The 288358-nt window shown below is 38.9% G+C and overlaps 1 protein-coding gene and 1 pseudogene across 1 annotated transcript; both read left to right on the top strand.

Annotated features, from left to right (window-relative positions):
• The first annotated feature begins 9707 nt into the window (after window positions 1–9707).
• LOC114694622 lies at window positions 9708–28418 on the top strand (annotated as a pseudogene).
• A 14384-nt stretch (window positions 28419–42802) lies between these two features.
• LOC114694621 (mitochondrial import inner membrane translocase subunit Tim23-like) lies at window positions 42803–169579 on the top strand. Its single transcript, XM_037202334.1, has 2 exons — window positions 42803–42910; window positions 168657–169579. The coding sequence occupies exons 1-2, from the start codon at window positions 42803–42805 to the stop codon at window positions 169389–169391; spliced, it is 843 nt and encodes a 280-aa protein (XP_037058229.1). The 3' UTR covers window positions 169392–169579.
• Window positions 169580–288358: the final 118779 nt, after the last annotated feature.

The following is a 288358-nucleotide window of genomic DNA, read 5'->3' on the forward strand; positions in this document are numbered from 1 at the left end:
GGGGTTATATGCATTGGCACCAGGGTTCCAAGGAAATCCAGCAGAGCAGTCTATCATGATCTTAGGAATGAGCCGTGTGAGTGACTACAAAGGTGGAGAATTACCTGTGGCTATAAACTTCTCTGCCAACCACTCAAGACTTTGGAAGAGCTAAAGCATTCCGCAACTGTTTTCCCTATCTCACTGGGAAAATCTACAGTCCAGAGGAGGTGCAGATCTAAACAGGAACAGCAAGGACAGAGCTGAAAGCATCTACCTTTATGTAACATGAACACACAGGTACAGACACCTGGGAATTCTGATGCAAAACCAATTGAAAAGCAGAGGCCATGCTGGTACATGGGTGGGAAGGAGGAGGTACATGAAGAAAGGGGGAGCAGGGGTGGAAAGCAGTAGTCTTGTTTGTTATATGCAATTGAAATCTAACAGAAATGAACTCAAATGATCGGTGTAAACTTTGCCAAGCATTATTTTCCAAACTTTATTCCTTTTCTTTTTCTTTTTCTTTTTTCCTTTTTTTTTTCAAGACAAGGTTTCTCTGTGTAGTTTTGGTGCCTGTTCTGGATCTCTGTAGACCAGGCTGGCCTCAAACTCACAGAGATTCACCTGGCTTTGCCTTCTGAGTGCTGGGATTTATTTCTTTTAAATAAAACAAGTATGAGAAAACATATATCTAAGGACATTCATGAATATTAAATAACATGAAATGATAATATATGGAAAATATCTGTATCTGAAAAGGCTTTAATATATGATTGCTTATATTTAATGTTCACTATTTTCTAGGAAATTTCATTTTTTATATTTATTCACTGAAGACTTACTCTTTTTTTTTAGTGTGTGTGTTTGTGTGTAAATGTATGTGAAGATGTAAACGTGTGTGTATTGGTACCTAAGTAGATCAGGTAGAGTGTTGAATCTCATGAAGTTACAGGCATTCGTGAGCTATCAAGTGATGCTGGGATCTGAACTTGGGTCTTCATGATAGAGCAACAATTACTCTTAAGTACTAAGCCATCTCTCGAGCCCTATTTATTCACTTAATCCGTACAACCTCACAATGTGAGATACATATGATCACATACATATATATTATACATATTAGTATATGCCAGTGAAGAGGTGTAACTTACTCTTTTTTTTTTTTTTTTTTTTTTTTTTTTTTGGAGGCAGGGTTTCTCTGTGTAGCTTTGTGCCTTTCCTGGATCTCTCTCTGTAGACCAGGCTGGCCTCGAACTCACAGAGATCCACCTGCCTCTGCCTCCCAAGTGCTGAGATTAAAGGCGTGCACCACCACCGCCAGGCCTTATTTTTTAATATTAGGTGCTAATAATCAAACTTAGATCTTGTACATCCTCAGCACGCATTCTACTACCACTGAGGTACACCTATGTGCATGTATATGTTTATGATCTACTCTTCATTTTTCTGAGTGCTATGATTACTGACATACATTGTCATACCTAGCCTCTAATTTGGTGTTTTTAGAGAAAGTATGAGGCTATAAGAAAATACTGGTTGGTGTGTTAAAATCTCAGTAATAATTTTATTACTTTAATATTCTTAATATCTCTCAAGATGAAGTGACTCCTTGGGGACATGGAGCATCATTCATTTATATGTGTATTCCTCATCTCATCTCATTTCACAGTACTTGTCTACATGCTAGCTCCTCTCATCATAGTAGAGGCAATGGATTTCAGTAAGAATTGGGTTTCAAAAGTTTTCATGCTAGTTAGCTGAAGAACACAGACTAGAATGCACGTGACCTGATTCATTCTCTAGAGAATGTTGAGAGTTGTTGCTTTGTGGGAAAGCCTGTTTGGTCCTGGAGTTAGGGATGGGAGTCATGAGGGTGCCTAATAATGCCTATAGAAGAGCTCCAAGCTCCTCAGAACTATTGTCTTCATGTCCTAGAAACCCGTTCTCTGGACACATACTTGGCAGAGGGTCCACCCTTGGCAATTCCTCGGTAATTGTTCACCTTGAGACTATCTTTTAAAGATAGTTCTTTGATGTAAATAATAAAGATAATCACTTCCTGCAATTTAGTGCCCCACATGTGCCTGCTGTACGAGCAAGGAGAATTGGGTCTCTGCCTGGTAATGGGTACTGGAATTTCTCAAGTGGAAGATTAAAGATCATGGGAGGTATGTGTGTTGGGATTAGGAGGAATGGCAAGAAGGCTAAGTATTTGGACAAGGCTCATCACTGTCAAAATTATAGAATAGATACAGTTTTATTGAGCTCCTCCCAAACACTTGCACTGCTCTTTAATTTCCCTCCTTAGACTTCTCTTTTACTTCCCCCATAGGAAATTCTCTCACATGATTCCCAGCCCATCTCCACCTGGTTCTTGTGAAGTTGATTCATCTTGGGCTTGCATCCTGGTGAGGCTGTGGGACACTGGAATGTTCTCCCACTTGTTGGAGCCTCTGCTTTGTGTCTCCTTAGCCACGGGGAAGAGTTTTAGTACTGATCTCATGCCACTGTGAGGATTACAGGAACAACCACATGAAAACATCACAGCAGAGGCCCATTGCACTTTGTTGTATTATTAGTACTGCTAGGAGGGCTTATTTTAATTTATTAAAATTTTTAATTATGTTTACATGTGTATTTGTGTTTCTGGGTATGTGCACATGAAAACAGGTGCCCACAGAGGTCAGAAAGTGTTTTCAGATACTGTGGACCTGGAGTCTGTTGTGAGCACCCTGACTGGGTGCTGAGAACCCAAATTGGACCCTCTTCAAAAGCAGTGTAATATATTAACCACTGAGCTACAGGAGGCCTTCATTTAAAATTTTGACCCCTAATGGTATACTGTAAAATACTGTATTCTGTTAAAGAGGTTTCACGTGGAAGCAGGTGAAGAAGTTTTAAGTGAAATAAGGCCCTTTGAATTTATTCTTTGAGTACCTCCCATTCTGCCAAGACATACTGCTAACTTGTATAGGGACAACCACGATGCCCATACTGAAAATAGTCACCAAGTAAGTATGTATTCACAAAATATGAAATTATAGCCTCTGTGAAGAGACTGTATTTCAGTTCAGGGCCACTTCAAATTATAGGTGTCGTTCCAGCTGTTAGTGAATATAGGGTATGGGAAAGCATAGTTGCTATTTTAACTGTGTGCCATAAATTTCCACTCTCATACCAAGCAAGAAGCACTGAATGTGAACAGCACATCCATGGATTCCCAGAGCACCTGTGGCTTTCTCCCTTACAGCAGAAGCTGTTCTGTGGATATGATATGATGTACAAAGCTCCCTCTCATGAGCCAAACAGCTCCTGGACTGATCTATTTTTCCTTTTCCCCGTACCTAGCATAATGCATGACACCATAGCTTTTAATTAATATTTGTTGAACTGGGTCAAAATACTTAACCTGTTATTTTGATTGTTTGGTGGGATAATTTTTGCATTTGTGAAATGAATACAAAACTGGCTGTTCCCACAAGAGGTGTGATTATAGCTTTCATTTATAAATATGAGCATTCCACAGTGTTCAGTGTGTCTGGAGAGGTACTGTTTAAATCTTGGTGTTGATAATGGCAGCGTGTATGGCAGCAAGCCAAATGCAATTGAGAAGGCTGAGACAGGGAAGCAAGCCTGTAATCAGAGGAATCTGACAAGAGTCATTGGAAACCAAAGTTTGATGTCAGATTCTGATCTTGAGAATAATTATACCTCCTTACAAGAGACTAGAAGGCGGTCAGGGGTTGATAAAGTCTTATTTTTGTCTGATTCTCACCTGGCCCAGGTATATTCATTTGAAACGTCTGAGCTCATCAACAGACCATCAACTCCCTCAATCAAAGATGTTACCCCACCATCCAGGATAAAGAGAAACATAGTATTTAGGTGGCAAATGCTGTATATACAGCACTGTTATTGCCTTATGTTTGTGATGTGTTAAAAGTACCCCCTATCCATGAATATCTGTGTCTCTTGATATGATTGGCTTCAACTCATAAGATATAGCCTCAAATTGAGAGCATTGCATAATGGCTAGCATTCTTAGATAGGGAGTAAGACAGGAGAAATTTCAATTCTCATAGTTCCTGGCTTTTGGAAAGTTACCTAACCTCTCTAAATATTACTATGCCTATAGACTGCAGTTAGGATGAAAGAATTAATATAATGGGCTCACCACCGCACCCAACTTAGGTAGTAGCTATGTGCATGATTGATAACGGTAACAGTAAGACTGTAGTAATAGTAGAGACACAGAACAGATGTGCGACCCTTCCTCAATAAAATGAACATTATGTCAATCGGTTGGGGAGGATAGAAAATCAGAACTCAAGAAGCTCGAGTCTTAAATAGGAAAAGTAATTTCTGTATTTTTTAGGGATTTTGACTTAGAAGTGTCTAAATGATCTTTTGAATGAGAAAAGAAAGCTGGTTTTGGAAGCCATAAGGGGTCTAGTCAAAGAGGTCACTACTGGAAAATACCCTGGTGACTTACAGATTAGATAATCAAATAATAAACTATCCCCCTTATTTCTTACAGTCTTTTCAGTTTGGTTTAAGCTCTACCTCATCTCAGATTTAGCACAGAGCATAAATGGATATGGGATCTTCCTTCAGGTTGAGCTTGTTTTCATGAGGGTTCTACCTCATTTAAGCCTCTAGCTCAAAAGCTTCTCCCTTTCCATAGTGTCAGCAGGTTGTGCAGAGGTCATTGAAAAGACCAAACAGATGGTAAGCTGGGCCCCACAAGGAGAGTCTTCCTACATTCATAAACTTGACGCTTTCAATTTTGTCAAGAATGCTTGCAAGGTATTCCAACTGGCACCCAATCATATGCCATGGTGTACTCCCCCCCCCTTTTAGTGTGCTACATGTTTTCCATTAGATATAAAGTCCCTGAAGGCAGTTGACTGCATTATGGCTTTAAAAAATAATCTACAGGATTTGACTCAATTGTTTATGTCAATATTCAGTAAATTTGTTTTCTGTGTATACAAAATTTCCTACTCACTTGGACATTGGCAATACCTTCTTGAAATCTTATCATAGTACTGTACTATGTCCTTACTTCATCAGATATTTTGATGGTGCAGATATTTCCATGTGCTATCAGAACCTGAAATGTTTTTTTTTTTTTTTAAACAAAACTAATAGGTGCCTTAGAGGATAATTAAATGCCAAGGTTCTCAGTAAAGCCACAGTGAATGTAAAATGTGACCCCAAACTTGTGAAGGGATTGTAGGGGCACTTTCTTCCTTAATAGGTTATATAAAAAAAAACTTTTGAATTTTCTTTTAATTGCCTAAACTTGGTTATGAGATTTTGGACCTTTGCCACTCGAGAGGACCACGTTTCTGTTGGGTAAATATGGATCTCTTCCATGTACACAGAGTCTTCTGTCGGAGTGCATTTCTTTCTTAGTGCTGTGAAGAATGAGCAGCTATGACTTAGTGGGGGCCCAGGAGCTACAGACCCACAGGCCACAGTTCCCTTGCCAGTGCAGGTCCTGTGGAGGTGGTGAGAGATGGCGGCTGATTGACAGAGTCTTAAATAATTGTTTGCATGCATCTCAAATCCAAAAAATATTGCAAGTAAAATGAAGACTTTATTGTTAGTTGTTACACAGTTGTTAGAAAAGCACTTGGGGGCAAAAGTGCTTCATTAACTGACTTCTAACCACAGTAGATTCTGCAGCAATTTGCATGCTATGCTGTGTTGTTTTAATTAGTCTTCTTGACCATCTCATGTTTATTAAGATGAGGGGAACAGGGTCCCTAAATTAAGCCAATAGAAAACTGAGGGATTAAAACCAACCTTGTTCAACTCTAGTAGCTTCAGTTTGTCCTGTTGTCTAGGGAAACTTCATTTTCTGGGGTAATGTTAGCACTCTATACAGTCTTAGCCTGTATGTTGAGAATAGTGGCATGGCATTGTAATAGGCTATTGATTCTCCAGGAAAATGCAGCTAGATTTATTACAAGACAAATAGTTTATCTACAGAATGGTTCTAAGCCATACCGGTGTCCTGGAGTCTGTAGCTAAATGCCCATTACTATGTATTGCTGTAATGTTTGTAGATAAGCTGCCAAACCTAACCTCTGCCTCATTTCAACTGCCTTGCATTCCAGCTTTCCAGAAGCAGTCCCTCTTCCAGGTATGCCTCTCTGTTCAGTTGTCATGGTGATACTGGGAACAAATATCTTCATGATATTATGATACCTGATTATTCCTTTTAAAAATTATAGTTTTTAAAATGTATTCTTTGACTATTTCATACATGTATACAACATACTTTGATCATATCTACCTCTAATTCTCTCCTCTCACCCCTCTTTCCCAACATGTGCTTCTTCCAGCTTCATGTCTTATTTGTTATAACCCAATGAGTCCAGTTAATGCCACCTACATGAACCTACCTGTGACCACACCCTCAAAGAAAATTATTTTCTCTATTGTAGAAGCTATCAATTGCCAATAGCTTCCTAGAAAGAGACAGAGCTTCATATGCCCTTATGCCATAGCAGGCTCTCTTGGACCACCAGCCCCCAAATCATGTCATAGAGACTTATTATTAATTATGAATGCTTGGCCTAAGCTTAGGCTTGTTTCTAGCTAGCTTTTTTCTTTAACTTAAATTAACTCATTTCTATTAGTCTATGTGCTGCCTTGAGGTTCATTTACCTAATCTATGTACTGTCCATCCTGCTTTCCTGCTTCCTCCATGTCTGTCTGTCTGGCTCCCAGCTGGCTGGCTGCTGACTAGCTGGCTACCTTTTATCTCTGCCTGCCAGGCTTGCTTGTCCCTCCTTGGCCTACATATTGGCCATTCAGTTTTTTATTAGACCAATCAAGTGCCTTAGGCAGGCAAGGAGAAACAGCAATACATCTTTACATATTTAAACAAATGCAGTGTAAACAAATGCAACATATATTTACATAGTTAAACAAATATCCACAACATTACACTATCCATTATTGACTGGTTTGATCTTGTACAAGTAACTTCAGTGTTTTAGTTAGGGTTTCTATTGTGAAGAGACACCATGGCCATAGCAACTCTTAGAAAAACATTTAATGGGAATGGCTTACAGTTCAGAGGTTTAGTCCATTAACATTGTGGTGGTACATGGGGGCATTTAGGAAGATATGGTGCTGCCTACATCTTGATCAGAAGGCAATAGGAAGTGAGCTGAGTATCATACTGAGTGTAGCTTGAGTAAAGGAAACCCCACAGCCCACCCCCACAGTGACACACTTCCTCCAACAAGGCCACATCTACTCCAACAAAGCCATACCTCCTACACTGCCTCTCCCTATGAGCTTATGGGGGTCAATTATTCTGTGAGATCATGGGTGAACAGCCACGCCATATCCAGAAGACAGCATTTCCTAGCATCTCTCCTCATTTTCTCACTCTTCTCCTGCAATGTCCCCTGGGTCCTTTGTGGTTTGATATGATGTCTTATTTAGGGCTGAACACTCAAAAGTTACTTATTCCTAGCACCATCACTGACCAGGTGTCAGTCTGTATTGACTGCTACCCAAAGAAAACCTCTGACCAAGGTTGGAGCAGCAGTTATCTATAGATAGAGACATAAGTGTTTAGAAAGAAGTTTGACAGCATGTCTCTTTAGCAAAAGTTACAGCAGGGCCTTTGATTTTGTGCCTATGACCTCTTTATCTGTGGGCTTTTGATCAGGTTTATGGCACCAGGCATGGATTCCCTTCTGTGGAACAGGCCTCAAATCCAGTCAGAAAATGGTTGCTTCTATAAGTCACACCTCTATTGTAACACTGGACATCTTGCCTACAGATACTGTCTTTTAAATGATACTTCCCTTTGTGTTTCAACATAATACAACATGTGTATATAAAAAATACAACAATATATATAAAACATATAACAAGTAAGCAAACTAGCAGTATATGAAGTGAAATTCCATGTTTAGTGATAATTGGGCACAAACCCATGCTGTTTCTCTGGTAAGACTGATTTAGAAACTGAGGCTTAAGCAATGGTATACCACATATTCCACAGCCTCCTCTCAAAATTGGAAGCTCTGGATTAACTGCTCAATAAATATTTGCCAAAAGGAGTAAAACTGGGCTGTGTTCTAAGTGCAGTTACACCATCACATTTTCAGACTGTTTGTGTACTGCACCATTTTGCTCTCAGTGCGTGCCCCTAGCATAGGAGTGGCTGAACTACCTGCACCCAGTACTCTCCAGCCTAGGACTCATTCTCAGCTGGACAGGGTAGAATTGTTGCAGAGAGTGCTTCTCAGCTGATGGACATTGAAGGGTACATTCTCTAGCTTCTTCTACTACCCAGGTGGAAAAAAACATGAGGATTAGTCTGTGACTTTCTCCTAGAGTTCCACACCAGAGTTAAGACTCAAATGTTTAGAATGGTGACCTGATTGTTTAGAATGGTGACCTGATTATTGACTATAGATGGCAGAATTATGGCTCCTAAGATGTCTACACTCAAACCTCTAGAATCTGTAAAATTACATGAGAAAATAAACTTTGTGGATATAATTGAGGTTATTGATTCTAAGATATTGAATGTGGCCAAGTTCTCTAGGTGTGCCTGATCTAATTAATTGCAACCAAAATCTAGATGAGAAATTTATCAGAAGTCAGACATATGTGTGTCAAAGGAGGAGCTGCTGCACCCTTGGTATCTCTGAGATGGAAAGACCAATGCTAAAGGACATGAGAGAGTTTCATGAGCTGTGGGTGGCTTTTATCTGGTAGCCAGCTTAAAAATGGACCCTTAGTCTTTCACTCTAAGGTGTTATACTCTGTTAAAAGCCTGAATGGGCTTTTCCTCTGGGAAGAAAATCTCTCAGAGTTTCTAGGTAAATGTCAAGACTTTCCAACACCCTGGTTTTGGTCCTGTGAGACCATCAACAGGACCAGTTCATACACACTGTGTCTGGGGTCCTGACCTACAGAAATTGTGAGATAAAAGGTATTTGTTTTGGGGATTGGAGGAAGGACATGAGGAAAGGGCATGGGCAGCGGGTGTGATCTTGCAAGGTGCATGAAGCCTTGTTGATTCTTCCTCTGGGGGCTGAAACTGCCTCTCTGTTGACAGCATTTCGGAAGGCATTAGCTTTTTTCTGTGGACTCATTCATCAAAAGAAATATGCTTGTAGTATCTTTAAAAGTTTTATACTTCATCAGAGGGAAGTTAACCCCCCTACCCAAGATGGAAATGAATACTTATGAGAGGGTGATTTAAGGTGGGACTGTTTGAGGTGTCCCACCAATTACTGAAGAAATAGATTATCTGAAACACTACTTTTAATCAAGAAGATCTCATCTTGACACAAAGCAACTGCGTTCAACTGGTACTTTCTGAAACGAAACAGAAAAGACAAAAACAGATTTCAAATAAGCAAAGATGTTTTATAAAATAATGGGGACCAGCTGTATTCTTATGTTAACTGTGATGTGAGGCGAGTTACAGATCTGTATGTGGTCCTAAAGACGAAGTTTTTGATGGGACTGAGGGTGAGAGCAATAGGACCTTTCATGCATTCAACTCACAGCAACAGAATTTGTCATCATTGGCCTGAGTAGCTCAACCGAGGAACTCAAGCAGCTTTCGTCTACATCCAGAAGCGCAGTCATTTTTTTTAACTGCTGTTATTTTGAAAACTTCTTCAAAATCATCTAAAAAGCATTGACAGCTATTTTTGTAGATTAAGGAAAGGCAGATGCCTGCAAATAAGTCCCCTCCATCAGCCCAGAAGTCTGTGTTATCTGCACCTGTTTCTGCTGTGTTTCCAACTCCTTCTCCACGTTCAAGTCCTGAGACAGGACTCTCAGCTCAGCTCTGTAAAGGCAGCTTCAGTGGCCCGTCACTCATAAACTCTAGAGGCTCAGTGCATACTGTTTCATTTATACTTCAGATTGGCCTCATGCGGGAAGTGTTACCATCAAAGGAAATGTCTCTACTGTCAAAGACCTTGTGTGCTCCATTGTTCATCAGAAGTTTCCAGAGTGTGGATTCCTTGGCATGTATAATAAAATTCTTCTCTTTCTCTGACATGAACTCAGAAAACATTTTGCAGCTGATTACCTCAGGAGATGAAACCCATGAAGGAGATCTTGTAGAAGTTGTTCTGTCATCCTTGGCCACAGTAGAGGACCTTCAGATCTGCCCTCATATTCTCTAGGTACATTCTTATAAAGCACCTGCTTTTTGTGATTACTTTGGTGAAATGCTCTGGGAATTGGTATGTCAAAGATTGAAATGGGAAGGCTGTGGATTAAATTATCATAAATGATGTGCCTTCAAGATTCTAATAACTATAGTGAAGTAAGAAAGAAACATCTGTCAAATGTATCTCTGCTGGAACCTGACTTCTCAGTTCTGAGACCCCTGTAGCCTGAATGTGTGCTTCTTCTCAGTGAAGTGTCATTTACTCATGAAGAGCCAAATAAGAGAATTACATCCTGGTCATCCAATCTGGATGGAAAAGATAGTGATGTGCAGGGTCAAAGTTCCACACACATTTGCTGTCCATTCTTACAGCAGTGCAATAATATGTCAGGACTGCAACTGACTACAGAAAAGCCTCTTTTGCCAAGAAATGCAGTGGAAAGATTGTAAATTCAACTGCCATAAATGCTGTGCATTAAAAGTACTGAGAGATGGCCTTGGCAAGGTTACTTTCAGTGGAGAGCCTTCCAGTCTGGGAACTGATACAGGTACATATTGGTGAAATTATTAAGGCAACTCCACATAGTTAAAAGGGAGGTTTATTTTGTGGGGTAACTCACAAATGAAGGGATAGGTAACAGGGTCTGGGAAAAGTGTAGCGTAGTCCGGCGGTGTTCTCTGGAGAACTCTGTTCGGTCTGCCTCCAGTGTCCAGGGTCCAGGAACCAAGAGAGCTGGCACATCCAGATCTCGGGTCTTCAGGGTCCTCAGGGTCCTCAGGGTCCTCTCTCGGCCCTGCCTTGTTACTGAAGCCTCAATGGGGGTTGGAACTTCCAGATCAAAGCTGGAATGGCTACCCACTACAGGTACACCCATGGGTATTTCCAGTAACAATATGAACAATCATGGCAGTAGGGGCTTGGATGACTCAGAGGAGCCATCCCCACCAGAAGACAGAATGTTCTTCCTGGACCCTACTGATCTTGATGAGGGGTGAGATAAGGAGACTGTGAAGACAATCAGGGCAAGAAAATTCCTCAACAGAAAAATCCAAATACCTCCCAGGCTCCAAGTCATCCGGCCAGAAGATCCCTTCTGCTCCATCTGTCATCTCCCCCTCCCTTCCCTACCCTCTCATGTGTGTCCATGGCCTTTCAGAAATGACCATGATAAACACCGTAGTTACAGTGTTATAGTAGTAACATATTATATATGTTAACTGTGTATCAGTATAACAAGGCTAATTTATTTTCTTTTTAAGACATTGTCTTCTTACAATATTTTGAAAAATATTAGCTCAGTTATCTTTTAAAAACTTAATGAGGGTATAATATGTATGATTATTTTTTAAAAAAATTGAAAATATTGATCATAAATTTTAAATATTTTTAGTCCATCCATAAGCAATAATATCCCATTGATGAGGGTTGTACTGTCCATCAAGTACACAAAGAGGAGGACCAGCACAATGGTAAAGGAAGGGTGGCTGGTCCAGTGTACCAGCAGGGACAACCCGCTCAGTAACTACACCCATGTGAATGTGCTAGCAACACTTGATAATGATTGTCACTTGATACACGTTTGAAACTGAGAATGAAATATATAGGTATATAGTAGGACATTATATACCTTCAGAAATGTGTAAAAGTTATGTTAGAATCATTGTCAAGATTCAAAAGGATCATCAGAGTAATGACTCAAACATATTTATAGCTAAAGATAGAAAAAAGTAGAATTGCACTTGAATAGTCATCTTTAGTAAGGTAGGAAGCAGTTGCTTTTATGTGTATAAACAGTGTGAATGTACATGTTCTCTTTGGATTGGTGTAGCAAAGGGGAGGGATCATAAAGTTCTAGTAGAATGGAAGAGGAAGACAGCATAGTGGAGTAGTTCAGAATACTGGCTTCAGAGCTAGGTTCTGGTACATGTGTCACTAAGACTGTGAACACGGTACGGTTACTTCTTTTTCTTTATGCCTCAGTTTCTCTGTGTATGAAGGCTGCATAGTAGTACTTTCTCAGACATCCACATGAGCTAATATATATGAGAAGAACTTAGGGCAATGTGTGGCGTATAGTAAGCAGTCAGTAAATATCAGTAACCATTGAAATTTGCTAGATATTTTCTCATAAGCCTTTTAAGAATAATATGAAGTTAGATTGCTGCAGTGTTCCGACCTCCTCGGAGAAGTTTCTGTGTGTGGAGGACGGCAGTTAACTGAGAAATTCACAACTGGTCAAAGTGCGGAGAGTAAGTCGCTGAGGAGTGTTCATCCACAAATGAGACAGCCAGTATCATACCTCCTCTCCTCCCTAAGGCTCAGGGACCATCTCAAAGAGGGGCAGAAAGAGTGCGTGTGCCAGAGTTGGGGAGGACCAGGATGAGCAGAATCTTCTCGACACGATGAAACAGCCGTGATCATGAACTCTCCGCAGCTGTGGCTACCTGCACAAGATTGAACCAATCACCATTCCAGTGGGGAGGGGTTCACAAACCCCTGTTCTAGCTGAGGGCTTCTGTGGGGTGTTGTTTTACCTTCCTTACAGTGGCTGTGCTTTAAACTGCTAGAGGCCTGGCTGCTAAGGCCTTAGCCTGGGGGGAGTTCTGTTCCCCCAGACAATGGCTCTGTTGCTGCCACTGAAGTTAGTTCTAACTAAATCTGTATCATTTTAATAACACTTGAGATGCAAAGGCTAGGGTGAAAACTTGTGAGCTTAGAGAGTTTGAATAGCAACTGTTTAAGTTTCTCTCTTTGCTGGCAACTGGAAGCCACTCTCTTCCACACCACCCCAACTAAAAAAAACAAAAACAAAAACAAAAACCCATTCCAGTCTCCTCCCTGGCCCTTCCTGTTAACCAGTTGGTAAGCCTGCCCCTATGAGTCCAGGTTAACTTTATTTAATTAACTCAAATGCAACACATCTTTATGCAGTTAGTAAATGCAGTGTGAACAAATGCAACACGTCTTTGCTTGGTTAAACAAATATTACACAGCAGGGAAGGGGAACTTGATCAACCATGCACTGATGGCCCCATCCCCAGGAAGTGATGGGCAGCAGCAACTGGACTCTGGGTTATTTTTTAAAGAGAGACTCAAAATTAGGGGGTGAGATCCTGGCAGTTAGGGGGAGAAATGGAGGTAAAAATGATCAAAATGCATTGTATGAATCCATAAAATGTTCACAGAATAAAAATATTTAAAAACAACAAAGTGTTTTTATGCTATTAAATTAAAGCCATCAGGGTTTGAGTTGTTTGCCATGACAGCAACAGGGAACAAGCATGATCAAACACATTTTATCAGTCTTCCTTCTGTGAGTTATTTCTTCACTTGCTACTGATGTTTCCTGGGATCCCTTCTTCAACAAACCCTTTACATCATCTGTACTTGAATCCTACTTAGAACCTATAAATAAACCTTGGGGTTTATTATTCCATTCTCTAGGACTAGTCCTCATGAATCTGTTGCAGTATTTGAGTTGAGGACGCCCTCACTTTTGGGAGTTTGTGGCCAATGGCCAGGCTTTATTGAGTCACATGGGACTGCCCATTATATCCAACTCATGATTATTCCATAGACAAGCCTTGTGCTGATATCCCATGGTAATGGCCGAGGCTTTTGAGAATTGTACCACAGCTTGAAGCATTTCCTACAACTCACCCTTTCTTTCACGTTCTTCACACACTCTCTAGTGTCAGCTGTACTTAGCTATAAATAGTATCTCTTTGTCTACTCCTAATTCCCTTTGTCTTTCATGGGTACTACCCCAATAAATTACTCACATTTTCAATTTGGTCCTCAAATAGGCTTTCCTGAGAAGTAAAATCAAACCCAATAACACATATTAAATCTCATTGAAGAGTGTGGGGTTTATATAGACTAACTTATCACATTCAAAGAAAAATCAGGTATGAAAGAGAAGAAATAAAGTGGCTACATATTGGTTAAGGCACAATATCACCCAATAAAAACTAATACAAAACAAAACTAATGCAAAACCAACTAACCAACCAACCAACAAACATAGCTTCCCAAATCAAATAGAAAACAGACCAGAATCCAATAGGTATTCCAAAGTGGAGCAATTCTGGTGAACAGTCTCACAATGCCACAGAATAACAGAAAGGTGCTGTGGTTAGGGGTGTCCAGGTGAGGATGAAAGAATGAAATCAAATCCCTCTGCCATTCTTGTCTGTCTCTTTGGAGGCCTGAGTTTCTCCATTGGTTATGTGAGGTGGAGACACTAGTTACTAATGGAGCAACTGTGTTTGGAAATGTTCCATGAACAGTATGAACAACGCAGTGTATGGAGAGGACAATACAGCTTAGTTGATTTTGTTGGCTGTTTCCTCTTCCAGTACTTACTTTTCTGAGTGACCATGGGTCAATTCTTTAACTTCTCCAACTCCCAGTTTCCTTGTCTCTAAAACAAAAATAGTGGTCTGTACCTCATCAACATCCAGGAAACAGTGAAGGATTGTATTCCACACTGTTCACACAGAGCTAAAACTTAACTGACCATGAACATTTTCTTAAGAGAGCTAGCCTCAAAGCCTTATTTCCATTAGGGAGAGGAAACAATGAAGTACCACAATCAAAGGCCAAGTCACAGCCCAAAGTGGATACTGCAAAAGCCAAATCACAAGCCAATCAGAATTAATTTAGGTCTAAGAGTTTGGATTTCAAAGGCACTCTGCTGTTTGAGAGCTGTTATATTGTGTACTTCAATACTGGTGATAAAATTTATGTTAAAGCAAAGCAAGAAACTACTCTATTTAAAAACAGAAACTTCAATTTAAGTTGTAACTGAAAAATGATTTAAAGAAATTACTTATAGGTGTGTCCACTTATACATGTATTGAAAATGAGATGCAGAATTTTAACAAGCTGAGAATTAAAATAATGCTGTTAATGGTCTGTGTTGTACAATGTTATAGAAGGAAATGCAAATACAGACCACAGTTATTGTCCCAGGCAAGATTCTTGTGTCCAGTGGATTTACATTCAAACCGTTCTCCGAAAATCAACAAAAATGAAATATTTGTTGAAGGTATTACTATTTATGAAACTCACTTTCACAATACAGATCAAGTTTGGAAATGTCAAACTCTGCATTCAAGTTATTTAATTTCTAAAATCAGTTGCCACTGAAATGTTATTAAGTCAAAGAAAATGGCATGTAAGCACCTGCTGTGTTATCTCCCCTCAAGTTCAGAATCTGTACCACTGACCTCTACATCCACAGCTAGGAGTCCCTTACACTGATGTGTATAGAGTAGGACACGGGACTGCTGGAGCTTCATAGCATATAAGCGAGGTTTAAAGTGCCTTCTTAGGGCTCAAAGATTTGATCATTTTTAGTGTCATTGAGACAAACTCACAGGAATTCATACCAAACATGCAAATAAGCATCTTTAGCCCAAAGTTACCCCCTAGACATTAGTTCCTTGTGGAACAATATAATTTAAAGATGTCCCATAAGCTATAACTCTTCAGAGAAATGAGGCAACCCGTAAGAGCTACTCATACAAATTAGAGGAGGCTAAAGTGCTATTGGAAATTCACTTAAGATGTAATGGCTCAAATTCAGCTAAAGTTCATTCTCTACCCCTTTATAACAGAATAAGTAATGCCCCAAGTTAGCAAGGAAATTCTGCTTTTTCAAATAATTTGGTGCTGGAGGTAAATGTAAGAATGTCATCTTCAGCTTATTATGCTCTAGGTTTCACCATTCTTGCCAGTTGGAATGGAATGAGAATAATATGAAGGCATCTCCCTGAGAGGTTTCTCATGGGCCAGAGACAATTGTTGTCTACTCACATTAGATTTAAGTTAGTTATTTGTCCTTAATGAATTGTAGCAGAGATTAGGTAAGATAAGGATACTGGGGGATGGAGTATAGTTCACAAACAACCCATGCTATTGCCAAAACTGCAGGTTGCTCTTTACAAACTGATCACAAGGCCCCATTGCTGAAGACAACACCTGTATTAAACATGGAGATGTTGAGCTGGTGCCTACTTAGAGCCTTTACCTCTATTCCAGTGTCTTTGGTACAGAAAAGTACTTTGTACTCTATTAAAAGAGTAACATAAGAACCAAGCTAGCCACAAACCCTTTATCTACAGTGGTATATGGCCTGCAAGATACGTTAGGGTAATGGTGGTGCAAAGCTTGCAGGAGTAACCAACCAATGACTGATTTGACTTAAGTCCCACTCCATGAGTTATAACTCATGTCTGATACCGCTTGGGTGGCCAAGAACCTGTGACTAGATAGATCAAGGACCTAGGGGAAAACCAAATAATACTGGTATAAAGAAAAGACAAAAATGATAGAATGACTGCTAATGACATTCTGTTATACTCACAGTGCCTTGTTCAGCCATTATCAGAGAAATTTACTCCTGCAGCAAATGGAAAGAAATATAGAGACCAATAGCCAGATATTATGCAGACAGTGAGAGACCTTGGGACAGCCCTAAATGGATATCTCCATCCAATCCTTCCCCTTTGGGCTTAGGCAAACCTATGGAAGAGGAGGCAGAAAAAGTGTAAAAACCAGAGGTGTTGGAGGACACAAAGAAAACAAATCAACATGAACCAAACTCATCTGAACTCACACAGACTGAGGCAGCATGCACAGGGCCTGCACAGGTCTGCATGAGGTCCTCTGCATTTATATTATGACTTCAAGTTTAGTGTTTTTATGGGACTCCTGAGTGTGCCAATGAGTGGGTCTCTGATTTGATCTTTTCCTTGGTCTCTTTTCCTTCTGTTGGTTTGTTTGTCTTGTCCAATTCCAAAGTGATAGATTTTGTTTGATCCCATTATGTTTTATTTTGTTATATTTTTAAAAATAAATGAATGAATGAAAACCTAGCTACTAGGGTAAAAGTTAACAACTGGGGGCTGGAGATATGGCTCAGAGGTTAAGAGCACTGGCTGCTCTTCCAGAGGTCCTGAGTTCAATTCCCAGCAACCACATGGTGGCTCATAACCATGTGTAATGAGATCTGGTGCCCTCTTCTAGCCTACGGACATACATGCAGTCAGAACACTGTATACATAATAAATAAATCTTAAAAAAAAGTTAACAACTGTTGGGAGAGAGAAAATCAGTTTTCTGTAATAGAATGTCACTGGGTATATCAACCACTTCAGAACAGGCCTCATGTTCAGGAGTGGTTGACCAACATGCAATGGATGCCACAATTTTTTGTGTGCCTTTATTTGGTTACATTATTTGTTTTGTTTTGCTTTTATTTTTGTTTGTTTGTTTTGTTTTCCCCCCATGGTTTTATTTTGTTTTTTTTCGTTTGGGGGTTTTTTGCATTAGTTTTTTGAGAATGAAATTAAAGTTGAATAGGTAGGGAGCGGGAGAGGATCTGGAAGGACTTAAGGGAGGAGAAGAATATGATCAAAATATATTTAAATTTAAAAAGTTCTCAAAGAATGAATTAAAAATTCCTCCCAAAAAGCAACTTAGGGCCGAAAAGGTTTATTTGGCTTGCAATTCCAGGTCACAGACCGTCACTCTGGGAACAATCTTGAATAAGACAAGCAAACCTTTCTCTTCTATGTTGTTTCTTCGTGTTTTTGTTTTTGTTTGTTTTATCTTCTTTTTGGTCAGGATATTTTATCAGAGAAACATAAATAAACTGAGAGGCAGAAATTGCTAAGGAAGTGGAGCTGCTACTGTGATAAGCCAGCTATGTGTCTTTTTGAGGCTTTGGAGTTGTCTTCTTTTTTTTTAATGCATCCTTTTTTTTTTAAATTTTATTTTACAATACCTTCAGTTCTACATAACAGCCACAGATTCCCTTGTTCTCTCCCTTCCTGCCCCCTCCCCTTCCCCCCAGCCCACCTCCTATTCCCACCTTCTTCAGGGCAAAGCCTCTCCCAAGACTGAGATCGACCTGGTAGACTCAGTCCAGGCAGGTCCAGTCCCCTCCTCCCAGACTGAGCCAAGTGTCCCTGCATAAGTCCCAGGTTTCAAACAGCTAACTCATGCAATGAGCCCAGGACCTGGTACCACTGCCTAGATGCCTCCCAAACAGATCAAGCCAATCAACTGTCTCACCTATTCAGAGGGCCTGATCCAGTTGGGGGGCCCCTCAGCCTTTGGTTCATAGTTCATGTATTTCCATTCGTTTGGTTATTTGTCCCTGTGCTTTATCCAACCTTGGTTTCAACAATTCTCGCTCATATAAACCCTCCTCTTTCTCACTAATTAGACTCCCGGCGCTCCACCCGGGGCCTAGCCATGGATGTCTGCATCCAGATTCCTCAGTCCTTGGATGGGGTTTCTGGCACAACTATTAGGGTGTTTGGCCATCCCATCAGCAACATAGCAGGATATAAGATCAACTCAAAAAAAAAAAAAATCAGTAGCCCTCCTATACACAATGGACAAAGAAGCTGAGAAGGAAATCAGAGATACATCACCCTTTACAATAGCCAAAAATGACATAAAATACCTTGGGGGTAACACTAACCAAGCAAGTGAAGGACCTATATGATAAGAACTTTAAGTCCCTGAAAAAAGAAATTGAAGAAGATGTCAGAAAATGGAAAGATCTCCCATGCTCATGGATAGGCAGGACCAACATAGTAAAAATGGCAATTTTACCAAAAGCAATCTACAGATTCAATGCAATCCCCATCAAAATACCAACACAATTCCTCACAGACCTGGAAATAATAATACTCAACTTCATATGGAAAAACAAAAAACCCAGGATAGCTAAAACAATCCTGTACAATAAAACAACCTCTGGAGTTGTCTTCTGGAAGAGCATGCAGGTACACACTGGATAGAAAAAGCCACTGAATTATGGTATTAGATCTTTACCTTATAGTGGGAGCTTGGAAGACTCTAATGCTGGGAGAATTGTGGGCAGTGGAGGCCTGGATCATTAGGTTTCAGAGGAGAAGAAAGACTGTAAGAGGAACTGGGATAGGAATTGTTCTCATGACATTTTGGCCAGGAATATGGCATTGTTCTGCCCTTGTCCTAAGAACTTGGGTGAAATGTACTTACAAGAAAATAGACTTTGTTTAGTAGAGGACATTTCAGCATGGCAGAGTTAGGCTGGTGCTGAAACAGCAAGTCTAACTGATAGAGAAATCAGGACAACTATAAAGAAGGCTGCCTTGTACTAGGGCAATAAGAAAGTGTATTTTCGGGGTCAACAATCACTGATGTAACTGTGCTACATTTCAAGCAAGCAGCAGAACTAGACAATGTCATAAACACTATCTACATTTTACTGGCTTGAAGGGCAATGATGCAAGACTGAGGGGTCATAGAGATCAGCTTAGGCTAGGTACTGTGTAGTGGTGTCATTCAGAGTTCCTGCAAAGTGGCCCTGAAGTGTGATTTTATGGAGCTGTGAAGGCAAAGCCTCAGTTGCAATGAGTACCCAAAACTTTTGGAGATTCCAAGATTGTGTGACAGTCTCCAGGGAAAGCTGCAGTTTTTGAGTGGAGTGGATGTAAGCCTATGAGTGAAGCTGTGTGCTGTAGGTGGCAGAGTTGGAGCACTGGACGATCCAAATCCTTTGGAGTCCAGAAAATTGCTTCATCATCCTTAGCTATAGGGTGTAGAACTACAGGAGTTGGGCTTTTCCATTCTGGATTTTGGTTTTCTGATTTGTTAATTCCTTACTATACTCTGATTCTTCCATTTTCAAATGAGAGTGTTAGCCTTGTGCCATTATATCTTGCAAATATTTCTTCTTTGTTACAGGAGCTCACAGTAAAGAGATTTAAGATCTTTAAACTGTTAGAGTTTTAAAGACTATGAGTACATTTAAAGTTGAATTGTATTTTATATTATGAGATTAAACATGGGTCTTCAGGGAAAAGGATAGGTTAGGGCTTACAGTAATGTGTATGTCAAGTTGACAAGGCATGAAGTTGTGATGGTTAATTTTAATTGACAGCTTGATACAGCCCAGAATCACTTGGAAGAGGAGTCTAAGTGAAGAACAGTTTAGATGAGGTTGGCCTGAGGGAAAGTCTATGGAGGATTGTCTTAACTATTAATTGATGTGGAAAGACTCAGCCCACTGTGGGCCACAGAGGATGGGCCTGGATTGTATATGTATATAGGGAGGGCATGAGCATGATAGGCATGCATGCATGCATTTATTTCTCTCTGCTCTCAGCTGTGGGTGTGATGTGACTGGTTGCTTCAAGTTCCCACATGGTAAATTATAATTTGGAACTGTAAACCAAATAAATTCTCTCTTTCCTAAGTTGTTTTTTTTTAAAATCTGGTATTAATCACAGCCACAGAAATTAATCTAAAGCAGCTGTTTCTATTTATATGGATATATATTTGTGTGCAGGTGTGTGTGTGTGTGTGTGTGTGTGTGTGTGTGTGTAGATCACTGGACAACTATAGTTGCCTTTCACCTTTAAAATTTTTTCTATTCATAAGTTTTATTTTTGAAAATGTCATACATGCATATAATGAAATATTTTCATATCCACCCCATTTCCCTTCTTCAACTCTACCCATATGTCCCCAACATGCCCTCTTCTAATTTCATGTCTCTAATTTTTGATGAATCACTAAGTCCATAGGTGTGGGTATGAGGACATCCCGTGGAGTGTGGGGAATCTATCAATGGCCACATTCTAATAAACGAATGAATGGTTCTCCCTTCCACGGCAACTATTAACTGCCATGGCTCCTTAGTAAGGCATGTGGCCTGGTGATCATCTGCTCTATGTAAGCTGGGATTCTGGCTAGCTTGGCCCTGTGCAGGTAAGGACAGATGTTGTGGGTTCAGGGGTGTGACAGCTATGCCACGTTCTGAAGACAGGATTGTGTAGCACTCCACTCTATGCTTTTCCTCTCACGCTTTCTCTGCATCTTCTTCTTTAGTGTGCCCCAAGCCTTGGCACCGTCATTTTGCTTTTAGACAATGTCTCTCACTATGGATCACCTTGTTAGCTAGGCTGGCTTGTTACTGAGCCCCAGGATCTGCCTTACTCTGCCTCTCCAGTGCTGGAATGACAAGTGCAGGCCACTGTACCTGGCTTTTTTAAAATATGTGTTTGGGGGCTCAAACTCAGGTCCTTATGCTTGCAAGCCTAGGACTTTACATACTTAGCTGTCTCCCCCCCAGGTAATATTTTTAATCTATTTTTCTTATTTCATAACTGGTAGATCTACTAATTGTTCTTCAAGAGCTTGTATCTAGTAGCAACCCAGTGAGATGTCTACCATGTTGGAAAATGAAAGTGTCACAGAAGAAAATCAAACAAAATGGAAGAAGCCGATGGAAAACCAGACTCATTTGGGCCCATGATTCCACATTCCACTCCATTGCTATTTCTTTGGCACTTGGGAGTTAGATAGACTTGCTGCCGAGTCACACACTTCTCTGCATGTCTTCAGCTGGTCAGGGTGTCATAAACTACTGTCTTCTCATCTTCTGTGCTCACTCTGTTAGTATCCTGCCCTCACTCCTGCACATGCACAGCTCGGGGTTTTGCATCTTATGTCATCAGCGGGCGCTGGTGACTATGAACCCACCTGGTGATCATGCAATCTGTGCCTTAAAAAGCTGGATGCGGACCCCCGCCCCCTCTCTCTGTTCGTTCCCTCTCTGCTCCCTACTCTCTTCTCTCCTTCCTTCTCACCTTCCCCACCAGGCCTGGCTCTCTTCTCTTTCCCTTCTCCCCTTTTCTCCTCCTAATAAAGCTCTAAAAGCTAACTGTGGGTTCTGTCGGGACTGTGACCTTTCCACGCGGTAACCAGCACCACCACCAGTGCTGCCACCAGCACCGTTTACCTATCACACTCACCAATGGTTCTTAATTATGAGAGGAGAACCTTAAAGGGAAGCTTTCTGCAATCATGATTGAGATTGGATATCTTTAGGAGTTTTCTTGGAAATAACTTCCAAGCAAATTACTAGAACTACAATTTATATCATAGTCTTTGGGGTCCTGTCATTCATGCTATTTTTTTTAATTTTTACTTTAGCTAAACTATTAAGTTCTTCCAACTTACATAATACATTACCTTTCAAAAATAACCTGGTCACAAGGTTATGAGTGTATCTATTTTGCAAGTATATTTAAAGATAGAGCTGGAAATAAAGATCATTTTATAATTAACTATAAAGGTATCTCATTAATTCCTTTAAGGAACTAAGGACAAAAGAGTTTCTTTTTTCCAAAAGCGAAATATAAACACACATTGATTATAATTATGCTGTTACTGGTGGTTAAAAGGAGAGCTCACTAGAGCCAAAATTAAGCTTTTTGGAAAGGATCACTTCCTATTTCAAATAAAAGGAAGTTTGAACACATTGTCTTTGTTCTTTTTTGTAAGAGTTTTCTACCCTGATTTTTTTAAGGCACAGGCTGTGTTTTCTGCTTTGAACAAGTGGGGGATGACTCTCTAGACTTCTGTGCCTGCATCAGCTGCTCTTTGAAAGTTTCCTCTTGCATTTCACAGCTCTGCACAATTTCCCATCACAGCTCATTTCCATTTTCCTTATCCCAGGCACTTATGCAATATACACTGGTAGATGGTTAGCCTTTTCTTCCTTTCAAATGTTTCCTTCCATTTTCTCATGACAAAAAGATGCTTTCAAACCAGTATCCAAAACACATCACACAATTGAAATAGGATCGAAATAGCCTGTGCTCTCAGCATTTTGTGACAACTTGTAGTTTCCATTCTTGAGCACACGTAGGTCTGCATCATTTGCTCATGAAAACACAGACATCTTCCTACATAGTCTTTGCTGATTGCTTCCTGAAGCAAGCCACTTCCACTCTCTAAATTCTTATTTCCTCATTTCATAGATCAAGATCTTCTCAGGTATGATCAGAATTTCCTTCACTCATTCCAATTCTAGATAAACATCAGTATTTATCTCATGTTCATATTCTGTTTCTGACTATTGAGGTCACCAACTATCTTTACATAGCCAAAGATGTTTTTGGTGTTTCTGATATATTTGACACATGTGCTCTGTTTTGATATTATGTCTTTTCTAGGCTTCTGGGATATTTATTTCAGTTTCCTTCTGTCTTATCTGATTAATTTCCCACCGTGATTGTGACATTAAAATGAGATTCTCAGTTTATACTCCTTGGCTCTCTTCTCTCTTGTTACCATTCTGCTATTTGTTGTTTCCATCCAGTCCCATAACTTATTTGCCCTATAGGTAGAGCTCTCCCTCCCAGCATTTAGGCATGGATATTTACATCCTTTGGATTTTTAGCAAGATACCACCAGTCAGCAAATCACTGGTGCCCTGGCCCTGGTATATAGCAAGGATTCAGAACACCACTGTTCACACTGTTCTTGGGAAAAATAATCATAACATAAGAGTCAGAATTGACTCTGTCTCACACCACACTTTTTCTGTGTGAGTAAGTCTTGTTGGCAAAGCATACCAAATAGATTCTCATTCCAACCACTCACTATTTCCACTACTTTAGCTCCAGACTATGCCTCTACCATTTATTGCCTAGATACAGAAACAGCCCCCTTATTTGTTACCTCTGCCTCCACTATTGCCCATTACAGTCTCACCTCACAAAGCTGTTGGAATGCCTTCTCCAAACCCGAAATGATAACTAACACTTGTTATTTTCTACCAGACCCTTTCCTGAGCTTGCTTGCACTTGCCCATTTACACTCATTGAGATGGCTATTATATCTGCTTCTGTTCCATAGATGAGAAAACTAAGGGATAGAGAAATGAGGAACTTGGTAAGGATACATTGCTAGTAATTACAGGAGTAGGATTTGAATGCAAGCAGTCCGGATCAATTTATTGAGCTCTAAGATTCTGTGTTTCATTATTGCTATGTCACTCATCTGACTGCTTCTTATTGCAATTGGGCTAAATCTAGCTCCTTGCTAGAGTGTGGTCAGGGCCCAGGCTGTCTATTAAATGTACTATTATATTCTATTTCCTTTTTCCTCTCCTCCTATAGACAGTATCCGTGCTGGCCTCCAATGTACTGTTCTGTTCACTACTGTTTTAGGTATTATATTTGCTGCTTTTCTTGGAACACACCTGCCTTGCCAGCTTTCTGCATGTCCGCCTTCATCTCATTATTTGAATCTTACTACAATTTTTCTCATCTTCAGGAGTTCTCTTAACTTTCCTGCCTCCAGGTATTATATCTAGGCTCCTTGGGTACATCTCATTTACTTATTTGTATCATTCTCCATTGGAAGTCAGTTTCTTAAGGGTGTTTAGACTTAGGTTTCTCTAATACCAATGCTTTCCATTGCAGGTCTGAAATAGGGATAACATCAATCACACAGGGTGACTATGAAGGGTAAGTAATACTGCATTCTGGAAGTGCATTGTTTGCAATTGTAACTATGAAGTTCTTAATAGAAATGGAATATAGTTGCTTAAGCTGCAAAATGCAATGGAGCGGATACCATGACTCATGTTATAGCCTCTTCTGTCCCTAAGGCAAAGCAGTTCAGTATAGAAAGGTGGGTAAATAACTGATGCATGTGATTCATGTCATTTATCAAAGATGTATATCAAGTCAGGAAGGTGGCATTAAATTCCTAGAAAGACACAGATTCTATCGCCAGAGCATGAGCATAATCACACCACTGTTTCCTGGGGCATGTATGTGTGTCAGGAAGTGTGCTTTCTAACTGGAGTATATAATTTGTGTGGACATGGCTATTACAACTAATTAGTTTTCAGAGTCCCTGCTGCATAGTCAGCGGGAATATTTTCACAGTTTTACTTTATGAGCTCCTGGGGCCATAAACATCTCCTCAGGCTTCAGAGCTCCAGTGTGGGGCAATGAGCAGCTGGTCTGGAGAAGACTCTGAGTAGTGACTGCACTGACAAATCAATTTAACAAAAATACTATTTCTGATGAGTTTTCTTTTTCTTTTTTCGAGCACCCACAAATTCACTGTAAACTCAAAAGCACTGTGTCACCTAGAGCCAGGAGGTCCCTGCTTTAGACAAAATGCAATACTACTGTGCGTTTCTGTAGTACTCAGTCTTCAAATAAACTTTTGTCATTTCCTCTGGAGTATTCCTCTGGCTTTTATTTTAGATACTTAGATTTAAATTCATTCACCCAAGAGATAGGGATAAGGAGTTGCTAAAAGATTCAGGGATGAAAAGTGTCTGGTCTCCCGAAGGGCTTGATTAATGATGGATAATGTATTTCCAACAGCAAAGAACATTTTCAAACAAGAGTTCTCTCCCCCTTCCAACAGCACCACTGTAGACACATGCTCTATATTAGTTACTTTTCTACTGCTGCGATGAAACACCATGACCAAGGCAACTTACAGAAGGGTTTATTTGAGGTTTACAGTTCCAGAGGGATAAGCATTCATCACCATCATGGCGGCAGACAGGTATAATGCTGGAGCAGCAGCTGAAAGTGCACATCCTGGTTCACAGACAGGAAGCAGAAAGCACTCTGGAGATGACATGAGTCCTTTGAACTTCAAAGCCCATTCCCAGTGACAAATTTCCTCCACTAAGACCAGGTCTCCTAATATTCCCCAAAACAGTTGCACCAACTGGGGACCAAATATTCAAACATATGAGTCCATGTGGGTCATTATCATTCAAACCATCCATGTTAGTCTAAATCGGTATCTCTGTGAACAGGAGCCTGGAGATAGTGACAATGGTCAATGACATATCCTTTGCTGAAGTCTGGCCATTATAACTTTTTGCAGCCCTGGATTTCCAGATGTTCTTATATGAGTGTTTTATTTTTATGTGGTTTTATATAACTCACTGTGTGTCCAGTAGAGCTGAATCATGAAGAAACCAGATCCTAGTCACCAATGCTCTTTGCTCCATTGCTCAGCTTCATGAATTCTTGTTTTTCCTCTGCAGAAAATGAAAACATGATGAATTAAACATTAAAGTAGCCAATTAATGTGTTAGGTCATCTTTGCACACCCCTGAGACCTTTCCCTCTGGTGATTACATGTTCAAACCTGGGCCCCAGATCCCGAGGGCATGGCTGTCTATGGAGACAGGAAATTGAAGCACTATATGGGAAATGTGACAGAAAGAGGCTGTAGCTTCTTTCCGAAAACACCCCCAACCCAAAGCAGATGATCATGGGATTTAAGTTCATAATCCACATACATACAGGTCTGAGCTTCCACATGGGCTCTACCTTCTTGTCCTAAAATGAGGTTGATCACAGTAGACCTGTGTTCCTCAGACAAGTAAGTCAGATGTACAGGAGAAGGTAGTTTATCAGTCCCAGCTTGATTTCTCTACATCCTATAACCAAAATATATGTGTCTTCAGCAACGGGGCCTTACTGTCTAATTCTTGTGGGCAACCAAGAGCAATGACAATAGCCTGTATTGTTTTAGGGTCTTATGGGTTTTTTTTTTGCCAACAACTCATATGAAGGTGTCCAATGCTCATCACTGGGACTTTTGCTAATAACCAACTTATAGCTTCTAGGAGCTGCATTAGCTACTCATTCAAGATACCTCTGTTGAAACTTTTTTTTTTTAAATTCGATTTTTAAAGTAGCGTACAAAGTAGCAGCTTTCCATGAGGCTTTATCATAACCCTTGGTTTTGGTCATACCTCTCCCCACCCCTTTCTTAGTTTTGTTTTTTGAATAGGGTCTAATGTAGCCTGGGTGGCCTCAACTTACTATGTAGTTGAAGACAATTTGAATTCCTGAATTTTTGGCCTCCATCTCTTAGGTGCTGAGACTACAGGTGTGGGTCATCATGCCCAGTTTCCACAATTCTAATAATGGAGTCTATCCTTTGCTACTGTGTCAAAGGCAGACTTTTGGGAACTTCATTCAAGCTTCCCAGATGCTCTTTCACTCTGACTGCTTGGATTCCTTCCCTATCTTTTTCTGAGAGGTGGTGTTTACCTTCACATACTGTGGTGAAGCTTACTGATGATGATGGCTGCTTCCATAACCTGGAAGATTCCCCTTTTTGAACCAAAAGGGTCTAGATCTAAGCCTGGACTTTCTACCATCTATCTCATACTTTATATTTACAGATTTAGAGAAGTGATGGGTAAAGAAACACACCAAGCTACTAGGCAGACAACTTATTCAAATACAAAATGTACAAATACCATCAGATTCTTGAGGCATTTACTACGTGCTGAGCCCTATTCTGGGTGCACAGAGAAAAACTTGAATCCTCCATGGTCACTGCCCTCACAAGTATGCACTTTGGTGAGGAGAAGAGTAAAACATGTAAACTGACAAATAAAAGCAAATGTCTATGTGATGTGGAAGGGGTCTTAAGAGAGAGTGAGAACATTAGCGGGTATATCCCAGACAAAACACCAATGAGTTCATGTTTTGTGTGACCATACAGAAGTCTCTAGATTGCAGAGAAGTTCTTACTGCTCCTAGGTTTTGGGAATATGTCTCAACAGAACAGAAAACAGTCCTAGAGAGGCTCCTACACATTAGAAGTTATCTGATGACCTGTCACTTAGGCTCCAGAATTACAAAAGCAACTTCATTTTCTGGAGATATTTAACAACCTGAACTTGGAGCTTGCCATGTGCTTTTAATTAGGGATTAGAATATTACCAGAAGCAGATTTTCATAGATTAACCCAGACTTAGAAAAATAAAAGAAGATGAAGAAACAAGACTTCTTAAATTTCTCATCATATACCTGAAAATTTGGGATAGAATTCAGGTACAAGTGAAATATGGAAATATAAACCTTGGACTAGCCTTGTTCAGGATTGTTTCCCCACAATTGAAAGAATTTCCCAGCAGAGTGGTTGCAGTGGAGGCACACACAGAACTAGGTCCATCTGTCTTTAGCCACAAATAGAAAGCTTGTCACAATGGAGACAATATTAGTTAATCTTTACCCAGGAAACCATGCAGTGGTGAGTGCTGTTAGCATGTTTTCAAAGTAGGGTGTTTAACTGTGGCAGAAGCACCTTAACAAAGAAAATACACTCCTCTGAAATACGGTTCATGAGGACTGCATTAAATCCTTCCTGATCCTATTGGTCAATTTTATATAACCTTGATTCCAGGCAGGATTGTGAAGAGGTGGAATGAATTATTGTACTGGTCTTTTTAGACACCTCCTCCTTCTTCCAATGATAGAGCAGCGGAGTGACAGCTCTGGATTTGGCAGCATGGTCAATGGGAACAAGGAGGAGGAGGGAGACCAAGATAGAATCGGCACCTACTCCTCAGCTACTTGTTCGGCTGCTACAGCTAGAAGTGGTGCATGGCTGCATGTGTAATAGGACAGCCGCGGGCAGCGCTGTGTTCGCTCTTTTCTGTTGAGACCTCCCATGCCCTGTCTCAGATTTGCAGACTTCTCCTGCTTCTGGGAACCAGTTCTGGACCAGTTCTAAGATGACTTGGAGATGGAGTGCTTTATCAGTTTCTTTCTGGTTGATTGTAAGGTAGAATGGTTAGACTAGACAGCATCTGATAGCTACTTCAGCTCTAATTCAGGGAAGGAGGCAAGCAGTTGCTTCACACGTGAGTAGGAGAGGTGTTGCAGGTATTGGCTGGTGCTAGCTTGTTGCTTTGCATTTAAGAATGTCTCATTAAAAAGGCAATTGGAAAATGATATAAATCAGGAATTTCCTTCTTCCCAGAGACTAGGCTTAGCTGCACACCTTAATCATCTCAGATGTCTTATAATAATTACAGTGTGAAAATCTCATTTCGCTCATGTGAGAAGTCTTGCTAAATGGATAAAGTGACATTTGTTTATGTACTTCCAGTGTTTTGCCCCAGAGAAGATCAGCAAATGCAATATTTACTCCGAATGACAGCGTTCCTGTCACTATAAACCTCCAGAGAAGGTTTGACGGAGTTCTGGCTTCACGTGTGCAGCTTGGGTAGGAAGATGGCTAGGGGCAGTTAGCTTTCTATTTCCTGACGAATCCAGCTGGCCTTGCCTTTCTTCACTTGTTTGCTGAGTGGAACTTTTAAAGGCATCTACATCTTCATTTATTTTGAACAGCTTGCATTGAGTATCACAGTTCTTGACTCTAAAGTTCTTGTTCTTATTAATGTGGCCATTATGCTCATTGATTTCTTCAGCCTCTTTGTTCTAAGGTACTGCTTCAAATTTGGAATCAAATGAGCATTCTTTGGAACATGTACTTGTACCAAATGGCCTTAGCCAGAAGAAGAAGGTGGGAGTGGGTGTATTTTACTGAAATTAGAGTATTCTTTATAAAAGAGAGAATATAGTAGAGAGAAAATAAGTACAGAGTTAGGGAAACGTTTCTTATTCTGCCAATTTCATCTATCCTCAAGCATCCTCTAGATGGTATTTTGACATGTTATTTGTAAATCATTCTAATGTCTTGTCTTCATTCTAGGTGGATATTTATTTTGATTCAACCTGACAGCTAGCAAATATTCTGTTATAAACAGCCAGGTTTAGAAAAGCAGGGATGTTACCAAGGATGAGATGAGGAGCTTTTAGACCACGCCAAGCCAAATTGTGAAGTAGGAAAAAATCATATTCTCCCTCTCTCCTCTCCCTCTCTCTCAGGAGTGATTTTTAAGACAAATTTCCCATCTGAAACACCTAGTGTCTTCATTAATTCTTTCCAGTATCCAGCTCTTTCCTATATATCATTCTACCTGGCCCTGTACAACACAAAGAATCATGCAGTGAGTATGTTTTGCATGAGAAGAATCGTCCTAGGCCATGAGCTTCAGCACTGAATATTTAGTGAGATTCTCCATTCTCCAGAAAAGCATAACATCATATTGATCTAACCACATTCTACATGGAGGAATTAAAGATGTATTTATAGGTTGACAAGAAGAAAGGATAGGGAAAATATGCCCATTATACACAGAATTAATGAACATTGAACATTAATGAGCCACACGCTGCTCTGCAGACTATGGATGTATTGAACTAATTTCACCCTTTCAGCAGCCTTCTTAGGAATCATATTGTTATTTTACCCACATGCTTGTAGGAGTCAAAGTGAGGGTAAGTTGTCAAACATAGTAAGTAACAAAGGCAGTTCTGAACTGGGTAGAGCTGTTAGAGCTACCACTGTTTTATCTAGAACATAAACAGAATCAACTATAATACATTTCTATTTTTTCTAATTTTAATTTTTTTTCATTGGGTATTCAGTATACATGATACAGTGTTATATAAGAACACTTTCAAACAAGCATACATTGTATGTTGACCCTACTCCTCCCAACTGTTGCTCTGAATTTTCTGACTTCTACTTTCATGTATATATATATAGTTATATATCTGTATAAAAATTGAGAAATACCATGAAATTTACTTAAGGCTGGCTTAATTCACTTAATATGAGCATGTCCAATTGTTTTCCTATTTTTCCTGTGAGTGATAAAACATTATTCTTCATTGATACACAGACACACACACACACACACACACACACACACACACACACACACACACACACACCCCACATCACATTTTATTTATCCGTCCTTTCATTTTTTGGCCCCTTAGGTTGGTTATATAACTTAGCTATTGTGAATAGTGCTGCAATAATCAATGCACAGGTACCTCTGTGATATGTTGAACTGTAGTCCTTTGGGTAAATACTTAGGAGTCGTACACCTGGGTCATATGGATGATAGCTTTTATTTCTTAAGAAAACTCCACTACTTTATTTCTTAATCCACACTGATTTCATAGTGGTTGTATTTTGTTTACTTGATACAAGCTAGAGTTATCTGAAGGGAGAGAACCTCAATTGAGAAAATGTCTCCATAAGATCCAGCTGTGAGACATTTTCTTAATTAGTGATTGGTGGAGGAGGGCCCAGCCCACTGTGGGTGGGGCCATCTCTGGGCTGGTGGCCCAGGGTTCTATAAGAAAGCAGGCTGAGAAAGTCATGGGAAGCAAGTCAGTAAGCAGCACTTCTCCAGGGCCTCTACATCAGCTCCTGCATCCAGGTTCTTGCCCTACTTGAATTCCTACCTGACTTCCTTTGAGGATGAACAGCATAAATAAACCCCTTTTTACCCAACTTACTTTTTGGTCATGGTGTTTCATTGCAGCGATGGGAACCTGAACTAAGACATTTATATTCTAACCAGCTAAGTAAGGGTTCCTTTTTGTCCATATCATCACCAGCATTTGTTGTTTTTCATTTTCTTAACAACTGACATTCTGAGTAAAATGAGATAGAACCTCAATGTAGTTTGGCTTTCATTTGTGAAAGATATAGATAGTGACATTGACTGTTTTTTTGTGTTTATTAGCATTTATATTACAGTTTTTGAGAATTGTTCATTACCTCACTTACTAATTGTATTGTTTAACTTCTTTTTTCTTAGTTTTCTGAATTCTATGTATATTGAGATACCAACCATCTATCAGGGGTATAGCAAGCAAAGACAGACTCACCTTCTATAAGCTTTTCTTCACTCGTTCTTCTATTTTCTCTGCGGTGCAGAAGCTTTTTAATTTCACGAGGTCCTGTGGTAGTTTGAATATAGTTGACCCCCATAAGCTCACAGGGAGTGTCACTATTAGGATGTGTGACTTTTTTGGAGTGGGTATCGCCTTGTTGGAAGAAGTGTGTCTGCTGTGGGATGTTCTGTATGTCCTGTGGGAGCCCTTCTTGGGTTCTTTGTGGCGTTACCCAGCAGGTCCGCATAGAGGATGATTAGGACCATGGGCCTGAGTGCAGGTGTCTGAGATGGTCTGCACTTGGCTGTGCTGGGGGATGGTCTGTATGTCAAGTTGTTCTGATTGATCAATAAATAAAACCTGATCGGCTGTGGCTAGGCAGGAAGGATAGGCGGGACTAACAGAGAGGAGAAATAAAAGGACAGGAAGGCAGAAGGACTGACTGCCAGTCGCCGCCATGACCAGCAGCATGTGAAGATGCCGGTAAGCCACCAGCCACGTGGCAAGGTATAGATTTATGGAAATGGACTAATTTAAGCTATAAGCACAGTTAGCAAGAAGCCTGCCACGGCCATACAGTTTGTAAGCAATATAAGTCTCTGTGTTTACTTGGTTGGGTCTGAGCGGCTGTGGGACTGGCGGGTGACAAAGATTTGTCCCTGTGGGCAAGGCGGAAAACTCTAGCAACATGTGTCACTATAGGGATGGGCTCTGAGGTTTCCTACGCTCAAGATGCTGCCCAGTGTCTGAGACCACTTCCTGTTGCCTTCTGATCAAGATGTAGCCAGTACCATGTCTGCCTTATGCAGCCATGCTTCCTGCCATGATATTGGACTGAATCTCTGAAATTGTAAGGCACTCTTTCAATTAAATGTTTTCCTTTATAAGAGTTGCTGTGGTCATGGTGTCTCTTCACAGCAAGAGAAACCCTAAATATGATAGGTCTCCCTTGTCAGTTGTTGGTATTATTTCCAGAACAACCAGGGTACTATTTAGAAGGCCTTTGTTGTCCCCTATCTGGAAATGTTTTTTCTGTTTTTTTTCTCTAACAGTTTCAATTTCAGGTCTTGTATTAAGAATGTTGATCCATCTGGAGTTGTACAGGGCGTAAGAGGGAATTTTCCAGAACCAGTTTTAGAGAGGCTGTCTTTTCTCCAATGTATATTCTCTACACTGTTGAAACAGTCAGATGCATATAGCTGCATAGGTTTATATGGACCTTCTAGTTATAGCCGATGATCTTTGTGTCTGTGTTTGTGTTAGTGCCATCTTGTTTTTGTTATTATGGCTTAATAGTAAAATTTGATATTAAGTGTGATGATACCTCCAGCATTATTCTTTTTCTTGGGGTTGTTTTGACTATTTGAGGCATATTGTTCAGGTCAAATTTAAGATTTTTGTTTGTTTTTGTGGAGATTGGCACTATAACTTTGACGGAACTGAATTGAACTGATAGATCTTTTTGGTAGTATGGTAGTATAACTATTTTCAGAATATTAATTCTTCATATCTGCAAGCATGGGGAATTTTTCCTTTTTTTCTTTAATGTTTTGAATTTTTCATAGAGAATATCTTTTACTTCTTTAGTTAGGTTTCTGTAAAGGAATGTTCTTTTCAGGCTTGCTCCTCAGATTTCTTCCTCAGCATCTTTGTCATTATTTATAGAAAAGCCATGATTTTGTTTTAATTTTCTATCTTGCTACATTTCTAAAAGTGCTGGACAGATCCAAGAGTTTTCTGGTGGCACCTTTAAGCTCTTCTCTGTATAAAATTGTATCATCTACAGAAAAGGATATTTTGAGTTTTTCTTTTCTATTTGTATCCTTTTTATTTGATTATCTTGTCATATTACTTTAGCTAAAACTTCAAGCACCATATTGAGTCAAAGTGGGGGAACAGAAGAACCTTGGTTGAGTTGAGCATTGATATAGCTATATGGCTATACTTGTCATTTGCAGTCTTAATTATATGTAATATGTACTTTCTACTCCTAGTTTCTTTGGGGCTTTTATTATGAAGAGATGGTAGGTTTTGTCAAAAGCCTATTTTCCATCTTTTGAGATGGTCTCATGATTTCTGTCCTTCAGTCAGCTTATGTAATATATTACACTTATTCACTTATATATGTGAAACATTCCTGAATCCCTGGGATGAAAAGTGAATAATCTTCTTGAACTCAGCTTGCAGATATTTTATTTGAGAATTATTGAGAATGTTCATCAAGGATATTGGTCTGTAACTTTATTTTTGTTGGGTTTTGTCTGAAATTTTTGTCTAGGTAATTTGACTTCATAAAAATAGCCGAGTGTTGTTATTATTGGTGTCAGATTTTCTTTAATGGTCTTGTAGAATACAATAGTTAATCTGGTTTGGCCTGGACAGTTCTTTTTTGGGAGATACATTTTCATTACTTAAAATCTCTTTACTTCTTACAGACATGTTTAAATTGTTGATATTAGCTGGGCGGTGGTGGTGCATGCCTTTAATCCCAGCACTTGGGAGGCAGAGCCAGGTGGATCTCTGTGAGTTCAAGACCAGCCTGGTCTGTAGAGCAAGATCCAAGACAGGAACCAAAACTACATGGAGAAACCCTGTCTCTAAACTCCCCCTTCCCCCCCAAAAAATATTGATATTGTCTTGGTTTAATTTGAATAAATAATATGTATATATAAGCTAACTCATTTCTTTTGCAACTATTCATATTTATTTTATGAAGTTGAGTGCACCCATGTTTGGGGAACACATGTTTAAAATTCTAAGGTCTTTTTGATGATATTTTTCCTTAATTAGTATAAAGTGACTTTTAAAAAATTCTGTTCTAATTTTGGTTTGAAGTCTATCTTGTCAGGTATTAGACTGGTGACTCTGGATTATTTCCTACTCATACTTGCTTGGATACTGTGGTGGTAAGAAAAAAAATGGCCACCAAAGGGAGTGGAACTATTAGGAGGAGTGGCCTTGCTAGAGTATGCATGGTCTTATTGGAGGTAGTATGTCACTGGAGGCAGGCTGTGCAGTGAGACAGACCACTTCCTGTTGCCTATGAGTCAAGATGTAGGACTCTCAACAACTTCTACAGCACCATGTCTGCCTGCATGCCTCTATGTCCCACCATGATGATACTGGACTAGATCTCTGAAAATGTAAGCACATAAGAGTTGTTGTGGTCATGGTGTCTCTTCTCAGCAATAGAAACCCTAAGACAAATACTTCTTTCCCATCACTTAATCAAAAAATTGCATCTGCCTTTGATGGTGTATTGCCATTTTGGATATAATAAATAGGTAAGTTTCACTTTTAAATGCAATATATTCTTCTTTCTTTCTTCCTTCCTTCCCTCCCTCCCTCCTTCCTTCCTTTTTTCCTTCCTTCCCTTCCTTCTTCATTCTTTTTTCTGTGTGGTATGTATATGTGTGGTACATGCATGAAAGTGTTTAGGTATATAAACCATACACATATACATGGAGGCCAGACCACAACATCTGATGTCTTCCTTTTTTGCTCCCTGTCTTATTGACTTGAGACAGAATCTCTCATGAACTAGAAGGTCACCATGTGTACTAGGCTGCTAATTGAACTTTTGGGATCTGCCCATCCTTGACCCACCCCCACCCCCTGCCCAACACTGGGGTTACAAAATATGTATCCATGCACAACTATTTACATCTATGCTGGGGAGAGAGGTAAGATCTACTTTTAGCCCTTTACATTTGGTATCTATTGTTCCAGCTATTGCTAGGTGGGCTTATTTCTGAGCCTTTCTTCTGTTTCACTCCATTAGTCTATAAATGATGTTTTGGTTACTGTATGTCTGTCATATTGTTTGAGAGGTCATACCTCCAGCATTGTTTTTCTTTTCTTCTCAGAATTACTTTGGATATTCTAAGTCTTGTGTTTTCACATAAAATTTAAGATTGCCTTTTCTCCCTCTATGAAGAATGTCATTGTAGTTTTGATGAGTTGTGTGACTGTCTGTCCTTTTCAACAATACAGTCATTTAAAAACATTACTTCTACCAATACATGCACATTCAATGTATGATGTTGTCCAAGCAGGCCTCAAATTTGGAGTATTCCTCTGTAGTGTAGAATTACAAGTATGTGCTATCATGATCATTTTGATGTGCAGATGGATTTGGTATGTAAGATTTTTTTCATTTGTGTGTGTGTGTGTGTGTGCATGCATGCATGTGTGTGCATACATGCATCTGCCTTGTGTGTACAGGTACTCACTGAGGCCAGAAGATGGGGGTTGGATCCCCTGGAGCTGTATTTATAGGTAGTTATGAGTTGCCTTATATGGATACTGGGAACCAAACTTGGATTCTCTGGAATAACACTAGGCACTTAAAGTTCCTACTTGTACATATATTTTTGTGTATTCAGTGACCATTATGTCATGGTGTTCAGCTTGTGTTTTAGACTTAAGCAGGCCTGAATTTGCAGTTTTCCCTCATCATTTACAGCCAAGTTGGGCAAGTCCTTCGCCAGTACAAGCATTAGTTTCATTTTCCCAAAGGTGGAAAAAGTTTAATATGCTACAATGATGGGTGTGAGGAGGTTAAAAGGTACATACAAATCATTTCACACAGAGCCTGAAATTTTGCAGCAGCTTAGAAACTGTAATTCTTAATTCTTAGTAGTGTTATCTGAGCTGTGAAAACTGAGGAGCTTAACAAGGCTTTCATGGAAAGCGACCCCTGTTTCACTTGGAAGTAGTTAATGAGATTTCCAGGAACCTGTGGGAGAAGAGGGATTTCAGTGTCAGGGATGGGGACCTGTAGATGGATTTTAAGTCTGATAATGGTGTGGTCAGGCTTGCATTTCACGTGTATTACTCTGTTGGTAGTTGCAGAATGAATCAAAAGTTTAGAAATTTGAAGAGATTAGAGCCCGGGGTTAATTAGCTAGCGTGATGAAAGATGGCAGGAGCTTAGACCAGACCAGAGGGACTGGGGATGGAGAGGAGCTGCTGTGGTTGCTTCTCTACATCTTCTCCTTTTGTGGCTCTTTCTTTGACAGTAGTATTCCATGACAGTTGTGATGTTTTAGTGGGACACAGTGCTTCTTTATCTATAGCGCTTTGTGATGTCCCGACAAATGACGTGGATGACTTAATATCCTCAGTGCCCAATTCCAAGACTTTATTAATATGAGAATTTCAAGGGCCAAACCAGGAACCATAGAGAAAAGATCTTGGGGAAGGGAATCTTTCTCCAGTTTTTATTTTTATTTTTTTTGCTCAAATAAGTTATGGAATAATTCTGTTCACAGTTGACATTGGTACCCACTTTCATTGATAGCCTGTTTTTTATACAATATTGTAAATATGTTGCCTAACTTATAAGTTGAAATTCCTGTATTACAGCAATATTAGTGTTACTACAGAGGATATTCGATATTTTTGTCTGTCCCTGCTTTTGATAATTTTACTGGAATGATACAATATCAAAGGGGAAGCTTAAAGATATTCTATTTAAAAAACATGGATAGAATTCAACAAAAGGCATATTCTTCCATCTCATCACAGTGCAGGAGAGGAGGCAGCATGGGGGAGTCACAAGCCCGGAATGTTTAAATCAAGCCCCTTTGGTGCAGTTTTCTGGAGTGGTGTCTGTAGGACCTCTGACAGATGGAACCAGCAGTTGTCAGATGGTGAGTATCCTGGAGATAAGGAAGAACATAGAGACACTGGGGAGGAAGATAATAACATCTTCCTTGCCATCTCCTCAGGAAGGGCTTCTGGCCATGAAGTAATGTGGTGAAGGCTAAGGGAACCAGAGGACTTTTGTTCTGTTGTCTTTTACATATTCTTCACAGTGTGTAGGTCATTTAAACTTATTGAACAATCATTTAACAGATATGTACTGGATACCAACTGTGTGTTCATCATATTCTAACTAATCATGAACAGGCAGAGAGGTGAAAAACAGACAAGCTTCTGAGAGGAAAAATAAATAAAAATGCAAAAAAATCAGACTGATATACATTACTGTCTATAGACCAAAGGCGTGTTTCATATACCTACATAGTAAATATTAATACATACTCTGTTGACAAGTAATTATAAGACCTGTAATGCTGCTATATAATAAATAATACAGAAAGTAAATATGTAGTGAAAGAAAGATGCTTTCCTATAAGCACTACAAAAGGCCTAAGGTCTGAAGTTGTGAAAACTGCTTTAAAAAATACAATATGCTATGAAAATGCAAACATTTCACCATTTGCAGGATTGTACAGATGGGACTAGGTTCAATTTCAGGGCTTTGTATTTGAGATCTTGGCTTTGGAATGGTACTGCCCACCAGAACCTGGTACCTCGGTCTTTATCTTAATGGTCTTGAAGAGCCCATGATAGTGATTTTGGATGTGTGGGTAAGGATAACCCCTACCTAGAGGTTATCTTGGCATGAAAGCTTTGTCTTGGGAACTATCTTCTAAGAAGACAGCTTATTAGCACAATTAATAAGCAGTAAGGTTATCTTCTCAAAGTTCTCATGAATGTGGTGTCTCCATACTTGGTTCTGACATGGAAATTTGGAGAAATAGCAACTAGAAATAACCTAAACTTAAAGATGAAACCAAATGATAAGGAAATTTTGTAATAACAGAACAAAAATTCTAGATATTTGAGTTAAGTCAGTTTACATGTACCATAGTTTCTAATTCTTGTAGAAAAAAGGGTCTATTGAGCTTCAAGGATATTGACAAACTGCTTGAATTCTTGCAGTTTTAACAATTTTCCTTTTTTGAGATTATAATTTCACCATTTACCCTTTATCTTTTCTTCATCCGAAATCTCCCATATGCTCCTCTATACTCTTACAAATTCATGGCTTCTCTTTTCATTAGTTGTTGTTATACACACACACACACACACACACACACACACACACACACACACTCCTAAATACATAGATACAACTTTCTCAGTCTTTGTAATGTTACTTGTATGTGTGTTTTCAGAGCTGACCATTTGCTATTGGATGACCAATGATGTGTTTTTTTCTACTCCTCTCATCCTGTGCATGTCATAGTTGCCTGTAGTTCTTTGTGTAGGGTCGAGACTTAGTGGTTTTTCTTCTGCACACTTTATCATGTCTTTTGTTGTCCTTGTTCAGCATGGTCAAGTTGGTGAGACTTCATGGGTATAACATCTGACAGTCCTAAGAAACACAATCTCACAACCCCCTGATCCTCTGGCTCTTACAGTCTTTCTATCTCCTCTTTTACAATGATTCCTGAGTCTTATGTGTGGGAGATCTTGTGTCTGTTGGGACTGGGCTCCACAACTCTGCCTTTTGATTGATTGTGGGATTTGTTTGTTTGCTTGTTTTGTTTTTGTAGAAGCAAAAGGCAGCCAACTGAGAAATAATGTAGAGTATGAGGTAATGGCCATTAATGATGCAAACACAGACAGAATGAACTTGATGGCTTAAGTGTAGAAGAAGTAGTCAAGGGAACCATGGTTGAAGGAATGTTTTGAGTAATTCAGCTTCCATATCATCTCAGAATCACTGATGGGAATCTCTAAATTGGGGGAGTGTGATAGTTTTGTCAACTTGGTACAATCTAGAATCCATCTGGGAAGAGAGTCTTGATAGGGGATTTCCTAGTTCATATTAGGCTTTGAGCATGTCTGATGGAGATTGTCTTGATTGCTTTACTTAATGTGGGAATATACAGTCTGAAAGTAGGTGGCACCATTGCCTATTTTGGGCCTGTACTGTGTAAGAGTAAGAACTACCATGACTCAGTTATTCCACTCCTGGGCATCTACGCAGTGAACTCCACAGCACACCACAGAAATATTTGTGCCTCGTGTTTATTGCTGCTCTATTCACTTTGGCATGAAAATGGAACCAACATAGTTGTCCAAAATCTGGTACACATATAAAAATGGCATACTATATGGCTCCAAAGAAAAATGAATCAACAAAGTTCATAGGAAAGTGAGTGTACTCTTTTTTTTATTTTATTTTACAATACTATTCAGTTCTACATAATAGCTACAGATTCCCTTGTTCTCTCCCTTCCTGCCCCCCTCCCCTTCCCCCCAGCCCACCCTCCATTCCCACCTCCTCCAGATCAAGGTCTCCCCCAAGGACTGGGATCAACCTGATAGACTCAGTCCAGGCAGGTCCAGTCCCCTCCTCCTAGATTGAGCCAAGCGTCCCTGCATAAGTCCCAGGTTTCAAACAGCTAACTCATGTAATGAGCCCAGGACCTGGTACCACTGCCTAGATGCCTCCCAAACAGATCAAGCCAATCGACTGTCTCACCTATTCAGAGGGCCTCATTCAGTTGGGGGCCCCTCAGCCTTTGGTTCATAGTTCATGTGTTTCCATTCATTTGGTTATTTGTTCCTGTGCTTTATCCAACCTTGGTTTCAACAATTCTCTGTAGCTAGAGTTTTCCTGCCTTGCCCACAGTCAGGACAAATCTTTGTCACCTGCCAGTCCCACAGCCGCTCAGACCCAACCAAGTAAACACAGAGACTTATATTGCTTACAAACTGTATGGCCGTGGCAGGCTTCTTACTAACTGTTCTTATATCTTAAATTAACCCATTTTTATAAATCTATACCTTGCCACATGGCTGGTGGCTTACCGGCGTCTCTGGTCATGGCGGCGGCTGCAGCGTCTCCGCCTCAGCCTTCCGCTTCCCAGAATTCTCCTCTCTCCTTGTCCCACCTACTTCCTGCCTGGCCACTGGCCAATCAATGTTTTATTTATTGACCAATCAGAGCAATTTGACATACAGACCGTCCCACAGCAATTCTCACTCATATAAACCCTCCTCTTTCTCACTAATTAGACTCCCAGCGCTCCATCCGGGGCCTAGCCGTGGATATCTGCATCCAGATTCCTCAGTCCTTGGATGGGGTTTCTGGCCCAACTTTTAGGGTGTTTGGCCATCCCATCACCAGTGTAGGTCAGTCCCGGCTGTCTCTCGGCCATTGCTAGCAGTCTTTTGTAGGGGTATCTTTCAATCTCCCCCAAGATCCAGCTATACCACTCCTGGGCATATACCCAAGAAATGCTCAATCATACTACAAGAGCGCTTGCTTAGCTATGTTCATATCAGCACTATTTGTAATAGCCAAAACCTGGAAACAACCTAGATGCCCTTCAACTGAAGAATGGATAAATAAATTGTGGCACATATACACAATGGAATACTACTCAGCAGAGAAAAACAATGACATCATGAGGTTTGCAGGCAAATGGATGAATCTAGAAAAAATCATCCTGAGTGAGGTAACCCAGACTCAGAAAGACAAATATGGTATGTACTCACTCATAGGAGGATGCTAGATGTGGAACAAGAAGTGTACTCTTAATATATAATATTAAATGAGATTGACCAATCTCCGAAAAAAAGTGCATGTTCTCCCCTATGCAGATTCTAGTTCATTATACATACAGGTATATATGTAAACAAATGTGCCTGTGGGTACAGTATAACATGTAGAAAGGAGAATAAGCAAGGGAACACTAAGTGAAGGGGAGAGAGAGACTGCAGGCGGAGGCCACAGGAATCATGAAATAGAATGGAAAGCTAATTACTTTTCTAGTTTTATCCCTGTTTTGAACTTTTGTTTATATATGGTTAAATGCATAATATTGGTAGTGAAAGTGTAAATTCTTAGCTATGGCTCTGGGCTTCAGAATATCTGTTCTAACTGTTCAGAAGTTCATTGAGATGTATTTACTTTGTTGTGTTTGGGCAAGTGCTTGTTGGAGTGGCTATGTTAATCTAGCTGTGTGGTGTTTTTTTTTATTTGCAAGTTTTTTACTATAAAATGATTTTTAATATAAATGAGCCTATGACTCAACAGAGTATGTGAACCAAAGGAAATAGAAGTTTCCCATTACAACACTTAGCCTCTGTGTGACTGGTCATGTGGTGGTTTGAATGAGAAATGTCCCCCATAGGCTCTGGGTCCTCAGCTGGTGGTGCTGTTTCAGAGGTTATGAAACCATTAGGAGGTGGAGGCTTGTTGGAGGAAGCACATCAGTTGAGGGAGATCTTTGGGAGTGGATAGCATCACTCTACTTCCAGCTTACTCTCTCTACTTTCTGAGTGTGGTTGACGATGTGATTTCCCCTTCTGGACACCTACATCTGTACCTATTCCACCATTATGGACTCTCAGTCAGGAATCACAAACTAAAATAAACCTTCCCATTAGTTGCTTTCAGTCATGGTTTTGTTGTTTTTTTGTTTGCTGTTTTTCAAAGAAGCAGGAAGTAACTAAGATAGTTATTTAATCTCAATGTGTCTTTGTTTCCAAAATGTATGATGCTAACAGTGTCTTCATTTCTCCAAAAGTGCCACATTGGGAAGCAATTTAGGATACTTGAGAGAAAATACTATTCAAGGATAATATTGTAGAGGGCTTACGATGTGCCTGGTACTTTTTGCATCATCTTTCATTTATTCTTTTTAAGGACTTTATAAAATGAGATTCATCCCTTTCTTGATTTCACATGGGAGGAGATAAAATTTGAGACATGAAGCAATTTGCTTCAAGTCACACACCTTGTAAGTGATACCAGTGGACCCTTTTCTGCAGTGCGATAACATCTCCTTATGGCTTTGTAAAACACCACTCAGACATGAACAGCCTTATCAAGGATGGTCGATGGAGAGAGTCTAAAGTTGGAGAAGTCAGCATCGTCAGATCATTTTTCTTCAAGTAGATTAGAATGGATGCTATGGAAGGGCACACTCAGAGCGGCTTTAGGTGTCAGTAGAGAGGACACAAAATCCAACCATGAAGTCTAACAGCTTTGCCGTCTTCAGACTTGGTGCTCTACAGTCAGACTATCAAGGCAAATTTGTGTCATCCTGATTTACAATTTAAAAGCTGCTTCAGCCTTACTACGCTTGGCTAAGCTGCTTTAAGGCAGCAAATGGCCCTCTCTCTGGTGCCAATGTGTTTGCTGAGTGTGGCAGCTGTGGATGACTTCTGATATAGGACACATTCAGTGTGAGTGCGGCCACGGTTCCCTGCTTTCCTGAGCACTCACCTTTAATCTAGGGATATAAGAGAGCTGTACTGTTTGCTAAAGCAGTAAAAGGTTTGCATTTGCTTTAACAAGGATATTGCAGCCCCACTTTTGCTGCCCCAGCAGCATGTGCTGTTATGGCTAGGGTCCAGATGAGATGTAGAGCAGGAAGAACAGCAGCCCAGGGATTCCAGCCTGATCCCAGAAGCCAGGGATAACTGGAGATGGTCGTGAGTTCTCAGAACCCTGAGTGCTTTCACCTGAGCATCCTGGCGCACCCTGCAGAACAGCACTTCCAGACTCTAAAAGACAGAATCGACGTGGACACGGAGGTATTCTTTTCTGAGACAACTGGGAGCTTTTGTAAGATTCTCAGTGACGTTCATGACCATTGTTAACTTAAAAAAAAAGTAACAGCTAGCAGTTTAGTCTAAAATCCAGACTTAAAAATGAAATTGATTCTAATCCAACTAGAATAGATAACTGTTTTCAAAATCTCTTCACAGCAAAGGCATGAAACACATGGTTTTCAGCCACTCACCCCCACTTACCCATGAAACACACGGTTTTCAGCCACTCACCCCCACTTACCCATGAAACACACGGTTTTCAGACACTCACCCCCACTTACCCACCCACTTACCTCTGAAACACACGGTTTTCAGACACTCACCCCCACTTACCCATGAAACACACGGTTTTCAGCCACTCACCCCTACTTACCCATGAAACACACGGTTTTCAGACACTCACCCCCACTTACCCATGAAACACGGTTTTCAGCCACTCACTCCCTCTTACCTACTGGAGTTCCTGAAGCCTTTTCATGTATTTACTTTAGTTATAATCTCTATGGTGACGGCAGTCGAGTGGCCAGGGAAGAGCACTTAGGAGGCAGCCACTATGTTGCTATGGAATTTTATAATTTCTGAACTAATCAATATGGTTCCTCTGCTCTTTCCTCCTTAGTTTTACACTTTAACCCTTTCATCACTTTTTTTTTGTTGTTGCTTTATTGCTATCCTCTGTCCAGCCTTTTAATATCCTCCTTGCTCTGTGGAGATGGACCCAGAGCTTTGCTTAGTGTTCAACTAGTTAATGAACATAGGAATCTCACCTTTGGCTCTCATGCCATCCATGGCCAGGCACTGCACTGTGGAGTTTACCACCAGGCTCCTGTGGGTCTTGCTCTAGGAGACTCATTACAGCTGTGGTGACTTAGGACATGTGCACTGCTTGCTTTTGTCAACTTGACAAGAACTAGCCACCTGAGGAAACAGGAGGCTGATTGAGGAATTATCCCTATCAGATTGGCCTCTGGGAAGTCTGTGAGATATTTTCTTGATTTGGGAGGGCTCTCAGCCACTGTGGTGATACCTTTCCCTGGCATGTGCTTCTGTTGTTGGGGCATCCCTGCCGGAATTGCAGCTGGCAGGGAAAGTAACCATGAAGAGGTGAGAATGAAAACTTGGTACAGCCTGACTTGGTCAGTCAGACTGGATCAAAACTTCTACACAGTCTGACCCCATGGTTTTGATTTTCTTACATATTTAAACACAGTAAACTTTGGGGGAAAGGTCTCCATGTGACAATTCTCATAACAAAGCTTCAGGAGTAGCTAGAACAAAATTCCTTTGCAAAGTAGCAAAGCGCCATGGCTTTCACAGTAAGAATGAATTCTGTTGCTGGATAAACAAAGCTCAGGGCCTAAAGAAAGGATATGTAATAATCATGAGGATAGATTCTACTGATGGAGGATGCAAAGTACATGGGGCCTTATTCATAAGAATGGAAACCATTCACTGAGAGGCTAAGTTCAGGATAAGGGTCTATGCAATGCCCAGGATTTGGGGTATTCAGGGAAGTTGGTTCCTTAGAATAGCAAAAAGATCACTGGGTTGTCAGACATTTATTTCCTTCCTTTGAAGAAAATAGGCCTGCGTGTGTAACAAGCTGGGTTCCTCCAATGCTTCCTTTAAGCTGAGCCTCTGACCCTTGTTTATATAAGAAAACAGCCTGAGCAAGTCTGTAACCAGTGTCCCTCCATGGCCTCTGCTTCAGCTCCTGCCTCCAAGTTCCTTACATTTCTGCCTTGGCTTTCCTCAGTTAGGAACTATAACCTGTAAGTTAAATATAAGCCCTCTCTTCCCCAAGTTGATTTTGGTGAGAAATATTACAATGGGAAGCAGAATAGAACTGCACATATTAATGTTACTTTGATGGGTAGAGGGTACTATGAAGTTAAATCAATAAACAAAGTGGAAACAGAATTTAATTTTCTCATAATTCCTCAATCCCCAAGAGCTGTGTTTACACAGATTTTAAAAAATTCCAGTGTATATATGAAGTTCTTGCGGGAGATTTCTCACTCACCTTCTTTATGCTCTGAAGGTACAATAGTCCTCTCTCAGCCATAGTTCCAGTTTCCATGGTTTCAGTGACCCAATGTCTGCTGCTGTCTGAAAACATCGAATTAAATATTTCAGAAATAAACAATCCATCCATTTTGAGCTGTATCCTATTCTGAGTAGCTTGATGAAATCACAAGCCATCCTGTTGTTTCCTACTCATGGCATGACTCATCCCTTTGTCCATCATAATCATGCTGTTAATACCACCCGTTGGTATCTGGACTAGGAACTCTACAATTCCAGCCCAGGGCTTGTATTAAAGGAGCCTTACACAATAGTCCGATGTTTTGTTAGGCTGTCTGTGCCATTCAACCCGCATCATCTTATGTTACATCATTTTAAGAAGGTAGAGTAGCTTGGTTCTTAAATCTCACCCAAAGGCTGAATATGCTAAATGCTTTGTTGTCAGACTATGGTGCTATGTGGATGCGGTAGGACCATTTAGGAGATGAAATCCGGTGGAAGTTAGTCAGGCTGTTGAATGGCTACCCTTGAAGCGGACAGTGTGATGCTGGCTCCCCTATACCTCTACTTCCTGACTCTCATGAGATGACTAGATCTCCACCATGATATTCTTCTTTGTCATATGCCCAGAGATGACAGAGCTGAATGATCATGGGCTGAAATCTCTAAAACTGAGGCAAAAACAAACATTGCCTACTTGAAGATATTTTTTCTCACATATTTGTAAGGTTAATGGAAGGTAACTCCAACAGTAAGAACAATACAATAGGAGAGAGAAAGAGTGTGAGAGAAAGTCATGGAGAAAAAAGTCATATCCATGCTACTCTTTTATTATTAGTCATTTTGTTAGTCTCTAAACCGTGTATGATATTTAATAGATATTACCATGGCAAACACAGAAGGTTCTAGGGATCATTACTATCAGTTGTTGAGGGCTTTTGAATGTATCCCTCATGAATAAAGTGGAGCATGTTAACTTCCTCAGGTTCACACAATTCTTAATGTGTCCAGGAAATGGCAATGAACATGGATGGTTTGTTCTAGTTCTTATTCTAACATTATTTTTCCTGTTTGACTTTTTCTGTGCTCTTTTTCTATGCAATTCAAGAATATTTAAATATAAAACATCTGGTAAGTAAGCACAGTCAAAAGTGGATAAAACAGAAGAGGTCTGATATTATCAGAACATTTTAACTTGGAGCAGGACATGAAGGCACATATCTGCTGTTCCAGCTCTTAGGTAGGGAGAATGACTGAGGCAGGAGTTCCTCTTCTACTTCAAGTCTAGCCTGGGCTACATAGTGAGTTCAAGGCTGTCTTATGATCAACAGCAAAATTCTGCCACAAAAATCCACCATCAAATTAATCATTAAAAGTACTTGGGATTTGCGGCTCAGTTTTTAAATATATTTGGGGTTGACTGTTTTATAAAGATGGAGAATTATGCCTAACAACATTAAAAAACTGAGGGACTTCTAGCAACAACTTAGATATCTGGGCCTGTGTATTCCTTGCCTCAAATAGCAACCAGTTGGTAACTCAATACTGTAAAATTGAGGCTAGAAGTCTCTAATCTGCCTCAATGCTAACTTTCTGAATTTCTTCTCCTTTGTATCTAGGTAGTCATAGATTAATTAATAGACAGCCAAACCTTGGAAAGCACTGTTACAAAGTATAATGAACGTTAATTAGATAAAAAAATGTTCATGCTGTGACTGCAGAGTTTGGAAGATTGAGAGGAACTTTAGTGTTTCTCTTTCCTCACATATAAAACTGAAACAATTTTAGTGACATTTTAGATGTATGGCTGTGTCACATGTGCGTGTGTCCTTGTGCATGTAGGCTTCTGTATCTGTGTGAAGGTGGGAGTCAGAGGTGGATATCAGCAATCTTATTCACTGCCACCTTAATTTATTCCTGTATATACAACAAAATAAAGTATAAAAAAATAAAACTATCACATTAGAGTTGAAAAAGATAAACAACAGAAGGAAAGAAGCCCAAGAGAAGGCATAAGAATCGAGAGTCCCCCTCTTGCACACTCGGGAATCTCACTGGATTCCCTAGAGGCCAAAGGCGGAGAGATTGTGTTGGGGCTGTTTCTGGTTTGTTTCCTTTGCTTCTCGTGTGAGGAGATGGAAATTCCACACGAAGCCCTCACTCTGCACTTTCAAAATGGTCAGGAAGATGGAAAGGAGATCATGTGTTTAACCTGCAGATGCTCAGCAGCTGGGGCCTCTCCAAGAGGCTTGGGATGCATTAAGGATGTCTGAATTTCTGCCTAAAACTATTCACCCTTCTGTCTTTTCAGAGTAAAGTTGGGAGCCCTCATCCCTGACCTTAGTGAAGGGACACATTTCTCGGGCTGTGTATTACAAGAATATGGTATACAATTTGCTTGGTGCTCTGATGTTCAGGATCCTAATTGAAGAGCTCTCAGTAAGAATCAAAAATCCAAACTGCATGAATGTCTGAGAACCATGCTTATTAGCTTTTCACTTTTAGGTCTGTAAAAGGACTTAAACAGAGACTCTAAGACGATGATGGGGACATTCTATCTACAAAGCTACTTTTTCCAATGTGTTGGTATGTTATATATTTTTGTCACTATTCAAAATTGTACAAAAGCCAGTCTAATTATTTTACTATGTGCATTATTAAACTTGAAAAAAATGGCAGGGAAGCCAGCCTATTATCTCTGTGATGTTGGAAATGCTCACACATCTTGTAAAATAGTTAAAATATTTCATGGGAATATTTTGAGTGTACTAAGGTTTACAGATATAGCATAATAAACTCTGTCTTTACCTTTGATTATTGAGATGAATTATAAAACATCTTGAGCTCCATGAGTGCTGATGAAGTCCTATTCAGTGCATCCACAAAGTAGGGGTTTGTTCCACCAGAAGCGGACAAAGGACAAACATTTGAAACTATGTTTTCTCAAACATGATTGCTCATTTTAAAATCATACACACCAATCACTGACTTCTTTGTTATTTAACCAGTGGTTTCTGATCTGCTCATGCAAGTTTCAATGTGTGGAGATGGATGGCGCTGTTACTTGTCAGCCTTCCTATGTAGGCTGCCAGTTGTTCCAGTCTTCTTGGCACTGTGCTGGTACTGTCCTAGATCCTTCTTACAATGTGAAACGCCTCCCTTTTCTCAGAAAAGTGAGGAAGATAGGAGAGAAATTATTACATAGTGTCCTCCAAACTAGGGGTTGAGCCAACAGTGTTCTTTACGTTAAATGCGCATGGATGGTCCTGTTATAGATCCTGCATCTATTATATCCATTCTCTGCTTTCCCCTGGTCACCAGTGCCACTAGCCATCAGGTACAGATCATAGCAACTATGATAAAACGTGATTTTAAGTGTATGGCAGGTATGTGTATGTCAACGTCTGTCTTTGACTTTACCTGTGGATTAAATTGGCCTTTGTACTGACATAGTGCCATTTTAAAGTTCAAGACTATAATATGCAAGGTTTTCTAAGTGTGGCATACTTTCTAAAATCAAAGAGAATGATTAAACCTTTTACCTCTGGACCCCACTCACTCCTCAGTCTGAGGACTGTGCTCGAGGGAACGGACTGCCAATCTGAGCAGTGAAGGAGCAAGACGTTCCAGGCAGAGGAAGCATGGCAGCTTCCCACATGAACAAAGGAGAGAAGGGAAGGATGCTGCTTTGTCTTCCCTGATGATGTCGACCTTCAAGTCATTTCAGCAAGAACCAGATGCAAGGCAAGTGAACATGAAAGACCCATTAAATTAAGTTGCTATAAAACTGATCAAAGCAGGGGGACCACCTTTCTTCCTCGCACAATTGCTATAATGCACAGAAGTTAAATTGGATGATGTCTGACAATTCATCAATCTCAAGAGCTATCAGAAGATGTGCGTTTACTCTATTCCACCATCACTACAGAGCTGTGGGAACATGTGATGCTGTTTCTTTTCAATACTTCATCAAAACATCTTCATTAGTCCATGTGGAAGAAATGAATAAACAATTGATGTTGCCACAGAAAACAGTGGGAGAGAAAGCAAGACACCCTCTTCTGATGCACAGAACAGGTATCTTGTCATTGTGAGACTGAGAGTTACATACACTGATTACCTACTGGGAATGGCCAGCTCAACTGGGGAGTGGATGGTGATAAGTACTGGTAATGTGAGGAAAGAGAGCACTGATAACTTTTGGAATGAGGGAGTCTTTACTTGAGGTTTATGCTGGGTTCCCATTCTCTGGTAACACTGGGCTGTGTGAGGTTTTCAGGAGGTTTACACCTTAAGAGAGAGTGTCTGGCCAAAGTAGAGAATGATTTCTGTGCCCTAAAAGTCAGGGGTCAGATTCAAAACATATGCTGGCTGACACGTTTTCAGGTAAGGTAGAAAAATCGATCTGGAAGAGAGCATTTCTTAGAATAGCATAATTCAGCTATCCTCTTACAAACTCCTCAGAGACACATTTGTAAGACTGTCCTTTAGCATTTCACTTGGTTTTATTGCCATAGTGTCTGCACAGAAGTTTCTAGTTATGCTAGTTGTAAGCTCTACAGAGAATCTCATAAAAAGAAAGATTTCTCAGTTACATCTCTGGACTTAAGTTTTCCTGTTTAAATTTCTTGCTAACAGTGTGCCAAATTTCTAAGGTAGTTTTAGTTCATAAGCAAGAATTAAAAAATTAAGGGCTCTCAAAATTTTAAGTACAAATTTTACATGGCCATATTATGAGAAATCATATACAATTTCAGCTAATTTTAGGCCATTTTGAATTTATATGAAAAAAGCTTTCAGAATTACGTGGCAGATACATAGATGGTAGTTTTGTTTGTATTTTGTTTATTTGTGTATGTGTGTCTGTGGTGTGTTTTTTTTTGTGTGTGTGTGTGTGTGTGGACATGCCACAGCACGTCTTTGAAGGTCAGAGGACAGCTCTGTGGAGCAGTTCTCTCTTTCCACCTTTTACGTGGGTTTTCCTTTACCTGCAGAACTGTTGTCCCAGCCCTTGTCTTTAGTTTCTTCACTTAGTTTTTTTCCATGTTCACAGAAGATATGGTGGGGAACTGAATTTGACATTGCAGTATTTTTAGTGTTAAAGTTAAATTTTATATAAAACCAAAGGTTTGTAGTAGTGATAATTTGTTTTACATATATTTAAGGCATGGTTGTTGGCTTTCCTATACCGACATCTATTACAAAGCACATTTGAATAATTATGAGTTTTTAAACATACAAGTAGTCCAAATATTTATGCTTATTCCATGGTGTTACAGTCACAAAAGCATATTATGTATAATTAATTAGTGACGTCATCGTCAGCACCTTTGAGATAGCATGAATAGACTCTAGTCTCCTCAGGACGGAATTTCCCAGCTGAAGTGGTTACATATGTCATTGTTTGAGCTGTGACACCCCAGGAATGAGGCTACTGACTGAGGACCACATATTTACAACAGGTTTTGAAAGTTTCCAAAACATTGATACTAACTTTACTCTTTTCTTTAAGATTACTCTGCTTGTAAAAGTTGATTCCCTGAAACTGTAATTTTCTGAAAAACTTATCTAAAGAAAAACAAAACAGACAGGCCTAGTAAATTAAATTAAAAGATGAAACCAATATAGAACAGCTAAGATACTATGAAAAATAAGTGTAAATAGGGTCCCTTAAAATTGTTAGCATGCAATGGGCAGAATCATTAAAAACAGAATGGAAGTTCCTCAAAAATTTTAAAATAGAAGTATTTTATAATCCAACAATCTCAATACTAGATAAATATCCAAAGGAAATGAAATTTGTATGTTAAAGAGACACCTCCTCTCCATATTTATTGCAGACTATGTACAATATCTAAGAAATATAAACAACATAAGAGTCCATCAACCAATGAATGGATAATATAAGTGTGATAAATATGCATAACATAATACTATTCATCCATAAAAAAGATAAAGTATTGTAATTGGCCAAAACATGAAAGGAGCTAAATACATCGGGCTGAGTGAAATAAGCAAAACATAGTACAGAAATAGATATGATAGGATGAAAGGGTAGATTAATGCACCTACTTTTAAAGAGCAACAACTTGTTTAAAAATGTTTTACATTGCTATGGATTTTAGTTTACTGATAGAAATTTAGCATTGATTTTGTTATTATATATATATATATATATATATATATATATATATATATTTACTCTCATTTAAGGTATTATGTTTATGTAACTCATTTAAATTGTAAACGATAATTAAGAAATAAAGATTAATAATTATTTTTATATGATAGTCAAACTTATAGTCATGTTAAGTTTTCTACATATACAGAGATATAATTCAATTAGGTAGGTAATCTTCAACCACTTCAAAGACCTACAAAATATGGCATTCAAAATGTTTTAAAAACTTAGACTTTCTTGGACAATGAGACATGTCTGTTCCTGGCAGCACTGATTTACTTCCAAGAAAAAGATGGGCATTGAAGACAATCCATATGGAGTTTATCTTCTTCTTGGCAAAAATAGCCATTTGGGCAAGAAACTGTTCTTGCCTGGACTGCTTGACAAAATGTTGTATTGCCTGGACATGGAGGGCCCATAGAAAGGTGACCACTGAACTTTGCAAGACGAGATGGTCCTTCAGGTTCCTGCTTCACAGAAGAAATTGCCAGACATTCTACAGGACACAGAAAGAAGTGACTGAGAGACTCTAGGCCTATAGGCTGAATAAGGATGGGAATGGCCCAAAGTTTCATAGGAACTTTGGATGACTGTTCAGGCAGGAAACTGTCTCTGTCAATCTAGATTTTCCTGTTTACTTAGATAATATTATATCCTTCTGAGGTCTTTGATGTAGTTGAAGACTAGATAGTTATAATTATATATTTTTTGGTTATGATAAAAATAAATTAGACATGAAACTTTAGACTCACAAATATAGGATAGATAGAATATTTTCTTTAATTTTGCCAAATACAAATAGACTAGGTATTATAACTGTAGTTCTTGCTTTGATAACTGTTTTGTTATATGTAATTTTACTTTGCTAAAGTTAAACTCTTCTTATTTGATTAGACAGAAAAGGGAAGGTGCTGTGGGAAGTTCTGTATGCTGTTAATGTATTGCTCTGATTGGTTGATAAATAAAAATCTGATTGGCCAGTAGCCAGGCAGGAAGTATAGATGGGATAAACAGACAAGGAGAATTCTGGGAAGAGGAAGGCTGAGTCAGGAGACACTAGCCTCCTATCCAGGGAGCAGCAGGAAATGGTACAAAGGTAAAGCCATGGAACACATGGCAACATATAGATTAACATAAATGGGCTGAGTTTAAGTGTAAGAGCTAGTCAGTGTAGGCCTGAGCTGATGGCTGAGCAGTTTTAATTAATATAAACCTCTGTGTGTTTACTTGGGTCTGAGTGGCTGCAGACTGGGCGGGACACAGGAAAACTTTCAGCTACAGAAGCAGGTAGGGCAAAAACTACACAGTTAAATTAAGTTGTGGAATCCAAACAGTGAATCTCCTAGCAGCTGAGAGTAGAGTGATGACCACTAGAGTGGTTAATGTGGGAGAGAGGGGAAAGGCTCATCAATGGCTCCTAAATTACAGCTGAACAGGAGTAAAAAGATTCATTATACAGTTGCACAGTACGGTGACTATATAAAGTGAAAACACACTGTGCATTTAAAACAGCTACATGAAAGGTTTTGAATATTCTTTTGTACCAGAGCAAAATGATAAATATGTAAGGAGATAGATATATTAACTGAATTTGAACATTATATAATATAAACACACATGGAAACAACACATGTCCCATAAATATGTACAACTTTAATAAGTATAAATGTAAACACCTAAGGCCAACTGGAGAATATGCCACCTACATAATTTAAATACTTAAATTGATAAGGATTAAAATAGGTTCATTTTTAGCTGACAAAGTATTGTAAAAATACCATTTTTTGTACACATAGTATTTAATGAGTATTACTATAAGATACAACTAGTTGACTTTACCTACTAACTACTTTCAGAATTATTTGATTTTTCAAGAGTAAATGATATAGAGCAATCTATAATTTCAATAAATACCTACTCTTTTACTTCATATTAGAACAGTATCTATATGTATTATTATTTACTATATTGAGGTTTTTGTTTGCTTGATTTTCCAAAAAAAAAAAAAAAAACCCAGGTTATTTCATCTTCAAGCCAGGCTGAGGTATCTCTCCCCATATTTCATCTTCAGATGCAGCTGAAGATTGGGTGCTGCCAGTAACTGGAATCATTCTTATTTTTTCGAGCCTGTTTTTGAGCTGGATTAAGTATTTCATGTTTTCACCTTTGACTCTGATTCTGACCTGTTTAACCTCTTTGATATAGTTGTCATTTGGTTTTCTGGGTCTTTTTTGAGTATATTTCTAAGTAGGCTAGGAGTTGTCCTTCGGACTCCAGTACTTTCTGTGACTACTGCTGAGGGGCTGGGGTCCGACCTGGGTGATTGGGGCAAACTGTCATTAGACTTGCTTTTTTCTTCTTTGCTGAAATCCAAACTAAATAAAGCAAATGCTATCTATCTCATTAGGTATATCAACTTTAAAGCAGTGCTCTTTGTCCCAGGCCTCGGAATTCTTCGGGGGAATAAGGAATCCATTTGGGGCCTGAATTAAAAATCAATAGACTGTCCCTAAATGTCAGAAGCAAACAATGAAACTCCATTACAAGCTTTAAGTCATAATTTCCAACTTGTGTAAGTCTAGAATATTTACAGTATTGTTCTAGGGTGCAGCCTTCCACACATAGACACACACAGAGGAGTTAGGAAAGTTAATTGCTGGCTTAAAAGTCAACACAGACGTCCCAGATTCATTAATATCACTATATGAAAATGCTATTTGCATGTGCTTAATGCAGGCAGAACAGAATTTTAAAAATGTTGTGATTTACTCATCACAACTAACAGCCCCAATTAAGTAGAAGTTTCTGAATCAAAAACAAAATTAGTGTTGACAACCAAAGTGTTGTCAAACAAAAACAAGATTAATGATTTTTTTTAAGATTTATTTTAACTAGTGTATGTGTGTGTCTGTGTGGGGCATGTGTGCTCAATTGTGCCATAGTGACCAGAGGTGCTAAATCCCCCTGGAGCTATAGTTAAGCACAGTTGTAAGCTGCATAATGTGGTACTGGGAACCAAACTTAGGTCCTCTTTGAGAACAGTTTTATACACTTTTAACCACTAAACCCATTAAACCGTCTGCCAGCTCATGAATTTCTTAGCCATTGATAGATACGTGTCAAGTTCTATTGGCATATTTAACTAAATGTTGATAGTTGCTAATATATTTCATTATGTGAACTCAGTCTCATTCAACTTATGGATAGATTTTGATTTCAATTAAAGGATTCAAACATATTGTTGAAATAAGTGTTTCATTATGCTGTCTGGATTAGTCTCAATCTCCTGGGCTCTCTTAAATATCTTGGACTATACACATGTCCATTGTGTGGTGCACATGCATATTAATTTCTAGCAAATGTTAGAAATTTAGGAAGAATATACTTCTTAAAAAGGATAAAACTTAGCTGGGCAGTGGTGGCACATACCTTTAATCCCAGCACTCAGGAGGCAGAGCCAGGCAGATCTCTGTGAGTTCAAGGCCAGCCTGGACTACAGAGCAATATCCAGAATAGGCACCAGGCACCAAAACTACACAGAGAAACCCTGTCTCAGACAAAAAAGAAGGATAAAACTTAATATAAACTACAATCTATAAAATATTTGTGGAAGCTGCCACTCAGTATAAGATTTTATTTTCTTTAAAAATAATAAAAATTTAAAACAAGAGAATGACTGTGAACAGTAAGCATAATTCCAATAAATACCTGTGTTATTTCTGTTGTTTTAGTCATAGTAAAATGATTTTCAATGTGAATAATTAGTAGATTATTTTGGTGTTGTGTTGGGACAGGCTCTCATTCAGCCCACACTGACTTCAAGTTCACTATGACTTTGAATTCATGGTGGTCCTGCCTCCAAAGTACTCAGGTTAAAGGTGTTTGCCACTGTGCCGGGCTTTAAAAATGCAGTTCTCTGAGTTAGAGAGATTGTTCAGTGGGTAGAGGCACCGTCTCCGAGTTTGATCCCGGAACCCCCATGGTAGAAGGGAGGAACAGCTGCCCGTGCTTTTCCTCTCCACGTGAGCTGTGGCAGGAGGGAACTTCTAATGTGAAAATGAATGTTGAAAGCATCACATCTCTTAAAACCTACTTTGTAGCAGACTGAAGCCGAAGGATCATTTTGAACTCGAGCTCAGGACCAGTCTGGTCAGACAGCAAAACCCTGTTTTGAAATAAATAAGTACAAGTAAATAAATAAATAAACATAAAGAAGCGATTTTCTTCTAGTGGTCCATTTTTCATTTTATGGTACTCAAGTCCCATATTCTTAAATATTGGTGCATAAAAATACAGGATAAAGAAAATTTGCTTCCAATGCAGTAATTTAAAAGGCTTCTGCAATATTTCTAGGTTGTGTTTTAGGATTGTATATTGATATGAAGATGAATTTCTCCATTTTATCTATTATGTTCTTGGGCATTTAGCATGGAAAAGAAGAATGAGAAATACATTTGTTCAGAATGAGTTACATAAGATACACAGGTCAGCAGAAGTGAAGCAGGCAGGCAGGCTGTTTGGAATGGTACCAACTATTGTCTGTGAATTAGTCTGTTGCTTAACAAAGGGTTAAGCCTCACATTGATCTGGAAAGGACAAAGAACTGTGAATACTCTGCAGCCATCTCTTCTCTATGTGTATAAACTGTGTGCTGAGCAGAACTGAGTTCTTCATGAAACACTTTTATGAAGAAGGAAACGCCACTTTCAGCTTCCTGCTACTGACTTGCAATTATATCATATCAAGATGGGGAAAACTGATTTTCTTACCTTTTCATGTGATATACTTTTAGTAGATCTAGTAAATACTAAGTAGATAAAAATGGATTAGTAGTGATTGAATGATGTACAAAGCACCCCAATTAGATACGTATCTAGATATTATTAACCTGTCTATGAAATACAGCTTTATCATTTTGTTCATTCTGCTGTGTGTTCTTCCAAAGTCCCATACGTCTGTCTTAGGTTAGTATTTCTAAACAAGTTTTGATTTTTACATGCTTTTGAAATTTATATTAATAGAACTGTACTGTATTTTTCTTCTATGATTAATTTTAGTTCAGCATTAAATCACTGTGACTTGTATTTTGACATATATAGGTTTAACTCATTTTTTCACTGCTGTTGAGTTTATCAAGTAATTATACAAAGCTTGTAATTCACCCTTTAATTGATGAGCGTGTGGATGGTGCCATAGTTCCAGTCTCCAAAAGGCCTGCACACTGTACTCTATGTTGGGGACAGCAGGAGCTGGTGGAACCTAAGAGATGCAGGGTCTTCGGGTCATGGGGAGAATGCCCTCAAAAAGGATTGTGGGGGTTTTGTATCCTATTCACTCCTGGTTTTGTTTCCTGGCCCTGAGATGGTAGAATGAACTCTGCTCCTTCTTGCCTTGCTGTGCTGTTTTACCACAGGCCCAGACGGGGCCAACCAATGATGGAACCACAAGAGAGCCAAGCACACCCTTTTCCCTTTATAGATCATCTCAGGCAGGTTGTAGTTCTGACAGAAAGCTTGCTAAAAATGAATTTCCTTCTTATGCCAAAAGTAATGCTGCAAATATTCTTTTCCTTTTGGTGTATTTGTCAACAATTTTTCCAGGAGGGTACGAGGGTAGGAGTGGGGTTATAAAGGGTGAGATAGGTGCATCTTTAATGTGATGATATGATATCAAGCTTTCACTTAAAATCTGTTAACACTAAAGCTCACTGTTGATAATACCCGTTGTCTTTGAATTTTCCACAATACTGTTTGAAATGGAAGGCTTAATTTTATTTTCTTGATGGTTGGTAAGCTGCCTTTTTAGTGAATGGAAGTTAAATTCCATTGAAAGCTTTTTTTCTGCATCAGTGAAAATAATACAGTATTGTTCTGCTGTAATCTATTTATCTGCTGTGTTTTATTAGTTAATTTATAACTACGAGAGAGACCCGAGCTGATCATGAAACATTATACTTCCCATATAATCACTGGATTTGTTTGCTAATGCCTTGTTTTTAAGCTCTGGTCATGGCTGTTCTTGTTCTTTGCTGCACTGTCCTTGATTTGTTTTTTGTTTCAGTGCTGAGAGTAACACTCAGGCCCTGTGAACACCAGGCAAACACTCTGTCACTGAGTTGAGCTACATCTCTAGTCTCCATTGTCAAATTTTTGTATCAAGGCTCTACTAGTCTCTTAAATGAATTTGGGTTTTAATATTTGCTGTTATTATAATAACTGCAAAAGATGAAAATAGTGTAAGTTTGTAGAATTTGTTAGGTAGTATCTTGTTTGTATCCCCTTCATGGAGTAAGTCTGGGATTCAGAGTCCCCTTATCTAATTATTACAGAATTATTCAAAATTTATGTTTTTTAACACATCAATTTCTAGTTGATTTTAAGTGTCTCAGAATTTTCTCCATTTCCCTTTAGTTTTAAATAAAGTTGTTAGAGCATCCAATTATATATTTAATCTCAATAGCTGAAATCACATATGCTTCATTTTTACATTTATGTATACTCCCTTAACTAACATTACCCAGAGTTTTGTCAAGATTATTAATTGAATATATTTTTGCTCTACTGATATTCTCTATAGTACTTTAATTTTCTGATTCATTCTCTTTTGCTTTTGTTTTCTTATTCTCACTAGTACTCTCCTTTTAACTAATTCAGTTATTTTTCTAATTACTCAACTGAATATTTAGCTCATTTTCTTCTCAGAATTACTTTTAATTACTTTTTAATAATGTGATCATGTTAATGCTACAATTTTTTTACCCCAAACTTCTTAATTTGACCACATAAGTTTTGAAATGGAATATTCTAAAACTTCCATCATGATATCTGTGATGACTTACATTGACAATCAATTTGACAGGATCTAGAGTTATTGAAAAAACAAATGTCTGAAGGATTTTTGAGTATAGACTAATTGAAGTGAAAGAATTGCCCTAAATGTGGGAGATGTCATTCCATGGCTAAGGTGCTACTCCATGAATGAGAAAATTGCCGAGCACCGACACTCACCTGATTCCTGACTGTGGATGGAATGTGATCAGCTGCCTCACACTCCTGCCACTGTGGTGCATTGTACCCTGAAACCGGAATCCAACATGATCCTTTCCTTTCTCGAGTTTCTTTTTCAGGAATTCCCTACAGCAACAAGTGAGTAACTAATAACATTCTTTTTTGATAGATTTGTGATTCAGATATCAGGCTTGTGATTTTTAATGTTATAACTGTATCATCAAAAGTAGTTTAGATATTAAAATATTTTGAGTTTTGTTTGGATTGCTTGCCCGGCATAAACTTCATTTTCAAGAATTAGTATATCTGTCCTGAAAAGTATGGATTATTCTTCAGTTCTTGGTTTTAAAAGAAAAGGCTTAATTTTTCCAGTTGGAAATAAGTAAAGAAATTTTCTTCCTTTCTCCTCCCCCCACCAAATTAGCTTTATGAAACTTGCTAATTACAAATAAGTTTCTCAATTCTCAAGAGTAAGTGTACATTACTCTAGATTGGTCTTTAATCAGAATCAGGGATATCTTTCTCAAGGAAAGGGATGGATACCATCTTTGATATACAGACATCTGGGAGGCAGCATCCTCTATCCAGGTATAGGTAGGAGGGCAGGAGCCTAATTTGAGGAACTCTTTGCTCCAACTTGCAAAACTACCAACTACTTAAAGGATATGAGGAGTTTGTTCTTTCCTTGGACCAGGTCAATTTCCATATCTTTACATTATCAATTTCTACTTGATCTGGTCACTGTAGTGGTTTGAATAAGAATGGCTCCCATAAGCTCATAAATTTGAATGCTTGGTCATTAAGGAGTGGCACTACCTAGGAGAGATTAGGAGGTGTGGTCTTTGTTGGAGTATGTGTGGTCTTATTGGAGGAAGTATGTCACTGGGGTTGGGGTTTGGGATTTCAAACCCCAAGCCAAGCCCAGTGTCTCTCTCTCTTCTTGGAACTCTAAGCAACTTTTACAGGACCATGTCTGCCTCTGTGCCACCATACAACAGCCATGCTGATAATGGACTGAACCTCTGAAACTATAAACCAGCCCCATTTAAATGCTTTCCTTTATAGGAGTTGCTGTGGTTATGGCATCTCTTCACAGCAATAGCAATAGAACATTGATTAAGACAATCACTGTATTTTAATATTGTAATTTTAATTAACATTATTATTCTTGAAACAATACAGGACTAAACTATATTTACACAGCATTTACATTGTATTAGATAGTATAAATAACATAGAGATGAGTTAAAGTGTATGGATGAGTACAAGGTACATGAAATGCTGTGCCAGTTGGCATGAGGGCTTGAGTATTCACAGACTTCAGCGTTAGTAAAGGTCTCCAGATACTTTAATTTTTTCCATATTTTACATGTTTTTAAATCTTCATTTTTTTGCACTTTTCCCCTTTCACTTTCTTTTGAATCTATTGGCTTTCTTTCTGCTAGTATTGAAGTTATGTCCTCTACAGTGTGCTGGCAGTCACATTAATGATTTCAACATGTGTTTTTAACAAAACTAGATCTAAAATTGAATATTTTTGCATTAATCCAAAAATATGATTTGTGAAATATTTTAATTTACATTACTCTTCTGACTCATAAGGTCTTGTCTGGGTTTTATTTATCTTTCTATATTGTGCTCCTAAACATTTATTGTATAGTGTAGAATTGACCAAGCTGAGATTTTTGTGGCTACTGTTATTCTTTCTGTGCCTCTGTTTTATCAGGAAATGATTTTACTTTCTGTCTGAGGGAGGGAAATTCTGTAAATGTTCCATAGTAAGGTGTTAGTGGCTGCATTAAACTATTTCTTTTTAGTTTGAAAAATAGTTATACTGACATATAATATAAATTGATAATATTTTTATATGTATGAGATAGGTGCTCTAAAGACAGTATTCTATCATGTGATACAAGTACATGAGGCATAATCTAGATATTCAGAATGGAGCAATTGGCAGGTATTCCCAAATATAAAAGAACTCAGATAATACAAACCTGATAAGGCAATATTAGGGAGAAAAAGGGGTTGGTTGATCCTGAGCCGAACCATGAAATTAAATAGATGTAGGGGTGAATGTATCATGGAAAAATGACCAGGGCACAGTGGCTTCAATGAAATACTAAGTTGAGCACACTAGAGTTAGAGCAGTGACCATGTGACACACTGAGCTAGTGCAGCTAAACTTCTAAGAGATCAGAGTATTTAGGAAAGAGCTGAGATTCTTTTTCAGAAAAATGGAAATTGACAAATATAGAAAAAAATGGTTATAAAAACTAAATAATGGCAAATGGATTTTTTTGTGTCTCATTTTTGCCTTTAACTTTGGCAGCTTTCTTAAGAAATAAAATTTATTGTGGCAAAGAAGAATTGATTTGTAATACAACTATTGTTTTCTATTATGTCAGCTAAGTAAATTAAATTGAATGTTTTCTTAGAGTGTGCCTTACTTACTATCTTATTTTCACAAAAAGCTTATTCTCTTTACTTTATCAACTAGTTTTTTTGTGTGTGTGTTGAATGAAACTTGAGAAAAAGTCACTAAATATTAATTAAAAATAGTTATTTCCATATAATTAGATTTAGAGTTAATTTTAGCCTTACCATTTTTCTCAGAATTATTTAAAAATTTAAATTATGAACAAGAGTCAATGTATAAACAATTATTTTAAAGAAAATTAATGTGATGAGATTAGTAATTGAATGTATTAATATACCTTTAAATTAAAAATTAAAGACAGAAGATTTTCCTCTGTAAGTTTTTGTTTTGCCCCACAGTGTCTATATGGAACAAATTTTCTGAGCTTAATGGGGCTTTAGCTGGTCATTGCTTCTCCTTGTATCTAGAGTTGCAAGCACAGCTGTGATTGACAGGGATATTGATTCATGCTCCTGTCCTCTGGGTTTGCCTTCTTCTCATAACTGCTATTGATGTCTACAGCTCTTGTGCCCACTTACAGATGCTTCCCCTGCAATCCTTTCACCTACTTTTCTTAACTCCTCCAGTAGCTCTTCCATCCTTATTTGAGAAAGGTCTAGGAACCTCTAAAATCTGAATCTCAAATATCTTCAATTCTTGTCTGGGCTGAATCCATGGCTAAGGGAAATGTGTCCTGCTGCTGTCTGTGCATTTTTGCATCATCTCTATAATTTAAAAAGATGAATAAGTTAAACTTGATATGTTATAAAAGTGCATGTTTTTAATAACCTATAAATAAAATTATTCCTATAAACTTCTCAGCTGGCTCAACTAGAAAAAGAAATATAGATTTTAATGTCAAGGCCAATTTTGTTTGCTTCCATTTGTCTACTTTCCAAAGTTCAATAATTGGCACGTGTTTTCATCTCTTGATTTTCATTTTTTTTACATCTGTAAAGTGAAGATTATAATGGCTATGTCATAGTATTTTCTTGAGAATTCAGTGTGCTGATATGTGAAATATATATCCTTATTATTAGTTTTGAACTTGTAAATCTAAAGTTGAGTTCCTTTGCAAACTATTAATAAAAACTAAGTGAAAGTAGGTAATTTTTTATTTTTTAGATTTATCTATTTTTATGCATGAGTGTTTTGTCTTCATTTATGTATGTGTACCATGTGTATGCCTGGTTCCTTGAGAAGTCAGAAGAGGGCATCACATTGCCTGGAACTGGAGTTACAGATGATTGTGAATAACCATATTGATTCTGGGAACTGAACCCAGGTCCTCTGCAAGAGCATTACATGCTCTTAAGTACTGAGCCATCTCTCTAGCCCCTAAGTAATTTATTTTATTCTTTAACTGTTTTTAACTTCTACTGCAATGTTGAATTTTTTTTTTTTAGGTTTAGGCTAATAACCTACATTCTAATTGAAAATGAATATGCATGTGGACTTATGGCCAGTTATAATTCTCTTTTGTAGATGGAAGAAGCAAGACAAGGAAGACTATCCCTCTACTTCAGTATTTTTCATGGTAAATTTCCCTCTTCTGTAGCTATCTCCATCAGTAACCATATAAGTACATAGAGAGACAGTTTGCTATAATGGTTAAGAATAAAGAATTCCCTCCCATAAGTGAGCCTAGACCTCATGAATTGCTCCTCTGTCTGTACCTGAGTGTGTACTGACTCTGTCATATTCAGGCCTTTTCAGGTGGCTGTAGCTGCTGTGAGCTCATAAATGCCACGGCCATATCATGTTCCCAAGACAGCATTTCCTGACCCTCCTCCCTACTTTCTGGTTCTTACATTCTTTCAGTCTGATTTCCTACAACGTTCCTTGAGCCCTGGATGGGTGATATGGATGTTTCATTTAACCATCACTTGTTTCCAGTACCTTTGCTAACCATGGATCTTTGCATTAACCAGTGTTTAGTGCAAAGAGTAACTTATTTGATCAAGGCCTAGGATAGTACTAGTATATGGGTGTAAAACATAAGTATTTAGAAGGCAATTGGACAGTAAGTGTCCATTTAGTTAAAAAAAAGTAGTAGGTTCACATCTAGTGCCTATGACTTCCCTAGTCATGGGCCTTTGACCAGGTCCACAGCATGAACTTTTTCCTATGGAATGGGCTTTAGAATCAATTGGAAATTACTTCTTTGCTCCAAAAACAATTACACCACTGTTGCACCAGTAAGTACCCTTTGCCTGGCCTGTTGGTATTGTGAAAAGTCCAAAGGTGAGAAAGACCATTGTTAACTTCTCTTGTTCAGCTGCCGCGTAGCATCTTTTGGCACTATGAAGGTTAGCCAGCGGAAGGGAAGCTTCTGTTGCTCTTGCTCTTTCAGCATGGCTTCTCTGTGTTCCACAACCAAGGTGTGTAATGTCTTCAGCAATCTGCTCTCACTCTCCAGTTTTGGTGGGCAACCAAATACAATCAAGTTCTAATTTTTTTGTTTTGTAGTCTCCTCATGTTTATAGTCATAGATTCATGCTGCTCTCAGCTTTGGTTAGGGAAGCTTATTATTACAGTGGATGGTGGTTAATGCAGACATTCGGAACTATTTAACATGCTGAGAATAAGGCAGTGTGAGTGCTGAGCTCACACTGTGAGGGGACTTATGTATCACCTTTTCCCCCTCTCTGGAGGATAAGGAGGGGTACAGTGTGATGCTGTACGATATACATGACATGCTATCATGCACAGGAGCTCACATCAGCTCTGCTTACTGGCATAAGATATGCATATTATGAATATTGTCGAAGAAGTCTTCCTTTAGGCTTTCATCATTCTTCACAGTTACAAAGCATCCACAGAGCAAGAAACACTGAAGTGAAGGATGGTTTTATTGTTATGATATTCAGTCTGCAAAAGAGAATTGTACGTGACCAGAACTACACATTCCTCTTCAATATGAACATTCCTCTTCCATAATTAAGTGCCCAATGGAAGTGAAAGATAATTGATAACCCCTAAGGGCATGCAGAGGAATTCATCTGCAAAAGTCTATGTGAATCCATGTTCATTGTTTCACTATTCATGATAGTCAAGATATGGAATGAGTCTAGATCTCCATCAACAGCTGAATGAAGAGTGAAATTTTATTCAGCTATAAAGAAGAATGAAATAATGACGCTTGCAGAAAAATGGTTAGAGTTAGAGCTTGTTATGTCAAGTGAAATAAACCGGACTTATGAAGACAAATACCACATTTTTCCATATGTGGAATTTAAACATTTATGCGTGCAGGCAGGCACACACACACACACACACACACACACACACACACACACCACACACACACAGACAGAAGTAGAGGAGGACAATTAGGCAGAAGGATGATGTCTAACAAATGTTCACTTTATACTTGGGCTTCAGAAGGAACCATCTGTTGTTGAGCAGATTACAATGAAAGGCGAGAGATAAGACAACACATGAAAGATACACAGCTGTGACCAAGTCTAGGCCTATGCTCAGTTTTCTGATTTCTTTTCTGCGAAAGTTCAGGGGCCATGCCATTTGTATCTAGGAGATAGTAGAAGACTACCTGAACAAACGTAAACTTTCATTTTAAGAATTTTAGGAATTTTTTTTTAGGTTCCAAGTTCATGTGTATATTGAAATTTGCAGGATCTCTTAAAAAAAAAACCAAACAAACTAGAAATAGATTTCCTTTTTCTCATACAGTCTATTCTGATCATAGTTTCCCTCCTTAACTCCTCGCAGATCCCCACCACTTCCCCATCCACACAAATCCACACTTTCTTTCTCTATAGAAAACAAATAGGTGACAACCTACACCGGGATCAGCCCTGTAGCCAATTGGGCAGCAGTGAGTAGGCACCGGGGCAGGTGTGTCCTAGCACCACCCTGAGGAGATGTAAGTGATCAGCAGTGTTCACATTGCTGCACGGCGGAATACTGTGAACCCATGAGCCCTGCGGTGTGGAGGCTACCTACCTGGAGCTGTTGAGGAATACTCAGAGACTGACACACAACATGTGGGGAGGAGGTGCAAACACCCGGGTAGGGGACAGATGAATGAGGGGGCATTCACAGGACCTTTGAGACTGAGATCAATGGACAGTTGGTGCTTTCCAAGCTGGAGAATGGGGGCTTTTCTTGAGAAAGAGCTTATCAGTTACCTGAAGGGCTTGCAATGGAGAACCTTAAGAAAAGATCACCAAAGGTGTCCGCCCCACATCATTCTGTGACTGCACCTGTTTCTTCGGGGCTTTGTTCCGCGGTTCAAATCTTTGTGATTTTTTGGTTCTACTAGGAACTCTGTCTACCTTATGCCCCTCACTTAGTTCCAGGTAACTAAGACCCCGACCTCCACTTTTCTCCTTTAGGCACGAGGAGGGACTAGACATTTCTCTGGTCTGGAAGACAGAACAGAGATGTTCTGCACGGACATCACCACTGCCTTCTGCTTGGTGCCCTCACCAGTTGGTGGTACCTGTCAGCGCCACAGCTGATGTACCTTCCTTTCCCCGGGTCCTGGGTGGTGTCAGCTACTGGCAAAAAAGAGGCACTACAAGCAAACAAAGAGAACAAATAGCCAATTAAACAAACAAACCAAACAGGACAAAACAAACATGAAAAAAAAAAAAAAAAAAAGAGCGGGGGTGGGAGGGAACCACAACAGAATCAGAAACACATACAGAAATCCCGTAAAAAAACACAAAATTGAAAATCATGATATATAAATAAAAGTCCTGTAAGGTAATAAAAATTGCCCAGAGAAAGCATTATTAGACGAAAAAATCCTCCAAAAACACTACTGAGTTCCTTTTGCGTTGGTCATCTAGTGCTGTGAATGGGGCCTGTCCTTTAAGGTGAGACTTGGATGGAGAAAAAATTTCTTTTTGAGCAGTTGTCAGCTGGAGGTAGCATCTTGGTTAGGGGGTTTGTGTCCACTCCCCCTCTCAGTGCTGGAACTCCATCTGGCTTAGACCTGTGCAGGCCCTGTGTAAGAGGACATCTTTAATGTTTACTGGTAGATAGGAAATTCCGGTTTAGGTTCCCAATCCTGTAACTGAATGTAGAGGCCCATTACCTGTAACACGGATATTTTTTGCTTTCATAATCTTGATAATACTAGTTAGCTTTTGAACTGAATTGTCTATCAGATAATATAAGTGATAGAAGGCTAAAGGTTTCCAGCATTTCCTTTTCTGCAGTAATGGGAAGGATGACGTGTCTGACTCACTGTATTTCTGTTGCTATTGTAGCTGACCAGAGATGTTGGATTGCTTTGTACATGAGCAGTCATTATCAAAGCTACCATCCTGACTTTGAGGAGGAGTACATTTTTCAAGCAAACATTTCAAGCTTATCCCTAGTGTTCTCTGTCTGCCATCTGTCCACTCCTCTCCTATCCCAGGCATTTCTTTGCCCTAGTACCCTAGTGTTTCTAATTGCCCGAGTTCTCCCCAAGGAGCTTTGTCAATGAACTGCTGATCTGAAGGGATTTCCACCTTCAAATAGTCTCCCCCACTCGCAAACAATGAGAAGTTAGTTTATGCTAATTTATTAACAAATGTAATTGTGTATTATTATCTAATATTTACAGCATGCTAAGAGTTTCTAAACAAAATGGTTATTACTAGTATTGAACCTTTAAACCCATGGCTATGTGGGAGAGTTTCCCTGGGCTCTGAGGTGCCACCCTCCTACTAGTTTTGTTTTCAATATAGTGGACAGTCTATGTTGAAGGGTGGAGCCTGCAGCAGCTCAGAGAAGGACTCTGTGCGTCCTTACACGTCCATCCTTCTTTTCTGTTTAGTTTCCAGATTCATAACAAAGACTAATCTCTTCATTATAACAGTAAACCGAGCTCTTCTGTCCACTCTGGTCTCATCCTAACTTCCTGCTTCCTTCCATGTACCAAAGTTAACTTGGCTTCTCCTGGTTTGTCAGCCAACCAGATTGGTCTTGTCTTAGTAACTATTGAAATTATCAATACTGGTGTCTTCCACATATTTAGGGGGCTCCTGTCAAAAGCACCACACTCCAGAGATGTTTACTTTGAGCCAAGATCCTTTTCACTTCCTGTTTTACTTTTCTTTATAATACTTCTGTTTTCTGGAATAATAAAAGTTTTTTTTTTTTCTTTTTTCTGCTCATGTAATGTTTTCTATCATGGAAGACCCTTGAAGGCCAAGACTGTACTTCATTACTATTATACCTTCAGGAGCCAAAAGATATGGCTGTGTACTGACTTTAATTGCTGGCTAAGCAAAAAGGAAAAGCTTTAAATGGAATGTTTCCCTACTGACCACCTGAGTTTCGTTTATGGAAGATTTGATTGTTATCACATCTAAATCCCAGAATGTGGTCTAGCATGAACAGTTCTGCTCTTTGAATATCATCAGTTCTTTAGTGGAGTAACAACAAAAAAGACTAACTGAAAATTATGAAGGGCTCAGAAGCTCTGCTGGGAAGGAGCGTGGGTAGATTAGGCTTCCTGGGATGTCACTGGCAGATTAGCTCACTGGGAAGAAAGCCAAAGGGAAGAGAGCCTGCCCAGAAGCCTGCTGTAGTGAGGCCATGTGACATTCCTGTTGTCCTCAACTCCCTGGAAACCAGCAGAGGACAGAATCGGGACCGAGCTTTGGGCAAGCAAACAGGTGCAGAAGTGGCAGCCCGTGAGCAAGAACAGAGGAAGCAAGCCTTGGCCTCGAGTGTGTTGGAACTGACCATGGCAGTCTCAGGAAAAAGGCTTTGCTTCTGTTTGCCATGAGAACAGCAAGTGATCTATCTCCAGAGACCACACCCCTAGGAGACGACCTTTATTTTATGAGCTCCACAACACACAATTTTCTCTCTGCTGTGATGCTCTATCTGACAAGTGCAGTGGTGCAGCGTGTGTGTTACCATGGAAATGAAAACAAGAGGGAGAGAAATGGTAGCTTTCCTCCACTCTCTCTTGCTTGAATTTGAATTCTCATTTGATCACTGTATCCTATGCCTCCACCTCTGCCATTTTAACATATCTGCTTTGGATTAGGAATTTGGAATCTTGCTTTATCAATTTCTCAAACTTTTTAAATAATTTGTCCTATAGATTTGTGCTCCATGAGTGTCATTGTGTAGTAAACATTGGTAATTTGTTAATATTTCTGTCTCTGGTGACATATGAGTTGATGTATTTATATTTGGAAAGATTCTTTCTTACTAAAACATTATCTACCCATGTCTTTTATCTCTTTATCCCCCATTAGTCATCTCCTCCTGTTTCGTGGCTTCCTTCTTTTCCTTTTCCTCCTTTTCCTCTTCTTTCTTCTCTCTTTTTGAAGCAGGATCCTACTGTGCAGCACAAGATAGCCTTGAACTTGAGAATCCTCCTGCCTCAGACTTCCCAGAGCTAGGATTACCTTCAGGCCCATCTTCATGCTTTTCTTAAATCTAGTGGTTGAGATCACAGGCTCTCCGGAGCAGACCTTCTGCCCTTCACAAGCCCTTGGGTCTCTTCCCTGCCACACCAGTGAGTGAGTTACATGATGACAGTGTTTCCAATCCCATCTTCGAAATGGGGAGCAATAAATCTGACCACATCTAGGAGAAAATACAGTCATACAATAAAATATATGTGGCTCCTATTATTATTATTATTATTATTATTATTATTATTTTGATTTTGTATTTTATTATTTATCTTTTTTTTAAATTTTATTTTACAATACTATTCAGTTCTACATAATAGCCACAGATTCCCTTGTTCTCTCCCTTCCTGCCCCCTCCCCTTCCCACAGCCCACCCCCCATTCCCACCTCCTCCAGATCAAGGTCTCCCCCAAGGACTGGGATCGACCTCATAGACTCAGTCCAGGCAGGTCCAGTCCCCTCCTCCCAGATTGAGCCAAGCGTCCCTGCATAGGTCCCAGGTTTCAAACAGCTAACTCATGCAACGAGCCCAGGACCTGGTACCACTGCCTAGATGCCTCCCAAACAGATCAAGCCAATCGACTATCTCACCTATTCAGAAGGCCTGATCCAGTTGGGGGCCCCTTAGCCTTTGGTTCTTAGTTCATGTGTTTCCATTCGTTTGGTTATTTGTCCCTGGTTTCAACAATTCTCGCTCATATAAACCCTCCTCTTTCTCACTAATTAGACTCCCAGCGCTCCACCCGGGGCCTAGCTGTGGATGTCTGCATCCAGATTCCTCAGTCGTTGGATGGGGTTTCTGGCACAACTATTAGGGTGTTTGGCCATCCCATCACCAGAGTAGGTCAGTCCCGGCTGTCTCTCGGCCATTGCCAGCAGTCTTTTGTGGGGGTATCTTTGTGGATTTCTGTGGGCCTCTTTAGCACTTTGTTTCTTCCTTTTCTCATGTGGTCTTCATTTACCATGGTCTCCAATTCCTTGTTCTCCCTCTCTGTTCTTGATCCAGGTGGGATCTCCCGCTCTCTTTCCCGTGACCCTCACCCTTCATTGCTCCCACTCATGTCCAGGCTGTTCATGTAGATCTCATCCATTTCTCCATGTCTTTCTTGGGTCCTGTTTTCCAGGTAGCCTCACTAGTGATGTGAGTAGCAGTCCAGTCATCCTTGTTCCACATCTAGCATCCTCCTATGAGTGAGTACATACCATATTTGTCTTTCTGAGTCTGGGTTACCTCACTCAGGATTTTTTTCTAGATCCATCCATTTGCCTGCAAACCTCTTGATGTCATTGTTTTTCTCTGCTGAGTAGTATTCCATTGTGTATATGTGCCACAATTTATTTATCCATTCTTCAGTTGAAGGGCATCTAGGTTGTTTCCAGGTTTTGGCTATTACAAACAATGCTGATATGAACATAGCTGAGCAAGTGCTCTTGTGGTATGATTGAGCATTTCTTGGGTATATGCCCAAGAGTGGTATAGCTGGATCTTGGGAGAGACTGATTCCCAATTTTCTAAGAAAGTGCCATATTGATTTCCAAAGTGGTTGTACAAGCTTGCATTCCCACCAGCAGTGGAGGAGAGTTCCCCTAGTTCCACATCCTCTCCAGCATAAAGTGTCTTCAGTGTTTTTGATCTTAGCCATTCTGACAGGCATAAGGTGGTATCTCAGAGTAGTTTTGATTTGCATTTCCCTGATGATTAGGGATGTTGAGCAATTCCTTAAATGTCTTTCAGCCATTTGAGTTTCCTCTGTTGAGAATTCTCTGTTTAGTTCTAAAGCCCATTTCTCGATTGGACTGTTGGTCGTTTTGATGTCTAATTTCTTGAGTTTCTTATATATTCTGGATATCAGTCCTCTGTCACATGTGGGGTTGGTGAAGATCTTTTCCCATTCTGTAGGCTGTCGCTTTGCCTTGTTGACTGTATCCTTTGCTCTACAAAAGCTTCTCAGTTTCAAGAGGTCCCATTGATTGTTTCTCTGTATCTGTGCTACTGGTGTTATATTTAGGAAGTGATCTCCTATGCCAAAGCATTCAAGACTACTTCCTACTTTCTCTTCTAGCAGGTTCAGAGTAGCTGGATTTATGTTGAGGTCCTTGATCCACTTGGACTTAAGTTTTGTGCACGGTGACAGATATGGATCTATTTGCAGCCTTCTACACGTTGATATCCAGTTATGCCAGCACCATTTGTTGAAGATGCTTTCTTTTTTTTCCATTGTACACTTTTGGCTTCTTTGTCAAAAATTATATGTTCATAGGTGTGTGGGTTAATGTCAGGATCTTCAATTTGATTCCATTGGTTGTGGCTCCTATTATTGTTAGTTAGTTAAATATTAAGGCTATTATTACCTTGTAGGTCACAGCTTTTTTATGTTTTTTTTAAAATGTCAAACTTTAGGTATACTGGTTTATTCTTTAACTTGCATTTCTCTCTTATGTTCTTCTTTTTTTTTTTTTGGTTTTTTTTTTTTTTTTTTTTGGTTTTTTGAGACAGGGTTTCTCTGTGTAGCTTTGCGCCTTTCCTGGAACTCACTTGGTAGCCCAGGCTGGCCTCGAACTCACAGAGATCCGCCTGGCTCTGCCTCCCGAGTGCTGGAATTAAAGGCGTGCGCCACCACCGCCCACCTCTCTCATGTTCTTATGCACAGAAAGTCTTTCTCAATTTTTAAGAGGGCAGATTTTCACATGCAATCTCTATTTTTTGAAAGTATAGCATTTTTAATTTGTATTTCCACATCTTAACTTTAATTTGTATTTTCTGTCACAGTTCTTCAATCTGCTGCATGGCTTCAGTTTTCTCCTAGAGTAAGGAAACAAAGGCTGAAGAATTCTGTTAAGCAAATTCCTCTTAAATGTTTTTGGGAAACACTGTGGCACCTGTCAGTGGTACATCCATTATATTGCTGAGTGTCTGAAGGTTTCTATGGCTGTGATGAAACATCATAACCAAAGCAACTTTGACAGGGAAGAATTTATTTGGATTATGCTTCCCTATCACTGTTCATCATTGAAGGAAGTTACAGGCAGGACAGGAACTGCAGGCAGGAGCTGATGTGGAGGCCAAAGAGGGGGCTGCTTACTGACTTGCTCCCATGGCTTACTCAGTCTGTTTACTTATACAAAACCAGGACCACCAGCTCAGGGATAGCACCACCCATAATAGGCTGGATGCTCTACCATCAGTCACAAACTAGGAAAATGCCCTACAGCTGGATCTTATGGAAGCATTTTCTCAATTGAGGTTCCCTCCTTTCAGATAACTCTAGCTTGTGTCAATAGACTAGCCTGGATGCTGAGCAACATCAAATGGATATACCACACTGAGCTTCTTTATTTACCATTTAGTAGATATTTAGATTTTTTCAGGGTATTGGATATTAATAATGTTGCTATGAGAATCCATTCGTAACTCATAAGAAGTTAATATTTCTCTTGAAAATGTACCTAAAAATGGAATTGCTGGGCTATACTGCTGTGGGATGGTCTGTATGTCAAATTGCTCTGATTGGTCAATAAATAAAACACTGATTGGCCAGTGGCTAGGCAGGAAGTATAGGTGGGACTAACAGAGAGGAGAAAAGAAAGAACAGGAAGGCAGAAGGAGACACTGCCAGCTGCCGCCATGACAAGAAGCATGTGAAGACACCGGTAAGCCACGAGTCACATGGCAAGGTATAGATTTATGGAAATGGATTAATTTAAGATGTAAGAACAGTTAGCAAGAAGCCTGCCACGGCCATACAGTTTGTAAGCAATATAAGTCTCTGTGTTTACTTGGTTGGGTCTGAGCGGCTGTGGGACTGGCGAGTGACAAAGATTTGTCCTGACTGTGGGCAAGACAGGAAAACTCTAGCTACACTATACAGCCATTTTGAGCATAACTATTAAAGAAACTGACAAATTGCTTTACAAAATGCATCTACCCCGCTTTAATTTCCATTAAGCCATGCTTGAGTATTCCAGTTTTGTTGTTTTTTCCTAGTCTTTGCTATTTTTGACCTTGTTTAGAGACATCTTAGAGGCTTTGAAGTCATATATCACACTGGCTTTAGTTTTACATGCACCTTTTTAAAACTCTAAATCTCTGAGAAAATTACTAATCCTCACCAGCTCTCTAGGCTCTCCAAACTTTAATCTACTGCTTTCTGTTGTCTTAACAGCAAATGTAGCCATTACTTGTTCAGCCATTCACTGATTCACTAACAGGACAGTGGTCAAGGGAATGATTGCTATGGGCTATGAAATGTTCTAAGAAGATGAGGCAGAATTAAAGTGATCCCTGATCTCAAGGACTTGAGAAAATGTGAACCATAGATAGTAAGAGTTATGGATTAGATACTAATTATAGAATATTATCCATGTTCAATCCCTTTAATCCTACCATCCTTCCAATTGCCATCTTTCTTACATGCTTCACGTTGATTTTGACTGGTAAGAGAATTAGTCTGGAATGAGATAGGAGCTGGTCCCCTGCAAACACTAGTGAAGTCTTCACATTTCACTCTACTGTAGTCCACTATCAGGGCTATTATCTAGTTCAGAATTTGATATGCTGGAAACACCCTAGTTTCTGCCCTTGCATTTTAGAGTAGAAAGATCAGGTGCTCTTTTCATTAGCTGTCCATCTAAGGATACCATACAGGCCATTCCATCAGCAGATTTAATTTCATTGCAGTGCTGTTTTTCTTTAGGGGGAGGCAGCTAAGATGAACAAGTCCTTGGATTCCGAGGTTCTGATGGCAATGACATTTATAAGCAATTTATGACAAGAAGAATAATTCCTCATATTTTCCTCCAGTGGCCTTGTGATTTCTGCCATCATATGTTTCCTCTGCTACAAATGACAACCAGCACTGTTTCCTCTTCCCACCTCCAAGAGTGACTGATTTCTACATCATTAATCTGTGGTTTTAAAACATGAGCACAAAGAAGAAATTCCATTCATTGATGGCTTGTCCTCTGATCCTTAGGTGGGAGCTGCATCAGTCAGTTGAGGAAGATGTGTAATAGTTACTTTTCTAGTCCCAGTGACAGGATATCTGATGTAAACAACTTGTGGGGAAATGTGTTTTGTAGTTTCTGATGAGTCACTCCATCTTGGGGGAGAGTGTGTGGCATAAACTGCCCTTCATGTTATAAAAGGAGAGTGCTCCCATTCTGGTGCATTTCTTCTTTTTCCATTTCTAGTCCATGTGGAGTCTCCAGCCTGGGTGATTTGGGATGGAAATGTCCTTACAGACATACCCATAAGTCTGCCATATTAATATGCTAGGAGATTCTAAACCCAGTCAAGTTGACAATGAAATTAACTGTGACAGATTTTCATACATCTTATTAAATATCCCTATGTCAAAAATTACAAACTGTTCCATGGTTCAGAAGTACTGAGCCCAGTGATTTAACATGGAAAATAATCTAATAGGCTGAAGAATTTATATAGCACATGTTAAGGCATTCTTGACTAAATTGGTTGAATGTATCAGAGTACAATATGTGTACATGTAAAAATTTGGTGAAGCATACTGTAATATAATTTGTTCTTTAATTCTGCAAGTTCACAAAACACTTATGTGTTTGGGGTAATTTGTCAGGCAATATGCTAGTTTTAGTGGATACACAGTTAAGAAAAATATTATCCTCATTGAAGAGGCAGACCTATGAACAAAGAATTAAAAACATCTATTCTTCTCCCTCCTCCCTCTTTCCCTCTCTACCTACTTACAAACCTGTCTATCTATCTAGAAAAGCCTTCATCATCAGAATAAGAATGAAGTTCTATGAGCTTCCAAAAGAGAAAGTTTTGAACTGTGTCTTGAATGCTGCTCAAAGTGTGGTTTACAGTACAACCGCTTAGTTAGTTCTGTATTCTTTAAGAAGAGAACTTAACATAGACTACTTACAAAGGAAAAGTTTGGAGGGCATAGTGCATGCTGCTATTCAGTTCTGTTGGGGATCCCATGATAAATGGGAGGTGACTGACTACATGCTAGGCCAAATGTGCAGTTCCAACATAAATGTAGAACACAGGTAGCTGAGTGGGATCTAACTCAGACATTTTATTAAAGTATTTCTTTCAAGAACTGCAGGGAGGGTCCCATGAGCACTACCTGCCATGGGCATGTTTCCAGTGACGTAAGGAGCTACCACAGGCTTCACTTCCACAGGGTCTTTCTGCCAACAAATAGAGCCACCTTGCTGACTGAGGTTCTGTCACAATAGGATTTCTCAGGGAAACTCAAATCACTCTAGCACCATAGCAACAGGCATTCACAATGCCTGGAAGTCTGTTAGCATTGCAGCATCCCAGATCCTGCTATGGACATACCAAATCAAACTCTCTGTTTTAGTAAGATTTCTTATGACTTATCTGAGATTAAGCTTTAAGAAGTTTTATCTTAAATACCCATAGGAATTCCCAGGTTTTCGGGGATCCGACCCCCTCTTCAGACCTCTGTGGACACTGCACACACATGATGCACAGACATTCAGGTAAAATACTCATACATACAAAATAAAAATTAAAGGAAAATAAATTAAATTGAAATCTACTCAGTATATTAGTGTCACTCTGACAATATAAAGTATTTTTCAGTTTGACACAGATGTATGCATTTTGTAGTTCTTGAACACTCAAGCTGATACTTAATGCCACTAATTTTTAAGGAACAATAGCTATTCTGAGAGGACATTGTAGCATTTTATTTTTATTTATTTTTTTTTGTGTGTGTATGCCAAGGGGAACTGTGCACAAGTCCACAGTGAATATTATTAACTATTTACCCCTGATTGCTTACAGACATTATTCACATTTTATTTTATGTCATTGTTCACATTTTATTTATGAGAACCACCACATTTAATATAATAAGAATATAATAAGACTTTTGGTTATTGCAGTACTCAGTCATATCTAAGTGTCCCCTACCATTTCTTTTTAACCAAGATAGGTAGGATACGCATTGTAATCTAGAGCAGTAATGCCCAGTGTATGATTCATTTGAAATACCCTGAGATTCTGTTATGCAGAAAATAAATTTCTGTCATGTCATTTCATAACCTGTATCAATTTTTACTGTCATGGAAGATGTGTGTCTAAGATGCCATAGCTTTCAGATTTTGTTTAAATCTGAATGTCCTGAAAAGCTCCTTCCTATATTCTCTTTTGAATATCTTTATGAAGATTTGATGCTGCTAAACCCATTTGCTTTATTAAGCCTGCTTCTCTGTGTGTTGGGATTAACTCTCCATGCTTATTCTATTCATCCTTTGGTTATTCTCACTATTGATGTCTGAGTTTTCTAAGATCCGTAAGTCCTTGATTCATAGAAGATGCAGCTCTTAGTCTTGACTACCGTGACAACTAGGTTTGTACTTGGTATTAAAGACATTCTTGGCTCTGGCTTATTCATTATTTGAGCACACAGACAATGTACTGGAGGAGATTCACAATGATAAATATATTGGTATGGAGAACAATAAGCAAGATGCTGGAACTCAGTGCACATCTGCACAATCCCCTTGTTATTTGAGCAGGAAGTCCCCTCCTTAGAGCTGCTTCAACTTAAAGTAAGCTAAGTGCTAATGAGTCACTGGGGCTGTGTTCCTTGGTTCTTGAATTTCACATGCTCTGGCAAGACTACAACAATTATTGATTAGTGCTGAAGAGGTTTCAGTCTCCACTGGCTTGCCCTCCTCCCCCAACACACATACATTACTTCCTTTTATGCTCGTATGTGTCAACTTTTCTTCAGTGACTATAACAGAAAACCATTTTGAAGTTCCTGTTAGCTTGTGGCATTTTATCTGTTAGAAAAATGAAGCTATGAGGAGGGTGTGTGACTTGAGATAAGAGATAAGTTCACAGGAGGATGGAAGCTAGAGATGAAGCTTAAGTCAGCCCTTATAACAAAGAATCTTAAGTTGCATGACCCTCTCTCAGAGGGATTTTGGGGGTACCATCATACTATGGGGCTAGAAGATGGGGGACTCTGAGTTCATATTTATTAGGTCAGTATAGATTTCTGTAAACCTTGAGAAATTTGCTTACCCACCAGGAACATTTCTTTTAATGCAAACAGGGGATGACAATGTTGTCATCATGAGTCATGAGGCTCATAAGGGGCAAAGTGCTGGTCAGTCACAGTTTCAAAGCTTCATAAGGGAGAAAATAAATAGGTACTTGTGCATGGCTTTACTTTCTGAAAACAAAAGAAAAAATGTTTTAAATATTAGTGACAGGATTCAGTCTAAAGTCTCTTTCCTTTATACTTTCTGAATTTCTTGTGGCTTTTCATTTTTTTTTAACTTAAATATCTTTCACTGTGGTTACTCAGTATTTCTGCTGGGAGTATTATGGGATACCAGTCTGCTGTATGCACTTTAACTTGCAAGTGCCATTGTTCTGTGGTGATTAAGATTCTTAGAATTCTAAAGTGAAGGTCAAGCAGTCAGAGAACTGCAGCATAAAGCATTTCCTTCCGCCATTTAAAAATCATTTATTTTGAAAAAACAAACAAACAAAAGCAAAGAAAGAGGTCACCCCCCCACCACCACCAACCCCTGTCCTGTTCCAATCTAAATTCCAACGTAAATTCGGTACGAGTTTTCAAGTTTTTGCTTTTGGCAGTGCAGTTACAAACAGCAAGGCTAGCTTTAAACTTAACATAAAAAATGTTCCCTCTTTTCATCTTTTGCTGAGGCGAGCCCTTCCTGACATCTGTAAGGTCAGCTCTTGTTGGTGAGCTGATGACCGTGGAAGTACCTGCGCTTTGGAAACAGCTCAACATTATGTCGAAGTAAGTCAAGCAGCAAAGGTCGGGAGAGAACATGAGCCCTGGCGCTCGTGTGAGCCCCAGGCAGGTATTCTATGGAATCTGAGAAGCCGGTCTCCTGGGAGAGAAGAACACTGCGTTCCTGCCCAGTCACCCTCTAGTGCTGCTCAAAGCACGGGAGGGGTCAAAGTCAGCTGTGCCCAGGTGAAGGAAGACAGGAGAAGTGGATTAGGTGAACGCAGTCAAATGAACGGAGGTAATGGGGAAAACAAGATCTTTCCCTCTTCCTGATCACGTAGCCATCTGCATGCAGTGTCTGGAGTGAGACAGTGTACTTAACTAAGGATGGCAAAATAAAGACATGGAAAACAAGGGTCCTTACAGCCTTTCCTAACATAGAAGTCACCAACATGGCAAGAGTGTTTCACGTGCATGTAACTTTTATGTGCTAAACAGTCATTTAAAAAAAGAAACTGTAAACTGAAGTGGTCCTGTGGGTTGGAGTACAATGGAGGTTTATTTTATCTTTTCTTCTTCTTTTATACTTAAGGAGCTACTACCTAAAGAAAATCACTGCAGCAACTGTTTTTGTTTTTTTTCCCTTTTACTAACCAGATTCTTTTCTTATACAATATATTCTGAATACAGTTTCCCTGCCCTGTATTCCCAGGTCCTCCCCACCACTTTTCTTATTCAGATCTACTCCTTTTCTGTCTGTCATTTGAAAAGAATGAGCCTCTAAGAGATAGCAACAAAACATAAAGTATAGTAAGATAAAATGAAAACTGTCATATCAAAATCAGACAAGACAAGACAACAGAAAAGTTAAAGAACACCAAGAGAGGGCACAAAAATCAGAGACACACTCATTTTCACACTCAGGAGTCCCATAAAAGTACTAAACTGGAAGCTATAGTATGTATGCAGAGGACCTGGTGCAGGCCCATGCTGGTCACCATTGCTGCTTCAGTTTCTGTGAGACCATGAGTTTTGCTTGGCAACTGTTTTTCTTTTCTTTTCTTTTCTTTTTTTTTTTTTTTTTTTATTAATCTCACCTTTGGATCAACTGTTTTTCTTTCTAGAATACAATTCCTTGGGAAACTGTAGCATGTCATAAATTAAGAAAACTATAAATTATAAAAGAGAATGTACTCACAGAGATATTTTTTGATAATGTGGTGCCAAAGAATAGAAAGTGACTCCCATCAGCTTCAGAGCTCTGTTTGGATCACAGGATTGGCAGATAATCAGTGAAGGGTCAACAATGTAATAGATACAAGTACCTAAAGATTTATTCTTTCCTTCATGTAAGAGAATTGCTATGAGCCAATTATCCCTTGAAAGGTGATATTTACCCCCATCTTCACATACACATATCTAATAAATGACACAAACATACCATAATTCATGTCTGTGGTAGGAATTTGGTCTTCTGGTTTTCAAAATAATCCCTAAACATAGATTCTATGATGTCATTCTGACCAGACACTAAATTCACTATATAGGGCCATTATAACAGCCTGACAGTGATATTCATAAATTGCTCAGAATTCTTGTTTTTGTAAAGCAGGCTGAAGTCAAATTGAGTTCCTTTGGATCTGGATATACCACAGAAAAACTAGATATTAGAACACTATTAGAAAACTTAATATATCAAATTTTATTTGAAATTAATTTTAATGAATTGGGGTAGCAATTACTGGTCAAATGGTTGCCTAACATGTGCAGTGCCCTCAACTAGGTTCCCAACATTGTAGAATAATAATAATAACAATAGCACATTTTAATGAAAAAATATAAAGAACACTTAGCTTGGGTCATTTTGAGGAAAGGCATTTCCTTTTGGAGCATTAATCTGCTCTAAGGTAGAAAAAGAAGACTGATACACTTTCTTACACACTGCTGTGTGACAGGACATTTCCTGGGAAGACACAAATTATACTCATCCCAGATAGGGAGCCACAACAGACCAAAGTACAGATACCATTAAAGTACTGTAAAGTCCAGCTTGGTGAACCAATGAGTTTTATTGGTGTTATTTACAGGAATTGGGGTGAGAGGTTATTTACAGGAGCAGAAATGACTGAAAGACAGTAGCATCACCAAAGCCTACCCCAGAATGAGTGATAGCTCACAAAGCTGGCAATCTGGAGCATACTTTATAGCTTGTAGGCAGCTCAGCAGGTTGGAGAGTGTCCTTTCCAAGTGATCCAGTTAATATAAACCTATTCCAGGCAACTTGGCTGGTTTCTGCTTCTTCCAGGCAACTGGTCTGGAGAGTGAGTCTTTATTATTTCCTCTTGGGAGGGAGGGGTCTAGTGAATTTGATTAGTTTCAGGGACTTCCTGAAGCTATTTTGAGTTGTTTACTTTCTGTCTTAAGGAGCTCCCCTGAAGAATGAAATGTTTCAATGTTGGAAGAAGCTACTAAACAGCAATACTTAAGGAACAAACTTTACATTTGCAAAATGGAAGTCCATAGATGAATGCTTCCTTTGAGGAATAACAGGATTGTAGCATTTAGGCACATTTCATAATCAGTTATGTGTTAGCAAAGTAAGTAGTCTCAGAAATGTCACTTCTTTGGTTGGAACATATGAGTTCAGATTGCAGAGCTAAGCCTTGCCTGGATATTTCTCTCTTCACCACCCCACTCCATACCTGTAGACTTCTCACCTGCAAGCAGGAAAATGCTCCTTAGAGTACCGTATTACTCATAGCATAGTTTGTGGGAGAAACCAGTGAAGCTAACAGTAGAGTGGAATGCCCATACATCAGCAGTCCCCACTATACTACCTGGGCAGAATGACCCTGCTGTGCACTTTGGCTTTTGTAACCAGAAGTTTTTCTGTGTCCCGCCCGGTCTGTGGCTGCTCAGACCCAAGTAAACACACAGAAGCTTATATTAATTAAAACTGCTCAGCCATTAGCTCAGGCTTACTACTAACTAGCTCTTACACTTAAACTCAGCCCATTTCTATTAGTCTATATGTCACCATGTTTTCCATGGCTTTACCTGTGTGCCATTACATGCTGCTCCCTGGAAGGCAGGATGGCATCTCTTCACTCAGCCTTCCTCTTCCCAGAATTCTGCTTGTTTGCTTATCCTGCCTATACTTCTCGCCTGGCTACTGGCCAATCAGTGGTTTATTAAACCAGTGTACAAAAGCATTATCCCACAGCAGGCTTTGAGTGATTTTGCAGTACTTTTTTGTTGATTTCCTAAAATCTGTGAAGCAATTATGGAGGTACAGTCTGGTTTACCAGTCTTTTGCAAATGTTACTGAAATGGTAGTTGGTTAAAGCTCTGAAGGAATGTGCTATTATAACATGTTCTTTTTGCCTGCTCTTTGAGGGCATAGAACTATTTCCTCACACTCAGAAGCTAGTATTCCTACACAAGGTGTCCCTGGAGCTTGGAAATGAGGAGAATGCATGACCTTATAGAAGAGCCCAAGGTGACTAAGGCAGTGTATTGATTCATAGGTAAAGAAAAAACAAATTTTCAACAGGCAGAGCCTACCCACAAATGAAAATAAAAACCCAAGTTATATTTTCATCATCATACACAAACAATAACAAAAAACAAGGTATCAAAAAATAGAGAAAATATGTGTATATGCTGAGGTGAATGAATAATTTTTTATTCTATCCAATCCATGTACTATTCAAAATACTGGAAGAATGCTTACATTATTTTTATGTAACCCCACTGCTGTGGGATGTTCTGTATGTCCTGTGGGAGCCCTTCTTGGGTTCTTTGTGGCGTTACCCAGCAGGTCCGCATAGAGGATGATTAGGACCATGGGCCTGAGTGCAGGTGTCTGAGATGGTCTGCACTTGGCTGTGCTGGGGGATGGTCTGTATGTCAAGTTGTTCTGATTGATCAATAAATAAAACCTGATCGGCTGTGGCTAGGCAGGAAGGATAGGCGGGACTAACAGAGAGGAGAAATAAAAGGACAGGAAGGCAGAAGTACTGACTGCCAGATGTCGCCAGCACAAGAAGCATGTGAAGATGCTGGCAAGCCACGAGCCACGTGGCAAGATATAGATTTCTAGAAATGGGTTACTTTAAGATATAAGAACAGTTAGCAAGAAGCCTGCCACGGCCATATAGTTTGTATGCAATATAAGTCTCTGTGTTTACTTGGTTGGGTCTGAGCGGCTGTGGGACTGGTGGGTGACAAAGATTTGTCCTGACTGTGGGCAAGGCAGGAAAACTCTAGCTACACCCCACTGTAGCATACCCACTCTCATGGCCATTAGATAGTCAAGAATTTTTTATAGGAACTGGAATTTAAATAAATGGGCTTCTGGTTTGAATGAGAAACTGAAGGGAAGGTTAGTGATTGCTGTTATTTCAGCTTTCATTTCCTCTAAAGATGTTGGGTTGGTATGCTATTTGTTAGTTTGGCATTGGACACTGAGGCATATAAAGTCCAGTTCTGTGACCAATCTCCCTAGAATCTGCAACCATTAAAATAGTAACCTTCAAAGCAGGTGCAGCCCAGGGATGAAGTGCTTCTCCATCACATACAGGGCCTTGGTTCAATATCCAGCATATCCATACAAGATAAGTAACCTTTGCAGGAGCTCATTGAACCATTAATTTTTGCTTATAGTGATAAAACTTGCATTTTGAAGAATATCATTAAAAGAATAAGAGCTCAGAAAATGTTAAAGTTCATTTAGATGACAAGGAATGATTGGTGATAGTTACAGAATGCGCTGCAGCCCAGTTTATTAACAAGTACACTTTTGGCTTTGAATTCCTCTAATTGTCTACAGTCCTGGCATCTTCATCCTATAAAAAGAAAAGGTAGATTTTAGGGTCATCTGCCTTTGGCAGTTTTAAATAGAGTAGTAAGTTTGGTTCTATTTATCATGATCAAGTCTAAAGACAGTGATGTTGCACCATGTAATATTTTTGTTATTAATAGATTCCTGAAGAATAGTGTGTGTCTTAGCTAATTGATGTGCTTACTTGGATTTTAATTAATTGTAGGATGAAATAAATAGCAATTCTTGTCATTTGCAGCTTATGGAGAATCAGCTAGCTTAATTCTGCAGCTTAAAATTTGAATGTAGACCATCTTGCCCAAGATAACATTTTCCCTTTCCTTTCAGAGGTATTTGCATCTGCATTTTTCCTTTTATACATGTCCACAGATAGCATATTGTCCAATTTGGGAAATGCTATTTGAAATTAAAAAACATGTCCTTTTAGTAAATTCTTAAAAGGACTTTTTTGTAATATAACAAAGCTAGAGATAAGGAGACAGTGGTCCAGCAGTTCTCATGACACCTTCCATACCCATTTCCTCCTTAGCACTCACAATCACATATCAGTGGCATTGGTGTGAGTCAATAAATCAAAAACCATGCACAGTTTCTAGTCAATTCTCCAAACAGACAACTCAGGCTGTTATTGATTCTTCAGTGAACTCAAAAGCACAGGAACAGAAAACCTTAAAACTGTTTGCTAAGTAAACTCAGGGACCACAGTCAAAGAGTCCCAGTCTGGGTATTCTAAAATCTGTTTATTTGGGAGTCCTGAAGCCAATGCTTATTAGAGAGTTCTGAACTGTTAACTCCTAACTCAGTTTACCTGTGTATATTCTGCCACTGGAGGGATTGTTAGAGCCTGCCAGGTTTGGAAAGCCATCTCAGGAAAGGGTCATTAAAGCCCTCTGGTGACTCAGGAAGTGGACATTAAAGCCCTCTGGTGACTCAGGAAGTGGATATTGAAGCCCTCTGGTGACTCAGCAGCAGGTGGAAGTTGTTACTGTGGTGCTGAGAGGCTTTGCCTTTGCAGCAAAGACCTTTCTCATGTTTGTCTGAATTGTTTAATATATCTCAATGTATTTGGGCTTATTGAGGCCATTTATTCGTGCCTCCCTCTCTACTGGAAACTTCTCTTTCTCTTGTATAAACACAGGTTCAGTTTTTCATGCTATTACATCTTATGCTTTTAGTTTTGGGTACTAAATTAGGGGATCTCTTCTCTATTCACACACTGAAAGACTGTTTTGAGGACTGGCCCCCACATAAGACTTAATTGTACATTTCAAAACACTATTCCCTTTTCACCTTCTTCCAGCAGTCTAAATCAACACCCATTCCTTTGGGTGAAATTACACTTAATACCAACTCATCCAGCTGGCAGAGCATCTCATTCAATTTACTCCAAAGATATAATTCTGCACTGCAGCAGCTGAGGTAAGCACAGTCAATTGCTACCATAAGGTATTGTCATTGCAATTTGAGGCAGTCATTAAGCCAAAGATAATTTACAGTTCTTATCACCGCAAAAGGGTGTGTGAAACTTTTTAAACTCTGCAATAAAAAAGAAGTGACAACACCCATAAATCTGAATATATCATCCTGGAAACTTTGAGGTCGGGGATGGTGTTATCATCTCCTCTCCCAGTCATATTCTATGTGTAATTGTTCTATAAAAATAAATAGAAAAGGAAAATTCTGATACAAACATCATAGACAAAAAAATGAATGTGAGAAAATCTTAGAATACATGAGTTTTCTAAGATTGAGTCTGTCACTCACAAAGCCATTGCTCCTTTTGATGATGTCATGATAAAAACAAGCACCTATATGTTGTGCTACATGTTAGAAAAATTAAATTGGTATAAGTCTCATTCTTTAAGAATAAAAAGTTAGGAATCTGTAGTTTTTGTTTGTTTGTTTTAACTCTTTGGAGGCCTATCACTCAGCTCCCAAATAAATACACAGAGACTTATTCTTACTCATAAATGCCTGGCCTTTGATTAGTTTGTTTCTAGCCAGATTTTCTTAACCTAATTATCCTGTCTATCTTTTGCCTCTGTGTGTTTAACCTTTTCTATTCTATATATGTTTTTTTTCCTTCTTACTCTGTGGTTAGTTGTGTGGCTGGGTGGCTGGTACCTGGCATCCTCCTCTCCTTCTTCTCTTATTTATTCTCTCTGCCTGGCAATGCCACCTATCCCTCTCCTGCCTTGCTTTTGGCCATTCAGTTCCTTACTAGACCAATCAAGTGTTTTAGATAGGCACAGTAACACAGCTTTACAGAGTTGAACAAATGCAACATAAAAAATGCAACACATCTTTGCATCATTAAAACAAATGTTCCACAGCATAAACAAATGTTAATATAAATTAAAATAATATTTGACAACAGTGATCAGACAGAGAGTTCAAAGGATAAAGTGCACATTGGGAAAGCATCAGGACTCCCCACCTTTAGATCCTGAGCACCCAAATAAATCATGGTTCATGGTGATGTAGACTTGTGACCTCAGCACCAGTGGGTGGGGTCAGATGTATCTTGGGGTGAGGCTGCTCACCAACCATTTTACCTCAATCAGCCTGATGCTGAAGGAACAACAAGATTCCAGCAGAGCAATGATGCCAGGACCACGGGGCAACATATAGATTAATAAATAGGGTTAATTTAAGATGAAAGAGCTAGCTGGCAATAAGCTGAAGCCATAGGCCATACAGTTTGTAATTAATATAAGCCTCTATGTGATTATTTTATAAGCAGTTGAGGGATCGCAGGTGGGAGAGCTTTGTCAGTACTATTGGGCAGGGAAGGACCAGAGAAATTTCCTTCTACATTTGGTGCCCCACATTGGGTGCCACTTCTTATGATCAATCCACTTGAGTCTATTAAATGGGTAAAGGGATATGAAGATATAAATTGAGGAAATACACTCACAAATACAGAATGGAGTAGACAGCTGAAGTAATTTTCTGATCTGACTGGGAGCGAATCCACTTCACAGGCAGGAGCAGGGAGAAGGGATATGTGACCCTTCTCTCTTCCCTTATAAGAGGTCACATACAATGGCAGGAAGCACCACCTCCTTCAGGCCCTATAGCCCAAAGTCATGGGTGGAGCAAATACCACTCCAAGACCCTATCTCAAAAAGTAAGGTGAAGAAGACACATACATATATGCACACACACACATGTATACACATACACCACACTACACATACATGCACACACACACACCACACTCACACACTACACACACCACACACATGCCACACTTACCACACACCACAAACACACACACACACACACACCACACTCACCACACACCACATACACCACACACTACACACATGCCACATACAACACACAATACCACACATGCACACCACACACATACCACACACACACACACACACATACACACACACACACATACACACCAGACACATACAACACACAGACTACACAAATATACACACCACACACACACACCACACTCACCACACACCACATACACCACACACTACACACATGCCACATACAACACACAATACCACACATGCACACCACACACACACACACACACACACACACACACACACACACACACGCCAGTACTCTACCACAGAGCTAAATACTCAGTCCCTAGTCAAAACAGTCTTAAAAAAAAAGAATAATGAAGTTGAAAAATTTAGACCTAGTTACTTAAAACATAACTGAAAATTTAATTTCTGGTGTTTTAAAAGGAAGAATTTTAAATTAAGATTCAAAACAGTTGTGGCTGGAGAGATGGCTCAGCAGTTAAGAGCACTGTCTACTCTTCCAGAGGAGCCAGGTTCAATTCCCAGTACCCACTTGACAGATCACAACTGTCTGTATCTCCAGTTCCAGAGGATCTGACATCCTCTTCTGGCCTCTTCAGGCATCAGTCATACATATACTGAAGATATATGTACATGCAGACAAAACACCCCTACACATTAAATAAATAATGAATGTAATATTAATAAATTGAGTTAGAGCAATCATATCTGGATACATTCCTGAAAACTACTCTAATCTTCAACCTGGTCCCCAGCTAGCCTGGGAGAATTTTGAACAAAATCATCAGTACTGTGCCTTTCAGTCAGTTCTATGAAATCTAAAAAAAAAAAAAAAAAAAAAAGCTTAAATACAGTGTGTTGTAAAAGAGTGTTTTATGTTAAAATGTAGGAGTTGTTTTAGATATCCAAACAATACAAAAGTAGTCTAAGTTGTTTAATGGGAGGAAAGAAAGCATCAAGGAAAGAGGAAAAAGTTTCTCATTAATGATTATTATAAAAAACAAAGTGAAAAGCTGGTCAGTGAAACAATCCAAAACATAATAATGTTCAAAGAATCAAATAGAGAGTTTGTTTTTAGGACTAACTTTAGAATAAGAGATGCAAAAGTTTTATACTAAAAACTGAAAACTGTTGCTAAAAATTAAAAAAACATAAAAATGGAAAAATTTCTTGTGCCACTAGACAGAAAGATTTGCTACATTAAGATAACAGCACTCTGCAAATTGTCCCACAATGCAAAGCAATCCCCATCAAAATATCAGGTGACTTTTTCAGAAACTGACAAGCAGATCTTGGAAGTCATGTGGAGAATGTGAGGGATCCAGAGCAATCAAATACCCCTTTGTTCCTGCAGGATTGGATGTCAGTATTCACCATTAAGCTATTCCCCAGTCCCCAGTCAAAACACTCTTCAAAAAAAAAAAAAAAAAAAAGAACAACGAAATTGGAAAATGCAGACCCATTGATTTAAGTCTCCTAATCATAGAGTCCAACAGGATAGCATTGAATTTCTAGGAATGGTTTTCTACATTTATGGCCATTTGATTTCCAAGAAAGGCAATGGAAGGAGAGTTGACTTCAGCAAATGATGTTGGGAAAACTGCATAACCATATGTAAAAGAATGTATTTCAATGCCTGTCTCAAACTATGCACAAAAGGAATCCCAATCTGATCACAGACATAAGTCTGCAGGTAGGACAGTTACAATAAAAATTAAAAAAGACTAGGTGATATCAAGGGTGCAGAGGTACTGAAACTCACAGGTATTGCTAGTGCAGCTGTAATGTAGTATGGCCCCTTTTGAAAAATATGCTACCATATAACCTACTATGCTAATTTCCTATGACTAATGTAAAGAAATACAACAAACTTTACATTAAAGTAATATGCCTTTCTATTCTTGTTGTTTGTTTGTCAGGACTGTGAAGTCAATTTCACTACTGTCAAGGGAGCTGGCACTCTGACTGCTCTTCTTCCCTTTTGGGGCTTGTGGCTTTTTTCTCCATTTCAAAGTACAATGACCCATTACTTTCCTCTCAGGCTGGCTTGTATTCCTCTTTTATCCTGTGTTTTACCTGCATCAGGCCAACTAGGTAAATCAATATACTCTCTCACTCAACTTATTTTAAAACATAGTTACATATACAAATTTCCTTTGTAATATAATGCACATGTTTTGTGCATTAGAACATGGATATACTGGAAAGCTATTGTTAAATTCACCACACTAAGTATCCCAGTTAGCATTACCTGACAACTTTTGGGCATCTCAGGTGACAGATTGCCTAGATTAAATTGGCTTGTGTCTGTGTCTGTGTCTGCAAATATTCATAGTCACACTATTCATAATGGCCCCAAAGTAGAAGCAACCACAGCACCCATCAGTAATAAACATATACTGAAAATGTGATATGGCTGTGGATAGGAATTTGCCCCCAAAGGGATAGACATGAAAAACATGCTAAGTGTAAGACCTTATAACAATTCTGCAAAGAGAGAAAGCAGATAGTTGCCCAGAGAAGAGAAAAGAGTGACTACTAATGGATATGTTGTTTCTTTTGGGGGAATAAAATGCTTTAACATTCACCAGTGATTGTGATTTTACATTGACTATCTTTAGCCACTGAATTGTTCACTTTAAAATTATCTTTCAATAAAGTTATCATTCAGAAGGTAAGAGTGTGTTTGGCTTTGCACACCTGCTCTCTACTCCAAAACCTAAGGTTCTACTCAGTCCATTAGTCAGTGCAGATCACGGCAGCTAACTCCACTATCCTGAGGATCTTGACCACATGGTAGACTTGTCAACTTCTATCTAACTTAGTTAAGTTCTCAGTGCTCAGTAAACCAGGTGTTATCATTTGTATTAAACACATGGGGTATAATAAAATCAGTGTTAAGTCTTTGTAATGGACATGATACACAAATATAGTTTTAGGAACTATTCCATAGTGTGGTAAATATAAATGACAGTTAGGTAAAGAAATCCAATCCATGAATTCAAAGATAGGAAGAGGAGGGCAGGAGTGGTAGAATAGAGTACATCACACTGCAGAAACCAAGAAGAGACAAAGAATGCCTGTGCTTTTGAGGCTTCCTTTTTTTTTTTTTTTTTCTCTCCATCTCTCCCACCCTATAAGACAGTGCTGTTCACATTCAGGGTAGGCCTTATCATTATAATCTTTGTTTTAAATCCCACACAGACACACCTAGAGATGTGTTTAATAATCTTCTAGGTGCTTCTCAACCCAGTGAAGCTGATGGTCAAGATTAAACTAGAGCACAAGTCCACTTCTTGTCCTCTTGACATCCACTTATCTCCTTTGCCTGTAACATTCTGGCGCTGGACTCCCAAAGGCTCATGTTTATCTCCCAGTGCAAATGCATTCAGTCGATCTATAAGAATCTCCATAGTATTAGCAATTTCAACATCATTCAAAAGTCCAAGTTCAAAGTCAAGCCTAAGACTCAAATCAAACTTGTGAGCTCTTCTGAAATATAAACTTCCAAAGTACAATAGGACAAAGTAAATATTCTCATTCCAAAAGGGAGGCATGAATGGATAGAAAGGAGGAGTAGACTTTAGAAGTGGTTCAGGAGGTCAAGGTGCTTGCAGCTCAAGTTTAGTAACTTTAATTCAATCTCTGGAATTCATATAAAGGTAGGAGGAGAGGATCAAGTCCACAAAGTTGTCCTCTGACCTTTGTAGACATGCTATAAAATACACGCACACACACACACACATATACACACAATGATAATGATAATAATCATAATAAATAATACTTTAAAAGAAAGAATGGTAGGACCAAAGCAAAATATAGATCCAGTAGTGCAAATCAGGTTCTTCAGCCCTATATCTGCCATCCAGGGCACATGGTGGCATGATGTGAGTGCCTAAAACATTAGGTAACTCACTTCTATAGCCTTGCTGATTGAAGCTCATGTGGGCGGGGTGGTATCTGCTTCATACCTGCATCTTTCAGTGTTTCTGTGATTTCTAACTCCTTGATGTCTTCTGCCCTCTAAGACCTTATTTTGACCTTGACCTTGGCATACATTGCCTGGTCTCCAGTGCAATGTATGCCAAGGAACAGAGACTATTTCCTATTATCATGATGTAAAGAACTGGATATCTTCTTAGTGACTGATTTTCTTCAGGAATCACACCTTTGTTGGCACCAACTTTATACACTCCTCTTTTCTAGGCAAATTATAAATTTGTAAAACATTTTTGCTCTTCTATTTTTATCACTTATTTTTATATTATAATACAATTCCATCATTTTCTCCTTCTTTTATCTCTCCTATGTAACCCTTCTTCATGATGAACTGGCATCCTCATGAGGTCATTTAAAAATAATGTGACATCAATAAAATTAGTTTTTTTTTTAAATCATGGGTATAGCAAAACTTAAACAGTCAAAATACTAGAAAATATCTCTACTTCAGCAACCCAATATCAGAGAAATTTATATTTTCATTGATCTGCAAACCTCACACTATATCCAATGTCAATCCAGGGACATTATCCACAAATTTGAGTTGTATGAATTTTATCACATGTTTATAGGGGTTGAATTAGATCTACTACAAGGCAATCTCTCCAGATCACATATATTGAATTTATAATCAATTAAATAATTTATAATTTCAACTGTATTTCTATTTTCTGTTACTTTTTTTCCACTGAATTAGAGCCTTGGGCACAGGAGAGAGAGGACATTTGTATCAGCCAGTTCCTCAAGTATTGACTGCAACCATTATGAAATTAATAAGACTTTTCTTTCCTCATTTATCTAGATATGCATAAGGATGAAACAGTATAAAGTAATCACTTCAGATTTATAGAGTAAGGTTAAAAGGGCCAGAATCATGTTCAGGATAGTGAAGTTAAAATGATCTGATGGGAACAGAGGTGATGTTTCAGCAAAGGGAGAAATAAACAACCTGCCAAGAGTGGTCAATGTGAGCTCGGGTTGCTGGTAATGGGAATTAACCCCCATGACCTTTTGTGCATAGCGATAACAAGGAACAGGAAATCTCATATTCTCAATTGTTCAGAGGTATTCATTGTGCACAGTAAAATAACTGAACTAGGTGGATCATTTAATACTAAGACCAACTTTTCAATTGCTTTTTAATATACCAGTGTCAGCAAAATTCTGGGGTCAATGATTGGCAGTGGAAGAAAGAACTGGAGGCACTGTGAGATACATATGGCAAAAAATCAATCACTGAAATAAAATATTGCATTGAACTTGCAAGTATTAGCCTAAGAAAAACTGATCAATTCTTTCTTCTGTGATCTAATTATAGAAATACCTACATTTTAAGAAAAGAAATAGTATTTATAGAAGTATTATTTAATAGAAACACTGAGCTGAAGAAGGGATCAACAGTGGACATAGCATTTTCAAAGATCTATGGATGACATTAAGATTAAGGAAGGCTGGAGTTAGGCTGACTAATGAGCTGAATAGAGATATCTGGGCATAGTAGCTCACACCTTTAACCCCAGCAGTTGGGAAGCAGAGGCAGGCAGATCTCTCTGGGTTTGAAGCCAGCCTGGTCTATATAGGGAGTCTGAGACCAGCCATGGCTATATAGAGAGACCTTGCATCAAATACACACACACACACACACACACACACACACACACACACACACACACTCTATACATGCACATATATGTGTGTGATATACATTACATATTACTTTAGTCAAATATGCATGTGCTCTCTCCCACATGTAGGGTGCCAGAGGTGATGCATATTTAAGGAGGTACCTTTGAACAGAATAGCTACCTACAGCACATGGGTAAAAGATCATCATATGTATGGTGGTAACTGAACACCAATTCTGCAAAATGGCAGACCTCTCACTGCATTTATTTCTTCTTCCTTTTCATTCTCATAAACAATACCAAGTGAATAGAATAGTACAAACCTACACAGAATATCATGAAGTCTGTTAGAATGTCAACTTATAATATTTCTGGAGTCTTGGAAGAAATAGGAATACCATGGAATAATGAAACAGTGGTTAATTCATAAACTAAAGAAATTATTATTATTATTATTATTATTATTATTATATTGCTATCATTAATGTGACCCTAGTAAGTTGTAAATCATGTACATTTTAAAACATTATTGTAGAAATGCAGCAGTAAAACATGGGAGAGAAATCTATGGAAGGCCATGTTAAGTATGTAGGAAACCAGAATAAAGAGTCAGTGAAGAGGTATCTACAAAGAGGAAACAATTAGGGATGAGCATTTGAAGAACTTAGACATGGTTAGGGTAGGAGACATTTCTTCCACATATAAGGAAAAACAAATAGAGGCTGAGTATTATGAAATGAGTAATCTGACTGTGAACTGAGAATCAGGCAGATTGCAGACAAACTAGGGACAGGGGAAGAGTGGTGGAGGTTAAAAGAGACTAGAACAGTTCAGAAACTACTGGCCAGTAGCAATGCAGTCTCGGTTGAGGGTGGCAGGAGTCTTGCTATTACATACTTCACAGAGATTTTCTTGTCCTGCTTAGAAGATATAGGTGCTAACCCAGCCTAGGATGCTGAGGATCCATTGATGTAGTTGACCACAGAAGACAAGGAAGAGTAATCTACATGTTACCTGAAGGAAGTGCGGGGCTGGAAGAACAATGAAACAAAACATGTACAGCATGGGTTAAGTTTGAGGCCCAGTGATGGTTCTGCTGTGCCTGGATAACGAATTTCCAATTATAATACAATGGGAAAACAAGAGCTGGAACTAAAAGGAGGCTGTAATATTCAGAATTCATCCTTGAAACATCTATATTCTACACTCTAGGATTTGTGAATACGTCACATTATATGGCTAAAGGGACTTTGCACGTGCAATTAAACTTATGGCTCTTAAGATAAGAAAATTACCCTGATTTAGCATATTCACTTTTTCCACTCTTACTCAATATAGCCTTAGTCAGAGCAGTAAGACAATAGAAACAAGTAAGATGAATACAAACAAGAAAGGAAGAAATGAAAGTATCTTTATTTGGAGATGATATGATTCTATACATAAGAGGCTCCACCAGAAAACTCTTATACTGAAAAACACTTTCATCTAAGTGGAAATACAAAATTAACAGAAAACCAGTAGCCTTTTTATATACCAATGATACATAAGCTGGTAAAGAAATTAGGGGAACAATCTCATTTGCAATTGCTTGTAAAAACAGAGCAAAACAAAACCAACCAACTAACTAACCAACTAAAGAAACCAAATCTTGCAATAAATTAAACCAAGAAATCAAAATACTTGGTTTCTGTATTGATAGTCTACAATGAAAAAGTTAAAACACTCATAGAAAATTAAAGAAGGCACTAGAAGATATCTCACACTCATTTAAAAAAGTAAAGCTTTGCAATGTGTGGCTATAACACATTCAATCTCTGTCTTCCACCTACGTTCATAAGGGCTAGTACACTTGATCTGCCCCCTCATCATGTCTGCTTGAATGAGGGAACAAAAGGAAAAGTGTCCAGTATAAACCTGTAGCATGAATCTTAGCGGTCTTATTAATAAAATCAAGCCTGAGGCCAGTTATTGGGGTGAATGCTGGAAGATCAGAGAGACAGAACAAGCCACAGCTACCTCACTTCACCAGATCCTCAGCTGATCCTGTTTCCTCAGACTGGAAGCCTCTGAGTCCTCATCCAGAATAAAGCCTAAAAGCTTAACCAGCCAAATGCTTCTAGTTTCTGGTCTTCATGCCTTATATACCTTTCTGCTTTCTACCACCACTCCCTGGGATTAAAGGCTTGCTTTCTGGGATTAAAGGCGTGAGTCACCATGCTTGGATGAATCCTTGAATACATGGATTTCTGCCTCTTGAATGCTAGGATTAAAGGTGTGAGTGCCACCATTTTCTAGCCTTTGTATCTATTGGCTGTTTTTGTCTCTGACCCCAGATAAGTTTATTAGGGTGCACACTATTTTGGGGAACACAATACCACCACATAAACCTTAAACCCTCCCAGCTACAGCCACTTGATTCTTTAATTTTTTAAAAATTTTATTCATTTTTAAATGTAATGTATTATAAATTCTTTGATAATTTAATATATGAATACAATGTGTTTTAATGATATTATCTCTCCTTCCCCCAACCCCAGTCTCTACCCCTCCCAACTTCAAGCCCTCACTTTAAATTATATATAATTTTACACATATATATTAAATTATATATTATAAATTAAATTCTCCCTATATAATTTAACTTTTTTTGAGATTTTATTTTTAATTAAGAATTTTTTTTATTCCTTTTACGTATCAACCACAGATCCCCCACTCATCCCTCCTCCAGCTCCCCCCAGCCTTCCTCCCCTACCTCCACCTTCCACCATCCTGCTCCCATTCCTTCCTCCAAAAGCATAAGGCCTCCCATGGGGAGTCAACAAGCCTGGTACATTCAGTTGAACCCCTCCTCCTGCATCAAGGCTGAGCAAGGTGTCCTACCACAGGTAAAGGGCTCCAGAAAGCCAGATCATGCACCGGGATAGATCCTGACCCCACTACCAGGGGCCCCACGAACAGACCAAGCTATACACACCCGTATGCAGAGGGCCTAGTCCAGCCCCAGGCAGGTTCCACAGCCATCCATCTAGAGTTTGTGAGTTCCTATGAGCTTGGTTCAGTTATCTCTGTAGATTTCTCCATAATGATCTTGAACTCCTTTGCTCATAGAATCCCTCTTCATTCTCTTTGACTGGACTCCTGGAACTCGGCCTGGTGCTTGGCTGTGGATCTCAGCATCTGCTTCCATCAGTTACTGGATGAAGGCTCTATGATGATAGTTAGGGTATTCACCAATCTGATTACCAGTGTAGGCCAGTTCAGTCACCCTCTATTCCTAATAGTCTAAGGTGGAGTCATCCTTGTGGATTCCTGGGAATTTTCCTAGCACCAGGTTTCTCCCTATTCCCACAATGGCTTCCTCTATCATGTATGCTGTATTCACATAATTTCCACTTCTATCGCTCCCCTTCCATGTACCTAATGAGTTCACTTAGTGCTGCTCCTGTGTGTGTGCGCGCACGCGTGCGTGTGCGTGCGTGCGCTGAAGGCTTAAGGCTCCATTTGGGGTTGATAATCTCTTGTGGGCACATCCCTAAAGAAGCAGATCATCTCTCCCAGCAGCTTTCTGATGCATGACAAAGATGATAAAGATGTACATTGGAGAAAATACAGCCTCTTTAACAAACAGTGCTGGGAAGTGGATATTGAAATACAGAAGGATGAAACTAGATCTTTTCTCTCACCCTGCACAAAACTAAACTTCACTGAATCAAAAACCTTAGTGGCAGGAAACTCTGAAATCACTATGGGCAAAGGCAAAAGGCAGGGAGAGCATTTCAAGATACAGGCACCTGTAAAAACTTTCTGAATAGGAATAGTTGGCCAGGAAATAAGACCAACAATTGACAAATGGGACCTCATGAACTTCCAAAACTTCTGTACAGCAAAGGTAACAATTAATTGAGTGAATAGACAGCCTATGGAATAGGAAAAAATCTTTGTTAGCTACATATGTGACAGAAAATTAAATAGCCACATATATAAAGGACTCAAAAACTGAGCAGAAAACTAAACCACCCGGTCAATAAGCAGGCTAAGAAAATGGACACATAAATTTGCAAAATAGGAAATATATGGTGTCAATAAGCATATGAAAAATGTTCAACACCACAACCCATCAGAGAAATGCAAGTCGAAACCTGCATTGACATTCTCTCTTCCTCTGGTTCTGATTATCAGTCAATGAGAAGACAAACAACAAAAATGAGTATGGATGGATGGACTTAAGGGGACCCTTATACATGACTGTTATATATATGGAAGTTTCCTCAAAGGGAGACAGGGGCAGAAGGAAAATGACACAGCTGTTACTCTTGGGTGCTTATACAAGTTAGCATATCACAGATATATGCACATTAGTGCGTCAGTGTCTATTACAGCACTAGTCACAATAGATAAGTTCTCAACCTAGGTGTCTAACAACAGAGAAAGAATAGGAAAATGTGTGTGTGTGCGCGTGTGTGTGCATGTGTGTGTGTGTGTGTGTGTGTGTGTGTGTGTGTGTGTGCGTGAGAGAGAGAGAGAGAGAGAGAGAGGGAAAGTGTTTGTGAGAGAGTATGTGAGGTATGAGTGTAGCTGAAGGGGTAATGCTTTTGTACATTGATTTTAATAAAACACTGATTGGCCAGTAGCCAGGCAGGAAGTATAGGCTGGGTGAGCAGACTAAACAAATGCTAGAAAGAGGAAGAGCAGAGTGAGCAGATACCAGCCCACCGTTCATGGAGAGGCATGTAAAGGCACACAGGTAAAGCCACAGAACACGTGGCAACATATAGATTAACAGAAATGGGTTAGTTTAAATGTAAGAGCTAGTCAGTGGTAGGCCTGAGCTAATGGCCGAGCAGTTTTAATTAATATAAGCTTCTGAGAGATTATTTTATAAGCAGCTGTGGTCCGTGGGGGTGGGCAGGACCAGAGAAAACTTCAGCTACACAGGAGTGTGTGTGTGACCGAATGTGTATTAGTGTGTTTATGCGAGAGTATGTATGTGAGTGTGAATTGTGTGAGAGTGTATGCATGTGCGTGTGTGTGTGTGTGTGTGTGTGTGTGTGTGTGTGTGTGTGTTCACTCTTGCACAGTGAATTTTTCAGCCATGGAAAGAATGAAGTTATGTTATTTTCAGGGAAACTGATACAACTGAGGCAATCAGATTAAAAATCTTAAGCCAATCTCATAACATAAACTATCATGTTCCTCGATTTTATATAGTCACATAAAATCATACATGTATATATTAAAATAAAGTAACAGTGAAATTGTCTAGGGAAACAAAGGGGAGTAAAGGAGAAGGGGAGGCTGGAGAAAAGGTAGGATAAAAGAAAAAGGGAAGAAATGCTTTAACAGGAAAATTGTCCAGAATTATCTAGGTAGACCCAGTGTAATCCCAGAACTTAAAACGTATGAACTTTGTCTTGTTGAAGTGAAAGGGCGAAGGAGAAGTCATTAAAACAGAAACTTGGAGCATCAAACAGTCTGAACCCGCTGTCCGTAAGTGAAGTGTGGTGGGCCTCTGATTGAAGTGTGCCCCAGCTAAGAACTGGAGAGAAAACAGGGCACATTTCTATAGCAACAAGGAATGGAGATGTGCCAACACACTCCATGAGGGAGCTTAGTGATGGGTTTTCCTGTGCAAGGAAGGAATGTGTCCCCCCGCATGTATTTCTTAACCACTGAAATGGAGAGATCCTAAGTTTTTGTTTATTAAGCATTTTATGATTATTATGGAGGCAATAGGTAACCAACCAATATAAAGTATTGTTAATTGAAATGTGTATGGAAAAGACTAATATCCCCATCATTACTTCTAACTCTCAGAAGACAGAAGATTCGGCATTACCGTTACATGGAGCATCTCCAAAGTAAATCTCTGCACTCCACAGAGCTGGGCAGATTTGCCTGGGATTTAAAGCTTCACCCCTCCATATTGTTAGTCTGAGCCCTCTGGCATGGTAGAGATTTTCCTATTTGTATGCCACAAAGCAAAATGTACCAATAAACACACATGTAATGTCAAGGAATAAGCAAAAATGTTTTAAAAAATGGTGGATGAAAACACCATAATGAAACTATTGATTTGTATGCTAACCAAAATAGACTAGGAACTGGAGAGATGACTCAGGTTAAGAGCACTTGCTGTTCCTGCAGAAGACTGGAATTTGGTTTTTAGCACTGATATTGAGCAGTTCACAACTGCCTGTACTTCCCCTTTCTGCCCTCCGCAGGTACTGCATTCATGTGCACATATGTGCCCCCCACCCCAACTAAAAATTTTACATCTATAAAATAAATCAATCTTAAAAATTGAAAGAAAATACTGTAAAAAATAGTCCTAAAGAATGAAAATGATGTTTGGTGTTTGGTATCAAAGTCAAAAATGTGAAAGCCAGACAAATAAAGAGATGGGACAACATGGCCACAGAGGAAAAGAAATTCATTCAGCAGAAAGGAACTTCTTAAAACTGAATGAAAAACACCAATAAAGGAGCATTGATCAGTACTTCGGTTGAATAAACACCAATAAAGGAACATTGATCAGTACTCTGGTTGAATATAAGAGGGTGCATTGAAGACTCAAGACCAAATGATACGGAGCCAAAGCAAAGGAAGCTTCAGGGAAGTCTGACAGCTGAGAAAACAAACAAACAAATGAAAACAGCCACAGAACTGGAGGAAAACTAGGACTATCTAACAAAGTGAAAACAAACAAATGAAATGAAAAATACTACACAAAATCCCCATGCCTCTGGGAAATACATAAGAAAATATAATATACAGTGGAAGATGGAGTTTGGAAGTTCAAATCCAAAAAATAAATAAAAATCCAAAGATAAAAAGAGTTTCAGAAAGCGAAAATAAGGAAACAAGGAATTGACAAAGACATAACACAAAATCTAAGTCTTATGAGAGGTATGTCTCTAAATTAAAAAGGCAAATACAAGAGCATGATTTTCTCTATTTCCATGGCACCTAGACAAGAAAGCATTTCTTAATTATCTTCAATTGATACAGAATAGTTGTGTATATACAGGCTACAATATGCCACTACCATTCATGTGTATATATCAGACAATGATCAAATAAGTCTCCCCCATCCTGTGTGCGTGTGCGTGTGCGTGTGTGTGTGTGTGTGTGTGTGTGTATTACCAGCTCTCCTTCTGCAGATGAGACTGCCTTAAATTAGAAATTTTGCCTCAGATCCCTCAAGTGACAGGATTATGGCATCTGCCATCTTACTTGACCAAGATTTTGTTTGCTTTTCTTATTTCAACCACAGGTTTTGGGGTTAATTAAGTTTCATTAGAAGACTTAATCAGCAATCTCATGTTATGCTTTAGATTGTGCCTTGTTTAAATACCTTGAGTATAATGTCAATTATATGAAATATGAGAGGAGAGAAAAAGGTGTAAGTTTATATGTGGAAATGAACAATGGTTACAGTTTCACCTTCTGCACAAGCAGGAGTTGGGAGCCATGGATTTGCCATGAGAGAACTTCAGTGAGGAGAATAAGGACAGGCGTGCCTTGATGTAAGAGTGAGGCTGAAAGGGCCTGAGAAGACACACAGTGTCAGCCAACGAAACATCAAGAAGAATCCTCAAAGACGTCTGTGCACACATCTACATCCCTCTGTGAATGTTAGCTGTGATTCCTTAGAAGTAGGAGAAATGACCTAAACAACAAACAGAGTTTCAGCAGAAGATAACGTCAGTGGGGCATTTGACAGGCTTGGAAAAGGTCCAAAATGAGTCATAGTTTTAGTCAGATGATGGACATTTCATAAAGTGTCTCGACTGGAATAGATGGAGACACAAAGGCCACCTCTTGTTGAGTATGCCAATGAGAGGAGAGAGAGGACAGAATAAGAAATTACTTTGTCCAAAAAGTGATACAATTAGCAGTTTGAAATACTTGTACTTATAGGCACTAGTTTCAGCAATATTTGTGCAAATGAAGTTTTGTAATTCTGATATACATGTACATATTATTTAATATAAATTATAAAACTGGGAAATCAATGGAATAATCCTTTTATAACTTGCTACTTTTATTTATCAAATTTTGCCTTTGTATTAAATACAAATAAAGAAAGGATCTAAATAATTATTTTATCTTTTTGAAGAATTGGTTTTTAAAATACACATTTTCTAAAAATATCTATTATTTATTTATTTGTTTGTTTGTTTATTTATTACTATTTTCTGCATGCCACAGCATGCATATGAAGGTTAAAGTTAGGCAGCTTTGTGGAGTCCATTCTTGACCTTGACCCTTGTGAAAATTCCCAGGAAAGGTATCATCAGTCATCAAGTGACTTTAGCTTTGAGCCATCTCATCAGACCCTTCAAAATGATGTTTAAACATGGGAAATCTGTGAAGTTCCATGGGATTCACAAAGTTCTCATAAAATATTTTCATTATGTTTTTATTAAAATTAAACAATGACACTAGCCATGGTGGCACCTGGTCTCAATCCCAGCACTTGAGAGGCAAAAACAAGCAGGTCTCTGTGAATTTGAGACCAGTCTAGCTTACATAGTGAGTTCTAAGCCATCCAGAGCTATATAGTGAGACCTTGTCTCAAAAGGAAAAAATAAGACTACAACTAAAATCTCATCCAGAGGAAGATTTCTAAATAATCCTTAAGAGGACTGAGGCTAAGAATACACAGGTACATTCTTCATGTTAAAAAGACACCACACACATTATTCTGAACCTTTGTCAAAGAAGAAAGACGTCTATAAAACTGTAAGCCAAAACCAAAAATAAAACAATTTCAGTACTTGCTTAAGAAAACACATGTTTTTCTGAATATCTAATGGATTCTAGTATATTCTAATAGAGTCTTGGTACCTAATAGAATATATAATGAACTCTTAGAAATACCAGAAAGAAAAAAAAAGACAAAATTCGCAAACAAGTTAGAGTCTTCCCCTGGAAAAACAGCCTCTTATGAGGACGGGTTTCCTTATCTGGTGGGAAAGCTCACAGAAAGCCACTCTGTATTTATCGAGGCACTTGGAGACCCTTGCTTTATTGTATCCATCAGTCCTGTGCTATCTCATCATGGGTTTTTATCAGTAGCAGACAGACCTCTACATGGGAGGATTCTGCTGTCCAGTCACTGAGTTTTAAACATTCACCCCTAACATTCATTCTACTCTGCTTTTCTGAGACTGTGGTCAAAGTGGTGTTGACCATTGCAACAAGTCAACAAGCCTGTGTTTGCCTGATCGTCACATTATTCTAGAAGTCTGTGAGTGAAACTGGAGGTTGGAAAGTAAGAGAATATATAACAAACTCTTAAAGGCCTTAAACAAAAGACTGAAAATTGACAAAAGTTAAATTTAATAACCATCTTATAAAGGAGAATCTGAAAATACTTAACAAATTAAAAAGTGCCACTTCATTAGTCAGGAATATGCACTTTAAGGTCATTAAACAGAATGGTCAGAACTAAGCTGTGGGGGAGGAACATTTACATACCATTAACGGCAATGTAAATTGGTGTAATCACTTTGGAAAAGAATTTGGCATGGTAAACAAAATATAAACATTTGTATGTTGTGTGCCCATAATTTCCTCTCATAGTTATAACACTTTAATAAAAGAATATTATATACCCCAAAAGACATACAGTAAGATATTAATAGCAATGTTATTATAAAGATATCATCAGCAGTAAAATAGGGGATGTATCGTGTTCATACAAGAAATCAAGAGGACCATGTACAAGTAAGTCTATGCAACACTAAATTACACGAACGGGACCTTCAGGGAAACCAGTCAGAAGAGTGCCTATTATATCATTATGTGTTGCTGTATGACATATAGGTCAAGACAGCCCAAGTCAGTCTCTGATATTAGAAGTCAGGGTAATTCTTGCTTTGGGGGGACTTACAACTAGGATGGAACCAGATAGGCTTCTGAGGTGTTAGAAATGTTTTGTTTCTTGAAAAGTTGGCCTCATTTATTATCATCGAACAAACCATCCCAGTCTGAGTGCTTTAAAATAAGAGTAATACGGTTTTTGATGAATCTACAATTTGGACCTATTTTAGCAGCGACAGCTTGCCCTGACACCACTTCACAAGCTTGTCAGCTAATGCTGTCCGTTGACTGAGACCTCATTGGGGGCCCTGGACTAGAACACGTGCAAGTGGGCTCTGTAGAGAGCTGCTTGGCTTTCCTAAAGCATGGCTATATTCTAAGAGTGGGCATACTAAAAGAGTAAGATGGACACACTTGACATTTTTGTGGCCTAGAAGCTTGTTTGTATTTCTCCCACACTCCAGTGCACAAGGCAATTGCAAAAGTCTTATCGAAATTCCAGTGATGGGGTATAGGTCTCTCTGTTCAGTGAAATGGGTGTCTATATCACTTGCAAGAGGAACGCATGAGATGACACATACTAATTCGTCCTTCAGAAATTACAGTTTGTGGTACGGTGTTTTAGAAAATCATGTTAAAGCTACTTCAAGTTTTAAAAAAATATAAACTTAGCAGCCCCTGGCGGTTATTGTAAGGTAAAGGGGTCCGTATGAAAAGTGAGCATCAAACAGAGAACGAGGCAGGCTGGGGTGCCAGCTCTCAATAACTAACTCATGTATAGCTGAGGTGCGGTACCACACACCTACAATCCCAGCACTCAAGAGGCTGAAGCAGGAGGCTTGTCATGGGCTTGAAGCTAGCCTGGGCCATGCAGTGTCAGGCTAGCCAGGGCTACATAATAAGATCCTGTTTCAAGCCAAACTAACCAACCAAAGAACCATACAAATTTTACTTGTTTAGTTAGTTGTTAATAGCAACTCATTGAACATTTAGCGTTTGATAGGTCCCAGAGGATACATAAATGGGTCAGATAAGATTCTGTTCTTAGGAATCTCATAAATACACCAAATAGCTTCATTGTAAATGTACTGCTACCATTCAATTTGGGGGTGTGGAGGGGCTATAGTGTAGGTAACTTAGAGGAAGTTGTCTCAGATTGGGGGTACGTTAGATCATTTCCTATCACATTGTGGCACTGGGTGTCACTTCTCTCTGTAGCCTATGTGGAAAGTCTGTGTTCAATGTCATTGGAATCTGGTGTGTGGATCATCCAGTCACTTGTACCAGCAAGCCCAGTTGTTGCTTTTCACATTACTATTGACTTAAATAATCACGTTTCTTGGCTTCTCAAGAATACTACTTTATAGGGCATTTAGATTTATCCAAATTAAAGTAAACTGGGACAGTGTATTTGGTTACAGAATATAGCAGTGTGTCTTACTAAGGGCAGCTTCTCTGTCAGGGGAAAGCTATATTTAACTCACTCCTTGTTAATTGCTTTGATGTAGCTCTATGAACATTGAAATTTAATCTCATTGGAAAGTTTCCTTTTTATAGATCCCAGGCTTTTCTTAGATAAAAAATTGCATTACCTCATTTTAATAAAAGAACAAATACTCCAACATCATGCAGAGAAATAGTTAACAGGAAATTCATTATTTTAAAATGATGTATTACTTTCAATGTCTGAAATACGAAATGAGTGCCTAAATTTTAGTAAAGTTAATGCATTTATACACTCATCTTCTCTTGTACAAACCTGGGCAAAGATGAGTCACAATGCATGTTTGTGTAAACTCAAAGCACTCACTAATAGATGCCACAGATAAAGTGGGCCATGAAGATTTCCAGAATACACAGACTGTTTATATTTATGTCTTTATATTCATGATATATAGACAATACAGATGTGTTGGCTCCTTTAAGAATTTTTCTTTATTTAGAGAATGCAGATAAAATGTTTGAGGTTCTTCAGAACCCATGCAGTATATCTGTTAAGCAACCATGGCAGGAATTAGATACTGATGTTTTCTTGGGAAGGTGGGTGGTGGCTTCTGCCACTACAGTGAAATTCTATCCTTAGCTGGAAGAAAACTGCAGTGACTCCTTTTCATCCCTCACCCTGCCCCTTCAACTATGAGAACATTTTTTTCCAATGGCCTCATTCCAAATCTTCTTGCCAATTGTATTAATCACTGTCCTCCTTGCTATATGCAAACACCGACAAAAGCAATTTAAAGAGGAAAGGGATTATTCTGCTTTATGGCTTGAAGAAATAGATTCTATCACACTGGAGAAAGTATGGAGGCAGGAGCAGGCGCTAGTTAACATGTTCTATCTGCAGAGGAAGCAAGAGAAAACAGAAAGTGGGGCCAGGCTATGACATCTCAAGGCATGTACCCAGGGACTCACCTCCTCAAGCAAGGCTCCACATCCTAAAGCCTTAACAGTACCACCAGCTCAGGACCAAGTGTTGAAACACATGAGATTGTAGGGGACATTTTATGTCTAAGACACACCAACAATTTCTATTTAGAATGGTAAGTAAAACCTCATCTCAAGAAGGTGAGAGGTGTTGTTTTTTTCAAGTACTTGAAAACAACTTCATTGTTTTATATCCAGAGGAAAGCATTAGATATCATTATATTAATTTTAGTTCCTATTATAGGTATCTAGCACTTCTTTTCTTTTTTTCTTTTTATTTTTTTTCTTTTTCTTTTATTTTACAATACCACTCAGTTCTACATATCAGCCATGGATTCCCTTGTTCTCCCCCCTCCTGCCCCCTCCCCTTCCCCCCAGCCAATCCCCATTCCCACCTCCTCCAGGGCAAAGCCTCCCCCGAGGACTGAGATCAACCTGGTAGACTGAGTCCAGGCAGGTCCAGTCCCCTCCTCCCAGACTGAGCCAAGCGTCCCTGCATAAGCCCCAGGTTTCAAACAGCCAACTCATGCAATGAGCACAGGACCTGGTACCACTGCCTAGATGCCTCCCAAACAGATCAAGCCAATCGACTGTCTCACCTATTCAGAGGGCCTGATCCATTTGGGGGCTCCTCAGCCTTTGGTTCATAGTTCATGTGTTTCCATCCGTTTGGCTATTTGTCCCTGTGCTTTATCCAACCTTGATTTCAACAATTCTCACTCATATAAACCCTCGTCTTTCTTGCTAATTAGACTCCCAGAGTTCTACCCGGGGCCTAGCCATGGACCTCTGCATCCAGATCCCTCAGTCGTTGGATGGGGTTTCTGGCACGACTATTAGGGTGTTTGGCCATCCCATCACCAGAGTAGGTCAGTTCTCTTTTGAGAGAAATATGGTTGAGCAGGGATCCAAATGCTATGGTTAAGTAATTTGCCAATAAACTCACTGCTCCAGTGTTTCCAAAGAGGCCATTTATTTGATATTGTCCTCATTTTTCCACTTCTCCAAGGCTATCATGAGAGCTAAAGGCCATTTATAAAACTCAGATTAAAGGATTGGTGTTTAGAATATCAGAGCTCATCTTGAGTGGGCACCATGGAGAGGGTATGATAGTACACAGATTTCTGTATCTTACCTCATAGTTCCAGGTTCAGTGTGTTGAGGGTGAGGCCCCAAATGCACAACTCTAATAATGCACAACTCAAGGTAATGCCAATGGGACTGCTCAGAGGACCACATGTCAAAACCATTGGTCTGTAGAGTTCCCCATGATTGTTTCAGGACTTTGGTCATGCCACACTTGAGACCAGTAGGGAGGTAAAGCTTGTAATCTGCACAAAGTTTCCTTGATTACAATGCTGTGTCTGTTCCTTATAGCCTAAATCTGGTAGTTTGGTGGAAGATTCAGGCAATTTTTCATCTTATCACCTCTACAGGATACCATTTTTTGAGTATTATAATCCACTGACCAAGCCATCTCTGCTATTACGTTTATCACAATGTTTGTTACAAGTGTCCTCCTTTTATCTTCCAAGTCTACAGACAGACCTCTTAAAGGAAGGGCCTCTTTGATAACTCTCTCTCCTCTCGACAGCTAGTGATATGTCTGACATTCAACAAATACTCAGTTTTAGAATGAGAGAGCAATGTGACATGGTGATTATGTTGATAGCTTCCAGAAAGATATGAAAACAGGAATTATGTCTTTGAAAATTTATAAGCTCAAATTAAAGAAAGAGTATAGTGAAAGGTGTCAGGTGAAATTAAAGAGATAAACCACTATAAGAAAAAATGCAGAAGTTTAATTTTGGGTCATGAAATCATTTAATTAAATACAGAACTGAGACAAATAGTCTTTATTGAAATAGGTACATTTTTAGGAATCGTAGTTCAGTATGAATCAACAGGGTGGCTTAGCTTCTTAAACAGCCACCATCGGGTCCTATTTAGATTGGGTGCGGTCACAGTGTTTGCGTTTTCTTATTTTAAAGAGAGGAGTATAGCTTGGAGCTGGGTCTGTGTCCTGACACCTTAGTGTAACCAAGCCAGCGTCTCTGCAAAGAGTGTGGTTTTTGATCCGGTGCTGCTTTAATTTCACTGAAGGAAGGTTTCATTTATTTCTTCTTAGTTTAGGAGCAGCAAACTTTTAACTAGCTTCACTTTTCTTTTTGTAGCTTAAAGGGAGATACAGCCAGATTCTCACTTACTCTTGGAAATAGACTCCTTCTGTCCATGCTTTGTTAACCAGCCCCTAATACTTTGAAATGGGTCTCTTTTGTACTCACAGTTTTCAAGTTTAGTCTTTTATTAGGCAAGGGGATTATTGAAAGAGTGGTTTAAGTGAAAATCTTTTTTTTTTTTCCTAGCCACCTATCTAGAGGTAATCCATTACTAGAGAAAAGAAAGAAACTGATAAATCTTTTAAGGAGTAGTGATTTTAAACGTACTTACATTTCTCACCACTGAAACACAAAGTTTCCAGGAGCAGAGGTTTGTGTTGGCTCACGGTGTGAGGGGTACAGTCCCTCATGGTGGCAGTTGAGGCAGCTCAGTCTGTGGCATACTGTGTAACACTGACCTGGAATCAGACAGCTTGGCGGGAAGCCAGGCCTTGGCTACAGTCTTTTATGTTCATCCCTAGTGACCTACATCACCAACTAGGTCTTATGACCCAAATGTTCTGCAGCCCTGACATACCACGAGCCCCTGGGGACCCAGTATTCAAACACACAGACTTGTGGGGACGCTGCATGTTCAAATCGTAATATTAATGTTGAAAACGTTCAAGAAGATTTTTATTTTTAGAAGCAATAGAAATGTGAAGCAAAGCCGGGCGGTGGTGGCGCACGCCTTTAATCCCAGCATTCGGGAGGCAGAGGCAGGCGGATCTCTGTGAGTTCGAGGCCAGCCTGGTCTCCAAAGCGAGTTCTAGGAAAGTCACCAAAGCTACACAGAGAAACCCTGTCTCGAAAAACAAAAAAACAAAACAAAACAAAAAAAAAAAAGAAAGAAAGAAAGAAAAAGAAATGTGAAGCAAAAGAACCCTAACAAATATTAGGCAGATATCTTGTCTCTTTTATGATATAAATCTGTTCTTTTTTAAAATATAATGTTTCCCTGCCCTCTCATTCTTTTCTCTCCTAAACATCTACTTAACAGGCCTCCAACTTTCCCTTCTTGTAGTTACTGCTGGTACATCATCTTGGAGCCCTTAATTCTTCCCAATACATAATCTCCTTCAAAAAATGTACTGTCCCATCTGTGCCCATTCCGTGTATTTAACTCTCACCATAAGGGATTAACTCCAATGTACAATACTGAGTGATAGTTATTGTCTCAGAATCTGCCTTGTGTTTAGTATAGTTAAATTCTATATACATTCCTTTCATTCTCTCAAACTTATTTTCCTTTTCTTCAGATAGGATTCATTTCTCTTTTGCTACAACTGAACTCCCCCCTAAATTCTCTGGTCATATTGAACCATAACCATTTTCCCTCATGCACCTCAATTTAACCTTTTATATCAGCTTTCAAATATCTTTTTTTCCCCATTCCTCATGTGCAACTTGTCACCAACTTCATTTTTTCTTTTTTGCATTTTTTTTCAAACAGTTTATATTTCCTTTGGTATTGTTCAAATGCAAGCTTATCTTACAGGGCATCTCAGTCATTGAGTCTCTGTGTCGAAGGCTCTACCCCTCAGACATGGAAGCAGAAGGTGGTGCCCTGTAGCTTGTGCGTCAAGCTTCCTTCTCTCAGTTGATAGCCTGGGATTTAGAGTAGGATTCTCAAATGGTGGAAGCGTGAAGGGTTATGTTGGATTTGAATAGTTGTGCTTTGTTCATGTACATAGAGATGACAGCAGGGAGGGCTAAGCAAAACAGGGACAGCTGGGCGTTTGGTGGAAGGAGGCTGAGCCAGATATGAACAGTTTTTTGAGAGGTGAAAGGAGACCCTTATTGGCCAGCCTCAGGGGCTCGATACACTTGCTTGGGTGTCTTGAAGTGCTTGTAAGTTTGAAGCTTATATTTTTGTACTAAGCCCCTCTGTACTTGGAGCTAACTGAATTGAGATAGTTTCTCCTAAACAAACATTTCCTTATTCAGATGCCACTTTTCTATCATATTAATGTTTCTACCCCTGGATTCAATTCATTCTTACAGTCATGTGAAAGCTCTTAAAAACTTTGAAAGCCTCTAGTGCCCCTCCCACTGCTAACAAGAACCAAATCCCCTCTTTAAGCTTTGACACCTTAAAAGGTACCGATTCTGCTTTAAATATCCTTTCTAATTTTCTCTCTTTTATCAATATACTCCTCTACTTGGTCATCATTCTTTACTTCAGAAATGTTAAGTCCATTCCTCATTTTTTAATATATTTACTTTTCTTAGAATAAATGTGTGTACATGAGGTTATTATGTTTTTATGTAATACTACAATGGTTGATTAAGTAGTACTGAATAAATAAAAGTTGAATGAATACATTAATAAGTAACTTTGATGCTCAGTTTAAGTTTAACTCCCCTTATGAAGACTGTGCTGGCTAGTTTTTTGTCAACTTGCCACAAGCTAGAGTCATCTGAGAGGAGGGAGCCTCAATTGAGAAAATGTATCCATAAGATCAGGTTGTAGGCAAGTCTATGGGGCATTTTCTTGATTTACGGTTGATGTAGGAGAGCTCAGCCCATTGTGGATGGTGCTATTTCTAGGCAGATAGATCTGGATGGTATAAGAAAGCAGGCTGAGAAATTTAGAGCAAGCAAGCTAGCAAGAAGCATTCCTCTATGGCTTCTGCATCAGTCTCTGTCTCCAGGTTTCTGCCTTGAGCTCCTGCTCTGACTTCCTTAGATGATGGACGACATGTGGAAGTGTAAGCAGAATAAACTCTTCCCTCCAAGTTGTCTTTTGGTCATGACATTTATCACAGCAATAGAAACCCTAACTAAGAAAAATCCTTTTTATATTATCTTTAGCATGTGCTCTAACTCTTCCTTTATCATTTATATATTTGGCTATATAATTCAATGATCAATAAATTATATGCATTCTTATATCTTAATTTTTTTCCTTTTTTACTCTTGTTTTAACAAGATGAGATCTTGACTGTCAGGAAACATGACATTGTCTTCTTTTGTGTTTCCTTCACTGTTTGGGAGGAAAAAATACAGAGTTCAAAAGTATTATATTACTTAAAGAATTGGAGATTATGTGTTGTCTAGAACTGCTTCTGTACATATAGCTATATTCATCTCAAAGAAAAGACATACTAGCCAAAAATATCATTGCTTATTGGCAAAACACAATAATGTGATATCCTTGCTATATCCACACTTTCCTTTTTCTTTCTTTGGCAGCAATGATTTAAATAGTACTCAGTCCTTTTGCAAATGCCAGTCTGGTTGGGAAACACACTCATTAGCTTTATTTGCTCATAGTTAACCTTCTGATTTGTTAGAATCACTGAAGAAATACAGGACACAGTTGTTTTTGATTTATCCCTATTTGAAAGTGTTCATGTGAGAACAAAATCCATCTTCTCTGTCAGATTCTTGTTTTGAAATTTGAGAAATATGAACAGAAGTGGGAACTGATTTGTTAATAGTGTGAAAGGGTAGGAACTAATTAGAGAACAGAAATAATAGACAAAACTTTCAGATGAGAGAGCTTCTTCACTTCAATCAGTACTGTTTTTTTAAATAATATAATATAAAATAAAATATAATATAATATGGTAAAATTAAAAACCAAATACATCAGAATAAGACAAAACAAACTAGAGAAGGGAAAAGCCCAGGAAAAGTTGCAAGAAACAAATAGGCAGAGACCCCCCTTTTTTGAATACTTAGGAGTCCGATTAAAAACAAAACCAGAAGCTGTAATATATATGCAGAGGACCTGAAGGATAAAAGAAGAGAATACAAAAATAAAAATAAAAAATGAAAAAAAGAATAAATGAAAAAGAAAAAAGAAAAGCCCTGACATGACATTAGGAGACAAGGAACCTCCAAAGATGCCATTGAGTTTGTTTTCTGTTGGCCGTCTACTGCAGGACAAGAGCCTACACCTTAGAGTAGTTTATTTCCCTGGTGAGATTTCCTTGGAGGAAACTAAATTTTCATTTATAACTAGTTATCAATTGGGAATTGCTTCTGGGTTAAGGATGGGAGCATGTGTCCACTTTTCCTTTCAACTCTAGAATCCAATTTGATATTGACCTGTGCAGGCTCAGATAATCAATACTCTTAAAATGGTAAATTTTGCTGTTAACTAGAGATCATGAAAATAAGGAAATATTTATTTTAATAAGAAAATGGACATAATTCCATAGTTACATCAAGATAGAGCATATTGGATTTCTTTGAAAAAATCTGTAGTTTTGAAACAAATATATCTTAAATCTCAAGAAAATATCTAGTATAATTGTATCTTTTTAGGTGTGTGTCTGTAGGTAAGTGTGTGTATGTGTGTGTGTGTGTGTGTGTGTCTGTGTGTGTGTGTGTGTGTGTGTGTGTGTGTGTGAGAGAGAGAGAGAGAGAGAGAGAGAGAGAGAGAGAGAGAGAGAGAGAGAGAGAGAGAGAGAGAATGTGCTGGTGTGTGTATGTGTGTGTGGGGGGCGCGGTTAGAGTTTTCCATTGGCCCAGAATTCACAAGATAGTCTAGGCTGGTTGGTCAGTGTGCCCCAGAAATATGGCTGTCTTTGCTGTGGAATAATGCTTCTGTACACTAGTTTAATAAAATGCTGATTGGCCAGTAGCCAGGAAGGAAGTATAGGTGGGGTAAGTGGACAAGGAGAATTCTCGGAAGAGGAGGATTGAGTCAGGAGACGCCAGCCCCACCATCCAAGGAGCAGCATGTAATGGCGCACAGGTAAAGCCATGAAACACGTGGTGACATATAGATTAGCAAAAATGGGCTGAGTTTAAATGTAAGAGCTAGTCAGTAGTTATCCTGAGCTAATGACTGAGCAGTTTAATTAAGCCTCCGTGTGTTTACTTGAGTCTGAATGGTTGCAGGACCAGGCAGGACACAGGAATTTTATAAGTGGCCGTGGGACCTTGGTGCTGGGCAAGCATAGGAAAACTTCAGCTACATGTCTTCATTCCCCAGTGCAGGGATTCCAAGTGTGTGCAGTCACAGTAAACCTTTACATGTGGGTTCTGGCTCAGTCTCAGGTCCTTATGCTTTCAGAGCAAACATTTTAACCAACGAAATATCTTACCAGACTCCATATCTAATTTTTTTGTGAAAAATTTTGTTATTAACAGTCAATACAGTATGCAGTATTTATCCTAATTCATATGGAATTAACATATCTTCTGGTAAGACTTGAGGAAATTTCAGCCTAATAACCTTCCCTATTTTGAAATATTTATTAGTTTTAAAGGTGATTAGACATGTGAAAACCACCTTCCTCTGGTCTAAGTGAAAGGATGCCAAGGCATTGCATTGGATGCTGACACACTGATATTGTAACTGTAGCAACTGCATGCTGATGAACCAACTTCTATCAGGAATGTGTTTAAAAAATTCCCACGAGGCTCCAGCAGCTTGGTAAGCCAAAGGGGAACATATTTCAAATTAATTGTTCCCATTTTGTGTGATAAAAAAAAATCAGCCAGGCTCCTCTGTGACAATCTTGCTTTATTGTGTCAGTAATGAAACCACACATTTAATTGACAAGTGACAGCTCCTTGCTGCTGTTTCCTTTGCTATTCATTATATTGTCAGTGGGTGTCGGCAGTGCCAAGGCTGCTGCTGGTGGGAAGGAGGCAGTGTGAATCCGGTCAGTTCTGCTCATAGTTAGGACAGGAGTCCCTTACTTTCCTTGGCCATGTTCTGGTTGTTTTGTTTCTAACATTAATAAATTAAATCATTTTTTTATCTGCTAGAAAATTTGCTGCCTGTGGAAATCATACTATAAATTTTGTGAAATAAAAGATTTGCCTGTACTGCAAATAACTGGTCAAGACAAAAGACTAGGAGAATGGTACTCAGTGAGGCTACACAGAGCAGAGGCAGAGAAACTCACTAGTGTGGTGATATTTTATTTGTGCACCCCAATAAAGCTTATCTGAGAATCAAGAGGAAAAAGCCAGTCATTATATTAAACATAAAAGCCAGGCAGTGGTAGCACACACCTTAAATTCCAACACTAGCTAACCATAAAGGTCTGGAGGTGATAGAGCTGGGTAGAGAGAGGAAGTGAGATGGTAGGGTACAGAAATATAGGAGTGAGTACACAGGAAGTAGCTTTCTCTCTGGAGGCTGAGGAGTTGGTAAGGTGAAGTTGGCTGTGGCTTGTCCTATTCCTCTGTTTTCTCAGTTTTCAACCCAAAATCTGGCTCCAGGTTTTTATTAATAAAACCATTTAGCAATCCATCTTACAGACTAGGGCTCGGCCACTACTTGTTTTTATCCCCCAGGGAGGGTACCTACTGAGCAACAGTATTCTCTACAACTTGCTTCTGATTTTTTATGCAAGAAGTCTAACTCTAAAAGGTGAAATTTCTAGTCATCCGAGCACTTAAAGATAGATTTTCCTGTTGTCCTAGTTTAGGATGCTGAAAAGGGAATATTGTGGACTGGGTGGTTTAAGCAGGACGTATGTATTTTTCATCAGTCTGAGAACAAAGTGCACTGAGCGCTGCAGCTGGAATCTATCAAGACAAGTTCTTTCTCACTGTATCCTCACATGATGGAGACCGTAGACTGAGTGAAATAGACACAGCTACAGGAGGGAGGAAGAGCGAGTCCACGTTCTTGTCTGTTTTTTAAATAAGGGTAATCATTTTACTTGAGGACTTCGCCATCACAGTGTAATGGGCAGATACACTCAACTAGCAGGGCCTGTCAGCTTGTAGGACCCAGCCTTTACCACTGATGCTGGACCCTAGAGTCACCTCAGCTTGATTAGGGTTAGGCACTCTATCTTATACTCTACACTGTCCTTTCTTCTTTTAGCGAAGAGTACATTTCTAAATGCCTGCCTTGGATTTGGTACCTGTTCCTGGCTAGCAAACAAACAAATGCAGAATGTAAGCTTTTTCAAAACACATAGCACTGATCCCTCACCAACCATGTGAAACACCCAATGAATTACGAGTCTCAAAAACATGTGAACCTGTCAGAGAGCTGAGTAAGTACAGTAGACTCAAGTCCAAGGATATAGGAGTCCTTCAGTCCAAGGAGCCAGGAGACACAAACTTCTCGCCTTGGAAGAGCATGGTAAGGAGAGGGGTAAGCAGTTAGCTACAATTCTAACTATGTTGTTAAAGGCTGCATTCCAGCCAGTGTGACAGACACAAAGGAAGCCCTGTGGGAGCTTACCATCACAGCTTCTTTTTATTTCCACCTAGTTTTCAACAACAATAACAACAACAACAAATGTCTATGGATAGGGTGTGAGAGAGGGTCAAAACACTGTCACACCCAGGTCACAGGTGAATAAACCAGTGTTGGTGGTTAAAGGTGGGGTGGGAGGAACAGCACAAGACAAACGAAACAAAACACCAAAACATTCCTCTGTACTGCAGGCAGAAAACGAGGCTGGGGCTATTCTGATTCGCCTGGAGCATGCCTTCCTCTCTGGGAAGGTAGAAAGCACATGACCATCACAGATTTGTTGCCTTTGAGAACAGAAAGCATAGTACTGTGAGAACCTGCTTTCAATGCCCAGGCTCACAGCGTTTCTCTAAGATTGATTTCAACAGCATCACAGCGCCCCTTGCTAGCAGCCTTACAAGGAGCATCACATCATCCTGACCACCCATAAAGGAAGAGTGAAGCCCATGAGAAGCTTCCTTCTTTCACAGCCATGGTGGCTAAGCTATGAAGCTATGGCTGAGAAAGTGAGTTGGGTCACAAACTCCTAAATCTTAGAGAAGTTCTGTGGCAACTTACCTGCCAGCTGACACCAAAGGCAATTTGATGTTCGTGAAGCAGACATGTTAATCATAAGCAACTGGAAAGCCGAACTCAGCTTTGTTTCTGACTAGACTGATAGATTCTTCTATTGACTGAAAGAGTAGCTCCCATGGTGGGCTTGTAAACTTTCCCAGTCTTTCCTAAGAACACTGCTGACTGATGCAACATACACAGGATTGTTCTCCAGGAGGCATTAGAGAGAGAACAGAAGAGAAGAAATAAAGTAGAGACTGTTGCTTCAAAATAGATATCAGACCATAGATTAAAGAGATCCAAGAATCACATTAAAATACACCTGTACAATTCAAATAGGCATATATTCAAACCGCTGAAAATCAACATGGAAATGTGTACAGCAGCTAACAGGGCTGAAAACATTATATACAGAAGTATAAAGCTAAAAGCGAACTGGTCACTGTTCATCAGACATGGTTTGTACTAAAGAAAGCTGAGTGACAACCTTAAAGTTGTGAAAAAAATTCCTTATCAATCAAATGCTATGCTGATGAAAATATCCTTCAGATATTAAGATGGAATTTAAGGCAAGCTAAAGTTGGGAGATACTACTGCTATAAAATCTACATTAGAAAGAATCTTAAAAAACTTCCAGGTGGATAACTTCATATATATAAATATATGAAGAGAAAGAAGATGTTCCAATTATGAAAAATAGTAAATAGGTTGGTCCTAGTTTTATTTTTGACAATAGATAAATGATTAGAGTGTAACAACACATTATTTTGTTAACAGCGTGGGTAAAGTTAGAACATAGAATGATGGTAGGGTAATAGGAGGGAGGGATTGGAATCGTATATTAGAAGGATTTAATACTATACTTGAAGTGCTATGGTATTATTTGAAACTAGATTATAAACTAGAGATATTGCCTATGGAAACCCAAAGCCAAAGGAATAATTGCATATAATATATAAGTCAACAGTGAAGAAAAATTGAGTCATTAAAAACATACAAACAGTAGGTAGAAAAGGAGAGATAATTAAAGACAGAGTAAAAGAAAGGGGGAAACAATCTAAGCAATGGCAGATTCAAATCTAATCATATCAATACTTGTACGATAGAATGCCAAACACTCCTTTTTACAAGGAGAGACTGACAGACTTGGAGAAGGGAGTAGGTGGGATTTACTTTAATAAATTCATTTTAATGACATAAATGTTGTATAAAGATTATAATATACACATTAAGGCAAAAGAAGAGAGACAACGCTGATAACAAATAAGTTGGATTTCAGAAAAAAGTGTAGTTCTACAAATGCAAGAAACAGAAAATGATAAAATGGTCAATTTTCCAAAAAAAGCATTCAATTCTTAAATATGTCTTATAAAAAAAAAAAGCTTTAAAAGACATGGGAAAAAAAACCACGATTGATCAAAGGGAAAAAACAAAACCACAGTCATCATTAAAGATGGAGAGACTCTTTTTTTCAGCAATCGGTGAAGAAAATCGAGGCATATCAGTGGACAAGGATGCCCTCAAGAGGCATAGATACAATATCAGTGGACAGGATGCCCTCAACAGGTATAGACACAGTATCAGTGGACAGGATGCCCTCAAGAGGTATAGACACAGTATCAGTGGACAAGGATGCCCTCAACAGGTGTAGACACAGTATCAATGGACAAGGATGCCCTCAAGAGGCATAGACCCAGTATCAGTAGACAAGGATGCCCTCAACAGGTATAAATAAAGTATCAGTGGACAGGATGCCCTCAAGAGACATTTGGTGCTCAACAGGTCATTTCATCAGCAGCAGTATACTCTTTACTTTTCCCTATGCATAGAACATTCTCCAGGAGAGACCATATCCAAGACTTTTACTAAACCTTGACTAATTAAAAGAATTAAAATTGGTAAGTTATGTTCTATGAACGCGGTGGAATTAAAATAAAAATCACTGAAAATCTAGTTGGGTGATTACCAAATATTTGGAAACTAAATAACATTCTTGTAAAAGGCTGATAGGAGTGGGGAGGGTTTCCAGACAAACAAAGTATTTTGAATTAAATGAGAATGAGTATCTACCTAAACTCAATTGAAACAAAACACAATTTGAGAGACATATAAAGTAGTGCTTCAAAAAGTGATGGCTCACATTAGAAATGAAGAAAAGGCTTAAATCAATACAATGTAAGCGTCTAGATCAAGAAGTAGAGAAAATGCATGCAATCTCCATCCCCAAAAGAAAAAAAAAGCAGGAACTGGAGAAGACACCTGTGATGCTGGTAAGGGCAAGGAAGCCCCTGGACTGAAACGTTGATGTCCTGGGGAAAATAACAACAGGGAAAAGCTGTTAGACCCAAGTTTTCAACATGACAACGGTTGTGAGATATGCAGTCATGTGCAGAACTGTAGCATCTGCCACTTAGATGTTCACAGCTTCTCCACTCTAGTTATGATGATTACAAAGGTCTCCAGACATTGTCAAATGTTCCCTGGAAGGCGATATTGCATTCAGTTTAGTATTACTGATTAAGCCATTGATCAGTTTAAAACAAAGTATGGGGAAGCTATAAATCAACATTGGAAACAACAGAGGTTCAGCACCATTGAGTTTATTCTTATTAAAAACGATAATAAGGAAAAACATGGAATAATTTCATAATAAATTCAGTATCTTACATGAGATGCACAAGTCCTTTAAAAAAAAAAGCCAAAGTCACTAAAATAATTAAATAAATTGTTGGAGTAGTGCTATTTCAATTTTGGAAAACTACTAACTGTAAAATGTTCTCAAACATGTAAAGTAGAAATGCCAAGACTATACATACTGACCAAGAAAACATATTTTATTACATTTGGATAAATTGTGTTATGGTTTTAAAGTTATTATAATACACAATATTGTTATATAATCTCAGCTTTTATTTCTAACCCACAGTAATACAAATGATATTATATCCTGAAGTCTACTCAATTTATACATTACTTCTATTAGCTTCTCTGTTGAGTTTAGGGTTTTCTACTTAAACTATTAAAAATCTGTAAATAGTGATAATTTCAGATCTTTTCTAAAGTGGGAAACACCCCCTAAGCTGTTCATATGAGGCCATAAATACTGCTGTAGAAAATCAATTAAAGAGAAGTCCTAAGAAACATCATCAATAAAATCTATCATGAACAACCTCTACAGTAAGATGTTAGATATATGAAATCAGCTGAAAGGATGCATCACAATTATGAGGATTATCTAGAAATGCAGGATTCATCTGACATTTGGAAATTTCTAAATGAATTTTATTGTATCAATACATAAAGGAGAAAATTATAGGACCAAACTCAATTGATGAAGACTCAGGAAAACCCATTGACAAATTCCAAACCCAGTCATGAACTAAATAAGAAACAAAGGAGAGCATGCTCAGGCTGAAAGAAGTCATGTAAAATGTAAAAATGCCACAGCTCACTTCAAACTAAATGGCAAAGACTGCATTATCAAGGTTGGGAATAAAACAAAGATGTCAGCTTTCAACTCTCCTACTCAACATTATACTTTTTCTCAACACAAATTACAGGAAAAATAGATGAAATATTTTGTGCGTGTGAAAATCTAAAATTATTTTTATTTACAGATTATTAATTACATAGAAAATTAGCATAAAAGATAATAGAACTAATGTATGAATTTGGTAGACTTTAGGGCATAAGATCATCTGTATTATTGTACATCAGTAATAAAATTGAAATTATATTACAGTACTGTATAGCATAACAATATTAAAACCATAACACATTTTCTGAAAATGTAATAGGGTGTGTGGATGATTTGACTACTAAAAAAGGAAATTGAAAACTAAGTAAATGGAAAGATTTATAGTGATTGTAGTTAGAAATACTGAGTTTGGAATACCGCGTGTGGTTACAATGTCAGTTTTTCAAAAGTCGATCAGCTTGGAGAGTTTTGTAGACATCCACAAGGTCAAAGCTGGGGTATTCATTCTCTGTTGTTGAAGTCTCAATGCCAATTTACAATAATCTGAGTGATGTGATATTAGAGAGAATCAACCCAGCTAAACGGAAGGGAACAGAAAGCTAGCATCGGTCCTACACAACCGATTTGCAACACTGATGCCACGGAAAGCCAATGTAGACTCTTTCCATAAATGGTTCTGAAATTGGGCATTCTTATGAAAGAAATCCTACTGTATACTAAAATGTAAATCTGAAAACTATAAAACTTCTATTTAAAATAAAATATTTCATACCTTTTATTAAGCTAGCCATTATTTATTAGAACACAAAAAAGACTAATAAAAGAAGAATTGACAACATGGACTTTGTTACAGTTCATCTTCTGAGGGAAACAACAGTTGTTAAGTAGTCATGAAAGAACAACTATCCACAGCATACAAATGACTCTCATAACTTAGTAAATGAGGGAAGCAATAGGAATATCATCACATACATGGAATAGCTGGCCACTAAATTTATAAATAAAACACTAAGGATTAAAAAAAGATTTACTTACTGAAGATGATAATACAGATGGAAAAATCATGAAAAGATTTCAGCAGCATTTATAAGTAGGAAATGAAGATTATAACCACAACCCACCCACATAAATGGCTATGATTTTAAAAATAGGATTGTCCTATATGAAGGAGATCTCCGCAGAGCAGGGGATTCCTCCTAGGCCCAGGTTTAGGCACAGAACACACCCAAGAGATCCTTTATTAAGTGGGGAAGAAAAGATAAAGTGGCTACTTTATGACTCAGACAGAAAACAGCAGCAAATGACCTTACAGGGATAGTTTTTTGGGGGAGGGGCAGGGGTCGTCCACTGCCAATGGCAGAGCCTAACATCATAATGAGAAATGTATGACAGAGCAAAGCTACTAGCACCTCGTGGCCAGGAAGCAGAGAGAGCTCTTGAACACTGGTGGACACTGGGGGAAACAGCTCATCTTCCTCAGTGTATCTGAACTCTAGTAAAGTGGACTCAAAAACCATAGAAATAAATCACGTTTAAGACTGGATTTTTCTACATTGCCACTGTTTAAAATACATTCAATAAAGAGTGTCTAATGAGGCAGGTGTAGTTTTTAAGGGGAGAAAAAAAGGGAGGTCTGTGTTGGAATGAGCGAGGATGTGGTGGGATATTTTAATTTGGCATGTTAATTAGGGTAACCAAAGGGGTCTTCTGATTGCTGGACTTTAATACTTTGATAGCTGGACCTTGGTAGTCAGCCTCAGGAGGAGGAAGTGGCCAAATAAGGGTATAAACCTTGGGAGCTAGCTTCAGGAGTGTAATCTCATGTTTTTAGCAAGGCAAAGGGAATCGGGGAGAAGGACAAGGCCTGCCAGAGCCACAAGCTCAAGTGGACTAGTGTCCCTTCATCATAAATGCTTACAATGATATGGCATAAATGGAAATGCAACACATTTCCAAGTAAAGACGACTTTACTCAGTCTCTGGAGAGGTTTGATAGTGTATGTGCCACACTGAATCATGGTTCACAAGCACTCTACCACTGACTTAGATTGCCAGCCATTAGCATTTTAAAACAGATATTGAAATGCAAACAGATACATTGCCATGGTGACACTATCAGGTATACAGGTGTATGAGTTCTGGCAAATGCATACATACATCAATACAAAACCAGATGCTAGAACATGTCGATCTCTCCAAATCCTTCTTGTTATCTCTGGTCACCAATTTCAGACCTAATAATGACAGGTCTGTTCTCTATTAATAATTTTATTTTTCCACAAGGGCATCCCAATGGATTCATGATGTGCACCTGCTTGAGATGGTCTTTTCTCTCTTAGTGCACCTGAGACTCACAGATACTGTTCACTGATTTTCATTGAACAAAGGTACCAGGGTTGGCTTATTCACTCAATTGATGGACATCTCAGTTTTTCACAGATGTTTGCCATAAGAATAAAGTTAGCCATTCTGACAGGCATAAGGTGGTGTCTCAGAGTTGTTTTGATTTGCATTTCCCCAGTAATTAGGGATGTTGAGCAATTCCTTAAATGTCTTTCAGCCATTTGAGTTTCCTCTGTTGAGAATTTTCTGTTTAGTTCTATAGCCCATTTCTTAATTGGACTGTTGGGCATTTTGATGTCTAATTTCTTGAGTTCTTTATATATTCTGGATATCAGTCCTCTGTCAGATGTGGGGTTGTTGAAAACAGGACCCCAAGAAAGATACAGGGATTGACCAATGACAGAGAAATGGATGAGATCTACATGAACAACATGGACATGAGTGGGGGTAATGAAGGGCAAGGGTCGAGGGAAAGTGAGCTTAGGGGAGTGGGAGATCCAAGCTGGATCAAGAACAGAGAGGGAGAACAAGGAATAGGAGACCATGGTAAATGAAGACCACATGAGAACAGGAAGAAGAAATGTGCTAGAGAGGCCCACAGAAATCCACAAAGATACCCCCACAATACTCTACTGGCAATGGTTAAGAGACAACCCGAACTGACCTACTCTAGTGATAGGATGGCCAAACACCCTAATTGTCATGCTAGAAACCCCATCCAATGACTGAGGGAACCGGATGCAGAGATCCACAGCCAGGCCCCAGGTGGAGCTCCAGGAGTCCAATTGGTGAGAATTGTTGAGACCAAGGTTGGATAAAGCACAGGGACAAATAGCCAAATGAATGGAAACACGTGAACTATGAACCAATAGCTGAGGAGGCCCCAACTGGATCAGGCCCTCTGGATAAGTGAGATGGTTGATTAGCTTGATCTGTTTGGGAGGCATCCAGGCAGTGGTACCAGGTCCTGTACTCAGTGCGTGAGTTGGCTGTTTGAAACCTGGGGCTTATACAGGGACACTTGGCTCAGCCTGGGAGGAGGGGAATGGACCTGCCTGGACTGAATCTACCAGGTTGAACTCAATCCTCAGGGGAGTCTTTGCCCTGGAGGAGATGGGAATGGGGGGCGGGAGGGGGGAGAACAAGGGAATCTGTGGCTGATATGTAAAATTAAATTTTAAAAAAGAATAAAGTTAGCACACACATTTGTACAATGTCTTTGTGTGGCCATACATTTTCAGTGGTAGAGTGCTTGTCTGGCATGCACAGGCTCTGTGTTCCATCTGTGAAACATAAGCAAATAAATGTACAAGTAAATATATAAATAAATGGTTAAAGGTGGTTTATGAGACCTAGTTTGAATTTCATATACTGTGTATGAACCATTCAAAGCTCAAGCTATTTTCTTTATTTTACATTACTAGTGAAGGCCAGAGACACATTTTAAAACAACACTGCGCTAGTGAAAGGCAAAAGGTATAAAATATTCCAAAGGCTCTGTCTGTCTGTCTGTCTGTCTATCTATCTTTCTATCTCTCTCTCTCTCTCTCTCTCTCTCTCTCTCTCTCTCTCTGTCTGTCTGTCTGTCTGTCTTCTATCATCTGTTTATCTGTGTGCTTTCACATGTATTTGGGCACATGTGTGTACACTTGTGTATGTGTGGGGAGGCCTGAAGTTAACAGCCAACATATTCCCTGATTCCACACCACTTTATTCAGCAGGGTCTCTGCTGCTTCTAGCTTGTCTAGCTAGCCAGTTTGCTCAGGGATCCCCTGTCTCTGGCTCCTAAGTGCTTTCATTACATAGTAGCCACCATGTTGTGTGGGTTTTGGAGATCTGACCTATGGTTCTCACACTTGTATGCAAGGGCCTTCCCCTCTGAACTGTCTCCCCAGCCTCCTAACATACCTTCCCACCTTGAAAATATCATAAAGACTACTAGACAAAGTGGAAAATATAGTTATGTCTACATACCTATCTTTCTGCATATCACCTAAATCCTTATTCAGCAGGGATTAAGTTTCTACCAACATTTCAGAGTATTTTATTTCAGGTATTTCTCTTTTATTTAACTATGGGGTTCTGAGAATCAAATACTGGGCTTTGTACCCACTAAACAAGCATTCTACCAACTGAGTTATACTCTCCAGCCCTCACTTACACTTGTAAAAGATTTATGTATTTATGTGGTGTGTGTGTGTGTGTGTGTGTGTGTGTGTGTGTGTACACGCATGCATGCATGTGGTCATCCAATGTCCCCCGTCACTATCCACTTGTTCTTTTAAGGTAGGGTCTCTCTCTGATCTTGGGGTTTAAATCTTCTCAGCTAGGCTGGAAGCTGGCACTCTCTACAGATCCTGGCATTGTATGTGTACGCTGAGTGCCCGGCTTATGCAGGTACTGAGATCCCAACTTTGGGATCTATGAGATTACCCTCATGACTGGGTAATCTGTAAACCCTGACCTTTTCCTTCAGCCCCCAGATATTGTCACTATGCATAAACACTAACATGTCCTGACAGTAACTTTACTTTGATGTGTAAAACAGTATCCATGTCCCATTATCTTTTCTGCTCTCAGGATATTTGGGAACTGGAAATTTCTTCTTATCAGGTGGTCTTATTACCATAAATAACCAATGAGTTACAAAACAAAATGGCGAGACTGTGTTCTCTCTTTATTTATTTAATTTTCCACCAGTTTGCCAGTTCTCTGCATTTGTTGAGCCCCTACCCAGCTCCTTTCTTTCAGTTTGCACTTGAAAGTAAGAATGCATGGCATTAATATGTTCAGTGCAGTGTGAAACAGAATGCTTAGTTTCTCTGTTCCTTTTGTATTGTCCTTACTTTGAACCAGAGACCACTCTCCTTCTTTTCCTGCCCCTTTTTATTTCTTACAATCTCTTGATTCTATCATTCTTAGTCAGCTTGAATCTGCATAAGCGTGTGAAAGTCTTAGAACTATCGATGGATCTGATTGGTCACTACTTCCTAAGCAAAGGTAATAATTCCATACAAAAGGCTGAATCTTTAAGTGAAAGTGAGCTGGATGGATATCTTAAGACATATAAAAAGGGTTTATTATGAATTTGTAATTTTTTGAGTCAGGGTCTCACTATGTAGCCTTGAGTGGTCAGGAAATAATTATGAACATAGAATTTCTAACTTAGCTTTTATGACTAAACAAACATTAGAAACACTGCCATGTTGAAAAATTCCATTTTTTTCCCTACTGAATTAAAGTAACATTTACCTTTGCCATTGAGGACAGACAGAGACCTACACAATGATTCATTTCATGACCTTCAAAAAGAAAAAGCCAAGTGCGTCACCTTATAATAAAACAAGAGACTGAAGAGACAGGTCTCATTACCATGAAGGTCAGCAACCATAATAAAACAAACATTTTTTTTTTATTAATGCACAATTTCAAAAAAGTTTCAGCAACAAAATAGGCATAAGAATGACATTCCATATTAAATTAGGAAAGAAATGCACCTCTCATTAAGTCTAGAATCTGAGCACAGATAGGAGTGTCTGTCCAAACAGCATCAATGCAGACTCACCTTAGAAGTGGTATTTTAACTAGGATCAAAGAGCAAAGAAGCCAATTAAGGCTCCTCTAAATTGTCAGTTAATGTTTTAGAACCAATGAAAGGTGGAAAATTGGTGCATGTAAAAATACATTTTTTTTTTTACTGTACCACATTTTATTTTAAAATTTAGGCCTTCCAGAAATACCATAGTTTTTCACAGAAGCAACCCTGGGGATCTGCTTCTGCGAAACTATCTTGAGGTTTTGTTGTGAGACCAGCTCTCCAACTACTGTGTTTTAGAACTGTGTGATACAATAAGTTGCTATTGTCACTGCTAAAATCAACTGGCAGTCTGTCTTTCCATATCTGACCTGGGCTCTACTTCCACAAGGAAGTCTACATGACCTAGAAACACAGGCTGATCTGGCAAAGACAGACAATTCCTTGGATGCTGAATCTAATTTTCTTCATGAACATGAAAGGATCTAAAGCTTCTTCCATTTTGAGTATGCAGAAACAGGGTAGAAATTTTTCTAGAAACAGGTATGTTCTCCACAGCTTTCAGCACTGGTATTAGTCATGATGGGTAAGGAGCCAGAGGAAAGCAATTTCGAATAAGGATTAGTTATAAAGGTGTCAGAAGAGCCGTGCAGCAAAGGAAAGTGAGGTGACCTAGATGTTACCATATGCCAAAAAGACTCTGCTGCTTTCTCTGTGCAGGATGGCCAAAGGAGAAAATAGATTTACCTAAATCATGGAGCTTGGTCAGATGGCTAGAGCCAGCATCACCAGAGAGCAGCCCAGAAGAGCTGGGCCTTATATAGAAAGATTGAGCACCAGGAGTTGGAACTACCACAGAGGCCCGTCTTTCCCAAACATGACACCTAAAGCAATCAGAAGGGACACATAATCATTCCGGTCATCTTCCACATCTGTCCATTTCGAGCATCTTAGTGCCAAAGCCTATCAGAAGATAACTTTATAAGGAAGCCTGAGTAGTGGGAAATTCAGGGGTCAGGATGGGTGGAGGCATGCAAGGTGTCCAATTTAAGAGCAAACAAAAGACCAAATTATTATGGTCATGGATGATATTATATGCCTCCATGATAAATTTCTGAGATTATCAAAATTTATTGGCAAAATTGTGAACCACACAACTCCAGTCTTTTTTAAAGGGTTATGATAAATAAGTAAAAAACCTTGTAGTAGGATAAAAAATGAAGTGCTCTTTTTTATTATTACTTTACATTTATTTACTTATTTTACATCCCTACCTCAGTTTCCCCTTCTTCCTCTCCTCCCATCATCTTCTTCACCTCCACTCTGCACCCCCGCATCCATTCCTCCACCATTTCTGCTCAAAAAAGGGCAGGCCTCCCATGGATATCAATAAAACATGGCATATCAATTTGCAGTAAGACTAAGTACTCCCCCCCCCATTAAGACTGGACAAGTCAACCCAGTATGAAGAATAGGGTCTCAAAAGTCAGCAAAAGGGTCAGAGACAGCCCCTGCTCCTACTGTTAGGGGTCTCACAAGAAGACCAATCTACATATATGCAGAGGGCTGGTCAATCCCTTGCATGCTTCCTGGTTGTTCGTTCAGATTCTGTGATTAACTATGAACTCAGGTTAGTTGATTCTGTGGATTTCCTTGTGATGTCCTTGATACCGCTGGGTTCTATGATGATGCTTCCTCCCTCTCTTCAGCAGGATTCCCTGAACTCGGCCAATGTTTGATCTCTGTATCTGTTTCCATCAATTGCTGGACGAAGCCTCTCTGATGGCTATTGGGATAGGTTAAAGAGCATTTGGAGATCAGTGGTCTAGAGGAAACAGCAGGCGAGAGGATAGCAGCACTGTCTTGGCACCAGTGATGCTGAGTTAAAGATGAGGCTGCAGAGTTGCCAGAGGCCTATGCTGCTAAAGATCCATCAGAGCACACGGTATGGCTGACATAGGCAAAGCAGGCTGCACCCCTGAAATCTGCTAGAGAGAGAGCATGATATGACTTCCTGGACTTGTTTGTATACAATGATAAGCATTGGAATCAGTCTTTTGGAAATGAAGGGTAGTTACTGAAACTTAGAGAAATAGAGAGCTCTACTATTCACATATAATATGTACATATGTTAACAATAATGGTTTATAAAAAGTGCTAGTATCTACTGGGCATTTGTGTTCTGAACACGGTGGTGTAAGGAGAGTATCTTGTTTAACTCTCATAGAGTAGGTTTTCTTCTTACTCATAGTTCAAGAGAGTAAAAGTAAATCAAGTCACACAGATGGGAGAGGCAGACTAGAGCTTGAGCTTAGACCACCTGACTTCAGAGGTTTCTGGCTCAATCATCGACCATGCTATGCTTTCCCACTACACAAAGTTTGTAGTGTGCTTATATAACTTTATCATTTTAAAAAATCAGCCACATTTCAGTTCTTTAAAGGGATAAATTTGGAAGATATTTCTAGGTCATGCCCATTACAGAAAGAAAGCTACGTTTTTCAAGACTTGTGCATGCCCCCTAAACCACCAAAGGAAAAGAGAGATGTACATCAACTGACACCCCCAGGGTGGGTACTCGTTCTCTATTCAGTCTGGCCAGATGCCATCCATCTGGCTGTACATCCTGCTTGGCTTCTTTAGTAATCTATCTCATTGAAGCAGTGTGCATCACAGCCTACTACTTGGGAGTCCTCTTCAAAACAGACATAAAAACTCTGCAGATGTGATCACACTGATGAAAAGCAAGGAAGTTTCTCTTTAGGAAGTACTGCCAAGCATCTCATACCATCTGAACAGATAATGCCAGGAAGGAGAACTTTCACATTGCTTGAAGGCTTGAGCATTTCTTCCTGATACTCCAGTGTTTGATGACTGAAAGATTCTAAGATACGCCCTCACGGCTCAAATTTCAGCTGCTGCTTGTCTTAATGTAGCTGTCTTTAGAATTTTGTTTCTGAAGGAAGTCAGCAGGCCGACTTCAGCTGTTGGTAGATATTCCAAAACAGATTTCTTTTTACTTAGGGAAAAACACATCCAGGACTTTACACTACCAAAATGCCTGAGAAATTAAGTGGCTCAGTTCTTCATGAGTATGGTGGGACAGCTAGCTCCTGTGAGTCTTGATCTTCTTAGCTGTCTATTACAATTTGTTAGCTAAGATACAAAAACATGAAGTAGAAAAGAAACAAAGTTACTAGCTGGAATCCACAATACAATTGTCTTTCTTTCACTTTTAAAATGGAATTTTCAAGCTATAAAAGCAAGCTATAAACAGAAAGAAAACGTTTGTTAAATGGCTATCAAATGAAAAACAGGTTCCTGGAATATGTGAAGTATTGTTAAAACTGAAAAATCACCATGATGATTTTTAAGAAAATGAAGGAAGATTTAAAAAGATTTAAACATATTTTTCACTAAAAAAGGTGTGCAGATGATATAAAGATAAACAAACACTAAATATAGCTTTGTAGTCAGAAGTTTCTCTGGTCCTACCCAGCCCTGAGGTCTAGATGAATCTCTCTCACCCATGGTCCTGCAGTCACTTATAAAATAATTACTCAGAGGCTTATATTAATTACCAACTGCATGGTCCATGGCTCAAGCCTCTTCCTAGGCAGCTCTCATGATGTAACTCAACCCATCTCTATCAGTCCATGGGCTGCAGCATGGCCTTGGCACCACTGGTCTGCTGACATCCTGCTGTTCCTTGGGCGGCAGGTTCGCATCTCTCCCGACTCTACCCTTCTTCTCTCTGTATCTCTGCTTGAATTACTGCCTGGCTATAAGCTTTCTTGTCATAGACCAAAACAGCTTTATTCATTGTCCAATGGGAGCCACACACATACACAGCATACAAAAGGAAATCCCACAGCACTTCCCCTCTTCTGTCCAACCAAAAAGAAAGGTTTCAACTCCAACATAGTAAAATTATATATAACAAAACAGTAATCAAGCAAGAATTACAGTTACAGTGTCTAGTCTATTAGTATTTGGCAAAATTAAAGAAAATATATTCTATCATCTATCCTACTTTTGAGAGTCTAAAGTTCTATACCCAATTTCTCTTTTACTATGACTAAGGAAAGCTATAATTATAACTATCTAGTCTTCAAAGATCTCAGAAGGATATAATATTACCTGAGTAAAAAGGAAGTGCATTTCAAGCAACTTTCATAATTCCAGAAATGACAGAAACATCTGGCTGCTTGGACATTCAAAGTTCCTCTACAATGTTGGGACCTATAGACCTAGATTCTCTTGCATAGCTTTCAGTGAAGCAGAAAATTTTAAGGATTGCTCTGTTCATTCTGGCAAAGTTCATCAGTCTCTTCTCCCCATGTCCTGCAGAATGTCTGGCAGTTTCTTCTGCAAAGCAGGAACCTGAAGGACCATCTCACCTTGCAAAGTTTAATGGTCACCCTCCTATGGGTCCTGCATACCTAGTTTTTACAGCATACTGTCAAGCAGTCGAAGCAAGGGCACCTTTTTTTCCCAGTGGTTAAATTTGACACAAAGAAAGCAAACTTTATAATGAGTTTCTTTGATGCCCTTCATCCTCTTTGAAGTAATTGGTGCTGCCAGGAGCAGATGTGTCTCAGTGTCCAGAAAAGTCTAAGTTCTTAAAACATTTAAATGCCATGTTTTATAGGTCTATGAAGTGTTTGAAGATTATTTATCCATCTGACATATGTTTTTGTAAATCTGGACAACCTAACTAACATAACTATAGAAATGACAAGCATGGGTGACAATAGCTCTGTAAGCCTTCTCTACCTAAATAACCTAAGGACTAAGGCTTCACATTAACAAGTTAAACAGTCTGTAAACAGATGTATTGTATAAGGACAATGACCTCAAAATCGTGACAATACACAAAATATTTCTTTTCTTCTCTAAACCCAAGCATGTTGTTAAAAGAAAAAAAGTTAAGAGATTCTGTCTCATATCCGAAGAGAGGAGAGAGGTGGCTCAGTGGTTAAGAGCACTGACTGATGTTCCAGAGGACCTGGGTTCAATTCCCAGGTCTTCGAGAGTCTGATCACGCCAGGATAATAAATAAATAAATAAATAAATAAATAAATAAATAAATAAATAAACAAATAAATAAATGGGAGAAGGCAGTAGGGAGAAGGGACCGTGTGATCCCTCTCTCCTCCTTTATAAGAGGTCATGTAACAGCAGGAAGCACCGCCTCCTTTGGGCCCGATAGCCCAAGGTCATGGGCGGAGAAAATATCACTACGTTGCTTAATATCATTGTTTATGGGAAAATACACGTGGACCATGGGAGATTAGAACACGACAATTAGCACAGCTAATATTAAAAGCATGACTGTCCTAAGTGATTGTAATATCATGGGACAAATGAGAGTTGCCTGTATTTTTCAAGAGAGTGCAAGATTTTATTGTCACGTTGAAAAATACCCTGGAAGTTTCTTTTATAGTTATATATACATTTACCGTATGAGTGGCAAATTCAAAGCAGACTTTTGATGTCTGTGTCATTAAGGTTAGCAATGGATGAGGCAGAGAGACAGCTAATGCTTCACCACCACAGAGTAAAAACATGAACTTAGGGAACAGAGTCAGCGTCTTTGCTAATAATCAGCTGCACTCCTTCTCCGCCTGTTGTGTGACACTAGTGACTGAGAGTGTGCACGAAGCACAGCGTTAGCTGTGAAGTACTCGACTGGATATAGAACATATTGAGTCATTTCCTTGCCATGGCAGCTGTCTATTGTGATTTTATAAGGGTCTAATTGCTCTTAAAAGGCCTCACCGACTATATTTAGTGTGCCGAACACTTTATTGCTGACGTGGAAAGGAGAATTTTAAAAGAATAAAGAACTTTTGTTTATGATTTTAAGAAACCGTGACATGCTGACTCTGTGGCCCAGAATGACTCAGGACTGAACACTCCTTCACACTTCACAACAATGCTGTCATCTGTCTCCACTTAGCACAAGGGGAAACTGAGGCTCAGGGCAGACATATAACTTTCTCAAGGTCACAGTGACTAGGTGGCAGGAAGGAATCTGAAGGCAAGACACACTTTAATACTAATGCCCTTGCCACCAGCCACTCTGCTGCTGACCCAGCTGGCTGCACTTCCGACCTTTCTGACTTTTATTGCATCCACAGCAAGCTATTAGTTTGTTTTTTTCCTTAACGACTTGCCTTACTACTAAAACCTAAAAATAGGAAGAAAGAAAAGTAACATTGCCCTTCCACAAGGACATTTGGACTCTAACGAATAATCCCTTTAAAAAGATGAAAATTAAAAACGATAACCATATTCCAAATCCAGAAGGATGAGAAGCGTGTGTGTTGCCACACAGGCCTGTCAGACTCTGACAGTGAAAATAGAAGCTGATATTTGTTTATAGTTCACAGGAAGAGGACAGGGATGATGACAATAGTGAAAATGATGTAGACCAGGCTGGCAGCAACCAGTGAGAACCTCTGAACAAGAAAGTTGGCAGCTTTTCTGTCTAAACAGATATAAACTTTAAAGAAACTTCAGAAAATTACTACTTATTTGAATCATCACATTAATATACCTAGTATAATAACATATTATAAAAACATGGAAGCATCTTGCAAAATAATTTAAATTCAGTTGGTCTTTATTTTAAAAGAAAAATAATTTAAGTCAATATTAAAATCCTCTTTTCTTCCACCAGCCCATGTTCATCAATGGACCAGTTTTGGTCATGAGCTTGGGCCAGGTGTTTACCTTGTCTTATGTTCCTAGGACAAAGCATGGATCTGTAACCATAGCTGTAGCATGCCTCTTAGCTACATCATAGCTAAGTATCATGCTTAGTGCAGGTCCAGTCACAGAAGCCAGTAGGCTAAGATTTGACGTTTTCAGTCTCTTCTCATCATGAGCCATGGCTTCCAGGTCAGTTGTCTGACTTTATTTAGGTGAACTAATGCCAAAGCATAGAAGATCAGTACTTGTGTTTCTCTAGACAGCCTTGTCACAAAGGTTCACAGACAGCTGTGAGCAAAATTTATAACCTCTTTACTTCTTTCTATTTTCAGTTATTGAGTTCTTGCTGTTTCTGTCACAGGGTGCATCATGAGTTTTACACAAAAAATTTTCATTGTAACAACCATTTCACAAATAAAAAAGTCCTGCCAGGTCTTGATGACCTTGAACATAATCACGGAGTAAAGGACTGATTGCAAATGAAACTCAGGTCTGCCTCCTGCTCCCAAACCCCATGCTCTTGACCCTTTCCCCATGTGTTTCTGGTTTTCCTTCTAGACTCTGGCCACCGTGTATTCCTGTTGACACTTCTGGTCTCCAGGCAAGCTGATTAGTATTACCACCTTAAAGGATTAAAGTGAATTTCCAGCTAAGAATAGGTATATTCAGTGTAACATGGTAGTTATGACTATAGCTCTATAGTCAGACTATGAGGATTCAATGGTAAACTCTAGTTTATGTCCATATAGACTAGTTGTGAGCCCTTGCTAAGTCTGCAAAATTTGTTAAAAATTCAACTTCCCTATTTATAAGAACACTAGTATGACTTGAAGGTACTAGTTATGAGGGTTAATAAAATATATGAAATACTTAGCATTTACTTGACTCATAATAAATTTCAATAATATTAGTATGGTACATATACTCTTTTAAAATAATTTGTACGTAAGACTTTGGAAATTCTGAAAGCCTTGTCAGAAATGTACTTGAATTAAAGTCTTTAGTTATTGTAAGAAGCTTTAGATAATATTTAAACCTTTTCTGCACATTGTTGTAATGTACACATTATATACTACTATATGCTGTAGCATACACATCATTGTTAATTTGTCATCAGAAGCTATATACCTATCCTAACCTTTCTATTCCTTCCATACATGTGGTCAGTTTTTAAGCTAAACAACATGGTGTTCCCAATATAAGTGACTTGTTTTACACAGGCTCACTCCTGCACAACTTCCCATGCCCATCATATCTATCTCTAGGCTGGGGTCCAATGCCATATCTTCCATGATCTCCTTCAGTGTTTTCCCTTACAGGGTTGTTTCTCATCTTTATCACACATCAGAATCATCCAGAGATCTTATTTCAGGAGTGATTGCTATACTCGGCCTCAGAGTTTATGATCCACAGGGATAGAATATGTCCTGAGAAACTGCATTTCCAAGAAGCTGCCAGGTGAAGCTGCTGACGGAACCCAGTCACTCCATTTTGCTGACATTGCCTTGCTTACTCATACCATTTACTATTGTTGACTTTGCATTTCAGTGACTCAAGTTCATGTCAAATATCTTTTCAAGAGTAAAGTACTTGAGAGTAAGATCTGAGGATAATTACATTTTTATACCTCTTCTGATATTAGCAGATTCTGTGCCAGGGGAGCTTTTCCATTACATTTTTTTGACAAGTGAATGTTAGTGGCACTGTAGACTTCTCTAGTGTTGGAGTCTAAAGAAGCTGAAACACTTTGAACTCATAGGTGTGGTCTCACTTTTGGATGGAAAAGAATCCTGATAATATTAATAAAAATTAATATTTATTGATCACTTGTTAATTGCAAGATTCTGATGGGTGAATTTTATACATATTATTATTTCATCTTCAGCATAACCATTGATAGGTTCTATTATTCTTCCTATTTTATTGACAAACCACAACCCTTAGAGATAACAAATAATTCTACAAGTTCAGCTGGGTAGTAAGGACATCTGGGATTTAAACCAGGCTGACTTTGTTCCCAAATCCCTCTAGTCTACTGATGAGGAGGCTTCACAAAGCTCTCGGTTTCCCTCTCCATCAGTAGTGGGTAGCAGTGGTCTCTGTTAGCAGGGATAGAAGGTAGTATAATTATTTTGATATGTTTATAGGTTTGGCTTCCTGTGATTCATGTCCTTTATGGACTAAACTTACAAATATACAGTGCTTAACCTGCAATCTCATCAGAAAAATATTACCTGATTATACATCCAAGGAATGAGTAGCCTTGGTATTTTCAGCTTATTAATCAACACGACGATTATCATATCCATTTCCAATGATTATCACGTCCATTTCCATCAACTTAAAATGATGAAAATTGAAATAGCATCGAAGATGCCAAAAAAAAAAAATGCTGGTGTTGGTGGGGATGTACTGAGCATAAGCACACTGTCTGAGCAAGAGAAAACTGAAAGAGAAACAAACAAACAAAATCCAGAGTTACTACAATTAGGAAAAAAAAATGCTCCAAAATCATTTTAAAACTCTTAATTGCTTTTTATAAAACTACAGTTTCTAGTACTGAATAGAAACACTCAGATTCAAAGTGATGCATTTGTTGTAACATTATCCAAGCCAAAACTGTCTTCATGTGAAGACTGTAGTTAAATAGGCATTTCCAAATGGCTTTAAAACATCAAGTTTTGTGGCTACTTTACTTGAGTTTTAGTCCATGTTAAGAAAAATATGTGTTTCAAAAGAGGAAAAGGATGAGTGGTTTCTGCTATGAGACAATGGAGCAGGGGTCTGGTTCTAAGCCATCCCACATGGAGAGGGACCCAAGAAGGCAGGAGGCGTAGATGGAAACATCTAGAAAAGCTCTGAAACCTGCAATGTGGTCTGAATATTCCCCAGCTAACCCCTGAGCTGCGGCTCATTACTCGGCTGTAATTAGTGAAACACCCTGCTGCTACACCGTTTCGAACTGTGAGTTTCACTCTATTAAAAAGTAGATGAAAATTAGTATAAACCTGGCAGCTATATTTGATTATCCCTTGGAGTTTTTTCAGCCATGATTCTGGAAAATTGTATGAGATTCCCGGGGCCATGCCATTAACTCCAAATAAAAGACATGACTGATAAGGTTGGTTGCTTAATGGTACCCAATAGTTTTATGGACATTATGGGAAAAATTGTTGTGGTATAAATGAGGTAATTAATATTTTCTTTCTAGTTTATGAAATTTTCTTGAAATGGTGATGAAGAATATCTACAGGGGATGAAGTCAAATAAAACATATCTCTATTGAAATATCAATCTGTGAAGGGAAATGCATTTGTTTAGAGTCATAAAAATCAACAATAAGCAATATTAATATAGTCTCTGAGTTTAACTGGAAAATATCAAGATCTCACTAGTTCCCCAGTAGAGAACATTATTGAATGAAAGAGGACTGAGCTTCAGAGAAAAAAAAATTCTCCCGTGGTAACACCCCACTTCTTGTTTTTCATTTTCTTACATAATAGCTTTTAACAGTATCCATTCAAAACATGTATCTCCAATGTGATACAAACATCATCCTTTTAATTGATAGTTGCATGAAGTTAAAAATTTTTTCCCAACTCTCAATAAATGCTAAAAGTATTTTCTCTAAAGACTGTGGGAATTCTTCTGGACTCTTTCCACTGGCAACTTTGAATGACTGACAGCCAATTACAAACTGCAGGTTGATGAGAGGAAGTGTCACAGGACAAGGAAAGGAAATTAAAAAAAGAAGAAACCTGAGTGAGGTTGCCACAGGAGGAGTCAAAGGCAAGCCAGAAGCGCAGCATGTGTACCTCTTTCTAGGTGGCTGGAGCTTTGAGAATTTTTTCTTTTTACCTCAAAAGATATATTTTTCACATTTTATCATTTTCCGCCAGGAACACTGAGGATTGGTTACCTTCTCCTCTGTCTCAGAGTCTTACTCTGTGACCTCCATTTTCCGCCAACATCAAGGCTTGGAGAAAACATCAGTTTGCTGTTTCCACAAAAGCGAAATATGCAGCAAATCCTAAATGCACTGGGCACTTTGCAACCGCAAACCCCTGAACCTTCACTTGTCAGATTAAAGATGGAGTTCAAGCTGGGAGAGATGAAGCATGACAACCATATCTATATATGTACAGACCACAAATATAAATGTTTGACATATATAACCTCTTCGTCCTCCTGTGATTTTAGCACTTCGTCCCTCTTGCCATAAGTTAAAAAAGAAAGCCAATGAAGTCACTTTGGGTGAGGAAACCAAATCTAAATGAACCCATATTCATGGAGAAAAGAAAAGACAAGGAAATATTATGTTTGTAAAGTACCTGCCCATCAAAAAAAAGTAGATGTAAGTAGCCCACTTAACTCATACCTACATAGCTATGGCCTCATTTTTCCCCATCCACAGCATAGGAAAATCTTAAGTCCTTGTCATTGGAACAAATGCCTGCTTGTGGGCCCTGGGTTTCTCAGGTTGTTTTGAGGCTTTCCAAAGGGCTAATATAATGTCCATGATTTTTAAAAACAAATGATTACTTGAACTTGATAGTGAAACCAGTGGAATAGATAGGAAAAGACAGGGAGAACTCAGAGACACATACACAGACAGCCTTTGTCGTTTCCTCAGCATCTTCTGTTTTTTCAGGGTCCTTTGTCTGCTTGCTCTTGGATGCCCTCTGGTTGGTATCTGATGCTGATGATGTAGTTGGTGAGTGAACGGCAGTAGGAGGGATTTTGTTCTTTGCCTTCACAGCAGAAAGACTTAGATCCAAGAGAGAATTGTATCTGGTCCCTAGCTAGTGCAGGAACCCTTAGTTACCTCAGTAGGCTGTAAGGCCATGTGGAATATGCTGTTGTATTCTAACCTGTAGGTGATGGAGGATTCTGGGATGCTGCATAGACTCACTGTATTCTTATTTGTCCTTTGTATCCCAACAGGTTACCACAGAGCACTTTGTCAGGAGTCTCCTTCCAGACACTGAGAACTCTTTTGATTTAATTACTGTCCCCAGCCCTGCTCACATATCTCTCCTAAAACTGGAACAGTGGGCTCCCTTGTCTAAAATTTGCTTCTTTCTTTCTTGCAATAGGCAGAGTCAGACAGGAAGTAGACAGGAAGGATCCAGAGACAAGAGGAGAACTGAACTTCCTCTCTTTTTCCCAAATTCACAAAATGTCCCATGCATTTATGCCTCTTCAATCCTGGTATGGTTCTACCTTCCCCACTCTGGCTAGAAAGGCCAACATCTCAGGTAATCCCAGAACACAGGAGGAAAAGGCCACAATGATTTCATAACTTCAAAACTCCAGAAAAGTTGCCTGCATGCACAAAGTTATACATAAGAAACAACAGCTAATTTGGAAACACTATGTCCTATTAAAAACTGATTGTGGGGGAAATGGAGATTCTCACTCCTAGAAGAACCTTTGTATAGTGCTATCAAGCTTGCTTACTGCCCAAGACAAAGACACCAAACATGTTAAACTACTTCAAGATCCTGGACAAATTAATTTTGAAATCTCCCATCAATGTTATCTTTTAATCAATAGGATTTAAGAAGCACTACATATAAACATATTGCCTGGCATATTGTTTTATAATTGTGACAACTCTTATGTATATATAGTCATTCCTATGAATATAATATGTCAAATGACACAGTGAGATGATAATTTGGGGGATGTATGATTTGAAGGTTTGTTGTTTATCTACTAGCAGTATTATGCTCTGGGCTTCTGACCACCTTAGGCCTTTAGTTTGCTTACCAATATTGGATAAGGAATAGAAGAATGGAAACTAGATCATAGGTTGAAGTAATTAGCGTTGCATTTATTCACTTTTTGTCTGTTTTATTTTTCCTGAGCAAAGAAAAGCAATACATGAAAGGCTGGGTTTTGGCACAGAAACACTTTTAACTTAAAAAATCAAAATGCCTTTCCTGTTAGCAGTAACCACAGGATGGACTTCAAAGAGTAGGTGATTTTATTAAGAAATAGTCTATTTCCTGCTTGCCAGGGCAAAAATGACAATGAACATCTAAGGAAAGTAATGGCATTCAAGTCTTCTCTGGTATTCTGGAACATCACTGGGTTTTGACATTTGCCTCACCATGTGCAGAGTGCTCAAACAGACTAGACTTAGAGTTAACTCATCCCTCATCCCTTACTTGGCCTTGAGCCTTTAGCTTTAATAGAAGAGAGCACTCACTGAGAGTGCTTGGAGAGGAGTGCTTCTTTAGAATGCTCAAGATATTGGGTTCAACCCCTGGCCTCGCAAAACAAAACAGAAGAACTAGGAATTACTACAAGAAGTCCAGCGCCCATTTGAATTAGCCATAGCTTTGGAATCTTCCATCCTGTTTAGACCTTGATTGTTCAAGAGGTCAGAAGGACTAGAAAGGTCTGAGCCTTTGTTCAGTGCCCCATGGGCAAACTCTTCCAAGCACTCTGGGTGACTGTCACAGGACTGCAGCTCTGGACCTGGGGCTTCTTGGCTCCCAGAGGCTTGTCCTGGCGGCAGTATGGAGAACATCCAACACTGCACAATGTTCACCTGTCATATGACCTTGGGAAGTTCACTTTGCTGGACTGTCAACCTTCTTTTTTTTTTTTAACTTAGGGAAAGCTTTTAGGCTGCAGGGAGATTTTCCTTGGAGCCTGCAGGGAAATAATGTTGGCCTACTTAGGGGCAGAGAGACTCGGCAAGGAGGGCACATGATCTCTGGATTACTGGTTTGTGAGCACACTTTTAGAACACACTCAAGGTAATGTTTCCAAGGACTCAGAATGACTTTCACAGCCTATTAGAATCAAGTAGTTTCTGAGATGGCTGAAAGTTTACTCTATAGCCATCTTCCAGGCATGCCGTGGAGTTTTCAACTCTTCTTGGGTTAAATGGGCCGAGAAAAGCAGAGCTTTCTTTATCTTGTGATGGTCGGAGAGGAGATGGCAGCTATAACCCAGCCAGTTCTTATCTATGACTTCAGGCTGTCAGTGAACTTTTTCAGTGAGTGAAACATATCTAAAAACAAGACCTAAAAACTTTTTTCTAAAATGTGAATTAAAATGAGACAAGAAATAAACCCCAACATGCTATAGTTGTTGAAGTGAGTGTTTTAAAAATACACCCATTTACAACAAATTATAACTTGCATCAAGTTTAAAATAATTCCTTAAAAAGATATATGGTGCAATGTATTTTAATTCTCAGTGTTCAAGTTTCCTTTTGCATGCTCAAAACAATTATTCCAAAGGGAGGGTAAATAATTAACAGTCGTAAAAAATAATAATATTGTGTTTGTACACAGTGTGTTTAAGATTGTAAAACAATCCTGTATAGCTTATTTATTTGATTAGCCAACATACATTTAAATATTTTTAAGTTCCCTTAACATACGCAATTAAATGAAAACTCTTATCTCCTTGCCCCAAGGCAATTTTTACCCACAGAAAACAGCAAAGCTTCTTGCTTCCCACAAGATAAAGATTAACTGTGCAATGATTTCAATCTTTTCCATAGCTGTAACTCAATTTGCAAAAAATGATTAGCCATTCCTTGAATTTATGCAGTGTGCTTCCTGAGAAAATTTCTGAGTCCAGGAGGTTACATTTACATGTGCACTCACAGTGTTCCCTGTACAAAGTTTGGGAGATTTTGCTCTTTCCATTTTATGAATGGAAAAGTAGTTCATGATAAGATCAGATAAGATGCCCAAAGTTGATTGGTTGGCTGGTATTGGCCCACTTAACTCAGTGAAATAGGGACATGGTCCTTCCACAGAGACGGGTTGCTCCATCTGCTGGTGGCTTAGGACCACTGTCTGGTGCTTCATTAAGGCACTCCAGGTTTTATCTGGTTGTACGACTATCCTTTCCCTTAACCCATTTCCTTACTGTGGACAGTGTTATCAAAGATCTGCTCACTGTGTAAATTCAGAGCCTCCCTAACATACAGCATCAATTTGGGAAGCCAAAGGGTCAAAGCCACAGTTTCTCTGTGGCTTCACCATACCAGACACTTGTATGTGTCCACAGTACCCTCAGGACCAGAGAGGAGAGATGTCTAAAGTAGAGAGGGACCTTTCAGAACCCCCACCTCACCAAAGTTATCTTTGCATTAAGTCCAGATGAGGTTGATTAGTAAAGTGGTCCTGCTCTGCAGCACAATACTTCCAGGTTAGTTATCTAAGTATTGTATCGACATTTCAAAACTTACTTTTAAGGAAGTGTCACTTTCCCTATCAACTAGAGAGCTGCCAAGAATCCTTTTAAGCATTTCACTACCAAGGTCATGGTGATCCCGAGTGACCTTTTATCATGCAAAGTTTCTTTGTCATACACTGAGGATTTTGCTTTCACCCTGTATCTCTGGCTTATGGAGCATTATGAGCAAATGAATACTTTAGACATACTTTCCTTACCAACAGCCTCAACAGATTTTTACAATTAAAATTTCCAATTTCTTTTATTCATTCAATGCCAGAAAATGCCCACACAGGTGCGTTATACTCAGCAAAAGATTGTACATTAATGGGCTTGGATATTAAAAAGAAATCACCCTAGTAATTTTGACTTTTGGTCCACCTAAATATCGTAATTTTACTCTCTAGTAACTAAATCCTCTTCCATACCACAGGCACTGGATATTTAAATGTCATATTTATGTATGTATGTATGTATGTGTATATATATATAAAATAAAGTCACAAAATAATATCATAATCTAAAAAACACATATAGCCTGGATTATTAGAAGGTGTGAATATAACCTTCCTAGATTCTGAGAACTGATTTTTCCAAGGCCCGCATGCTTCCTAAAACTGCCCATTTGCCTGGAGGACAAGTCTTTGAAGCCTACTCTCATTAGAATTTCATGGATTCTTGAAGGGAGGTCAGTTTGTGCCTGTTTGAGAAGGACCAAGTTGGATCTGCTCTGCACACTCCGGTCCTCTCCTCATCCTACTCTGAAAGCTGGTCCTTGTCATTTTCTGTTATAGTTTTGCATCTCCTTTATTTATTGCCTTCACCTAAAATATCCTACCTTACGGAAAAAAGCAAATGACCTTTTCCTATGCTCTTCTGCTCTTCCCACATTGTGATCTTATTCATGTTTTCTAGTGTTTTTAAGAGCTCACTGTATATCATGTACTTACTAAATTATTTGCACAGATGAATTTATTCAAGTATCACAATCATCTGTAAGATATATATTGCCTCTGTGTCACATCATGACACAGTTAAAAAAAATCTACCCAACATTTTACAGGGAGGAAGGAGGGAGCTATGACTTGAGCTTAGACATTATGACTGTGAGGCCACTCTGAAGTGCTATCCTTTGTGGATAAAAATATGTATTAACTTCCATTATAGTACATCTTCGGTGAGTTTATCATGTCTCATGGCTTCAATTACTATTCTTGCTATGTTGATTTCTCTCAAATTTACTATTTTTCTCTGAAACTCAGATTTGTATGATCACCACTATTTCTAATAAACATCTTAAAACTATTGCATCCCAAATGAAATTCCTGACTCTCATTTCCAAAGCCTGACCTTCCATAATCTTCCTTGTATTAGTTAGTGTGAAATATATCCATTCACTTTCAGAGTCACCTGAGATCTTGTCATTACTAGTAAGTATAATTGCTCCACAGTCTCCATTTCATTCTGGTCTCTCTGTCCTCAACTCCCACTGAGATAGTGGACTCTGCATACAGTGCCCCAAACACAATAGTTCTTCTATCTACAAATAAAACATCACTTTCTACTGTCACCACTTTGATTTGTCTGTTTTTTTCCCTTCTTTTATTCTGTCTTAATGTTTAGATTCCTCTATGTACCCATTCTCCTTCTATGTCTTCTGTGTTACATTTACTTCTTAGAATCTACTTGGTTCTGGGACTTTAGCTCAGTGGTGGACTAGTTGCTTGCCCTTGGGTTTGATGTCCTGCACTGCAATAAAATAAAGCAAAACTCAACTAACCAGGCAACCAAATCAAAGCTAAAAAACAATAAAACAACCCTAACCTCCCCTTAATATAATCCTGAATAAATCCAACTGTCTGAAGCACAACCATGTCAGCTCACTATCAATTCATGAATGAACCAGAAGTGGACCTTTAATGCTGTTATTTAATCAACTGCCTTATACGGAGCTAATCACATTGTCTTTGATGTTTATTTTAAATCTAATTTTTTTCCTCCAAGTTTCCACCATATTCTCTCCAAACCTTCCTCTCAGCTGGTGAATGTTGCTTTACTAAGATTGAAAATATTAGATAAGAACTTTTAGATTCCTCCAGACTTCCTTAGACTCATCATCTATCACTCCTTATAAGATCTTCTATTTTATTGTAGGTTATATGAAATGAATTACCTACTTCAGCCTAATGCAAATCCTTTTAGTTCACAGAATCTGATTCTTAGGCCTAGTTAAGCACAATATTTCAACAACTCTACCTTTTCTCCCTCTTTTTTAAAAAATAATATCTTAAACTTTATTATAAAAATATTGCAAATAAATAACATCACACACTGAAATCAACTACCTAAACACCATACAACTAGGTGGACTTCAATACAGTTAGTACAGCCATTCAGTCTTTTCTCACTCCCATTTAGTCTTGCCTTTTTTTTTCTACATTTATACTATGCCTACAGGTACATTTGTTTACATTCATATATATATAATATATATAATTTCATATATTAGATTATATAAGGAGAGTCCCTCTGGCCCCCGAACCCCTTCCCGGCTGACCTGGGGTTTTGCTTCCCGCCCTTGGCCTGCAGGTGAGCCAGGGAGCTGGGGACTTGACCCCAAGCTGTGGTTCTGCTTGCTGAGCCTTGGTTATCTCATCTGCAGAATGGGAACAGTGGGGTTGGAGGGTCAAGGGTGGCTGTGGAAGAGGGCAGAGCAGAACTCTGTCAGACCCTCTTCTTGGCCACCTGCTCCCCTCCGCTGTATTACACTGGACTCAGCCTCTTCCTTCTCAGTAACACATGTATTCAATAAACACTCGATGACTGGTGCCCACTCCTCGCCAGGCCCAGTTCTGGAAAAAAAACCTCCAATATTAGATTCTGAGTATAAGGGAGAACATATTGTTTTCTTTTTGAGACTATGTGGCCTTGCTGAATAATGTACATTCTAAGCTCATCCACTTTTTTGCAAATTTTGTGATTTTCATTTTCTTTAGAGCTGTATGGTACTCCATTTTATATATACCAAATTTTTATTATCTATTCACCTGTTGATGGGCAACTAGGTTGATATCATAACTAGAATAGCAAAACAAACAAACAAATAAAATCCATCACAGTAGGAAGAGATTTGTATACTAGACTAAAACATTTATATTTACTTCTGATAAAAGAAAAACAGACATCTAAAGTGATCAAAATATAAAGGAAGATCTTAATTTTTGTAGCATTTTAATTTATTATTTTGTGTTCATGTGTGTGTATGTTTGTGGGTGTATTGACATGGCGCTCAAGTGGAGGTAAGAGGATAATTTGAGGGACTATTATCTCTCCTTATACTATATGGGTCTCGGGGATTGAACTCAGGTTCAGCTGCAGGCACTTTACCTGCTCAGCTATCTGGCTGGCCATGCAATGCAGATCTTGTCAGAACCTTGCTGTTATGGAACTGATGCTAAAGCCAGTTGATGATATCAAGATCCCATGACACCATATCCAGGAAATCATTTATAGCCATATTCTGAATTTTTATAACTGAAACAAAAGAAAATCCAGGAGCAACACTGGAAAAACTCAGTCATCTTTGTTTCTATCTTTATGAACTGGACTTGTACTTTTGTCTTTAAGTAAGAGCCTTAGAAAGTCTGTGAGCACGGTGAGGGAAGGAAGCAGGGCCTATTTGTGCCATCCCCCTGTGGTGCCAAATGCTACTGTGCTTCTGCATCTTTTGTTTCAGGTAGACTTTTAGTGGGCATGGCAGCTAAGACACAGAAACACAATAAAAAAGCACAATTAAGAATTAGACTTTTACCTTTAATGAAGGTCAATGATGTTAAAAATTGACCTGCTCTTTTAAGTGGAAAAAAAATGACATTTTGTCCTCCCTATTAAATTAATGTGCTGAGAGGGTCAAAACCTTAGGCTACTAGGCCAAATAAATCTTTTGCCTACTTTTACATTTGGTATAATGTATCACAAATATGGATGCAAGGAAAAAAATTAAAGTTTGCCCTCTGTTATTGGAACAATTTGCTCTGAGAGGCATTGAAAAGAGTCACAGTCTGCCTACGTATCACTTAACTAAGTGTATGCTCTGAGGCTTGCAGGACAAAGAGTGGATAAATGGTTGGAATGATTAAACCAACACATGGCTGTGTTCATTAACTTCAAAAAACCTAATTGGTAAGAAGTTACTTAAAAGGCTGTATTTCAAATACACTAAATTCACAGTTAAATTAAATTCCCAGAAAAAGCAAAGGACTGCCAGAGCACATGTCCATAAGGAGACAGTGCACTGACAGCAGAGAAATCAGGCTTCTCGGGCAAGCCAGTGAAAGTAAGAACATCAGAGGTTATAAGAGCCATCAGGTTGGAAGTCAATCATGAGCTCCTGCTGGGAAGAAATTTCCCCTGGTGCAAGACTGGGAAGGTTGTTATTGGCTTGTGTTTATTGAGTCTTAGTAACATGCTCAGCACTAGGGAACTGAAAACGAGAAGATTTATCCAGCACACCAATATATTAAATATAATACTGGGGCATCAAAAAAATAACAGAAAAAGTAGAACCGTAGCTAAATGATGCTGCTGACTCTTGCCATTTATTGTAGTGGGGCTGTCTTTATTTACTGCCTTCTGGACAATAAGTGGCCTAAAATATTGCCATAGCTTCCTAATTATTGGAATGTTAGAAGGCATTCTGCTACATTACATTTCAGTATGAACCTTCATTTCTTGAAAAAGTGATTTTCAGAAGGATATGGTTTGTTTCCTTCCTTCAAACTCCAGCACCTGGGGGTTGAGTCTCTCCTACTTTTCCCAGAAGATAAAAGTCTACATTAAAAACTTGAAGTTTGGAAGCTACATGAAGTCAAAACTAAATTTTGCTTAGCAACCAAGTTTGGGAAAATTCTAAATTTCTAGAATTCAGTTCACCATGTAAAAGCCTAGGTGACTGTTTTAGTAGTCATTGTTCTGTTGCTTTGAAGAGACTATGACCAAAGAAACTCCTACAAAAGAAAGTATTTAGTTGAAGGCTTGCTTACCATTCCAGAGGATCAGTCCATTATCGTTATGGTGAGGAGTGTGGAGGAATACCTAGGGAAGTCTTAGCTGGAGATGTAGCTGACAGCAGGCAGAGAGGGGGGGAAGAGAGAGAGAGAGAGAGAGAGAGAGAGAGAGAGAGAGAGAGAGAGAGAGAGAGAGAGAGAGGAGAGGGGAGAGACGGGAGAAAGAGAGGGGAGAGAGGGGAGAAAGAGGAGGAGAGGAGAGGAGAGAAGAGGAGAGAGAGAGAGAGAGAGAGAGAGAGAGAGAGAGAGAGAGAGAGAGAGAGAGAGAGAGAGAGACTGGGCCTGATCCGAGCCTCTGAAACCTCAAAACCTACTCCTGATGACAATGACGCACTTCCTCCAACAAGGCGTCACCTACTCCAATAAGGCCACACCTTCTAATCCTTCTCAAACTGTTCACCTTCTGGGGACCAAGCACTCAAATACATGAGCCTAGGGGGGCATTCTAGTTCAAACCACCACAATAATCTCTCTCTCTCTCTCTCTCTCTCTCTCTCTCTCTCTCTCTCTCTCTCTCTGTCTCCCTCTCTCTGTCTGTCTCTGTCTCTGTGTATGTGTAGAATACTGAAATAGTTATAAAAAAACAAGTGACTGGGATACTGTGAGTATCTAGTCAATGTTGGTTCATTAGAGAGACAGAAAATCTGTTCAAAAATCTAAATATGCTCAAATGGGTCTATGAGAACTTTCTAGATGTGACTGGAGAGTAGCTCTCTACTTGAGCATAGCATGAAGGTACATGTAGGGTAACCTGAGGAGCTTCCAAAAGTATTTCCATATAGAAAAAAAACTCCTTGCTTTTGAAATTCTCATGTATAAGATCATCTCCCTGAATTAATATACTATAGATACAACAGGCAATGATTCAAAATTCAAAGTGTTAAGTAGAAGGGAAATTTAACTATGGAAATGAAACAGCTATATAACTTCAACTAGTCTCAGGGAAAGTATGATACACGACCCAAGGACAGTCAACTTGAGAGTTATTTCTTTCCTTGGAGATTTAAAGGGGTGTTTGTGGTGCTATTAATCTATTAAAACCAGCTACTTATGTCACCATGCTGCCACATAGAAAGAAAGACAATCGTTTTCTTCTACACACACACACACACACACACACACACACACACACACACACACACACTTTTAATCTTTTAATGACCATCTGCTTTGAGGCAACTCTTGGGAAGAAACATCACCAGCATTCTTCCTGCACAGCAATGCTTACAGGAAACTAACATTGACCATGCAACCAAGCAAGTATGAAATTACAAACATCCATCCATGTGACTGAGGTACTTGTAGTACAGAAAGAAAGAGCTTCGTTGCATGCCTGTACATGCACAGTAGCAGCAGGTAGAGCCAAAGAAAAATAGTTGGTAAAGATTTTATTCCTATATAAGTTCTGGGAAAAAACACTACGCATAGGTTGGAAGACTAGAGAAAACTCCAGTATACGAGCTATGGCAGATCTTGTGGAGTATTCAGGGGCATGAGAGAAAAGAGGAGACAAGGGTGGAGGCAGAAAATGGAAGTAAGTAGGGAGTAGAGATCGATGGGTGAGGGAGGAAAATGGGGTTGGAACAGGATTAGCCCTGCAACAGCCCTACTTGGCTTCATGCTCCGATGGCACACTTATCAAGGGGACTGGAGGAAATAAAATGATAATTTTTATATTGCTCTGTGTATATATACATTCATGTCTGATTTGTGCTTAACTGTTTTACTGCTTGGAGGGTTTTCCAAGACAAAGGAATATCTTCCTTCTTTGCCAATAGCCTGACTGTCTTGAAGATTGAAATGGAACTCTTCCTGAAGCCAAGGGTTGAGTCTTTGAAAACAAACAGTATTCTGCAAGAGTTGGTTGGAATGGGTTAGATTTTTAACTTCCTTTATTGCTTCCACTGTGTTATAATTGTGGCCTATGATGACACGAAGTTATAAAAGTTCTTCAACTTTCTGAAGATACAAAGAGGATTAATTTTTCCTTAAAATATTTTAAGAAAAATGAAACATGATGCTTGAGATGCAGCTCAGTGGCAGCATATTTGCCTAACATGCACGAAGATTATGATGAAGTAATTGATCATTAGCTGTAGACATGTAAATGTTACATGTTTGCTTTTTGATTGGTTTATTGCCCATCTGTGCACCAAGACTCACACAGTCCTTTCATTAGAAACAGCAGAGATTAGTCAGCATACATGAATTCAACTTGCTTCTCTGAGAATAACAATTTATCTTACTGTTTATGAAGAACTAAGACACAAATGGAATTTGGAGTGCTTCTCCTAAGACATTTGATCTCAGGTAAACTTTACTGTGGTCATCATAAACTCTCACTGGCTTCCTCTCATGGCTTGCTCAGCCTGATTTCTTATAAAACCCTGAACCACGAACCACTGGGACCACCCACAATGGACTGGGCACTGTTCCATCAATCACTAGTTAATAAAGTGTCTTCCAGGCTTGTCTGCATCCCAATTTTATGGAGTCATTTTCTCAACTGAGGCTCCATTTCTCAGATAAATTTAGTTGTGCCAAGTTGACATAAAACTATTTAGCACACCCACTACCCTCTCTTTTCCTCTCCTGCTCTTGCTGATTTCTTACCGAGTCCCTCTTCTACTTCCAAGTCTTTTGTATTGAATATTCTTTTTAAAATAAAGATTTTAGGGTACTCTATTCCAGGAGGTTCTAATCAAATTTTCCTGTATATAGTAGAAACTCATTCATCACTCATCATAAGAATCATTTTATTCTTCCTAAGGAAAAGAGATGAAATAAATTGTGTGTTAACTATGATTTGAAAGCTAATCTCCTATAAGCTTATTATGTCAGTCTTTTTAAACCAAATGGAGCACAAAATCTTTTCAAACTTCCTGCGTAAAATATTCATCTAAAAATAAAGTAATGAAGCTGAAGTCGGATGTGATCATCAGTATCCATTTCAGATCATAAGGACATGCTCAGAGGGATGAGCATATTCTACTCAGTCCTGGAGAAAGCATTTTGGGTCATGCCCTAAGGGAGGAAAGCAAACATCCAGCTCTTCTTTGGCATAAGAGCAATTACTTCCCATGCAGAGCCTGTATTATCCTTGAATATGGGCATTCTGGTTTTTAAAAGGGACTTTGAAAATGTCCAAATGATTTCCTGAAATCTAGACCTCTTGTTGTCTAGAAGCTTCTGTCTTAGCTATATTTTAAGGGTTTTAAAAGCGGAGGCAAGAGGAGAACATCTCTAAGTTGGCAAAACCAAGAAGAAATCTGTATGTTGGTATCTGTGTTGGGCATGCTCTTCTTTGGATGAGCCATAGATGAAAGAATTAAGGCCAGTTATAAACTGAGTAGTTTTAATTTAATTACACATAAAAATTAAATAAGATCAGGTATCCTGTCATCTTGCTGTAATAAGTCATTATTTATGTTAGCATAGATGAGCTTATTAGATAGACACTGTTCAGAGGACATTTTTGATATAAATCAGTAGAGAATTGTGAAAATTTATGACAAGAGCTTGCACTTTCTAAAAGGAAGAATGCCCGAGTCTCCTAAGGTGTTTGGTATGACTTGATTTGATCAGAGCACCCAGTGCTTCTGTTTCCTTAAGTCACCCCTGTAAGTGTATAAAAGGAGCTCTTGCTAGGCAGCTGTGTCGAGGATGTGAAGTCACCTCATGAAGAAACTGCGCATTCTCTTTCCCCTTCATTTTTCTTGTTTTCCTCACCCTAATTGTTGTGTCCAATCTATCACCCATTGATTCTGCCTCTTCATATTTCCTGAGTACACTCATTTTCTGCAGTTCCCTTCATTGTGTTAGGCTATTGATTTCTCATTTGTGCTCTCTCCAATCTGTTCTGTACAATGTACCCAAAGAACTCCTTTAGACTGAGAATCTAATTGCATCACACTTCAACTCAAATCATTCCAGTATCGTTCCATCTAACTCCCTGGCATCAGAGGCAAGACCATCGCAGTCTGATCTATGAGACTTTTCTACTGCCATCCCTTCCTTCCTGTACAACCCCAGTGGAATATATCCAGACCACAAAATTTGCACCTTTCATGTCAACTTGGAGTCTTTGCACAGCTATGCCCTCTACCTAGAATATTCTTTCTTCTAGTTTTCTTTCATTTCTTTGGACCTAGTTTAGATACTAAACCACTGCAGCTCCTGTCCTAACCCTAGAAGTTAGATTAGATGCCTCATGATGCACTACCAAAACTCAGTGCTATTTGTTCCCCCCACCCCACAGGTTCTAGTTGCTTATGTTTGAAAGTTTTTCTTCTAGAGATATAAATATGTAAGAATCAAAGCTTGACTCATATACTAGGTTTTATCCCAAGCATCTTAGGAGCATCATCAGACTTATGTCAGTATTTGTTTAATAAGAGAACGTTCTTCTCATTAGGACTTCTGCAGCTGTCAAGAAGGCAGAAGGAAGAAGATGACTTGTGGAAGACTTTTCAGGTGTAACAGGATTCTGTAAGACATTGGTGCTCTTAAACAGGAGAAGTATCACTGATTTTTTAAAAAAGGAAGAGAGGAAGCCTGCCAGACCAACCAGTCGGTTTTTAAAAGGGAGAAAGGAAAATTATTAGGATATGAAGAAAACTCTTACATTTCATGATTTTGTCTTCAGTTAAAGTTCCATGTAGCTTGCTGTCAGGTTCTTTTAAGTTAGTGATGCTGCCAATTGCCAATATCACACTCCCTTGGCGTGATCCTCAATGAGTACCTCTTCAAATGTCCATTTTGGCTGTATTTACTTGTCTACAAACTTAAGCTACAATTGTCTGACAGAAGGAAAAAAAAGGAATCCATTTTTTTTTAATTCACCTAAGATACAAGCTGTGAAGAGGTTTCCCAATATCATTTCATTCTTGAAGGTGATATAACATGTCTGTTTATTAAGTTGTCCAGATTTTTCCATGATATGAATTCATGAGATATATGCATAGATATAGACAAATGTAACTGGAGTATTCCTGTGTCTGCCCGGCTCCTGCAGCCGCTCAGACCCAAGTAAACACACAGAGACTTACATTACTTATAAACTGTATGGCCATGGCAGGCTTCTTGCTATCTAGTTCTTATATCTTAAATTAACTCATTTTTATAAATCTATACGTTGCCACATGGTTTGTGGCTTACCAGCAATTTACATCTTATTTCTCATGGTGGCTGCTCTCAGTGTCTCCTGACTCAGCCTTCCACTTCCCAGAAATCTCCTCTCTCCTTATCCCACCTACACTATACTTCCTGCCTGGCTACTGGCCAATCAGAGTTTTATTTATCAATCAATCAGAGCAATAGCTTCACAACATACAGAAAGACATTCCCAACAGACAAATGTTACATTTGTAACTGCTACCTATTTGGTAACTTTCTTACTATAAATTCCACATATATTTGCAAGATGCTTACCTGTCAACTTCCCACAATTGTGGGATCTTGTTGGGCATCTTAAGTATTGAGTGCAACATTTCTTTCAATTTTGATGATGTTGCTTGGGCACATAATGTTTACATTCTACAACATAGACAAGTACTTAATATTTGAAAAGGAATTTGATATTTATTGATCCACTTGTGAGGGGAATGCCAGAAATGTGTTTCTAACTTCATTAGGTGAAGCTCTTATACAACTTTAGCAAAGATCAAGTTAATAACAATAATATTTCTCCTTCTATCAAGATATCTCTTTCATTGCTATCCCACTCCATCCCTCCCCCAGCTCAACCATCCTGTTCCCTCATGCTTTCATCCCCAATCCCCTACCCTCTATTGCCCCCCAAATTGTCCCCAGTTTACTCATGGAGATCTCATCTGTTTCCCCTTCCCAAGGCAATTAATGCATCACTCTCAGGGTCCTCTTTGTTTCCTAGCATCTCTGGAGCTGTGAGTTGTTGTCTGATTATCCATACCTTTAAAACTAGTATCCACTTATGAGTGAGTACATACCATGTTTGTCTTTCTGAGTCTGGCTTACCTCACTCAGGATGATATTTTATAGTTCCATTCATTTGACAAATTTCATGATGCCATTGTTTTTATAGCTGAATAGCACTCCATTGTGTATATGTGCCACATTTTTTTTATCCATTCTTCGGCTGGGGGGCATCTAGGTTGTTTCTAGGTTCTGGCTATTACAAATAATGCTGCTATGAACATAGTTGAGCAAGAATACTTGGAGAAATTATGGAGTAAGGGAGAAATCTGGTGCTAGGGAAATTTCTATGAATCCACAAGGATAAACCCAGATTAGACTCCTAGCAATAGCAGAGAGGGTGCCTGATCTGGCCTACACCGGTAATCAGATTCGTGAATATCCTAACTGTCGTCATAGAGCCTTCATCCAGTAACTGATGGAAGCAGATGCAGAGTCCACAGCCAAGCACCAGGCCAAGCTCTGTGAGTCCGGTTGAAGAGAGAGAAGAGGGATTATATGAGCAAAGGGAGGGGTCAAGATCATGATGGCGAAATCTACAAAGACAACTGAACCAAGCTAGTGGGAACTCACAAACTTTAGATAGACAAATATGGAACCTGCATGGGACTGGACTATGCCCTCTGCATATGGGAGACGACTGTGTAGCTTGGTCTGTTTGAGGGGTCCCTGGCAGTGGGATCAGGATCTATCCCTGGTGCATGAGCTGGCTTTCTTTTTATTTTAATTAAATTCTCTTCATAAAATATCTGTTTAACAGCTGACAGTAGGGCAAGCAGCTGCCCAATTCAGGGAAAGCTAAAATGATGAAAGATAATGGGCAGAAGGGCAGGCTCTGGATGCCTGAGCTTTCAGATGACTCCAGCTCAATTTGAACTCCAGCCCTGTGATTTCCAAGTTTGATAATTCTCAACTCATCTTTTCACTTTTTTCAAGTTGCACTCTCTTTGTTGGTATGTGGTCAACTGTCTGTCAGTCTTGAATGGACATGAAGACAGTTAAATAGGGCAGGCTATGTAATTTATAGAGAACTCCAAGTATCTGGCTTGGTTGCATATGCATTAATCTAACTCATGGGATGAATGAATAAATTCTCTGAACCCATTGCATGGAGGTGCTACTCATCTGCAGGCCAAGGTGGCACATTATATTTTAAACTAAAAATTTCAAAGTAAAAATGCTGCAAGAAGCATCTTCATACAAGACTGTGTTAGGATAACAGAGCTTTTTTTTCAGTGACAGTTAACTAGAGGGCAGCCTGAAATGTGAGCATTAGTGCCGAGTACCCAACAGAAAATGTATCTCTCAGTAAGGTTTTAAGACTAAGCATGCAGGTGGCACCTGTAATGCTAGAACTGTGCTCAGAAAACAATTTTTACATGTAATTCAGTATAAAGGCAGAGTAAAAAGCAGTTGATTTTGGTGTGGTGTGAATGAGCCATGATTGGGAATTTAATTGAAGGGAGGAAGGCAGTGTGGGCTGCATTATAAAGTCCATTTAGGGTTCTACTGAGACTGCAAAGATGTGATTGGCACCAATGCTTAAATGGACTGTCAAAATCCTCTGTGAATTGAGACACTCATCTACTTAAGTCAATAGTCATACAATTTTTCTTAAGGGATAAGAAGGGTGTAGATTGTCAACAGCTGATTATGGAGTGATATATATTAATATATGCTTAGATCCACTGGAAGGATGGCCACAATGTTAAAGCTGGTGATGTTCCTGTGTAATACTTGGAACACTAAAATATTTTCTACCTCATGTGCTGACAGCAAGCTGACATATTTTACACAGATGTTTCATGATGTCACTACCCTGTGGGAAATGTATTTAATTCCAGTTTCCTGAGAAGAGTCTAAACCCCCAAATTACCTATACCCATTCATTCAGTATGGCTTTGATGTTATTCTATATCATCGAACTTCTCGTCTCTTGATTTTCCAATAACAGTTTCTTCTACCATCTTCTTCTTTATCAGTTCATTCTCATAAACTCTTAATTGTACAGTATCACCTCCTTAGGGATAAGGGTCTTCCCTATCTCAGGTAAGGGAAGCATTCCTTGTCTGCTCCAACAGTACCTTGACCACCAATGAGAGTATATTTATTTTGTTGCACGTGAGCTTTAGAGATCTCATTGTGTGTGCTACAGGGAAGTGTAGTTCATACCCCACAGGACAGCCATCTTTCTCTTCTCTCCTTGGCTTTGACACATGGGCACTTAATAACACATGGGTAAAGCAAATGATGTGATACATGATCTCTACCTGTGTCCTCTGAAGTACAGTGGCTCACAGTGTCCACACTGCACAAAAACAGATTATCTGTGTTCCTAGCAAGAGGTGAATTGTGGTTCTTCTCTAGAGCTGAGCTGTTACATGACCATTCCATGTGACAGATGCTGGGTTCTAGAATTGCTTAATGCTGTTTGAACAGATCTACATAACTTTGGCCTCCATTAGAGATTTCATCAAACAAACTAAAAGTTGAATGCTTAAGAGCAAGCAAGCTCTCTGTGTACTCAATATAATTGCAGAATTATGTCTTTGTACATATCTCTTTGAACTGGTGACAGTTTCAGGGCAGGGTGAAGGGTGAACCTAATTAGTCTTATCAATAAAAACCATGATCAAATGTCGGAGTAATAACCTGAAAGATCAGAGAAGCAGAGGAACAGCCACCAGTGACTTATTACCTCTCCAGATCCTCCGACCGAAAAGCTGGAGATCCTGTCTCTGTCCTGCCTTATCACTTCCTGTCTCTGCCTCCTGAGTGCTGAGGTTAAAGATGTGAGCCACCACTGCCTAGCTTCTATGGTTAACTAGTGTCTAGCTCTGTCCTCTGATCTCTAGGCAAGCTTTATTTGTCAGAACACAAACAAAATATCACACAATAGTGGGGGGCAACTAGCCAAATTTTATAAGGAAGGCATTTGTGGAGATCACACTCAACTGAATGCAACCCAGTCCTGCCACTGGAAGCCTTGAATGGATACAAGAGATGACTAGTTGAGACTCCAAATCCCACATTAATAGAAGTCCTCATTAGAATCACCTTCATGCATTCCAGGAAGTTTTCCCTGCAGTAAGTTTCCAAACCATTCCCCAAAGCCCCCAAATTCCTACTGTGTCTCTCTGTATTATCTCCCTCTGACTGATCTCCCCCTCCCCTTACCTGATCACCCATCCTGCTCCTCTCCCTACCAGCCTTTGTCTGCTGGTAAAAACTATTCCATTACCTCTTCCCATGAAGATTTCTGCATCCCCTAAACCCCTCCTCCTTACCTATCCTCTCTGGCTCTACAGAGTGTAGCTTAGTTATCATTTACTTAATATCCACTTATGAGTAGATACATACTAGATTTCCCTTTCTTGGTCTGGGTTAAATCACTCAGGATGATTTTTTTCTTCAGTTCCATTCATTTGCCCGCAAATTTCATGATGTCATTTTTTTTTTATAAGTTGAGTAATACTCTGTTGTCTGAAGGTATCACATTTTCTTTACCCATTCTTTGGTTGAGACACATCTATGTTGTTTCCAGTTTCTGGTTATTATGACTAATATTGCAATGAACATGATTGAGCAAATGTACTTGTGGTAAAATGGATTATTCTTTGGGTGTACCTGGATCTTGAGGTAGATCAATTCCCAATTTTCTAAGAAACCACCATATTGACTTCCTCTACAAATTTGCACTTTCACCAGCAATTGAGGAGTGTTCTCCTTGATCTGCATCCTTGCCATCACCAGCTGTCACTTGTGTTATTGATCTTAGCCATTCTGACAGGTGTGAGAAGTGATATCAGAGTAGTTTTGATTTGCATTTCCCTGATGGCTAAGGATGCTAAACATTTAAGTGTTTCTTAGACATTTGAGATTCCTCTATTGAGAATTCCCTATTGAGATCTGTACCCCATTTTTAAGTTGGATTATTCACACATATATATGAATATATATGAATATATATGAATATATATATGAATATATATATATATATATATATATATATATATATTTGAGTTCTTTATATATTTAGGATATTAGTCCTCTATCAGATAGGACTTGATAAAAATATTTTCCCATTCTGTAGGCTGCCATTTTGTCCTATTGATAATATTCATTGTCTTACAGAAGTTTTTTGGTTTCATGAGGTCCCATTTATTAATTTTTGATCTTAGTTCCTGCACTATTGGTATACTTTTGTGGAAGTTTTCTCCTGTGCCAATGCATTCCAGGCTATTCTCCACTTTCTCTTCTGTCAGGTTTGGGGTGTCTAGTTTTATGTTGAAGTCTTTGAAACACTTGGACTTGAGTTTTGTACTGGGTCATAGATATGAACCCTATCTTTCAGCATTATTTTACTTGATGACATCCACTTTGATGAGCACCATTTGTTGAAGATGATGCCTTTTTCCAGTGTATATTTCTGGCTTCTTTATCAAAAATCAGGTGTCCATAGGTGAGTTAATTTATGTCTGGGTCTTCAATTTGATTCCATTAATCAACCTGTCTGTTTTTATGTTAACCCCATGGTTTTTTTTTTTTATTACTATATCTGTGTAGCACAACTTGAAATCAGTAATGGTGGGACATCCAGCAGTTTTTTTTTTATTGTTCAAAATTGTTTTGACTCTCCTGGATTTTTTGGTTTTTCATAAGAAGTTGAACATTGTCCTTTCAAGATCTGTAAAGAACTGTGTTGGAATTTTGATGGGGACCACATTGAATCTATAGATTGGCTTTGGTAGGATGGCCATTTTTCCTATGTTGTTCCTACTGATCTATGAGCATGGGAGATCTTTCCATATTTTGATATATTCTTCAATTTATTTCTTAAAACCTTTTTAAGTTTTTATTATATGTATGTTTCACTTGCTTGGCTAGAGTTACCCCAAGATATTTTATATTATTTGAGACGATTTCAAAAGGTATTGTTTCCCTGATTTCTTTTTCAGTCTGTTTGCCTTTTGTATATAGGCATTGTTTTTAATTAATGTACCCAGCCACTTTCCTGAAAGCATTTATCAATTATAGGAGTTCCCTGGAGGAATTTTTAATGTCATTTATATGTATTATTATGTTGACTACTTCCTTTGATATCCTTTAATTATCTTATTGCTCTAGGTAAAAACTACAAATAATATATTTGATAGAGAGAGTGGACAACCTTGTCTTGTTCCTGATCTTACTGGAATTGCTTTGAGTTTCTCCCCATTTAATTTGATGTTGGCTGTAGGCTTGCTGTATACTGCCTTTATTGTGTTTAGGTATGTCCCTTGTATTCCTAATCTCTCCAGGATTTTTATTATGAAGGGGTGTTGAATTTTGTCAAAGACCTTTCTGCATCTTGTGAGATAATCAAGTGTTTTTTTTCCCTTTTAGTTTGTTTATATGGTGGATTACATTGACTGATTTTCATATGTTGAACCATTCCTGAGTGTCTGTAATAAAGCCTGTTTGATCATGGTGGATGATCTTTTTGTTAGGTTCTTGGGTTCAGTTTGCAAGTACTTTATTGAGTATTTTTTGCATTAATGTTTATGAGGAAAATTAGTCTGAAATTATCTTTCTTTGTTGAGTCTTTATGTGATTTGGGTATCAGGGCAACTGTGTTCCTTCTGTTTCTATTTTGTGGAATAATTTGAGAAGAAATGGTGTTAACTCTTCTTTGAAAGTTTTGTAGAATTCTGCAGTAAAACTGTCTGGCCCTGGGCTTTTTTTTTCCTTTTTGTTGGGAAACGTTTAATGATTGCTTCTATTTTACTAAGGGTTATAGATCTATTTACCTTGTTTATCAGATCTTGATTTAATTTGAGTAAGTGATACCTATCAAGAATATTATCCATTTCTTTTAGTCTTTCCAATTTAATGGAGTACAGGTTTTTAAAGTATGACCTAATGATTCTTGGGCATTGTTCAGTGTCTGTTGTTATGTTCCCATTTTGTTCCTAATTTTGTTAATTTGGATAGTCTCTCTCTGCCCTTTGAGTTAGTTTAGATAAAGATTTGTCTATCTTGTTGATTGTCTCAAAGAACCAACTCTTTGCCTCATTGATTCTTTGTGTTGTTTTCTTTCTTTCTATTTTATTGATTTTTTACTGAGTTTGATTATTTCTTACCTTCTTCTCTTGTGTGTGATTACTTCTTTTTCTTCTAGAGCTTTCAAGTGTTCTACTAAGTTGCTAGTATGAGATCTTTCCAATTTTTTTATGTAGATACTTAGTGCTATGAACTTTCCTCTTAGCACCACTTTCATTGTGTCCCATAAGTTTGGCATTCTGTGTATTCATTTTCATTCAATTCTTGAAAAGCTTTAATTTCTTTCCTAGTTTCTATCTTGACACATTTTTCTTTCAGTAGAGAGTTGTTCAGTATGAGTTTGTAAACTTTCTTTGGTTTCTTTTGTTGTTGATATTCAGATTTAATCTATCTTAGTCTGATAAGATGTAGGGAGATATTTGAATTTTCTTGTATCTGTTGAGACTTTCTTTGTGATTGAGTATGTGGTCAGTTTTGGAGAAAAATTCCATGATATGTAGAGTAGAAGGTATAGTCTTTTGTGTTTGGATGAAATGTTCTGTAGATATCTCTTAGGTCCTTTTGGTTTATAACATGTTAGTTGTACTATTTCTTCCTTTAGTTTTTGTCTGGATGACCTGTCCTTTGTGAGTGTTGGGTATTGAAGTCTGCCACTATCAGTGTGTGAGGGTCAATATGTGATTTAAGCTGTGGTATTGTTTCTTTTACACACCTACATGTCCTTGTATTGGGGCACAGATGTTAAGAATTGAAATGTCTTCTTAGTGGATTTTTTTTCTTTGATGGGTATGTAGTGTCCTTCCTTATCTTTTTTGATTAATTTTGGCTTGAAGTCTATTTTGTTAGATATTAGAATTATAGACAAGCTTGTCTGTTATGTCCATTTGCTTGGTATATCAACCCTTTACCCTAAGGTAATGTCTATCTTTAATGTTGATGTGTGTTTATTGTATGCAGATTAGAAAGGTGGATCCTATTTTCACATCTATTCTGTTTGTTCGTTTTTTGGGGAACGGAGACCTTTGATTTTGAAAGATATAAATGACCAATGATTGTTAATTCTTGTTATTTTTTTTGGTGGTGTTGGTGGTTGTTGTTGTGGTGGTGGTGGGGGTGTGTGTGTGTGCGTGCGTGTGTGTGTGTGTGTGTGTGTGTGTGTGTGTGAGAGAGAGAGAGAGAGAGAGAGAGAGAGAGAGAGAGAGAGAGAGAGAGAGAGAAAGAGAGAGAGAGAGCGCTTCCCTTTCTTTTGGTTTGGCTAGTGTGATATTATCTATTTCTGGTGTTTTCATGAGTGTAATTTACCTCCTTAGGTTGGATTTTTCTTCCTAGCACCTTCTGTAGGGCTGTATTTATAGACAGACATCATTTAAATTTGACTTAGTCACAGAATAGTTTATTTTCTCCATCTATATTTCTCCATGCTTATTGAAAGTCTTGCTGGGAATAGGAGTCTAGGCTGGTATCTGTGGTCACTTAGAGTCTGTGGCACATCTGTACAAGCCCTTCTGGCTTTCAGAATCTCCATTGAGAAGTCAGGTAATTCTAATAGACCTGCCTTCATATGTTATTTGATCTTTTTTCTCTTGCAGCTTTTAATTTCCCCTTTTCTGTTCTATGTCTTTAGTATTTTCATTATTATGTGGTAAAGGAACTTTCTTTTCTGGTCAAATCTATTTGATGTTCTGTAAGCTTCTTGTAACTTTATAGGCATGCCCTTCTTTAGGTCAGAGAATTTTTCTTGTACAATTTTATTGAAAACATTTTCTGGGCCTTTGACTTGGGTTTTTTTCTCCTTCCTCTATACCCATTATTCTTAGAGTTGGTTTCTTCATAGTGTCCCAGATGTTTTGTGTCAGAGGTTCTTCAAATTTAACATTTTCTTTCACTAATTATTCATTTCTTCTACTGTTTCTTCAACACTGAAGACTCTCTTCCATCTCTTTTATTCTATTGGTGAAGCTTGCCTCTGTAGTTCCTGTTCAAATTCCTAAATTTTTCATTTCCAGATTCCCTTACTTTGGGTTTTCTTTATTGATTCTATTTCCAATTTCTAACCTTGATGTGTTTTACTTTATTCATTTCCTTTCTAAGGACCTCTATCATATTCATAAAGGCTGCTTTAAGGTGTTTTTCTTATGTTTCACCTATGTTGGAATATTCAGGGCCTACTGTAGTAGGATAACTGGGCCCTAGTGGAGACTTAGTGTCCTGGTTGTTATTGATTGTATTTACACTGGTGTCTAAGCATCTGGGGTCCAGAAGATTATAGTTCTAGGTGCTGATTTCTGGATTTGTCTTTGTTGGATGGGTGTTTTGTTCCTTGGTTTCTGTTTCCTCTCTGGATTTGAGAGAGTGTGATGCCTATGTGTTGTCTGCTTTCCTGGCCTGTTTAGGTGGTGTGTTCACAGAGAATGCCTGCTGGTGTTAGAGGCTGGGACACTGGGATGAGTTGGATGAAGAAAGGTTGGAGGAGAAGGTCTTTGCGATCTGTTGAGGATGGGATCAGAGAGGAGAATCAACAACACAGCAGGTTTCCTGTTACAGAGCTTGGGATGAGACTGGAGGGATTGGATCTCAGAAGCAGTAGGAAAGTTGTAGGTCTACCTTCAACCTGCTTTTTGCCCTGGGAGAAGTGGCCTTTGGGCTAACCGGGGGTGCCTTCTGGAGTTGGTGGGTAGGATATGGCGATGAATGAATGAATGAATGTGAAGGGGATATTAGGAGTGCATAGTCAGTGGGATCCATAGGAGATGTGGTCAGCAGGGAAAGGAAGGCTGCAACTGCTGTTCGGTTGCAACACTAGGGACAAGACAGGGGTGTTAGGTCTGGGGGAACAGAGGGACAGGAGAAGGTCTGCAGCTAGCTTACTGGGTTTTCTGGACAAAATTTATACTTTTAATGGTTATCATTGATGTATCAAGTATCAGTGAATGTTTTTAATGTGAATATTTAAATTATTAATTTTAATATACAGACCTCATCACTGCCCTAAGATAGCCTTAGTTAATGTAAAGGAAAAGTCACCATTGTGTGTTCTGTAAATGCTGCAATGGTTGTTGGTTTTAGAATACTTAATAGTACAAATGAAGGCTTGTGTGAGCACATCAACCAAGAGACAACTTAAGGAGGTAGTGAGCAATTCTTTCCTTGTTCATTGCAGACCAAACAGAACTTTTAATACTGTTAGAAGTTTGTCAGCGTGCACACACACTCAGATGACATTTGAAAGAATAGAAAATCAATGCTGTTTGCTATTATTTCTCCATAAAAGCATAACATTTGAATTACAGGGTCAGAAAATAAGACAGATGGTGAAAGTTCATTTTAACCACCTATCTTTCTTTTGTTGACACAATGCTGTCTCTACTGCTGTACAAAGATCAGAAGATTGCTCTATTTTTAAAAGGTTCTGGGGAGGAGAAACTAATCCTTTGATACTCTCCCCCACTGAAAACTGGTCATTCTTGTCCACTCTAAGTTAATGCTTTTTACTGAAGATTGGTAGGCTTATTAACTTTCATTTTATCCTCGGGGGGATGGAGACACCCTCTGTCTTCTGGAAAACTTACATTTTTGAGTATGTCATAGTTTTTTGATGCAAAGAAGACAGGTTTCTGAGATGTTTCTGGACTTTGCTGTTTGTTTCCTGATAATTGTGTATTAAGATGGCTTCTTCCACTCATGACTCCTCTGACTATACTGTTTGAACCAATTTTTACTTGTGAGAATTCACTGTCTGCTCTTTATCAGCCGTTCTCATTTTTATGTTTCTAACTTAATTTTTGAGGTCCTTAAATATATGTGTAATGTTTGTACTCAGAAGACTGTATGATAGATATAGCATGCTACCTATAAAGGAAGTGAATATATATGCATACCCAATATATGCATAATATAGACTAACTGTTGGTAGAATAGATATAAATATGACTTTTTGATATATAACATCCCAAAATTATGTATAGAATGATGTTAGATTACAGCTTCATCATATTTACAATTTTACTGATATCATCTATTACAATAATAGTTCCCAGATATGACCATTCATTCATTTATGAAAAACAATAATTTATGGAACATACCAACGGTATGTTGAGGGATGAATTCATTTAGTGGATGAACCTCATGTATAGTATTTCATAGGATCACATTGCAGGAGACACTGATCCCCTAGACATCATTGTATTGGTTTTGATAGTATGTACAAAAGTCACAAAGAATTTAATAATTTAATAAATACAAATTTGAGTCTGGGGATACGTCTCAATAGATAAAGTTACTTGCTGTGTAAGCCCAGCAACCTAAGTTCCTATGCCTAGAAGCCACATAAAGGACAAACACAGTGGCATATTGGGCTGTGATTCCAGTGTGCACCGCCAGGAGATGAAAGGGGGAGACAGGACAATCTCCAGAAGCCCACTAGCTAGCTATCATGGTTGAGACAAGGTGAGAAGACAAAGACCACAACCTGAAGGCTGACCTCTGACATCCACACACTCTGTGGAGTGCAAAAGTGCCTGTGGAGACAAGCATGCGTGCCACTAATGAAGAAATACACATTTGTGATCTTCTAGCTCCGTGACTATAAATGTGGGTAATATAAAATTTCCCTGGGTTCTCTGCTTATAGAGTCAGAAGAGTAGATACAAGTTCCCTTTTTTATCTGGAGATTCTAAGCTCAATTAAGAGTGAAAGAAAAGGAACAACTCAAATACTCATTAACTGATGAATGACTAAGGAGAATAGGTTCATACACATAGAATTTCAACCATAATTCAGCAATATGAAGAAATGAGACACCGATTGGGTCACAATTAGATGAACTTTTAAAACTTTATATTAAGTAGAAGAAGCCAGATACAAGTGTCTATATATTCCATAATTCTGTTTCTCTGAGCTATCTTGAAAAGACAAATGCAGGCAAACAGAGGATTTGTGATTGCTTAGGCGTAGGAGTGAGGAGCTTAGAGGAGAGGAGGTAGTCGCTAAAGAACAACTGATGAAATATTCTACAGATTGTGTTGAGCACTGCGTAATTACAAATGTACCCAAAGCTTGCTGTGTCTTATGCCTGTAATGTATAAAATTGTAAAGCCCTCTCTGTAGATGTAATCAACCATTTTATTAAATAAGAAACACAGAACCAATGTAAAGAAGAAAGCCGAGAGGTCAGAGCTCAGAGCGAAAACCTTACCCTTCCTCCTGCGGTGGTCCTACCTCTCGGAAAGAGACCTACTTCCTGTGTGTTTGTCTTTATATAGTCTTTCTGTTCTGCCTTCTCATTGGTTGTAAACCCAAACACGTGACTACCTCGTCACTGCCTGTAAGTACAGTCTTCCAGGTCTTAAAGGTGTGTGTCTCCAATGCTGGCTGTATCCCTGAACACACAGAGATCTACCTAGCTCTGTCTACCAAGTGCTGGGATTAAAGGCGTGTGCCACGACCACCACACTCTTGCTATGGCTCTAATAGCTCTGACCCCCAGGCAACTTTATTTATTAACATACAATTAAAATCACATTTCAGTACGAAAAAATACCACAAGAAATTGTGGAGCTCAAATAAAATGAAGATGGGATGACTGGAGGTGGATAAGAAATGAGGTGTAGAAGTGTTGAAAGATGGTTGAAAGTGAGATGTAAAGAGTAAAATGAACAGAAAGAGATGATAAATTGTAGGATAATGCACTTCCCTAAGTTCACATTACTATCCCTGTGTTCTGGCTACAGTCTCTCAAAAGTCCTTTGATCAACGCTTCCTTCCCAAGCTTTTCCCACATAGTAGAAATATTCTCCTCAACTTAATGTAAAAAGAAATATTAGAAGCTTCATTCCACAATTAATATGCATTAAAGGGGATTGATATTAAGTGTGGGAGCTGGAGAGACAGTTATCTGTGTAAGAGCACTTACTGCTCTTGCAGACGACCTGAGTTTGCTGCTTAGACCTACATCAGGCAGCTTTCAACCTCTTGAAACTTGAATTCAAGCCCTTGGGAGTAACCGTGGTCACATACATACATACATACACACATACACACACATATGAATAAAAAATAAATGAAGCTGTAATTCAAGCCCCAATTAGATTCAGTACTTCTGGCTTCCAGAGGCACCTACATTCACGTGCACATATCTATGCTCAAACACACACATATACAATGTTAAAAATAAAATAAATCTTTAAAAAGTTATTTTAAAAGAGATTCATGTCTTACTTGGTGTAACCTTGCTTAAATACCAGCCTGTAGATCTCTCTACTTTGTTTCTATTCAATTCATACCACTCAGACTTTCTCTGGATCTCATCTATGCTTGGCTCAATGGTGCTTAATACATATAATTTTCTATCAAAGTGGTCCCTCTGACTACAAATCACCTTGACATGACCACTGAACATGGAGCTGTGGGTGCATGTTTTAACCTTTTATCTTTTTTTTAAATTAAAGATAGTTTTTTTTTTTTACTCACATAATATATCCCACCCCATTCCTCCAAATTCCTCCTTACCTTCCCTCCCATCTGGATCCATCAGCTTTCTATCTTTCATTAGAAAACCAGCATGCTTCTAGGGATAATAATAAAATTAATATAATATCATAAAACAAAAGCTAACATACCAGAATTGGACAAAGCAAGCAGAAAGAAAAGAACCCAAGAGAAGGCACATGAAACAGAGACTCACACATTTGTACACTGAGGAATCTGATAAAAACAGTAAATTGGAAGCCATAATACACACACACACACATACACACACACACACACACACACACACACACAGGACTTGTAGTATAAAAAGAGGGAAGAAAAAAATAAGTAAAATTTAAAAAGCAAGAACAAAAACCAAAAGCCAAGGAAAAGCCCTGACATGACATTGTGAGACAAGGAACCTCCAAAGATGCCATTGATTCATTTGCTGTTGACTGTCTGCTGCTGGGCGTGAAGCCTACACTTCAGAGCAGTTTGTTTCCCCAGTGAAACTCCCTTGGAGGAAACTAAATTTTCATTTACAACTCGTTATCAATTGGAAATTGTTTCTGGGTTAGGGGTAGGGGCATGTGTCCTCTTCTCCTTTCAGCTCTAGAACCCCACCTGATGCAGACCTGTGCCATCCCTGTGCATGTTGCCTCAGTCTCTGTGAATTCATATGTGTATTGACCATTCTGACTTAGAGGGCCTTGTTTTATTGGCGCCCTCCTTCTACTCTGGCTCTTACACTATCTCTACTTCTCTTCCATAGGGTTCTCTGATCCCTGAAGGGTGGATTTGATGGAGCATCCCATTTAGTGGTGGGTGTTCCAAGGTCTCACACTCTGCATAATGTTTGCCTATGGGTCTCTATATTTGTTTCCATCTACTGCAGGAGGGGCTTCTCTAATGATGGCACTGATCTATGAGTATTGTAAAATGTCATTAGGAGTCATTCTATTGCTGCATTGATTATTTATGTAGAACAGCAGCATTTGGTTTTACCCTACATCCCTGGGCAATCTAGTTTCAGGTTCTTGGTCACCGAAGCAATGTTGGGTATGGGTTCCATCTCATGGACTGGGCCTTAAGTCAAATCAGATATTGATTGGTTATTCCCACAATCATTGTGCCACCATTGATTGCACTAGCATGTTTTACAAGCAGAACACATTTATTTCAAAGGATCTGTGGCTGCGTTGATGTTTAAGTTTCTCTTTTGGTAGCCTACTGAGGTCTTTACGCACCAAAGATGCTAGAACATAGGTACCAAGGTTCTATGTAGGTGCCCACTTGACTTCTCCACATTCAGTGAGTTATGTAGGTGTTGTCTTCAGCAATAGGACTTCGTCATCATTTTGTAGAGAGCAAGCTACAGTCTTGGCAAAACCCTAGGTTATTTGGGGATTCCCATGAAACCCCTTTGGCCAACAACTCAAATATATGTAACCCAATTTGGTATTGGAAACTTCATTTGGTGACAAGAAATGGCAAGTTGGGACTCTATCTCTCCATTATTTGACAGTTTCATTTGGATCACCTTCATATATGTATGTATTTTAGGAAGCTTTGAATATTTTAGATTTCCATATACCCATCAAATGACACTTAAGTTTAGCCCTCTCCCTGTATTTTCTTCCTAGTCTCATTCTTCTCTTTCCCCACATGATCCTCCATTCAACCACACCCACACTCTATCCATCCATCCATCCATCTATAACTATTTATTCTATTTCCCTTTCCTGGGGAGATCTATCTGTCCCTTACTCTGTACCTTACCTCTGGATCTACTGATTATAGCTTGAAAATCATTGACTTAACAGCTAATATTCACATATAACAAAATACATACCATATTTGTCTTTCTGGGTCTGAGTTACCTTGTCTGGTCCTGTCAAACAGTCCTGAATAAGGGAGTGAGGGTTGAGAAAAAAACAGAGACAGAAGAATAGACAGAGACAGAAAAACAGTCAGAAGGTTCTCAGTGAATACTATAGCAGCCCTGAGTTTATTTCTGACAGCCTTTTTATATCCAAAGCAAGGGGGCAAAAGACCTCCCCTTCTCAAGGATACCATGGTTCAAGGAACAAACAGCACAAACACCTCCTTAATTCTCAAGACATCTGATAAGCAGGCCTTTGGCCAAACATCCTCTTACTCAGCCTTAAGGAGCAAAAACAAGCTTGAACTCTCTGACCTTGAGTGTAGATGGAATCAAGCCACAAGCTGGAGTCACTGTGAGCTCCCACATTACCTCACTTAGGATTTTTTTTTTTTTTTATAATTCCACCCATTTGCCTGTGAATTTCATAATTTTATTTTTAACAGCTGAGTACTACTTCACTATGCAAATGTACCACATTTTCTTTATCCATTCTTTCATTGAGAGATGTCTAGGTTGTTTCCAATATCTGCCTATTATGAATAGAGCAACAATGAACATGGTTGAGCAAGTGTCTCTGTGGCAGAAAGAAGTGTCCTTTTGACATATGCCCTAGAATGGTATAGGTGGAATTTGAAGTAGATTGAGTGTCATCTTGAAGAAATGCCACACTGATTTCCATAGAGGCTGTATTAATTTGTACTCCCACCAGCAATATATGCATGTTCTTCTTACTCCACACCTTGCCAGCATGAGTTGTCACTTAATTGATCTTGGCCATTCTGACTGTAAAATGAAATCTCAAAGGAGTTTTGCATTTCTCCAATGGGTAAGGATATTGAAGGTTTAAGTATTTCTCAGCCATTTGTGTTTCCTCCTTTGAGTATTCTCTATCTTATTTTTAATAGGGCTATTTGTTTTCTCAACATCTAATTTTTGAGTTCTTTATATGTTTTGGATGTCAGTCTTCTATTAGATGCATAGTTGGTAAAAACAAACAAACAAAAAACCTTTTTCCATTCTGTAGGCTGCCACTTTTTCTGAATAGCAGTGTTCTTTCCAGTGTTTCATGAAGTCCCATTTACTAATTGGTGAAGTTAGTACCTGTGTTAATGGTGTTCTGTTCTGAAAGTCTTTTCCTTTGTTAATGAGTTCAAGGCTATTTTCCACTCTCTTCTATCCAACTCACCGTATCTGGATCAGACTGGTTTTATGTTGAAGTTTTTGATCCAATTGGACTTGAATTTTTTTTTTGTGTGTGTGTGTATGTGTGTGTGTGTGTCCCTTCTTTTGATTTGCTTGTATGGGGTTATTTAATTCCTGTATTTTCTTGGGTGTAGTTAACCTCTTTAGGTTGGAGTTTTCTTCCCAGCACCTTCTGTAGTGCTGGACTTTTAAATAGATGTTGCTTAAATTTAGTTTTATCATGGAATGTCTTATTTTTCCATCTACTGTAATTGAAACTTTGCTGGGTTTAGTAGTCTAGACTGACATTTGAGGTCCATTAGAGTCTGTAGAACATTTGTTTAGACTCTTCTGGCTTTCAGTTTCCATTGAGAGTGAGGTGTTATTCAAATGGTGTACTTTTATCTGTTACTTGGTCTTTTTCCCTTGCAACTTTTAATATTCTTTCCTTGTTCTCTGTGTTTAGTGTTTTGATTATTATGTGACAAGGTAATTTTCTTTTCTGGTCCAATTTATTTGGTATTCTGTATGTTTCTTATACCTTGATAAGCATTTTCTTCTTTAGGTTAGAGAAATTTTCTTCTAATATTTTGTGAAAAATATTTTCTTTGCCTTTGACCTGGGTTTCTTCTCCTTCTTCTATTCCAATTATTCTTAGATTTGTTCTTTTCATAATGCCCCGGATTTCCTGGATATTTTATGACAGGATGTTTTTAGATTTAACATTTTCTTTAACAGTTATCAATTTCTTCTAGCATATCTTCAGTGCCTGAGAATTCTCTCTTCTAGATCTTATATTCTGTTGATGAAGCTTGCCTCTGAGGTTCTTGTTTGAGTGGCTTAACTTTTCATTTTCAGATTTCCCTCAATTTTTTTTTTTAACATAGTTTATTTCCACGTTCAGGTCTAGAACTGTTTTGTTAGGGTCCTGCCATTATTTCTCTGTGCTTTAGTATATTTTCTTAAGGGCTTTTTTGGTTTTCTCCTTAAGTACCTCGGTCATGTTTGTAAAGGCTATGTTAAGGTCTTTTGTTGCTTCAGCTATGTTGCAATACTCAGGGTCTGCTGTGGTACAGTTGCTGGGTTATGGTGGAGACATTTTATTGGGCTCCTTTATTGTTTGGGTTTTTATGCTGGCATCCAGGCACCTGAATTTTGGAAGATTGTAAATCTGGGTGCTGATATCTTGTTTTGTCTTTGTTGGATGAGTGCTTTATTCTTTGGTTTCTGTTGCCTGGAGAGTGTGGTTGTGTGTTGCCTACTAGGAGATTGTCCTGGGATTCTGATACATGTGGCCACTGTGGTTTCAGCTAAAATGTGTTTCTAGATATTGGGAGCTGTCAATTAGGACAGAGATGGGCTAGAAGAAAGGGCCACAGGCATCCATAAGAGGGAAGAAAGGCTGATGTTTGGCCAGGATCTGCTCAGTCCATGTGAATGGGGGTAGAGTGAGAAGAGGCCACATCAGGTAGTCTGCTACAGAGCTGGGATGAGACTAGGGGGTTAGACTTGGAGGAATGGAGGGAGATATGATGATCTGTGATTAGCCTTCCTACTTTGCTGGCTAAGTGGCATGCAGGTTCCCAGGGAATGCTTGGTAGATTGTAAGCTGGAAAAAAGCAATGTGTTGGGGGGCAGGGGATGGATTTCAAGGCAGAGATCTGTGTGTTCTGCTGGAGATGGGTGAAGGGGGAGGAGGTAGGATGCAGAAGGTGATCTGTTACAGAACTGGAGATAAGATTTGGAGGAGAGGCATGAGAGATGAAGATCTGCAGTTAGCCTGCTTCTCTGGCTGGAGTGCAACCTTTTATCTTTTAATGAACTCTTGATATAATTTTTGTGAATGTTAAAATTTGAGAATGACTTCCTTAATATAACAAAAGAAGAATAGATGTCTTTGACACCTGTGTCAGTAACTGGAAACAGTATTGCAGTTTTAGCTTTATCAAACTTCCCCCTTAGTCTATAATCCTCTTGACAAGGAGTGATGATTATGTCTCTTCAGTATTCTGCAATCTAGCATTACACGTTGCTAAGAGGTACTGTCGTGTTTTCATTTTAAAAGCCTTATTTTATTTTAATGGGATTTTACACCATTTAATTTTCAATCCATTCAGAAATCCATGTCTTCTATCATCTTTCATATGCCCTCTTCGCATTTAGAGAGGCCTTGCCTTTTGAAGTGCATTGCTTTATCTGAGTTTCTTTGAACATCGCTTGCTTTTCTTCTCTTGTCCCTTCTGTTCAGTTAATTAAGAAAAACACATTCTGCTGCTGGAAAACCTTCCCTCTCATCAAAATTATCAGTGACACAGGGCTTACTAGTTAGTCTTCTACTTCCTTTTTTTTCTTCCTCTTGTTTCTCCTCATTCTTCTTCAAAAGAAACTTATTCAAAGAGTTTTGCCAGCATATTCTTTTTTTTAAAAAAAGCCAAATGCAAAACCAAAAAGAAAGTAATCGCAGTGTCAGAGTGTTACAAGAATAGACTGTGTTTTCAGTGAACAAAGAACCACACTGATGTTCTCTGGGATTGTTGTTTTCTCAGTTCTAGCAAGTTCAGTGTTTTATTTAATCTCCCCTTTTCCTTCTACTGCATGCTTTGGTTTCTTTGAGCATATGCTCTAAGAAATCTTACCAAGATATTTTGAGGAAACTGGTTAATAATCAATCACAGCTGATGATCTCCCTCCTCCACTTACAGAATGTTTTTGTGATTATAATTATCACATTCCCTTCTTCCCTTTTCTCTCTCTAATCTTAACCCTTATACCCCTCCCCAGTCTACTTCCAATTCATGGCCTCATTTTTTACTAATTATTATTGCATGCATATATGTTACACACACACACACACACACACACACACACACACACACACACACATATTCCTAAATATAACCTGTATAACCTGTTCAGTCCATATAATGTCAGGGCTGACTGTTTGGCACTGGACAAATGAATTTTATGCTCCTCTCTGGATAAAAAGACCATCTCTCCTGTTTCCAGCTTTCCTCAGTGGCTTACAGTTCTTTATGCAGGGCTGAGGCCTTGTGGACTTTTTCTTACCCACTTTTGAATGTCTATTGATGTTGTCCTTGTTCAACTCGTATTTGGGAAGTTATATTGGTGACACTTTGTAGTCACCTGAAAACACAATCTCACAGCAAACTCCTTGATCCTCTGGCTCTTACAATCATTTTGCCCCTCTTCTACAATGTATTTATCCCTTTTCCCTCCCTAAAGAGCCACACTTTTTTCACTTCTATCAGATCTCTTACCATTCCTTTACCATCTTCCACCTTGTGTATTTTCCTACCTCTCCCTAAGGAGTGTCTTTTCTCATTCCCCCTATCAGACCACTCATCTCCTGCTATTCTCCTTTATTGTTAACTTGACTTCTTCTGTATTTATCTCCTCCTTACCTAAAAAGCCCCTCTCCCATTTCTCTATCAGATTCCTTGTATCCTGCTCTTCTGCTTTAACCCCCTTCCATCTTCTTCTTGCAGATGGATTTTAAATACTGAGATGAGCAAGGTGTGCCTTCCTCAAATGGGAGAGATAACATAGAGAAATTTATGACATTATTTTTGCAATTTTTCTCTTAAAACATATCTTTGAATTTGCTTTGACTGTAATAAGGTCCTATGCAGTTAATATGCATATAAAAATACAGGCTGAACCTATGAATTTCCAATAGTTTGTTTTGTTCCATCCTCTTGATTTCTCTCTTTCTGTCTTCCTATGGCATGTCATCCATATGGTACAATTTCTTTTCCCTAATTCCTTAGGTGATCACTGTGAAAATCCTGTCAAATCTCTTCATGCTGCAAGAGAATATTTATAAATAACTTATAAACTGCTGAAAACCAGAATTTATGATGAAGACCCTAACAGAGTCTAACTGATTCTTCACTGCAAGGTGTTGATGGATCAGAAGAATAGATATTACTAAGGGCTCTCTGTCTGGCTTTGCAAAGTGTTCCCACAGAAAGGAAGATAACTAATAGCCTGCTCACAAAAGATGAAGATCACTGCAATAACTGTGGCCCTGTTGAGAATCTACAGTGTTCTTGTCTGTAGAGCCCTTAGACATAAATGGATCTGAAAAAGCATTACAAAGTCTCCCTTCTCAAGAGGATGACTTCTGCTTCAAGTCCCCAGAGCCTGAGGTTTAGTTTGTTGTGTAGATAGATGTGGAGTGGTCTCTTCCAGACTCACACAATTAAAAGTTTCAGACTGTCTCAGAAGAATGAGTATGTTGGAGATGCCTAGGTTTTTATGTTACTAAATGAGAGAAGAGGATAAAATCTGAAATATCACCTACTCTTATACTTTAAGGATAAGAAATATACAGAAGTATGACATTAACAGATAATCACAAAACTCCCTGATGGGTTTCAACTTATAACTAAATGGCTCGGTAAGCACAGATACAGACTGGTTTGGGTTTATTTTTCTCTTTCCTCTCGTTTATACCCAGTCTTGTAATAGCAAAGCATTGCTCCGAAGTCAGAGTAGTAGCAGGAAGGAAAAAGGGCCAGATAATTCACAAGCAGAAACTGAAAATCTCTGAATCATTTTCTTTTGGAAAAAAATTAAATATTGTTGTGATCCAAAAAGAAAATCCTCATGCATTTTTCTGTAAAATATGTTAAACATGTTAAAATACTGTAGAAAAATGAAAATATAAGATAAAGTTACAGAAATACTTCTGAGTTACTTTTAGGGCTGCTGAAGCCTGTTGTGTGGTTCATGTTAAGCTTGCTGGGCACCTTACCCATCATGTCTAGGATGAAGACTATAACATTCTTGTTTGTATTTCTTGTGTCTTCACAAAATTCCCAAAGTTACTTGACTGCACTGTAATTCTTATGGTAGGAGTCTTAAATATTCCCCCAAATTCCTGTTTTGAATATTTGTTTCACAGCTGGAGCACTAATTTAGGACGCTCTGGGACCTTTGGGATTTGGGGCCTGGCTGAGGGAAATAGGTCACTGCAGGCCAGTCTGTGTGGGTGTGTTATATCCAGCCACTTCTGGTCAATCGCCACTTCCTGGTCTGCTGGGATGGGAACTTCTGCTGCCACATATCTCCACTGCTGCCAGCTTCTGCAGGCCTCCCTGTTGTGACAGTCTGAAACCATGAATTAAAATAAACCTTCCGGCCACAGCAACGCGGGTCTTCCCGCTGTTGCTGTGGGGACCACGGACGAGCACACGACCCCGACCCCGGCCTGAGGTGGTGGTGGGAAGCCCACCGCAGTCTGCTGCAATGCCATGGAGGGTGGCGGGGAAGTGGCAACAAAACCACCGGCGGGTTGGCTGGCTTCTTCGGAGCGGGAGGAGCGGGTTACTCTCACACTGACTTGGCTGGCATTCTGCTAACTGGTATGAAACCCCTGTCTCCGTATTTAAATGTGGATCCACACTATCTTGTTCAGGATACCGATGAGTTCATTGTGCCAACTGGAGCTAACAAAACCCGAGGCAGATTTGAGCTAGCTTTCTTTACCATTGGAGGATGTTGTATGACAGGGGCTGCATTTGGAGCAGTGAACGGTCTGCGGTTAGGATTGAAGGAAACCCAGAGCATGGCCTGGTCCAAACGAAGAAACGCACAGATTTTGATTATGGTGACTAGGCAAGGGGCACTTTGGGCTAATACTCTAGGCTCCCTGGCTTTGCTCTATAGTGCATTTGTTGTTATCATTGAGAAGACACGAGATGCAGAAGAAGACCTCAACACAGTAGCAGCTGGAACCATGACGGGAATGTTGTATAAATGTACAGGTGGTCTTCGAGGAATAGCACATGGTGGCCTGGCAGGACTGACCCTCACCAGTCTCTGTGCACTGTATAACAACTGGGAGCACATGAAAGGTTCCCTGCTCCAACAGTCACTCTGAAGATTTTGCCACCTCTGGACTGGGGGACATTTCATAGTCATCCAGATTGATTACTAAGTCAGTCTGGAGTTGCTTTCTCACTTGTACCGACAATTACTTTGAACAATTGGAGACTCTGATTTGCTGTGACAATGATCATGGATGGTTAGCCTGGACTGCACTGCTTGCCCTTAGTGAGTGGAAGCCAACCCCTTGGTGGCTCACTGAGTATGTGTTCTCTTCTCTGGAGACGATCTTCCACCTGTTTTCTCTCTTACCCCCAAACTGGAAAACCACTTACTCTCCAAATTCAGGCCAGACTTTTTTCAACACTTTTATCACCATGTTTATCATTTAAAAATCTAAAACTACTGTTGCCCTGTATTCCAAATAAAGGGTGAAAATAGAACCAAAGTCATAATCCCAGCATAAAAAATAAATAAATAAATAAATAAATAAATAAATAAATAAATAAACAAACCTCCCATCTCATAAACCATTTCTATCAGCTATCATGGTCACTGTATCACAAAGGTAACTAATCCAGTTGCCATTTTTAGAAAAGAGAATGTAGACATAAGGAGATTAAATATCTAGATTATAACCACACAGCTATGAGACAGTCTAATGCCAAGCACTCTTATCCACTTAGTATTCTGTTCTCTTCGTGGCACATACCTGATACATGGATCTTAATAAGCCTCGAGATGTTTCCTGTCATCCATTCATACACATTGAATAGTGGGTATTTGTCAAGAATTTTTAAAATAAATGTCTGTGCTCAAAGAAGTTGATTGCAAATAGAGATAAGAAACAAATGGGTGCCAGGCAGTGGTGGCGCATGCCTTTAATCCCAGCACTCGGGAGGCAGAGCCAGGCAGATCTCTATGAGTTCAAGGCCAGCTTGGTCTTCAGAGTGAGTTCCAAGACAGGCATCAAAGCTACACAGAGAAACACTGTCTCCAAAAAAAAAAAAAAAAAAAAAAAAAAAAAAAAAAAAAAAAAAAAAAAAAGAAAGAAAGAAAAAAGAAAAAGAGAAAAGAAACAAATGGGTGATGCAGATTCAGTCCAATTTTAAAGAAATCTATTAAATATCAAGTTTGGAGATATATCTCATGGTAATATAAGCCAGGATATATATACATAAAACCTTCATTGCCCACATACATATTTACCTCTAAATATCTATTTAAGTAAATTATAAAATAATTTTAAATTAATTTTAATTATTTAAAAATAATTTATAGACTCCGGGAAGACCTGACCAACTTGGCACCAGGTTCTGGCCACCGGGCAGCTCCCCTTCTAGCCCCACCGGGAGGGATCCCCTTTTCCAAGCCCCCCCCCCCCCCCCGCAGCCCCTGCAATCTCCACGCCCTGCCCCCACGCCCATCTGCCCGAGACCCCAGCCACTTCCTGAGACTTAGAGACCGGCCCCCGGCTCCCATCCTGCCCCCGACTTCCCTTCTGGACCAGATAGTTGGACAAGAGAACTCCCTTTTGGACAAGAGACAGAGTCTTCCTGAATCTGCCAGCTCTTTCTGAAACAAGTAAACTGATAAGACCAAAAAGGAACCACAAGGAGATGGGCAGACATCAAGGTAGAAGTACATACAACAAAATGAAGAGCAATACAGCATTACCAGAACCTAGCCCGCCTCCAACATCTAGACCTGAACACCAAAAATTGGAAGAAGCAGAAGAAAGTAGCCTTATGAGTAACTTCATGAAGAAGGTAGAGGCTTGTGTAGAGGAAAAGACAAGAAAATTGGAAGAACGCTGTAAACAACTAGAGGAAAGGGCAAACAAATTAGAAGAAAACAATAAAGCCCTCCAAGAAAACAATAAAGTCCTGGAAGAAAACAATAAAGCACTGAAAGAAAATCATGAAAAAGCAATGAAACAAACAAAGGAAACAGTCCAAGAACTGAAAAGGGAAATTGAAAAAATAAAGAAGACACAAACACAGGGAAGGCTGGAAATAGAAAACCTGAGTAAAAGATCGGGAACTTCAGATGCAAGTATAACCAACAGAATGCAAGAGATGGAAGAGAGGATTTCTGGCATTGAAGATACAGTAGAAGAAATAGTTTCATCAGTAGAAGGAAACACTAAAGCCAACAAAGTCATGAACCAAAATGTCCAAGAAATTTGGGACACCATGAAAAGACCAAACCTACGAATTATAGGGATAGAAGAAGGTGAAGAATACCAACTCAAAGGCACAGAAAATATATTCAACAAAATTATAGAAGAAAACTTTCCCAACTTAAAGAAGGAAATGCCTATGAAGATACAAGAAGCCTATCGAACACCAAACAGACTAGACCCCCCAAAAAAGTCCCCTCGACACATAATAATTAAACAACTAAATGTACAGAATAAAGAAAGAATATTAAGAGCAGCCAAGGAAAAAGGCCAAGTGACCTATAAAGGTAAACCCATCAGAATAACACCCGATTTCTTAATGGAGACTTTGATAGCCAGAAGGACCTGGACAGATGTAATGCAGACACTAAGAGACCATGGATGTCAGCCCAGACTAATATACCCAGCAAAACTTTCAATCATCATAGACGGAAGGAACAAGACATTCGAAGACAAAGCCAGATTTAAACAATACCTATCCACAAACCCAGCCCTACAGAAAGCACTAGAAGGAAAATTCCAACCGAAGGAAGTCAGATACACACTCGAAAACACAGGCAATAGATAAAGCCACAACAGTAAACCCCAAAGAAGGGAAGTACACACACACTACCACCAAAAATAACAGGGATGAAGAACCACTGGTCATTAATATCCCTTAATATCAACGGACCTAACTCACCTATAAAAAGACATAGACTTACAGAATGGATACGAAAGCGGGACCTATCTTTCTGCTGCATACAAGAAACACATCTCAAATTCAAAGACAGACACTACCTAAGAATAAAAGGCTGGGAAAAGACTTTCCAATCAAATGGTCTTAAGAAACAAGCAGGGGTAGCCATCCTGATATCCAACAAAATAGACTTCAAACTAAAATCAATCAAAAGAGATCAAGAAGGACATTACATACTCATCACAGGAAAGATCCACCAAGATGAAGTTTCAATTCTGAACATTTATGCCCCAAATACAAGGGCACCCACATATGTAAAAGAAACATTACTAAAGCTTAAACCACATATAAAACCCCACACATTAATAGTGGGAGATCTCAACACCCCACTTTCACCACTGGACAGATCTCCCAAATCGAAACTTAACAGAGAAATAAAGGACTTAACTGATGTCATGACCCAATTGGACCTAATAGATATCTACAGAACATTCCATCCTAACAAGAAAGAATATACCTTCTTCTCAGCACCCCATGGAACTTTCTCTAAAATCGACCACACACTTGGCCACAAAGCAAATCTCAACAGATACAAAACAATTAGAATAACCTCCTGTGTTCTATCAGACCACCATGGTTTAAAGTTAGATTTCAACAACAACAAAAACTACAGAAAACCTACAATCTCATGGAAACTGAATAATGCTCAACTGAATCACCAATGGGTTAAGGAAGAAATAAAGAAAGAAATTAAAGACTTCCTAGAGATCAATGAAAATGAAGACACCACATACCCAAACTTATGGGACACTATGAAAGCAGTGCTAAGAGGGAAATTCATAGCACTAAATGCCCACATAAAGAAGTTGGAGAAATCCCACACTAGTGACTTAATAGCACACCTGAAAGCTCTAGAACAAGAAGAAGCAAAGTCTCCCAGGAAGAATAGACGCCAGGAAATTATCAAAGTGAGAGGTGAAATTAATAAATTAGAAACTAAGAGAATAATACAAAAAATTAATGAAACAAAGAGTTGGTTCTTTGAGAAAATCAACAAGATAGACAAGCCCTTATCCAAACTAACCAAAAGACAGAGAGAGAGAATCCAAATCAACAAAATCAGAAATGAAAAGGGGGACATAACAACAGACATTGAGGAAATCCAGAGAATTATCAGGTCATATTTCAAAAACCTCTACTCCACAAAACTGGAAAACCTAAAAGAAATGGATATTTTTCTGGATAGGTACCACATACCTAAGTTAAATCAAGACCAGATAAACTATTTAAATAGCCCAATAACCCCTAAGGAAATAGAAACAGTCATTAAAAGTCTCCCAACCAAAAAAAGCCCAGGAACAGATGGTTTCAGCACAGAATTCTACCAGATCTTCAAAGAAGAGTTAATACCAATACTCTCTAAATTGTTCCACATAATAGAAACAGAAGGAACATCACCAAACTCCTTCTATGAGGCTACAATTACCCTGATTCCTAAACCAAACAAGGATACAACAAAGAAAGAGAACTACAGACCGATCTCCCTCATGAACATTGCTGCAAAAATACTCAATAAAATATTGGCAAACAGACTCCAAGAACACATCAGAACAATTATCCACCATGATCAAGTAGACTTCATCCCAGGGATGCAAGGGTGGTTCAACATACGAAAGTCCATCAATGTAATATACCATATAAACAAACTCAAAGAAAAAAACCACATGATCATCTCACTAGATGCAGAAAAGGCATTTGACAAAATCCAACACCCCTTCATGATAAAAGTCTTGGAGCGATCAGGAATACGGGAAACATACCTAAACATAATAAAGGCAATATATAGCAAACCAACAGCCAACATCAAATTAAATGGAGAGAAACTCAAAGCAATTCCACTAAAATCAGGAACGAGGCAAGGCTGTCCACTCTCCCCATACTTATTCAATATAGTACTTGAAGTTCTAGCCAGAGCAATAAGACAACATAAGGAGATTAAGGGGATACAAATTGGAAAGGAAGAAGTCAAGCTTTCCCTATTTGCAGATGACATGATAGTATACTTGAGTGACCCCAAAGATTCCACCCAGGAATTGATAAAGCTTATAAACACCTTCAGCAACATAGCAGGATACAAGATCAACTCAAAAAAATCAGTAGCCCTCCTATATACAATGGACAAAGAAGCTGAGAAGGCAATTATAGATACATCACCCTTTACAATAGCCAAAAATGACATAAAATACCTTGGGGTAACACTAACCAAGCAAGTGAAGGACCTATATGACAAGAACTTTAAGTCCCTGAAAAAAGAAATTGAAGAAGATGTCAGAAAATGGAAAGATCTCCCATGCTCATGGATAGGCAGGGTTAACATAGTAAAAATGGCAATCTTACCAAAAGCAATTTACAGATTCAATGCAATCCCATCAAAATACCAACACAATTCTTCACAGACCTGGAAAGAATAATACTCAACTTCATATGGAAAAACAAAAAACCCAGGATAGCTAAAAGAAACCTGTACAATAAAACAACTTCTGGAAGCATCACAATCCCTGACTTCAAGCTCTACTATAGAGCTACAGTAATAAAAACAGCTTGGTATTGGCATAAAAACCGACATGTGGACCAATGGAATCGAATTGAAGACCCTGACATTAACCCACACACCTATGGACATATAAGTTTTGACAAAGAAGCCAAAAGTGTACAATGGAAAAAAGAAAGCATCTTCAACAAATGGTGCTGGCATAACTGGATATCAACGTGTAGAAGGCTGCAAATAGATCCATATCTGTCACCGTGCACAAAACTTAAGTCCAAGTGGATCAAAGACCTCAACTTAAATCCAGCTACTCTGAACCTGCTAGAAGAGAAAGTAGGAAGTAGTCTTGAACGCATTGGCATAGGAGATCACTTCCTAAATATAACACCAGTAGCGCAGACACTGAGACAAACAATCAATCAATGGGACCTCTTGAAACTGAGAAGCTTTTGTAGAGCAAAGGATACGGTCAACAAGGCAAAGCGACACCCTACAGAATGGGAAAAGATCTTCACCAACCCCACATCTGACAGAGGACTGATATCCAGAATATATAAGGAACTCAAGAAATTAGACATCAAAACGACCAACAGTCCAATTGAGAAATGGGCTTTAGAACTAAACAGAGAATTCTCAACAGAGGAAACCCAAATGGCTGAAAGACATTTAAGGAATTGCTCAACATCCCTAATCATCAGGGAAATGCAAATCAAAACAACTCTGAGTTACCACCTTATGCCTGTCAGAGTGGCTAAGATCAAAAACACTGAAGACACTTTATGCTGGAGAGGTTGTGGAACTAGGGGAACTCTCCTCCACTGCTGGTGGGAATGCAAGCTTGTACAACCACTTTTGAAATCAATATGGCACTTTCTTAGAAAATTGGGAATCAATCTCCCCCAAGATCCAGCTATACCACTTCTGGGCATATACCCAAGAAATGCTCAATCATACCACAAGTGCACTTGCTCAGCTATGTTCATATCAGCATTGTTTGTAATAGCCAAAACCTGGAAACAACCTAGATGCCCTTCAACTGAAGAATGGATAAATAAATTGTGGCACATATACACAATGGAATACTACTCAGCAGAGAAAAACAATGACATCATGAGGTTTGCAGGCAAATGGATGGATCTAGAAAAAATCATCCTGAGTGAGGTAACCCAGACTCAGAAAGACAAATATGGTATGTACTCACTCATAGGAAGATGCTAGATGTGGAACAAGGATGACTGGACTGCTACTCACATCACCAGTGAGGCTACCTGGAAAACGGGACCCCAAAAAAGACATGGAGAAATGGATGAGATCTACATGAACAGCCTGGTCATGAGTGGGAACAATGAAGGGCGAAGGTCGAGGGAAAGAGAGTGGGAGATCCTAGCTGGATCAAGAAAAGAGAGGGAGAACAAGGAATAGGAGACCATGGTAAATGAAGACCACATGAGAAGGGGAGGAAGCAGAGAGCTAGGGAGGCCCACGGAGATCCACAAAGATACCCCCACAAAAGACTGCTGGCAATGGTTGAGAGACGGCAGGAACTGACCTACTCTGGTGATGGGACAGCCAGACACCCTGTTAGTTGTGCCATAAACCCCATCCAAGGTCTGAGGAATCTGGATGCAGACATCCACGGCTGGGCCCCTGGTGGAGCACTGGGAGTCTAATTAGTGAGAAAGAAGAGGGTTTATATGAGCGAGAATTGTTGAAGCCAAGGTTGGATAAAGCACAGGGACAAATAACCAAATGAATGGAAGCACAGGATCTATGAACCAAAGGCTGAGGGGCCCCCAACTGGATCAGGCCCCCTGAATGGGTGAGACAGTCATTTGGCTTGATCTGTTTGGGAGGCAGCTGTGTGTTGGTGCCGGGTCCTGGGCTCATTGCATGAGTTGGCTGTTTGAATCCTGGACCTATGCAGGGACGCTTGGCTTGGTCTGGGAGGGGGGACTGGACCTGGCTGGACTGAGTCTACCAGGTTGATCCTGGTCCTCGGGGGAGACCTTGATCTGTAGAAGGTGGGAATGGGGGTGGGCTGGGGGAGGGGGAGGGGGCGAGAGAGGGAGAACAGGGGAATCTGTGGCTATTATGTTGAACTGAATGGTGTTGTAAAATAAATAAAAAAATAATTTATAAATATTTTAATTATAAGTAATTTAAAAATTATAATTTTAATTATTTAAAAATTAATTAAAATATATTTTTAAAGAGAAAAATCTTACAGGACTGAGAGGGAATTACAAGAGAAAATTCAGATGAGCCTTGGCTCAATAACAGTAATATCCAGCTTGTAAACTATGGGGGCCCATCCCTCACCCCCACATTCCCCCAGAGTACTCTTGAGTAGAAGCTGCAGGAAATATTAGTTAGAAGGATAGAAGGGAGAGAAACAGATAGAATACGCAGGATATGCAGGATAGCCTCGGGAGGACCTGGATCCTAATCCACCAGGCACCCACTGTCTCTGCTCTAGGGTATTTAAAGGAATGCCAAGGGTTAGAGCAGAAGTCATCCCTCTGGCACAGTCAAGTGCCTACCTGCACTCAGGCCTGTGGTACAATCATCCTCTCTATGCAGACCTGTTGGGTAAAGCCACGAGGAACCTGAAAACCGCCTCCAACAGTAAATTAAATCACATTAGTCACCTATATACCTGTGTCCTTATTCTAAAGCCAGTGAATATAATACTTTAATAGAAACTTGCAGTTCTGAATAATGCTGAGAGACTTGAGATGGAAAAACCATCCTAGATTACCTGGGTGGAGCCAAACTAATGAGATGAGCACTGAAAAGCAGAAATGTCTTCCGGGAAGAGAAGGAAGAGAGATATTTGGGGGTTGGTGGGATGGGCAAAGTAGAGAAAAAGAAACATTATTACTGATTTTAGAGATGGATGGAAGCACTGCTGGACAAAGGATGAGAAGCTAGAAATGGAAGAGAATGGAGTCTTTCCTAGAGTAGAGAGGAACACAAAAAGGGTCTTAGTCTAGATTGACTGGTGCTTGACTTTTAAATAAGCTCAGATAGTTCAAGTACACTACAGCAGCAATAGACAACCAATACAGCTATCTCACACATGTCCAGTGGGTCACAAAACTCTTAAAGTGATGAAATAGTCCACTCCCAACGCTGTCTGGAGGGTTGCACTGGACAGCTAAGAAACCGAAAGCTCAGCGGCAGAGTGACTCACCCAAGGATTCATCAAGTGCATCTCAGAGACAAGCTTTAAATCTGGGCTTGCCCAGTGCCCACTGTACTAAAATATCCACATGCAGCATTACTTATTTGTATAATGGGCTGACATGTCACGAAAAGTATTTATTGGATCTTTATATCTCTTAATTGTCATGTGGTAAAGGTGATCCAGTGAAACACCATACAGGTTGTGAAAAGAAAAAAATAAATAAATTTGTAATGTTTCATATGTCTTCGGTTCCTCTGGACTGATAAATGGAAAACTATTTATCCTCCTGATGCCAGCGTAGAGCAACCTGTATCATGCTCAAAGAGTTTCAGTTTTTATAATCCATAAAAACATTTATACTTTAAAATGGAAAATTGTTTCCAAGATTCATCCTGTCAAAATTTATAATAGATTTGATTCTGTAATAAGCCAGTTGGCTAAATGCCTCTGTAATTTTAATTAGACAAATCATCAGAGTAACTTGCTTGGTGTACCACCTTTGTATTGTGAATTGTCTAGTGAATTCATTGTCTGTTTAGAATTCCAAAACCATTAATGCAAAAATAAAGAATGTCTGTTCAATTTAAACTAAATTACAGAGACCATAGCACCCATGTTACATAATAACCAAGTAAAAATGTGAATAATTTATTTGCAATGTACAAATAACCAGACAGAAAATGTGACCTGAATATTGAAAAATACTACTTGCCTGAAGACATAGAGTCTTGGAAGAAAGGATGACTTATATGTTCAATAAAACTTTTGCAGTTCTCAAGGCGTCTAATGAAATTGGATGAGGATGGCAGGTTAATGTGAACTAATTTCATTTGAATCTAGATGTATTCTTTATAAAAATAAGTTTGTACAAAATCATTTTAATTCCTTTATCCAGAGTTAACTAGATAAGTTCCTAGGCTATGTTTGTTTTAGATGTGATTACTGAGACAGTGACAGGCTTTAATCTACACATTGGGATGGATTGTTATAAGTATTCTCATACTGTCCAGATAAGTAGTCTCAATTTTTATTTTATTTAACCACAGGAAACAATCTTCATCACTAACCACATTAATGATTGATGGATTTTTGAATTGTTACTCATCCTCACAATTCTTTTGCTTTTTATCAAACTTATACAATATCACAAGCATCAAAATCTTATTTAAATACATTTACCTAAAGATACAACATCATTTTAAAATACTGTTTCTAATATGTACAAGTCATTCAGGTAGTGTTCATGTAAATAAATACTAAACAACTAAAGGTCAGGTAAGTTACAAGAAATTTATGCTTTTCTTATCTGACTGAAGAAGATATAATTATATGCAAAATAAATATTATATCAGATGATCTCCTGGTAGTCTTGGGTTTACATGTTCTGAGTATTGGTTGATAGCAACTCTTACTTGACCTATTCTTCCTTTCATACTTGGTGTTCTGTTAGCCCTCTTCATAGCCTCTCTCTCTCTTTCTCTCTCTCTCTCTCTCTCTCTCTCTCTCTCTCTCTCTCTCTCTCTCTCTCTCTCTCTCTCTCTCTCTCGCCATTCCAGCTTTGGTCTGGAAGTTCCAACCCCTACTGAGGTTTTGGTAACTATCACGCCCACAAGGCGGGCCCAAGGGAGGGCCTGAAGACCCGAGATGGGGACTTGCCAGGCTCTTTTGCTGCTGGGAGCCCGGAAGCTAGAGGTGGACGGAGGAGAGTTCTCCAGAGAACATTGCCGGACTACTGTTGCGTCTTTCCCAGAACCCTCAACCTACCTATTCCTTCATTTGTAAGTTATGCCATTAAATAAATCTCCTTTTAACTACGTGGAGTGGCCTTAATAATTTCACCAATATATGTGTGAAAATAAACTCTAGCTTATCCTGGGTGCCACTTTTGGCATTTATAATTATTTTTTAATTAGGAATAAATTCAAGCTTCATGTATACTAGGCAAGTATTCCATTACTGAGCAACATTCCTAGCCTGGAACCAATATCTTTAGAGTAGTTAACTAACTCTTAAAATATACTTATTGAAATATATCCAAGAGGATTTATTATTTATGGGTAGAAATTATACATGGAATAATGATGGAATTATGGATGGAGTAATGAAAAAAGTCCAGGGTCCCCTTGGTCCTATGTTTCTATATCTCTTGGACAAATGAAAAAAGCATTCTCCTCTAGAGTTTAATTAATGTTACTCAGAACCTCAGCACATGGGTAAGCTTATCCTGAAAGGTGCTCATCAGTGTATTTATGCAAAGATAGGATTTCTCTAAGTGGTGCAGCAGTTACATGCTCACATGGGGGTCGTTTTGTTAATAAATGGTTATTAGTTTGGTGGAATTTGTCCTCAGAATTCCTTTCATTGTAACATAGTGTGGTGGTTTGAAAGAAAATGCCCCCAAAAGGAAAGGCACTATTAGGAGGTGTGGCCTTGTTGGAGGAAGTGCGTCACTGTTGGGCTGGCTTTGTGGTCTCTTTTGCTCAAGCTTCCCTTAGTGTGACAGTCAGTGGACTTCCTATTCTCTACAAGATGTAGCACTCTCAGCTCCAGCACCACATCTGCCTGCACGCCCCCATGCTCCCCTTCATGATGATAATGGACTGAACCTCTGACTGTAAGTGAGCCATCCCAATTAAATGTTTTCCTTATAAGAGTTGCCATGGTTATGGTGTCTCTTCATAGCAATAGAAACCCTAACTGAGACAGCTAGCTCCTGTCTTAACTATTTCTCCTGCTCCTGTGGTAAAAAAGCAACATAAGGGAAAACGTTTATTTTAGTTCACAGCTCCAAGCTCCATCCACATGGTGAGACAGCAAAAAAAGCAGAAGCTTGAGGCATTTAGTCACATTAAATCAACGGTCAAGAAGCAGAGATTGGTGCTTGTGTTTAGGTCACTTTCAGCTTTTTACACATTCCAGAGTCCCATATGGTACCACCCACAGCAGGCAGACTTTCCAACTCCAGGCATGCCTAGAGACAGTCTCCCAGGTGATTCTATACCTCAGGAAGTTGACAGTTGAGATTAACTATCTCAACTCCACACCTTATCAACTCGATACCCACTTACATCACTTTAAATCATATAATCTTCTATCCTCCCTTGCAAAAATTTCATCTTCATCTCATAATACAAAATTCAATTATTCTGGGTTATGGACACAAAAAATACACATTTTAAGGTGAACTCTATGCATGTAGCTTAGGTTGTAAAATATTGGAAATCCAAGGCATAGTAGGGTTGATTGCATTGTTCTCTCTAATGCAGGTTAAATTTAAAGAGGCCAAGTACACAGCAGGACAGCAGAACAGATTAAGAGCATAGTCTTCAGTCATCTCAAGGTATGTCACTAGTATGGTTGCAAGGCCTGGTAAAATTTCAGTCTCTTTGAAGGAAGATATTTTTCAGAAAATACATTACCACAGATCAGACCAAAGCAAGACCAAATCTAACAGAGCTAACACCAAGTCCTGCATCTTCATAACTTGCATCTGAGTCTCATGATGAAATTGCTTGGGTAGCAAAAGGCTTCTAGCCTTTTTCCTACAGCTTTTCTGTCTGCAGCATATGTAGACTCTCTCTTGGACTAGCTCCACTCAATGCCTGGGAATATCTTTGGTGGATGTCCCATGGTCTTGACATCTTTAACATCCTGAGGTCTCCATTTCAACCTAGGCTTCATACTCAACTTCATGCAGTTGCCTCTCAGGGCCTCCTTTCAGGAACACTGGCCCTGCCGCTCATTGCCTGGCTTTGGCGACTCTTCTAAACCATGGGTTAAGACTCTGTGACTCCCCTGATCTTATATTTTTTATGCCTGAAAAAAACAGTACAAAATGGACAATACTGTCAAGTTCTGTTGCCACCTTGGGATGGAGCCACACACCTTTGGACCATAGAGGTAGCTTTTATATGCCTTGATGGCTGAATACACAAATTACTTTAATAGGAAGTTATTTCATGGCAGGAAATATCTTTTGAAACAGTCTTAGCCCAGGTTTCTCATTTAATATGAATGTGCTTTTATTAGTTGGAGCTTTTGTGGGGGGTGTACCTTGTCTTTCGGGTAATTTTTCTATTGTTCTAGTGGAGAAACTGAATTTTCTCTTTAGCAGTTACAAATGCTTTGCCATCTGCACACTCTTTTTGCAATTTTAAACTTGAGCACACTACTTTTCTTACAAAACTGCACATTTTCTTAAAATCTTTTTGCCCATGTTTTGTTCTTTATTCACCGTGGACCTGGAAAGTGAATTAACCAGTTGCCATTAAACATATTAAATACTTTCCTGTCTTGAAATTTCCTCTGCCAAACAAATTTGTCCATCATCTTCAATTCAACTTCACCAGGGTTCTCAGGACATGGGTAGAATAAGGCCAGACCTTTTGCTATAATGTCACCTAAATGTCCCCCAGTGCAGTTCCCCAGCCAGTCCCTGTTCCCTTCTGGAACCTCACGGGTCAGGTCTGCGCACACTCTCAGCTTCTATGTTCCTAGAAGAACAACCCATTACTCTCTGCTTATAGCGCTCAAGGCTTTTTTTTTTTTTTTTTTTTTTTTTTTTTTTTTTTTTTGAGACAGGGTTTCTCTGTGTAGCTTTGCGCCTTTCCTGGGACTCACTTGATAGCCCAGGCTGGCCTCGAACTCACAGAGATTCGCCTGGCTCTGCCTCCCGAGTGCTGGGATTAAAGGCGTACGCCACCACCGCCCGGCTCGCTCAAGGCTTTTGTTGCCTCAAGATCCAAACTCTTCCACATTCCCCTCAAAACTGTTCTAAAACTCCGAGACACACGTGACCTGCTTTACCAGAGCAATAACTCCACTGTTTTGCGTCAATTTTCTGTCTTAGATACTTTCCTGTTTCTGTGATAAAATATTAAGTACTAAAATACTAAATAGTAAAGCACTTTAAGGGAGACAGCGTTTTTGTTTTGTTGTTTGGTTTTATTTAGGTTTTAGGCTACAGTCTACCATGCTGAGGGACTACTATCATCAGGATCATGTTGCATCCACAGCCAAGAAGCATAAAGCTGTGAATGTTTATACTTCGCCCACGACTTTGACTTCTTTTGATACAGTCCAGGTTTCCAGCCCAGGGCCTGGTGCTACCTGCAGTAGGAAAGGTTTCCCACCATAATTACCTTAATCAACGAGATAATCCCGAACAGGCATGTTCGGGGCCCATCTCCCTGATGACTCTATTCTCATTAGGTGGGCAATTGGGCTTAACCACTAAAAATATTTATCAATATAACTATTAGTATCTTGCCCAGCTTTTGCATTTCCAGCTTATTTAATTTAGACTTATATATCTGTGTACCAATATCTTGTTTGTTTTTGCCTTACAAAAATAATATGTGAAGAAGAAAAAAATCAACATGTTATGATTTGGTATTTCAGTCCTTTATTTGATAAAACTAGAGCTTTGTAACATTTTACTAGAAATTCTGTATCAAGCCTGTACTACCTATAAAAGTAGAATTTAGGATTTTAAACTGTTTTATTAATTTGTTTTGTGATAATGTATCACTTTGCAGCCTGGGCTGGCCTCACAGTACAGATCCTCCTCCCTCAGCCTCCTGAGGACTAGCATGGCATGTGTACACCACCAGGTTGTGCTTCTTAGCCTTCCTTAATGTATTTAAAATTTTGAAATATATTACTATATATTGCAAAGAATCCCAAGAGGTGTAATGTATGTTCTTTGCCCCCAAACTAGAATCAGGATGTAATAGTCAATTTGAATGGTTTATTTAATACCTAGGATATTAGGGAGGTAAACTTTTGGACATGTCTGTGAGGACATTTCCAGAAAGAATTAACTGAAAGAATATGATCCATCTTGAATACGGGCAACACCATCCCATGGCTGGGATCTGAGACTGAATGAACAGAGGAAAAGAAAGAAAAAGAAAATGTGAGTCAAGTAACTTCATTTCTCCTTTCTTGCTAACTCAGGTGCTAACATGTGAGCAAGCAGCTCCACATTCCTGAAGCCACAGCTATACATTATCCCTTCAGTGCATCGTTCCCACTGGGACTACTGCAGCCAGAATCAGCCCTTCCCTGAAGTGGTCTCTGTCAGGCATTTTGTCAAAAGGATAAATGAAATTAATATGATGGTGAACAAAGAAGCCATATAAATATTAACAGCAGAATGGCCAAGCAATTTATGCACAAATCAGTGCATTAAATATTGAGATTATAGTTCAAGAATACACAGACACTGAATTGTGAAGTCAGCCATACTGCTCTGGACATGGTGATAAGTTGGCTAGTAAAGAAGAGAGAGTTTTAAATGGAATGAGCATCTTCAGCAAATGTAACATGAAGTTTAATAAAAACTGAACACCAATGACTTCTAGGCATTCAAATAAAGGAAAATTATAGATAAAAGCATTCATCTTGATCAAAGAAGTAATTATCAATCATTTAATAGCTGCCCGGAGGACAGATTAAACATATGGTCCTGCCCATGTTAATAGAAACAAGCCCTAGGTTTTGTAAAGGGGTTTATAAAATATTTGGTCCTGAGCAGAGTGGTAGCTTCCCCTCTGTTCACATGGTGGTAGACAGCCAAGGACCATGAATCTCTTCACTAGTGTTAAGCTGTTGGAGTTTGCTTCCAATGGCAAGTGTTTTTAAATGTTTCATTGTTTCCCTTCTGGAAGGCAGCTGTCAATGATGATTACAAAATGTTCTTTGAAATATGACTAGCAGCACATTGAAAGAGACTGCTTCAGTGGCCTGAATTCATGGCTGCCTCCTACGTTTGGCATCTTCCTTCCAATAGAGCAGGAAGTCGGGAGCGTGATTGTTTAATCAGGAAACTTGCATTCATTGTTTGTGCGGGCTGCACAGGAGGATGAGTGGGTCTTTATATTACTGTTCTGCTAGCAGAACACTTTCAAATCATTAATGATGTTTGGAGGGTTGTGAAAAGAAATATAAAACACTAGATTGTTTTTATGAACTTCCTTCAAAGTTCTGAAATTTCTACAAATATTGCCTCCATCCCCTACTGAGACAACCAGAATCCAATAGAAATAGAACTGAATAAGAACAAATAAGATGGGAAGCTTAAGCTAGCTAATATTTCAATCAAGATAGAATCTTTAAATACATATTCATTAGAATCCTAGCTACATTCAAGTAATAGTTTGCATTTAGTTTAAAAATTTAAAGGATGTAGAAACAAGTTTCTTTTTCTATTGGCTTCTGGGCTAGAAGTGTATAGTACAGATTTTTTTCCTAATACTTGGAAGATACACGGAAATTATTTAAATTTCCCAGACTTCTTTCCTGGACTTAAGGGTTCCTATAGACTAGATCTATGTCTTTACCACTTCATGAATCATCTGCTGAGTAATCAACTCTTAGAGAAAACATGGCAGGGATGAAATATCAAATGCTGCCTTACAGTGGAAAACTGAAATATTAATTAAATGAACAACTATCATAAAAGTGGTAAGTACCAGTGGTTTGTGGGGAGTGTTGAGATTCTTTCTGAATAGCAGAACCAATGTGTGTGTATTTCCACACAGTAGATAATGTTCCTTATAAACAGTATTAGGCTTATATACAGTATTAGGACTACTTGGTGCTGAAATCTGTTATTTTTATTTTGTCTGAAACTCCAATACTCCTCTAGCTAGAGAGGTGAAGAGATGAAATGAATGTGCTAGAAAAGCTATTACATAGATATTGTACCAACTTGGAAAACTGAAAAACATAGCTATTCTAAAACTGACTGTTTTCCTATAAAAATGTGGAGAGGTGTTGTTAAATGTTTGATTTTTATAAGAGAAGACAGTGGTGAAACCTGATGTAAAATTTCCCAGAGGAAGACCCCTTGTGCACTACAAAGGATAACTAATGAGGGCTTCTAGACTTTAAGATTACTATTAATACTCCTTCTAAACTTGCATTCAGTTATGTGTAGCAAATATTTGATCTCTTGAAAATGAAAACCAATGATACATGTCCCAAATTTATCTTAGCAGCATCTTAACATAAAAATTTCATGCCATTCATGAGCACTTAAACATTTTATTTATTTATTTATTTTTGATTTTTTTTTTCGAGACAGAGTTTCTCTCTGTAGCCTTGTGCCTTTCCTAGAACTCACTCGGTAGCCCAGGCTGGCCTTGAACTCACAGAGATTCACCTGCCTCTGCCTCCCAAGTGTTGAGATTAAAGGCATGCACCACCACCACCCAGCTACATTTTATATTCTTATCCATTCACTCATATATCTAACCAACCATCTACCCATCTGTCTATCCATCCATGTCTGCAAGGCTATGTGGTAAGGTTATTAAAGGACCTAAGCTCTGGAGTCAAACTGCTGCTGATGAAACCTCAATTCAGTCCATTACTAATGAAGTATCCTTGGGAATACACTCAATCCTTCACTGCTTCAGTTTCTTAACTCTCTAAACATATGTAACACCCTCTATTAGATCATAGGTTTGTTTTGATGGCTGACATTAGTTTAGTTCTGAATCTCCATCAATGTTCTAACTTTCTGGGCATCTTCATGCCTGCTGCTAGGGAACATAAAGTGATCTCATTGATTCCCTATCCACCCACCAGTGTGAGATGCTCAAATTAAAGCAAAAATGAGAACAAGAACCCCCTGGACCTGTACTTAGTATAAAGACTGTTTTACATGGTCTAGAAAAAAGCAATTTGATCACAAAGCCCTTGGCCATTAGAATTTCTGTTGACCCCAATACTAGGCTGCTTTAAAAATAAGTCAAACATCTAGATATAGTTTCTTTAGATGGCTGGTTATATAGACATAATTTTAAATAAACTTCTCTCTTCCATTTCACAAAATAAATTCTTTATGTTACAAGAGGACTTAGTGTAGGGTTTCTCTAAATAGCAAGCTTTCAGTGCATTCAAAATATGAATCAATTTATAAAAATTGATTTATACACAACTTTACAGGAACAAATCTATTGCAGAAAAGCTGTTGCAGGACTCCATCCAAAAAGCTTTAACAAATGTAGAACCAATTGCTTGTCTAAAAGCAAAATAACTTTTAAACCTTCCTCCCTAGTAGGCCACCCCTAAATCTTTCAAAACCTACATCTTTATTTAGTCTTTTGTGTTGATGTTCAAACTGAGTAAACATTACAAGAAATTCCATAATAGCAAATATACAGACCAGAAGTAGAAAGTAAGCATTTTTTGAAGAAAAAATGGTTCTATTTATTGTCAGGTAAAGTTAATTGATAATTTTCTAAAGCAAAAATTTTAAAAAAAGTCTACATTGTTTTACCCTGCATGAATCACATAGCTCTTTTTGTTGTTTTGGTTGTTATTTGTTGATCCTAAAAAATTAAATAAATAAAATGCGAGTCTAAAAACATAATAAGTAGGAATTTCTGACAACCTTCCTGACAAGCCATTAAAGCAGCAGTTAGCACACTAGCAAAAACATACAAATAATATCTTTACAGCCAGGTACATAAAAATAAAACCAAAAAAACCAAAAACCTCAAGTCCAAACCAGATGTAACTGCTTTTCCTGAGGTAGATTCTCTATTTCCATCTGCCTGGTTATGCAAGTCCTTTCATATCCTCTTCCCCTCCCTACCCACCCAACTTTAAGGTTCTTCTTAAAACACAAACAAAAACCCAATACAGCAATACAATACCCCCAAACAAGAAAACAAAACAAAATATCACCAAAAAACAAAAAAACCTCCACAAAATTCTCACTAAATAAAAAATAAAAGCACACCAATACCATAGAGTCAACTACTCTTGAACATGAGGCCTGCCCCAGGGGACAGACATACCCAGTGTCACCAATTAGACAAAACTTATTTCCCTCTCCCAGCAAGTATAAATGACAGTTCAGTTGTGAACCTTTTACCTAGTGGCTAGATTCTCATTCATTCACTCATTCATTCATTTCTCTTTTTTCTTTTAATAAAACAAAATAAAATATAGTAAGATAAAACAGAAACTATCACATTGGTGGGGGACAAGACAAACCAACAGAGGGACAAGAACCCAAGAGAAGGCACAAAAATCACACAAAAAAACCACTTATTTGCACACCAGGAATTCCACAAAAAAACCCACTAAACTATAAGCTATGTAAGTGCAGAAGACCTGGTGCAGACTCATGAAGGCCTTGTGCATGCTGTTTCATCTTCTGTAAATTCATATGGGTTTTTATCTCAACACACAAAAAAGAAGTTCACAGCAAGCCCATAGCCAACATCAACTCAAGTGGAGAGAAACTCAAAGCAATTCCACTAAAATCAGGAACAAGGCAAGCTTGTCTACTCTCTCTATACCTATTCAATATAGTACTTGAAGTCTTAGTTAAAGCAAGAAGACATTTGAAGGAGATCAAAGGGATATAAATTGGAAAGGGAGGAGTCAATGCATTTTTATTTACAAATAGTTTACATAAAACACCTGAGTAATTCCACCAGGAAACTCCTATATCTGATAAACATAAAGTAGCTGTATAAAAAATTAACTTAGAAAAATTAGTAGCTTTCCCATATACAAATGGCACAAGGACTGAGAAAGAAATCAGGGAAACACCTTTTACAATAGCTTAAAATAATACACAATATCTTTGTGTAACTCTAATCAAGCAAGTGAAAAGTTGTATGATTAAAAACTTAGAGTCATTGAAGAAAGACATTGAAGAAAATATCAGAAGTTGGAAAAATCTCCTTTGTTCATCACACACACACACACACACACACACACACACACAAACAAACACAAAAAAACAGGAGAGATGAAACAATCCTTTATAATAAATGAACTGCTGGAAATATCATCATCCCTAATTTCATGTTATATTACAAAGCTATAGTAATAAAAAATATGGTACTGGCACAAAACAGACATGTTGATCAATGTAATTGGTCAATGGAATCAAATTGAAGACTAAGACACAAATCCACATACCTATGGAAACCTAGTTTTTGATGAAGAGGCCAGAAGTATACACTGGGAAAAGGATAGCATCTTTAAGAGATGGTGCTGGTCAAACTAGATGGTTGCATGTAGAAGAATGTAAGATCCTTACTTATCACTCTGGACAAAATTCCATTCCAAATGGATCAAAGACATCAACATCAAACCAGATACACAGAACACAATAGAAGAGGAAATGGGAATAGCCTTGAACTCATGGGCACAGGAGAAGACTTTCTGAATTGTTAGCATAGGCTCTAAGATCAACACATGACAAATGGGATCTCATGAAACTGAAAAGCTTCTGCACGGCAGGTACACTGTTATTCAGACAAAGTGGTAGCCTACAGAATGGAAAAAGATTTTCACCAACTACACATCTGATAGAGATTAATATCCAAAATATATAAAGAAACTAGACATCAAGAAAACAAATAATCCAATTAAAATATGGGGTACAGATCTAAACAGAGAATTCTCAAGGGAGGACTCTGAAATGGCTGAGAAGCACTTACAGAAATGTTCAATATCCTTAGCCACCAGGAAACTTCATATTAAAACTACTTTGGGATTCTATATTATACAAGTCAGAATAGCCAAGATCAATAAAACAAGTGACAGTTCATGCTGGCAAGGATGTGGAATAAGAAGAACATTCATCCATTGCTGGGGGGAGTATAAACATACACAACCACTATAAAATTAGTGTGGCATTTCCGTGGGAAGATGGAAGTCAATCTACATAAACATCTAGCTATACCACCCTTGGACTTATTCCCAAGGGCCACTTCATCCTAGGACATAGGCACTTGCTCAACTGTGTTCACTACTGCTCTATTCATAATAGCTAAAAATTGGAAACAATCTAGATGTTCCTCAACAGAAAAAATGGATAAATAAAATATGGTATATTTACACAATGGAGTATTACTCAATCATCTAAAAAATGACCCCATGAAATTCTCATGTATCTTAGTTAGGTTTCTATTGCTGTGAAGAGACACCATGACCCTTGCAACTCTTATAAAGGAAAACATTCAATTGTGATGGCTCACTTTCAGTTCAGAAGTTCAGTCCATTACTTCCATGGCAAGAAGCAAGGCAGCATACAGGCGGACATGGTACTAGACCTAAGAGTTCTTACATCTTGATCCAAAGGTAATAGAAAGTGAACTGAGACTCAAGGCATGATTTGAGCATACATGAGACCTCAAAGCCCACCTCCACAGTGACATAGTTCCTACAAGCCCACACCTACTAAAACAAGTTCACACCTCCAATAGTGCCACTTCATTTGGGGGCCATTTTCATTCAAATTATCACATTCCATCCCCTGGACCTCAAAGGCTTGTGTAGTGGGTAGCCATTCCAGCTTGGATCTGGAAGTTCCAACCCACATTGAGACTCTGGCAACTGTCACGCCTATGAGGCGGGGCCAAGGGAAGCTTCTGGAGACCCAAGACCTGGATGGGGGCGCACTCTCTCTGTTCCTGGACCCTAGACGGTGGAGGATGACTGAGCAGAGCTCCAGAGAACACCACTGGACTGCGATACACCTTCCCTAGACCCCCGCAATCTACCTTTTCCTTCATTTGTAAGTCACCCACTAAATAAATCTTCCTTTTAATTTCGTGGAGTGGCCTTAATAATTTCAACAATATCTTGTAGCCATATCATAAGAAAAAAATGCATTCAGTCCAACTTCAAAAGTCTCCATAGTCTATAATACTCTCAAATTTATTTAAATGTCTAAAGGTCAAAGTCTCTTCTGAGACTTATGCAATCTCTTATCTGTAATCTCTTATAAAATAAAAATAAAAAGGCAGATCAAATGCTTCCAACATATATATTCCAATACAGGATATATATTACCATTCCAAAAAGTAGGGAAGGGAGGAGAGTGAGGAAATACTGGACCAAAGCAAGACTGAAAACCAGCTGGGCAAATTTCAAACTCTGCATCTCCATGTCTGATATCAAAACACTCTTCAGATTTCCAGTTCCATTCAGCTTTGTTAACTTCTTTCTCTTTCTCCCTGTTAGCAGCTTTCCTCAGCAGGTATCCCATGACTCTGGCATCTCCAACATTTTGGGTTCTACAGGGCAGTCTGGGCTTCAACTTCACAGCGTCACACAATGTCCTCCCTAGGCCTCCATTGAGGGACACCCCTGACATATGCCTGATCTCAGTGGCTTTCTCTAGTTGAGGAGGCAAATTTCATAGCCCCCTGTTTTTCTATCCTTGATTCTAAAGCCAGAACCATGTGGCCAAAGCTGCCAAATTCTGCTGCTTTCTGGAGCTGAAACATGGCTCCATTGTTCAATTACATCTTCACTGGCTTTCTGTTTTCTATGATTTCCTTAACTGCATGAACTTGGCTGTTCTGGATTTGCTCTGTAGACCAGGCTGGCCTCAAACTCAGAGGTCCACCACCCTCTGCCTCTGGAGTGCTGAGATGAAAGGGCGCACCTACCACACCTGGCTCTAAGATTGTTTTAAATTCCTTTCCACAAGTTGGAAACTTAGCTGGGTAGGCTCTTGCCCTCTGGTCATCACTCCTTCTATTTCAATTCTTAATCTGTTTATCTCGTTGAACAGAAGACTTAGCTCCATTCCACTTCCTGGTGTTCTTTTTCTCCTCAAACATTTTTCCTTGCTCTGCTTGCTCCTTTTTATTATATGTCTTCATTAGAGTTAACACTAGTAACCACACAACAGAGTCTGTACTAGGCTGTTTTGAGATTTCCTGTGCCAATGAAATTAACCCAAAATTCTTTACATTAGCCTTAGGCACACTTTTCCTAGACACTGACAAAACACAGCCACTTCTTCACTAAAACATCACAAGAATGATTTCTAGACAACAAACTAAAATTCTCTTCTGAAATCTTTTGAGCCATCCCTTCCACAGTTCAAACCACTCATAGCACCTCTGTCTTGTATGCTTCTACTAGGATGTCCCACTAAGCAGTGCTTAAATCATTCCACTGCTTTCCTAACCCAAACTCTGAAAGTCCAAATTCCTCCAAACAAAAGCATAGTCAGGACTTTTATAGCAATGCCAAACTCCTGGTACCAACTTTTTGTCTTAGTGTGGGTTTCTATTGCTGTGAAGAGACACCATGACCATGGCAACTCTTATAAAGGAAAACATTCAAGTGTGGTGGCTCACTTTCAGTTCAGACCTTTTGTCTATTATTATCATGGTGGGAAGCAAAGCAGTATATAGGCAGACATAGTGCTAGAGCTAGGAGTCCTTACATCTTGATTCAAAGGCAACAAAAGTTAACTGAGACTCAGGGATGGCTTGAGCATATATGAGACTTCAAAGCCAGCCTCCACAATGACACACTTCCTAGAACAAGTCCACACCCACTCCACGAGATCACACCTCCAATAGTGCCACACTGGGAGCCACTTTCTCAAACCACCACCACAGGTAAATGAATGGAACTAGAAAAAAATTGAGGTATCTCAGATCCAGAAAGGCAAATATGTATGTAATCTCTTATATGTAGATATTAGCTGTTAAGTCAGCAATAAGCAAGCTACAATCCATAGAACCACAGAGGTAGGTATAAACTAGGGCACTGGGGGGAACAGAGAGTTCATGTTAGGAGAGGGAACTAGAATAGATAGATACGGTTGGAAGGAGTGAGCTCTAATGGGAGTATTAAGTTGGGAGGGGAAGGTAGGAGCGGGTTGTGGGAGGGCATACAGGGAGAGACAAAGTGTCTTCTGAAGTTTTGCCAAATATCCATACATACAAGGCTGCCCAACACTCCAGTGGGAATCAGTTTACTCTCAAATCATCTACAAGCCACAGTTTTGTGGGAGGGCACCACCAAATGATGTGTTATATATAAAACCACACAGCAGTTGATGCGGCAACCTACACAGCTTGCAGGAGACAGCATCTCATGAAAGTCCAGTCCAGCGCATGATGCTACCCACAGTTAGGCAAATCCAGCTGTTATTCCTGCATGTGAGATGCCATAGGACCCTAGAATGTGACAAAACTACTGTTAGGCTTTGCTCCCATGAGCCTTGTATGCAAGGAAGCTCGAAGCTAGGTCTCCTTCATCTGGCATTTATGGCTCATTTGTTGCTCTACCATTCTAAATTGATTTTGTCAACTATGAATCATTCTACACAACCCAGGCTGGCTAACAGTATAATTTAGTTCATAAGGTCTTAGTTGGACTCCAGGTAACATTGTAGGGACTAAATGTTCTATCTTTAACAATAAGGAAAGGGCTTACCCACTCTTCCATTCATTCTGCTCTCATGTGCCTTCTCTGTCTTACACCCACTCAAATTAATGACTAATTTCTTTTCAGCCTTTTTACTTGTATATCTTCTATGGTTGATCAATCCCAGCAATGGTAATTATTTGCTCTATCAAAGTTCTACTTTTATGGACTTACCTATTTGTAGTACAGGGAGGATTAAAACATGTTTCTTAATTCTAAGAATTTTTTTTGCCATATTTAGTTGTAACAAATAAGACTAGGCAGAGAAAATACTCAGGTGTATATTATAGGATTTGACTGTCTTTTCTCATCTTTTATATGTAAAGGGCAAACTATTAATTTTTCAATAAAAATGCTTCTCAAAAATAAATCTTTCCTAAAACCACTAGATGAAACAAAAAATATATAATCTTTACTAAATTAATGCTTTCATGGTTTTAATTGAGAAAATGTGACTTTTTAATCAGATTGTCTTATGAATTAAAGATATCATTAAACTATAGACCACAGAAGACTTGAATAGCTCTACATCCAACTGTTAATCCCACCAAATGAGGGTAAAGACTATCATTCAAATTTTTAGACAAATTAAGCAAGCATTGGTGTTTGTCAGACAGTGCTGTCTCCTTAAAGCAGGGGTTGAGACAACAGCCATGAACACAGGAGACGTGGGATTTATATAGCTTTTAAAAAAACCCACAAGAATAGGGAATTTCCAAGAATTGGGGGGATTTTTGGTTACCTAGGAACTTGGTTGTACATCTCAAAATTATTTGGCAGAACATTTTATCAGGGCAGAGGTCAGAGTGTCATCAGAGTATAGGGTGTGGAACATGTCAAATTCCAGAAAATGGGCCAAGATATGGTCAAACTCCAATTTTGCAGAAAACAGGAATGAACTATTTTGATCTTGTAATATGATGGCTTCTAATCTTAAGATGGTGTCAGGCTGGCCCATCACCAACATCAAGAACCTGAAATAAATAATGACCTCTGAATTTAATGTCATTAGCAATATGATCCCATAGATTCAGTTCATAAATTTTAATCCTCTCTAAAAGATGCTCAAAATGGTTAGGAAAGAGGAGCTTGAGACAAACAGCTGCTGCTGGTTAGCAGAAATACTCTTTGCACCTGAGCCCTGCTGAGCTGATACAATGGCTTCTGTGAGAATGTTATGACTCAGTCTTTTCCTGACATTTACCAGACTCGGATAATTTCACTCATTCTTATATGCACCTTTCATCCTTCCTGATCAGGGATCATCATTTTCCCTGCTTGGACTGACTCAGATATGTGACAGCAGTCAACTCCTTAAAGGTTGTTGGATCCATATTCAGCCTGCTTTGCTTCATCCTGTTCTATAGAACTCTAGAGCAGGTTGAATTTCTTGTATAATTCAGATAAAATTTGAAAAATGTGATCTATTAATATGAGAGTTTAATGTTGTTTATTCCTACAAACAATTCCATATTTCAGTTACTCATCAAATAAAGCGTAATTATCAGCAAGAGAAAATGTAAAGAGGATACAAAGCAAACATGAAAGGTGGGTTAAGTGAGAGGTGCAGGCAGAGGGTTAAAACTGCCGGTTCCCACTGCCAAAAGACTGAGGAAATAAGCTGCTAAAAGAACACAGAATCTTCTCACTATGCAATGACATCCTGGTCAACCATGCTCAGGGAAGAAGAATGAGGGTTAAAGCCAGCTGGGTTCTATTCTCACCCTTCTGTGTCCTGGTTCGATCATCCCCAACTATCCATGCTCTTGCCTTGCATATGTAGAAGGGGACAAAATATACGAGCCCCTTATTTCACCTGATATGTTTGTTAGGCAATGCTAAAATCCAGTCAAAAAGCTGGGTGTGGATGAATGCAGGGTCTCGTAGGTGCATCAATGAGCCACTGTTTCCATGTGAACTGAGATTCTTACTTATTTTGTAGGAGCGGGAAATTTATGCGAAATAAATAATTTACAATGTTTGCTTTGGACATCAGTGATTGATTTATAATGAGGTCATTACATAATAATGCAGAAACAAGTTTCTATAATATTAGTGTTTCTTCAGAGATGAAGCCATGCAAGATGTCTAATCTGGTACCTGGAAAGGTCCCTTTGCTCCTAATTATTAAGATATATATATATATATATATATATATATATATATATATATATATATGCATATATATGTAGAGACTTTTGTATTAGATTATTCTTCCTTGGTTTTATTTTTATTTAGTTATCTTTCTCTACTGGCTTAATTGAGTGATAGAAATATGATAGATGATGCCAAATGAAACTCTTGAGACAGATTTCATATAGAAAATACTTTAAAAAGAAATAAGATACATCTACTCAGTTGATTATAATAATTCAGTGGAGTCTCCCTGGGCCCTCCTTATGAGGTATACTTTAGACTAAAACAGTGCCTCAGTTCCATATTAGAGACAACTAACTCTTACTGGGTGGTGTACGTGTCGTCTTCTGTTTTCTACAAACAAACCCATCTTCCTGGTACTATTATTCCCATCTCATGAATGTGAAAACTGAAGCAAGTGGGAGTTTCATTATTAGTGCAAGGCAGCTTGTCTAGTAGGTAGTAGGATGGATACTGAAGTTCAGTAGTCAGGCTGCAGATCCCGCATGGCTGAAGTACCACCACCGAAACTGCATCAAAAGCCTGAAAGAAAATAATCCTTGGTGCTCATTTAGAAATCGACAAGGAAGCACAACAGGTGTGCCCGGTGGGAGTCACCTAGGACAACAGGTGTGCCTGGTAGGAGTCACCTAGCTTCTGCTGGTGGGTCTAAGCTGCGCCTCTTCTGTCATCTTGACAACATCCACAGCCTTTCCCCCCATCATGCATCATCACTGCCCTGCCCCCTGCTTTACTCGCTGCCTTACTTCAGTTTGAGTTTCTGGTCTTGTCCTTTTTTTTTTTCTTTTTAATTCTCCTGGTTTGAATGACCACTTCCTCTATTAATAATAAAAAGGTAATGATCTTCCAAATATACCCCCTCCCACACACGCATTGAGCTCCAATCCCATGTCCAATGAGGCCTGACTGTCAGCATGGGGTTGTCTCATAGGTCACTAAAGACGATCTTGTCTAAAAATGACTCCACATCTGTTAGATAGGCTGTGTTTCCAAGTGTGCTTCTGTGCCCAAGTTTTCCAGCTTGGACAGTGATGTCATTTCCTCGCTTCCATTCCATGAGCAACAACCCCCAACCCTGCCTCAACCCTTGATCAAGCTGTTCTTTTATCTTCCATGGTCTTTGCTCTACTGTGAGTGTACTGGGCCATGCTATGCTTTTTTGTCATCGTTTTCTTTGCCTGTTACTTTTGGCTCTGTATTTCTAAGACTATAATTCTCAAAAGTTAGAGTTTAATTTAGAAACATCTGCCATCTCTCTATCACTTCCAAGACAAAAACCCAAACTTGAAGTAATTGGAAAGCTTTTTACAAATATAGCAATATAATATATCCGTACGTAGAATGGTGTGTGTATATACAAGGGTGTGTGGGTGTACTTTGTGTGCATACAGTGCATCTGTGGAGGCTAGAGGTTGGTGTTGGATGTCTTCCTCAATCATTGGTTACCTTATTGTTTTGAGTCTCACTTTGAACCAGGAGGCCACTGATTTGACTGGCCAGCAAACCCCACAGATCCACCTCACTGCTATGGTTACAGGTATATGTCGCCATGCCTGGATTTTGATGTAGGTGCTGGAGATCTGTATTCAGGTCCTCATGCTTTCACAGCATGCATGTTACTGATGATCCATCTCCCTAAACCATAATTTTTAATGAAAATAAAATTATTGTGGCTTTATCTATGTCCTGCTGACACACCTGAGTAATCCAAGAACCCCATTTACAGAGCCAAAATGAGCAAGTCACCTTTGAAAGTGCAAATTGCAGCTGAAGAAGACAGCATTTTTCATTTGAAAGCTCTTTCTTTGTACCCTCTTCATCATCCCAGGGCTGATCCAATTCTTACACCCCCACACTGCCGCCATCTACTCCCTCTTCTTGGATTCAGCCTTGCAGGAGTGATGCTAGAAGAGAATATGCCAGGAGGAACAAGTCATCAGGTTCTGATTTTAGATGGATTGCTTAAAACAAATCTAACCAAAATAAAGCAAAAAATATAAACCTTTCATACTGCCAAGCAACGTTGGTTGCCAGTGTCTCCAGTGTGTTTTGGATCAGCTGAATCATGTTCTGTCAAAATTCACATGCAGAAATTCTATTCTCTCAAGTCTCTGAATGTGACTGTTTGGAGCTGGGGTCTCTGATGAGGGGATTAAAGGAGAATGAGATCAATAGGATGAATCCTTATAGGAAGAGAAAACTAGACAGAAGGATAATTATATGAGGACTGAGAGAGAAGGAGGCTGTCTTCCAATCAGAACAAGAGAGGAGAGTCCCAGAAGAAGCTAAGCATGCCAATACATTAATCTCTGACTCTGGCAGTGTAAGGACATAGGTTTCTATGGTGATAACCACTGAGTGCACAGTGCTTCATCACGGCAGTTCTAGCAAATTCATACAATCTATAAACACTGCCTGGTATGATGTTTTGATTTATTGCCATGTACCACACTTTGTTCTATGTGGTTTGTATATATTTAACTTATTTAATCTTTAGAATAGCTGCAAAAGGGTACTATTTATACCTCTGTTGTGTGGGTGAACAGGCTCCAGTATGGACAAGCTAGTTCATGTTATTGAATAGAATAGCTAGAAACTGGAGGGACTATGATTTGTACCTGGGACAGGATTGAATAGTTTGTGATGCCTGCAGAACTCCTTTCTACATTTTAGAGCTGGGATGCTCCTGACATCCTGCATTCTTGGTTTGAACAAGATGTCACTCTCCTTATTCACAAGCAGTGCTGGTCCTCCTATGTTCCTGGACCTACACTGTGGCTCAGATCAACAATCTCCTTTGTGGGCCAATTTCATTGCATGGCAATCCCTGTGTTGGCTGTAAATGATGGTAATCGAGGTGTCTGTCTCACTCTCTGAGCTCATGGGGATTGGAGAAAACTACACTTCACATTATATTCTGAAGTACGGAGCAGTGGTGGGTAGCACACTACAGTGGAAGCAGGGCTTGTCAGTCTGTGCTACAAATGGTAAAACCCGCTCTGCTGGATACTGAAATATCTTTCTTTGTCATTTCAGGCATCTACAATACCTCAAAAACGAAGTACAATGACATACAAACTGACTCTCCTGGATACATTATAACATTCTAACGTTCTCCATCTGGAAGAGAAATGGGACCCCGCTCTTCTTCTAAGGCAGTGCTTCACGCTGTTGAACTGCTGGGCTCATCTATTCCGCGCTACAGTGATAAGGGGAGGTAGCCAAGGAACACACCCAGGCACATTTCTCAACCATCACCCATCTTGTCAATGAAAAATAACTCCACTGTTCCTTTTTGTCAGGAAGCGTTTCACTTTTTGAAGTTCTTGCTGCCTTTGGAGAGGAGAATTCCAGTGAGTATCTTTCAAACTTGAACTAACTGCTGTTTTAGTGTAAGCTCCTGGTTGGAAACCTTGAAATAACGATTAACCACACCCGGGCTATGGATGATTCACCTTTATTGACACTGAAGTGCTTAAAAAGAAAACTATGGGCTGGAGAAATAGCTCAGCTGTTATGAACACTATCTGCTCGTCCAGAGAACCAGAGTTTGATTCTCAGCACGCTTACCCTCATAGCCCTCTTCTGGCTTTTGGGGGTACTACATACACAAGGTGTATAGACATACGCAGGCAAAACACCCATAACCATAAAAATAAAGAATTTAAGAAATTATAAAAAGAAAACTACAACTACACCCAATATTACCAATGGGTTTCCCAAAGTGGCTATACAAATTTATATTCCAAAAATAAATGGGCATTCTAGATGCTCTGTTAATATTGCCACCTGATGTTAGCAGTCTTTGGTGTTATTTAAGTGCGTGCGTGTGTGTGTGTGTGTGTGTGTGTGTGTGTGTGTGTGTGTGTGTGTGTGTGTGTGTGTAGTTCTGTGCATGTGAGTACAGGAACCAAAGGAGGCCACAAGAGGCAGTAGGATCCCCTGGAGCTGGAGCCACAGGTGCTGCTGTGAGCCTCATGAGATTGGTACTAGGAAGAGAACTCAGGTCCTCTGCAAGAGCAGTACACAATCCTAATAGCTGAACGATCTCTCTTCAGCCCCATTCTTCATGCTTTACCTGAGCTACTCTTGTAGATTTGTATCTCTGTGCATCATTTTATTTCTCTGATACTTAATGGGGCTTAGCAGCTTTCTGTATATTTAGACCCAAGTGTTTTGTGTAGAATATCAGTTCATGTCTTTTTGCCCCCTTTTCCACTGAACTGTCTGTTTTCTGCAGTGACTTGGGGAAACACTGCAGTTTTTCCATTTTCGGGGCAAGAATATAAGTATTTTACCTAATTATAGTCTACTTTTACTGCTCTTTGTGATAGTTTCTTCAAGAATGGCCCCTCTAGGCCATATGTTTAGATGCTTACTTCCTGTTTGGTGGATTGTTTAAGAAGGATTAGAAGGGGTGTTCTTGTTGGAGGAGGTATGTCACTGGGGGGCGGGCTTCAAGGTTTCAAACATCCATGCCAGGCCCAGTCTGTCCTTCTGTTTGCAACTTGTAGTTCAGATATGAGCTCTCAGCTAATGCTCCAACGTCAGGCCTGCTTGTCTGTTTGCTGCCTTATTCCCCACCCCGTGTTCATGGATTGCTTTTATGGAACTGTAAGCAAACCCCCAATTAAATGTTTCCTTCTCTGTTACCTTGATCATGCACTTCATCACAACAATAGAAGAGTAGCTAAGACACCCTTCTTAATTTTAATGTAATTTATTAATCAGTGTTTTACCTACAGTAGAGCTATGCATTTATCACATTATGTGACCCCAATATAAGATAGGAAATGTGAAGAAGTATTTTTCTTTAAAATAAGTTTCAAATAAGTTCCTTTTATTCTACCAAAATTTTTATAATCAGAAATGTTTATCGATTTTAAATATTTTTTCTTGTACTTGTTTCTTTTTTCTCATTTTTATTAATTCTTTGAGAATTTCATAGAATATGTTTTAATCATATTCACCCACCTCCCCAGCTCTTCCCAGATCTACCTCTTGCCCACCCAACTGAATGTCCTCTTTAAAAAGAAAACCCATCAAGCACTCAGGAGGCAGAGCCAGGTGGATGGATCAATGTGAGTTCGAGGCCAGCCTGGGCTACAGAGCAAGATCCAGGACAGGCACCAAAACTACACAGAGAAACCCTGTCTCAAAAAAAAAAAAAAAAAAAAAGAAAGAAAGAAAGAAAAGAAAAGGAAAGGAAAGGAAAACCCATCAAATTCCGTTTGTGCTACCCATCCATTCTTGAACATGTCACCTTCTGCTGCAGCATGATTGACCTACCAGAGGCCATCTCTAAGAAGGTGACTCTCCTCCCAGCAGCTGCCAGTCACCAATAACTCCATAGACAGGACTGGGACTTCGTGTCCACCCCCCCTCTCCATGCTGGACCCTTGTCTGGCTTGGGCCTGCACAGGCCTCCCGCGGGTCTCTCAACTGCTGTCAGCTCACGTGTGCAGCCCCCTGCTGCTTTCAGTGGATGCTCTTTCCTTGTCCTCTGCTGCTTCTGGATCTTACAGTCTTTTCAGCTCCTCTTCTGAAATAGTAATGAGTCTTCGGAGGAGAGGGTGTGATATCAACTGAATAACAAAGTCTTAAACTGCAGAAAAATAAAAAGTAGGCTCATGTAAGAACAAAAATAACTTTCTCCTCCTTAGATGTTAGGATTAATAACTAATATAATCAAATTTCTAAAGCACCATTAAAATAATTCTTTCCAACCACCTATATTTTTCTTTGTTTTATATTAATTCTTTTTATTTTTTTGAAATTATAATATAAGTGCATCATTTCCCCCTTTCCTTTCATCTTTCAAAACCCTCCCATATACCTCTCTCTCCTATCTTTCAAATTCATGGCCTCTTTTCTCATATATATATATATATATATATATATATACATATATGTAAATTATATATATTTCTTACATATTTATAATGATATATTTCATATATATTTCACACACATATATGTATATATATGTATATATTCCTAAATATAATTAGTTCAGTCTATATGTGTTATTTGTACACATGATTCAGGGCTGACCATTTGATATCAGACAATCAATGGGCATGCTCTTCCCTGGGCAGACTTCTTCTCCCACTCTCAGCATTCCTTAGTTGCCTGTAGTTCTTAGTGCAGGTCTGAGGCTTCCTGGGCTCTCCCTTGTCCTTAGCCTGTCTTCTGTTGTTCTTGTTCTGAGATACCTGTATTCTTAATTTTCTATCAAATTCCCTTTTAAAATGATTTCTAACTTTCCAAAGTTAAAGTGGAATTGCACAGCTTTTTCTACAAAATTTTCTTCTAAGAAGTCATTTTTCTGGTTGCTTTGAACTTGAAACTGCCTTTGAGGCTCTAAAAATTTCAGCACTGCCATAATTTTTATTACTTCCTTCTGTTCATTAGAAATACTAAGACAGAAATTATTGTTGCATCATGATGCCAATGAGTCTGTAATTAGAATTTTTTAGATAGAAAAAGGCAATTGTTAGTTTCCTATTTGAGTCACAGATTAAGCTTCCTTTATGGTTTCAAGTATTGCTATTTCACTGCAATGTATGTGCAAGGAGTGGTGTTGATAGTACATGTCATGACTTGGGCTCATTGAAATTTTACTGACTAGAGATGAATGAAAGTTTCTGTGAAGAGAATTCTTCAGGGTTTCTACATAGTAAGAGTCTTTCTGCTTGAAAAGATCATTAGCCCACATTGTGAAGTGTTTCAGAACAAAATTTGGATGATAATTCATTTTGCTTATTGACAAATGGGACACAAGAGTCATCCTTTTAGTTATTTCTGTCCTATAATCAACAGAGTCACCTTAATGGTTTTGTCCTAAATTATTTTCATTTTAAAATGTTGGACTGCAAGCAGTTAAAAAGATCTCTTTATGAGTCAGATACATGAAACAATGGAATTGTCCACTGTTCCTGAAAGGCAAGGAATATTTCCCAAGGAGACAGACCTTGAGGTGGGTTAAAAAATGTAGATTACTTACCCAGACAAAACAATACAGTCCAAGACAGAAAGACACGCACATAACCAAGTTTAGTAATTCAGCTTGTTAAGGGTAAGTGTTCAAGTGACATGCTTGAATTATAGTCTAACTAAATCAAAAAAAATTATTAAAAAAAAAAACAGTGGATGGTAGCTTCAGCCAGTGCAGCACTGAAGCTTACTAAAATAGCAGCAGATTAGGTATGACGTGGTGTCATTTCTGCCTTAATGAGCTCTATATTTAAGCCATCACTCTTCTTGTATATGCCATAGTCACATTTTCTTCATCACAACTGACAGTGAGTTGCTTTAACTAGATCTTATTTCTTTTTTTCAACTGTGACATTATTTCTAACTATAGTATCATATTTGATGAATCTCATTTTTTTTACATTTTCACTTTTAATCACTTCATGTAGACATAAAAGTCGGCACAAACCTGTTTTCTTTCTCTAATCTTATTCTTCATAAATATGTTGAACTTATCTCAAGGTATCTTATGCTTTATCCAAATTTCACTTTAATATTATAACAACCTTTTGAAAGATCTTCTTTAGATCTAGCCAGACTCTTACAGGCCCTATACTTGCCTCCACTTCTGTTGTGTGAACTCTAAGAGCAGGGTACCATCTTTGAAGTAGTAATGATCATAGAGCATTAGTTTTCCATACTTATTTACTATGAGGCTACATTTTTTTTAACTCATTTCATAGATGTTGTTTTTTGTTGCTCTGTATTAACTTAGACCTCTTTTGCCTTGTTTAACTGCTTATGTCTTCCTTTTATTATATTAATAATAGAAACAAGCTTTTGGGGAAGATTACTTACTCCTGCTATCAACTTTACAAAATTATGTTTATCACTTGTAATAAGGAACATGATGCCTAGAAAAGTTCAATAGGTCATCTTTTAGTGGAAATAAGTACCAGAAGCACATTTAGAATTTTGTTTGGCAAGTTTCTAAGATTATATCCTTACTACTATGGAAGCCAATGGTAAACTATTTATTTAGATTCTTCATGCATCTAACACTAGGTTGTTGGAAAGGAAAAGAAGTTGAATATAATTTTTATACAAGGTCTCATTATGGAGTCCTGGCCTTGGATTTACAGAGAGACGCTTGCTTCTGCCTCCTAAATGCTAGGATTAAAGGCATGTGCCACCACACATGATTTAACAAAAATAAATTTTTAAAATTATCCTTTCCCTTTGAATCCCTAGCCTACTTAGTAAGCCAGGAATTCTGTATATGGAGAATATATAAGATATTCCTAACTATTAAGACATTAATCATTTTCTATATATGGGAATGATTACATGTGAGATATTAATTTAATGTTTCCTTTTGCATACTGATATTCCAAGAGATATTTGTTTTCACTGTGTGCAAAGATATTTTAATGTTCTGTATACTTTTATGGAAGCATATATCTATGTATGAGGTAGATATGCCTAAAAAAGAATTCACCCAAATTTATCAATTTCTTCATTTTATTTTTTGAGATTATAATATAATTACATATTTTTCCCTTCCCTTTTCTTCCTTCAGTCCAAAAAGAACAGGGAGTTGGCTGTGAGACTGCTTCTTATGAGTGTCAGAAGCCATGCCAAGAAGTCTTACCAGCACTCAACAGATTCCTTTCTGTTGCTGATAATATATTTGGACCAAAAGCTACTTAGCAGAAAAAAGGATTTATTTCTCTTTACATGACAATCCATCATTGAAGGAAGTCAGACAAGAATTCAAGTAGGAACGTGAAGACCGAAACATGGGGAAACACTGTTTGCTGTCACAGTCACTTGTAAGCTAATGCTTAGCTAGCCTTCTTATAGAGCCCCGGACCTCCTGTGCAGGGAATGGTGCCGCCCACTGTCGGCTAGGCCCTCCTCCATCAATAGACAATCAAGACTGTCTTTCACAGACATGCCCAAAGACCACAGTGACAAAGGCAACTAATCAATATGGACTCTCTTTTCAGGTGATTCAAGATTGTGTCAAATTAACATATGTCAATGTCAAATTGTACATGAGTTATTTGTATAATACATAACATTCATAGGATTTAGTTTGATTGAATTTTAATTTATATGGTACACTAATGGTGTTAAATGATCAAGGTGGAGCCATTTCAGAAAAATGAATCTTGGAAGAGACATGAGTTGAATAGGATTTGCATCTTTCTCTGCAACTGGATTTTCATTCTTTACTAATTTTTCATATTTAACCTAATTTATTTTTCCATTAGTTTTTTCATATTTGCTCCATATGACAGACATTATTCCTGTGCTCATCAGATGTCAAAGGTAACACCTCACATAGGATCAAACAGAAAAAGTAGTGTGAGTCTCTGGTGATGAAGTATGGGAATCTAAGTGAAATTATAATTGAAATGTGGTGAAATTTCTTAGCCTGAGTCATTTGTTTTTTTTAAAAAAAATGTAATTCAATAGTTACAGACTATTGATTTCTTCCATTAACATTTTAGGTTTCAATAGGATAGAACCTCATAATAACCCACGGTTCATCAGCTCCTGAGACAATAGGGGTTTTTTTAATAGCAGGAAGTATTTTTCATTTTTTGGGTCAGGATAAATTCTGTAAAGTTCATTCAGAATGTTTCCTTTTGCGTACTAATATTCCAAGAGATATTTGTTTTCACTGTGTGCAAAGATATTTTAATGTTCTGTGTACTTTTATGGAAGCATATATCTATGTATGAGGTAGATATACCTAAAAAAGAATTCACCCAAATTTATCAATTTCTTCATTTTATTTTTTGAGATTATAATATAATTACATATTTTTCCTTTCCCTTTTTTTCCTCCAGTCCAAAAAGAACAGGGAGTTGACTGTGAGACTGCTTCTTATGAGTGTCAGAAGCCATACCGAGAAGTCTCACCAGCATGACGGCCAAAACATGACCAGAACAAGTCCAGCACCAATGGACATACTGCTGTGGACAGGGAAGCTCAGGAAGCCTCATCCCTACACAAAGAGCTAAAGGCAGCTAAGGAATTCTGAGGGTGGAAAAAAAAGTTGTTCTTAGCTGCAAGGGACAAAAACAGATTGCAGTTTAGGCCACAACTGATCTCTCACAAAGCAGGAAGTATAGCAAGTGTAGGTGCAGATTGGGATTTCAGAGACTCAAATGTAAATTTTAAGGGCCCAGGATTTTTCCACATTTCTTCTCTGACAGTCTCTGCTTGCCACAGTCATGATAGGAATGATGCAGTTCCTAATGTCATGAACCTTTACTACAACGTGGTCATGATCTCTCGTGGTCATTATAGTATGACACAGTTCCTAATATCATGAGCTCTTACTACAACATGGAATACATGGCAGGAAGAAATGGTTTCCATCTGTTTATTACCCAGAACCCTTCCCCAAAGCTTCTGTAGGAGACTTCCTGTCATGATTACTAACCAAGATGAGCTACTTGTTTCAAATACATGATCAACTGAAAAGAAAATGGAATAGTTGTGTCCACCTTTAAAGTCCACCAGTGTCCCTGGAAGCAAGGATTGGAATCACCTTTCCAGGGCCCACATTCCAAACAGGTAAGAGGAACACCAAAAAGGAGCTGGGTCTCTGCCCAGCCGAAATGCAGTATATTTAGAAAGTTAAAAATATCATTCAAATTCTGTATTATTATCCATCTTTCTCTCTATGGTATAATATGGTCTCTGACACTTTACTGTTAGAAGATAGCTTCCTCCAACATTTCCTAAAATCTATGTGTATTTGTACTACTTAGGTTATTAGGTTAAATACTTTGAACAACATATATATATCTCGAGTTTCCCTGCCTTGCCCACAGCACAGAGTCTGGACAAATCTTTGTTACCTGCCAGTCCCACAGCCGCTCAGACCCAACCAAGTAAACACAGAGACACATTGCTTACAAACTGTATGGCCATGGCAGGCTTCTTGCTAACTGTTTTTACAGCTTAAATTAATCCATTTCCATAAATCTATACCTTGCCATGTGGCTTGTGGCTTACCGGTATCTTCACATGCTGTTTGTCATGGCGGCAGCTGGCAGTGTCTCCTTCTGCCTTCCTGTTCTTTCTTTTCTCCTCTCTGTTAGTCCCGCCTATCCTTCCTGCCTAGCCACTGGCCAATCAGTGTTTTATTTATTGACCAATCAGAGCAATTCCCATATATATATATATATATATATATATATATATATATATATTGATTCTTTATTAATTCTTTGAGAATTTCACATCATGCACCCTAATCTACTCACCTCCTAGTCTCTCTACATCCATCGCTCACCCCTACATCCTTCCCCCACCAGAAGAACCTCCCCAATTAATTAAAAACAAAGTGAAACCAATAGTCTTGCCCATCTCTCCAACACCTCTTCACTTATCCTAATGGCACTGGGAGATGCAGTGTGTCACACAGTGTACCCCTTTATCCAAACAACCTCTCCTGCAAACGTTAATTACAATTAGTCACTGGTCTGGTTCAAGGCCTCTGGCCTCTGGCACACCATCATCACTGGACCCTTACTAGAATGCCTCTCAGATATCCTGCAGCTATTGTTCTACAGGACCAGTTCCTTCATGTGCTCCCACGGGTCATACATGGGGCAGCTGTTAGGGTGAGCCAACCCAAAGCCCAGAACATGGGTCTGGATGATAGCTAATCTGGTCATTCCCAGCCACTGGGACTGCCCCCATTTAAGTGAGGGGCAGAGCCAGCTCTCCTATGCCCAATGGTTGTGAGGAGTAGGGGGTGGCACAGTTCTCCCATGGGGGTCAGGCCAGCTTTCTTGCTGCAGTGTCCATGGAGAGGTATGGCCAGCTATCCCAGGACCAGTGAAAAGCTGAACCAGCTCAGCACAGGTCTCCAGATTTCAACATACATGGTTCCCATGCCCCCCTGTGGTAACATGGGCTATGGATATTAGTGGTTCCTGAGGCTAAAAGGTGTCAGAGCCCCTACACCTGCAGTCAGAACTAGTTGTGAGCTGCTATGTGGGTGCTGGGAATGAAACTTGGGTCCTTCTGAAGAGCAGCAAGTGCTCTTACCTGCTGAACCATCTCTCCAGCCCCCTCCCTTAATTGTTTTTAAGACAGGGTTTCACTATGTGGTCCAGGTTTATTAGGCAGAGTTCTCTAGAGGAACAGAACTAATAGCATGAGAAAGAGAGAGAGAGAGAGAGAGAGAGAGAGAGAGAGAGAGAGAGAGAGAGAGAGAGAGAGAATTATTAAAGGGGAATTTATTTATTGGTTTGTCTTATATGATAGGGCTGGGTCATTAAACAATGGTCAACTACACACTGGAGAGGCATAGAATGAAGTTTCCAATCCAGAAAATGAAAAGACTCAGCAGTTCAAATCCAACACCGAAAGATAGAAAATTCTGGAGAGTGACTGTGAGTGCGATCACTTTGAAGGCTGAGGAAACTGGAGTCTATGCCTGTGGGCAGCAGCAGTGATAGACATAATCACCCAGTGAAGACAGCGACTCACCTAGCAGCGGCTTTCCCTTCTTCTCTTCTTCATCCATGCAGTCTGCTTCCTTGTATTTAGGGTATGTCTTTTCCCTCTAGTCAAGGTCCCAGATGCCAATCCCCTCTGGACATGCATTCACAACATACAACCACACTTCAACAATCCTTGGCACCTTAGTCCAGTCGGGTTGGCAATTCAGAGAGGCTAGCTTAAACTTACTTATCCCAGGCTAACCTCTAACTTGAGATCCTTCTGACTCTTCCTAAGTGCTAGGAATACAGGTATGAGCCACCCTCAAATCTGCTTTCAGTCCCATTTTCTGATACCTAGGACTTCAACCCCAGGAAACTGATCCATTTTTCTCAAAAGCATTGGCTGGCAAGCTTTTAAGACTTGATGGGAAAGAGCATCATGCTCATGTAGTGATATCTGCAATAGGCTTGATGGTAGCAGCAGGAGTGTTTTCTGCTGACCAGGAACTTCCTGATACTGAATATCTAGTGTCTACTTGGCATTGAACTGTAGGCAATGTCTATACACTTCAGAGTATGCTCTTCAAAATCATGCATCAAAGCCTGTAGGAAAAACATAATGATATATAGCTTTCCCCTACTCAACATTTACTATGTGCTAGAAATGATAAACTGTTAGCATATGTTACCTAATTTAATTTCTTCTCTAATTTAATATGCACACTTTTATTGGTAGGTAGTATAATTTCAGTTTTGCATAGAAAGACAATTAAGGACTAAAACTGTTTCCTAAAGCTATGCTACTAATTGAGGTGGGCTCAGGATTTACAGCAGATTTTTCTGACTCTGAAGTTATTTACAAATTGGCTCCTGGATGATGTCCCTTATCCTCAAGCAGCTCTTAAAATCTCTTGGTTCTTAGGAGGTATCCTTTGCACTATAAGGACTGTGAACTGGTTGCATCTATTATGACATACACAATTACCATGTGCTCTAATGTTTTGATGAAGAAAGACAATATAATTTTTCATTGATAAATCACTCTGTATGTTTTGTGAGTCTCTAGAACAGCCCTAGCCAACACCTCGAAAGGGGACTTCCTATGCCTAGAATAGCTGTTTTTGTTAGGTGGTCTTGGGATTTTGGATGGAGCATCATCAACCCAGATGAGAAAAGTTCATTAAAGCTATATATGTACACACACACACACACACACACACACCACACCACACCACATAATATGTATTTTGTTTATAGATAAATAGGTAGTAGGATTCCCTGTGGCCTTTTTTTTTTTTTTTTTTTTTTTTTTTCGAGACAGGGTTTCTCTGTGTAGCTTTGCGCCTTTCCTGGAGCTCACTTGGTAGCCCAGGCTGGCCTCGAACTCACAGAGATCCGCCTGGCTCTGCCTCCCGAGTGCTGGGATTAAAGGCGTGCGCCACCAACGCCCGGCTCCCTGTGGCCTTTTCAGACATCCTTGTTGCTATTTTACCCACCTCCCTTCTTCTTTATTTGCCCTTTCCACCCACCCTAAAGAGGCTCCCCTATCTCATTTTCCCTACAGAAGGAGGGAGGAAGCAACTCCATTTGTATTTATTATGATTCCAAGTAATAAGAGCAATATTAATAATGTTAATTTAAACTGAACTTTTTGTCTAAAACAATATTTTTATTGTGTATGGGTATTTTTCTGGCATGTATATCTGGGTACCATGTGAATGACTGATGTTCATAGAGGCCAAAAGAGGGTATTGGATCTTCTAGGACTTGAGTTACACTCAATTGTAAGCTGTCATGTGGGTGCTGGGAATCAAACCCAGACCCTCTGGAAGAGCAGCCAGTGGTAACTGCTGAGCCATCTCTCTGGTCCCCTGAACTTCTTTTCCCTTTCACTGAAAATGTTTTTTTCTTACATAATATATCCTTCCCATTACTCCTTCTCTCCCATCCAGAGCCATTCTCTTTCTGACTTTGATGGGATAATAATAAAATAAAATACAGTATAGTAAGATAAATCAAAAGCTAACACATCAGAATTGGACAAAACAAAAGAAGGAAAAGAGGCCAAGACAAGGCACAAGAATCAGAGATCCACTTGTTAGCACACTCAGGAATCCCATAAAAACAGTAAACTGCAAGCCATAGTATATATGCAAAGAACCTGCAGGATAAAGAGAAAGAAAAATATATAAATAAGATAACATGAAAATAAAATATAGTAAGATAAAATTTACAAAAAAGGAAGAGCCCTGACATTACATTATGAGACAAGGAACCTCAAAAGATACCTTTGAGTTCATGTTCTGCTGATCATCTACAAATATAAGGGAGACAGCCTACTCTTAAGATTAGTTTGTCTATCATGTGAGACACCCTTGAAGAAAACTAAATTTTCATTTGCAAGTGGCTATCAACTGGAGATTATTTCTCTGTTAAGAATAGGGGCATTTGTTTGCTTTTCCTTCAGTTCTAGGACCCCAACTGTTGCAGACCTGTGCATGCTGCTGCAGTATCTGTAAGTTCATATGTATGTCAATCATGTTGATTTAGAGAGCCTTGTTTTCTTGCTGTCCTCTATCCCCTCTGGCTCTTATACTCTGGGAGGCATATTATAGAGACATCCTGTTTAGGGCAGACAGAGTGTTCCAATCTCACTTTCTGCATAACATCTGGCTGTGCATCTCTGTATTTGTTCCCATCTCTTCCAGAAGGAAGTTTCTCTGACAATGAGCAAGGCGTTGATCAGTGAGTGTAGCAGAATGTCATTGGGAGTCATTTTATTCCTAGGTTGGGTTTCGTTTGGAACAGTAGTATTTTGTTTTCTCCTAGGTCCCTAGGCTATCTAGTCTCAGGTTCTTGGTTACCTAACCACTATGGAGTATGGGTTTTATCTCATGGAGTGGGCCTGCAGTCAAATTGGATATTGGTTGGGTATTCCCACAAACTTTGTGCCACTGTTACACTAGTATATCTTACAAGCAGGGCATTATATTGTGCATCAAAGGTTTTGTATTTGGGGTTGGTGTTTATATTTCTCCTTTGGTAATATGTGGGGTGAATTGAGGACACTAGAATGTAGGAGCGAAGGCTCTATCTAGGCACTGGTTTGACCTCTCATGTCCACTGAGTTGTGTAGGTGTTATTTTCAGCAATGGAGCCTTACCACTGATTGGTGGAGTGCAAGCTATAGTCTTGGAAACAGCCAAAATTGGAGATTCCCATGGAACCCCTTTGTCCAACAACTCAATTAGATGTAGCCCAATCCTGGCACTAGAAACTTCAATTGGTGACAAGAGATTACCAATTGGGGCTCTGTTTCACCCATTATTAGGTAATTTCACTGAGATCACTTTCATATATGCAATTTTATGAAGCTCTACTGTATTAGGTTTCCATACTATCCCTCAAATGGCACTTAATTTTAGCTACCCCTCCCTGTAGTCCTTCCCTTGTCCCAGTCTCCCTTCTCTCCACTTGATCTTCCCATTCCACACAAACCCCCATCCGTCCATACTATGTATACTATTTCCTTTTTGTAATGAGATTTATCTTTCCCTTCTTGTCCCTTACTCTATACATAACCTATGTGATTCTATAGATTATAGCTTGGCTATCATTGACTTAACAGCTAATATCCACATGTAAGTGAATACATACCATATTTGTCTTTTGGGTCTGGGATACATCACTCAGAATAATTTTTTTTTCTATTTCCCTTCATTTACCTGTGAATTTCATTTTTTTAACAGCTGAGTAGTACTCCATTGTGTAAATGTACCACATTTTCTTTATCCATTTTTCTCTTGAGGGATGTCTAGGTTGTTTCCAATTTCAGACTATGATGATGAGAAATAGCAATGAGCAGTGTTTGATGATTCTTGTTATTTTGTGTGTGTGTGTGTGTGTGTGTGTGTGTGTGTGTGTGTGTGTGTGTGTTGCCACTCTTTGGATTTATGGGATTATTTATTCATTATGTTTTCTTGCATGTAGTTAGTCTATGTACATTGGAGTTTACCTTTTAGTAACTTTTAAGTAGATCATTTCTTACAATTGTTTTTCCATGGAATATTATATTTTCTCCATCTATTGCAGTTGAAAGCTTTGCTAGATATAGTACTCTGTGCTGGATCTGTGGTCTCTTAGGATAGCTATTAAGGTCATTCTGGCTTTTATAGTCTATCATTGAGAAGTCAACTGGTATTCTAATAGATCTGCCAATATATGTTACTTGGTCTATTTTCCTTGAAGCTTTTAATGTTCTTTCTTTGTTTAGTACATTTAATGTTTTGATTATTATGCACCAAGTGAACTTTCTTTTCTAGTCCATTATATTTGGGAATATGTATGCTTCTTATATTTTATCTCCTTTTTTAGGTTAGGGTAATTTTCTTCTATTATTTTGTTGAAAAGATTTTTTATGTGTTTGACCTGGATTTATTCTCCTTCCCCTATTTCAATTATTCTTAGATTTGTTCTTTGTATAGTGTCTCAGAAATCCTGCATGTTTGTGTCACAAGTTTTTTAGAGTCAACGTTTTCTTTGACTAAGGTATCCATTCCTTCTATCATATCTTCAATATCTGAGATTCTCTCTTCCATCTCTGATATTCTATTGGTGAAGCTTGCCTATGAGGTCCTAAATTTTTCATTTTCAGATTCTCTCAGTTTTGGTTTTCTTTATTGAGTCTATTTTCACTTTTGTGTCTTGAACTGTTTTACTCGTTTCTCCCCACTGTTACTTTGTTCTTTTATAGATTCCTTTTAGGGATTCCTTCATTTCCTCTTTGAGGACCTCTATCACAGTCACAAAGGCTACTTTCCGGTCTTTGTCTTGTGCTTCAGCTATGATGCAATACTCAGGGCTGCTGGGCCCTAGTGGAGACATACTGTCTTGTTCTTCATTGTTTGTGTTTTTATGCTGACATTTAGGCATCTGGTTTGAGAAGATTATAATTCTAGGTGCTCATATCTGGTCTTTTCCTAGTTGTGTGGGTATTTTGTTCCTTGTTTCTGATGCCCTCTTTGTTAGGAGAGTGTGATGTCTGTGTGTTTCCTGGTAAAACGTGTTTCTAGGTATGGGGATCTGACATTTAGGAATAGGGATAGGCTGGGTGGGGTGGCTGAGAGTGTTCACAGGGGGTAGGAGAGCAGAGTGTTCCACCAGTATCAGCTTAGTCCCCTGGGAATGGGAAGAAGTATTGAGGAGAGCCCCTAATAGGTAATCTTCCCCCTGAACTCTTCAGTAAGAATTACATTTAAGCTCAGAGGCCTGGACCATCACATAGGTTACAGAGAATAGTTTCATATTCTTATACTTTTTTAATTTTTATGAACTATGACTTTAGCATTAAATTCAATTTCTTTTTTGGCAGGGCTGGTGATTGAACTAGGGCCTCATGCATTGTAAGCAAATATACTCAATAACTAAGCTATATTCCCAGTTCTAAGAAGTTATTTTGCCAAGGCTATATATGGAATCATTTGTTTACAATCCCCATGCTTTCTTTTACAATGGGTATACCTGAAAAGCCTAAGGAATCTCCATACTTGGCCCAATATTTTAAGTACTTTGATTACAACATGAAATTTCATTTAACCTAGTTAAATTATATTTGTCCTGTACTAGGATTTACTCTAAAAAAGTAAGGTATTGATTTATCATAGGCTTTGAATTGCATCAAATATAGATTTACTTATATATAGAACAAAGAACATATATGTGTGTGTTTGTGTCTGTGTATGTGTGTGTTCTCATTTTTTTTTTGGTAGGGGAATGCAGTCTTCCCTTACCTGTTGCAATTTTGGCTGAGTTAGCACTGAATCTAATAAAAGTCTACTTTTAATCTTAGAAATGAAACTTTATGATTGGGGGATCATGCACTCCTGATGTGAGATCCCTGTATATATCTTCAGAGGTTATGGTGTGGAAACCTCAGAAGACAGATTTAGGCACCATGCAAAAGCACCAGCACATATTGAAAACATTCATAAAGCCAGGTTTGCTCCAAGTGGACTATTAACTGCTAGACAACAGTGTTCTCATTTACAATCTGGAAATAAGTGGGTCGTTTAAACTAGGTTAGAGCAAATCAAGATAGGGATGGGGGGTATGTGGAAAGAATGAGACAGAAGGAGCAGTGCTCATCTGCGACCTGTGTGACTGCAAACGTCTTCAGGGGAGTGGGGGGCAGTCCCTGCTTACCAGAGCACCTTTGAGAAAGCTGTGGGTGGGCCTCTCCCCAGAGACGGACTGTCTGGGGTGGGTGTGCAGGGTGCACGCAATTAGTGAAGATGGCAAGATAGCAAACAGTTATGAAGGAAATAAATGAAATAGAATTCACACTTTGAGAAAGAGCTAGCCAGGGAAAATCTGGGGCATGATCCTTGAATACGCAGCAATAAGTGAGAAAGGGATATTTAAAGAACAAAGGAAGTGCCTCACGGGGGAGCTTGCACACTTTGAAGAACTGTAAGAAAACTTGTGTTCTGGGATGGAATCTGTGACTGCATAGACTCAGGATCCCAGGAAAAAAATCCTAAGAATCAGGATCAGATAATCTATGGGTGAAGAAGGAAAGGCATTTATTTTATTAAAACCTTTGACTGTTGATTACAACATTTTTATTACTAGTAAAGCTAAAAAAAATTCATGAGAAGACTTAAAATACTATGCTATGATGTTAAAATAGGAATAACCTAGACATATTGTTGATTATCTATACAAAAGTCAGAACTATTGTTTTAATTCGGGTACTGGAGATTGAAGCCAGGGCCAAGGGCATGCTAAACATGCACTCGGCATAATCTGCTCACACACACACACACACACACACACACACACACACACACACACACACACCTTTTTTTTAAACAAATTTTTAGATGATTATACATTGCTCTAGTTAATTAAAAGACAAACGGAAAATTACTTGGGGTGATAAAGTTTTCTGCTTTTTATATAATCAAGAGAACATTTTTTTTCAGTTGAGAAAATATTCTTGGCAGGATTTTAACAATAAATATACTGAACTGAAAGCCACCGGAAACCAGAAACATGCAGGCTTAATAATGTAAGCAGAGGAGAATCTTTTAGGATTAATATGTTATTATTCAAATCCTGAGCTCTACCAACCAGAATTGTGGTGAATAGGATGTACTCGGAGGACAATATCATAATACTGAGACCAAAAGGGCATGGACTGTCAAGAAACATCATGTTCTTGCATGGAGCAAGCATTTTACAGAACCAAAGAAGTCCATTTTTCATCCTGTTCTGATCTTTTCACCCTTACCAAATGGATCCAAATACAGAACATGTATTAACTCTGGGATTCTAAAATAAGCACTGAGTCATCTTGTTTCTTCAGGTTCAATCAACTCAGCTTCTTAGATTTCTCTTGAGCCAGGAAGCTTTACAGGCATCCATCATTTCTGATTCATTCATTCTTTTGTCTGGGATCTTAAAAGCTCAGCAGGTTCAGAATTGATGACAGTGTTGCAATTGTTTTCAGAAACCAAGTTTTTTTAGAGCATTGCTGGGGTGCACAGCCATGTGCTGAGAGTGTACTGACCACAAGCGACCTTATAAAGCTGAGTACAGTGCCAGGGTAGGAGGGCTGGGAAAGACACATGCATGGCTCTGCCACTAAGGCTCTATAGCCTAAGTCTATGTCTACGTAGACTTGTACCTACGAGCCCCTAACGGGAGGGTGCTATTGCTTGATTCTAGGGCTAAGTAGCCGTGCACCTAACTGCCCCTAAGGGGAGCTCAAATGATAACTGGAGTTCTGAACTGCTTGGCACTCTCTTGCATGCTGTGTTAAGTACAGAGTATTGGTTCTCTTTTCTCAAATTTGCTGAGTTATGAAACACTCCCACTTTCCCCAGTAGTTTTGGTCAATCTCTTTATCAATGGAAAATATCCTGATAAATCCCCTTTTAATTGAAAAAAAAAGAGATGGTATTTTTTTAAAAAATGAATTACTCAATAAAGATTTATAGTGAGAAGTACATTCCCAGCCTACACTGGGTTTCCAGAGCTCTTCTCTGCATGCTGGGAACAGTTCCTGCTATAGGAATATAAACGTGTATCCATACTTCTCCCTTGTAAGAAAAATAAATACATCTTAATTGCAGTACCAGAGCTTCATGGTCATCTTTACACTATCCTCTTGTACAGTTAACATCTTTCTTTAGCGTGGCAGATTTGTTAAAATTAAAGAATTATTATTGCACTATTTTAAAACTTCCTCCCACAGTTTACATGATTGTTGGCTACTTGTGTTTTGCACTTCTAAGGATTTTGTCAAGTATATAATGACATGTTCTTTGTCATTTTTATACAGACTGCTGTAATTTAGCTGTCCTAAGATTCTCCTGTCCTCCATCCCTTTCACCTCTCTTCTCTTTATCCATAATCCCATTGGAACCATTAACATGTGTGTGTGCATGTGGTGTGTGTGTGTGTGTGTGTGTGTGTGTGAGAGAGAGAGAGAGAGAGAGAGACTGTGGTTGTGGCAGTGGGTACACACACACACATCTTCATATAGATGTGTGTACATGCATATGTGTGCATGAGTAGGTCAGAGGTTGTCTTACTCAATTGCTTTTCATGTTGTTTTTGAGATAAGCTTTTTTTTTTTTTTGCTGAACCTGGAGCTCACCAGAAGGGAATCTACCTGTCTCCACCTCTCCAGCATTGTGGTTATAGATGTGAGCTGTTGTGCCTGGCATTTTTTATGTTTTTATTTAAGCATCCAAGTCTTTGTTTCCCTTATTTGTAAAATAAGATTAATTATAATAAGGTATGTAAAGCACTTGGTACAGTAACTGTCAAATATTGATATTCAATAGTCAGACTAATTCCATTTTGCTTTTGTTTTTTTAAAAATAATTTTTATTATATTTATTATCTGATAGTTTCTGGTGCATTCTGATTACTCTTATCAACTACTTCTTATTTCCCTTTCCCCCCCACCAACATCCCCTCTCCCTTCAAGTCCATTGACACATTCATGTCTTTTTGTTTGTTTGTTTGTTTGTTTTTGTTTTTGTTCTGTGATCCACTGAGCTTAACACAAGATGTCTATATGATCATGGTTTTGGATTTATTGGATCCTGGTGGGCTCATCAGTTGCTACACAACTGAAGACATAATAACTGTCCATCCCTGCAGTCTATCTGTAGCCAATAATTCAGTAGAAAGCAGTAGGGCCCCACCAGCTCTTCCATGATCTTCAATGGACTGATAAGAGGCCTGGTCTTGCTTAGTTCAGTGCAGACAAGCATAGCTGCAATAAGTTTGCTACTCCAAGTCTGTGTCAGGCCCAGAAGATGACTTTTCACATCCTATCTCTCTCTTCTAACCTTTACATTCTCTCTGCCTCTTCTTTTCTGATATTCCCAGAACCTCAGAGGAGAATTATAAATGTCCTATCTAGAATTAAGTACTCAATTGTCATTTATTCTCAGTATGTGGGCCAGCTATGAGTCTTTGTACCCACCACCATTTATTGCAAGGGGAACCTCCCTGTTTAAGGCTGAGAGTAGCATTTGTCTACTCTGTTTTTTTTAATTAATGTATAAATACAATATGTAGAAGGCTCTGTGTCAATTTAGCTATGCAACAGTAATCAATTCCTCCTTAGGGCCCAAGACTTCCTTAGCCATGGACTTTTGACTGAACTTCTCATACCAGGCAAGAATCCCTCCAATGGGGCAGTCCAGAAATCCAAGCAGAGAATTGTTGATTAGTTCCACAATACTCTTGCCAACTTTGCACCAGTGAACACACCATGCTTGGAAGGCTACACTGTAGTTCATAGGTATCTTAGGGTGTCTTGTTGTGCCAAAACACGAACAAACACAAATTGGGGAGGAAGGAGTTTACTTCCTCTTACAGTTTGTAGTCCATCATGCAGGGAAATCAGGCCAAGAACACAAGGGGGAACTTACAGTCAGGGACTGAAGAAGAAACAACCAAGGAGTGCTGCTTATTGGTTTGCAAGGTTTGCAGCTACACAAGATCATTAATACATGCTTTTTTTAAAAGCATGTGTCCAAAACGTCTGAAGCCAGGTCCTCATGCTTGCACAGTAACTACTTTACCGACAGACCTGTCTCCACAACTCCCAAGCCACTGTTTATTTGTTCTTATAGTTTTGCTGTTTGGAAAATATAATTTAGAGGGACTCATAGTACAGTCTTCTTAGACTGGTGTTTTTCATAGCAATATGCGTTTAAAACTGCAGTTTTGCTATGGCTTGGTGGTTTGTTTCCTCTTATACTGAAAAACATAATCCATTGTATGCTTCACAGTCTGTTTAGTCATTCATCTATTGAAAATATCTTGATTGCCTCTAATTCTGGCAAATATTAATAAATCTTCTATATGTATTTGCGTATGGAGTTTTATATGGATATGTTTTCAAACAATTTGGGTAAATATTTGAGTAAGTTGTTATTGGACAGAATGTTAAAGCTATGTCTATTTTTATTAGAATTCCCTAAGTAAAGTACCCAAGCCTTCTAAGCCTTCTTTGGTGAGAGAGAGAGAGAGAGAGAGAGAGAGAGAGAGAGAGAGAGAGAGAGAGAGAGAGAGAGAGAGAGAGCTTGTTTTTGTGTTTGTGGGGTGCTCACCGGTAGAGGTTGGAAAATGACCTTCTGGTGTCTGCTCTAACCTTCCTTCCTTGTCTGATACAGGTTATCTTCACTGAGTTTTACCTACTGGACCATCTACTAGCCAACTGTGCCTATATTTTATTCATGTCAGTAATTGATGTTTTTATAAAGATTTACTTATTTTTGCTTAGTGTATGAGAACTTCCCTATATCTATTTAAGTGCATCACATTCATGCCTGGGGCCCTCAGAGCCAGAAAAGTGTACTGGATTCTCTGGAACTGGAGTTACAAAAGGTTGTACGCTATCATGTGGGTGCTGGGAACTGAACTTGGGTCTTCTCCAAAAGGAGTAAGTGCTCTTAACCACTCAGCCATTCCTCCAGGCCCGTGAATATCTTCTGGTTTGTATGTCAGCCATTCTAATATGTGGGAAGGATATTTCATTGTTTTAATTTTTAGTACTCTAACCATCTATGACGATAAGCACTTTTTGTATTCTTATTTGCATATGATACTTTTTTTGATAAGGGGTCTGCTCAGTTCTTTTGCTCACATTTAATTAGATATTTTATTTTGTATTGCTGAGTTCTAAGTATTTTCTGTACATATAAGACCCAAGTCTATTTTCAGATGCATGCTTGCAAATATTTTCTCCCAGCTTGTCTTGTCTTTTCATCCTCTACCAACGTCTTTCATAGAACATGTTTTCATTTCACAGTGTGCTTTGTCATTTCCCATTTTGTCTGTTGTACCTTAGGGATTGTGTGTGTAAAAAGCATGTAGACCTTTTCCTGAACATTCCTTGGGCATTGCTGTTTGCTCTTTGTTTTTCAACAAGGTATTACTATGTAGCCCTGCTGTCCCAGTTCTCACTGCACAGCCCCAGCTGGCCCAGTATTCACTGCACAACCCCAGGTGGCCCAGTACTCACTGCATAGCCCCGGCTGGCCTGGTACTCACTGCACAGCCCCTGCTGGCCTGGTACTCACTGCACAGCTCTGGCTGGCCTGGTTCTCACTGCACAGCCTCGGCTGGCCTGGTACTCACTGCACAGCCTCTGCTGGCCTGATTCTCACTGCACAGCCCCAGCTGGCCTGGGACTCACTGCACAACCCCTGCCAGCCTGATCCTCCCAGGGTCTTTTTTCTTCTGCTTTAGCCTCCTCTGTACTGGAGTTACAGGCACTAACCACTGCACCCAGCTAGTTTTGCATTTTAAATTTAAACCTAAAAGACTAGCCTTCCCCTGTTTGAATTCCTTTCTTCCTATATAAATAGCCAGAGTGTGTTTCTGAGGCCCCATTCTGCTCCATTGATCAATGTATTGATCCTTCACAGCACCATGTCATCATAATTAGTGTAGCATTGTGCATGTCTTAGAATTTGCTAGTGTGGGTGCTCTGACTTTATCCTCTCTTTGGTATCCTGCCAGCCATTCTAGAGCCTTTGTCTTGGTTAAAAAAAAATTAGATTTAGCTAGTTGTTAGAAAGAAAATACTTTTCTCCCATTTTGATCAGGATTGCATTAAATCTATATCCCCTTTGATTACAGTTCATTAGGCCTTTTCAGTTCCTTTTAAGTATATTTCCTCCAGGTAACATGGTGGGGAGGAGGACTGCTTTTTATACGGGTGCGTGGAAATGGCTTTATATAAAATCCATCTAGATCAGTAGTTTTGAGCTTACCATTGATTATGTTATTTGTTTTTGTTTGTCCAATTGCTGTTTCCCTCTTTCCTTACCTTGCTTTGTATTGCTTATGAATGCATTGTGCTTATTTTTGTCTTCCTTTTCATATATTTCAACAATCGAGTCATTGCCTTTGAAGCAGTAATGTGGCCAGACAGTGGAGCACATATGATTTGTAGCCTGCATGTGTTGGGACAAGTATGGCTTCTATACTTTGAAGGGACTATAAGTAGAAAGTGACACAGAGAGATCAAGCAGCCTGAAAAGCTGAAAGAGTGAGGGCTCCATGTAGGAATTAGCTGTACTTCATGTTCAATATGTTGTATGGGTGCTATCTTCAGCAAATGGGGCCCCACTGTCAGTTTGCAAAGGCAGTCGGACAACGGAAATGTCAGTTTTCATTGTCTTGGAACAGCCTGAGTTGTTTGGGGATTTCCATGGGACCCCCTTGGCCAACAACTCAACTGGAAGCCTTGCCTGGCTACAAGAGATGGCCAGTTGGGACTCCATCTTCCCCATTATTAGGTGACCTCATTAGAATCACCTTCATGTATTTTAGGAAGTTTTCACTGTACTAAGTTTCCATACCATCCTTCAAGTGTCCCTCAATTCTATTTGTCTCTCCTTGCATTCCCTACCTTGACCCTCTCTCCCCTCCCCCTCTTCACCTGACTCTCCTGTTCCCTTCCCCCACCCTTATTCCACCCATAAAATCTATTCTATTTCTTCCTCCTAGAAAGATCCTGAGTCCTTTTCAAGTGATTGATTTATCTACTAATTATTGACCACACATTCTATCTTCTTTACACACTTAGAAGTTATTAATTAAATTTCACTTGTGGATATTAGCTTGTTTTGTGTAAGAAATTTTGGGATATTTCAGAATTGTTTTTCCTTTTATGTAGTTAAGTTACTCAAAAAATATCAAATCTCTCTCTCCCTCTTCCCCCCTCTTCATTTTTTGCTTCTGTGTTTGTGTATTCTTCAAAGTTTTAATAAGCTGGAGCAGGGCCAAGTCTAGGGCCAGTGGTTCCATACTTCTGTGATGCGATGCTTCAGTTTTCTGACGAGGGCTCTGGAAATCCTGAAGTCTTGCATTTGGCCCATGAGAACAGCCAGAGTTCGAGCTCTGTATGAGCACAGGTATGCTACTTCTCATCCTTCACAGGATTCTTGCTGTGGTCTTGGGCACGGTGCACTGTTTCCTTATTTGCATGCACCTACCATCACTCAGTTTGAGAGAAAGCTTCCAGAAACCAAGGTTCTGTCTCCCCCGGAGAAATCTGCCAGTGATGTCTCACTGTCTTAATATCCCCTGACTCTCCGTTCTGAGATTCATCCTGGGATCCTACCAGGCTTTTCCTTTGTACTGGAAGTCCTGTCAGGGCAATAAGCTCCAATAACAGTAGTCCTTATCTCACATACCAGGAGGAACCCAAGAGGGATTCTTGGGGAAGTTATGAACTGAAAGCTAAATAGAGCAGGACTTCTTAAATTATCCTCTTTATGACCCCCTTTTTGCTTGAAGAAAATTTACGTGACCCCAGAGACATAGCTACATAAAATTGGTATGAAAGTAATTTTCTAATAGGAAGCCTTATATCTATTTTATAACAGTTACTTGTTATACAGATTTTACTGCTTATTAAAGGTCAAAGCAAATAAGATGGACTTATTTATTTTGCAATAAAGAATTAAATTGGTTAAATATTTAATACTGCAGGCTGTGAAGAGAGTGTCTTCAAATATGTTTTGAGTTTTGTTTTATAATTATTGGTACTTAGAATGCAACTTAGCATAAGTTCATAGTGCAACATGGCAGATGAGGACCATTTCAGAAATGGTTGAATATTTTTTTTCTTAATTCCAAACCAACTAAAATTTAAAGATATTTTCAATGGAACACAAATGAGCAAATCAAACATTTTCTAACATCAGACATTCTAACACAATATAACCCAGAAATGTACTAATTTGACACTTAAATACTGAGGAGTAATGGTAGGGAAATATTAAAGGTCCTTGTTTTCTACAATTAAACCATCGAGTGCCTTTAAGAGAAGACTAAATGGGAGTTAGAGCACTATACGCCCTACCAGTCTTGAATCTGAACTGAGGTGTTTTACGCAGTTTTCGTCGGGCTTGCATGTTATGCGGCCAGGCCCAGTGCAAGACGCACAGGTTGCTTGTTCAGAGTGAAGGCAGTAGTGAAGTCACATGATGCACCATGGCCAAATGCAGGCAGACACATATCACGTGTACTGACTTTGATTTCAGTTTCAGTCATTTCACATTCAGAAACATGATACTGTTACAAAATCCCACCCCATTTAGTTACAAGATCCATGGGGGGTTGTGATCCACAGTTTAAGAAGCAATGAAATCAGCGGGGAGGTGGTGGCACAAGCCTTTAATCCCAGCACTTGGGAGCCAGGTGGATCTCTGTGAGTTCCAGGCCAGCCTGGTCTACACAATAAGTTCCAGCACAGCCAGGACTGTCTCACAGAAAAACCCTGTCTGGAAAAACCAAAAAGAAAATAAAAAGGCAATGAAATAAGGTAGGAGCTAATTAAGAATTGAAATAGCAGAAGCTTTTTACACAATAACAGGAAGAAAAGCACAATGGCTTAAGGGTATTGGAGGAGCAGCTTTTTTTGTCACTTGAGTGAAGGTGTGTGCTAGGAGAGAAGCTGTGGTGGTTTGAATAAAAAATGTCCTCCATAGTCTCAGGCATTTGAACACTTGATCACCAGTTGGTGATGTTGTTTGGGGAGATTTCTGAGGTACAGCTTTTCCGCAGGAAGTACGTCACTAAGGATGGGAGGTACAGCTTTTCCACAGGAAGTACATCACTAAGGATGGGAGGTACAGCTTTTCCACAGGAAGTACGTCACTGGGGATGGGAGGCACAGCTTTTCCACAGGAAGTACATCACTAAGGATGGGAGGTACAGCTTTTCCACAGGAAGTACATCACTAAGGATGGGAGGTACAGCTTTTCCACAGGAAGTACGTCACTGGGGATGGGAGGCACAACTTTGCTGCAGGAAGTACATCACCAGGGATGAGTTTTGGGATGAAGATTCTCATGCAACTTCTATTTTGATCTCCTCATAGTCTTGCAGTTCAAGATGTGGGCACTCAGCTCCTGCTGCCTGCTGCCTCTCCATCACTATGAACTCTAAACCTCTGGACTCTAAGACAAAATGAATTCTTCAGTAGGTTTCCTGGTCACGATGTTTTATCACAGCAACATAAAGTAACTAATATAGAACTATTCCAAGGGAATGAAACCAGGAAGTATTTTTTATCTTAGATAAAGAGTCCTTTCTTTCATTTTCTTTTTCCTTTTGTTTCTTCTCATTTGCTATAAACTATTACAATTTAGTTGATAATGCTTTGTAGATCTTTCTCAAAATGAAATCAAACCAATAAGCACCACATGAATAAAAATATATTTTATGAAACCTTTTAATTTCCTTTTTGAACCTAAAAAATAATCTACATTCTACATTTATACTCTCTGGAAAATTTCCCCTCTAAAATCTATAAAGTTTCATTTCTTTCATGATACAACTTAAATCCTTTAAACCTGGAGACATAATAAAATTTTATAATTCTGCTTCCTCATTTTTAGTATGTATTATGTATTATATGCGTGATCTAATTTTAATTAGAAAAATCTTTTTTTTCCCTAAATTGCAATAGCATCTTGAAGTGCAATATGCTTTTACTCACTGACCCTCACTCAATAAAGCTACCTAGCCTCTCAATAAATGATACTCAAAGCCTCTTTTTAAAAAAGCTTTTGTTGATTCTTTGTGGATTTCACATTATGCATTCTGATCCCACCTATCTCCCCTCGCATCTGCCCTTGCAACCCCACCCCCCAAATCAAAACCAAATTTAAAAGAAAAACCAAGAACCAAAAAAAACCAAATCAACAAAAAAGAACAAATACAAACCACCAAGAAAACAAGAAGAGACTCTTGTCATGGAAGCTGTAATGTGGCCCACTGAGTCACACAGTTTACCCTTTAGTCCATTCATGTTTACTTGCAAGTATTCATTACCTCAAGTCATTGGTTTGGCTCAAGGCCTCTGGTTTCTGCTGTACCACTGATAATGGGCTCTCACTGGGGTTCTTCTTGAATATCCTGTTGTTGCCCTATGTCATGGAAATCCTGCTGTTTTGGATCTGTAAGTTTGTCCCCTTCACCTGCTCCAACAGTTCATAGATTTGGTGGATATTGGGGTGGGCCAACTCATAGCCCTGGTTCTGGGCCTGGGTGGTAGAAGAGTTAGTCAGCCTGGCAGCTTTCCCTCATGGTCATTACCCAGGTGAGCTCTCCCTCACTGCCCAGGCTAGCTCACCCAATGCAATCCACAACAAGGAGCTGGGCCAGTTCTCCTTCTCTTAGGTCCTCAGATCCAGTTCTTCCACACTCACACCACTAGGGCCCACTCTACTGTTTTGTCCAGGAAAGATGCAGGGCCCTGTCTCCTGATTGCCAAGGGGCAGGAGAGGGGCAGTTCTCATGCCCTCACACCCTCAAAGCTGGCTCACTCGCATCTCTGACATCAGGGTCAGCTCTAGTGTGCTGCCCAGACAGGGGGCAGAGCTTGCTCTCTCATGCACTGCAGTCAGTGAGGGTCAGGACTAACTCTCCCACTCTTGTGACCCCGGGGGCCAGTTCTCTCCCCTGTGGCAGGAGGTAATGGGTAAGGGTTTGGGAGGGCATCTTTCTGATACCCATGCCACTTCATGGCAGAAGAGGGGATCAAAGCCTCCTTCTACATAAATATTATCTTAGTGAGTTGTACATCTCACACAAGACTTTGGGTTTGGTTCTTAGCAGGGTCTGTTCAGCTTCATAAGGGTAAGCACTGACTTGGGTTCTAAAGACTTCTCTAACCACTGATACAACTGATTAGTTCATGGTGTTGACCATTGCATGGCCATGTGCTCATTGCTCCATGGAGGCCAAATTGCTCCATGCCCTGAGCTTCGCCCAGAATGACATAAGCATGCCAGAACAAATCTATACACATTACTGTAGGAAGAATGGAAATGTTTGCCCCTGGGCTATTCAATCAGTAGGGTCACCTTCTGTTATGGTTGGAATTTCAAATGTCTCTCACAGCTCACATGCACGAACACTTGGCCCTCAGCTGGTGTGCTGCTTAGGAAGGCCGTGGATACTTTGAAGCAAGAGACACAGCTTTCAGAGATCCCACTGGGAGCAGGCTTCTAAGCATTATAAACTGGTCTACTTTTGCCAAGTCCCCTGTTTTGTGATTTGGAAAGATGTAAGACCCCTGCCACTAAGTCACTGCCATGGACTAGGCCCTTCAACCATGGTGTGTTCCCTCCTATCATGTACTATTTGCTCTGAACTTGGAGCCAAGAAAAGCTTCTCATGTGAGTTGTTTCCATCCAGTGTTTTGTCATAGTGACTAGAAAAATCTAACTCAATACACCTCCACACACATAGAGTAATAGTAACATGCTATAAACAAAAGGGCTGGATTTGGCTCTGCTTGTTGCTATTGGGGAAATGTCATTTCTCTCTCATCAGCGAGGTCTCTGATGAGAAATAGGGAAGAAGCATCACTGAGTTAGCCTGTTGACATACAGACTCATCCCACTACTCAACAATGAAATGTGCACCTGCAGCTTTCTGAGATGACAGAAGGAAGCCAATGCATTGACAGAAACTAAGGAAAGAAACAGGTTAGATGGGAAAGTTGGTTCAGAGTAGGTAAGTTTTAAGACACAAGTCAGTGAGATTACTGCACAGAACTAGTTTTAAAAAGAACTACACATGACTGGAATTAGTAAGCTCTATAATGCTGGTTAGCTTATTTTCTCACACGCAATGCCCTATATTACTGTATACAGTGTTGAAGAAATTAAAAAAATTAAACCAAACACAAATGTTCTTTACTGGTCTCTGATCCACTATCACTAACTGATGTATGAATACTGAGAGACGGTAATTTCAAGGTAACAATTTGCCAAGAGCACAGCACATCATAAAAGCATTCCCTTGTAATGTGGTTTCCTTGATGATGTATGAGTATCACAGAGATGATACAATACAGGGAGCCTACAAATAGAAACCTTCAAATGTGCTGCATTTCCTGCTGCTGAGACATCATTAGATCTATGATGGGAAAGGATGAAATGTCTTGCTATTTTAAAAAAGCATCCAATAGTATCAGAACTTGCTCATTGTTTGGGGGGGGGGTCCTGAATTTTAGAGCTGTATATGACTTTAAAACTTTGAAAAGTTGACTTAAAATGAAAATCAAATCATCACCTTGATTGTCTGGATCAGAAAAACACATAAATTCTTATTAGTTGAACATTCCTTTTTATACCAAACATTATTAATATAGCAGCATTTTTCATTTGAGTATTTTGCATTCTCATAGAGAATCACATTTCTCTAAACAACAGTAAAAATATAACCAAGAAAACTCTATGAAGATTAAAAGAGACTGGATAAATTAAAAGGAGAAAACAGAAAAGTAGGGTCACTTTGTAGAACTGTGCATCCCAGAGTGTGCTACATCCTTGCCAAGAGCTCACAGAAATAAAAAATATGTATATATTTTCTGCCTGAAAGAAAACTATTTGGCTTACCCATGTAATTTGAATCATGATGTCTTCTCATTCACAAAGGCCTTGTATCTCCTTGTCTTTACCTACCCTACTTTTATAAACAGATCTGAGAGTTCAGAACTCAGGAGCTTGTGCCTGTCTCACAAACACCTGAATCGCCTTTACCTGTGTAAATGCCAGAACGTCAAGTGTGAAAGGAAAAAAGAATGATGCAATTTTTTCTCAGATATTTCACTATACTGGATATGATATCTTTGTGTCAATTTCTGCTGCAGATTCCTCAAGCTTTTCCTTCCATAATTCCTTCAAAACTTTGCCCAGATCCTACATTCTCAGTAAAGTGTACCTCAACTGTCTTCTCAAAACTTACCCACTTCTATTTTTTTCATTACTGCCTGCCTAAGCTTCCTACTTTTGTTCTTGCTTGGGTTTCATTTCTCCTCACTAGAGTGTAAACTCCATGAAAGCAAGGGTCGTTGTTTAGTTTGCTGATGAAATGTAAAGAAATATATGCTGAATGGAAGAATAAATAAGGCAATCATTTTCTTTTGTCTTCCTATAGGTGACTCAGTACTTGACAACTGTTAGAACGTTCAATGGTAAAGTCTTCAAAAATGGTCAATGAAAAATATTAACGTGTGTTGACTACATGCTACCAAGAGGAAGAGAAGAATATTTCACAGAGATGGAGATGCTGAAAGTCTACTCCAGCACTTACTAATGGAGCATAACAAATTATGGGGTTTTAGAAATTCAATTTAGCTCTCAACATGTGCTGTTTCACCACCTGCGTACACAAGAGTCACACCCACACTAGCTCCCTCTGCCAGCTCCACCTTTTCCCTCCTCCTCATTAGCCAACACCTAATTACATACTAATTGGCTCAGAGAACACAAGCTTGTTATTGCACTAAAAACACCCAGAGCTCCCCCACAGACAGATTCTCATGAAAACCAAATATAAAAGGAGTTGGCCTTATGCCTGGTTTTCATCAGGACTAAGCAAGATTATTCTAGGTCCTTCCTGGCCACACAGATAGGCTTTGCTTTCATGCCTCTGTGAAGTAATTTTCTTCAGGGACACATTTCAGTAGTTAGTACCATCCAAATGGACCCAACTAGATTTGAGTCTCATATGCACAATTTCAAAAATAAAGGACTCTACAAATGACCTTGATCATTATATGACTGCTTCATTAGTCAGAGAGAGCCACAGTTAATCAGGAACATTTTCCCATTAAACTTACTATTGTTCCCCCTTTGTGATCTCCAGATGTCAAGATGTTCCCACTATTGCTACCTCAGATTAGACAAACTGACTTTATAAATGCATTAGGAGCATGAACATGCTCTCTCTTTGCTGAACTTTTTATTTCTTCCAACGACAGCATAGCAAACAGTTCCTATCATCATAGCACAGCTACATGAACTATGATTAATGACATAGAAGCCATAGGAGTATGTTTTGAGATGCAGGTTTCAAAGCTGTTAGATTTTTCTCAACTAAGTTGGTATTGTAATTACCCGTGATGGGTACAGCCGCACGGAGGAGGCAAAGCAAATAAAGAAAGAACAGAGTGTCCAAACAAGGACCACTCATGGAACAAATTGGCTCCTACACTCCCCTGGTGTGGGAGAGGTGGAGGCAACACCAGAGAGAAGAAGCTTGTCATGCTAGGAAACAGAATGCACTGTCAGAGCAGGAATAATTAGGAGCAAAGTGAATAGAAGCCCCCAAGGTGTATCTTTCTATCCAAATGAGGCACTGACTAAGGTCAATTGCACACACAAAGACAATTTGGAATTTTGGAGTGAATCTATATATAGATTGTTGTTGCTTTGCTTTATGTATACGATTCTGGGGCTAAAATATGGACTCCCTCCTTGGAGACACAGGAATTCTTACAATATGGTCCAATCAAACTTCAGGAGAACACCAACATCTCATATATAATGTTAGCTTTATTCTATCTACGAACAACTGTAGTGATGGGAAACCTACTTGGTAATTCCATCTAATTTAGGAAAGTTTTAATTTTGATATACTCATTTAAATATTATAAATATGGCAGCTCACAATTATATACTTGTAATAGTATTTGATCTTTAAAAGTTAATTTATTTCTTTCATTTAAAGCTCATACTAGAACTCTACATTGTTATTAAGTGGATAAGTAAGTTACAAGTAAACCAAAGATGGTCTACAACATTCAGCACATGGCAGGCCTCAATGATTATCAATTGGAGAAATAAATATTTTTGTTGTTACTTAACAACAGTGCTAATTTTATGTTGGAACCTCTTTGTTGTGTGTATTGAACTTGATTTTTTTTGTAGACAACAGTATCTACCTTTGAGTATGTAAGCTAAGATGGATTTATTACTGGGTGTTAACAGTGCAGAACCATTGGATGGTCTGAACATCAGGCTCTGATTTAGTTTTCAAGGAAAGACTCAAGCCACCACACACAATAGAGTTCTTACAGGAGTTACAACCTCTACTTGGATACAACAGTTCAGAGTCAGGAGGATCCCGCTGCCTGCTCTGGGATAGTGGGTTATCTCCACCTGTCTTTCTACACATCACTGTTGTAAGCAAGAAACCCCAATTTGGGGCTGGAAAGATGGCTTAGAAATTAAGAATACTTGCTCTTACAGAGGTCTTGGACTTGGTGCCCAGCACCTACTGTGTGGCTCATAGCCATTGTAACTCCAATTTCAGAAGAACCAGTGTCTTCTTCTGACTTCTGGGACACCAAACATGCATGTGTTTCACGTACATGTGTGTAGGTAAAACACTCACACATAAACAAATCTAAAAAACAAAATGCTAATCCTAATTTATATTAACAAACTCTTCTAAGGATCTTAGAAATAGACTTTTAAGCTTTCTGTCCCCTTACATTCATGAGAGGAACAGGCAAGTCACATCAGTAGCTCCAGATAAGACCCAAGAGTTTGCTGTGAGGACAGGACATGGGCAGACTGATTCTTCACTGATTCATTCACTAGCTGCAGAAGGACTCTCAGAGTGCTGTGATGCTACAGTTGTTCACCCAGATCCTCATTGTTAAATTCACTCATATCTAGAACTGTAAAAAGCCTAGTTAATACAGAGAAAATGACAGCAACTCGGGGCAAGTGAGTAGAGAAACTGGAGAGATGCTGGTCAAATGATAGTTCAGTGGGACAGGAAGGATAAATGAGAAGTCTACCCTGCATCAGAGAGCCTGTATTCAAAAACACTAGAGTACCCTTGAAAAGTGTCTGGGGAGTGGATTTTAAACTCTTCTCATTGTTAAAATAAAGGTATGTGAGATAATACATATGTCAATTTTAGAATATTCCTTTACACTGTGTGAATATATGTTGCTGTGATTGGTTTAAAAAATAAGCTGACTGGCCAATAGCTGAACAGGATAAGGTTAGGTGGGAGAGCCAAACTGAGAATGCTAGGAGGAAGGAGGGTGGAGTCAGGAGTCACCAGCAGATACAGAGAGAAGCAAGATGAGCATGCTGTACTGAGAAAAGGTATCATGCCATGTGACAAAGCATAGATTTAAAAAAAAATGAGTTAATTGAAAATATAAGAGTTAGCTAGTAACAAGCCTGAGCTATTGACTGATCATTTCTAATTAATACTAAGCCTCAGTGTGTGTTTATTTGGGAGCTGCTGGTGGGACAGAAACTTCTACCAACAGTTAATGACATTAATTTAGTCATTCCACAAATATACCATACAAAAACATAATCTACAAATGAATGTATGAATATTATTTGCCATTTTTTAAATCAAAAGGAAATTATAGTTAACAGAAACAAAATAGTCTTTAAAAACATCCCCTGCCCTTGAATAAAAAATACATATTTTTATAAAGATTCAACAATCTAAGGGCAGAAGGAAATTTCCTCAACTCAACAAAAGCACCCATATTCATGACTTTCCTTGTTGCTATGGCCACATGCCTCATCAGAACCAGCCTATGGGAGAAAGGACTTTGAGGGTGTAGTCCATCTTGGCTGGGAAGGATTGGCAGCAGAGATATGAGGCAGCTGGCTCTATGGTGTCTACAGTCAGGAAGCAGAGAGATGAATTCTGGTGTTGGCTTTCATTCTTCTTTTAATTCATATCAGGACCCCAGCACAAAGCATAGTGCCACCTACTTTCAGGGAGAGTTGTCCCTCTTGCATTAAGCTTTTCTGAATACATCCTCATAAACATAGCCAGATGTGTGTTTCCATAGTGATTCTAAATCTAGTCACCTTGACAATGAAGATCAACCCCTACAAATAAAACCACCAATATCTAGTTTTATAATTGTGAGTAATATTTTCTCCACACAGAGAACAGAGACAAAAACGTTGGTTCCTCTCACTTATGTTCTAAATTCTAAGTGGAGTTTCTAGCCTTGGCAATGAAGTAAGAAGAAGGAAAAGTATCAAGTTTAGCAATGCTGTGGTAGAAACTATGTTTTAAGAATTTCACCAAAAGACTTTGGAACTAATAAGTTCAGAAATATTGCAATAAAGATCAATCCACAAAATTCAATTGCAATTCCAATTGTTAGCAGTTAAAAACCCAAAATTGAAAATTAAGAAAAGAATTACATTTGTAATACATAGTATCTAAAAGAATGAAATACTTCACATAAACTTAATGAAAAAGAGCAAAATTTATGTATTAATAAAACACAGCATCATGGGAAATGTAAGCATCTAAATGGATGAAAATTCACAGATATAGCTATGGTTTGGAGCTAACACAGGACAAATTAACTTTCAGTAAAATCTGAAATTACATTGAGCATGCCTGCCTGCTTTACTGAATCTGAGAATACACCCAACATCATCATATTGAAATGTTTCTTAACAAGTGCCTCATTGTTGCCTGTTGTTTTGATTTGTTTTTATGAGTTGAAGAATGACATTTTTTTGTCAGCCATTATTTTTTTGAAATGCCTAGTCATTTTATTTATCTCTCCACCTGAAAATTCACCATGGTTTACAAAGTATTTCTATCATTAACTTGTTATTTTCTACATTAGAAAATTTCTCTGATGGAAATTTTCTGGTAAACTTACTTTGGAAAGGAATAGGTGCTATTTTGTAGAGTTGAAATAAGGAAGCAGGTTATATTAGTTACTTCTCTGGTTGTTGGGGTAAAATACATGACTAAGGTTACTCAAAGAAAGAGATGTTCATTTTGGTTCCTAGCTTGAGTATAGAGTCCAGTCTACCATGGCCAAAAAGTATGGCAGCAAGATCATGGAGCAGCTGATCACATTGAGTCTGTAGTCAGGAATCAGACAGAAGGCTGACGGTCATTTTATCTGCTTTCTCCTCTTTATTTTGGGATCCCAGCCCATTAGACAGTGCTGACCGCATTCTGGGTTGATCTGCTTACCTAAGTTAACCCCTCTGGAAATGCTCTCTTTCTGGATACACTGTCAGAAACTCATCTAGAAGTTTGTCTCCTGGGTAATTCCAGATCCCATTAGGTCAACCATGAAGATTTCATAGATAAAAATCTTTAAATAGTTACTGCAGTTTCTAGCACATACTATACCATTCATGTTAACTTACCTCATTGTTCTTGACAGTATTAATATCATCAAAATAAGAAGAAATCTGTCCAAAGCATGGTTCTTGTCATGAAGCTGTGCCATGTCAGAGTTGCCTATGACTCACCCTTTAACTTCTTAAAAATATGGAGAGATGGCTCAGTGGTTAAGAACACCGGCTTTTCTTGCAGAGGACCCAGGTTTGGTTTTCAGCACCCTTATGGCAGTTTACAGCTTCTATAACTCCATTTCCAGGGGATCTGATTCCCTCTTGAGGCACTGCACAGTACAGTGCATACACATACATCCAGTTAAACAATCCATACATATAAATAAATAAATAAAATCTTAAAAGAATCTCAGGTGCTCTACGGGAAAGTTAATTACAATAGTCCAAAGGGTCCAGGAATTGCAGGTCCTTTGTGTAGCAAGCTCTGTAAAACTGAAGAGGGACATGGTGGAATAAATCTACAAAGCAAAACACATTAAGAAAATGACATCTCTCTGCTACATGCAGCAAGCCTTGGGAAGCACAGAATCGCTCGGTGTTCAGGTGCCTTTAATAACAGCATCTCTAGCTCTGGGGGTCCCCCTGAACTCCTTTCCACTTTCATATTTAGATGCGCCCCTCATTCTTGTGAAATCCTGCCTTCATCCTTGTGAAATTCTGCCTTCTTACCCATTCTGTATTTAGCTGTGGATAAAGATTGTGATCTTCAGTGTGAGTAGGTCCTCTAAATCTGTAAGTCAAACAAACAAGACAATAAGAAACATTTCAATTGTTCTCTTGCCTTCTTTGGGGTCACCGATTCTCTTTCCACTGTACTATCATTGTTTTCAAATGTGAAGCCATTTCCAAGAGGCTGCACCAGAGCCTGATGACAGGATGGTGATTTTGAGACCAATGCCAATGATTGATTTTTGTAATTCTCAAAATGCTAAGATACTATTCAGTGCTTACCTGAAGGAGGACTCAATAAAAGTTCACAGAATGAGTAAATGAATGACTGAAGCCCTTCCCTTCCTCTCTGTCTCTCATAACTGTCACATCTGTGTATTTGTTCATTTCTTAGGAAATATTCTTCCTCTGGAAATTCATTCTCCAGTGTGTCTTGGGATCTCTGACCTCTCAGAAGGCAGGGGCACATGAAGGCAATGTAAAATTCCTTTCATATACCACTCTGAAAGAGGTACCAGATTGCTTTTGTAACATGCAAAATTGATGGCTCTCTAGGACATAATGACAAATACAGTTCATATACTCCAGGTCACCACTGCTTATTGCCCAGTTTCTATGCCTCATGAATTAGATTAGATTCTTGCCTCCTTCGTGACCCAACCTTCTCAGGCAGAATTGATTATTTCTCCCCGTGGTAGCACTTTGCCTTTATAAACCATGAGCATGGATCATACTTCTATTATTTTTATCTTTGACCCCCTCGACTGAAGGTGCTTAAGGACAGGAATCATATTTTATTTACTTCTGTTTCCTGAATCTACAATTTTTTTTCAATAAGCATTTTTCCATAAATAGATGATCTAATGAATAAACTACTATAGCATAGTAAACTATGTTTTCCATGCATATTTGTAGCTGGGTACTTGACCTAGACTTTTGGCAACATGGCTTTGATCCAGCCTTGCTTCTTTCCTAGAACTGAGATTATATTCTCACCTAGGTGTTAATGAGGATTAGTAGTAAAGCATTTACAAGCTTAATATGATTAGGAAGAAAATCAAGCCTTGAAGAATTTTTGAGATACTCAAGATACATACTACCAGTTGTAAGAATTCTGTCTTTAATTACATCATCAGCCTGCAACAGCGTCCCAGCCTAAAAAGCAGGTAGGCCCTCTGTGTGTCCCTCTCTTTCCTTTCTGCTCCTTCCTTCTGTCTGGGCCTTCTCTCTCTCTCTCTCTCTCTCTCTCTCTCTCTCTCTCTCTCTCTCTCTCTCTCTCTCTCCTTCTCCCCCCCTCTCTCTCTCCCTCCCTCTCTTTCTCTCTCTCTCTCTCTCCTTCTCCCCCTCTCTCTTTCCCTCCTTCTCTCTCTCTCCCCCCCCTCTCCCCCGCCTCTCCCAATAAAGCTCTAAAAAGGTAACTATGGCTTGTGACTCTCCTCCAACACTCTCCTCTGTTGGTCGGTGGCTGCCAGCCATGAGTGCTGTTTAGCCAACATTGGTGCTGAAACCCAGGATAGACCACCAAGGACCTGCTGACTGCTGCTGCTTGTTGCTTGTTCCCCCATCCAGTGAGACTGCGAGACTGCGAGACCGTCAGTGTGCGTGCGTCCTTCGCCTCCCCTGGACCCCCACACAGCCACCACTACTGCTATCACCATGATTCTTCACCACAATGAGTTCGCCATTCTCGTGGCTGTAGTCTGAGCTATATTCTTTGTGAAAGACATCCCGGGGTTGCCCTCGGGCTGTACTGGCAATGGCAGGCACATTTTCGCTCCTGACAGGGGATCAATGCTGTCTCAGGCCAATGGTGGACCAAATGCAACACAGCCACAGCCCTTCCCATCCCTTGACGAAGAGGATGGCGAACTTGAACTGATTCTTAGATCTCTCTTCACTCTCCGGGACGCCCGAGATTGGAGTCTGATCCCAGTTTGTTATTTTAATTTTTTATTTTTCTCTCGGCTACAGCCATGGGACAAAGGGGCGGACACATTTACCACCTACATTGGCAAATAGAGGTGGGCACCGGTAAACCTGGCCACATAACAGCGTCGCAGGAACTTGTGCCAGCAAACGGGCAAATAAGAGTTACTTTATCTCCAAGCTTTCTGCTAAAGTTCTAAACCCTTCTCCTTCCCCACTTCTGCGTCTGTCATGTGCAACCTTTTCTGTCTGACTTCTGCCGGCAGTGGGCGGGCTCAAATGGGCGGGCTTGGGCAGTTTCTACAACTCTAGCCCTAACTCACCTTAACTCCACCCACTCATTCTCATGCACCACAAGCTTTTCTCTTCCCAGTTCCCTGTTCTAACTCACTGTTTAGCCAATGATACAGGACCACCACAGAACTCGAGTCCAGAGACCATCAACATCTTGTCAAACAAAAGGCTCCCAGCCACAGCCAAGAGGGATACATGTCTCCAGAGCAAACGGATGACAGACAGCATTCCACAATGCCTGTCTACCTCGGAAGACTACCCTTCTCCATTGCCCCCAGAGCCAACCGACGTCCAAAAGTCAGCTGGAAGCAGTTTTTGGGAGGAACAAAGCCCCTATTCCCATCTACCTACTTTTTTTTTTTAATAATAAGCAAAAGTCTGGGATGTAAGGATTCTGTCCTTAAGTCATCAGCCTGCGACAGCATCCCAGCCTAAAAAGCGGGTGGGCCCTCTGTGTGTCCCTCGTGTCCCTCTCTTTCCTTTCTGCTCCTTCCTTCCATCTGGACCTCCTTTCTCTCTAAGTAAACAAAGAAGTCAGGCAGTGGTAGCACATGCCCTTAATCTTATCACTTAGCAGGCAGGGTCTCTGTAAATTCAAGGCCACACTAGGGAACAGAGCCAAGCGTTGTGACACACGCCTTTAATCCCAGTACCAACCATAGAGTTCTGGAGGCCTGTAAAGACAGGAAGTGACAGACCTGGCCAGGAAGAGGAAAAACAGCAAGGCATGTAAGCCTGGGTAGATAGGAAGGCACTCTCTTTGTAAGCTGCAGAGTTTGTGAGGTAAGATTGGCTGGTGGCTTTTCCTATTTCCCTGATCTCTCTAAGGCTTTCACCCCTATATTTGGCTCCATGTTTTTTATTTAATAAGACCATTTAGAAATTCATCTACAAGATCCCATAGGAATAAGCAAAGTACTGTAAGCTCAGAAAAAAAGTTCTAGAATAATGGCTGGTGCCTACTTAGACATATGCGAGGCATTTACCCACCAACCCCACAGCTCCCCAGAGTTTTCTTGAGTGCGAGCAGCAGGAAATACTAGATAGAAGAATTCTGGGCTGGGCGGTGGTGGCACACGCCTTTAATCCCAGCACTCGGGAGGCAGAGCCAGGCGGATCTCTGTGAGTTCGAGGCCAGCCTGGGCTACCAAGTGAGTTCCAGGAAAGGCGCAAAGCTACACAGAGAAACCCTGTCTCGAAAAAACCAAAAAAAAAAAAGAAAAGAAAAAAAAAGAATGCTAATTGTGGAGATGAACAGATAGAAATTAAAGGATAGCCTTGAGAGGGCCTGGAACCTATTCTAACAGGCCCTGACTGTCTCTGCCCCAGGGTATTTATAGAGACGCCAAAGAGTGGAGCAAAAGACCTCCTCCCCCAAGGCCAGCCAAGTGCAGAGCATCTCAGACACCTGCAGTCAGGCCCGTGGTCCTAATCATCCTCTCTATGCGGACCTGCTAGGTAACGCCACGAGAGACCTGAAAACGGGCTCCCACAGACATACAAGAAAAGCATAAGGCAAATATCAAGAACCAAGTCAGTGCACAGGTTTGAGCCCGCACTAAATCCTCCAGTACTTTGTGAAGTCCATGCTGATTACCCCGCTGTCCAAGATAGCACCTGCTATAGTTCCAGCCACATCTCTCAGTCCCTGCCATTTGCTGACACTGCAGCAGATTCATCAAATCCAAATATTTTACATACCACACACTTTTTGTTTCAAAAGATATTTAGGGGGTTGTTGAGAGAGGTCTTATGTGCCTATCATCCTATCTATCTGCCATGAATTATTAAAAATAAGAAATTGGACATGGAATTATCTACTTCAATAACCTTATCAAAACCATTGTTTTTGCTAGTAATGATGCTATTGCTTAACTCAGCTCATGTATCACCTCCTTTAATGATCCTTTTCAGCTTTTACGTTCTTTTCATAGCACCTTATACATCTCTCTCATGGGTATTTATTTTAATAATCTCTGCATATGGGTTATGAGCTCTTTAATGGAAAAAATACAAGTTTGATTAATTCATATTTCTTAATGCAAGTGCCCATTTTAATGCATTGGTCCATTTAAGCATTGGCCCATTATAGATAACGAACGCATTGGGAAAATGAACCATTATATTAATTTTTCAAGGCAAGTGATGGAATGTAGTATCAATGAAGAGAAACAGGTTATTTAGGAGGTAATACCTATAATATTTGGGGATTGATTGCATGAGGTGAGGTCTGACAATCAAGAAATTGAAAGAGACGACACTGAGAGGCTATGGTTCATTAGGTACAGTGGACAGGGTTGCTGCTTCTCAGACATCTTTTCCAGATTTTTGAGATGGCCTACTTAAGGCTATACTCTTAGTTACTACAGAGCATTTAATAAGAGTCTAGATCATCAAATGCTTTTTAGAACATGTTGGTAATTTTAGGGATTGTCACCTAACCTAAGCTACCTCCAACAATGTTCTTTTTGGGGTATCAATTTAAAATAAAATGAGTTTTTAATCCTGTCTTCTGGTTGTGAAACGGATAAGCTAATCAGATGCTATATTAACATCTCTCCTATTGACCTATAGGGTGAACCTGGCTTTGTGAGAAACCATTAAGAGGGTCAGTTGAGAGGAAGAAGTCCACACTGTAAAATCTGAATCCAGCCATGCTTTGCCTGGGATCTCCAAAAGAATGGGACATCAAACTGATAAATTACTTCTGCTACAGCTATTCTGTGTAGCCAATTCCTCAAAAACAGCTATAACTGCTTTCTGCTTAAGGCCCATTCCACAGAAAGAAACACATGTCTGGTACTGCAAATTTTGCTAAGGAACCATGTTTGGGGAATTCATAGGCCATGGAATGAACCTACTACTATTATTTTCTAAATAAACATTGTATCACACTGCCTTCTAAATTTGCGTCTCTCTATATAAGTTAGAGCATATCCATCTCTCAGGCATCCTCAAAGATGTTTCTCTGTGTAGTGTCGACTGTGGTTACTGAATAAACTCACAATTGGACGTGTATTTTGGAGATGGCATCTCAAAACTTAGATCAGAAGTAGCCATGCCTCTCAGGATGATGATATATAATGCCCCAGGATCACCTTTGGAATTCAGACCCTACCTACACATCTAGCATATATCAAAAGACTGGAAAACAATGACTCTGTCATCACAGACAATTCAGAGATTACTTTCTTCTGCAGAAAACTCAGAGACAGCAGGAATGAGGAATGTTGTGAGTCAGATGTCAACATGGTGAGAAATTTCTCACATATCACATGCATTTTTATGACAGGTCATCTGATAACCTGAGTTAAACCCTAGCAACCTATATGATGAAAGGAGAGCACAGCCCTAATAAATTGTCCTACGTACACACACAAACACACATGTACACACACACACACACACACACACACACACACACACAGAGAGAGAGAGAGAGAGAGAGAGAGAGAGAGAGAGAGAGAGGTGAGTAAATAAATAAGTGCAAAAGATAGCTCATTTAAAAGTTCAGAAACCTTGTCACGTCTCTTTTAAATATATTTATATTAGTAGGCCTTATTCATGCACTTTAATTTATATTACTTCACTAGTTTAGAATTTTTATTTATCATTAGTTTTTGTCTTTCATTCTTTCTTAATTTTTATTTGACAGAACAGGGTCTTATTATTACTAGTTTGTCCTCTATTAATTTTGATAAAAACTATTTGTATTTATTTTTAGAGTTTACCTTAAACACTTAATGAGATATATGACATGAAAGTGAATTCAATTGACAAGAACATAGTTTATTCAAATGTGACTCCTAATTTTTTTGTTAATTGAAAATAGTTTTTTTTCATACAGTATATTCTGATTATGCTTTCCCCTACCTCTATACCTTCTAGTTACTCTCTACTTCTCATCCCATATGAATGAGATGAATCCCTTTCTGTCTATCTTTAGAAAACAAACAGGCATCTAAGGGATAATAGTAAAATAAAATATAAAATAAACAAAACAAAATCAGAATAGGACAAAACAAAGAAATAGAAGGGAAGGAGCCTTAGAGATGGCACAAGAAACAGATAGAGATGTAGAAATACACTCATTCCCATGTTCAGGAGTCCCAAAAAATACAAAAGTGGAAGCTGTAATAGATACATAAAAACCTTTAGAGTAAAAACAAACAAACAAATAAGCAAACAAGCAAGCAAACAAGCAAACAAACAAGCAAAAGCCTGACGTGATGTTATGAGATGAGGAACCTCCAAAAAGGCTGTTGAGTTTGCTTTCATTGGGCCATCTACTGCTGGCCTGCAGCCTACCCTTAAGAGTAAATTACCATTGGAGGAAACAAATTTTTCATTTGCAAGTGTTTATCAGTTGGAAATTGCTTCTGGGGTAGGGATGGAGACAAATGTCACTTTTATTAGCTTTAGGATCCTAACTCGGGCACACCCATACAGACTTTGTGCATGCTACTTTGTAGCTAGAGTTTTCCTGCCTTGCCCACAGTTAGGACAAATCTCTGTCACCCACCAGTCCCACAGCCACTCAGACCCAACCAAGTAAACACAGAGACTTATATTGCTTACAAACTGTATGGCTGTAGCAGGCTTCTTGCTAACTGTTCTTAAAGCTTAAATTAATCCATTTCCATAAATCTATACCTTGCCACGTGGCTGGTGGCTTACCAGCATCTTCACATGCTGCTGGTCATGGCGGCGGCTGGCGGTGTCTCTCCACCTCAGTCTTCAGCTTCCCAGAATTCTCCTCTCTCCTTGTCCCACCTACTTCCTGCCTGGCCACTGGCCAATCAATGTTTTATTTATTGACCAATCAGAGCAATTTGCCATACAGACCATCCCACAGCACTACTTTGATCTTTTAGCACCATTTGCTGAAAATTATATATATATAGTGTGTGTGTGTGTGTGTGTTTCTGGCTTCTTCATTAAAAAAAATCAGGTTTCCATTGTTCTGTGGATTTATGCCTGGGTCTTCAGTTCGATTCCATTGACTAACATGTCTGCTTTTATGCCAGTACAATGCTACTTTTATTACTACAGCTTTGTGCCACAACTTGAAGATGGGGGTGGTGATACCTACAGCAGTTCTTTTATTATTCAGGATTATTTTAGCTATTCTGGGTTTTGCATGTGTCTATGGGTTTCCATATGAAGCTGAAAATTGTCCTTTCAAGATTTGTAAAGTGTTGTGCTGGAATTTTGAAGAGAAATGCATTGAATCGGTAGATTGATTTTGGTAGGGTGGCCATTTCCCTGTATTGTAAATCTGACTGATCCATGAGCATGGGAGATCTTTCCATCTTCTGTTATCTTCTTCAATTTATTTCTTCAGTGTCTTAAAGTTTATATCACATAAGTCTTTCACTTGCTTAGCTAGAGTTACCTCAAAGTATTTTATATCTTTGAGGCTTCTGTGAAAGGTGTTGTACCCTGATTTATTCTCAGAACTTCTGTCATTTGTATGTAGGAGGGCTACTGATTTTTGTGATTAATTTTGACCAAGCTACTTTTCTGAATGTGTTTATCAGCTATAAAGTTTCCTGGCAGCATTTTTTGGGTCTCTTTTGTATACTATCATATCATCTGTAAATAATGATACTTTGATTTCTTCCCTTCCTATTTGTATCCCCTTGATCTTCTACAGTTGTTCATATTGCTCTAGCTAAGACTTAAGTACTATGTTGAATAGGTATGGAGAGATCAGACAACCTTGTCTTGTTCCTGATTTTAGTGGAATTGCTTTGAGTTTTTCACTATTTAAGTTGATGTTGGCCATAGACTTGCTGTAAACTGCCTGTATTATATTCAGGTAGGTCCCTTGTATCCCTAATATCTTCAGGACTTTTATCAAGAAGGGATGCTGGATTTTGTCAAAGGCCTGAGATGATCGTGTGGCTTTTTTCTTTCAGTTTGTTTATATGATGGATTATGTTTATCAATTTATGTATGTTAAACCATCCCTGCATCTTTGGGATGAAGCCTACTGAATCATGTAGATGATCTTTTTTTATTAGTTAACATTTTTTATTTATTTTAATCCTGCTACAGCTTCCCCTCCCCCCTCTTCCCATTTTCCTCCCCACCTCCCTTCTGCCCCCTTCCTCAATTCATCCCTCCTTCACCTCCATTCAGGCACATCTTCCATGGGTGTCAACAAAGCATGGCATATCAAGTTGAGTCGGGACTAAGCTCCTTTCCTTGTATTAAGACTGGACAAAGCAACCCAGCATTAGAAACAGGTTCCCAAAAGCCAGTCAAGGCATTAGGGACAAACCCCACTACCACTGCCAGGAGTCTCACAAGTAGACCAAGCTACATAACCATCACACACATGTAGAGGGCCTAGGTTGGTCCCATGCAGGCTCCCTAGCCATTGGTCCATAGTCGGTGAGCTCTCATGAGCAGGCCAGTTCTTCTGTGGATTCCCTTGTGATGACCCTGATCCTTCCCCCCACCCCCTACTCATATAATCCCCAGGCTTAGCCCAGTGCTTGACTGTGGGTCTATGCATCTGTTTCCATCAGTTATTGGATGAAGGCTCTCTGATGACAGTTGGGGTAGTTGATCTTTTTGTAGTGGATGAACTTTTTGATGTGTTTTTGGATTCAGTTTGCAAGACTTTTATTAAGAATTTTTGCATCTCTGTTCATAAGGGAAACTGGTCTGTAATTCTCTAATAGTTCTAACTGTGATCACTAGTCCTACCATATTATAAATTACTTTCTGCATTATGATTTCATCTCCCTTATAACTATGCTTTCATATTAAGTAATACTTTTCTTGTATGTAGTCAATACTTGTCCTTGGGAGAATTATTTCCTGTCATAGCTCTCATCACTCTCTTGAGTCTTCACTCCCTCTTTTCCCATTAGACCTCATAGGTTCTCAGCCAACCAAACTCAGCAGCATGGTTGTTGAAAAAGCTCCACTCCGCTCTGAGACAGAGCCTGCCAGCACCCGACTGGACTAAGAGGTGAGTCTTTATCCTCTTACCTGAACACACCAGCCCCTAGGTTTTGGGCCCAGGGGCTCAACTTTGCACCCCTACAACACCACCCACTGAAGTTCCAGTTTCAGGCCAGTTGGCAGGCAGACCTCCTGCACACAGGACAGACTACCACCATCCCCCATCAGACCCTGTAACCCAAGCCACACCTCCCCCATATCCCACCCACCCTCCGAGACTGCAATTGTTCCCTGAGACAGAGTCTGCCAGCACCCAACTGGACTAAGAGGCCAGTTGGCAGGCAGACCTCCTGCAGACAGGTCAGATTACCACCATCTACCACACACTAATATTGCAGCTACTCCCTGAGACAGAGCCCACTAGCGCCAATTGGACTAAGAGCTGCTCCCTAAGACAAAAAGTCCATTAGCATCAACTAAACCCAGAGCTCCCACTAGATCAAGAGTATCAGTCAGACCAAGAGAGGCTCCCTCAGACACAGACACTGCTTGCACCAAGCAGAGAAAGAGATGTGTAGACGCCAGTGCAAAAATACAGTCAACAACATGAAAAACTAATATGGCTCCATCAGAACCTACATCAGAAAGACATGAACATCCCAACACAGAAGAAACAGAAGATATGTACCATAAAAATGACTTCAAGAAGATATTAGAAATCTTAAAAGAGGAAATGAAAAATTCCCTTAAAGAAATCAAGGAAAAGTCAAACCAAAAATGGGAAGAAATCAGTAAATGCCTTGAAAGCCAAGAGAAAGCAATTAAACAAGTGAGGGAAACAGTTCAAGATTTCAAAACTAAAATGGAGTCAATAAAGAAGATACAAACTGAGGTAATGCTGGAAGTAGAAAATCTGAGTAAATGAGCAGGAACTATAGATGCATGTATAACCAACAGAATGCAAGAGATGGAAGAAAGGATCTCTGGCATTGAAGATACAGTAGAAGAAATAGATTCATCAGTCAAAGAAAACACTAAAGCCAACAAAGTCATGACCCAAAATGTCCAGGTAATTTGGGACACCATGAAAAGACCAAACCTAAGAATAATAGGTATAGAAGAAGGAGAAGAATACCAACTCAAGGGCACAGAAAATATATTCAACAAAATCATAGAAGAAAACTTTCCCAACCTAAAGAAGGAAATGCCTATAAAAATACAGAACACCAAATAGACTAGATCCAAAAAAAGTCCCCTTGCCACATAATAATCAAACCACTAAACATACAGAATAAAGAAAAATATTAAGAGCTGCAAAGGAAAAAGGCCAAGTAACATATAAAGGCAGACCCATAAGAATAACACCTGACTTCTCAATGGAGACTCTAAAAGCCAGAAGGTCCTGGACAGACATTATGCAGATACTAAGAGACCATGGATGCCAACCCAGACTATTATACCCAGCAAAACTCTCAATCAACATAGATGGAGTAAACAAAATATTCCATGATAAAACCAGATTTAAACAATATCTCTCCACAAATCCAGCCCTACAGAAAGCACTTGAAGGAAAAATCCAACTTAAGGAAGTTAGATACACCCATGAAAATACAGGCAATAGATAGTCCCATACCAACACATACCAAAGAAGGGAAACATACAACACTATCACCAAAAAATAATAGGAATTAACAATAACTGATCATTAATATCCATCAATATCAATGCTCTCAATTCACCTGTAAAAAGACACAGGCTAACAGAATGGATACAAAAACAAGATCCATCTATTTGTTGCATACAAAAAACACACCTCAACTTCAAAGACAGACACCATCTCAGAATAAAAGGCTGGGAAAAGACTTTCCAATCAAATGGATTTAAGAAACAAGCTGGTGTAGCTATCCTAATATCTAATAAAATAGACTTTAAACTAAAATCATTTGAAAGAGATCGGGAAGGACACTACATATTTATCACAGTGAAAATCCGACAAGATGAAGTCTCAATTCTGAATATTTATGCCCCAAATACAAGAGCACCAACATTTGTAAAGGAAACATTACTAAAGCTTAAATCGCACATCAAACTCCACACACAAGTAGTGGGAGACTTCAACACCCCACTCTCACCAATGGACAGGTCTGCCAAACAGAAACTTAACAGAGAAATAAGGGAACTAACAGACATTATGACTCAAATATACTTAATAGATATCTACAGAATATTCCACCCTAACACAAAAGAATATGTCTTCTTCTCAGCACCCCATAGAACCTTCTCCAAAATTGAACACATGCTTGGTCACAAAGCAAATCTCAACAGATACAAAAAAAATTGAAATAACCACCTGTGTCTTATCAGACCACCATGGCTTAAAGTTAGATTTCAACAACAACAAAAATTACAGAAAGCCTACAATCTCATGGAAACTTAATAATGCCCAATTGAATCACCAATGGGTCAAGGATGAAATAAAGAAAGAAATTAAAGATTTCCTAGAATTCAATGAAAATGAATGTACAACATATCTAAACTTATGGGACACCATGAAAGCAGTGCTAAGAGGAAAATTCATAGCTCTAAATGCCCACATAAAGAAGTTGGAGAAATCTCACACTAGTGACTTAGCTGCACAACTGAAAGCTCTAGAACAAGAAGAAGCAAACTCACCCCGGAGAAACAGACACCAGGAAATAATCAAATTGAGGGCTGAAATCAATAAAATAGAAACAAAGAGAACAATACAAAGAATCAATGAAACAAAGAGTTGGTTCTTTGAAAAAATCAACAAGATAGATAAGCCCTTATCCAAATTAACCAAAAAGCAGAGAGAGAACACCCAACTTAACAAAATCATAAATGAAAAGGGAAACATAACAACAGACAATGAGGAAATCCAGAGAATCATCAGGTCATACTTCAAAAACCTGTACTCCACAAAACTGGAAAAATCTGAAAGAAATGGACAATTTTCTAGATAGGTACCCCATACCAAAATTAAATCAAGACCAGATAAACTATTTAAATAGTCCAATAACCCCTAAGAAAATAGAAATGGTCATTAAAAGTCTCCCAACCAAGAAAAGCCCAGGACCAGATGGTTTCGGTGCAGAATTCTACCAGATTTTCAAAGAAGAGCTAATACCAATACTTTTCAAATTGTTCCACACCATAGAAACAGAAATAACATTACCAAATTCTTGTTATGAGGCTACAGTTACCCTGATACCCAAACCACACAAAGATGCAACAAAGAAAGAGAATTCCAGACCAATCTCCCTCATGAACATTGATGCAAAAATACTCAATAAAATACAGGCTAACCGAATCCAGGAACACATCAAAACAGTTATCCACCATGACCAAGTAGGCTTGATCCCAGGGATGCAAGGATGGTTTAATATATGAAAATCTGTCAATGTAATACACCATATAAACAAACTGAAAGAAAAAAAAAAACACATGGTCATCTCATTGGATGCTGAAAAAGCCTTTGACAAAATCCAACACCCCTTCATGATAAAGGTTCTAGAGAGATCAGGAATACAAGGAACATACCTAAACATAATAAAAGCAATTTACAGCAAGCTGATAGCCAACATCAAATTAAATGGAGAGGAACTCAAAACGATTTCACTAAAATCAGAAATGAGGCAAGGCTGCCCACTCTCCCCATACTTATTCAATATAGTACTTGAAGTTCTAGCTAGAGCAATAAGACAACATAAGTAGATCAAGAGGATACAATTAGGAAAGGAAGAAGTCAAACTTTCATTATTTGCAGACAATATGATAGTATACATAAATGACTCCAAAAATTCTACCAGGGAACTCCTTCAGCTGATAAACTCCTTCAGTAAGGTGGCAGGATACAAGATTAACTAAAAAAAAATCAGTAGCCCTCCTATATACAAATGAAAAAGGGGCTGAGAAAGAAATCAGAGAAACATCACCCTTTACAATAGGCACAAATAATATAAAATACCTTGGGGTAACTCTAACTAAGCAAGTGAAAGACCTGTATGATAAGAACTTTAAGTCTCTGAAGAAAAAAATTGAAGAAGATATGAGAAAATGGAAAGATCTCCCATGTTCATGGATAGGTAGAATCAACATAGTAAAAATGTCAATCTTACCATGAGCAATATACAGATTCAATGCAATCCCCATCAAAATCCCAACACAATTCTTCACAGACTTGGAAAGAACAATACTTAACTTTATATGGGAAAACAAAAAATCTAGGATAGCTAAAAGAATCCTGTATAATAAAGAAACCTCTGGAGGCATCATGACCCTGACCTCAAGCTCTAATATAGAGCTATAACAATTTAAAAAATCTTGCTACTGGCATAAAAACCAACATGTGGGCCAATGGAATCAAATTGAAGACCCTGACATTAATTCACACACCTATGAACATATGATTTTTGACAAAGAAGCCAAAACTGTACCATGGAAAAAAGAAAGCATCTTCAACGAATTGTGCTAGCATAACTGGATGTCAACATGCAGAAGATTGCAAATAGATCCATATCTGTCACCATGCACAAAACTCAAGTCCAAGTGGATCAAAGACCTCAACATAAATCCAGTTATACTGAACTTGATAGAAGAGAAAGTAGGAAGTAGTCTGGAACAAACTGGCACAGGAGATCACTTCCTAAATATAACACCAGTATCACAGGCACTGAGAGTGACAATTAATAAATGGGACCTCCTGAAACAGAAACTTTTGTAGAGCAAAGCACACAGTCAATAAGACCAAACGACAGATCAAAAACACTGAAGACAGCTTATTTTGGAGAGGATGTGGAGCAAGGGGAACACTCCTCCACTGTTAGTGGGAATGCAAACTTGTACAACCACTCTGGAAATCAGTATGGCAGTTTCTGAGAAAATTGGGAATAAGTCTTCCTCAAAACCCAGTTATACCACTCTTGGGCATATACCCAAGGAATGCTCAATCTTACCACAAGGACAATGCTCAACTATGTTCATATCAGCATTATTCGTAATAGCAAGAACCTGGAAACAACCTAGATGCCCCTCAACTGAAGAATGGATAAAGAAAATATGGCACATGTACACAATGGAGTATTACTCAGCAGTAAAAATAAAAGATATCATGAAATTTTCAGATAAATGGATGTAACTAGAAAATATCATCTTGAGTGAGGTAATCCAGACTCAGAAGGACAAACATAGTATGTACTCACTCATAAGTGGATACTAAATGGGAGGGAAGGGATGGCCAGACTACAACCCACAACTCCAGAGAGGCTAGCTAACAGGGAAAGAACCTAGGAGGGACACATGGATGACCCTGTGAAGGAGAAGTGGATGAGATCCACATGAGAAGTGATTGTGGGGTGGTGGTGGCAGAGAGCAAGGAGTGGGGGATGAGAACATAGGGAAATGGGCAGATCAAGCTGGATCAGGGACAGAGTGGGAGAGGAGGGAGGAAGATACCATGATAAATGAGAACATCATGGGAACAGGAAAAGGCAAGATGCTGGGGAGGCTCTCAGGAATCCACAAGGTTGACCCCACCTTGATCTGCTGGTAGTGGTCCAGAGGGTACCTGGACTGGTCTACTCTGGTGACCCGTCTAGCAAATAACTAGCTGTCATCTTAGAGCCTTTGTCTAGTGACTGATGGAGACAGCTACAGAGATTCACACCCAGGCACCAGGCTGAGCTCTGGGAATCCAATTGATGAGAGAGGAGAGATACTGCAGGCAAGGGACGTGGAGATCATGATTGGAGGACGTGCAGAGATGAACGGCCACACTAGTGGAAGACTATAAACTGTGGACTGGTGACTGTGGAGCCCCTATGGGACTGGACTAGGCCCTCTGGGTACGGAAGACGGTTGTTTGGCTTGAACTGTTTGGCGGGGGGGGGGGGGGGCACCCAGGCAGGGATATTGGGATCTGCCTCTGTTCTACGGGCAGGTTTCTGGAACCCAGTGCCTGTGGTGTAACACCTTGAACAGCCTTGGTGCAGTGGGAAGGGGCTTGGACCTACCTAGGCTCTGCTGACTCCCCATGGGAGACCTCGATTTTGGGGATGTGGGGATGCGGGGTGGCTTGGGAAAGAAGGCTGGGAGGTGTGAGGAGGGAGGAGGGGGTATCTGTGGATAGTATGTGGATTGAGTAGAAATCTATTTTTTAAATTTAATAAATATTTTTAAAAAAAGAAAGAGAAATAAAAAGTAACTTCATGCCTTCACTTCCCCATGACCCCTAGAGGGATAGATTTCTTTTTGCCCACATGCTAATACTGATTTATTGAAGTATCCTCGAATAAAATAATCTAGTCTTTTACATAAAAAAAAAAAGAAAAAGGAAAACCTTCACTCCTTCCCATAATGGAATTAGCTGGAACTTCCCAACTTTTCCATGATGATTTAGCTGGAAAGAGAGACTTGTCATCTATTTTCTCCTAGTACTGTAAAAACATTATCATGATGTCTTCTGGCTTCTTTTACTTTTGTTGAAAACTCCTTTCTTGCCTTACTTTCTTTTGAGTGAGTAATTTGCTTCTTAATTATTAGTTTTAAAACTTTCTTTTCTTGGGGCATTTTTAAAGATCTCCTGAGAAGAGGAATCACTTGATTTGGATTTTTATAAAATTTCACATACTTAGTTGCTTTGTCAGCTTTGATTTGTGTGTTTCATCAAAATCTGGAAAACGTGTGGCTATTTACCTATGAATATTATTGTCTTGTTCTTATAAATCAAGCCTGATATAATTCCTGACTTCTTTCTACTGTCAAGGGTGATTTCCTGTTCATCTCTTCTGTCTCCTTTGTCAACAGGCAACTCAGTACCCATCCTAGTTCATATCTTCAGCAGTCCTTTGTGTGGTTACCACTTGACCTTATCACCCTATGGAGATTCACACAATATTTCAAGGATGTTTCAGTTTCTCTTTCCTCTGATCTCCATGGAGAGAAATTTCTTCTGAACCACCAGCTAGTTTCTCTCTGTAGCTATCACCAACAGGCTGTTGAAAACTTTACTGGAACTTTCATATTAGCTAAAGAGTTTCATTTAAAGCTTGGTTTAATTCTGCTAAGTTTTATTCTTTCTTTGTAACTCATCAATCATTTAAAACATATTTTTAAAAGGTCTCTGTTGCGGGTATTCTATTGCTCTAAGTGGCTGTGTGCTTAGTCTCATATTTGTCTCATCTTCTGTATTCATGATTGATTGTTGTTCATGTATTTTCTTATGTTCCTTGTGGCTTGTTTTTCACTTTGGGAAATCTTTGTTTTAAATTATGCTGATATCACTCCTGAGTGATTTTTTTGTGCCAGTTACTCCATGATCTTTTGTTATGTATTTGTCTTGGGAACTCTAGAATTAAATAAAAAATAAAATTGACATTCAAAACTCATGACTCACAGACCTGAGCATCAATTTTTATGAGTTTTTCTTCTAGTCTTAGGTAGAAATAAAATGTATACTCATTTTTCCTCGTCAGTGTTTATAGTGGGCCCTGCTTTATGCAACACTAAACTTTCAGTGGCAAAGAGACCCAAATGTCTAGATGTTATCCACTACTTTTAGAGCTAAAGCAACACCTGACTGCTCATTAATTCATTGTCTTTACTTTCTCTTTTATCTCTATTTTTACCAATTATGGGTATTCATTAACTATATGGCAAACAAAGTTATACATCCAACTCTATTAAGTGTACCATGTTTTATTTATTATTGAATGAATGTATTGGGAGTGTTTTCATTATATCTTGAGGATGATGTTGTGACAAATTCTCAGTTGTTCTTTGGCTCAGTTTTCAAGATATCAGCCAGCTCAGGAGGCCACCTTTTATTTAAAGATGAGCCTAATATCATCTTCCACCTCTGGACTCTACCAACTTGAATTCAGTATTTTATAAAAGATTCTTTCTCCAAACTTTTCATCCATCTTAGTATTTCTTGACTACCATGTCACTAGCAGAATTGTTTAAAATGTAAACTTATAATTTGAAATCCAGATTTGCCCAGCTGAAAGCTTCACAGCCTGGGCCCTTTAAGCATTTCTCAGGCAATTTCCTTTTGTCTTGTTTTACTTTGCTTTTGGAAGCAGTGTTTCATGTAGTTCAGGTAGTACTTGAGCTCATTGTACAGCTGAGAAAGACCTTGAACTCTTGATTCTCCTCTCTCAAGTGCTACTAAGCCCAGCTCCAGACAAATTCTATAAAATCAAGGATTTATAGGAACTGGTATGTATTATGTATGTATGTATGTATGCATATTAACATCATTTAATTTAATGCCTCATTGTGCTGTACTTCTTCCAATATTTCTTTCTTATTTGTCTGGGGGTTTCTGTGATGTGTGTGTTTGTCTCAGATGCATAAATCTGGGCATAAACCACATTAGAACCAAGAGATCTTGAAACCAGCTGTATTTAACCCATGGCTTCAAAAAGCTCCCCTCCCCAACTATGAACTGAAGGGTATTCAAGGTTTAAATTATGCAAGGCAAATATTTGATTATGTATCAAGTTATAATCCCTAAAAATATGTAGTTTAATATATATTATATTCCTTAAATCCATTTCCTCATTGTGAGTTATTTACAGGTAAAAAATCATACCTACAACAATACGCAGTTTCTCTATTAAAGGTATTCACCTTTAAAATATGCTGAATATAAGATTGTTTAATATGCCATCCTTGCCTTCAAGCAGAAATTACCACAATATTTCTAGTATATAATTGTTGTTATAACTAATAACAATGGCCTCCCACTGCATCTGCTCTTCCCAAAGGCAGAGAGCACTAATCAAAAGGTGGATGTATAACAGCCTCAAAGAAAGATAGGAAGCATGTTTTTTTTAATTGAAAATAAGACTTTAAATACCATGTAGTGTCATTTAGCAACCAAAATGTGTGGAGGCAAAATCAATTTGCTGTGCTCACTGTTCTTAACAGACATGTTGGTGCTTTGGTGACTCTGTTTCCCTAATTGGTTTGCTCCAAGTGAGTCTGGAAAGAACACTGGATTTAAGGTTACATGTTCCCATAGTATGTTGAAGACAGAATTGTAATCATCTAGTCATAATAAATAAAAATTCGACTGGGCAGTGGTGGCATATTCCTTTAATCCCAGCACTCAGGAGGCAGAGCCAGATGGATCTCTGTGAGTTCAAGGCCAGCCTGGTCTACAGAGTGAGATCCAGGACAGGCACCAAAACTACACAGAGAAACCCTGTCTCAAAAAAAGAAAAAAGAAAAAGAAAAAGAAAAGAAAAGAAAAAAATGTTAAAAAAAATTGGTGTCGGGGGGATGTGGGGACATGGTTTCTCTGTGTAGTTTTGGTGCCTGCCCAGGATCTCTCTCACTCTGTAGACCAGGCTGGCCTCAAACTCATAGAGATCTGCCTGGCCCTGCCTCCCAAGTGCTGAGATAAAAGGCGTGCACCACTGTCACCTGGCAATAAGTAAAAATTCCATGAAAGACTCTTAGAAATAAAGAATCTGTCTGTGTACTGTGAATGAGGAAAGATATCCTGGCAAATGGCAAGTGTATTTTTTTATTACTATATGGCAGACTCCCTTGGAACTTGGCACACATCAATTTATTTAATTTCTATAACATTCTAGGATTTGGAAGCTACAGTCATATGAGACAAATATGAATTAAATTATGTGATCAAACTATATTCTAGAGAGGGGTTCAAATCCTGGCCCTTTGTTCTATACTCTCTGTAGAGATAAATCTTGTTTAGTTAACACAAAAGACATCATTGAAACAGGAAAATATTTATATAACAGACTAGACTAAAATTAGAAAATATATTTATCAAAAGATCACACCAGAGAGTGATAATTTTTACATAAAAATATAAAGAACTCTCAAAAGTCAGTAAGAAAAGACAGACCTAAGACCTGAAAGGATTATGGGCTCTTAAGTAGAAATTCTATTAAAAAAATGCAAATAGCCAATAAATACATGAAAGTATTGAAGTTCTTTGAGGAATGTAACAAATGTAAATAAAAGTTATAATGGGAAGCATTGGTGCACTAGCTAGAATGGCTAATGTTAACAATACTGAAGCATCAAGTATTGACAAGAATATCAAATACGATTACTGTAGCCTGTTGCATTTCATCAGATATGTTTTCAGATTTCTCCCTTTACTTATGGAAAAAGTAAATAGGACCGATATCTTATATTTGGTCTGGTTGTGATGGGTCAAAGCAGAAAAGGTAAAGAGCAAGTAAATAAATGACTAGCAACAGACGCTTTGCTGGCTATCAGCTTCCCAGACCATTGAGTGCCACAACACATAACCTCATTCATCAGTACTTCCTGTAAGAGCAGATGAATCTAAGTTCAAGTTTCTATAAACTTTTTGCCGCTGAGTCCCAGGATTCAACCTTTCAGTGACTTATTCCTAGAGTAGACACATCTGTTTTTGTTATTGTTAATACCAAAGTTCAAACACACCATATCAACTGGTTAAAGATCTTCAACCTTAGAACATGACAGAAAAATCACCACAAGAGTGGCTTCTCCTTGGAATTAGTAGCATCATGTAGTTTAGTAATATCAACACTTGCAGCACTTCAGGGTCTCTAAGGGTCCTGAGGACAGTTCTCTTCTGGTAGATTCAGGAGGTATCCCATAAAGTCGTTTTAGCAAGGCACTTTTAGGGCCCCTCCATTTAAAAGCAATCCAAAGAAATGTTGTTGTCTAGCTCTGTCTGGAAGTCTGGTTTGGCTTGGCTGCATGTGCAGAGGTCATGTTTCATATGTTTAGATTAATCGTAATGTAAATTAAAATTTAAAAGCATAGAATCTAATCTTGTAGTCCTGGATCTCTCTAGCTTCCTTGGTAACTCACTTAAGCAATAAAGCCTGCTGCAGTCTCAAGGCCTAAGGAAGATCCTTTTTTGACTCAGTTTTGTCTACTGACAGTTTATTTTATACAGGTACTAAAGAGTCACAAGTGGATGAAAACTAGAAGAAACTTAACTGGTGAGATCTAGGGACATGGTTCAATAGAATACTCTCTGTCTGATCCTCTTTTCCTACCTGAAAGCTATCAGTCAGTACCCCCCCCCCAGCCTTAGGTTTCCTAAAAAGTGTCATGAAAGTGAAAAATACAGCTTGTTATAAACTGCAAAAAAGTTATATTATTCTTAGGAATATACCTTTGTATTCTGCTATAGAATATACCTTTGTATTCTGCTATAGAGACACTTACTCAACCTGTTCATTGTTGTTATATTCATAATAGCTAGATTTTTTTAAATAGCCTAGATATCCATTAACTGATGAAGGGATAATGAAACTTGGTACACTTACACAATATAACATTATTCAGGTGTTAAGAAAAATGAAATTGGTTGGATTTAAGGCCCACTCAGTGAGATGTGACCCATACATCACTACTAAAGTGGCCAAGAACCTGAGACTACATAGGCCATGGGTCTTAGGGGAAAATGTACTATTCTTCTGCTAAAGAAACAGCAGAAGCCAGGAGGTGGTGACTCACGCCTTTAATCCCAGCACTCGGGAGGCAGAGGCAGGTGGATCTTTGTGAGTTTGAGGCCAGCCTGGTCTACAGAGTGAGATCCAGGAAAGGCGCAAAACTACACAGAGAAACCCTGTATCAAAAAACCAAAAAAGAAAGAAAGAAACAGCAGAAAATGACTCTTCAGGATATGTTGCTATACCTGTAGATCAGAGCATTACTCAACTCTCATCATTGAGGTTTCTTCTTGCAGTAGATAGGAATCAACACAGAGACCCACAACTGGACAATATGCAAACTGTAAGTGATTTTGGAGAATGCAGCTCTAAATAAGATGTCTTTATCATACCCTAACCTCAAGGATTAGGACTCTATGTGGAAAAGGAGGTAGAAAGATTAAAAAAAAAAAAAAAAACAGGAGGAATGAGTCCAAGAAAAGAGCATTTCAAAGACACAACAGGAGTGATGTACGTATGAACTCACAGAGACTGTACAATATGTGCAAGGCCTGCACAAGTTCAAGCCAAACAAAATCCCAGAATGGAGAAGGAGGAGTGGGCACAAAGTCCCACCCCTAAACCAGAAGCTCTTTGCAATTAATAGCTTGGAAGTGAGGGAAACTTAGTTTTCTTCATTGGCGAGATATTGGCTATATCAACCACATTCCAGGGTAGGCCGCATACTCAGGAATAGTTAACTGCACAAATATGATTCTATGTATGTTTTTGCTTTTGTTTTGTTGGATTTGGGTTATTTCTTAAGAGAGAGAAATAACACAAAGTTGTATGGGTACAGTGGTGGAGAAGATCTAGGAAGAGTTGGGAGAGAGAAAAGAATATGATCAAAATACATTGTATGAAAAATTTTTTAAAGTTTAAGTTTTTAAAAGAACTTAAACACTTTAAAAGTGAAGACAAGGTTCCTTAAATTGAGTTTGGGTAGCTCTATCCCAGAAGTTCTTCATTACATACTTTGTCAAGTACTGTATTCCAATATCCTGTCATGTATAACTGGGCTTTTCAGATAGACTACAAGATTGTACCTGAGGGTCATTCTTAATTTAAGAAACATTGGCCAGAGTAACACATGAGTTGCTTAAGGAATTAAAATGACAGATAAAGTAAATAACCATGTCATTAGAAGGTATGAAAACTTTCCCCCACCAAATGGCAGTTGTAGAGACCCATACTTACTGCTGCAAAGATCACATATTTATCCCTGGTGCTGTGCTGTACAGGGTCAGACTAGCCAGGGGTGGAGACCATGGATCTCAGCAGCTCTAACAATCTCTGAGGCCATGATGGTAGAATAATAGGCATTATAGGGGCCAGAGGTTGGGCCAAGTGAACGTTAAGAATGACATTAACAAAGTTGGCCAGAATTATACAAAACCAAACACATGCAAAGAGTAGAAGAAAGTATGAATGAAGGGAGGGGAGAGGGTGGGGTGGGGGTAAGTGACTCAGATATATTTGCCCTTATACAAGTAAGAAACAAATTATTAGAATATAGGACCAAATACTATATGACATATTGCAGCTTATAAGATTTATTTGCCTTTGATTCATGTTTCATCATTTTATTTCTGTAGCAACCTGGGATAAAGCCTCAGTCTTTTTTCATACCTTGGACTTGTCTGACCTTATTCTGAATGTAATTTCTAACCTTGTCTTCTAACCCAGTACATCCTTTGCTTTTATTGTTCTAGTTTCTCATGACCTCCTCACAGTACAAATTCTTGATAAAATGCCTTAGGAAGAAGGTAGAACTGAAGAAAATCCCTCTGCTCTTAGGCAAGAAGAGCAAGCTATCAAAAGTGTTTCATGGTAATGTCTTTGAATGTCTTAATGGCCAGCATGAAAAGAGGAGCATTGTGGAGGTTTGAGTGAAGATGTCCCCCATAGGCTCATAGGGAATGGCACTATTAGGATGTGTAGCCTTGCTGGAGAATATGTGTAACTGGGGGTGGGCTTTGAGGTTTAGAAGCTCAAGGAAGGTGTATGTCGTTCTCTCTTCCTACTGTTTGCCTATCTGTATAAAGAACTCTTGTGTAGTGGGTAGCCATTCCAGCTTCGATCTGGAAGTTCCAACCCCCATTCAGGCTTCGGTAACTGTCACGCCTACAAGGCGGGGCCAAGGGAGGACCCTGAAGACCCGAGATCCAGATGCACTGGCTCTCTTGGTTCCTGGACCCAGGATCCTGAAGGTAGATGGAGCAGAGTTCTCCAGAGAACACCACTGGACTGTGCTACACCTTTCCCAGGCCCTATAAGCTATCGCTTCACTTGTAAGTTACCCCACAAAATAAACTTCCTTTTTAACTACGTGGAGTGGCCTTAATAATTTCACCAATACTCTTGGCTCCTGCTCCAGCATCATGTCTGCCCATGTGCCACCATGATTCCTACATAGCAACAAGGTACTAAACCTATGAACTGTAAGCCAGCCCCATTTAAATATTTTCCTTTATAATAGATGCTGTGATCATGGTGTCTCTTCACAGCAATAACTCCCTAAAACAGGCATAATTAACAAAATATTCTTCTAAGTTTTTAAATGATATCAAAAAGCTCTTTATTCCAGAGACATTTTCTTCTTGTTTGGTGCTTGCTAGGAACTATTCCAAAGCAGAAAGAACATCAGGGGGACTGAAAGAAAATATTTGTCTACTCTCAAAAACCATTCTGACTCTCACAAACATTGGCATTGGTGTCTAAAACACAATCCAACCTTTCTTAATTACCAAGCAACCATGGCGGTTTGAGTAAATATGTCCCCCAGGCTCATATAATTAAAGGTTTGGTAGCTGTTAGTGGAATTGTTTAGGAAGGACTAAGAGGTATGATCTTGTTGGAGGAGGTATGTCACTGGGGGCAGGCACTGAGGTTTCAAAAGCCCAGGTCATTCCCAGTTAGGTTTCCCTGCCTGCTTATAGACAAAGACTTAAGCTCAAAGCAACTGCTTCAGGCCATATCAGCCTGCTTGCTCTTCCCTGCCTTGGTGCTCATGGACTCTGACCCTCTGGAACTGTAAACCACAAGTAAACACTTTACTTTATATGGTGCCTTGGCCATTGTACCTTACCACAGCCATAGAAAAGTAACTAAGACAAACAAGATAGCTTTATCTGGCATACCTGTATTTTTCCAGTCATTCCTCAAATACAGGAACTCTCATTTGCTATACTATTCTAATACACAACAGCTTTTCTTAAATATTCCTTTGCATAATTTACCTGGGTATTATGCCCCCAAATACAGAGGTCTGGTGCTAACATCATTGTGTCAGTAACTACAACCTTTCCATTGTTCAAGAAAACTAATCACACTATACAAGTAGCCTGGAAGAAGTCGGAAACATGGAGAATCAGAGTTAGAAACAATGAAAAGACTTTGAGCTGATGCTAAGAGGATGATCCTTTAGAATCAGAAAACAGGGTACAAACAAAACAATATGTCCAAAATAGTACAGTTCTCTTATGTAGCCCCCAATGTGATCCAAACAGTTTTTAGGCCCAGCCACAGAACAGTAATATGATTGTCCTAGGTATTTTAATATTACAGTGACAAAACACCATGACTAAAGCAACTAATTAAAAATAAAATGTTAATTTGGGACTCGTGGTTATAGAGTTAGAATCCCATGGTGGGGTGCATGGCATCAAGCAGCCAAAGTCCTGAAATAGTAGTCGAGGGCTCAGTTCTTATCTATGAGTAGTAGGTAGAAAAAGCTAACTGGGAATGGTCTGGATTTTTAAAACCTCAGAGGCCACTTTCAGTGACCAACCTCCTCCAACCAGGTCACACCTCCTAATCCTTCCCAAACAGTTCCACCAAGGGGACTAAGCATTCAAATATATGAGCCAACAGGGTCATTCTAATTTAAACCACCACAATGATGATTTCTGTAGATGATATCTTCAATATGAAACCCCAGGGGAAAACACTTATTTATAGGGGAGAGTCAAATGAACTGACCAACATGATGAGTTTATTAATTATGCTTCTCATTGCTCTGACCAAGTAACCTGGTAAGAAGCAACTTTGGCAGGGAGAGTTTATATGTTGCCTCAAGATTTAGGAAGAGGTTACATCACTCTCTGGTAAGAATGACATAACACCATGTGCAGTTTATAGCAATGACAGTGAATATTTGATGAGCATCTAGGCGGATTTGGAAACAGAGCAAAAGATTGAGATAGAAGCTGGGATATAATCACTACAATCCACCCTTAATAACTTATTTTCTCCAGTTTGGTAACTCCCTCTATAGATTTCAGAGCCTTGTAAAACAGTAGTATCAGCCTAGGACCAAGTCTTAATATAAATAAACGTCAAGCCATGACCTTTACCCTAGATTCTATAGAAGCTGACCATTTCTTAAAGAAAAATGTGTTCATCCCAATTACAAAAGTCCCCATAATCTTTAGCCACTCCAACAGGGTTCAAATGTCTAAAGTCTTTTCTGAGGCTCTCAAGCTGTGAATCAAAATTACATCTGTTATTCATAACTCCAACATACAGTAGCAAGGTAAACATTCCCACTTAAAAAGGAAAGAGGAAGACAGCAAGAAAAAGTCAGACCAAAGCAAATCTCAAACACAACAGAGCAAACCCCAAACCCTGTAGCTCCACATCTGGTCTCTGGGGCTCATGATAGAGTGCACATGAGCTCATCATGTGTACCCTAACAGACTTTTAAAAAGAGCATGTAGTAAATGCTTCTTCTCCTGGTCTGGCTCTACTTGGTAAAATAAAATAAAATAATACAATTATTCTGTTTCCAAGGAAAACTATATTGTAATTCCCTAGATCAATTAGCACAAGAAAGAATACTATTAACTTCTTTAGTCAATACAACTATAACTTAATGGAACACAGTATCCATGTCTGAATTTGTTTAAATCTAAATATTCTAGCAAACTAAAGAAAAATTACTTTCTTAGATTTGAAATGTTTATTTAGTATAAATCTACAGCAAGCATCACTACATTGCTATATTGGAAATATCCTCAGGGATAGTCAGCGGTAAGACAAAAATTTCTGCTAGCACCTTGACTATTCAGCAGATTTCTTAGCAAGGCAGTAAAGTAAGAAAACAGAATGTGGTACTAACTACTGATCCTTGCACACAGCATGGCTGCCTTCTTCAAGGACTAGAAAATCAACTGAGAAGCCATTATTGGTAGTAAGAGAACACAACCAGTCTAAAAATTTCAAAATTTCTGTAACAAATATTATCATGCAAAAAGATTCATACAAAACCCCCAAACAAAAAAAAACAGATAAAATAAAATGGTATAGCCTTTATTAGTTCAGTGATGAAACTACACTGCACAAAGAGAATACACGGACTAATGAAGAAATACTCACAAAAGGTGAGATTCACTGTTTTAAAGTTAAGAAGTAGAATCAAAGCAGCTATAGATTTAATAAGTCACAAAAATTTCCAGAAAAAAAAACTGTAATAAAATTAAAGAGAATTCTAAAAGTTACCTCAAAGTAATTATAAGGTTTGGAAAAATAAGGACTAATTCTGGCCCAATAAGAGAACATATCAAAAGAAGGTTAAATTACTTAATCATTAAGCTTTGATAAACTGACAAATTAGTGGGACAGACAAGAATCCTTACCGATTTCCTGGGTATTTTTGGTATTTTGTTCATAGTAAAGGAAAATGGTTCTGTCAATGGTGAAGAGAAAGACCCTTCACCAAAATGGTGTTGATGTGACTGGTAAATCAAGCAAGGAAAAAAATAGTTTCAAAGTTAAAGCATGTACAAAATCCAAAAAGTTCTCATTTTGTAATTTTGGTCACAGGAAAATTCTATATACAGAATTTGATGAATATAAAAGGAAAGACTGAAGATTTTACCATACTAAAATTAGTAACCAAACAATAAAAAAATCATAAACAAAGTAAAATATAAAGCTGCATATGCCTGGTGAATATTTTTTAATAAGAAAACTGTAGGAAAAGACAGCATAATTGAAATAATAGACAAGTATGAACAGAAAAAGAAACTAGACAAAAATAATATAAATATCCATAAAAGCAAATGAAAAGGTGGTCAGTCTTAATATTATGTGGACAGACACAAATTAATATACAGAAAACATTTATCTCATTAAAGGGACAATAATTTAAAAATAAAATGATTTTAGAATCCCATTTAAAATTGAAGTATAGAATCATTTCATATTCTCTTTTGTAGCTTTCTTTACCTTTTAAGGAGAATTTATGCACAATGTGTTTAGAAAAAGTTTAGAAACAGTTATAGGGAGATCTCACATCAGTTTTGTTTCTGGAGAATAGGGTAAAGGAAAAGACTGGAGTGGGGAATGGGAGGAAAGGTGGCCTTCCTTTTAACTCTGTATGATATTATTTTTGACTAAGAAGATATTTACATTACTTATATATTTATTTTAAAAATAGTTAGCTTGAGTTAGAACTGGCTACAGAAATGGGAAGGATAGCCCACTGTAGAAAACAAAATACATTTATTAATGTTTTCCTTCAGGTCAAATGAGGACATGTCTTCCTGGAAGGCACAATTTGCCTTTGTTCTGTGAAAAGTTGATGAAGGCCATTCCATTCTCACAATCTCCCCATGCTATTAAAGATCTTCAAGTCTCTTTTTTTTCCTATTTTATAAACACAAATTCAGCTTTTCTGTTTAATACCAGAGACCCATGGTTGGTTCCATGGCAAGCACCTCACTAAATCATACCTAACTGAATTTTCTTTATAGCTGTTAAAAGTCTTTTAGGCCATTAGGCTTAAGTGGAATCTCTTGAATATGTAATTGCACAATGTCAACTTCAAGAGCAAAGGGAAGATATTGAACTTGAGCAAGATAGAAGATGCTTTCTAAGCAATTTAAGATAGCCACCAGCACTCATTATTCCTGTTTCCAGTAAGTATATTAAGAACACTTTGAACACATGTGGTGAAACTCCAAAGGAGGCTTCGTCTTCTTGCCTGCCCACTCTTTGCCTGGGTCTGTGTCCCTTACTTTACTACTGCTGAAGAAACTTCCAGATGAGTATCACCAAAAACAGTCAACAACTGAACTAGATCCTGAAAGCTGTGGTTTTCTTTCTTTTTCATCAGCATTCCATTTTAGCCCAAACCCCTACATACCAATTTCCATTCTCTCTGAGAAATGAGATACCGTCCCCATGGATATTTCCCAGTATCCCACTGAAGCTTCATTTTGGAAAAAAATTCTAGAGACATTTTTTCTTTCCTCTTCTTCTGCATAGGATCCTTGCTTCAGTGATCAATCTTTTATTGTAGCTACTTCTCTTTTTCTATTGATATCATCTTAATATTATTGAATATACTTGTATTTTCTTTCTTATATAAAGAGAACTCTCCCTCAACCCTACATATGTCTCAAGCTTCCATATTCCTTCTTTATCGTCATACTTCTAAAATATCGTCCTTCTCTGGTGAAAGTGTTTTTTAAGTTATTAATTTGTATAATTGCCAATATTTTTTCACACTTCTCATTGACCCCATTCAAGTAGAGAACTGCATGCTTGGCAAGTATTCTTAAGAGTGTAATTAAGCAAAGAGATTTAGAAGGTGACTTTAAGTCTTATTTTTAACTCTATCATGGAAAAAAAGAGATGTTTGGAGTGTAGATAAAGTGAGTGAGACAAAAGAAAAAGGAGTCACCAGGCTTTCCAACCCCCACCTCTCCCTGGTGGAAGATTAGGTTGATCAAGGAGAAGAATGAAGAGTTGGTAATGAGGATAAAGCCCCAGAGACAAGGCAGTTTCTTAATGGGGTTTCTGGATCAGAGGATACTTATAGACTGCACTGTGTTCTTTAGGCAGACTTCTAAGGGACGTTCAAGCAGGAAATGTCTTCCTAGCATCTGTAGCCAATGAGACTGTTGATGTTGGTACCTGATGGATGCCATTAGGTTTAGTGAGAGCCTCAAGGTTCATGAGTCACTAAACATAGGAATTTCTAAAAAGCATCCTTTATGTTCCCAATTTTCAGTCCTCCTCAGAACTTTGATTGTTTTCTAAGGATACAAAGAGCATCTAAAGAACTTAGCTTCATTTTATGTTTCCCATGTGGAATGTGGAACCTTCAATAACATAAATCAGAACGAGAATGTAATATAGGACAAGATGTGAAACAACTTTTACTCCTGATAAATCCAGTTGATGTGTCTTGGATATTTTTTAATTTGATCTCTGTTACAGGTGACTCCATTATTAACTCCTTCTCTGAAGCTCTCTGCCTGAACTTTATAACACTGAATTCTCTTACATCATCAACAACTTTTGCTAACTCCTCAGTCTGTTTTTACAGGCTCCTTTGCTTCTTCTGTAACTATTATCACTTGCTAGCTCATTAAACAAATACTTGTTATGTCCATCATGTGTCTGGCACTGGACTTATCAAAAGGAAAAAGGCAGGGCTGGCATTTCTATAGACTTAAAGCCTAGTGTAATGGAGAAACCAAAGTGAGCAAGGAACCCACCCAAACTCTGGCCAGAGCAGATGGCATTCCCAGGCCTCTTGATAGGATTTCCTAAGCAAATACAGATTAAACTAATATGATGAAGTAATAAGATGAGTACCTATGTAAATCTTGCCACATACCTCTCTAGAGTTTTAGATAGCTTGGTTCATCTTTGTCCTGGGGCTCTTTCTCCTTAAATATCCTTCAACACTTAAAATGGAAGCTGTCAAAATGGCTTGGTTTTCCTGCTTTTTAATGCTTTATGGGAGTTGAGATACAATAATGGTACCTTGTAACCAAGCCACACACTTGGTCCTGTTCTTTAGTATTCACTTTATTCTTCTGCTTTAACTTGATCTTGGTAATTTCACAGTGTCATTGGGAAAAAGCTCACCTAGTCACAAGGGCCATATGTCTGATCTTACATTGCAAACCTTCCCATTCTCACCCTAGGCCATCCCACTTTTTGTACCATTGGGCCATTTCTGTACCCAAGAGCTCAATTTGATCATCCATTTTTTTTCTCAAAATGTGAACTATCATATGAGCCTCTAATATGCAGAAGTTTTCGTGCACTGCCTCCCCTATCAGGAACTTGACCTTGCTGCTATTTTTCCCCACTTTCGTTTAGAAAAGCAGCCAACATTCCAGACTTGGTCTGTATTTTATTTCTTTCCCCAGCAGAGTTTATATACTTACAACATATAAGTCATACCCCATGTAAGACCCATAATCACATTGTGTTGTAACATTTACAGTCCTTCTTCTCCAATAGTAGTTCTTTGAAAGCTAGGATTCTCTGTTTTTCATTATTGCCTGGCATATATTATACAAAAATACTTGATGCTTGGTATGTATTATAAATAAATACAACTTACACAATCAAACATTTACTAATTGGATATTTAAACATAATTGTACATTAAATATTGTAGAGTTGTAGTTGGAACTACAATACCAATACTTTTACATATAAGAAAGGTCAAAAACTACTTGAGACGCTATGGTGATTGGGGTGGTAACCTCTGTTATAAGACAGACACAAAGATATTGTCCAGTGCCCTCTGAAACAGATTTATTATGAAGCTAATGGAGCTAGGATTATAGACTCCCTCTCAGTGATAGAGGCTCTTCCAACATCATCTCACAGAGACTTAGCAGTATTACCGCAAGTCTGTGGTTTAGTCCATTTTGAAGATACTCTAATTGCCATTGTCTTTTCTCATTTCAACTTCTCTTCTGTCATTATTTCCTTTTCCATGTGCTTATGCTTAAGTAGCTACAAGAATTTTTAAAAATAGAATCATATACCCTAGATACACTAAATTCAAATTCAATAGAATATATATATATATTTTTTACTCCATGGTTATTTCTATGCTCATGAGTTGTCTCACTAATTAATAATTACTACCATCTGTGGTAGTAAACACATATAATCCCAACACTCAGGAGAATGATGTAAGGAGATTGTAAGCTCAAGGCCAGTCTGGATTATATAATCAGACACTATCTCAAAACAAGCAAACAAACAAAAAACAAAAAAAAATCAAAATAGCACTAAAAATTTTATTATTTTTCTTCATTCCACAACAATTTTAATTTTGTTAGCTTTTATAAACCAAACTAGAGGGAACTCATGAAAGTTGGATCAATGTCTGTGGAGCCTACATGGGACTGGACTAGACCTTTTGCATGGCAAGACAATTGTGTAGCTTGATCTGCTTGGAAGGCCCCCTGGAAGTAGGATCAGAATCAATCTCTGGTGTATGAGCAGGCTTTTTAGAGCCCACTACCTATGATGGGACACCTGATGCAGCCTTGAGGCAGGGGGAAGGGCTTGGACTTGCATCTACTAAATGTGCCTCCCCATGGAAGGCCTTGCCTTCTTATGGGTGGGAGTGGGAAGTGGATTGGGAGGGGTAGGCTGGAGGGGTGGGAGGAGAGAAGAGGGGGATCTTTGATTGGTGTGTAAAGTGAATGAAAAATTTTTCTTAATAAAAAAAAGTTTATATATTTTTTTAAGAATTTGTCTCATTAACAAGTAATCATCTTTATATATCAGGGTACATTTGTCATACACTATTTGTCTGAACATAAGCAAAGAAAATAAGGATCAGAACAAACAGTTCTACTTGTACCTAACATAAATCACAGAGTTGTGTTTTTGATAGGAAGAACCCCAAAAACCAGCTGGGCCTCTGATCTTCAATGAGACTTTTCTTAGCATGGCTTCTCTTTGGTCCTTTAATGATGGTGTTGGTTTGAATAGGAATGGCCTTTGTAAGCTCATATAGCTGAATGCTTGGCCATTAAAGAATGGTGTTACTTGAGAAGGATTAGGAGGTGTGGACTTGTTGAAGGAAGTATATCATTGAGGGTGGGCTTTGAGTTTTCAAGAGTCTCTCTCTTCCTGCTGTCTGCAGATCTGGATGTAGAATGCTCAGCTACTTTTCTAGCATCATGTCTTCTTGCATGCTGCCATGTTCCCTGTCATGATGAAAATGGACTAAACCTATGGAACCATAAGTAAGCCCCAGTTAAATGCTTTTCTTTAAAAGAGTTGTCTTGGCCATGGTGTCTCTTCACAGCAATAGAACACTGACAAAGACAGAAGTTGGTACCAGGAGTAGGGTATTGCTGTGATAGACCTGACCATGCTGCTTGTTGGTAGAATATGGACTTTGGGACTTTGCATTAGGAAAGCTGTTGAGTGTGTTAAGTAGGGCTTAATGATTGTTGTGGTAGGCCATCTCAGGCACCCTCTCTACTATTACTAGTAGTATTGCTAGTATTATTACTTATTATTATTGTTACTATTAGTAGTAGTCTAAGATGGGGTCATCCTGTGGATTCCTGGGAACTTCCTAAGCACCTGGTGTCTCCCTATCCCCATAATGTCTCCCTCTATCAAGATATCTCTTTCATTACTCTCCCACTCTGTCCTTGTTCCAGCTCAACTATCCCATTCCCTTATGTTCTCAGACCCCATCCCCTACCCTCTATTGCACACCAGTTTATTCAGGAGATCTTATCTATTTCCCCTTCCTAGTAAAATCCCAGTAATCAGATTGATGAATATCCTAATTGTCATCATAGAGCCTTCATCCAGTAACTGATAGAAGCAGATGCAGAGATCCACAGCCAAGTACCAGGCCAAGATCCAGGAGTCTAGTCAAAGAGAAAGAAGGGTGATTCTTGAGCAAGGGGCATCAAGATTATGATGGGAAAACCTACAGAGACAACCAAACCAAGCTAGTGGGAACTCATGAACTTTAGACCAATAGCTGTGGAGCCTGCATGGGACTGGACTAGACGTTCTGCACAAGGGAGATAGTTGTGTAGCTTTGTCTGCTTAAGTGGCCCCTGGCAGTAAAATCAGGATCTACCCCTGGTGCCTGAGCTGACTTTTTGGAGCCCATTACCTATGGTGGGACACCTTGTACAGCCTTGATGCAGAGGAGAGGGTCTTGGACCTGCCTCAACTGAATGTTCTAGGCTTTGCTGACTCCTTATGGGAGACTTTACCTTTTTGGAGGAGGTAATAGGGGGTGGGTGGGGGGAAGGCTGGGAGGAATAAGAGGAGGGAAGAGAGGAGAATCTGTGCTTGGTATGTAAAATATATTTTTAAAAATTCTTAATAAAGAAAAAAAAGTAAGGCTTAATGAACCATACTAGTAGGAGCAGGGAAGACAGTGGTGCTGGAAGCAATGTAGATTATGATGGCCTAGCTCAACAGATTCCAGAGGAAAAGAATATTAGTCAATGGCTTAGAGACCAGTTTGTCATATTTAAGCAAAGAATGTGACTTCTTTCTGCCCTTGTCCAAAAACAAATGCCTGGGGCTAAATTGAAGAGTTTTGTATTAATGGTGTTGGCAGAGATTCCAAGATAGCCTAGTATAGACTGTGTTCTGTAGTTGTTAGTGGTTGCCTTTAAGCAGATGTGAGCAAGCAAAAAGTCAAAATGTACAATTTGAAGAGAAAAGGAGCATCAGGAAGTGTAATGAAGCTAAGTTTGGGGGTCAAGAAGATAAAAATTATAAGAAAAGCCTGATGATAAATAGAATAAAGGAAGTGGTTACTTCAGGGCAAGACCCCACCCAGTTAAGTTTCCACCTTGTGAATTAAAGGAAAACTTGGGCAGTGAAGGAAAATATTAACTACAGAAAGCTGGTGCATATGTAATTGAATGAAGGAGCCAAGTTCCAGCCCTAGCAAACAGCAGAACTTGGCCATTTTAACCATGTGGTTCTGGCATTGTAGTCAAGGATACAATAAAAGGGTTATGGAATATCCTTCCATTGCTAAGGAAAGCCACGGAGACCAGGAGTGTGTCAGGGGTGTCTCTGCATGGAGGCCCAGAGTGGACATTGCATGAAGTTATGAAAGCGAAGCCTGGATTTCTTGAAGCCCCCAAGATGTTGGAGAAGCCAGAGTCATGGGATACCTGCCAAGGGGAGCTGAAGACCAGACATGGAGCCAGTCCATGAGAGGAAACCGTGCTGCAGTCAACAAAACAGAAAGGAGTTGGAGATGTGGAGTGCTTTGACATCATACATGGAGATGGCGAGTTTGGAGGTTGTCCAGTTGGTTTTTGGTCTTTCTTTGGTCCAGTGTTTCCTCACTATGCTCTCTTTTCTCCCTTTTGGAATGATAATGTATATTGTGTGCCATTGTATGTTAGAAGTATGTGATCTGCTTTTTAATTTTGATTTTATAAGAGGTTATAGTTAAGAGATTGCTATATCAGACTTTTAAACAGTTTTGAGACTGTTACAGACTATAGGGAATTTTGAAGTTAGACTGAGTGAATTTTTGTATTATGACATGACTGTATGCCTGTGGGGGCCAGGGAGTGCAATGTCATAGCTTGAATAGGAATGGTATCTATAGGCTTATGTGTTTTAATGCTTGGTCATTAGGGAGTGGTGCTACTTGAGAGCAATTAGGAGATGCAGTCTTGTTGGGGGAAGTATGTCATTGAGAATATATTTTGAGGTTTCATGGGCTCAAGGTAAGTCTAGCAGTGTCTCTTTCTTCCTCCTACCAGTCTATCCAGATGTGGAACTCTCAGTGGATTCAACTTATGAAAGCAAGACCCAGTTGAATGCTTTTCTTTTTTTTTTTTTTTTTTTTGTTTTTTTTTTTTTGTTTTTGGTTTTTTGTTGTTGTTGTTGTTTTCAAGACAGGGTTTCTCTGCATAGCTTTGGTGCCTGTCCTGGATCTCACTCTGTAGATCAGGCTGGCCTTGAGCTCACAGAGATCTGCCTGGCTTTGCCTCCTGAGTGCTGGGATTAAAGGCATGCACCACCACCACCCAGCTGAATGCTTTTCTTTATAAGAGTTGCTGTTGTCATGGGGTCTCTTCACAGCAATAGAACAGTGGCTCAAACAATGATATTTTCTGGATTGGCCTTATCACCATGGTCTGCCTCTCTTCAGCCCACAAATGAATCCTAATTGGTGTAGCCTTCCTAGAAAACAGTGCAGATATTAAATATCATAGAAGATATTTTTCACACTGTGTTTTCTTATCCGTGTTCTACATGCATTCATTCTAGCTTCGGTACCACTCATCAAGAGATTCTCAGTATAATAACGATGAAATAAGGGAAAAAAGCAGCCAGTGCACAGTCTCCCTCCCCCAAAAGCTCTGTCTTTACAATGCCCCCAGCTAACAATAACTGAAGGTACACTCTCTGCATAAAATTGCATGCTTAAATGGGACATGGATGAATGGAGCTATGACCTTTGTCCAAATAGTACCCTACTCAAATTGAAATAAAGGATAGTAGTAACATGCTAACTGACAATCTTCAGGTAACTCACCATTGATAATTGGAAGCAGAAAAAAACAAATTTCAATTTCTGCCAAAGAGCCTTGATGGTAGCAGTATTTAAATAGCTTAATACATATAAAAGGAACTAGTGTTGGAAATATTCTACTTCATAATCAAAGAAAATGAAAATGGTTCTCAGAGGAAATGAAAGAATGATGAGCTTCCTGCCAGCCTCACTAAAAGCATGAATCTCTTAGCTTCCAACCAAGCAATTGACTATTTCATTTATTATATAGTAATACTTATGTTCTCAACAGTGGATGACTAATTAGCAAAGTCTAGGGCATACTGTCATTTGTTTTGAGGAAATTTCAAGAAAGTAAAGAAAATATGTTCATTCCCAGTTTTAATTAGCATGTTTAATATGTTAAACTTTCTTCTCTTTGTTCCCTGACTCTCCCTTGATAGAAAAGAATGTTTTATATGGTGATGGAAACAAAATTATGCCTCTGCAGTGAAGCTAACACTTGATGAGGAAACTATTGTTTCCATTTATTATCATGATTAATTCTCACAAGAACCCTGCAAGATAAATATTATATCTATTTTGCAAATGAGAATTCAGCTGCAAAGAAGTAAATGCACAAGGTAGTTTATTGGCTGTGTCTTTCCACACCTCTCTCTTGCTCTGTTCTAAGACAAATGTTGTTTAGCTTTACAGACTTTACAGAGGACTGGATCCAGTTTACAGAGGCCTGGTCCAGACTTTGGAGGAAGTGGGGCAGAGCTGCCCAATATGAGTTGGTGGCTGACCCTGAACACCATGGCACATAAAGTATGCATTCTGTCTGTCCTCAGTCCTGCTTCTGTCTAGGAAAGCAATGTCTAGAGGGGTCCTTGAGGACATGTTGATTGCTCTAAGAAAGAATGGGAACTAGAGAGAAAAGGGATTTTACTTTGCATATCTCAGATACTCACTGTGAGAAATAACCACTTCATCACATAAGCATACTCAATACCATGTAAAATAGGTAAAAATCTACTTGTGTCCTTTTCTAGGAAGCATTCTTATTCATGTTTAAATTCTTAGCTATCTTTTGGCTACTCACAAGGATCAGATTTTTTCAGGTAATTATTCATACCCCAATTCATGTGCGCTCTACCCACAGAAAACAATCCAATATTTTCACATCCTTTTTTTGTACTTCGGTACTTCTCTGTGCCTTTGCTCCCTACATCCTATTTCTTGGATATTCCTTCCACATCTGTGCCTCTGGCAGGGGTCTCAGTCCTGCAGAGCAGTTCATGTGCATCCAAAGTCTCTCTTGACCCTTTTAGGCAAAATTAATATTTCAATTTATTTATAGTTTGTATCCTTACTAACATAATAATAATAAAATAGCAAGACATTTACCCAGGTGACTGAATTTTAACTAATTTATTTATTTTCTCGTGTATATTTAATTAATAAATAGCTAAAGTAATGACCTTATTCACTAGACCAAACACTTTCTCCTGCTTAATTTGAGATCTTACTTGCCTTCATTTTGATAGTTTAGACCCAGTCTTTGATTCTAGAGAAAAACATAATTATATTCTAGAAACCTAAGGAAAAGAAGTAGGAACAGAAGTAGAAGGGATGGTTAGAGAGCTGAGTGGGGCAGATCTGGGCATGATTATGTCAGGCCTCTGTAGAAGGAATCATCTGCTTTGAAAGATGTGCTCATTTTTTTTGTATCCTTTGTCAGAATGCAATTAAACACACCATATTTGAAATCTTTCTAGGAGAGGATGAATGCCATTGCTGGCAAAAAGTATGTTTTAAATCAATCAGTACTCTCTCTTATACTTTAGGTCAACCAAGATCAGGGAGAAACAGACGTAGATGGGCTAGGGGCAGTGTGGGACAGTTGACAAAACAGGAGATTTGCAACTAGAAGCCACACAATTGTTCACCAGCTTTGTCATTTAGTCACCTTGTCTTTGTACGTCTTCTGTAATTTCTCTGTACCTGGCACTGTAACCTCAGCATAACAAGAACCCCAAATAACAGGAAACACTTCCATGTCTGCTTCAGAGTAAGACCTGCTTATTGCCATTTTCCATTCTTTGAAAAAATACTACTGTGGTTGTCTGGAAGAAAATGTCCCCCAAAGGGAGTGGCATTATTAGGAGGTATGGCCTTGTTGGAGTAGGTGTGGTTGTTAGAGGAAGTGTGTCACTGTGGATGCAGGCTTTAAGGTCTCATATATGCTCAACTCATGCCCAGGGAGACAGACAACTTCCTGTTTCCTGGGAGTCAAGATGTAGGACTCACAGCTACTCTTTCAGCACCATAACTGCCTGCACAACATCATGTCCCATCATGATGATAACGGACTGAACCTCTGAACTGTAAGCCACTCCACTGAATATTCTTCCTTTATAAGAGTTACTGTGATCATGGTGTCTCTTCACAGCAATAGAAACCCTAACTAAGACAGAAGTTGGTACCAGGGACTGGGGTATTGCTGTGATAGGCCTGACCATGTTTTTGTTTGAAGGAATATGGACCTTGGGACTGTGGATTAGAAAAGCAGCTGAATGCTTTAAGTGCTGGTTATTGGGCGAGTGAAAGGCAGAGACTGGCAGATCTTTGAGTTTGAGGCCAGCTTGGTCTACAGAGAATGTTTCAGGACAGCCAAGCTTAGGCTGTGAAGGAAACCATGAAAAACAGAAAGCTAGTGAAGATGTAATTGAATGAGGGGCATTGTTAGGAGGTTTGGCCTTGTTGGAGGAAGTGTGTCACTATGGAGGCAGGCTTTGAGGTCTCATATATGATTCAGCCACATCCAGTGAGACAGACTACTTCCTGTTGTCTGTGAGTCAGTTAGGACCCTCAGTTACTTCTGCAGCACCATGTCTCCCTGCATGCCACCATGCCCCACTATGATGATAATGAACTGAACCTCTGAACTGTATGCCACCCCATTAAATGTTTTCTTTTATAAGAATTGCTGTGGTGGCCGGGCAGTGGTGATACATGCCTTTAATCCCACACTCAGGAGGCAGAGCTAGGCGGATCTCTGTGAGTTCGAGGCCAACCTGGACTACCAAATGAGTCCCAGGAAAGGTGCAAAGCTACACAGAGAAACCTTGTCTCGAAAAACCAAAAAAAAAAAAAAAAAAAAAGAATTGCTGTGGTTATGATGTCTCTTCACAGCATTAGAAACCTGGACAATAGGTTTTTACAATAATAATCAAATAAATCCAGCATTACAATGGATGTAGTTGGAAATTTTCCTATTTCTTTACTTCTTATTTTTTGAGATACCATAGAATGTTTCTATTTTGTTGAAATACCTAAAAGATACAATGTGTTATTTCCAACAGGCTAGAAAAAAAAAAACAAAAACAAAAACCCGAAAGCAAAACCAAAACAAACAAACAAAAAAAAAACCTACTGAGCAAGAATTCTGTTTATCTCTTCTGATACAAATAAGAAATAAAAGGTTTATTGCTTGGATCTTAAGCAGAAATATTTTGAAGAGACAATTGTATGCATACCTTATGTTGGTGATTGGCTATGCTTAGCCTTGGTACCAAAACATCAGTTACCTACATGCTATAATATGTATTTTCTTTATATTTACATAATTGGAGCTTTTCAATACATAACTTGAGTGTGTTTTCCTTTCAAAATAAATAAACACATGCACAGATAAAACCAAAACACCTTGGTGTAAAAACATCAGATTATTTTGAACTTTTCAATTTTTGCATAGTAAATGTTAATGTAAAGTGGCAAAAATGTTAGAACTTACCTCAGAAAAATGTTAGTAATGATACAATTAGAGTATCCATTTCTATGTATATACTGTCTCATTTAGGTAACATGAGCACAATATGGCATTACCTGATTTGCTTTGCAATTTTAAAAGGTTAATTAAATTGTTGAGCAACATTTTAATTTATTCTAATTCTCCTCATTGGAATTCATCCTTCTAATAGTCTTGAATATCTTTGCATTCATTAAAGCCTATTAAAGTAGAGCTTTTTTTTTTAACTGAATACTCACTCATGGCCACACTTAAAACATGAACTCCATTGTTAGCCAAATGTCAGACACTTTAGAAATTTGTGCATTTAAAGGTCACTTTCCTGTAGCTAAAGTCCTTTCAGTCTTACTGCATCTTGGAAGAGAAGGGACTTAGTTATTCACAATTCCTTTCCTGCCTCTGTAGCAGGTGTGGGGAAGGATTACAGAGCTTTCATTGGTGTGGTTGTATTTGTTGTCTGATAGTTCCCAGGACTGCATTTTTATAAGGACATGCAAGACCCCATTTTTCATCCTAAGAAAAACACTTCTGACCTGCACATGGGAGCAGACAAACATGTGTTGAAATAGAGTGTCTACTCAAGGAAGAGGCATGATGCCAGCAGCATAGGGCATTTTCATATTCCTTACCCACTGCACACAATTGTGGATTCCCCAACAGAGATGATAAATTCAAGCAAAGAGTAACACGTTTTACATGATGTGTTTCAAGAACATTTCATGCTGGAAAAATGGTCCAGCAGTTAAGGTCACTTACAGCTCTTGCAGAAGACTAGATTTAGATCCCAGCACATCCGTGGTGGCTAACAACCACCCTCCACTACATTTCTGCAGGATCCAACGCCCTCTTCTGGCCTCCACCAGTATCAGGTACATATGTGGTTCACATACATACATGCAGACAAAATATCCATACACACAAAATAAGTATGTCTTAAAAAAGATTCTGTAGCTGAATTTCTAAATGGTCTTATTAAATAAAAAACACAGAGCCAAATATAGGGGTGAAAGCCTTAGAGAGATCAGGGAAATAGGGGAAAAGGAAATAAGGAAGCCAACCTTACCTCACCAACTCTACAGCTTCCAAATGCTAGTTACCTCCTGTCTACCCATGTCTATATGCCTTACTGTTCTGCTATCTGAGTTGCCCTCTGTCGAGCTACATCAAGATTTTGCTAGGCAGTGGTGGTGCATACCTTTAATCTCAGAACTTGGGAGGCAGAGGCAGGTGAATCTCTGAGTTCAAGGCTAGCCTAGTCTAGAGTGAGTTCCAGGACATCCAGGGCTACATAGAGAAACCCTGTCTTGAAAAACAAAAACAAACAAAAATTCCATGTGATAACAGAAATTAGTGGACAGGATGAGCATCAATGAGGAATAGAGAGAAGAGAAACTTTTACCCATGATTTTGAAAGTCAAATTGATGTTATCAGTAGGCAGATGTACTTTTAATATATTTTAGCATCACAAATATGAAAAAGTACAACCAAAGTATTATTTCCAGATTGTCAGAAGTATTATGTACATAAAATGTAATTATCTGAAGAAAAAAGTTGTGGTTCCACAAGATTTTACTTATTAATTAATGATGGAACTAATATGCTGTTATGATTAATTCAAAGAACACTTAATTTTTAGGTATTTATAGAATATTTAGTAAAGAAATGTGAGACATTTACTGATATTGATTTTATTAATGCTGGTCCAGATAGTCCAAAATGTCACAGCTATTTAGTCTCATTTATGTCACTAAATTATTTTCATCTTTATTGCTTAAAATATTTCAAATAAGTAATTTCATGAACTCTGGAGTCTCCAATCAGTTATAATCAATAAGATAAACTAAGTACATTGTTCTTTGCCACACAAGATATTAAAGAACATACTCAAACTCTATGAATTTTGCCATGTTTTGATAATTTTTCTGATAAAAGTAATGGATTATGCAGCAAATGATATTTTAATGTTTAGGTAACCAGGAAATGGAGAATTATTTCAGCTGAGATGTATGATCAGTGATAAATCTTTGCTTTGGTTTCCTCCATAGATTAAAGTTGAATTGAAGATGAGTCGTGGGCATGAATTATACTTTATCGCCACTTTGTTCTGCTTACACACCTTACACATGACATAATTTTCATGACATATGCATTTCTCGTCTTTGGAGTATGTAGAGGCTGCAGAAATGCAGGCAGAGTGGAGAAATGTTGAAGTTCTACATCAAACACTTAAATTGCCTTGTTCTAATCTACGTAGCCCCACAGATTGATATTTTCTTAAAGCTGGGGAATTGCTTTTATCATATATGTGTCTACCCATCTATGCCTGATACTGTCTTCCCAGTTTTTCCTGAAAGTGATTCTCTGCAATGTCCTAGCATACAGCATGGTTGGACACATAATAGGGATACTCCGTGGATTACTACATGATGATGTAAGCTCTGAAACCGGAGTTGTCACTTTGAGTTCTGACTAAGAGAGTGCAGACAACCCTAAATCTCTTCTTGTTTCTTTTTTAAATTTTTTATTATTTTATTTTATAGTTTAATTTAATTTTACATATCAACCAAAGATTCCCCTGTCCTCCCTCATCATGTCCCCCCTTCCCCCCAGCCCATCCCCCATTCCCATCTCCTCCAGGGCAAGGACTCCCCTGGGAATTCAGCTCAGCCTAGTAGATTCAGTTGAGGCAGGTTCAGTTCCCTCCCCCCTTCACCCAGGTTGAGCAAAGTATTGTTGAGACCATGATTGGAAAAAGCACAGGGACAAATAGCCAAACTAGTGGAAACACATGAACTATGAACCAATAGCTGAGGAGCCCCCAACTGGATCAGGCCCTCTGGTAAGTGAGACAGTTGATTAGCTTGAACTATTTGGGAGGCCCCCAGGCAGTGGGACTGGGACCTGTCCTTAGTTGCATGATCTGGCTGTTTGGAGCCTGGGACCTATGCAGGGACACTTTGCTCTCCTTATTTCTAAAATAAGTCAATATAAGTACTTTCCATAGAAGGCTCTTGTAAGAACTAAATAACTTTTATCATGTACTTAAAACATTGCATATGATCAAGTAAATGCACAACAATTAAATAATAAATATATTCCATATCAATACAATTTTTTAAAATAGTAATAATGAAGTCTCAGATCTTTTTGGTCAGTTTAACTGCTCCATCCACTCTTCAGTGCTTCTTCCTCTTTCCTTCCTTTGGTCTCATCTCACAACTAGAAAATTAATCACAACCATCCTTTGACACTCTATCCCAATCTCTCTACCTCTAAATGATCTCCTGTTCTAAACAGCCATTGAGGCAAATTATAGTTTGCATCACTGTTCTATTGCTATGAAGAGACACCATAACCAAGGCAACTCTTATAAAAGAAAACATTTAAATGGGACTTGCTTACAGTTTTAGAAGGTTAGTCTATTATCATCATGGTGGGCAGCAGGCAGGCATGGTGCTAAAGAAGCAGCTGGGAGATTTACAACTGATCCACAAGCAGCAGACAGTGATAGATAGGTAGGTAGGTAGATGATAGATAGATAGATAGATAGATAGATAGATAGATAGATAGATAGATAGATAGATAGATAGATTATGGATGGATGGATGGATGGATGGACAAGCAGACAGACAGAGAGATAGAGAGATAGAGACTGACAGACAGACAGACTGGGCCTGGTGTGGGCTTTTGAAACCTCAAAGCCTACTCCCAGTGACACATTTCCACCATCAAGGCCACACCTAATTCAACCTCCTAATTCCTCTCAAACAGTTTCACTTCCTGGTGACTACCAACCATTCAAATATATGAGCTGATGGGGGCCATTATTATTCAAACCATCACAATTATATAGTATCCCACATTTGCTGCTACTTCATGTATTTAATTAATTCTTTTATTGGACATGTGTATCTTGACATCTTGAGAATATGCTTCTGCTTCAACCTGGGAAAAACAGGCTCTGAGACCTGTGATAATAAGAGATTAGGATGAGGGAGAAATTAGGTACAATGTCATCAGTTCAACTCTCCTCCCAACAATCCTGCTCTCTAACTTCCCTAACTATAATGACGTGTTTCATTGGCATACTTGTCTGCCTGCCCATCTGCATGTGAGGTCTCACTGGGACTCTGTGCTCATGGTGCTATTCTTGGAATTTTATTTCACACTTGACCTACTGTCTTGCAATGGAAAATAATAGTGAAACAAGAAATACTTTCCTTCTGTATCCATGAAAACATTTTGCCTGGTCACTATGTACAAAGCATTGGAGATTAGTGGTATACAAGTCATTGTCCTCTCTTTCAATCTATTTATAGTTTTTGAGCACAATAATAATTTCCCATTTTTACATCAAATTTCCATTTTAATTATCATGAAAGCTTAATTTTAGACTTCTGTGTTTATTTATTTTGGGGACTACACCTCTGGGGAAGTCAGAAGACAAACTGTGGGAGTGGATTCTCTCCTTGTACCATGTGAGTTCCCAGATCAAACTCAGATCATCAGGCTTGGGAACAAATATCATTACCCACCAAGCAATCTTGCCAACTTTATATAGATTTTAAATATGGATTATTAATTTCATCCTTCTCCCACTTCTGCCCTAGGAGCTTGGTTTATAGTAAGTCTCTGGAGAGAAATAGAGGAGTCAATAAAAATTTTCTTTTCAAATGTCTTCTAAATGGCTCACATTCCATACTGCTGTGGCCCAAGGAATACTTGGTCCATGTGCTTAGGCTCATTTCCTAATATTTTCTTTCATCCATCCATCCATCCGTCCGTATTGATGTAACCAACCGTCTTATTAAATAAGAAACACAGAAACAATGTAAAAGAGAAAGCCGAGAGGTCAGAGCTCAGAGCTAAAATCTCACCCTTCCTCCTGCTGTCCCAGCTTCGCGAAAAGAGACCTACTTCCTGTCGGTTCATTTTTTTATAGTATGTTGTTCTGCCTTCTCATTGGTTGTAAACCCAAACACATGACTGCCTCGTCACTGTCTGAATGTACAGCCCCCTAGGTCTTAAAGGCATATGTCTCCAATGCTGACTATATCCCTGAACACACAGAGATCTTATGGGATTAAAGGCGTGTGCCACCACCGCCACACTCTTGCTATGGCTCTAATAGCTCTGACCCCCGGACAACTTTATTTATTAACATACAATCAAAATAATAATTCAGTACAATTAGATTACCACCACATTTCCCCTTTTCTATTTTAATAAAAAGAAAAAGAAAGCAAAAGGTTATAACTAACAAAAGAAAAACTATATACAAAAGTACAATAACTATATACAATATATACAAGTAATAAATACCTAAACAGGTATTTGACAAATCAGAGAAAACAATTCCATTATCTATCCTATTTTGGTAAATCCAAGATGTATCTAATGCACTTTCTATCCTAATTAATTTTCAACTATAACTAACTAATCTTCAACCATAACTAACTAATCTTCAACTCCCTCAGAGACCCAAGAAGGGAATAATATTAGCTAACAAAAATAAAAACAGGAAGTGCATGCAAGCAACTTCCAAAAAATTTTGTGAGTTGACAGAAACAGCCAGCTGCCTGGGCAGTCACCTGAGGTTTCTCCGCAGTGTTGGGGCATCATCTTCAGCCTATAGGCTTAGTGTATCTGACAGACTCATTTGTGAAGTAGGATGTACACAAGGTCAACAGTTCAGCCTCACATTGGGTGAGAGCAGTCCATGTACCAGAAACACCTGAATTCCACTAGTGTCCTGTCATGATTCAGGATTTTAAATTCTGGAAATTGTTGACAGTTTTTTAATTCAGCTGTCCATTCTTCTTGGCTGTGTATATATGGCTTCCTCTCAGCATCCCCTTCTTCTCCACATCCCTCTATTAAATGCCAGTCTACTTTTGAGAGGCATGAGCTTTCAGCTGCTGTTCCATTGTACAACAGAATCCATCGGCCCTCTGCCTGTTAAGCTGCCTTCAAAGAAAAGGGCACCGTAACTTTTCCGGATGCGAAGGCCACTTCAGGGATGGGGCCATATTGTCCTGGCCTCAGAAGATGCCTTTTGATAAAGCCATAACCACACTTGTTTTGGCAAGAATCAGTAGTCCCTTGTTTCGTGATCTGTCTGTCCATTTTGTCCTGTTGATTCAAGGATACTTTGTTGTCCAGTGGCTAACTTTTGCCAAAATGAAAGTTGACTCCATATGCAGTTTCTTCAATGCCCATATTTTCTCTGAAGTAGATTAGTACTGCCAGGAGCCGACATGTCTCAAAAAAGAAAAATTTTCTAAGTTATTAAAACATTTTAAATGCCATATTCTGTAGATCTCTGAAGGGTTTGAAGATGACCTGTCTAAAACATCTCTGCTCAATTTTAAAACATATCTAATATGACTACAAGTTCTATGATAATGTCTAACTACTAGCTTTCATTTCTTTATATCCTAATAGTTGATAATAATAACATTCAAGGATCAGAAATTTGCATTACATTGTTAAATGGATGGAATAAATACAATTAGAAATATACATATAGCATTTTCTAACAATATCAATTTCAAATTTGTATACAATATAAAACAATTCAATCCAATGTAAAGTATTTAAAACTAGTAATTGTCTTTTTCTTTTCTTTCTTTCTCTTTTTTTTTTAACAAGAACCTTAAATCTAATCTCCTTTGCTTAGCCTTTTTCCTAACCCTTGACAATAACTTGTAACCAACCCCCTAAATATTGAAAATTATCCCAGACCCAAAACCCATTAAAAAGACCAAAAAACCACCCGCCCCACACCACCTCTTTGGGAATGTGGGCGTCGTATTCTTAAAATTGCTTCCTGCTGGGTATGGGCGAAGTTTTCTTTATCCTGAAAGAAAAATTTTAGGTTAATTGTCAAATTCTAGGAGAGGTAACTATATCCTTCATTATCCAGTCTGTGTATAATGCCAAAGTTCAGGGTTTATCTCAAGTCCTTATTCAAGTAGTCTTTGAGACTGGATCATCTCAGCTAGTCATCTCAAAATTGCTCTAAGCACCTTGTAGTTCAAAGCTGATCTGTGGATGATGTTTGTCAGCTTAATGATATTATTATTGTCCTCGTGGAATTGTTGTTGTTGTGGGGCCCCATCTTCTTTCTGGAGACTTCAGTTGATGTTAGGCCTGGCCGTGATTTCCTGCAGAAAACTGATAAGAGACTCAAACACAAAAAACATATACATGCAGCTAGCCTTTTTTCTAGAATTAGTTAGTACTCTATGTGACCATTCATATCTTAACAAAGTTTAAAATGTATATATATATTAATCTTTTAAATTTTGATATAAAATTTATACTTTAAGAAAAGTTTAAAGAATCAGAATAGAATCAAAAGATTGAGATTAGTAATAGAATAGTCCCTTAATTAATTTTGCTTTTGTCCTGTACCATAGCAGAAGATGGCTCTTATTCTGGCATGATACAGGGAGTTTGCATTTTCCTTTTAACAACATGCTTGATTTTAAAGAAGGAGAGAGCCATTCTCCAACTCCAAAGTCAGCTTTAAATTTTAATTGAACTGGGACTATTAGAAAACCAATAGTGTTAAATCTTTAGAGAAAAGCAGAAACAAACATTTAGGAAGACATAAAATTTTTTAGATAATATATACCCATATACCGTTTCACTGTTTCTTGTGATAGATGATTTGTCACTTTTCTTCAGTTGTCTCATTTGTCCAGTGTTCTTCAGATTCCTTAACCTTCATTCCCCTAAAAGACAAAAACAAAAACCTTTCCCCAAGACTAATTTTGGGGATGTTTCCTTTTGACAAGTTATTATCTGATTAAATGAAAAGGCATGTGTTATTGATACAAGTTAGTTTAAATTGGATGTTCATGCTGGTTGATGAACTATCACCTCCTCTAATTAAGAGGTCTCTCTTGTTCAAATCGAACCTTTATCAATTTTGATGGTACCCACAGCTTATCTTCTCCTGTAGAAACAAAAGCAAAACCTCGTCCCCAATGTAATACATACCCTGGTTTCCATTCTGAGGTCAGCACATCCTTAAAGTATATAGGCTGATTTAATTCTGTAGTTTTTTCTATTATCCAATGTCTCTCTGCAGCTGTTGTTCCTTTCTCATTGGCATTCAGAAAATTCAAAGTTAGAAGAGCATTATGCAGTCTATTTCTGGGGGTTTTTGTTACCCATTTCTGTTTATTTAGCATATCCTTTAGAGTTCTGTTTGATCTTTCTATAACTGCTTGACCTGTAGGATTATGTGGTATGCCTGTAATATGCTTTATATTGTAATAAGCAAAAAACTGTTTCATTTTAACAGAGACATATGATGGAGCATTGTCTGTTTTGATTTGTGCAGGTATACCCATGATGGCCATAACTTCTAGCAAATGAGTGATTACAGAATCAGCTTTTTCAGAACTCAAAGCAGTTGCCCATTGAAATCCTGAATAAGTATCGATAGTGTGGTGTACATATTTCAATTTTCCAAATTCTGCAAAGTGAAACACGTCCATCTGCCAGATCTCATTTCTCTGAGTACCCTTTGGGTTACATCCTGCTGGTAATGGCGTCTGATTGTAGAAGGAACAAGTAGGACATTTCTTTACTATTTCTTTGGCTTGTTGCCAGGTTATGGAAAAATCCTTTTTTAAACCTTTACTATTGACGTGATGTTTTTTATGAAATTCTGAGGCCTCCAGCACATTTCCTATCAATAATTTATCAATCTCATCATTGCCTTGTGCTAGAGGGCCTGGCAGACCAGTATGGGATCGAATGTGAGTTATATATAAAGGATGATTCCTTTTCCTGATTGTATCTTGTAATTGAATAAATAGTGAAGTTAATTCTGAAGCATCAGGGATAAATTCTGCAGTCTCAATATGTAACACCACTCTTTCAGCATACTGAGAGTCAGTTACTATGTTGAGAGGTTCTGAAAAATCCATTAATACCAACAGAATAGCATACAATTCTGATTTTTGAACTGAATTATACGGACTTTGAACCACTTTACTTAAATTTTCTGATTTGTAACCTGCCTTTCCTTCTTTGTTGGCATCTGTATAAAATGTACGAACTCCAGATATGGGTTTTTGCCGTACAATTCGAGGCAAGATCCAATCAGCTCTCTTTATAAGATCAATTCTATTACTTTTGGGATATTTGCTGTTAATTTCTCCCAAAAAATTACTGCAAGCTCTTTGCCAAGGTTCACTTTCTGTCCATAATTTTTCAATGTCCTCCTTAGTTAATGGTATGACAATTTCTGCTGGGTCTATGCCTGCTAATTGACGAAGTCTCAGTTTTCCTTTGTAAATCAAGTCAGAGATTTTTTCCACATAAGTTTTTAATTTTTTATTTGGTTTATTTGGTAAAAATATCCATTCCAATATAATATCTTCCCTCTGCATTAATATTCCAGTAGGAGAACGCCTAGAAGGTAAAATAACCAAAATGCAATCCAGCTTTGGATCAATACGATCCACGTGTCCTTCATGCACTTTCTTTTCTACCAAGGCCAATTCTTTCTCAGCTTCAGGTGATAATTCTCTTGGACTATTTAAGTCCTTGTCACCTTCTAAGGTTTTGAACAAATTAGTCAGTTCATCATTTTTTACCCCAACAATAGTTCGTAGATGAGAAATATCTCCAAATAATCTTTGAAAGTCATTAAGAGTCTGTAGTCTATCTCTCCGAATTTGCACCTTTTGGGGTCTAATTTTTTGTAGCTCTATTTTATATCCTAAATAATTAATAGAATCTCCTCTTTGTATCTTTTCAGGAGCAATTTGTAATCCCCAGCAAGGCAAAATTTTCTTTACTTCTTCAAACATTATTTCTAAAGTATCTGCATTTGAGTCAGCTAGTAAAATATCGTCCATATAATGATAAATTATAGATTTAGGAAATTTTTTACGTATCACTTCCAATGGCTGTTGTACAAAATATTGGCACAGAGTTGGGCTATTCAACATTCCCTGTGGGAGGACCCTCCATTGAAATCTTTTAACCGGTTGAGAATTATTATAAGTAGGCACTGTAAAAGCAAATCTTTCTTTGTCTTTTTCTTGTAAGGGTATTGAAAAGAAACAGTCTTTTAAATCAATAACTATGAGAGGCCATCCTTTTGGTAACAGAGTAGGCAAAGGCATCCCAGATTGTAGAGAGCCCATTGGCTGAATTACTTTGTTAATTGCTCTAAGGTCTGTTACCATTCTCCATTTACCAGATTTCTTTTTAATAACAAATACAGGAGAATTCCAAGGGCTGGTTGATTCTTCAATATGCTGAGCATTTAACTGTTCTTCTACCAGCTCTTCTAAAGCCTGGAGTTTCTCTGTTGTTAAAGGCCATTGCTGGACCCATACAGGCTTGTCTGTTAACCATTTTAAAGGTAGAGCTGTTGGTGTCTTTGGAAGATCATCAGTTATTGTGCCCTGTTCTTGTATAATATGGATGGCTGGTGACCACTCATTAGAACAATATCTTCTAATATTTCTCTCAGTAACATGTGCTGGTTTATGATTTGTTTCTGAGATTGGAGGGATGTTAATCTGAGTATTCCATTGTTGCAACAAGTCTCGACCCCACAGGTTCATAGTTATGTTAGCCACATATGGTTTTAATTTTCCTCTCTGTCCTTCTGGACCTATACATTCGAGCCATCTTGCACTCTGTTTCACCTGAGATAATGTCCCAATTCCTAACAGTTGAACGTTTACCTCCTGAAGAGGCCAAGTTGGATGCCAAAATTCTGGTGCAATTATGGTAATGTCCGCACCTGTGTCTACCAGACCAGACAACAAAACACCATTTATTTTTATTGTTAATTTTGGTCTTTGTTCATTAATAGAAGTTTGCCAAAAAATTTTCTTTATGTTTTCTCCTGAATTTTCTATTCTCTCTGTTTCATCATCCTGACCAGCATGATTTATTCCAATAGGCATTTGGTTATTTAATCGCTCTCCAGAGCAGGCATTTCCTCTATGGCTGCAGGAAAGGTTTGAACTGGATTTGCACTGGGGGCCTGCGCGAGGCCCCTCTGGGAGTTTCCCGAAGACTGAGGCAAAGGATTACCCTGTCTGTCCTTTGTTGATCTACATTCGTTGGTCCAGTGTTTTCCCTTACCACACCTTCTGCATACTCCAGAAGGAAGGGGCCTTCTGTTGCCATTGTTCCTTGAAGAAACATTGTTTCTGGGAATGACCTGTCTACAGTCCCTTTTCAAATGTCCTTGCTTTCCACATCCAAAACATCTAACACTCCTCAAACCTTTTGAAATTACTTCTCCTACCCATGTATCATCATGCTCATCAGCTTCAACATTAATTGTTTCTCTAATCCAATCTTCCATAGGTGCAGATCTTGCCCTTAATGGCCTGATTATTGTTTTGCATGCTGCATTCGCATTCTCAAATGCCAAAGCTTCAATTATTGCCTTACTAGCTTCTGAATCCGAGACCATTCTCTTTACTGCTGAAGCCAGTCTTTGTAAAAAATCTGTAAAAGACTCTTTTGGGCCTTGCTTCACCTTTGTAAATGACTCAGATTTTTTTCCTGGTTCCTCAACTTTGTCCCATGCATTCAAGGCTGCCGTTCGACATAAAATTAGGGTTTGGACATCATATAAACATTGTGTTTGTGCTGAAGCATATTGGCCTTCGCCCATAAGTTGATCCTGGCAAACTTGTATTCCTTTATCCCTCCATTGTTTTTCTATGTTTTTAGCCTCCTCCTTAAACCAAGTCAGAAATTGAAGTCTCTGGCTGGGTTCCAGAACACCTTGTGCGAGGTCCCGCCAGTCCTGTGGTACTATCCTATTATATGTTGACCAAGAGTTTAACATTTGCTTTACATATGGGGAATGCATGCCATAAGATACTATTGCCTCCTTAAACCTTTTTAAATCCAACATTTCAATTGGAGCCCAAGTATTTTGTGTAGCCATTTGATCAGGCATCTGCTGTACGGTTACAGGATAAATTAAGGGTGACTGTGTGAAAACAGGCTTTCTTTCTGCAACCTTATGATCCCGACTTGAAACAACTTCACTGTTAATTTCTTCTGTCTGAATTTTTACAGGTTTAACAAGTTCTTCTAAAGCTGTTATCCTGGCACTTAAATTGACTATCTTTTTAAATATTAAAATGTGGATTATTATAGTGATAAGGTGCATAATTCCACCAATACTAATATTATATAGTTGTTCCATTGCCAGACTGCCTAAAATTTCGAACAAAAACCAATTTTCTTCCAATGTACACATAAAACCCATTTGTTTTTTAATGTGGAAAAAAATTCTCTTTTAGATAGTTTCCTTTAAAATATCTGATATATTATGACTTACCAAATCTGCGTAGAACAGTAGAAATCCGAGGGGATTTTCAAAGCAGCCACCGATAGTCCAGCCTGCTAAGAAGTCGATCGCCGCTGGCCGCCGCATGCCGCCGCCGCCGCGGGCCGCCTGCCGCCCTTGCAGGAAAGCGGACCTGCCGCCAAGCCAAGCAGTTTTTAATGGATTCTTGTCACGTTGGGCGCCAGATATTGATGTAACCAACCGTCTTATTAAATAAGAAACACAGAAACAATGTAAAAGAGAAAGCCGAGAGGTCAGAGCTCAGAGCTAAAATCTCACCCTTCCTCCTGCTGTCCCAGCTTCGCGAAAAGAGACCTACTTCCTGTCGGTTCATTTTTTTATAGTATGTTGTTCTGCCTTCTCATTGGTTGTAAACCCAAACACATGACTGCCTCGTCACTGTCTGAATGTACAGCCCCCTAGGTCTTAAAGGCATATGTCTCCAATGCTGACTATATCCCTGAACACACAGAGATCTTATGGGATTAAAGGCGTGTGCCACCACCGCCACACTCTTGCTATGGCTCTAATAGCTCTGACCCTGAACACACAGATATCTATGGGATTAAAGGCGTGTGCCACCACCGCCACACTCTTGCTATGGCTCTAATAGCTCTGACCCCCGGACAACTTTATTTATTAACATACAATCAAAATAATAATTCAGTACAATTAGATTACCACCACACGTCCGTCCATCTATCCATCCATCCATCCACCCATTCTTCTCTTTCTTTTTTCTCATTCTTTTTCTTTCTTCTTTCTTTTCCTTCCTCTCTTTCTTTTCCACTTCTTCCTCCCCTCCCTTCCTCCTTTTCCTTCTATCTCAGCATAAACTATGTCTGTCCAATTGTTCTGCATGTTTTTCAGGTGACAGTTGGCACTGTAGTACTGCATGTGGGTTAGCTCTGAGTTTCTGCATAGAGAGTTCTATAACTCAGGATACCCCACTCTCCAGAAAAACCAGGACAGGTGGTCACTGGGATGTTATTACATCAACTTTGTCTCAGGTACTGTATTGGAGATTCTTAACTTACCAATTCCTGTGCCAGACACTAGGTCTACTACTTTTAGTGTCTTCTTTCACAGTATGTCAAAGCAGCAATTGCTTAATTGACTGCTAGAAGACCTGTGTCACTTGCCACCAGTTTCATGGAGGAATGATCATAGGACAGTGGCTCCCCTATACCTCACTCATGACAACGTTGGGTTCTGTAACTCCTTCCTACTTCCTGCTCCCCTCAGTAGCTTCAGCACCCACACCCCCACTTTTCCTCTCCTACTCTACTCTGATAGGTTCTGAATTTTTGGAAGAGCTAAATATTTGTCTTATGAAAGTTTGCATATTTAAATTCAGCTAATTGGTATCTTCTTATCATGCTGAGCCAAGATTCTTACCTTGATATCTTTTCCTAACTATAGAAAAATGTATCTGCCAAGGATGCCTTATTTAAATGTCTGGTCTGGAATCAAGGCCAGCTTTCCCTTGGCCAGACACTGTGTGCCTTTTCCTTTTGTTTTACCAAGTGCTAAATCCAAATATTAAAAATAAGGCCATCTTTAGAAATTTGGAATAAAAAGGTGAAACGAATGGAATAGAACAGCTAATGTTTTTCTCCTTCGTTTAATGTAGAGAAATGAATAGCCTTAAAATACCCCAGATCTTTTTTTCCCAGAATAATAGCCAGATATGCACTTGATTCCCTTAGAATGTATTTATACAAGTTGTGGTTACTGAATGTATGAGTTGGTAATGAGCTCCACAGGATGCATACATACAGTTCGGCAATAGTGACAGAATAATATGCTTAAATCCAATGTTTGGGAACTCTGAGCATAACTAGTAACTACTATGATTTAGCAGTAGATGACAAGAATCACACATAGAAATTGTATCTTGGCTTAATTGGAGACAACTGTGATAAGAGGTAAAATTGCTATTTTACAGAAGAAAAAAGACGCCCCCTTTTAAATTGTCTTAGTTACTTTCTTATTGCACTGTAAAAAACATCACAGCAAGTTTAATACCACAAGGACAATTGTTCAACGATATCCATTGTTGTTCTATTCATAATAGGCAGAAATTGGAAATAACCTAGATGTCCCTCAACAGAAGAATGGATAAATAAAATGTGATATATACAACAGAGTATTATTCAGATCTTTAAAAAATGACATCATGAAATGTACAGGCAAATGATGAAACTAGAAAAAAAAAATCATGCTGAGTGAGGTATCCCAGACCCAGAAATATAAATATGATATGTATCCATGTATATGTGGATATTAGCCATTAAGTAAATGATAAACAATATACAATCTAGGTATAGACAGAAGGACAAGGGCAACACATGGGTCTCTGTGGGAGGGGGAAATAGAATGACTTTATGGGCAGACCCTAGCCAGGGGAGACAGGAACAGGAGGATGAGGTAGGGAGGGGGAGGGAGATGGGGATAAATGAGGGAATGTGGGGACAGGCATTTGAGGGGTGGTATGGAAACCTAGTGCAGTGAAAACTTCCAAACATATTGGAAAGTGATCCCAATTGAGTCTCTAAATAATGAGAGAGATAGAATCACAACTGGCCATCTCTTGTCACTGAATGAAGCTTCCAGTACCAGGACTGGGTTACATCCAATTGAGTTGTTGACCAAGAGGTCCCATGGAAATCTCCAAACAACCCTGGCTGTTGACAAGACAGTAAGTTGTTCTCTACAAACTGGCAAGGCCCCACTGGTAAAGCCATAGCCACATAACTCATTGAATGTGGGTAAGTCAAGCTGGTTGTGCACAGAACCTTCACCCTCATGTTCTAGTGTCTATGACATGGAAAGGTACTCCCCAGGCTATCAAAAGAGAAAACTAAACACAATCCCAGCCATGAAACCTTTAACCAGTGCTGTCCTGCTTGAAAAATATGCTAGGGCAATGATGGCACAAAGCTTGCTTGAGACCCACCTCACAAGATAGAACCCATACCCTACATTGCTTGGGTGATCAAGAGACCTAGGCTAAAATCCCAAATAACACTAGTCAAAAAAAAAAAAAAACTAGAAGTAAAATGACTCCTAATGATGTTCTTCTATACTCATAGATCAGTGGCTTATTCAGCCATTATCAGAGAAGCTTCCTCCTGCAGCAGATGGGAACAAATGCAGAGACCCACAGTCAGACAATATGCAGAGAGATGGGGGTGGGGATCTTGGAGCACTCAGCCCTACATGGCATGTATCCATTCAATCCCTCCCTCAAGGGATTTCTCTTGCAGAAAAAGTATAAGAGCCAGAGGGGATGGAAGACACTAGGATAACAAGACCCTCTGAATCAATTGAGCAAAACATATGAACTCAGATTGAACTAGTATTTACAAGGGCCTGCACGGTTCTGCATCAGCTCCTCTACATATATGTTATACCTTCCAGTTCAGTGTTTTAATGGGACTTCTGAGTGTGTGAATGAGTAGGTCTATGATTCATGTGCCTTTTCTTGGGGCTCTTCGCCTGTTGGTTTGCCTTGTCCAACTTCAATGTGATGAATTTTGTTTTATTTTATTGTACTTAATTTTGTCGTAATTTGTTGTTATCTCTTAGAAGCCTGTTCTTTTTTAATAAGAGACAGAAAAGGAATAGATCTGGATGGGAGGGGAAGTGAGAAGTAACTGGGAGGAGTAGAGAGAGGAGAAACTGTAATCAGGATATATTGTATGAGAAACGAGTCTATTTTCAACAAATGAGGGGAGGAGACTTCATGGAAAAACAAAACAAAACAAGAAAAGAAGCCCAATAAAAGCAAATGAAACAATAAAGGGCTTATTTGGTTTATAGTTCCAGAAGGACACAGTTCATCATGTCAGTGAAGCCGTGGTGGCAGAAGCAGGGATTTGGTTGAGCACATTACATCCACACAGGTAGCCAGAACTCATAGGAAGGAGAGACAGGCCATAAAATCTCAAGCTCTGCCCCTATTGACACATTTCCCCCAGCGAAATGTCAATTCATAAAGATTCCACAACCTTCCAGGACTGTGCTACCATCTGGGTAGCAGTCTTTCAAATAAATGAGCCTGTGGGAGACATTTCACATTCAAACCCCCACACTTGAGCACCATAGTTACATCACATCCTCCTCCTCCTGAAATTCTTCAAGGGTGCTCCATTGTTCTTCATAAAGGACATGGGGGTTCAAATCCCCCCATGAAAGTTCAAAAAGTTCTTTATGATTTGGTTGTCCTTTGATCCCGCCAGAGGACATCTAGAAATACTGGAAAAGATTTTTATCATCGCATCAGAAGGAGAGGGGACACTAAAGGCACCTAGTGAACACATACAACTCCACACCACAGAGGTTCATCTAG

The sequence above is a fragment of the Peromyscus leucopus genome, chromosome 2 (genome assembly GCF_004664715.2).
Source record: "Peromyscus leucopus breed LL Stock chromosome 2, UCI_PerLeu_2.1, whole genome shotgun sequence".
Classification (NCBI taxonomy): domain Eukaryota; kingdom Metazoa; phylum Chordata; class Mammalia; order Rodentia; family Cricetidae; genus Peromyscus; species Peromyscus leucopus.

Excerpts from the sequence above, each read along its gene's own strand:
- LOC114694621 (XM_037202334.1), top strand. The coding sequence starts at position 42,803 with ATGGTCGTGAGTTCTCAGAACCCTGAGTGCTTTCACCTGAGCATCCTG. Across the intron at positions 42,911-168,656 it reads GAATCGACGTGGACACGGAG|CAACGCGGGTCTTCCCGCTG; the intron begins GTATTCTTTTCT and ends TTCCGGCCACAG.